This window comes from Panthera pardus, unplaced genomic scaffold, assembly GCF_024362965.1.
Source record: "Panthera pardus isolate Hobbes unplaced genomic scaffold, ASM2436296v1 HiC_scaffold_17, whole genome shotgun sequence".
Lineage (NCBI taxonomy): Eukaryota > Metazoa > Chordata > Mammalia > Carnivora > Felidae > Panthera > Panthera pardus.
Window position 1 is genome coordinate 44128801 of NW_026526732.1, and position 288358 is coordinate 44417158.

Below are 288358 nucleotides of genomic sequence, written 5' to 3' on the forward strand. Positions count from 1 at the left end.
TTCCGAAGCACTTCTGTAACTGGACTATATTAACTTGAATTCAAACCATTTTCATTTTACAACAGTCAAGGATTAGTCATTGGCAAAAAATTTTTAAACATCTAACCCCATGCCTCTTTCTAGTGTTGACAAGAATTGCACTACATTGGTGAACAGAAAGCCCTACACAAACAATCCCCTAATTATAATTCAATGTCTGGTGATAGAATAGAATTTGTAATTTAACATGGGCAATCTGTTGATTAACTTTACCTAATAAATACTAATGCATAGTTTAAGCAAAATGGTTAATTTCAACTAAAATTCCTCTTTTTAAAAATGTTTATTTATTTAGAGAGAGAGAGAGGGTGTGGGAGCAGGCGAGAGAGAGAGTGAGAGAGAGAGAGAGAGAGAGAGAGAATCCTAACCAGGCTGTGCACTCATCACAGAGCTCACGAGATCATGACCTGAGCCAAAACCAAGAGTCAGATGCTCAATGCTCAACTGACTAGCCACCCGGGCTCCCCTCCCTTTTAATTCCCTAGCTTTTATTATTTATAAATGTCAAGATACTTTTTTAAATGTCAGAACAATTACTTGAAAATTTTGAAAGCAGAAATGAAAGGAGAATGGTGAGTTTTGTTGTGTGTTTTCTCTTCTCAACCTTTAAACTTAAGAAAATTAAATAGTTGTGCTTTTGGCACAAATGACCTATCCTTTAGGTTTATAAAGTTGTCATAAAGGTACACCATTTAAATATTCAGCCTGGTAGAAATGCCTTGAAACATTGGGCAAACATCCAGAAAATAGGTGTCCAAGCTAACCCATGTAGTATTAAAACATATAACAAAACAGATGAACATAAGGGAAGGGAAACAAAAATAATATAAAAACAGGGAGGGGGACAAAACATAAGAGACTCTTAAATATGGAGAACAAACTGAGGGTTACTAGAGGGGTTGTGGGAGGGGTATGGGCTAAATGGATAAGGGGCATTAAGGAATCTACTCCTGAAATCATTGCTGCACTATATGCTAACTAATTTGGGTATAAATTTAAAAAAAAATTTTTTTAATAATAAATAAAATTTTAAAAAATTTAAAAAAACATATAACAGAGGGAAAGCTAACTGACTCAGAGAAAGACAATAACTGCTAAGTTTGGGATTAAAATTAAGTTTAAGGCCAGGGTTAACTTTATTGCCTGCTCTAACTAATTGAGCTAATCAGCCATTCTGTAGTTTTTACTTTAAGATTTTAAAATTTAATTGTGATTAAAAAAACATTAAAATTTTACCATTTTGAACATTTTTAAGTGTACAGTTCAGCAGTGTTAAGTGTATTCACATTATTGTGCAACAGATCTCTAGAACTTTTTCTTTTTGCAAACTGAAACTCTACCCATTGAATACCTCTTTCATGCACCTCTCCCTCATCCCAGCTACTGGCAACCACGACTCCACTCCATTTCTGTGAGTTTGACTAGATATCTCATGTAGATGGGAATCATACATTATCTGTGTTTTTGTCACTGGCTTATTTCACTTAGCATACTGTCCTTCATGTTCAACGATTATATAACATGAGACCTGACTTCTGTCTTTTTTAAGACTGACTCATACTAGATTTAATGCATGTACCATGTTCTCTTTATCTTTCATCCCTTGGTGGACATTTGGGTTGCTTCTACCTCTTGGCTATTGTAAATAATACTACAATGATCCTGAGTACACAAATCTCTCTCCCAGATCATGCTAGTGTTTACCTTTTTTTTTTTAACCAAATAATTGTAGACTACATAAAATCTGTAGTCTATAATAGAACTTTGTATTTATTCTTTAATAATCAGACAGATCTTTTATAGAGAAAGGGCCCAAACAGAATTGTGAATAACCACATACATAAATCATCTTCACCGTTTAACTGGGCAATAACATTAAAAACAAAAAGTACATCTCAGAGATTTGTGAAGTTTTGTTTGTTTATATCTTTTAGGCTCTTGTCCAGTTGCTTGACTCACTTTAGCAATCAAGATAATTAGTACAGTTCAGTTTGTTTCTCTGGCCTGTGTCCTGATGGAGCAGATGCCTGAATGCCATTCTGGGAGAGGTTTGGACGAGGCTTGCATTAAGGATAAGGGTGGTTATGAGCAGCAGGATGGAGAGGCTGCCCACCACCCTGCTTTGGAGGCAAATGAATCAGGAGGGAAACAGAAACGTGAGGTTCCCAAAAACTCATTCATAACATTTATCTTTGGGGTCCGATTTACAGGGCTATGACTTATTTTCTCACTACTCATTTAAAAACTTACTTATCAATGGGGTGCCTGGGTGGCTCAGTTGCTTAAGTGACCAACTCAGTCTCAGCTCAGGTCATGATCTCATGGTTCGTGAGTATAAGGCCCACATCAGGCTTTGTGCTTATGGTGCGAAGTCTGCTTGGGATTCTCTCTCTCCCTCTCTGTCTGCCCCTTCCATACTCTCTCTCTCAAAATAAATAAATAAACTTAAAAAAATGTTTTTAACTTATCAAAAGACAGTAGGAAGTTCAGGGTTAAAAGAATTTATTCTTAAAAAGAATGAACTCCATCCTAAAAGATTTTAATTTTAGGGGCGCCTGAGTGGCTCAGTTGGTTGAGCGTCCAACTTCGGCTCAGGTCATGATCTCACAGCCAGTGAATTCGAGCCCCAGGCTCAGAGCCTGGAGCCTGTTTCAAATTCTGTGTCTCCCTCTCTCTCTGACCCTCCCCTGTTCATACTCTGTCTCTCTCTCTGTCTCAAAAATAAATAAACGTTAAAAAAAAATTTTTTTTAAGATTTTAATTTTAAATAACCTCATACAATGAGAGAAAATCAGTAATGGTAAAATGTCTAAATTAATCGTCTTGGTAATTAACTTCCAAAAATTCTTATTCATATGTTTGAATCAAAGATGAAAGCTATATATTACAATAGTTCTAAATATTAAGTAAAATGGATTCACCAAAATTAAATTTCAAAAGGCATCAGAAAATTTGTCCAAAAATACATAGGTTTTTTTTTCCTCTAAATTTTCTGCCATGAAATCCTCTTATTTTCCTGTGAAGGAAAAAATGTAATAAATATTACTTTTAAAATACACAGGGAATCAGGCCAAACAGTCCATCGATCAGCAAGTGTCTAAGAATATGGATCAGAAAAATGCTTCATATTCACAGTTTGAGCTTGATATGGTCAGAAAGAGTGGAATTTCAAGGCTTGACCTCAAAAAGCACTGCAGTCAGGTGAGTCAGGGGCTTTCAGGTGTCGGGTAGACTTTTCATCACTGGAGTGCTGGCTGAAATTGTGTTCTGTGCAGTCATGAAAAGCTGTTTCTTTCTAATGGCTCTATGGTGAATTAGCCTCGATTAAATATTTAATGCTACAATATTAGCACAACTAACACTAATTATCTTCATGTTCCCAGTCCCAACAAGATCCTCAAGAAGACAACAGTCCTGTCACCCTCGATCCAGGGCCTTTCCTTCCACAACTAGATTACCATGTGTTGGTAAAACTGTCTGGGAAGTTGAAGCAGTTTCCTGTCTTGAGGTTTGGAATATAAACTAAATATATATGCCTACAGGACTGTCAGCTAGCACTTCTCAAAAACCTATAAGTCATGGATGAGGATTCCATCTTTTCTGATTTGCCAGGATGTTGACAGGATTGGAGGAAATTGTTTGAAATTATGAGGGCAATATTACTCCTCTTAGTGGGTCTAATTAGTTAACAGATAGGGGGTGCATTGCCTCGACTTAATGAGAGATGAATAAAAATAAACATAAATAAATAATGCTAGAATGAACAAAGAAAGTGAGAATTCTTAAATCCACAATTTAGGCATATTTCCAAATAATTAACTTGGAAATAAGACAAAACTGCCTAATATATTTTACATAAAACATTTTTAATCATGAATGCATTTTCCCCACCCCACCCCCATTGAAATAAAAGCCAAGAATTCTGTTTTAAATCTTTCAACAAGCAAAGCTGCCCAAGAACCTGATGTCTTGACTCTCTCTCCCAGTGGTTCCTTGGCTTTGCAAACTTTGTGAAAGAATTAATTGGATGTTTTTTAAAATGCTGATTCAGAGGTCTTAGCCCTACTGGGTCTCATACAGTAGGAATCTGATTTATAATACATATACCAGGTGATTCTGAGGCAAATGGTCTAGGGAGGAGGTCCAGCTACAGAATTTGTGGAGCCCAGGGCAAAATGAAAATGTAAGCTCCTTATTCACAAATAATTAGAAATTTCAAGATGGCAACAGCAGAGTGTTAGACCAAGAGCAAGGCCTTTCTAAGTATGGGCCCTGTGTAACTACGTGGGCTGCATGCCCATGAAGCCGGCCCTGCTCGGGAGTTTATAAACACTACTCCAGATAACATTTAAACCAGACCTCGATGTCTCCAGAGCACTTTGAGACTGAAACAGAAACTACCCCCACTACACCTAAACCAGGCCTTCACCAGAAGAGACAGCCCAAAATGGTTTCTCTTTCTCAGAAATCTTTGAGGGATGATAACTTAGGACCATCTAGAATGAAAGGATACCTTTTAAAACCCAGTTTTGGGGGAAATTTAGGTAAGACTCAACTGTTATATCCCAATTTGGGGGCAAATCTGTTTATTTTCATTATTTTCCTTAATGACTCTTCTATAATCCTATCTCATCAACGAGACCATTTTGCAGTATAAACAGAGATGGAGGACTGAAAAATACAACATGGCATGAAGCTTTTCTCCAGCTGTTCACAGCACTGGCCATGAGCCTCAGCATGGTTTTAATGGGCCACATGTGGAAACATGGAGAAAGAAAATGACTATGGACAAGGATGCCCGTGTTTCCTTAAATACTGTCTGTCCAGAGGCATTTCCTCCCCACCCAAAACTCAGGCACAGGATAACAGCCCCTCCCTTTATGGTAAAGGGGAGTCCATGTGAATCACTGGACACAGTTCACAGTAGAACGCCACAGAATAGTCTGAGCTAAAATGGTAGTGCCTGACAACTAAATCAAGGAGGCCTCAGACCTTCTTTCTGAGCTCAGGAAGCGAAAGAGAATGTGTACACTTAGGTTACATAGCTCAGCACAAAACAAGCATGAGGGAAACCCAAGCCCAGCAAAGGGCTTGCAACACAGAGCCCAAGAGCTCAGAGCAGAAAGCAACAGCAAGTTGTTTAAACAGCAGACAGTTTATTTGAGGCAAGGTAGCAAGTCATCATACTAAACCAATCAGGAAGGAAAATGGCCCACAGGAAAACTGAAATTCTCTGTCAACGGTGAAAAGCATGTGAGGACCAAAGGAAAACAAAGAGCCCTGTCTAGTATTCAGAACTGGCCTTTAGTCCTAGGATGAGGAAGGGGAAGGGAAGAATGGAGATAGATATTAGATAGATAGATAGATAGATAGATAGATAGATAGATAGATAGATGATAGATAGAAAATCCACATTATCTTGAGAAGGGAATAGTAATTAAATAAGGCCTTCTTTTTTATACCTACTACAATGAGTTCTCAAATAATTTCTTTTGTTTTCTAATACCCTGAGTTTAAAAGACAGAGAACCTTAAGCATTGTATATGAACATATCAAACCAAAATGAACCCCAAAGACTATATCATGCTCTCAGCTCCTAATTGGGGAATTAAATTTTCCAGGTCACAAATTAATCCCTGCTACACTCTTAATTAACTCAAACCAGGTGTGGTCCTGACTGAACATTTCCAGATTATTTTGTTCTCTAAATTGTGTCAAAATAAAACATCCCAATTTGGTTTTATCAAAGCAAGCCTTTTAGATATTGACATCAAGTAGTGCCTGGATGAAGTAGCCTATATGTGGTACAAGTTAATAAGACAAAAAGAGAGGGAGTGGCAGACAGAAGAAAGGAGAGAATAAAGCATTGGAGTTACATTGGAATGTGGACAGAAAAAAGAATTGCAATAGAAAAAAATCTCATGTTTTTCTACTTGCTCATAGGCTTCAAAAACTCTACCTTACTACTTCATTAGAAGGAAGCATTTCGTTAGAACGAGGCATTTGGGGGTTTTCACAAGATCACAATCAAGTCATGTAATTTTTCTGAATTGCCGTCTCACCAATAAAATGGGAATAACCTTTTGGAATTGTTAAGATTAAATTAAGTAATATGTGCAATAGTTATTTCAAGTAGCGAGGGAAAAGCGTGCATATTCTGGTAGCTTCACTCTCATCAGCTATAGTGCTAGGCCTCCTGGAGAGGGAGGCAGCTGACTCTCAAAAGTGAGTTCCCCTGCTCCTTCCTCCAGCATCTCTAGTCACTCTACTATCATCTCTCTCTGTCTCTGCCTCCACAGCATTTTTCCCTCTGATCTGTGACTTTCTGTCTTTTCCTAATAGCCTCTACTATCTCACGACTTCTGCTTTTTTTTTTCTGAGTACACATGTGTTCTAAACTACTTCTACCTATCCTGGTAACCTACATTCAAACTCTCTCCAGAGAGAGAGATTGTATGGGTTACTCAGACACGACCCAGGAAGAACATTCTTGCTGAACAGAGTTCTCTTGCCAGGCTCACTCAAGGTCACTGACATGCTATGGATGGTGCCTTCAGATCAGTCCTTTGTCCAATCAGCTGTTGAGCAAATCATGAGAAATCACCTGTAATAACATTCCTCAGAAGGAACAATCATTGGGCAGGCACTCAGAGCCTTCAGTCCTGTCCCTTTGAATGGGTAAGCTCTTAGCTCAGTAAGGAGCAAAGAGTGTCGATTCTTAGCTGTGCCAAAAGTATAAAGTGAAGGGTCAGTGATGGAATCAGCCACTCTGTTGTCACCATTTTCAAATAGCACATACCAGATCTTGATAAATATCAATCTTGATAAATAGCAGGAGGCAAAAACAATGGTGTTGGTGGGCTTCAGGAGACAGGAGAATGTGAACAAGAGAAAGTGATGAAGAAGGAGAAAAGAGAAAGTATGTGTGTGCAAGGATACAGAAGTCAAATAATAAAAACACCAGCAGAAAATGTGAGCAAAGAAATGAAGAGATAGACCCAGGGAAAAGTGGGGAGGAGGAGAGCAATCCTAGGGAAGGGGATGTGAAAGAGGAATGCTTGATTCCAACATCCCAGAACACAGCTCGCTGTGTAAGGTCAGCCTCCTAGACATTATGATCTCTCCATTTTCATCTTTACTCCCAGACAACCTCGGAGTCAAATGAAGGTAAAGACAGAAGGCAAGAGTCTGAGTCGGCTTCTCACTTCCTGCCGCTTAAAATGCTATTGCTCTTCATAGCTGAATCTATTTCTCTGATGTTAGAAACATCTCATCGGTTATGCGTTAATTAGAAGAAAACATAATAATTACTTCCCTTTTTGCTGTGCTCAGGAATCGAGGACATAATAAAGACATAGCTGACAGTGCAAAGGGAGATCGAAGACAAAAGGCTCCTTCTCTCTTCTACCTTTCTGTCCTTCTTACACTCATACTCTCACCTCAGTGCCCTTAAATTTAGGGATTATCAGAGGTGCATCTTCAGCCCACCCCCTTTAAGGATAGTTTCTATACCGTGTCCCATTCAGAAGATTCACCTATCTGCCCTCCAAACATAGATGAAAAGTAATTAAAACCTTTACTGCAGTCTTTCAAAGATGGCGAAGAGTCATGACATTTATAATAGAAGGCAAAACTTAAATTACCCCTCACTTCATCCTTCTCCAATGCTTCAGATAGCATGAAGAGCCTTTTTCTTCCTACTCTCCTACTTCCCCTGCTCCCAAACTCCCCAAAATATTTCCCCTCAAAACCAGTCCTTGTTGATTTCTTCTTTCTCCTTCCTTTCCCAGATCTAGTCTTTTTTTTTTTTTTTTTTTTTTTTTATCCTGAAGAAATTTTTGGCTCTATCCATTTTAAATCAAGCAAATCTAGGTCACTTCTTTCTGCGACCTAAGACAATTACCTGTTGTCCCAATTCTACAAGAAGGCCCTGGGATGACCTAGCCAAGGCCACGTGGCAGAAAGGAAGGGGGAGAATTTGAGGATATTCAGACATCTGTTATATTCTCCATCGTAGTTACCATATTTTTTCATTTCTAATCCCTGACCTTACAACTATAGATGGCTTAGAGCATGAAAACGGTTTTTGTTCTCTCCCTTTAAGTGATACAGGCTCAGAGAACAAAGGTCACCACTAGCAAGTCAGCTCAAAAGAAGAAACGTCTTTAAAACCTGGCTTGGGAAACAGGAGGTTTTTTTTCCACCCCAGCTTCAAATTTATGCACCCCAACAAAAATTATGGCTCAGGTTTTGTGTTTTGTTTATGTGTTTGAGAAATCTTCTTGTGCAAGTAGTTTATTTGAGAAACTGTCTTCTTTCTAGTGCATTTGTCCTGTCTCCGAGGAAAAAGTAGCAGGCCTGGTCTCTTTGGTTGTCTTATGTAAGAACAAATAAGTCAGGAAAATGTAACTGCTCAAGTCTTTAACAAGCTTACCAAACAACCAGCTGGCCCAACTAAAAATTTTACCCAGCTTTCAGGGAAGACACACTAGATAAAGCAAAGCAAATAGGTGTATCAAATGTGTTGTAAAAGATAAAAAAAAATTTTCATGTTATTGTTTTTAATTTTTTATGTTTATTTATTTATTTATTTTGAGAGAGAGAAAGAGAGAGAAAGTGAGCAGGGCAGGGGCAGTGAGAGAGGGAGAGACAGAATCTGAAGCAGGCTCCAGGCTCTGAGCTGTCAGTGCAGAGCCCAAGGTGGGGCTCGAACCAATGAACCGTGAGATCAGGACCTGAAGTCAGACACTGAACTGACTGAGCCACCCAGACACCCCTTCATGTTATTTTTTATTTGAAAATTTGAATCACTTAAGTTCACTAAAACCATCAACTCATCATCTTTATTTTTTTCCCTATAAAATAGGAAATTCGCAAATTGTTCCTCTATCCTGTGGACCAAGTTTACTATAGATGAAAAACAAATCCATTATTAGAAGAGTAATAACAATGTAGAGTAAAATTAACATATTTCAGCTATCTAGTGAAAAATCTACGTAGTTTTCCACATCCATTCTTCTTTTTAGACAGGACAAGAAGTAAGCTCTTTACAGGCACGTGTGTAGGGACATCTCTCCTTCCAGTTCATTATATTATATTTTGTTTTCAGAAACTCACAAGATTTGCAGATTCCCACGACACAGGACAGCAGGCACCATTCCATTCTCATCACGTCCTGTGTACTACTTCTGAGTATCGAAGAGACTGCATTTCTTCTCGGCTTCCTGGGCTCCCAGATCGTATTTCCCTGTCACAGAGGCACCATTGGCAGAAAACAAGATTGGTAGGGATTCCCAGAAACGTAGGCATTAAAATCACATGTAAGCCAAGGTCTTCCTGCTGGTGCAGGTGCCAACAGCTGTCCCGGTGCTCAGCTGCCTTGTCTGTATGCTAAGCTGGCCTCTGACCTGGGCACACACCCAGTCAGATCTGCCTGCTAGGCTGTGGGATTTAAAGGATGATGTTGCTGTCATGCTTGCAACAGAGAGAGTGATTTTTTTCTAGCTTATAATAACAAATCAGGATGTCCTGAAAGTCTTTTCAATAGCTTGTTTTGCCTTTTAAAAAAAAGGGGGAAATTATAGTTTATTTTTAGTTTATCTTATAAATACAACATACTCTAAGTTCAAATATACCAAATAAATAAATAAATAAAGTCAGAGAAAGACATCCTTAGTCTTTCTAGATTATCAAAAATTATAAAGCATGAGGAAATGTTTGTGATCAAAATTAGGTTAATTGACTAAAACAAGAAATAAAGTCACTGATTCTGTCCTTGCTGGTTTCCTGCACTTCACATTCAAATCAACAGAAATCAGACTGAAGTCACCCTCCAAATACAATTGGTAACATTTTGGTATAAGTCTTTCTAGCCTTCTCTGTTTTTAAAATCAAAGTGGCAAAGGGGCGCCTGGGTGGCTCAGTCAGTTGAGGGACCCACTCTTGGTTTCTTGGTTTCGGCTAGGGTCATGACCTCGCAGCTTCGTGGGTTCCAGCTCTGCATCCCCTGCTTGGAATTCTCTCTCACGCCCTCTCTCTCTGCCCCTCCCCCACTGGTGCTGTCTCTGTCTCTCCCAAGATAAATAAATAAACTTAAAAAAATTTTTTTAAATAAAGTAAAATAAAATCAAAGTGACAACATGCCATGCTAACAATCTTGCACTCTTACCATTTGTTAGAAGTCCCTTCACCTTTCTCCTCAACTATGATATTCCTCATTCCTTGCTGTTCTTTATAGTTTTGCCCCATGGTAATGTATCACTAAACATAATATTGCTCAATTTTGCCTCAGTTTTGAACTCTATTTAATGAGATCATATTTCCTGTATTCTTTTGTGGCTTCTGTTTTCCCACAACCTTTGTTTTTTAGATTCATCCATGTTGGTATATGTTATACTAATTCATTGTCACTGTTGTGACAATCTATGACAATCCATTCTACTTTTGATGGGATTGAAGTGGTCTTCTGTTTTTGGCTACTATGAATAATGCTGCTATAAATATTCTTGTACATGTCCTCTTCTCTCACATATTCTTTTTTCCCCCTTTTTCCTCCCCCCCCCCCTTTTTTACAGCCTTTAAAAATGTAAAAAACATCAGACAGACTGTGCAAAACTTACCTCAGGCTAGGTTTAGCCCAGGTACCATAGTTTACCAGCCTCAGCTCTACTGGACATGGATATCCAGGTTTTCTATATCCCCTTGAGTCAACTTGATAGGTGTCATTTTTCTGGAAATGTGTTCATTTAAAAAGATTTTTCAACATATTTAAATAAAATTGTTCATAACATCCTCTTATTTTAATTCCTGCACACTGAAGTTATGTCCCCCTTTCCATCTCTAATATCGTTCATTTGCCTTTTGCCCATTTTTTTTCTGATCTTGGTGTCATAAGTTTATCAACTGTATTGATCTAACAAAGATCCAATTTTTGTCTTTGTTGGTCCTTTCTAAGTAATGTTTGTTTGGTACTTCACTAATTTCTACTATTACTTTCATTATGCATTTCCTTCTTTCTTGGGTTTACTCAGCTCTCTCTTTTTTTTTTAATGTTTATTTATTTGGAGAGAGAGAGAGTGCACACAAGTGGGGGAGGGGCAGAGAGAGAGGGAGAGAGAGAATCCCAAGCAAGTTCCAAGTTGTCAGCACAGAACCAGACATGGGGCTTGGTCTCATGAACGGTGAGATAATGACCTGAGCCAATATCAGGAGTTGGACACTTAACTGACTAAGCCACCCAGGTGCCCCAGCTCTCTCTTTTCTAACTTCATCTTGATATAAATGCATAACTCAGTAACTTCCAGTCTTTCTAATAAAAGTCCTTTAGGCTATATATTTTCCTTTAATAATGCTTTAGCCATTTCCCGTAAGTTTTTATAGACAGTGATTTTGTTACCATTTAGTTTTACTATCATTCAGTTTTACAAATTTTCTAATTTTCTTTATGATTTCTTCTTTGGCATATGATTTATTTAAAAATGAGTTTCTTGGGGTGCCTGGGTAGCTCAGTCTCTCATGACTTGTGAGTTGGAGCCCCACGTCAGGCTCTAAGCTGACAGCTCAGAGCCTTGAGCCTGCCTCGGATTCTGTGTCTCCTTCTCTCTCTGCCCCTCCCTCCCCCAAAGTAAATATATATTAATAAATAAATAAATAAATAAATAAATAAATAAATAAATAAATAAATAAATAAAATAGAAATAGGTTTCTTCATTTCCTATCTACAGGATTTTTTTTTATTTTTCAAATAATCTTTTAATTAGAATTTCCTAGATTAATTTTATTGTGGTCCCAGAATATGGTCTGCAAAATGCCAATCTTTAGCAAGTTTCTCAAACTTACTTTAAGGCCCAGTATGTAGTAAGTTTTTTAAATGTTTCACGTGTGTTTAAAAAAAAAGTTGGTGATTGGAGAGCCTGGGTGGCTCAGTCATTTAAGTATCCGACTTCGGCTCAGGTCATGATCTCACAGTTCATGAGTTCAAGCCCCACACCAGGCTGTGTGCTAACAGCCTCTCTGTCCTCTCTCTCTATCCTTCTCCCTCTCACACTGTTCCTGTCTCTCAAAAAAGGAACAAATGTTAAAAAAATTTTTTTTTAAAGTTGATGATTCAGTTGTGAGACACTTTGATCATTTTATTGTAAATCTGTTAGTCAACTCTTCTATATATTACTTTTTTTGCCATATTTGTCAGTTACTGAGACAGGTATATTAAAATCTCTGAAAATAGTTGACCCTTTTTATTTATTTTTATGCTTTTTGACTTAAAATCTGTTTTGTATGATAAAAATAATAAAGCTACATCAGGTTTCTTTTCATTAGGTTTTGCCTGAAATAGGTTTCACTTTTGAGCTTTTTTTTTTTTTTTTTTTTTTAGCTTTCAGTGTGTATCTTGTAAGCAAGCAGCCTATATCTCAATTTTACTTGGTGTTGTTTATAGTCTAGCCTAATTATCTTTGATTTTTTAACAGGTTCATGTACTTGAATTTCTTTCTACCCCCAAATTTTAAAATGTATCCTGTCTGTTCTGTTTTCTTTTCTCTTTTTTCATCTTATTTTAGATTGCAGAATGTTTTATCATACTACTAACTTGAAAATTACATATACATTCTAGAAATTTTAGCAATGTTTAAAGTTAATCAATCTTTGCTTTCCATCTGAAAAATAAAAGGGTCTTAGAATACTTAATTCCATTTAATCCCCTCCTAATTTATATGCTATTATCAAGCATTTTATTTCTTTCTTTTTTTGTGTGTCCTCTCAACAGGGTAGGTTTTTTATTGGTACAAATATGGCTTTAGAGGCTTAGATTTACTCATATTTACCATTTTGTCTGCCTTTATTTTTTTTCTTGCATCTCAAATCTTCCTTGTTTGTTTTATGCCTGGAGTAAAACTTTTCAGATTTCCTTTAGTTAGGCTCTGGTGGATGTAAACTTTTTCAGTTTTTGTTGTTTAAAATGTCCTTCTTGCACCCCCACACAGAAGGTGCAACCTACATTGTTCCTGCGTAATGAGAGATGCTTTCTATTTAACCCCACATCGTAGATAGGTCCTAGGCCCTGTTTCCTGGTCCCAGAGCCACAGTCCAAGATTACTACTCCAAATGCAGATTAAAGTCCAAGTTCACCAAATTAAAAATACCCCAGCTTCAATTCTTTGCTTACTTTCTGGGTTCCTGATCTTATTTTACTTACTTTCTAGCTTATGGATATTTTTCAAAGATTTAAAAATATATAGATAATCCAGTATTTTTTGGAATGTCAGTGAAGTTATTGAGTGTTAAGTTTTCATTTACTCATATACTTACTATGACTTGAAGAGCCTTTTCCCATGTTATGTCCCAGCCTTTGTAAATATTGTTTATAAAGAATTTAGCTTACACAGAACAAATGTATTATAGTTTACATATCATTATTCTACTGTTGGGCATTGGTTTCCATTATTTACCATCATAAATAATGCAAAAAAGGAATCTGTCATAAAACATAAGCAACAAACAGCATAAAAAGATATGAACATTTTAAAGACTTTTGATACATATCTCATGATACATTGGCTTTTCTTCAATTATTCAAAAAGGTGAACATCTTTCCATATGTCTCATTTCTTCTTTTTTCTTTATGGATTTGTCTATTAATGTCTTTTTTTAAGTTATCAGTGAGATCTGCTTTTTAATGTTATTTTTTCTTGTAAACATATTGAGTAAGAGCAAGCTGAATTAAAATGATTTGTGCAAAACTGTCTATCAAAGTTCAATTTCTATATCCATCCTACCTCTTCACTCCTAAGCACAATGTACTATGGGTGACAGCATTGTCCTGAACTACTTTTGTCACAACTCTGTGAATGGATGGGTGACATTATCACCTTGTTTCTCATGGTTGGCTAAAACTAAAGGCTGTGCATACAACAATTACAGAAAACAAAGGAATTGAATGTGCAAACATCTTTTTTTTTTAGACATCTTATTCTTATTCTGTGTCAATTCTTCTGTATGTAACTATATTATCAAGAAAATTATCATATGGGAAGAATCCTGGATTATATTGTATAAATTGGTATATATATATACATATATATATGTATATATATATACACACACACAAAACAATTAGAATTAATCAGTAACTGCCCTCCTAAGCCTGTGCATTTCTAACTTTACAACCAGCCTCTCAAAGTCACATATGATTAACATCGGAAAGTGCCTGGCTCACTTTGGGAGCCAAGCTAAAGATCATTTCGCTCCAACAGAGCTTGGCCTCTTCTCAAAATCTTGGGCCAGAAGAGACCATTGCAAGCAAAGAGGACACATCTGGGAGGCAAAATGCCTTACTTTGCCACCAATTCCACTGGAAAGAACTTTAAAGAAGAGCTAATGAGGGCACCTGGGTGGCTCAGTCCGTTAAGCATCAGACTTTATTTAGCTCAGGTCATGAACTTGCTTTCGTGAGTTTGAGCCCCGCGTCAGGCTCTGTGCTGACAGCTCAGAGCCTGGAGCCTGTTTTGGGTTCTTTCTCTTCTCTCTCTCTCTCTCTTTCTCTCTCTCTCTCTCTCTCCCCCACTCTGTCTCTATCTCTCTCAAAAATAAAGATTTTAAAAAATTTTTAAAAGATAAACAGGAGGCAATATCTGAATACAAAGGAAGAAAATGAGGTGAAATGACCAAATCTAGTCCAACTGGAAAAGAAGCCAGTTTTTCTGAGTGCTAGTCCAGGGCCCTGTTCCACACACTCTGCTACCTTCTTAAGCCTTAGATAATAACTATATTCCCTTTGAGCTACAAGATCTATGATACGCACACATTTATAAAATGAAATCTGTCTTCTTAAAGTAAGAATTATAAATTCACAAATCAACTACATTAAAGAGAAGTTGAAGGATGACTTCAACCCACTCAGTCTCAAATTACTTTTATTAAAAACCTCCTAGTAGCTGGTGACTTTCAGAAAGTGTATTTGAAGGTAACATAATTCCTAGTGGATCCACAAGTTGTACTAAAAAGATAAAAGTTGTACATATTTGTAAACTGAGAAATGAGCATATGTAAAAGGAAAAAGGTCTGTTCTCTTACAGACATTATGCTAATTTAAAATAACACCAGCCTAGGCCAAGTTGAATAGTTAGTTCAAAACTGGTCCATGAGACAGCACCTTTAAAGATTGCAATAATTTAACTTTTAAATAAATATTTCACAGGCTTCACTGTCATGATTTTAAGCATTTTAAACCGTACACTGTATTAAAAATGCAAAGGTATATTTAGTAATATGTGATAAGAAAATTTTACTACGATCGATGTTAAATGGTTTAAAACAATTTATCATTATCTCTCATAGGTCCAGGGGTTACCTGGGCTCAGGCGAGTGATTCTCACTTGAAGTGTTTTATGTAATTGCACTCAGTTGGTAACTGGGTCTAGAGGAGGCTGAAGGTTCAACCCAGTTAGCCATGATGGGTGGATGCCAACTGGGAACTCAGGGGGAGCTGTCAATGGGATTGTCTTCATGTGGTCTTCTCCATGACTTCAGCTTCTCACAGAATGGCAGCTAATTTCCAAGAAGGTGTCCCAAAAACAAGCATTCCAAAGACAAAAAATGTAAGCTGCAGATTAATTAACGTTCTGCCCAGAACTGGTGCATCATCTTACTTCCACTTTAACCTGCAATTACAAGGCCAATTCAGATTCAAGGGGACAGAGAAATAGACTCTACTTCTGGATGTAGCAATAGAGAAAAGCATATGCATTAGGAAATATTATTTAAGCCATCTTTGGAAAACATAATCTGTAACAACTTGATACTAAGTCTTGTAAAACAAAAAATAGTTGTATCATTTAGTAATAATAACTGGCACTTACTATATATTGACTAAGTATCAGTCCGTGTTCTAAGTATGGATTTAGTATGGATTATATTTCATTTAATTTTCAAAAATAAGTTTAGGAGGAAATTCAACATGTCTAAAATCATGTCTGTAGCTTATGTGTATGGGTAGGACAAGAGGAATATATTACTAAGATAAATATTAAAAAATTTATGTTATTAGGTGGGGCGCCTGGGTGGCTCAGTCGGTTAAGCATCTGACTTTGGCTCAGGTCATGATCTTGCAGCTCGTGGGTTCAAGCCCCGTGTCAGGCTCTGGCCTGACAGCTCAGAGCCTGGAGTCTGCTTTGAATTCTGTGTCTTCCTCTCTCTCTCTGCCCTTCCCCTGCTCTCTCTCGCTCTCTCTCTCTCTCTCTCTCTCTCTCAAAAATAATAAATAAACATTAAAATATTTTTAATTTATGTTATTAGGTACTGAATTAAATTATGGTATTCATAATTAAAATGTTTTTAAGTAATAATTCAAGCCGATTTACCTAAAAATCAATAGATTCCATGACAGAAAAATTATCAAATTGTTTTTTTGATTTTGTAACTTATTATTATAGAAGCAATATTCATTGTAAGCAGTGAAATGATGAAAAAATTATACTTTTTCATTCCCATCAACAGCAATGTATGCTGACAGTTGATATGAATCTTTCCACACCCTTCTCTATGATCACATATACACTAATTTATTATGCATAAGGGTTTGTTGTTTGTTGCTATAGAAAATAGGATTCTATTATATCACCCTCAAATTTTCTTTTTTTGCAAGATTATAGTATAGATATTCTTCCAGGTCTATAATTATAGCCCTAATTAATTCTTTTTAAGAATTATGTGATATTACAAAAAAAAAGAATTGTGTGCTATAACATAGAGTAAATGTATCATATTTATTCAGCTGATCTATTAGATTATTTAAAACCAAAATTGAAAGTGAAATCATCTCTTCAAATAGGAGAAGCACATACAACAAAATGGTCATGACAGATGTAAAATGAAGTAATAGATCATGTTTAACGTTTCAGTGAAAAAAATGTTAAAAATATAACTCTGCCTACTATTTAACATTCAGGTAGAACAACTTACTTTACCCAGAAGGAACAAAAGTACATGTATCAGAGCTTTATTAAAATATATTTTAGGGGTGCCTGGGTGGCTCAGTCAGTTGAGCGTCAGACTCAATTTCGGCTCAGGTCAGGACCTCACAGTCTGTGGGTTCGAGCCCTGTATCAGGTTCAGGCTCTGCGATGACAGTGCAGAGCCTGCCTAGGATTCTCTGTCTCCCTCTTTCTCTGCCTCTCTCTCTCTCTTTCTCTCTCAAAAATAAATAAATAAACATTAAAAACTTTAATAATAAGATAAAGTATATTTTAATCCCTATATTGAAGCACAATTGGCATACAATAAACTGTATTAGTTAAAATGAACAATGTGATAAGTTTTAACACATGTATGCACTCAAAATATCATCACAATAAAGGTAATGAACATAACCATTTCTCCCAAAAGTTTCTTTATCTTTGTCCCTTTTGTAATTCCTTCATCTTGCCAGATTTATCCCTAAGTAATTCATATTTTTGATGCTATTATCAATGGTATTATCTAATGTCAATTTCTGATTATTATCTCCTAATGTATAGAAATACATTGATTTTTATATCAATCTCATATTCCGTAATTTTGCTAAGCTCGCTTATTACTCTCAGTATCTTTTTTTGTAGATTTCATAAGATTTTTTTACACGATGATCATGTTATCTGTGAATAAAGAGAGTTATTCTTCCTTTCCAATCTGGATAACTTTTGTTTTTCTTGCCTTATTGTCTGGTTAGAACCTCTAGTAGAATGTTGAATAGAAATGAGTGGTAAGGGGCGCCTGGGTGGCTCAGTCGGTTGAGCGTCCGACTTCAGCTCAGGTCACGATCTCACGGTCTGTGAGTTCCAGCCCCGCGTCGGGCTCTGGGCTGACAGCTCAGAGCCTGGAGCCTGCTTCTGATTCTGTGTCTCCCTCTCTCTCTGCCCCTCCCCCGTTCATGCTCTGTCTCTCTCTGTCTCAAAAATAAATAAATGTTAAAAAAAAATTAAAAAAAAAAAAAAGAAATGAGAGGTAAAAGCAAAAATCCTTGAGTTTTGTGGGGAATGCAAGCAACCTTTCATCATTTTGCTGAGATTTTTTTTTTCTTTTTTTAAGCAGGAATGGATGTTGAATTTTGTGAAATGCTTTTCTGCATCAGTTGGGATGATCATATACTTTTATTTCTTTTTCATCTGTGTTATGAACTGGATGTTTGTGTCCCCTCAAAATTTATATGTTGAAGCCCTTCCCCCATCACAACATGACTGTAGTTGGAGTTAGAGCCTGTAAAGAGATCATGAAGGTTAAATGAGGTCATAAGAGTGGGGCCCTAATTTGGTAGGACTGGTGCCCTTATAAGAGGAAGAGATAACAGATAACAGACCTCTCTCTTTTTGCCACATAAGGACACAGAGAGAAGGCACTATCCCCAACCCAGGAAGAAGGTCCTTACCGGAAACTGAATTGACTGGCACCTTGATCTTGAACTTCCTATCCTCTTGAACTATGAGAAATAAATTTCTGTTGTGTAAGCCACGCAGTCTATGGTATTTTGTTATAGCAGTATAAGCCAAGTAAAACAGTCTATTAATATGTTGAAATGCATTCATTAGTTTTCAAATGTTAAGGAATGAACACCACTTGGCCATAATGTATTTTCATTTTTATATATTTGTATGATCAAATTGGCTAAAATTTTCCTAAGAATAATTTTCATCTTTGTTCATGATGGATATTAATCTATAGTTTTCTTATCTTGTAATATCTTTGCTCTTGGTTCCAGAATAATATTAGCCTCATTGAATAATTTAGGAACTATTCCTTCCCCTCCAATTTTCTAAAACAATTTATGTGGAATTTACATTATTCCTTCCTCAAGTATATAATTCATCAGTAAAGACATCTGGGCCAGTAATTTTCCTTAAGGGAAATTTTAAACTACAAATTCATTTTGAAAGCAAATTTAGGAATATTGAGGTTGTCTCTTTTTTCTTCAGTGAACTTTGGTAGTTTGTGTCTTTCAGGGAATTTAAACATTTCATCTAAATGGTCAACTGTATTTTTATAAAGTTCTATATATAGAATCTATGGTGGTATCAGTTCTCATACTACTGGAGTTTAGATCTGCTGTTATTACCTTAATCAGTCTAGTGGGAGGTTTGTCAATTTTTTTATCTCAAAAAGTAACTTTGATACCATTGATCTTCTCTGTTGATTCTCTATTTTCTAATTCATCAATTTCCACTCTAGTCTTTATTATTTTCTTTCTTCAACTTAGTGTTTCATTTACTGTTAGCTGACGTCATTGATTCAAGACCTTTCTTTTGTCTAATATAAATGTTTTATGCTAGAAATCTTCCCCTAATTACTAGATTAGATACATTCCACAATTTTTACTTGATATTTTAATTTTCATTCAATTCAAAATACTTTCTATTTTGTTTTTTGATTTCTTCTTTGATCCGTAGTTTATGTAGAAGAGTATTACTTTCTTTCCGAATATTTAGGGATTTTCACAGTATCTTTCTGTTTTTGCTTCTTACTTAGCTCTACTGTGGTCAGAAAACATACTCTGTATAATTCGAATTCTTTTAAATTTGTTGAATTCAGTTGTTTCATCACACAGAATATGACCAATCTTAGTAAATATTCTCTGTACACTTGAAAAGAATGTATGTGCTGTTGTCTACTGGAATGTTATACACATGCACATGTCAGTTAGGCAAGTTGATAGTGCTGTTCTGGTCTTCTACATATTTCCTAATTCTCTATTTCTTTCTATTAGCTAATGAAAGAGGAGTTAAAATATCTCTGAATATAATTGTGGATTTGTCTATTTTGCATTGCAGTACTATCAGTTTTTGTTTTATGTATTTTGAAGTTTTGTAACTAGATACATAAACATTGAAGATTGTTATGTCCTCTTGATGAATTAACACTTCTTTGTTCTTCATAATATTTCTGGCTCTGAAATCTATCTGAAATAATATAGTCAGTCTAACTTTCTTTTGATTAGCCTTAGCATGATTTATCTTTTTCCATCCTTTTATGTTCAACCTCTTTGTGTCTTTATATTTAAAGTGGGTTTTTTGTAAGCCATGTGTAACTGGGTCTTGCCTTTTTACCCAGTAACCTCTGCCTTTAAATTGGAATAATTAGACCATTTACATTTAATGATTATTGATGTGTTGGGTTTAATCTACCATATTGCTATTTGTTTTCTGTCTTTCACATTTACAAGATTGTTCCCTTTCTCTTCTGAATTAATTAGGTTTTTTGTGGTTCCATTTTATCTCATTTGTTACTTATTAGCTATAACTTTTTGTTTTGTTATTTTAGTGGTTGTTTATGGCTAATAGTATACATTTTTAAATAATCAGTTTACATTCAATTACCATTTTACCACTTCACATATAATATAATAATCTTATAGTAGCACATTTTCATTTTTCCTATCCCTGTTTTTGTGCTATTATTTATGCATATTTTTCTTATATGTTTATTATAAACTCCAAAGTTATTTTTGCTTTAAGCAATTTTTTCAAATTCTTAAATGTAAAGAAAATGAAGTTTTTTTATATGTAGCCACCTAGTTATCATTTCCAGTGCTCTTTGTTTCTTTACATAGATCTAAGTTTCTACCTGGTGTAATTTTTCTTCTGCCAGAAGGACTTCTTTTACTAGTGTAAATCTGATCACATCACTCTTTTCACAAAAACTCTTCAAAGGATTCCAATCACACTTAATGTAAAGCCCAAATTTCTAACCCATAACCTGCTGGATTCTACATCATCTGGTCCCAGGCCACCCTTCAGATTTAATTTTTTTCTCTCACTCATACCTTAAGTCTTCTTCAATCACACTGGTCCCCTGTCAAGTACATGTTTCTCAAAGCCTTGAAAGTTGCTCTACACTTTACCTGGGCAGCTCTTTCTGCAATTTATCACTTCTCATGCTCTCTCATTTCATGGAAATCTCTCCTCCAATATCACCTCATCAGAAAGGACACACACACACACACATTTCATTTCTTATGTTTTATATTACTTTATTTCTTTTCAGAGCACATAGTGCTACTTGAAATCATAATATGTTTTTGTTGATTATCTCTTAATCTCCATCATTAGAATTAGGCTCCATGAGGATAAGAACTTTGTTCACCCACACATCTTCAGTGCCTTGAACAGTGGTGGCTGACACATAGAACTGGCTTAAGAAAAAATTGCCCTTCAACAACTGCCTGGATTAATTCTGATAACCGTTACTACCTCATATCAAAAAAATTCTGAAAAAGAAGATTTAGAGTAGGCTGAATTCTGGAAAGAATTCAAGAATAACACACAAGTTTGGCAATCTTGAAAGTACAGTTCCTTTTCTATTAATCTAAACAAGCTAGCTTTTAATTTCAAAGCTATAATTAAGGTTCTACCTCAGGGCAATAGAGGGTAAAGAACAAAGGATAAGAGAGCCTTTTTCTTCTTAATTGCCCCTCATCCTCCCCAAACCCTGCCCATTTATTGAGTACACAAAGGCATTAGGAAGGAGGGAAGGGAGAGGAGGATGAAGCGCCAAACTTCCTTGGAAGGAGGAAGGAGTTGCCAACCCACCCCTACTCCTACCATCATAATCCAACAGCTTCCAACAGATTTGAGTCCAAGAATTTTGGAAGTGGTTAAAGTCTGTGAAGCTGCTCCATATTTGAGAGGCTTGTTCAATTATTTTATCCACTCAACTGACTATGAATTAAGTGATGACCCAGCCAAAGGACCCAGCACCAACATCCTCTGTATGAGGCATCTACACCCATCTGTTCTGTGCTCTGGGTCTGCTGCTAAGACAAAGTGATCTTAATGTAGAGTTATCTGATAAGTCCCTAATTCATGCTTAATATTTTTGGCTTACACTATTCTCTGTCATCATTTTCTATGATTTATAGAGATGAGTTTATGCTGTATAAATTGTGTCTAATGCAAATAACTTCCTATTTTATGTTTTTTTTTTTTTTACCCACAAAAATATCTGTACTTATAACTAGAGGAAAAACCATTATATACTACAATGGTAGTAAATTTGGGGTAGGCCTCCATAAGCAAGAATTATCTCCCAAATTCCTTTTACTATACCATGTTTTCATAATTTATATATTTCAGAAGTATTATGCAAAAATTACTGCAAGACATAAAGATAGCAGTTTTACATTGGAATCTATTTTTTTTCCTATGCTACAGGAATATTCATGATTACAATAGAAGTTACATATTTTGACTACCCTATCCTTTGTTTATACAGAAATTGTCTAAAACTATTCCTATACAATCACAGTTTACTCATGAGATTATTTTGAAGACTAAAAAATAATGTATATAATGAATTTAAATATAATAAGCATTAATAAATATTAGGTATTATTGATTAATAAGTGATGGTATTCCATGTACATAGATTTATCTTATGCAGAATATTGTAAAATGATTCTCAAGACACTTCTTCCAGTTTCACAAACCTAAATTATAAGGAATGGCTGCTCAAAACAATATACAATATGCAAAGGAGGACAATAGGATAAAGTAACTCTTTTAGGTACAATAATAATTATTATATTATATTATAACAGTATTATTCTATAGTGAGAGGATAATAGAAACATCTTTCATTCACCCAACAAGAACATACTGAGCATCTAATATAGACCAGGTGCTAGAACATAGACAAAGCTTGGTTAAGAAGCATTTTGTTCACATTGATCAGTGGAGAGGAGCAGTTCTGCTGATCATTTATGAAGCAAAGAGTGGGAATTTGGAGGGACATTGTCTGGACTCACTTTAGGTAACTGGGAGGCCATCTGTAATTCTTATTTAAGTCTCATGGGGAAGACTCCTTCTTTACCCTTCCATTTCCTCTTCTTCCCCAAGGTTCCTGAACTCACTCTCATCCTGAGCCAGCACACAACCCACCTCAAACAGGCTGGTCTCAGGGTAAAACTTTCTCTGAACCACCATCAGGTCATGCCCCTCATCCACTTCTCCCTTACCTAATTCTTTCCAGCCTTGCTTATTCCTCTCTATAAAATAAACCGATCCTTTCTGCCTCCCTCTTGAGATGCTTGCCTTCTCCATTTCACAATAATCCTTTCAAATTAAGTCCTTACTAATCCAGATTTGTTTTTTATTTGACACTACTCACTGGACACCAATACAGTATCTCTCAATAAGTATAATACAATCAGGTTTTACTCCAGCATTTGAAGAGTTTAATATTTTCTCAGTTGTTCAACAGCTAAAATATTTTGTCAGTAATGGGACATAAAAGATACATGCCTCTGGACACTACAATCACAAAGCAAGATACTGGCATAATAAGAGCTCTGAGAGTATCTGAGTTTGAAGTAACAACATAAGCCTGTCTTCCCTCCCCTGCTGCTGCCAAAATATGTGCTCACTGAATGAATGACTGGTAGAAAACCCACCAAGATTTTTTTCTTCTTTTTCTTTTCTTTCCTTTCTCTTTTTCTCTTCCTTTGGCCTGGATACATACAGTTGAATTCAGATAAGTGAAATGCAAGTGGATATGTCTTTTCCATACTCTAAAACACTACAATAGAGAGATAAAGGAAAGAAAATGCAATGAAATCTATCAACACCCCTTAGAGGATGTGTCTCCCTGAAATGTTGAAGATTTACTCACTTAACTCTCTTTCTAGAAATCTTTCTGAATAACATTGCATATCTTATAGCTTTCTGCAACAAAGTACTCTAAATATAACTTTACTTTTTCTTAAATGATGTTCAATCATCATTATTTTAAAATGAAATTCCACTCCAGCATAAAGCAATGGTAACTGTGTGATCTGCTGTGGGGCAGAGGACTGTGTGTTGCTGAGACTCTGGAGTTCTTTCTCCTTCTTCCCCTTCTCCTCCTCCTCCCTGACCCCTACCCCCTACTTCCCTTCCCCTCTTCCTCCTTCCTCCTCCTCCTCCCCACCCCCCACTTCTTCTTCTTTCTTCTTTTATGGCTATGATCTCCTTTCTATTAAGAAAGGCCCAAGAATTTTTTCACCTCTGTCATTTTATTTGCCTGTGACAGGAACTCTTCCTCTTTCAAATGCTCCTTTTTATATGCTTTAGATTTGGGGAGAGATGAAGGAATGAAAGAAACTTCCATACTTCTAGGACCTGTTCCAGAGTGTTCCAACTCTCAGGGAGAGCTCTAGGAGCTTTTCTAGGTAAGAGACTATTGATCTATGAGTAAGTTGTATAAACGTTGGCATTTTGATCTTGTTCCCACCTTGGTTATGCAGATATTTCTTTATTTTGACTTCTAGCCATGTTTCAAATGTCAAAAAAAAGTAAAGCATACAGAAAAGAACATCTTAGAAGAGCATGTTGATGATAGGGTGAAAGCTGTTTTTTGGAGAATTTGAAGGGGCAAGCTGACAAATTACGTGAAATGATTTGATTGAAATGATTCCCTCTTAGGTAATATTTCCAAATCCATATTTTTTAATAGTTAGAAAGGCCTGAAAATGTGACTTAATGGAAAATAACACTGTACTTGGGGCAAAGTACTAGTACGTACACTAGCTGTGTAACCTTAAATAAGTGATTTACCTACACTAATTTTTAGTTTCTCAGCCATAAAATGGAAATAGGAAAATAGTTTTCTGTGACTCCAGCCCAGTATATACTCCAGACAGTTTCCCTAAATTCCCTTGTGATACAAGCACCTAAAACAGTGCTTCTCAAATATTGATACAAATCATGTTAACATGCATTGTGAAATGCAGATTCAGATTTGGAGGGCTAGGGATCAAATGGAGATTTTCTTTTTTTTTAAATTTTTTCAATTTTTTTTTAATTTGATAATTTATTTTTATATATATTTTTTTTAATTTACATCCAAATTAGTTAGCGTATAGTGCAACAATGATTTCAGGAGTAGATTCCTTAGTGCCCATTGCCCATTTAGCCCATCCCCCCTCCCACAACCCCTCCCGTAACCCTCAGTTTGTTCTCCATATTTATGAATCTCTTATGTTTTGTCCCCCTCCCTGTTTTTATATTATTTTTGTTTCCCTTCCCTTATGTTCATCTGTTTTGTCTCTTAAAGTCCTCATATGAGTGAATTCATATGATTTTTGTCTTTCTCCGACTAATTTCACTTAGCATAATACCCTCCAGTTCCATCCATGTAGTTGCAAATGGCAAGATTTCGTTCTTTTTGATTGCTGAGTTATACTCCATTGTATATATATACCACATCTTCTTTATCCATTCATCCATCAATGGACATTTGGGCTCTTTCCATACTTTGGCTATTGTTGTTAGTGCTGCTATAAACATGGGGGTGCATGTGTCCCTTCGAAACAGCACACCTGTATCCCGTGGACAAATGCCTAGTAGTGCAATTGCTGGGTCATAAGGTAGTTCTATTTTTAGTTTTTTGAGGAACCTCCATACTGTTTTCCAGAGTGGCTGTACCAGCTGGCATTCCCAAAATGGGGATTTTCTTAACAAGCTTCCAGATGATACAAATTGAACTCACCTGGAAGCAGTTTGCTACTTACCTGGTAGTTTGTTAGAACTGCAAACTCCCCAGCCTTGCCCAGACCTATAGAATCAGACTCTACATTTAGCAAGATGACCTGGGATTTGCATGCACCTTAAAGTTTGAGATGCACTTTCATAGCTCATAGTAGTGATTTTCAAAGTTAGAAATGCAAATTCTCAAACCTCCTCCACCCAGACTGCTGAGGTCTGAGAGGGAAATGAGGAAAATAGGTTTCTGGAAACCGAAAGAAAGGTGGTCCTTATATAGTGGCAAAGAACTTAGCTGAATTATGTTCTAGTGTTTTGTGAGCAGTAAAATTGGACATCAGTGGAGGCTATTTCTGAGCAAATGATGATTGAACATCATTTAAGAAAAAATAAAGTTAAAAGTAAAAAGGTGCAGCTTGGGTCCTCCTTACTGCTTTAGTAAAATTCAAGAGGAGAGAGATGAATTGAAGAAGGCATTGTTAGGTATAACGGAACCAGAACTTGGAGATTTGGCACATTGTAAGCCTACTCATATTGCAAAAAAGTGAAAAAGTTTGTTCTGAAGAGAACGCTAAAGGTATGACTGAGCAACCACTTGATAAAGAGATCATAGATGTGGCTTGTGGATTTCATCAGTCATCTCAGCAGAAACCAGGAATGGAGATGGGATTGTACGAGCAGAGATGCTGTCAGTTTGGACCAAAGGGGGCAGAGAAAGTGGAACAGAATGACGGAAGGCTGTCAGACTTCTTGGATTCTATAGGATGGCACCATAGAGGCATTTGACTGCAATCATGCTTTATCCTTCAAAGAAAGGGGAAAATTGTCCTAAAGGTGATTCAGGGATCATCAGGGTCGCTAACACAGTTTCAACAAGTCAGATCGCCTCTGCCTGACATGAGGATGTGACCCCCTGATTAGGGTCCAGAAGGCAGGCAATCAAACCAGAGAGGATTACCCTCGAGCTTTAAGATCTAATGGAATTTGCCCTATGAGGTTTTGGAAATGCTTGGGATTCATCATCCCTCCCTTCTTTTTCTCCTTTTGGAATGAGAATGTCTATCCTTTGCCTGTCCTGACGGTACTTTGGAAGGACATAACTTCTCTGGTTTCACAGGTTCACAGCGGGAGAGGAATTCTGCCTCAGGATGAGTCATACCTCGTGTCTCACCCATATCTGATTTAGATGATATTTACGTGAGACTTCAGACTTTAGACTTTGGAAATGATGCTGGAATGAGTTAAGACTTTGGGGGCTGTTGGTATGGAATAAATGTGTTTTGCAAGCAATAAGGACATGAATTTTGGGGTGCAGGGAAAGAATGCTACAGACTGAATTGTGTCCCCCAAATTCATTTGTTGAAGTCAGCCAATGTGACTATATTTGGAGATAGGGTCTTTCAGAGGTACTTAAGATTAAATGAGGTCTTAATAATGGGGCCCTAATTTGATAGGACTTGTGATCAGATGAAGAGAACCCGATGTATGTACATCAAAGGAAAACCACTTAAGGACACGATGAAAATTCAGCTGTCTGAAAACTAGGAAGGAGGCCCTCACCAGGAACTGAATCAGCCAACACCTTGATCTTGGACTTCTCAGTTTCCAGAATTGTGAGAGATAAATACCTGTCTATGCTTAAGCTACCCAGGCTATGGAATTATGTCATAGCGGCCTAAGATAGCAATCACCAAGAAAGGAGATGTGACAAGATGTGAAAGATGAGTAGGAGTTAACTATGGAAAGTCAATAGGAGAAGAAGAGAGTTCCAGGGAAAGGGAACAGCATGTGCAGAGACCTAGTGGTAAGAAGCAGCAAGACACATTCCCAGGGGACTAAAAGAAAGAGGAATTAGCTGGGTAGTGGAGTATTATATAACATGATCAGATTTTACATTTAGGAAAGAATGGGTTAGAAGAAAGGAAAAGTAAAGGTAGACCAAAAACGTTGTTGTTGTCCTGGTGAGATATAATGGTGGCTTAGGCTAGGGTGTTGATGTTGATGGTGATAAAGCTGGAGAGAAGTAGATAGACTCAAGGGATACTTAGGAAAGAAAATCAATACAATTTAGTGGTAGATTAAATGTTGGATAGAGAGGGAGGAATTGTCAAGGATATACCCTGGACTTTTGACTTGTTTAACTGGATAAATGATGTTGTTGTTCACTGAGCATTTAAGTTCTGTGTCTATTAAGATACAACTAACATATGCAAGTTATATAAGTGAATTCTGGCTATCTGAGTGCAAGGAAATGGAGAGGAAATGCATCATGAATCCACCAAATCGAAGGATGCTAGAGCACAGGACCTGGAAACGAGGCAGGAATCCAAGCAAGTCCAGAAGTCCAAGAATCAGCAGTAATAAGAAGTGTCTTTTGACAAGAATAATCTGGCCAGAATACCCCTGACACTGCAAGAATCATGCCACTATAACCAAACATGGATCTTCATCCTATCTTCATTTATGTGGTCCATTTTCAAATTTACAATCCAAGGGAGCAGTATCAATTCACTAGGTCATATGCCTAAGCTTTGTCTTCCAAGAGCAGGTAAGAGAGGAGTTGACATCTTCAATGTCATTAGTGGGAGGTGGGGCACTTATCCTTTCCAAGACTATATTCATTGGGGACTGCCCCAAATAGCAATGTGGTAAAATGCTAGAGAGTCAGAAATAAAATGAAAATACATACACAGTGGTGCACACCTTTGGCAGACCAATATTCACTCATATCCTTCTTCCTAAATTGTACTTCCCAAAAGACTGTTCCTCCTAACATAATGTATATTTTACTCATACCACAAAAACACACTTCTTTTCCAAATGAAATTAATCCCAACTCTTTCATCACTCTATCAAGTTACAAGCCTGAACTCTAGGAAATGTTCCTCACTCTTCTAGTTTCATTGTGATATATATTATTTACCCTGAAGGCTAAATTTTAGAATTAACCAACACTGATAAGCCATATATATTATACTCTAGTATAGAGTATAGAGAAAAGAACTCTTCACCAGGCCAGTAGTTTTTGGTTGCAGAAAAAAAAAATGTGGTCTTAAGGGACTAATCTTATATTTGAACCCCAAAGATTCTGTGATCAATTAGTCACTGGCAAAGATCCCTATAGTCACCCCCATTTCATATGCTGCTGCCATTATACTAACAGGCCCACCATTCCTCCAGGGATGAGTGACCTATCTGGCTTCTACCACCTCACAGACTCACTGTTCCTACTGAAATCAGAAAACCCATTTCCGTTTCAGCTTCTCCCACAGCCTCTAAAGAACAACCACTACTCCTCTTTTGTAATATGCCAGAGCTTCAATCACAATGTATGTCTCAGAGCCCTAGAAAATGGAATGTCTTCTAAGACTGCTTGAGAAATGTATTCATTGGATGGGTGAACAGGACCAGGACACCTATGATAAATCAAATCCAGTATTCCAATCTCCCTATCATTTGAGTTATTTTCTCTACGTTATTCTAAGACATTTCTGACGTGTCAAGTTCATCTGTAAGTCTAGCTTAGTGTTACTCAGCCCATCTTCTTTCCATCACATGGTATCCGGAATTAGGAATCTCCAATAGGTGAACTCATATCAATAATTATATTCAGCCTAATCTAAAACTGTTCCTCCATCTTTGGCCATATACACTAAAATTATGTGTTCTCCAAATTACTGCTGATGTGAATTGGTAAAGTCCTACAACCCTTTGATGTCTAAGCCTTCTCTTTCTGGATTTCACTTTTTAAGATTTTTTAATGTTTATTTTTGAGAGAGAGAGAGAGAGAGAGAAACAGTGTGTGTGTGTGTGTGTGTGTGTGTGTGTGTGTGTGTGAATGTGTGTGTGAGTGTGAGAGTGGGGGGAAGGGGCAGAGATAAAGGGAGAGAGAATCCCAAGGAGGCTCCACACAGTCAGCACAGAGCCCTTTGTGGGGCTCAAACTCACGAACCGTGATGAGATCATGGCCTGAGCTGAAACCAGGAGTCAGATGCTTAACTGTCTGAGCCACCCAGACACTCCCTGATTTCATTTTTATAATTGGTGTCCTGGAGCTCTTGGTATTCTAACTGTGAATACAAGTCTGCAAATAATTCCAGTTCCCTCTAGCAGCATAACCACTTTATATAAGGGAATAATAGTCACATGTTGTTTCCACAAACCCTATTTATCTTTCTAATAAATCCCGTTCTTCCTTTTATTGTTGGCTGAAGGAGACCAGTAATGCTTTCTGTTGTTTGTAATCAAAAGCATCTTCTAAAATCAAAGAATTTAGAACCAGGAAGTAGGGAGTTACAGAAAATCATGAAAGCCTCCTTGGTGTTATAGGAAGATAATCTAGAAGTTCATGGTATACAATAACTGAAAGGTAATTAAATTATCATCTTTGGTCACCTGCACTCCAGTACCCAACTGCTATAACAATCTAGGGAGATATTGTTGCCACCACCAGTAAATGATTTGACCAATTCAGTGACTATGTTAGTGTTAGTGTTTTTAATAGCATTAGAAATATTTAAAAAAAGAGATCAGGGGCGCCTAGGTTACCCAGTCAGTTAAGCATCCTACTCTTGATATCAGCTCACATCTTGATTTCAGGGTCATGAGTTCAACCCCATGTTGGTTCCACACTGGGTGTGGAGACTACCTTTAAAGAGAGAGAGAGGGGGGCGCCTGGGTGGCTCAGTCGGTTAAGCGGCCGACTTCAGCTCAGGTCACGATCTCGCCGTCCATGAGTTCGAGCCCCGCGTCGGGCTCTGGGCTGATGGCTCAGAGCCTGGAGCCTGCTTCCAATTCTGTGTCTCCCTCTCTCTCTGCCCCTCCCCCGTTCATGCTCTGTCTCTCTCTGTCTCAAAAATAAATAAACGTTAAAGAAAAAAATTAAAGAGAGAGAGAATTAAATTCAAATACCTAAATGTTTGGCTCACAGTATGAACTAAAACCTGGGAACATCGAGTGACTCTTCTGGAAGTGACTATTCCAGTTCTGACTAAAAGAAACTTTCATCTCTAGCAAAACCTAATCCCAAATCAGATTTTCATCACCCCTGGCATGGATTTTTTGGGGGTTTGTCATGGTTTAATGTCCAGTTAGCTAGTTCTCACATGGAAATAAGATTGCAAACAAGTGGTACCAAAAGAATTTGGATGAGAGCAGAGGGAAGGACCCCTTCCAAATAAGTACCCTTGTCCTCAAAAACAGGCTTGGGAAATCAACAGGAACTGAGATCCTTCTGGAGGTCCTAGAACCACAAAGGACCGTAAACATCTTTTAGGAGGAATAATCTGGCCCAAAGACTAAAACCACTGCAGTAGAATACCATTATTGCCATCTAAGCTTGGAATAAATGCTAAAGACACTTTTGTGTTTTAATCAGTTACTTGAGAGGCAAGGAAGGAATCAGAAAAGACTTGATCATGTGCTATGAACTGGCTGCCTTGACATTGGAGAGAATGAAAAACAGGCTCTTCTAGATTCAGTAGTAGAGAGTTGAGAATTTCCCCCTCTTGGGACTGAGGAGTCTCCCCTAGATTGGAAAGGCAATGTTGGAAGGAGCAGGGTCTAAGAAAAGAGGCAGATGAAATTAGAGATGTGTTGAGATTGACACGTTTTGAGACATACGATAAAAGAAGATCTGGATACACAGATCTAAAACTCTGAGAGGCCTGGGCCAGAAGTATTAATTTGAACATTTTTTGCATATGTATGTTAAATGAAGCAGTGATCCTGAATGACATTAGTCAGGAAGAGAGTGAAATTAAGAAGATAGGAAGTTCCAGAACTGAGCCTTAAGGAAATGCCTACATTTAAAGGTCAAGACAAGGCTGAATAAGCAAGAAACAAAATAGAAGAATTGGTCAGAGGTGTTGAAAACCAAGAGATTATTGTGTCACAGAAATCAAGGGAAGAATGTTTCCAAAAGCAGGGAGTGATAAACATTGTTGAATGCGACTGAGAGGTGAAGTCAAATGAAAATTTGAAATTATCTCAGGAATTTATGATATGGAGGACATTGGTCACCTTAATTAGAGCTTGTTTTCATGGAGTGACAAGGCTAGAAGCCAGACTGGAGTAGGTTGAGCAATGAGTGGGAGGTGAGGAATTGTGGACAGCTGGTGTCATTAACAACTATTTGAGGAAATGTGGCTGCAAAGAGAGAGAAGGACAGGGTAGTACCTGGAGCCTGGAGGGAGAGAGGGTTTTAGGTTTTGGGTTTGGGTTTTTTGTTTGTTTCTTTGGTTGGTTGGTTTTGTTTTGGTTTTTGTTTTTTTGTTTTGTCTTATTTTTTGTTTTGTGGGTTTTTGTTTTGTTTTTTCTTTCATTTTTTTTTGTGTGTTTTTTGTTAGTTTGGTCTCTTTAGTTGAAGAAACTTTATCGCGTTTAAAATCAAAAGGAAGAATATAGAAGGCAAGATCAAAATACACAAGAGAAAACAAATAATAAGTAGTATAATGTTATGGAGAAAGTGAGAGGCTTTAAAGTCCAAAACACAGGTGGTGGGTTAGTCTCCGGCAGGAGGAGAGAGTCCCTCTGTTGTAATGACATGAGACCCTGTGCAGAAGTGTATATTTTGTGTTTGAAATAGACAAGCTGAGGGAGATCTTAACAGTTGGCTGCTGTTTTCTCTGTAAATGAAGAATAGCATCTGCTGAACACGAAGGTGCTAGAGTCGAGTTTTTCAACCTCAGTATTATTGACATTTGGGACCAGACAATTCCGTATTACGTGGGCTTTTCCTGTGCATTATAGGATATTGAGCGGCACTACCCCAGCCCCGCCCTTCCAGCTGTGACAATCAAAACTGTCTTCAGACACTGTCAAATGTCCCCTAGGGACTGGGGTGGGGGGCAAAAGGATTGGGAGTTACCGAGCTAACGAAAGTAGAAGAAGATGGAGAAGGTCTGAAAGTGTTGTGTAGGGTGGGAAAGTAAATTGACCAAATAGACGAGAGAGGCTCGAAGGGCAGTTGTGAGGCCCACTTGAAGTTGGATATGGATCCTGGTGCAACCAGTCTGTCGTACTGGAGTTTTTCTACCAAGGACTGTCAGCTGGGGCACAGGCACTGAAAAAGTAGATGTTTGTGTTCCCCGGGGATTGAGGTTTTTGCCAGAGAAATGTTACAAAAAGACAGAAGGACAAAAGGTTTAGAATATTGGTAGGATATTTATTGAAATTATGAACCGCAGAATCTAAGCAGGTCGTGGGGAAAAGGGCAGATGAAAAATATTCTCTTCTTAAAGAAGAATGTTGTAATAAGTTTAGGAGCTAGAAATGAAGTTTTGACCTAAACATCTTTAAGATGCACAGACACACACACACACACACACACACACATTTTTTTCAAAAACAGTTTTACATCATCGCTTCTTCATGTACTAAATGAAGGAAATGAGAATAAATAGAAAATAATATGAGTTCTGGGGGTGCCTGGTTGGCTCAGTCAGTTAAACCTCTGACTCTTGGTTTTGGCTCTGGTCACAATCTCACGGTTTAGGTTCGAACCCTGAGTGGGGATCTGTGTTGACCATGTGGAGTCGGCTTGGGATTCTTCTCTGTCTCACTCTCTCTCTGCCTCTCTCCTCCTCAAAACAAATAAATAAACCTAAATCATCACCATCACCATCATCATCCTCATCATCATGAGTTCCATTTACTTTGTATCCCAATTTCAACATATTGTTTCTCTTTTCAGTTTCTTCTGAACTAGATCTGAAAACTGTTGCAAGTTTACATTTGCATTTCAAGTTTCCAAGTCCCTTGTTTTGTTACAGGTAATGTTCAAACAGTGAGGCACTTATGAAATGACTAAGGACTCTTTTTACTTAAAGATTGGTCACGAAAATGTCTTGAAAAGCTGTTGTAGAGCACTGCCCAGAATTAAATCTTTATTTTCTAGAAAGCTCGGTAACGCTGAAGGGAGAAATGAACAAAGTCTATTTTGAGAGGTGGGAAGAACCAATGAGCCAGTTTCTTTTAACTGGATATAGCCTGTGAGGGGTAAAGCAAAGCAAAACAAAACAACAACAGCCAAATAACAACAACCTATTTTGAATTGAACTAAAAACTTTCAAACAAAGAGGAAAGCAAATCATAACCAAAACTGAAAAGTAGCTACATCTTTTAGTCAACCAAACAGGGTTTGGATCATTTGAATCTACTAAAAAAAAAAAAAAAAAAAAAAAAAAGCAGAAGCAGCACGGCAGAACAGACCTCAGCTAAGAAAAGTCCTCTTCGATTAGTGTAGATAATTCTCTCTACATGCCAGATTTCTGTAGCTTGAAAAAGAAATTGCACCTGTTTTACATTTACGTGTTTACATTTTTTATGTTTATTTATTTTTGAGAGAGAGAGAGACAGAGACAGAGACAGAACGCAAGTGGGGGAGGGGCAGAGAGAGAGGGAGACAGAATCCAAAGCAGGCACCAGGCTCTGAGCTGTCAGCACAGAGCCCAAAGAGGGGCTGGAACTCAGCACTGCAAGATTATGACCTGAGCCGCTTAACTGACCAAGCCACCCAGGCGCCCCTACATCTAAGTGTTTAAAAATTTGTGCCTTTATGTGTGTTTTTTTAATGACAAGGAAAGATACAGAATATATTAAATTTGACTGTCTATGAGGAAGGAAGAATGATTTCTTATTTTCCTTAATATTTTTTCTTTTCTTTTCAAATTTTTACAAAAACATGTCTCTGTACTAAAATAAAATTATTACATTTTAATGATTTGGTATCAAAAGAAAGTAGAGAAACAGGTGGTCCACATAAACAGAAAATGATAGTGATTAGAAAGAGAAAATCAATCACAAAACCTCTTCCATTTTTCATTTGTTTCCATGTTTTTAAATGAGAAAATTTAGAGGTTTAACAAAAGCATTACACATCTGCCTCCAAGGTCAAGTAGGAAAGAGAGATATTACTCACTACACTACAAATAAAGTTTTTAAAGGCAAGACAGAGAAGGGAGGAAAACCAGAAAAAAATGTTTATTTGAACATATGAAAGAGAGCACAACTATGCTGCTGTATGAGATAGGTACAAACACACTGTTATTGGAAGAATTTTCAGTTTTCTTTCTTTTTTGTTGGTCCATATCTTCTATATTTTCTGTAGCATGTATTATATTTGTGCTAAGAATGTAAAATTATAAAAATACAAAAAGCAAAAATCAATTTAGGAGGGAAAAATGTAAGTTTAATGGGAGTATGAATACTGTAAGAAAGCGGAAAAATAGAAAATTTCTTACTGTGTCCTGCTTTTTATTATTTCTTGAAGGCGTGGAGCATAATGGTTTTTATTTTGGTAGGATTAAGTGAACATAGAAGAGTCATACATGGATTCTGCTATAAACTTGATAATATGTCCTATTAAATACCCATAATTTCTTTACAAAATAGAATAGTCAATTCTTCAAAATATTTCAACTTTTTAAGTTAAAGATATTGGAGATGATAGGTAGGTGGATAGATAGAATAGACAGATACAAATTCTATCTCTTTGGTCTTCCCGGTGATTACTGTATTGGAATTCTGATACCAGGTTCCCCAAGTGCTTAATAATAATAAACTAATATTAATAAATAATATTAGTTTATTAACTGTACTTAATCTTGTATTGAATTTAATTAATGTAATATAATGTAATATTGGATTAATCATAACTAACATTTAAATAATATGACATAATTAATATTATTGATTATTAATAGTTGTTATACCTTACAGTGGTAGAGTATTCTTTTATATGCATATGATATATAATTTGATCCTCACAACAACTCTTTCAATTAGGAGTCGCCATGATTTTACAGAAGAAATTGAGGCTAAGTGTTTAAATAATCCACAGAAATCAGAGCTAGTTTTAAAAATAGGTCTTCTGATTCTTAATCCAAATCCTCTGCCCCTGCATCATTTTGCCTAGTTTAAGCTGTCTGTCTACTTGGAGCAAGTTAACTTCTCCCAGCAACGTTTTGGTCACTACAGTGCTGTGAGGTACATTTAACTTAATAGTAATTTTCCATATGTCAAAATATGAATGATGTTACTTGTCTATGTTTTACTTAATAGGAAAGAGCGTATACAAGTGATTCATAACTCAAAAACATTCCCTTGGTTTGACTACTCAATAAAAATATGTATTTCTCAAGCTGAGAAATTGTAGTATTTTCCTCTGTGGACTTGAAAATGTTTCTTGACATTATATTCTCTACTTACTACTTTTCAAACTTAAATATTTAATAATACTATTTAGTACCATGTCACTTCATCTTGCTATTTTTATTTTTATTTTTTGCTTAAGGTATTTCATGGTTCTTGAGAAATATTTTTTTATAAGCTAGTTCTGAAAGGAATACATTCTTTTTGTAATAGCTTTATTCACATATAATTCATATATCACAAAAATCACCCATTTAGAGTGTACAATCCAAAATTTTTTGAGACAGAGAGAGAGAGGGAGTATGAGCTGGGGAGGGGCAGAGGGAGAGGGTGAGAGAATCCTAAACAGCCTCCATGGCCAGCATAGAGCTCTCCTTGGGGCTTGATCTCACTACTGTAAGATCATCACCTGAGCCGAAATCAAGACTTGGACGCTTAACCAACTGAACCACCCAGGCACCCCAATTCAATATTTTTTAACATATTCAGAGCCAAGCAACTGTCATGACAATTGACTTTAGAACCTTTTTATTACCCCCCAAAAGAAACCTAATACCCTTTAGTGGTGACCTTCCATTCCTCCAGGACCCCAGCTCAAGACAATCACCAATTTACTTTCTGTCCCTATAGATTTACATGTTCTAGACATTTCTGTAAACGCAACCATACCATATGTGGTCTTTTGTGAATGCAATCTTTAACTTAGCATAAAGTTTTCCAGTTTCATCCATGTTGTAGTATATGTCAGTACTTCATTCCTTTTTATTGCTAAATCATATTTCATTGTATAGATAGATACACTGTATTCTATCAATTTATGGACATTTATATTGTTTATACCTTTGGCTATTATAAATAATGTAATGCTGCTGTGTATTATGAATAGTGCTGTTATGAACAGTTATGGACAGATTTTTATGTACACAGATACTTTCATTTCTCTTGGGTATAGGCTTTAGTGCTAGAATTGCTGGTTCATTTGGTAACTCTATACTTACCCTTTTTAAAAACTGCCAGACTACTTTCCAAAGCAACTGCACCATTTTACTTTCCCACTAGCCAGGTATGTGAATTCAAAATACTTTTGCAAGGAGAGGGAAATGATGATGCTACATACACTTAATAAAATGTACTTAATGGAACATTATATATAGCCTATTAGTTAATTGAAGTTTCACAAATTTACCTTTCCTAACTTTCTTCTTTCAGTAATTTATTCTACCCTATAAACACCTATGGAATAAAAGAAATTTACTTGAGAAAACTGAATTCCTTATAATGGCTACTTTTTTTTTTTTTTTTTTAAGGAGGAGAGGTAGAGAGAATATGAGCAGGGGAGGGGGACTGGAAGAGTGGGGGGTGAAAGAGAAAGACAGAGAGAGAGAATCTTAAGAAGGCACCACAACCAACGTGGAGCCCGACTCAGGGCTCAATCTCACTACTGTGAGATCAGGACCTGAGCTGAAATCAAGAGTCAGATGCTTAACTGACTGAGTCACCCAGGTGCCCCTAATGGCTACCTACTTTTAAGAATATTGAAATTAATTTTTTTAATTTATTTATTTTTGAGAGAGAGACAGAGCACAAGCATGAGCAGGGAAGGGGCAGAGAGAGAGGGAGAGAGAGAATCCTAAGCAGGCTCTGCAATGTCAGCACAGAGCCTGATGAGGGGCTCAAACTCATGAACGATGAGATCATGACTTGAGCTGAAATCGAGAGTTGGGCATTTAACCAACTAAGCCACCCAGACGCCCCGCAATTAATTTTTTGATAGAGATATATGTGGTTTTCGATATTAAGAATATAAAACGGGCCCTCTGCCCTGTCTACTGCAAGAATGAAGAACATTCTCAGCAATCAGACTGTTGATATTCCAGAAAATGTTGACATCGTTCTGAAGGGACACACTGTTATTGTGAAGGCCCCAGAGGAAACCTGCAAAGGGATGTCAACTACATCAATGTAGAACTCAGTCTCCTTAGAAAAAGAAGAGGCTCCTAGTTGACAAATGGTGGGGAAATAGGAAAGAACTGGCTACTGTTTGCACTATCCGTAGTCATGCACAAAACATGATCAAGGGTGTTAAACTGGGATTCACTACAAGATGAAGTCTGTGTATGCTCACTTCCCCATCAACGTTGTAATTCAGGAGAATGGTTCTCGTTGAAATTCGAAATTTCCTGGGATGAAAAATATATCAGCAGGGTTCAGATGAGGCCAGGTGTTGCTTATTCAGTATCTCAGGCCCAGAAAGATGAGTTAATTCTTAAAGGAAATGACATCAAACTTGTATCAAACTCAGCTGCTTTGACACAAAAAGCCACAACAGTTACAAGCAAGGATATCAGAAAATTTGGGGATGGTGTCTCTGTTTCTAAAAAAAGGAACAGTCCAAAATGCTGATGAATAAGATCTGAGTTGTCCAGATGATTTTTCAGACTTATTTGTGATATGTTAAAGATGCAATAAAAACTGTATTAATTTGAGGCTTTTCTTAAACCCAATATTCTTTACAACTATTTGGCAAGCAAACCATTCAGAAGTAAATTGTAGTGTGCTAAGAACAGTAACAGAAGGAACTGTACAGGAATTTTTTTCCAGTAAAACTTCATGGGATAAGTGGTTTGAATGTGATTTTTGAAGGAATATTAGGGGTATTTCAAGCAAGAGGAATATGGTACCCATGACACTCAACACCACATGGCTGTTCATCGCTGGATATAGAACTTTTGGGGGAGATTCTGAAGGCATCTAATTTTGCAGAGGCATGAATTTGAGTATTTGTGAGGTAAGTGTGCTTGAGTCACTTGTCTGCATACCAGTAATTTTTTGTGAAAAAGCAGTTGAGGAGTGGAACAAAGTGATAGGCCTTAGTAAGGTTAATTTGTGTTCATGATGAGTGTGGTTGTTGTGTCCAAAATCCTCTTACTCTCTACTTTACCTCAGCTATTTATTCCCATATGCTAGTCCTTGATATTTTTAGAAATTGATAACCCTTCATAATTTCTTAATTCCATGTGCCACACTTTATTTTTTCATGTAAGAAAACATTTTTTTATGTTTATTTGTTTTTGAGAGAGAGAGACAGAGTACAAGTGGGGGAGGGGGAGAGAGAGAGGAAGACACAGAATCCTAGGCAGGCTCCAGGCTCTGAGCTATCAGCACTGAGCTTGATGTGGGGCTGGGACCCACCAACCATGAGATCATGACCTGAGCCAAAGTCAGATGCTTAACCGACTGAGCCACCCAGGCGCCCCACCGTGTGCCACACTTTAAATATGTTACCATGCTAGACTATTTTTAATTTAGCAGGGTTGCCCCCCCCCACCCTGCCCGCACCCAATTCCTGCAGTCTTCCGCATCTCACTCGATGGAAACCCTAACTGTGATTTCTCAGGCAAAATACAACACTACACATTCAATCCATCAGAAAAGTGCACACTCTGCCTTCAAAATAAGGTATGTTTAAAGACGTAAAGAAATTTAAAAAGAAAAAGGGGGTGCGTCGGTGGTTTGGTCGGTTACGCTTCCCACTTCGGCTCAGGTCGTGATCTCATGTTTCCTGAGTTTGAGCCTGGCATAATAAGGCTCTGTGCTGTTGGAGCCTGAGCCTTCTTCAGATTCTGTGTCTCCTCTCTGCCACTCTAATGGTCATGCTCTGTCTCTGTCTCTTTCTCTCTCAAAATAAATCCACATTAAAAATTTTTAAATAAATAAACACTTAAAAAATTAAGAAAAAGAGCAACCACTTGTAATATATAGATCTTACTGAGGATCTCGATTTAAAATGAACCAACTAGATTGTTTATTTTAACGAATTGATCTTTGATTTGATGATAATGGTTAAGTTTTTAAGAAATATGAGTGAAATGGTCAACTATAGTTTGCTTTGAAATATTTGAAGTGGAGTTGGGGAGGGCATTGGATGGAGTTCTAAATGAAACAGATTACCTATAAATTGATATTTGTTGAAACTGAAAAAAAAAAAAGAATGGATGGCAAGTTTAGGCACTTGATATTTTAATTTCTTGTTCATTACTGTTCAAGCGACAATAGCATCATAATAGTGGAATTCATTACACACATTTAATATTTGAGAGAAACTGGAAAACCTAACAATCTCAGTGGATGTTCAATAACTATAACCTAAGAGCCAGATTAAGTATCTCAAACTCAACACATTTTAAGTTTAGTAATTTGTAGAAACCCTATCTGCTAGTTCCAGACCATTAAGTCTAACAGATATATGGGTCACTGATTTGGAATTCTTCCCTTCATTTTTCCTATGTTAATTTCAATATGTCCCTCTCATTCCCACAGGCAGGACCAGCATTAATTGTGCTAAACAAATAGACTACCTGTTGTGCTTTCAGTAGAAGCAATTTGTTCAGATACAATCTGCAACAAAGATCTGCTTTTACCTTAGCCCTTCATGAATCTATTAATTGCAGAAGAATGCTCCAAGTGAACTTGAAAAATAAGTTCAGTGGACAAAGAACTGTAAGTGAATTCCTATCTATTTACAGAAACCCAGGGCTAAGACAAAATTCTGCCTTGAAAGACAAAATGAAAAACTGAACACATAGTGCAAACAGCACAATTATTTTGCAATGAAATTGGGAAGCAAAGTGCTGTTGTGTCATAGTTGTAGATCATTTCTCCAAAACAGGAACAAGCACATGTGGTTTCATTTCATTTAATTTCATGAAAAAAATTTTCAATTGGGCAGAATAATGTATTATAACTTTTCTAAGTTTATTTGGCTTTTCTGGAAAAGTGTATGATCTTTTATGGGACAGAGAATGAAGAGGAAAAAATTTTTGAAGAAAAAGTGACTCCTTTTAAAAATGTACCTAATGAATTCAAAACTAAGGAAACATTTTGTATTTTCTCTAACCATAGAAAGAAACTTTTTCCTTTCATTTCACTCAGTTGAAATAGTATATGCTCTTCAAGTCATAAAATTCAAACATTTTATATACAAGGACTTCTAAGGGTCATTGTTGGCCTTCTCTGCGTAGCCTTTTTGCCCTGAATCTTTGGTTTCCTGATTCTTTGACCACTAAGCAGTAATATTCTCCTCACTTGGAGACTTTGCCATCATTCACATTTTCTAAAGGCTTTAAAGAACTATAAAGTTGGTTAGTTGGCAAACTTTTTGGTCCTATTTATATATAGAGTGGAGACACACTGTAGGACCTGCTGCCTACCAAACCTGAGACTGTTCCCCCAATTCCTCTAATGGGTATTATTTAAATAGAAGACGGAAGTTAAAAAGTGACAACCATGTGAAGAACCACATAATCCTAAATTTCTTGCTTGCCATGCTTTTCTGGTTTCTTCCTTTTAAGAATCCTCTAGACACTGCTCTTTGACTATCTTGAACATTAATTCCCTTTTTAGGGAAGTAGAAAAATTGAATTAAATTTCTCAAATACCTATTGTGCCAGACACATTAGTTATACCATTTAATCTAAGAGCCACAGCAATGTTACAGATGAAGAATGAGAGATGTAGGAGATAGGTAACTTATCACCCATGGTCATACAACCAAGGACATGCATGTCCTGTATAATAAATTATTCTCTCATTCAAACTTTTGCCAACTTAGAAAAATTTCTCCCTGTACTTATCTCTTTCAGTCCTTTTGTTAATCAGAACAAAACAAAACAAAAACAAAAACATCATAAAGGTAATTCTAGTGATACACTTGAAACCAAAAGAAAGCTATATGTATGTAATGAAGGAAAACTATACTTAAGACCTTCCATCAACCTTTCTGACCTTGAAAGTAGGCTTAGAATCTTTCTGAAATAATCATTCTATCTCCTCCTCTTCCAAATAAATGTTTGTCCTCAGGCTCCAACATTCAAGATAAATAAAACACTTTCTAATTTAATGCTGCTTTGATTACTAGCATTGCCACAGGACTTTTCCAACATTTTATTCTTCCCTAGGGTCTTAGATCTTTGTAGAGTAGACTAGCAACCCAAAGCACCATTTACAACTTTGTTTCTATGGAGAGAAGCGCTTTGAAAGTTCCAAAGAGCTAATGCACAAATACTTGGTGGAACACAATGTTTTTAAGTTGGGGACTGCTAATATTTATGAAATGAGTGTTCAAAACAAAAACAGATGTTTCAACAGGAACATGCAGGGACAGAGGGGTCTCATTGATTCAGCCTCTTACTGCCCCCTCCCACACATACACAAAGGTGATTGGAGTCCTATAAAAATAATCTATTATACAGATATAATATATAATCTACTATGTAATAATAATCTATTATACTCCAAAGTAAATTGAGGAGTGGGAGAAAAAGAACCAGGGTATAACTGTAGCCCCTCACATGACCACAAATGTTACTGACACTTTACTTTAAAACTTTGGTTAGTTCTTATCTTAATAAACTTCATGTAAAATTCAGAGCTGCCCGATGAAGTATTGAAAATTAAAGATTAATATTAACAATGAACTATTTTTTTACATGTTACATTTTGGTTTTTTAGAAATAAAGGCCAAAACCTATTGTGACATGAAATTTGAAGATAATTAGAAAATCAGCAACAATAAGATTGTATCAGAAATCTAACATGTTGGACAACTTCAGTAGTTAAATGCTACCCGTATATATGAAGTGCATCTCTTTTGTCATATTACTTTTTATTTTTAAATCAAAGAAAAAATTTCAAAAGGATTCTTCCATAAACTTCTACATAGTACCTTCTGGAAACTCCCTACTAAGAAATACTTTTGCACTTTAATTTTCTGGGATTTGAAACTTTAAAAAAATATTCATTCACCACAGTTTTAATAAAAATATTATCACTTTTCCCCCATATAGCCCTGTTTATAATTATTACTACATATAATTTTAGGCACGTTAATATAAGAGTTAAATGTACCCCTTGTTAAATATTATTTTAAAAACAGACAAATCCAAGCAGCCAAATAAATTGGGGATTTCTTTGCGCCTTGGGGGGATATCTCTAACCAAAACCAGGTTTTAAAAAATTAATTGATTGTAAAGATTTTATCTTGACACACAAAAATTTACAATTTACAAAAAAAGATACAGAGCTATAAGCATTGAAAAAGGAAAAAGTAAGAATTAGGTTTGCAGGCAAACCTGAAAAAAGTACAAGGGACACATACTTCAGTACTAGCTCATCAAATTGGAAAACACAGCAAGAATTTAAACAGAAAAACCACACAGAATCACTAAGGTTGCTAAGTTCACATTAGACTACTCATAACAACAACAACAACAAAAACAGCAACTTTATCACAATCATTGTATTCACAAAGATCATGACATATCTTCAGGTAGATGAGGTGGGCGAGTATGGATTTACTGGACACAGTCAAGGTTATATTATCTGGGGACCAGAACCATAACCTATATTTTTACTTTTTGCCTTATCCCAACATATAAAACATTGTTTTCCACCTGTACAATGAGAAGTGTTTATGGTAGTGAAATCAGAGCAAAGTGTCAGATTTTGCTTCAACAAAATGCAATTTCTAATTTATTGACCATCCTGCATTCCTCCTTTACCATGAATACACAGGACTTTGTGTGGTTATTTTAAAGGGTTTTACTAGGTTAGTTTCTCTTTAAATTGGTATGTCTCTTTAAATACTGTCTGATTTTTTTTTTTTTAACCTGCTGTAGCCCAAATATGAGCACTCCCACATATTTCTCATCCTACCTAACACAGACTGGCCCCATTTAAAACATATCCTATAATCAACCACTTAAGCCAGGCTTCACTCATAATAAATCTCTGTTTTATAAGAAATACAGGTATTAATAAAGTAATCTTAAAGTAACCTTCATAAAGGGAAACAGAAATAAACAGAGCAGTCACTTCAAACACAATATAGATAAATCAAATTTAAAATTTTTAGGAAACAAATAATCTTGAAGACCATATGCTAAATTTTGAATAGTTCCACAATTTCAATGGGTTAGTTGCCCAAATTGTTTGGTGTTGAAATTGAAGAACGCCAAAAGTAGAATTAAGTCTGTAACCCCCTTCCAGTACCATTTATTTTAAACATGCACTGAAAAGTAGTTTTTATTACCTTTCTGGAATATTTAATAATACTAATTTTAAATTAAAGTTTCTAAATATTTTTGTGGCTATAAGAAATAATTCCATTCCTAAAACATAATAATTAAAATAATAAGTCATTCCAGAAAAGATGATCACAAAGGGATTGGCGTTTAGGGTACTAACCCTAATTATTATCTATCTATCCATGAGGTACTGAACTTTAAAGCTGTTGAAAATAAGCAATATTATTTCACATCAATTCCAACTCTTCAGTCCATCCACAACTAGCAAATGTAGTTTGAAACAAAAATTACTATTCCATCATTTAATTTTTAAAACATCGTTGTTTTCTTTTTCAGTCCTTCTAAACTTTGTTACCCTGCTTGGATATGCTGCACTCTTCTGGGCGTAGAATTTCACAGCAGTTATCAGAATAACTAAAGCCATAGGTCGGTTTTATCAAACAACAACTTCCCATCAACAGAAACACTGGGCATGTCACTCATTTTACTCAAAATAAAGACACAACAAATAGTGATGGTTAAAATGAACAGTTAGATGAAAACTGTAATGAGACTTTTTTATATTTTCTTATGCAGTCTAACACCTGAAACAACGGTACTGTGGGCACCTTCCTGTAAATTGCCAGCTGTTTCCTTTGTTTTTAGGCAAGCAGAAACAGAGCTAGTCACGCTTCCAGAAAAGGGGGAGGCATAGGATAAGGCTGCTTCAAACTAGCCTTCAGAAATGAGAAGTCAGTAGTCAACTTTTTCCTCTCTGATAACCCTTCGTTTGCAGAGTAACGGGGAAATTACAAACACATTTTGGAAAATAACGCTGTCTTGAAAACCATCTCTATTGGACCAAGTCCTTACTTCCCTGGAAGTAGTCACAGCCAAGACTTAATTTCAACACAGTGTTGAAATTTATTACTTGAAGCTATGGCATGAAACTGTCTTCTTTAAATGGAAAATTTGACTAACTTCTATGAGGTAAATGAATTTTGAAAGTGGGAGTGGGTGGAGGAGGTACACAACTTTTTTTCTTTAAGTGGGAGGGGGAAGGATGCAGACGAAGCATCCTGAGCAACCACAAAACGATGAGTCTCTTAGGACGCTAAAGGATGTTGGACCACAGAGCTCGAATGCTCTCGGATCACAGCTCCTCGGCGAGGGACTTTTGGTTTGACTGCCACCGGGCACCGGGGGAATCCCCGCCTTGGGTAAAAAGAGGGAACTGGAGAAAAGACACGTTCTGAACAACCCGGCGTCGGACGATTCTCCGCGAGACGTGGCCTTCCCGGGACCCCTCGGAGCGGGCCTGGCGTGGCCCGGGGGGGCGGGTCCGAGGGCCGGCAGGGAGGTCCTGCGTCAGTCCGGGCGCCTCCCCGGCCACTCGAGGCCAAGGAGCCCCTGCGACCCGGGCCCGAGGACCGCGCGGGATACACTCCCCGACCCCGAAACCCCTCTCTCCCCACCCGCTTCCCTGCGCCCCGGGCCTCCGGCGCGGGTCTGGACGGCCAGCCAGCCGCAACTCCCGCCAGCCTCGCGCCTCCCAGACCCGCGACCTCCCCGCCCCCGGCCGGGCCCCCGCGAGGCTGTGCTTCCCGTAAACTCCCCGCCCCGCGCGGCCCCCTCCCCGCCTCGGCCCCGCCCCCGCGGGACCCTGAGCGGTGCGTGATTGGCCCGGCCGCGCCATCACTCTCCGGACGCGTCACCGCCCTCGTTTCCGAAAGCCCGGAGACCGGCAGTGGTATTAGTGCTCGCGGGGCCGCGGTGGAAGGCGTAGTGCAGCCCTGCTCGCTCCTACTCGCCCGCGGGTCGGCGCGCTAGCCCTGCCGAGCCGCGACCGGGGCTGCGGGGTGGCGGGGCTGCGCGCTCAGCCGCCGCCGGGGAAGCAGAGGCAGCTCGTCCCAGCTCCGAGATGGGGAGCTGGCGAAGTTGACGAGCTCCCCGACCCGCGCTGCGTCCCTCCTGACCAGAGGCGCGCTGCCCTCTCCAGGAGGTGTCCGCACGCGGCCCTGCTCCAGGTGTGCGCAGGACACCCCGCCCCCCGGGACCCGAAAACTTCCCCCCAAGTCCAAAGAGGGCGGTGCCCGGAGCCGGACTCCCCACTCCGCGCTGGGGGAGCTGTCCCGGCGGCTCGCACGGCCGTCGGAGGGCGGAGACCCTCTGGAAACTTTATCACCATCATCGTAATTACCACATTTTACTGTTTCTCTCCCCGCAGGGGCTGCAGCCAGCGGTCTGTCGCGCGTGCTTGTTTGCCAAAGGAGCTGCCCCTGGGAGAAGACCCACGGAAGAGTTGTTTCCCCGGCGCATACCTGCAGCCCAGCCCAGGGGCTCGGGCGGCCTGGATGCGCAGGACCCAGCCCCGCAGCCGCTGACGCCGGGCGGCGGCGAAGTTTGGCTGCTGAGCGGCGCGGCGCAGGGCCACTGGACAGCGGGCACCCCGGCGGCCGCGGCGGCTGGAGGGATGCCGGTGGGGGGCCTGTTGCCGCTCTTCAGCAGCCCGGCGGGCGGCGGCCTGGGCGGCGGCCTGGGCGGGGGGCTCGGCGGCGGCGGCAGCGGCGGCAGGAAGGCATCCGGCCCCGCCGCCTTCCGCCTGACGGAGAAGTTCGTCCTGCTGCTGGTGTTCAGCGCCTTCATCACGCTCTGCTTCGGGGCGATCTTCTTCCTGCCCGACTCCTCCAAGCTGCTCAGCGGGGTCCTGTTCCACTCCAGCCCCGCCCTGCAGCCGGCCGCCGACCACAAGTCCGGGCCTGGGGCGCGCGCCGAGGACGCGGCAGATGGGCGAGCCAGGCGCGGCGAGGAGGGCGCGCCCGGGGACCCGGCGGCCGCCCTGGAGGACAACTTGGCCAGGATCCGCGAAAACCACGAGCGGGCTCTCAGGGAAGCCAAGGAGACCCTGCAGAAGCTGCCCGAGGAGATCCAAAGAGACATCCTGCTGGAGAAGGAGAAGGTGGCCCAGGACCAGCTGCGTGACAAGGCGGTGTTCAGGAGGCTGCCCCCGGTGGACTTCGTGCCCCCGATCGGGGCGGTTGGCCGGGAGCCGGCCGACGCAGCCATCCGCGAGAAGAGGGCAAAGATCAAAGAGGTGAGTGCATCGTACTGGGAACCCCTCCTGCCTGGCAGCGTTTTTCTGGGAGAAAAGACAAACCTTTGAAACTCTTAAGACTGTAACATTAACGTGTAAGGGGACATAGAGGTTTTTCGCTTCCACCAGGTGTAATGTCAAAGGCTCTTTCGTTTTCCTTTTTTCGCTATCGTAGTACATGTAGCCAGTTAGGATATGAGGTTGAATCCCGTTGCTTTTAACTTGCATGCTCTGGTAAGCATAAGCCACGAGAGGTACGTATTACCTACATGGGCAGGTGGTGTGCAAACGTCGTCTTTCACTGGCCACTACACGGTTAATCGTCCCTGCGAACACTGACAGCGAAGGTCCCAAACAGCCCCAAAATAAGGCTGGGACATGGCTTGAAATAAATGCAAAGCATCAATCGCGCAGGATAACAGAGTTCTAACAGCAAGCCAGCACACCCTGGTGTGGCCTTATTCTGCCAGGTGGCATCCTGTGTATACTTACAGACTATAAAGGTGAAACTTGAGAACTCCCTATAACAGGGGACATGCTGTTGTTTACACTTTAAAAAATGAAACATTTAAAGAGCCAGCCTATTGTCTCTTCTTGCATTTTTAATGTAGCCAGAAAAAGAGTATTTTATGTGATGCAACAGGTTTGCCTCCACAGTAGCACAGAGATGACAAAGTTAATCTAGGACAAACATGGACTTTGATAAGTCTTTCATAATTTCTTTCTCGTACTTGTAACGTATGGTTACTTCACTGGCTTAAAGCTGAAGGGGACCTTAAAAGTCATTTAGGGCTGTCAATTTAAAGATGAAAGTTGAGAAGCCCAAAAGCCCCAGAACCAGTTAGTGACCAAGTCAGGACTTGAAGCCCCGTCACTGTCACCAGTCAGCAGGCTCTTTGTGGACATGCTTCCTTCCACGGCTACTCCCCTGTGTAAAACTATGCCCGCCTGGATTTTTACACAATCCAAGAGCTGTAGGAACCATATTAAAAGCATTTCATCCCAAATCATTCTAAAATGCATTATGAGGAGAAGTAATATTTTTATCATTTAAAAAATTTCACAGTCTCTGAAAATAAATTTTGTGTGTTGATATTGGGTGGGTAATCAGGAAAGGAAGCATCCTCATTCCCCCATTTTCAGAGAATAAACAGAATTTTCAAGTTGGTGAAGAGGTATTTAGCGTGAGTGACTACAGAACAGAGGCAGCTGGATTGTCACAGGATTTATGACCTTAACTATAAGACCAGGTGAATTTGGTTAAGCTGTAATTGAGCAAGTTAAAGTGGATTTGAATCCCTTTCAGTTTACCCTAGGCACAAGGAGGGTGCCTTCTTCCTTTTGTGCAGGTAGCTTCCTTCAACAGCCCATCAGCCTTTCTACTTTGGGACTCTTCCTTAGGCATAGAACCCCAGACTTGAGGGAAAGGATTTTATGCACCTGGACAACTTCTGTCGTGCAGATTCCCTTCTCTGGGAAGCCCTTCAATCCTGCCAGGGCTACCACACCAGGAAAATGGGGGGAAAAAGCTCTACTTCTCACCAGTCTCCCTCTCCTCTTCATCTCCCATCCTCCTTAAAAATCTCCAAATGAAACCTGTATGTAAATTAACCCCAAATCTGTATGTTTACGTTTCCCTTAGGTTTAAAACAGTGTAATTCACATGTTTCACGCCTTTAAATTCCTATGAGCTGCCACTTAGTGCAGATCACAGTTGTCCAAAGAAATTATTTCAAATACTAAAGATGCATGGAAGTTAAAAAGCGATTGGTACTGACCAATAGTGATTAAAAGTGCATTTAGAGCAGAAGCAGTGGGAATTCAGGACAGCATATTAACAGTATGTGTATCTTCCCGTATTAGATCCATGTTATCTCTCTAAATCAAAAAGTCTTAATTAGCCTTATAAGGAAAATTTATGTAGCCTTCTGTGTCTGTGTGGTGCTAACATCTTAGCAGTTAGATGTTTTGAAACTGCCCAGTCTTGCATAAAGTGGTGGAACTAAATGTGTTCTTTAAAATTCCATGTTGCTGTGAAAACCCAAAAAAGCTGACATAATTAGCTTCAGTGTTTAGTCAAAAGCTAATGGGAAGAAATGGATTATGGTTTTTCATCAGATTAGTTCAGGCAGATGTGCTCCTTTGTAAACCACTCCCCCCCCCCCCCAAAAAAGTAACTCATGCCATTCTGAAACTGTTCAGGTTTAGAGGGGAAAGAGTGGCTATCCATTGTGAATAGAGTGAGTACCCTGCACTTTAACTTCACACTTTTAGAGTCTGTTTCTGGCACCACCGTGGACATTTGTCATGGACCAGTGGATCTTTGCCTTGGTTTTGATCTTTGTTGTTCCTGTATTTTCTAGTTTTCTTTATATACTTAGGTTCTCTATCACACCTGAATGTACTAACAGTTTTATAGCTAAAATTTAGAAGGTATAGGCAAGTCTAATATGTTGAGAGCATAGACTATAATTTCTGAGCCAAACATTTATTTTGTAAATTTGGTTTAAAGGCAGCAAATACTGTTTTTATACTTTCAACACAATTGTTACTGGCACTTTGGTAAATTTTTAACAAATTTGTGCCACGAGCAGACAGCCATAATTTCAAATAGGATATTGCCTAGCACCCTTTACAAAAAGGAATTATATGCTGTTCAATACTAATTTGATGGATGGTAAATCTTTGATGTAAAACTTAAAATTGAAACCAAGATACCCCCCCCAAAACAACTTTGTAAACCAACTCTGGAATTTCCCTGAATTTTATAATACATAATACATATTTTCATGAGTTTGATCTTTTTAAAATTGTACTCAGATTGTGCTTAATGTAAAAAGCAGTGTTAAAATAATGAAGTACAGAAGTTAAAATAGCACCATGGAATTTTTAGAAGAATAGTTTCTCTTCTACCTTGACCTTTTTTTTTTTTTTTTTTTTTTTTTAAATCGGGAAGCTCTTTTCCTGTTTTGTTTTGTTTTGTTGAGTCTATACAAAGAAGTTGCACTGTCCTTTAGGATTAGAGCCATATTCCTAATTTAGAGGATGAATAATTTCATTTTTCATCTATTGGAATTATGGAGAGTCCTTGAGTAATAGGGGCTGAAGACAGTTAAGTTGTCAGAGGGATTCCTCCTTTCTCAGACTGGAATCTCCAGCTGGAATCTCCACCAACCTAAATGGGATAGAGGTGAAGGGGCTGACAGTCAACTTTGGGTCTATCAGGTAAGGCTTTAGGACTGGTTAGCCATGGGTCACAGTTGTCTCTAGGCTTCTCAAAGCAGTCTTTAGTTTTTTATTCCAGACCTGTTTATATGATCATAAGTTTAAAGAAAATGTTCATATTGATAGCTAATGGTTAAATACATATTTTTATGCCTTAGTCTAGTCTTACGTTGTTCTTGAGTCTATAAGTCAGCTATTGACGATTAACCCCTTTTTATTAAAGATCAGATGTAGGAATAATCTACCTTGACAGACTAATACTTTTATTTTGAAACTCAGCTTTACAGTTTATTTGTATGGGTAGTTCTGATGTGGAAAATAATATTTGCATAATACTAAAAGTCACAATTTGAAGACCTGACTCCAGAGGAACTGAAATACTCTCAGTTTACCTCACCTATCCTGCTCATCCTGGTCTGAAACGCACTTGATATTAACAATGGGCAAATGCCAGATTCCCCCAGCCTTCGGTCTTTCCCCAGAGCAGGTAGGTCATAGAATGTTAATAAAATCTTTTTTTTCTCTTTAAATAATGAATAGATGAATAAATTCAAATTTCAATGGTCTAAGTACTAGAGTAGATGCTGACTGTTGAATATTAATACATGAAAGCAAGAAAAGACTGTGAATGGATAATCAATTACGTTCAGCTTAATTTTCTGGAAGCTGTTGATAATTTGAGAGGAGTATTCTGTCTTCCTCTTTAAACTAGGCCTGAGAACCTAGTTAAGGGTATGAAAAGTGGTTAAAAAGTGCATTTTCAAGTCAATGCTTCTGTATGTCTTCGGTGAGCTGGTAAAATAAACCATCCTAAGAAATATATCTTAGTATTTCACATATGCCTTTGTATGACATCTGAATTTTTGGATTTCAGTGGAGAGCTTACATATTTGTATTGAATTATTCCATAAACTGTGGTAGTACAAATTCTTTATTAAGGAGGGTTTAAAGCATGTGTCTCAATGTCAGAGAAGAGGAATACCCACAGACCAGTATGAGTGATGAGGGACAAATATACATGGGTAGATCAACACTACATTGGAACCTGATTATACCCTCTGGCCCAATAGAGAACCTGTGGCCTTTTAAGTTCTTTATGGTTCTACAAAACCATAAAAATGTATGTGTTTGTCAAAGATGAGTTTTGAATGGTCAAATAGGAGCATCTACCTGGTGGACTCCAGAGATAGTATGAAATGCTTGACCCTAAGCAGATCTACATGGTAAAGGAGAAACCAGCATTTGGTAGTTTAAGGAAGAGATTCTTTCTTTGGGGAAACTAAGTCATGACTTTTCCCTCAGTTCTTAGCCTACTTTCTTGTTTAGTGTTAAGTAATTGAACTACCTCTAACTAACCACGCCCCAACCCCTTTACCCCCACTCCCAAACCTGTTTAAAGATCGTTTACGCAAACTATGCAAATTTTTTTTTCTGTTACTAACAATATGCCGTAAAAATGATAACTCTCTGATTTTTAAAAGTAAATATATTCTCTGAGCCATAAAGTGTTCATTCATCTGTATGAATCCTTAAAGATAGCTCAGCTTATTCATTGTACAGTAGATGAAACTGAGACGCAAAGATTCTTCTGGAAATCACATTAGAGTTGAGGGTGGAAGAAGCCCTATCTCAACATGCTCACTGTCTTACCATGGTTTGCCTCCTAAATCAAATGCCACTGAAGTGTATAAATGGACTGGCCATATTCATTATTTGAAGGCCTTAATGTAGGATGAGTACAAAACACAATTCTGCAGTATTATAAATCTGAGTTTATATTAGTTAAGTTACATGAACTGTAGTCATTGTTTTTTAAATCTTATTAGCGGCATGATTTAGAAGACCTCTTCTTTTTAAAGCCACTCAGAAAAAGTTTGATGTGAGATTTTTTTCTCTTTATAAAGATCTGTGGGAAGCCGAGGCATTTGTAAACATTCAGTTGGACATTCTTTACAAAGAGAGGTGGGGAAGCAAAAGAGAAGAGAGACAGCTTAGAGAAAAGAAGTGTGACTGTGTGGGGGAGTGCTTTCAAACTATAAATGTGCATATTCTTTTGACATTGCATCATGTGTAACAGAAGAATTGATAGCTGGCCTGCAGGACTGTATTTTTCAAAAAGTAGACATACATTTAAACATTACACCACTATGGGTTCTATATTGTGGGAGCACAGTTCTCTTTACCCAAATAGGTCCTGAAGAGTCTCCAGATGCCCTTGCCTGTTCCTGCTCCAACCACTTGCAGTGCTGTGGTGGTGAGAAGGGCTGGTCTGGAGGCAGATGACCTGAACCTGAATCTCTTCCATTTCCAGCTCTTTGACCTTAAAGGAGTTACAGTTTAATCTTTCTGAGCTTCACTTTTCTCATTTGTAAAATGAAGATCATAATGGCACCCATTTTGTTGGATCAGAGGTCTCAAATGAGATCATCCACACTGAACACTTCGAAAGATATTCAGCGTGCCTGGTGTGTGTATGATAAATGCCACTTGCTATTATTATGGTTATTAGTCGCTACCTAAAGCTGTCAATCTAAGATTACATTGTTTCATACTGTTTAGTAAATCAGGAAGTGGATAATGAAGTTTCAAAAAGTTACCAAAAACAGTTCAAATTAAGTTTAGTGCTTAAAAGGATACATTTCCAGTTCATCAAGATGATCTTTCCAGACAGCTATGATTTTACTGTGTTACTGTCAACTCTGATTTTCTCAGATTCCTTCCGAATTCCAAAAAACTTCAGGTATCTTTAAAATGATAGACTTCTTCAGCTTCTGTACTTCAAGTATTTGTTAAAGAATTAGTTTCTTTCTCATAGTCAAATGTGCTTATTGCTGAACTGCCATCTTCTCAGAGCCATCACAGTCCTTGAGTTACCTCTTAGGCATTGAAACTGTTCCCTGAAATAGATTGAGTTAAGTGTGTTTTAACCAGTTTTACCTTTGGAGGAATGTTTTTAAGAAATGAGAAGAAAATTATTTTAGACTTGACAGAAATTTACTTCATCATGATCAATGCTATAATCAGAGCTCAGTCTATCCCCTAACAATCAAAATTCACATAAAGCATTTATACTTTATAACTCAAAGGTTTTGCCCTTCTTTGAGAGCCGTGAATTGAGATTTATTAGGGTTTCTGGCCCAGAAAGACCTCTGAGATCCTGAAACCCAGTACTCATTTTCCATGAGACACAGGGCCCAGCGAGCTGTGACTTCCTGAAATTCCCCCCAGTGCACTAAAGTCAGAGCTGGGAACTGCGTCTTAGCCTGAAGGCCCCACTCCGCAGGTGATTTTTTGACTCTAATGAGATCATATGTTTTGGAGGCTGGCTGGGCTGGCCCTCCCTCCTCCTCAGCCCTGAATGGCAGACCAGCAGTGAGAAGCCCCACTGAGACCATCCGAGAAGGACAGGAACATCTTTGCTTGGTAAGGTATTGCCTGAGAAAGCAATGCTGACTAATTCCTTTGCTCCAAAGAAGGGAGCAGCACTGCCCTACTCCCACTGGGTCCTGACACAGACTTCTGTGATCATTAGGTACTTGAAAGAAAACCAGATGAGATTAGGCTTAAGAGCATTTAAAAGGCACAGCCCTCCTTTCCATCTTGAATACTCTGGCAGTTGCTTTAGGTACACTAATGCCCAGGAGTCAAGCAGATAATCCAGAACAGAGATAATAAAATTATAAGTCCCCCTATCCTTTGTAGTCACTTGTCTTTTGTAACTAGAATGGTTGCCTCCATCAAGTCCTTTTTTTCAGTCCATTTGTGTCCCGGTTCTTAAGCTTATCAAAGGCCCAGTTCCTGATTTGCCTCACTGCTTTCCCATCACTCTTGCTCTGCATCTGTTCATTTAGTGACAGGCCATATTATAGTAACTTTCCTTTGCACTTCTTCACACTTTGGTATGTGGGTCCCCCACTGGGTTGTCCTGTCCCCAGTCCTTAGTTCGGTGAGGGCACTTGGTGTGAGAGGAGGCATGGAAGAGAGGGATGAGGACATGAGGAAGCACACCAGCTTCCTCCGGGGGGTCTAATAACAGCATGCCATATGCTGACACCCTCTTTGCTACAGACTAGCAGGGATACCTGTTTGCCGAGGGTGTGCGTTTATGAGGAAGGGTGTGGCCAAGAGGCATGTAAACAGTCTGTGAACTGATGCAGAGGGAACTTAAGCTGTGCAAAGACCATGAACTATTGCTGGAATCTATCTACCAAGTCCTTTCTCACTGAATGGTCTTTTCAAAGTCCTGTGAGGAGCACTTGATTTTTCTAAGGGTCCAGAAGGTCCAGAGACAGGGGGTCAGGGCTCATGATCCCTGCTGGGGGTAGCCATGTCCAAATTCCATGAGCTGATGTTTGGGCATGATTGTCTGACCCTAGTTCCCCTTTCACAACAGTATGTGCTGGAACTGTGTAAAGTGTGTGTTTCCTCACTGACTCTCTGTCAGGGCATAAGGCTAAAGGACAGCCCTGTGGAATGATTAAGGAAGCGCAGGGGTGTGTTCCCAGTCTCAAAATCTCATTCCCAGCTGCCTGAAATTTTGCCATCAGTGCCTCCCTTTCATAGATGTATTGCTTCTTAAAGGCCGCTGTTAAAAGTATATCACTCAAGTTGCCCAGCAGAAATTATTATATTTTGAGATTTGTCTTAGCAAGGACGAGAATAGGTTTGTAGAAGAAGGAAATATCTTTCATTGTCTTATTTCACTGCAAACTAATGCTGGCCAGGGGTGGGTGGTGGTGGGGAGAACATTTAGAAGTACACAGGAACAGAAAAAGGAAAAAAAATATCCTTCACAGTCCTATCATTTAGTCACAGGTAATATCAACACTACTTCACCCCAACATATAGGGTTTTTTTCCCCCACAGTTATAACTGTGTCATTTTATGATAATATAATATATGTAATTGAAGTATCATAGTTTGTTTAACCATTCCCTTGGATCTGAACATTTAGATTATTTCCAGTTTTTATTTTCATATAAAAAATGCCGAGATAAACACCTTTGTCCATTAAGTTTCCATATCATTTTTTATTGCTCTAACCCCCCATAAGTAGGATTTCCCCTTGAATTCCTAGAAGAGGAAATGAATGGATCAAGGGATCATAGTACATTTTGAGGGCTATTTTCCGAAAAGAATTTATGCTTCCACTTGTAATATAGTGACTGTAGTCTATTGAATCTTTATAAATTTCATAGGTGATGAAACAGTATCTTGTATATTTAATTTGCGTTCCTTTGAGCAACAATTTCTTCTGTGTTGGTTGACTAGTTGCATTTCCTCATTGTGAGTTGGATAGAACAAGGAAGTTATTAAAGGGCAGGATTTAGGGAAAAGGCAAAGCCTGGAAGCCCAAGGAGTGGGGTGTCCATCAAAGAAGGTGGATCTAACAAGCTGGCTGGTTAGACATGGGCTCCCAAAGGAGGCAAGGTCCTATAAGGTGATAGACAGCATTTTATTTAAAAAAACAAAAAACAAAACATACAAAAAAACTTACAATAATATTTGCTTCCTCCCTGAGTTGGACCCTTAGAATAAAAAAGTATTCTTTATCGATAGGGGTACTTACCAAGAACCTTGGAACAGTCTGCTTTTCCGCAGCTAAGACCCAGCCAGCTTCCATCAGTTGACCTTCATTGTTAAGTTCTAGTTGGGCTTTTGCATCAGATATTTGAGGAAAGTATTGGCCTCTTTAAAGATCTGGGGAAGGAAGGAGACATCCTTCTCCTTCTAGAATCATCAGGATGGTTTCTTAATATTTTAAGATTATAGTTGAAGATCAAAAATAGTCTAAACAGAATTTCAGAAGTGATTTTAGTGATGCCAGAAAATGGCAAGTCTTAACAAAGCTGATTTCTTACAGAAGAAAAATTATGTTATTTATTTTACAGGTATTTAATGTTTTAAATATGATAAATATGCATTTTGCGTAAGGTATTTTGAGAGTGCAAGAAAAGCATGATTTGCTTATGAAATTTGGGCTTTTTGTTTTTTGCTACTCCTTCAAATAACGTGCTTTTAGTCATGCGTTTTTAAGATAGTGAGGAGCTGCACATTTCAAGATGTATTTTTACTCTGACCTTGGTTAATTCATAAAAGTCTGCCAAACACCAGAACTGTTTCAATTTGGCTCTGAGACTGCGTTAACATGGTGAATAACGATTGACATAAATGTACTATATTATTTTTATAAATTGTGGTTTAAGATGATAGTAATTTTAGAATGTTTAGGATGCTGTTCTCCGAGACATGTTATTTTTGTAGTCAACTAGCAGTGTTGAATGTTATGATGTATCTAGTCAACTACAGGTTTCATCTCATAATTAGAAATGTTTCAACAGTCCATACTGTGTCCTCAGGAGTTATTAGCCCGAGTCAGCAATTTTATAAGGCATTCTTATTAAGTGTAAAAGGACCTCTACTTAGTAATTGGCGTGTATTTAATACATTGTGTATATTTACTCATATTAAACATTTTGGTTAGTCTTCATTATTTAATCCTCCTAGGGATTACTTAACTTTGGATATGTGATGAAGAACTTATTAGCTTAAAAAAAACAACAAAAAGGAAGCTGGGTGGGGTGGGCAATTTAAGGAGCATAAAAAATGAAGATGATTTATTAACTACTGCTTTAAGCTGTTTTAGCAGTTAGGGTGAATAAAAATTATGATTTAGTAAGTGGTCTATCAATAATAAGATAAAGCCATAGCATAGGTTAGAAGTACTTTCTCTTACTCCAAGAGAACTGTGATGTTGGCTCTTCATTGTTGTGAATTGGTTCCAGGACTAACATGTTGAGAGCGGGACAGAGCTTCCCCCTTATGTACCTAATGGGTCAGCTAACTCTGGGCCTTGCCCATAATAGGACTCCGTAAATATTTGTTGAATGAATGTGCTTATTTAAGCAAACATACCAAGAGGAGTTACTCAAGTGTGACACACCTACCCCCACTTTAATTTTTTTTTTTTACATTTATTTATTTTTGAGAGACAGAGCACAAGCGGGGGAGGGGCAGAGGGAGAAGGAGACACAGGATCCGAAGCAGGCTCCAGGCTCTGGGCTTGAACTCACAAACCGTGAGATCATGACCTGAGCCGAAGTCGGATGCTTTACTGACTGAGCCACCCAGGCGCCTCTACCCCCACTTTATGTAATCACATAATCCAAAAATGGTGTCCACTCATCTTTGAAGCCCCTTCTATGAATCATCATAGGCTACAAGCCATTGTCTTTTGAGGGAAAGCTTGATACTTTTTAACAGTCAAAAGTCATTCATAATCAGATCTAGTGAATAGAAATTAATCAATGTAGGAAATACCTTTAACCATTTTAAAGTTTTTTTCACAATCATTTATAAAACGAAAACCTGTATTCATTTTCTTATATGATTCATAAACTGGCTGTGAAGATTTTTCATAAAAAACCTTTTGACCAGATGTAACAGTGCTGAAATCAATGTAGATACTTGTGAGATATTTTTGGAAGTCAACACTTAATTGAATATAAAAGTTTGTGTTTGTTTAAAAGTTAGTCTGCTTTATGTTTACATTCACTATTTTATTTTTCAGGTGTGTGACTTTTAAATTAGGTAGGGTCCTCATTCATTTCTATTCATTATTATCTAGAGTTGTGGACTACATTTATGAAGAGTTGTCATTTTTCTTAGATTTCAATTTTATACATGAGACACCTAATTAAAGTTGGTTTGGGTGTCCCCCTTCCTGCCGCTCCTGCCAGCAAATATTTTTGAGACAATGATGTTTTTATAAGTAATGTTTACAGTACCACCCTGAAATGAAAAGTAATAGGTTAGGGGTTATTTTCCACTAGAGAAATTAGAATTTAATAAAAATTTCTCTGTAAGAAGGTGTGATATTTTGCAAAAGAACCTTGGTCTCCTGTTTTCCAATTTAATATTTTGTAGCTCCTGAAAAGGGCCATCTCATATAAATAATTGCACGGTAGAAGCTCTGTGAACTTTATGAATTTGCAAATGGTCCCTTTTCTAATTCATTCTGCAGCTCACTATTAGATGAATTTTCCTAAAACATCACTTCTCTTAAGTCACCTATCTCAGAGGTTTTAGTGGGTCTCTATTTCCTGTGGAGTAACAATTCAAACTTTAGCCAGCCTCAGAATCCTTTGGAGGACAAATTAACACAGATTGCTGGGCTCTGCCCCCAGAATTTCTGATTCAGTAGATCTGAGTAGGCCCTAGAATTTGCATTTTTAGCATGCTCCTGGTTGATGCTGATACCACTGGCCAAGTGACTAGAGTGTGAAAAATATTGCTCTAGGAGGAAGTCTCCATTCCTTGGGCTGGCATTCATAGTCTTCTATAAATCGGGCTCTGCTTCTTGAATCATACATAGCTCTTAAATTGGGAGAGACTTTAGCTTTAGTTAAACTAAACTAAACTGCCTTAGCTAAACTTGCATAGTTACTGTCTCCAAAACACTTGTTTTGCCTTGTTTAGTTTATTCCTCTCAGTTAGCATGTCCTCTTACTTTCCCCATGTTCCCCATGAAGCCCTTTCTCACATTCCCAGCCTTTGCTGCCCTTCCCTTCTCCAAATTCCCATGGCATTTGTTATCTCTGTCTTTGCCCTGTGGGTTGCTAATTCATGAGCATATATGTTATCTTCCAACTAGATGTTAGACCCCCTGAGTTTGAAGAGACCTTTTTCTATTCCATCGGTTCGTGGTCCAGAATTAACAATGGAAAGAAATTTGTCTTAAATGTAACCAAATTGAGAAACAATTCAAGTCTATCACCAAAATTCTAGTCAGACAGTGAAGCACTGTGGCAGAGCAGAATCCCTTCTGAGCCTCCCTTTCTACACCCGTGAAATGGGGCTAACATTTCTCTTGTGCAGAGTCCTTGTGAGAATTAAAGTAGAAAATGTATGTGAATCTCTCCGTGTAATACCTGACACATAGCATTCATTATTAGTATTTATAGTATTTATTTGTCAGTAACTAGGGATTGGTTGGAGTAGTAAGCTTGGACTTTTGTTAAGAAAGGGATTGTCGGTAAGTAAGTGGATTCGAGAAGTCATTTCCAGGAAAGAAGGGGAAGCTTTGGCCGCAGTATTGTTGAACTAACCAATGCTAGTTCACTTGTATTTTCTGCCGTTACCTCTGTACTTTGTTGTTGTTGCCAAAATTCCTGCTTCCTGTGACAGGAAAGTAAGCATTGTTTTGCCTTGTTTCAATTGTTATCTCACAGAAGTGATGTTCATCCTTGGGAAGACCATAGAGGGGGTGACTATTTATCAGTGTCCACTTACCTCTAGCTTCCTGGCCTGGTATGTCACACAATGCTCAAACTGAGGGAGGAGAAAAAAAGCAGGGGAGAATGAAATCTGGAGAAATACCTTAAAGGCATGAAAAGAAATATTTTGTGAGCTGCAAGGCTGAAAATGTTTCATTCAGAGATAGCTACATGTATAAATTTAGCTCAATAATTAGGCATATGGCGCTTTCATTTAGGAAGTATCTACACCCTTTGTGATAAGATCCGCTGATTATTAGAGCCGCTGCAGCTTTAACCACGTCTGCGGCTGAGATTCCTAGTGCATTTAAAACAAGAATTGAAGAGTGAAATGGAAAACGGAACTAATAATTTGTTCTTGGTTGGTTTTAATCTGCTCTTTATTAACTTTGTAGCTTATGCCTGGAGGATTAGATTTGGAAACAGAACATCACTAATGTTCTAAAAGTTTACTTCCTTTTATTGGAACATTATAATCTTCAAGGCTTTCTGAAGAACATTTTAACTGAATTTAATCTTAACCTAAGAAACAAGACATAAGTTCTTATGATTCAACCTAAAATAATAGAGGGTTTTTGACTTATGGTATTATTTTAATTTTTAAGTCATGTCACATTAGATTTCAAAGTAGGATTTATTTGATTAAAACTGATTAGTGTAGAGAGCTAAAGGTATTCTTTGCTGACCGTATGTTTTAGTCTCCTTTTTTCTAGCTGTTTTTTTTTGTTTGTTTGTTTTTTTAACGCCCCGCTCCCAATCTATTTGTTTCGGTCTTAGAATTTTAAATCTACTTGACTGACATTGGTGGTAAGGAAATAGGAAAAGCTAAATTCAAAAGAATCTTGCATTTTCTATGCCTTGACAGTGTTTCTAAAGTTGATTGAAATTGAATAGACAATAATTTTATAAATAGGAGAGAGTCCTATTCCAAGATATAGCATAGTGTGATGAACTAAAATACAAAAAGTTGCCCTTGGGGGAGATGCTGTGCATCTATTTCTTTCTTGATGCTTCTTTAATGTAGTTCCATTAGAATATGCCTGTAAATCTGGGATTCAGTGTAGTTGCTTCTGTGGTTGTAGTTCTCCACCCACCTGTGATCTGTAGAATTACACTCTAGGTTTTCATAAAGTAAAGGCACTAGAATTTAGGCATTTTGAAGGGACTTCTTTGGGGACTAGAAGTTTTAACAAACTATATTACCAGGTTTGAGTTAACTGACTATGGATTTCTCATTAGGAAAACGTATGTATTCTTGATAAGTAAAAGCTCTGACCTAATTCCTCTAACTTGTCTTTGATGTTGTAATAGAGGTTTAGAATTTTAGAGCTGAATATGCCGTAGATAATTAACTATTAATTTTAGCTGAATTAGTTTAGCTTAATTTAGCTATATTTTTTTCTTTCATACTTTTTTAGTGTTCATTTAGTTTTGAGAGAGAGAGAAAGAGAGATAGCACGAGTGAGGGAGGGGCAGAGAGAGAGGGAGACACAGAATCCTAAACAGGCTCCAAGCTTGGAGCTGTCAGCACAGAGCCCCACGTAGGGCTCGAACCCATGAACCATGAGATCATGACCTGAGGCGAAGTCGTACGCTTAGCCAACTGAGCCACCCAGGCACCCCTTTTTTTTCATATTTTTTAACCCATGCTATTAGTCATCTTTCATCCTTTTGTGTTTTCTCTCAAAGAGAGGTGGTGCTAATGACACAAAGGTAGATAACAGTAGCAGAAGTGGGATGTTAACTAGTCACCTTAATCATCAAGAAGGGACTATGTTATCAGCGGGGACTCCTGCTTTCCTGGAAGTTTAAGAGGTGAATTCCAGACATTAGCACTGGTAGATCACCTTTTCCCTGACCTGTGGGGCACTTGCTGCAAGGTTTTAGAATTCCTTATGGAGAAAGCTGTCTAGTTACATGACTGGTTGGTGTATCTGTGGGCCTTTGGGTCTCAGTGGAATTGCTGGAAGGCTGTCTCAGGAAGGAATGCCTTTGACTGAGTCAAAATCTTAGGCATCATCACCATAGGGTTGTTAGGGCTTTCCAAAGCACTGGGGGATTTTTGCAGTCAGCACTTTCAAGAGCTGATCTGAAGGTGGTAAACTAAACTGGTAAGGAGGGAAATCCCTCTTCCATCTCTAGGTGAGACCACTGCTCTTGTACTTCACTCTGGAGTACCCGGTCTTCACAAACCCCAGAGGCACAGAACACATTAGTGATCATAAAAGAGAATGTCTGTATATAATGCATTCTAGAGTTTTCCATCATTATATAAGAAGCCCCCCATTAGCTGTTTCTTTCTTAAACAGAATTTTGCCTGAATATTTGAGATAACGCATTTATTCCTTAAATGACTCTTAAACTTCAGCCATTAATTTGCAGATATATTTAATTTATGAACAACAACAACAATAGCCATTAATTTTCTCTTTTTCTCTAGGTTTAAAACAGAGGTAGCAGTTAGGACCACACATTTAATAAAAAAATATACTTTCTCAGTTACATTCTATAACATGCTTCCTTCTTTCTCCCAATAGAATGCATGTTATTCTTCTTGTTCTGAGAATAGCCCCTTTAAGTGATTTTCTCTGTAGCTTGATTTATAGATAATTAAAACAACGAATAACTAGATTTTTACAGTCTCATCTTTGTATGGATTTTGTCTCTTTTATCTGTAATTTTAATTCTAGAGGGATGAGAAATTTGAAAGTAATTATAGCATACCATTGTTGAGTGTTTACTTCTTATTAGGTACTGTGCTAACCACTTTACATACATAAACTTGCTTAATTCTCAGAACAGCCCTGTGACTTCAGTCTTATTTTCCCCGTTTTACACATAAGAAATTGGGGTCAAGAAGGGTGGTGAAAATTGCCTGGGGTTACAGAGCTTCTGGGTGGCTCACCTGGGATTTGACATTGGCTCTATCTGGCCCTGGCACAAATCTTCCCAAGACTGCATTCACTCCTGGTGAATGCACCCCCCTCCCCTTGCCTTGGCGTCCTTGAGGATCTTACCTGTTTTGACTAAGGAACTGGGAGTCACTGGAGTCACTCCTTTGCCTGAGAAGTAAGGGGGAAACAGGAGCATGAGGGTTGATATTCCATCTCAGCTTGTGGCAAACAACCTGCTGGGTTTTTGTTTTTGTTTGTTTTCATTTTAGTTTTCAGTTTGTTTGTGCTGTTGTGTCTTGTTTTTAGACTTAATTCTGAAAGTAAAACCCATGATCAGTTTGTTTGCAAAGGCTTCTCTTAATGATATTGTGGTCCACATTCAGCACATGTTTATTAGTGTATATTAATGTAAGCATATACACCTTAATGATATGTTTATACATAATGTATACATGATTATGTGTATGTATATAATTATCTCAAATTATACGTTAAGCATTAATGAAAATAATTGGAAGTCCTGGAAAGTTGTTTAAGTCAAAATGGAGAGAAAGAGGACAGTCTCTGAAAAAAGTCTAAATTTGCTTCCTTTCTGGGGCATGTGGGTTCATTGGACTGTAGATTTCAGCTCAGGTCATGATGTTACAGTTCATGAATTTGAGCCCCACACTGTCAGTGTGCAGACTGCTTGGGATTGTCTCTCTCCCTATCTCTCTGCCCCTCCCCTGCACACACACACACACACACACACACACTCTCTCTCTCTCTCTCTCTCTCTCTCTCTCTCTCTCTCTCTTTCTCAAAGTAAATTTTAAAAAAAGTTGCTTCCTTTTCTCCCCTTAGTCTTGGGGCAACTATGACTCCTAAATTTTAGAATGAATAATCTTGCAATTATTTAATTTTTAAGGGAGACATTTCATAAAGTATGACCATAGTAACACAAGTGAAATATTAATTTTAAAATTCATGATGAGGTATATTACCAAAAAAGATTTGAGTCAAAGTAAGCATCGTTACTGACTTGACGCTCAGATTTTACATAGAAGTAACAACAAAGCATGTTTAATTGGTCCTCGATGATGATACATTGGACAGTATAACTCCTTCTAAAGTATATTCAGGTGGAGCAGTACAGTAATCATTCATATCCAAATGTTTTTAAAAAACAACTTTAATATTAATTTTCTAAAATAAGCCAAATGAAGAAACATTTCCAACAGTGCTCTTTCCAGAAATATTTGGGAGTACTTCCTTGTACAGAGCACTGGAGAGACAACAGTAAGCAAGGTATATGAGACCAGTGCCAATCTGGAATCCACAAGGATAGGGAGGAGAAGTGTGATAAGTGTTCCAGTAGGGGAAGTTTGGGGTGCAGTGGGGGAGTGTGATAGGGACCATTAGCTCAGGTTTAGGAGTTTCAGGAATACTTTCTAAAAGTAGTAGAGCATTAGAGGTGAGTAGAGATTAGCCACTTGAAGAGCAGGAGGAAGGGGGCACAGAATAGGGAGAGGCCTGTGTGAAGGCCCCGAGGGTAAGCCAAAAACTGAACCAGCTAAATGAGCAATGAACCAGCAATTGAGAAGCCAGTGCTAATAAATAAGCCAGAGAAGTAAAGCAGAGAAGGGATCTCACAAGGTGTGTGGACTTTATCTTGAGATCTCTGGGAGCAATGAAAGGGTTTTAAATTGAGGAAATAATCTCAAATTTGTATTTTGGGATAAGGTTGGAGTCAGGGACGTGTTGGGCTTTGCAGTAATCCAGGTGAGAGGTGATGATGGCTTGTTTAACATGGGGGCAGTGGGGATAGCCAAAGTGGACAGATTGTTGAGATATTTAAAAGATAACATTTACAGAACTTTGTGAACACTTACACGGAGACAGATGAAGGAAGTAGAATCAAAGACAGTGCTTGGGTTCCTGGTTTTTGTGCATGGGGTAATGGTGGGGACCTAGGCAAAGTAGAGGAATGGAGAGGCATGATGGATTTGGTTTGGCGTGCTTTGCATTAAATGAGAAAGATGTCCAAGTGTAGAAGGTCTCTCACAGGCAATTGGAAATAAAGAGCAAGCACTGCAAAGACAGGACTGAACTAGAGATACCAATCTTAAGACCATCAAGCTGCAGAAGTAGATAAGCTCTCTCAGGGATACGGTATCCTACTACGAGAGTTCAAGACCTAAGGCCTGAGGAACATCAACATTTAAGGGATGCACAGGGTAAGAGACACCAGAGAAGGAGCCATCAGAAGCACAGAAAGAAAACTAGCAAAATATGGCACCCTGGGCATTTTTGGATATTTAACATTTTAAGTAGTGAGTGTCAGCAGTGTCAAATGATGCTGAGAAACAAGATAAGGACTAAGAATTGGCCTGCAGATTTGGTAACAAGCAGGCAGAAATAGATCCCTACTAGAACATATTCAGTGGTGTATTTGGAGTGGAATCCGTAGTGCAGGGGAGGGAAGGAAGTACAGAGACCTTTCTTCCAAGAAGGCCAAAGTGGTTGGAACTGGAGGGGTGGGATGGTAGCTGCAAGATGACTAGGGGCAGTGCAAACATTAAGTACAGAAACAGTCAGCTTGCTGGGCACTGCCAAGCACACATTTGGGGCTGGCGGCCGTGGATTTGTGATGGCTCCATCTGCTCACTTGTTTGGTTCTTCTTTAGCAGGATTCAGCCACTCTGACATAGTTGAAGAAGGCAGACAAGTAGATTGACGTAGTCTTGGGGTTTTCCCAAGTTTTGTTTGTTTTGTTTTGTTTTGTTTTGTTTTGTTTTGTTTTGTTTTGAGAATTTGATGCAAGGATCATTTTTTTTTTTTAAGAATATAAATCCACTCAGGTTAAAGAAAGTGGGTAGGGATATTTATTGCAAGATAAGAGAGATTATGTCATGGATTCAAGTCAAGAAGTGCAGCAAGATGCTACAGGGCCTAGAACTATCAAGGGATCTGGAACCAAGACTGCTATGCCTCTAGTTTCTTATCCTGGGTTACTTGATCTTTTGTCTGTAGACATATCTGTTTTATTCTTTGCTCTGCAAACAAACGCTTTCTTTAGTTTCCACGGCCAATGAGTTAAAGTACTAATATTCCAAAAAAGTGTCTCAGAGACTAAATTCTAAATTACCAGAATGGAGAATCTGACCCAGCTGTAGTTAGGTGTCTAATCCACTATGGCCAAGTGGTAGAGTATTGATTTTTAATACCAATATAGCCATGACACGGAGCCCCTTGAGTGTTGGAGAAGACAGGGTTGCCTGGATACACAGAGGTCTCCCTCCATCTCTGCTGCATCCAGCTGCTTTTCTTTTATTGGAGGTTCCTTTGTCATGGGACTACTTGTTAGAGGCGGATTGTCTGGGGTTCTGCTGTATATATTCACTACAGAAAATTCTGCCTCCTTGAAATGACAGTTTACCAGCATTTTCATGTTGTTCCACTAACTATGATACAAACATGCCTGCAAAACACTAGTTCATGAATCAAACATACCTGCCCAGAGATGTTCTCTATTTAACAGCCTCTCATAGTGCTGCTTCATAATGGGATAAAGTTCAAATATTTTAACCTTAATGGTGGCCAATTCACACACACACACACACACACACACACACACACACACACACACACGAATTTGATTCCACGTTTCTAAAAAAAAGATCAGGTCTTAGCATTCTTTGGAAATTCTACCTGTCCATCCAGACCCAACTTAAATCTTATTAGTTCCACAAATTCTTACCTGTTTCCCTTCAGCAGAAAATCATTTGTCTTTCAGTGCTTTTATGGCTTGCTTTGTTTAATCCTTTATATTTACTACACATTCACTGTTAAAGGCAGCACATGCAAAGGCAAAGAGATAAAAGATCTCATGGCTTTGTCACTTATTAACAGTCTAACCCTGTGTAAGTACACAATGTCTTTGAGCCTTTCTCATCTGTAAAATGCTTTCATGGCTGTTGTGAGGAGCCTGCGAGTAAATGGATGCAAAACCATTTGCTTCCAGGATGGTGCAGATATTTATTATTTAAAGAAATAGTTTGGGGATTGAAAGACTGGGTTTCTGAATCTTTGTCTGCCACTTGGTAATTTATGCTGTGGCAGTGGGTAAGTTACTGTTCTTCCTTGTTCAGGCATGTTGCATGCTCTGTTAGTTTTCTGTAGTTGCTGTAACAAATTACACAAACGTAGAAGCTGAAAACTATATAAAATTAATGTCTCACAGTTCCTTAGGTCAGCGTGAGTGGGCTTCTTTGATGTCTCTGCACTGGGTGGCCTGGTCTCTTACCTGGAGGCTCTGGTTGAGAATCCACTTAGAGGTTCATTCAGCTTGTTGACAAAATTCAGTTCCTTGCAACAGCAGGGCTGAGGTCCCAGTGCCCTTACTGGCTGTTAGCTGGGAGCCTCTCAGCTCTTCAAGGCTGCCTGTATTCATGTTCACAGTGCCTCTCCCATTTTCAAACTGACAACACCTCACTGAGTGCTGCTCAGCTAAATCTCTCACTCTCCCTTCTGCCTCTCTTCTGCCTCAGCTAAAGAACATTGTCTGTTTTCAAGGCCTCAGGTAAGTAGATTGGCTCCACCTTGATAATCCAGGCTTCTCTCTGTGTCTTAAGGTTACCTTACCTGTCCTTGGATAATTAGGTGTAACTTTCGTTACATCTGTAAACTGTCCTTTTGCCTTGTAAAATTACATTTCACAGGTACCTAGATTAGGGAGCGGACATCTTTGGGGGGATTTCTACCTACTACTTGTGGATACTATGTGTGTGCGGTCTGGGAAGACTGGTGCAGCCCATATACAAGAGCTACTCAACAGCCACTGGCGAATCGTGTGGCCTGTTGCTATGGTTTATGATCGACCAATCAGGCTGTTACCCAGGAGGTACTTCGTGCTTCAGGTTACTGGTAGGGATAACCCAAAGCAGAAGCAGCGTTTTATAGTAGTTTCTCTGTGTAACCGATTCTAATTGCTATATGCATATAAACAGGGAAGAGACACCAAAGATACATCCACATGTAAAGAGTGTGAATAAATAAGAATATTCTATTCATTATTCTTAGAACTTTTGTTTTGAGGCTTTCCTAACTGCTTTTGATAAATTATCTTATTTTATCTCATTATTGTTCCTGTTTTACCAATCACTGTTCTGAACTCACTAGGGGTATGTAAGGTGTCCGATATTATAAGACTACTAAAAATCTTGAATGAGAAATAATTGTAAGTTGTGTTTGTTCTCCCTATGTCATCGCAGCTATCATGTGGAAATTAGGAGCCAGACTGCTTAGGTTTGACTTCCCTCTCTGCCACTTATGTGTCCAGTGACCTTGGGCAGTAACTTCACCTTTCTGTACTTCAGTTTCCTCATCTGCAAAATAGGGGTTAAAATAGGCTCTACCTCAGAAGAATTGTTATTGAGGATTAAGTTGAATTGTGCCTAGTTCATAGTGCTAAAAAAGTATTAGGATGATTATTTTAATTTAACCATTTGTTTCAACCATTGTTTCTCAACTGGGGCTATTTTGCCCTCCCGCAGCCTTTGCCAGGAGACAGTTGGCAATGTCTGGAGATATTGGCTATCGCATCTGGGGATATGTGCTACAGAGCATCTGATGGGTAGAGACTAGGGATACTGATAAACTTCCAGCAGAGCACAGGACAACTCCTACAGCAAAGAATTATCTACCCAAAATGTCAACAGTGCTGAGGTTAAGAAACCATGTTTTAAATCAGTGCCCTTTTATGGTTTTAGTAGCAACTTCATTTGCAAATAAGATAATCACGTTTAATTAGTGACTTTTAACACTGAAGATACTCATGCCTGACAGACATGGGGCTCTGGATTTACAGTAAAATAGAGAAAACATTTTCTGGTGTTAAAAAGACAAACCTTTGTGTATCTATTTTTATATGTAACAGATTCTACAAGGGTGTGCTTAACCCCTACAATACACAATTAGGGGTTAGAAATACTCGGTTCCTATGAAAAATTGAGTGAAATTTTTAATTTTCTTCATTTCCTAATTTTCCAGTGAGCTTTCTTCTGGAGATCTTAGGAAGGAAATTATTTGAGTTTGGGGATTTGCTGTTGCAATTTACATTGAAACTCAGTAATAGGCAAGATAAGTACCCATTGTAGTTACCTATTTTGAATTTACCTTTATTGTAGTGTATTGTTTGGAAACCCTAAATGATTTTACCAGTGTCATTTTTATTTCTATTATATAAGGCTTGTGTATTTGCTGTTTTCATTCCCTCCCATTCCCTTCTTATACATAAGTAATGACTTAGAATATTCTCCAATTACTTTTTTCTCGCTATCATCCCTCTCCCCTGTCACCTCGGTCTCAAGTTTAACTAATTGAGTTGTCTTTCTCACTATCCATTTGTCTCAGAATTTGTTCTTCTGATGCTTGGGTCAGTTAGTCATCAATACCTGAATTACCACTGGGTACAGAGAGCTGATTAGCCTGACATCCTGGGAGGGAAAGAAAAGAATCTGGGTACATTCCCATATCTTCCACTGTGTTTTGAACCTGGAGAAACATAACCACAAGACACAAACACAGCAGTAGCTTGCAGATCTGAATTGTTGTGGCTAAAGCAGAAGGAAACTGACATGCTGAGCACCAATTAGGTACTCAAAAATACTTAATAATGGATTTCATGTTACGTGAGACAGTTGCTAAGTATTGGTAAAATACATGATTGTGATCATGTTATAATGGAAATATATTTTTCTTCTAGCTAACAAATTCTTGGTTTTTACAAATGTCAGCAAAAAGGAAGTATTTGCTGAAGTGAGGATGACATCTACTCCATCCTTTTTGGGTCATTATATTACAACTTTGAATCTACAGGTACAAAGAGAAACACCCAGGCACTTCATTTAAAAGGAGCAAACAAAACATTTTCCGTACAAACCATATCGGCCATACTTTGTCATCAGGGCTAGAAACTGGGAAAAACAGATAACAACAGAATTACATTTTTTAATGTGGTCTTTTGTTAAACTTCACAGGTTCATTTTTGTGGCACTTTCTAGAAGTGGTGGAACAGTGATAACTACTTCTTCACAGACTTCATGATTAAGAGGAATTCGGTTTAAGTATAATTGGCATCTTTCAAGGGTTTGGACAAAGTCCAGCTTGTTTCCTATGATCTCAGGCTATTAGAATAGAGACCCTTATCTGTCCGCAGCTACCTCACTGTAGACTTGGTTACACCCTTGAGCACCGTGTTAAAAATCAAGCTACATAATAGTTGAAAACTAGTTAAAGCCCCCCTTCAATTTTGAAATGACTATTACCCAAATCTTATTTTGCCACTTCATTATTTAAAGTCTTGTGCTGAAGACATTTTGGAAAAACTCTTAGCTTTACTTTGCTACTTCATTATAGCAAAACTATTAGCTTTACTAGTGAAATGTGGAAGAATGCCTAAGTTTCTGTATCAGGAATGACTTGAATTAGGGGAGGATACCTTGAATTATAATGAATCAGCATTTAAATATGTTACTCTATAGAAAAAACTTGTAAATTGGATTATCTCAGTGGCAACCATCACAGCATTGTGCTTCTAGTCTTGTGGAACTGTACATGTATCGTGGCATTTTATTTGGTGGACCAGGCCAATGGCTAATGGGGCCCACAGACTAGAGACCATGCATGCTAGGAAGGCAGTTCCTTTACAAGGGATGGTTACTAATAATCCTGAGAATAGAGTTGAGGCATGAGTCTGGGTTGCAAAGAATATCAGCGAAGTATATCGTGTTAGTCATGGATCTGAGTGGAACAGAGCCCAGTACCCAAAGATCCAAGTCAGAGAAAGGAGAAAAAGGAGAAGTGGAATCAGAATTGAAGCTCTTAGTAACACCGATAAGAGTCATGGACATACAGCTGTGTAAAGTTTAGCCACTGGTGGATAGGAATGGAATGTAGTGTTGACCACGTAGCTGTAGATGCTCAGATGTTTGTGGAAGGAATGAACAGTTTAGCTGGGCACAGAGCAACAGGTGGGAATGGAGTTGGAATTGGAGTCTGTAAAGTCCAGTACTGGAACAGGCAGGCAGTCACACCCGAGGCCACTCTGACACCCGCACCTTTGCCCAGCTTCTTTCCTGGGCAAACAAAGATAAACATTTACAGGCCATGCATTTGATCCATTAGATGAGGACCTTGGATCTTTGTCGGTGAATTCAAAGGTGAGTAATTAGTTGCTGGAAGGGCATCCATCTTCTAAGACAGGGCTAAGGAAGCAGGTAGGATGGACAGATTCCTCTTAAATACTGACAGAGCATCCTGGGAGAAGGCAAAATATTCTGCTAGTTCTGAGGAACATTTTAAACAAGGATATTTTAAATCAAGTTAAAGAGTCCTAAGCCAAGGACAGTATTTTATATTCAGTGCTTGGAAGGTATTTTCTGTCAACTGTAGAAGGTCATACTTCTCTATTTGGAACAACAGTCTCGTTTCCAGAAACGAAGGATATGGAATTCTAATATTGTACAAACAATGAGAAGAAAATACATGGTAGAAGAGAGTCAGTTTATATGGAAATTGATAGTTGAAGATCACAAGTATACTGACCTTTTTAAACCAGATTTGGTGTCGTTATAATAAAACATAGGAAAAGTTGTATTCTTGTACATATAAATATATAGACATATTTGAGGAAGAGAAGTTTTACACTGAGAAAAAGAAATTGTAACTCAGCTGTGTAACTCTATAAAAGTAGACAACAAATATTTCAACTAGTGTGACTAGTTTTACTAACAGGAAGCATAGTATTAAGTAAAAATACCTTTTACATGTTTTTTTTTTTTTTTTAACCAGAGGCCTTTTCAGATAGCTTAAGCTATGTAATATAGTTAACAATAATGGGATGCAAATATTAGAGTAATTCAGTTTTTACCAGCACTGTGGATAAATTCTATTATAGAAGATACCTTAACTAATATTTGAGATTTTCATTCAAAAATATAACATAGTCATCTTTAATGGCACTACTTACTTGAATAATTTATTCCACTTAGAAGAAATATTTTCCTTTTTTCGAGCAAGGTGGAGGAAAAAAACTCACATTCTTCAATAAAGTTACTGTTTTCTAGGTGAATCCAGAAACCCTGATTACATACCTATTATTTTTTTAACGACTTATGGCTCTCCCCATAACCCCTGCAACACATTACCCATTTAAAGCTTGGACAGAGGACTCCGGTACCATAATTTCTTTGATAAATTGTATTATTTATTATTTTGCAACTATTCGGATCAAACCTTTGGAGTAGTTTCAGCTAGCAAACAATATTGTGAAAGTAAATAATGCAAAGAAAAACTTCCTGTTTCCCCTAATTGGAGGTATGGCTTAAGTCCAGTTCTGATCTGATCACTCAAAAAACAACCAAAGGAGAGCTACTGAAATGTCAAATTCATTAGTGGTGTTTGGTCTATGAGTTAAGTAGCAATAACCTTAGTTTCAACTTATAGCTGAGGGGCAGGCCATGGTTGTCCATTCCATCAGAATGATGCCTCTGTGGTGCTTCTGAGTTCACACTCATTTATGGTAGCAGAATGGCCACTCTGACAGCTCATCTACCCACATCTTGCCTTCATTTAGGGCAGAAAGAAGAGGTAAAGCAGAACTACCAACAGACGTCGGCGAATATCTCACTTGCAGAACTTTGTCACATAGCCACCTCTAGCTGTGGAGAGGCTAGGAAAGCACACATTTGGCTTTCGTATCTTATGTTCTAGAGACAAGCAAGAGAGAAGGAGACTTGGGTGTGGTTAAACCAACCTATATTATCTGAAATATGTAGAATATATATTCATTTTTCCCCATTTTTATTATTGTTTTTCATCTTTGTGTCATCTTTTTAAACAGTAAAATAATTTGACTTCTGCTAATAAACTTGGCATCTTTTTTTCCCTTCTTCTTAGATTTATAAAGGTCTTTGCCTGCTTTTTAAGCTGTAAAACAGCTGAAGAAAATTGGAAGTCATTTGTACCCAAAGCTAATACTAAGCAATGCAGTCTACTTTAACAGGTCACTGAATTTGGCATATATTTAATTCTGGGCACTTGCCATCCTGCAACAGAAAGAATGATTATTATCTTTTTCTACCATTCGGGGGAAAAAAAAAAAAAACCAAACTCAGGCTTTGTCAGATTTTAAAGCTTTCATAGAATGGTTAGAGTATGCATTTTCAAGCCCAGGAAATACTTGCCATCACTTACAAAACATTTCAGATGATCTTCTGCCCATAGAGAATCAGTTTATAGACTGGTGATAATACAAGCATATGAGATGTTAATGCTTACTTTAAAAATCATATCACTTACAGTCCAAGATAATTGTTTTCCATCTTCAGTAATAGTAAAAGTCTAAAAGAAGCTAGTAGAAAGAGCATTGAAAAATAATCAGTATCTCTTTACTTTTTTTTTTTTTTAATGAAGGTGTTTAGTGAGAACTCTGATGCGGCCAATTTAGGAGCAATTTATAGAGTGCTACTGACATTTAAATACATTTTGAGCAAGATGTCTTTTTTCAGTAGCCACAAAACAAAATTATTAGGGTGTTCCGTTGGTGATAAAATGTCATCTGCTGTGAAACCAAGAACAAAATGAGCTAACACTATAGGGTGTCCAAATAAACACAAACTAACATTTTTCAAAGGAAGGAAATTTTAGATGTTAAAATTAATGTAAAGCAAAATTCTTTTTCATTGTATGTAAGACATCTTTATCCTACAGGGCACTAGAAGCAAGAGGTAGTCTCATTTTCATTTCAATTCCTTAATCTACCAATATATTTAATGTTTCTCCTCTATACCAGCAAAGTTTTCAAAAATAGAAAAATTAAAAGGTGGTTTTGCATGTCATGTTTCTGAAAGTCTTTATTAAAAAGTTTAATTTCTCTAGAATAATTAAATAGGTAATAGAAAACATACAAAGATGTCTATCAGTGACGCATGAGTTAATAGTTTTTTGGAAGTTTATTTGGAAGGCAAAGTCCCCAGATTGCATGGGTCATATGTTTACCTCAGGACAGTGTACAAGTCAGTATGTACAAGTCAGTGTACAAGTCAGTATGTACAAGTCAGGCTTCAGAGTCAGCCCAAATTGAGAGCCAACCTCTCCCACTCATCAGAGGCCTGACCCTGCAAAAATTACATAACCTATTGATTTCTTCATCTGTGCAATGAGAATCTCAGTCAGGAGACTGACTATCTTCTTGCAGGGTTGTTATGAGGCACTGAGAGAGTATGTAGGTGCTTCACATATTTCCTGACATAGAAGTGTTCAGTAAATGCTGGTTCTATTATTAAGGATGATAACAAAGTGCCATATGTGACACACCAATTATGGATAATGTCTTATAGAATCACTAGTTGCTACCCCAAGAGTATATTAGGAACCAGCACTTCTGATATTTAGTATATATAAATATTACTTTTCACAAGTAACTTATAATACCTTTTAATACAACATTTTTTATTATTGCTGTGCCCAGATAGTAGTGTCTAAAACTGTTACCTCCAGAATATAGAAGGATTACTTTCAGAATCAAATGAAATCATGGATTCTGGGATGGTAATGGGCATCCCAACTATTAATAATGGTCAAATTTTAAGGATAATCATTTCAGAAGGTTTAAAAATTATTTTCCTATACCATGTGACACTTATAACTAATACATTTTTTTTTTAATTTTTTTTTTTCAACGTTTTTTATTTATTTTTGGACAGAGAGAGACAGAGCATGAACGGGGGAGGGGCAGAGTGAGAGGGAGACACAGAATCGGAAACAGGCTCCAGGCTCCGAGCCATCAGCCCAGAGCCTGACGCGGGGCTCGAACTCACGGACCGCGAGATCGTGACCTGGCTGAAGTCGGACGCTTAACCGACTGCGCCACCCAGGCGCCCCATAACTAATACATTTTTTATGAATTCTACCTTCAAATAATAGTAACTTACAAAATTGCAGTTTATAATGCTTTAGCTGGTTTTAATTTGAAAACAACTGTGCCCTGCCACTTTCTTTTTGATGGCAACTTTATTTGTAATTGCCAAAACTTGGAAGCAATCAAGATATCCTTCAGAAGGTGAATGGATAAATAAACTATGGTACATCTAGACAATGGAATATTATTCAGTCTAAAATGAAATAAGCTATGAAGCCATGAAAAATCAGATATGGAGGAACCTAAATATATATTTACCAAGTGAAAGAGACCAATCTGAAAAGGCTTATACTGTATAATTCCAACTCTGTGAAATTTTGGACAAGGAAAAACTGGGGAGACAATAAAACGATAAGTGGTTTTCAGGAGTTGGGTGGAGGGTAGGGATGAATGGCGGGAGCACAGAGGATTTAACGGCAGTGAAACTCTTCTGTATGACACTAGAGCAGGGGATACAAGTCATTATGCATTTGTCAAAGCCCACGGAATGTACAACAACAATGAACCCTAATGTAAACTGTGGACTTTGGGTAATTATGATATGTCATGTAGGTTCATTGATACAGCCGATGTCCCATGCTGGCACATGATGTTGATAGTGGGCATGGTTGTATGGTGTTCAGGCAAGGGAGGTATATGGACAATCTCTGTACTTTCTGCTCCATCTCACCGTGAACCTAAAACTGCTCTAAAAAATAAACAATCAAGGCTCCTGGGTGGCTCAGTTGGCTAGGTGTCCAACTTCATCTCGGGTCAGGATATCGCAGTCTGTGGGTTCGAGCCCTGCGTCTGGCTCTGTGCTGACCACTTGCTCAGAGCCTGGAGCCTGCTCCAGATTCTGTGTCTCCCTCTCTCTCTCTGCCCTTCCCCTGCTCATGCTCTGTGTCTGTCTGTCTGTCTCTCTCTCTCTCTCTATCTTTCTGTGTCACTCAAAAATAAATAAACATTAAAAAAATTTTTAGAGATAAAGTCTCTTTAAAAAATATACACACAGAAGAAAAAAAAGGAAACACCTGTGCCCCGTAACCCTCTTGCTAGCTGAAGCAGAACAGGGTTTGACATCTAGGGCTAGTTTGTTTACTTAAAAAATAATAAGAAAATAATATACTAAAAAAAATAAATATCTGATTTTTGCCCATTTTTATATAATATTAAAGCTAATTTTTTTCATTTATCATTAATTATGTTCTAACTCATGGTATTTGTAAAGTTTAAAAAAGGAATATTAAATAACAAATAAAAGGTTATCTGTCTTTATGAACTTGACAAACCCATAAACAAATCCCTTGAAGAGAGTGTATGTCAGTTTGAAAAAATCATTGTGTCACTAATGCAAAAAGGTAAATGCAGTGAAAATTTGAAACTGTAGAATGACATGCATGAGTTAAAAAGATGTTTGGACTTGCTTTTTTATTACAAATATTGAAACTTTAAAAAATCTTTTGAGATGAGACACTCCATGAGAATAGTATTTGTTTTCTATGGAATAATATTTCAGATCTCCATCTTAGAATAAAGAGAGCTTCATGATATCCCAGCAGGGGATACCAGTTTAGTCTTGATGGCTAGCAAAGTTCTGTAGCTGCTGATGCTTCCCAGTTTGGAAAACCCTTACCAACTCTGCCTGGGGACCAAGCAGGGAAGATCGGCTGGTGTCCCATTGACCACAGAGGTCTTAGCAGGGGTAATCTAATGAATGCAATTTTAGGTCAATTAAAAACCAATCAGACAGACCCAAAACCCTGAGGTTGAACCTTTGAACTTGAGTGACAACTTCTGTGTTAAGAGACCATAGACATTAAACACAAGACAGATCCTTTTGATGAGGAAATAACTGCAAGTGATAGGCCCTGGGCTGATGCAGAGCTCATTGATGTAGAAAACCTTCTCAGTAATCTCAGTAATAGTGCTTCTTTCCGGAAAAGGAAGGTACTAGATATTCACATATCAACAAACCTTTTCTTAGCCTCCAACTTTTTTTTATAAGTTTTTTTTTTAACGTTTATTTATTTTTGAGAGACAGAGAGAGATGGAGCAAGACCAGGGGAAGGGCAGAGAGAGGGAGACACAGAATCCAAAGCAGGCTCCAGGCTCTGAGCTGTCTGCACAGAGCCTGAGGTGTGGCTTGAACCCAAGAACCTGACCTGAGCCAAAGTCAGATGCTTAACCAAATGACCCACCCAGGCACCCCCTAACCTCTAACTTTTGAGATGCTAACGTACTATCCCTTAGAATATTTTAGAGACATGTATTGAATGTTTTAGTCAAGTTTGGGGGTTCTTTTTTTTGGTTTGAGGGTTTTTGTTTCTTGTTTGCCCTGTACCCTCTTCCACTTGATAACTGCACAGAAGTTTTATAAAATAATGTAGAATTTTGGTCACAAAGAAAGAGAACCATTAAAAATCATATGATCGAGTTCCCTGAGCTGGATCTAGAAAAACTGGCTCTTTCTTAGGGAATGAGATACTTCTTAGAAAAAGGACAGTCTGTCCTCACAAGTAGCGATTAACTAGAATTCTCATTTTTTAAAACTGGCTTTATCAGGCATTCTGACTCTTTCTAAAGAGATTGCTACTGCTAACCACTCTTTCAGTTCACTGGGGAATTAATGCTCAGTGGCCCACTGGGGTTCATACAATAGCATTAAATAATTACTCCTCCTTTATGTATCTCCTGCTGTCTTAAAAAAATAAGTATACTAAAATTGGCTGTGGGAGAACTCAGGACATCTAACTGTGAAGAAAATATGCACACATATATATCCACTCGGTGGTTAAGAGGCAGCTTCAAGTACTCCGTAACAAGCAAATTGTTCACACAGAGACAAGAAAGAAAAGGAGCAAAGAAAAACTGGCCACAGTAGCCCAAGTGGTGGTGATAAAGCTCAGGAACTAGTGGAGCTGAAGGGAGCAGGTGTAGGTACAGTCTGCAGCTTGGTGTGAAGGAGAGGGATCCACAGTTCTCCCTAAATCCAGTGACAAGCATGGTGGCCATCTTCTCTGCGCAGTTAGCCCCCAGCACTAGGAGGACAAGAGCAGGGATAAGGTGGAGGGAGCCCTGATATGGAGGGGAAGGAAGGTCATGAAGGATGCAAGGCAGGCGGGGAGAGGCGGTGCTTCAAGCTTCTTTCCTTGAGCTGACTCACAAACCCGGTTTGATTTGGTGAATGCATTTGGTGCCAGGCCTGGCCGTGTCTCCTTAGACCCCAGATAGGGCCGCCCTGTGTGCCTGGAGCAGTGGGAGAGTTGTCTTAAGGTTGACAAGCAGAAAAAAAAAAAAAAAAAGTTGAGGCTCTCTTAAATGTTGTAGTGGCAAGAATGAGAACTGGCGAGTTTATAGCCTTACTGCTCCTCTGCGCTGTGCTTGGCCTCAGCTTTCTCATCTGTAAAATGGGGTACTCATACCCCAGAGGGACATTGTGAGGTAAATTGTTATCAAGTTCCCCCTCAAGGTGCCTTGTGGTAGATGATTGACAAAGTTAAGCCACTTTCTCCTTTTCAGCTCCTGCAGTTTCATTTGTGAAACAGCATTTAGAATTCTAAATGCTTTCTAAAATGTGAAATCCGGCAGAAGAGAATTGCTGAGAAGTGTATGCGTTATGGTTTACACATCTGAGGTCTCAAGACCTTGCTAATTCCACTAATTCTTGGCAAAGAGACGCCAGCAAAGGTGAGGTCAGGACAGTCCAAGAGCAGGCAGTGAGGGCAGCCTGTGCCATGGAGCTGCCCATTGAGGGCATGTGGGCAAACAACATGCCCACAGACCTAAACACAGAGCGGTGTTTAGACATGTGCCTACAAACCAGGGACTGCGTTGCAAACTGCTGTCTGTGGGCTATCTGTGCCTCACAGATTTTTTTTTCTCCTTAGCTAGCATACTATTTTTTTTTTTTTCTAGAGCTCTGGAAAACCTGGCTCAAAACCTTAAAAGCAAGCTTAGTTTTTTTTTGAGTAATTTTTATAAATGGCTTTAGTCAGGGCCTTCACTCTTGTTTTACCACATTCCCTGTCATTTCCAGTTGCTCTAGACCTGGCCATTCTGTTTCTATCTGGCCCATGAGTTTTTAGTCCCTCTTTCAGGGCCAAGGCAAGGCAGGACACAAGCCAGGGACCTGGCCCTGGACACAGAAGCAGCCATTGAATGGTTCTCTCCTCTATCTCAGGGTTTCTGGATGAAATACAGGACTCTGTTAAATTTGCATGTCAGGTAAACCTAAGTATATATATTTTATGTAAGTATGTCGCATGGAATCTTCTTATTTCCTAAATCTGGCGTCCTACTCTACCCTCACTTATAATTCACATCATGGCACCAAAAGTACTCCATAAGTAGTAATTGTCATTGTAACATTTGGAAAAGGAATCTTGGAAACAGAACACCTTAGCAGCCTTGGAGAAAGGGAGAGAGAACTAATATATTTCAGCATTTGAAAGAGATAAATTGAGCAAGACTCATGAGTGAATGTTTTAATTTGATATGGGGTAAAATTGGAAACTGTCATAGCTTGGAGGGTTTTTCTTCATGCTGGGCAATGACAGATCGAAGGTTACTGGACTCGGGCCTTGCTCAGTGAAGAACTGTGTCAGGAGGAGCATCATTCCTAGGACTGTCTTCAGTGCATCTTGATGCCTGTTAGTGAGAGGATGCTAAACACTGTAATTGTGTTAGACTCCAGGCCTGCGGTCTCTGTGAATCCTGTCATACATACCAAGCTCTGCATTCTGTCACCTCTAGGTGACATTGGCCTCTTTCCTTTTCTATCCTGTTAATTCACTTCTCCCTCAATTGCCTTGCCTACTCCGAGTGTAGCTGAGTTTCCTCTTTTTTCAGGCTGTTCTCCCTTATCTCTAATTCTTGTGGCCTGGGAGGGAAATGAGGAGGTGGTGTGGCTAGAGGCCAGCAATATTCATTGGACGTCTTCTATCAGCCAGGTGCATTATCCAATTTGATCTCTTGACCATACTGTAAGGAAGGTAACGTTATTCTTTTCTTAAATATGTGCTTTATTTTTTAGAGCAGTTATTTTTTTCAGGGCAAAATAGAGTGGAAAATATAGAGAGTTCCCATTTATCCGTGCCCCAACATACCCTACTATTAACGTCCTGTACCACAGTGGTACCTTTGTTACAACTGACTATTGTTATTTAAAGATGAGAAAACAGGGTTTGTGAGGTCAGAGTCAGGTAGCAGGGCTCTGTCTTTGCCGGTGGAAGCCTGCCTGCTTTGTTTCCACAGCTGCCTCAGCACCAAGTCTCTCCCTGGTCTGGTGCTCCTTGTGGTCCTTTCAGCCTTCATTCTCACAGGGGAATGTAGGCAGGTGTAGCTTTAGATAAGAGGAAGGTGTGGGTAGATTGTTGTCTCGTGTTCCCACATCTAGAGATTCTTCTCCAGTGGATAAGAATGGGTTTTCGAGAAGCTGTGACTTAATTCCCTGAAGTTACTTTTTATCTTTTCCTCCTTCCACTTTCCAGTCCACAAAGATTAAAAGAAGGAAGGTGGATAAAGTGATCCTAAAAATTTTCTGTGTTGAGATTTTATCTGAAAGTTCCAGAAGTTACTTTCATGGGACAATCAAGTCATTTCAGGCAAAGTTTGATGGAATCTACTGTCCAGCTTTAAAATTCATGTTTTTCAAAACATCAACTGTAAGTATAATCTTAAGAGCTAACAATCAGTGAGGTTGATTGACCTCACACCCTAGACCTCACCTCAACCAAACATAGCCCTTCGTGTCCTCTAGAACAGGGGGAATGTGAGTGTCACTGGATTACAGTTTCTTCCCTTAAGTACCACATGGCAAGCTGTCACATAAATGAGCCAGAGATGGCCTCTGAGTTGCTCATGTGTCCACTGTAGTCTGAAATATTGTTAGCTCAATAGCCCACTGACACTAAATTCAGGTTTTTACACATGCAATTATTTAAAACAAACAAGCAGAGTTTTAGCCATTTAGAGCCTGCCTGCTTTATATACTCTATGAAACCTTACCCAGCATCTGTTGACCATTGATAAGAGAGGGCCTTGTGGTTTTAATATCCCAGGCTGCTACTGCCTTCTGGAGTTCTTTCACCCATAGACTTCCTCCCATGCTTCTGAGTGAAGTCACTTAGCACATAAGCTCCCTTTCTCCTGGGAGTTCCCTTGCCGTCCTTCCTTTCAGGAGGCTGGCCTCTTTTCCTTAAGCCTCTGGACAGTCTCTTGCTGTGAGGGACTTCCATCTTCCATGAGCCCAGTCCAGGCAGCACGCAGTAAAGCTTATTGTGCATTACTGTTTATTGTGGGCATATCGATGCCCTAGATTAGCCCCCACATCCCTCAAGAAAACCCCCTACACAAGCAGACCGGGCACAACTAACATTTCAAGAAACCAGGCACAAGAACCTTCAGAACTAAAATTGACCCATACTGCCTACATCTGGAAAAGACCCTTTGTAGAAAAGGTTCTCATTGTCTCTTCTTCTACCTTTTGGATATCAAATAGTTGTATATATTTTTAAGTGTGTATATTTATAGTTTGTGTACTAAATAAGTTTGCCTGGTTTTATGTATATTTGCCCCCTCCTATTTGTATATGTTACTAGGAAAAAGTATGATGCTTTTTCAGATTACAATGATCAGAGACATACTTAGGTTTTTAATAAAAATAAGTATAGTGCCTACAATTTATCATGTACTTACTGTGTGTCAGGCAATATATTAAGCTCTTTCCATGCATTATGTTACTTAATCATGAGAGTAACCAGTGAGGCTAGTACTTATATTTCTTTACATTTTATGGGTGTGGAAAGTGGGTTCAGAGAGATTAGTTGCCTCATTTAGAGTCACATTAATGATGCTGCCATTGGATATGAACCCAGTTTGTCAGATGCCTACACCTGTGGCCCGCTCTCTTACATATGTCTTCAATAAGTGAGAGGGTTTTCTATAAGGACACATGAGAAAGTAAGTAAACAGCCTCAGTGGGCAGACCCACACCTCATGGAGTGGAGGAAAACAATTCATCAACATTCAGGATTCAACAGCACTGTTTGTAGTTCTGCAGTGGCTCCAGGACCTAACCTAATTCCCCTGGGGCATCCTGTCTGCCTCCCAGCCTCTTGCTTTTCTCTCCTCACCTTCCATCTCCCTCATGGTTTCATCTGCCTCAGAACTCCTTTTTTCATGGCTTTTCTTCTTTGTATTTTTGTACTTCTCTGTTTCTTCGTCACTCTGGCGTCTGGATTCTCTGTGAATATTTCTGTTACACTTTCATAGGTAGAGTAGATGATTGGGTTGGTCCAGCCTTTAACAGAGAGCTTCATATCTGGACACCTCACCTCCAGGGCTCATGGCCAGTCCTTAGTTGTCTGCCTTTGGGTCAGGCACCAGGCCCTGGATCAGTCAGCTGAGACCAGGGACTTACTTCAATCACACTGTACAAATGATGGAAATTTTGTGTAAGACCACACAGGACAGAGCTACAAGTGGGACTTGAGCTTGCACACTTTTGTAAGGAGGCAGCAAAAGCCCAAGTCTTCGTAAGATCTGTCTGGCAAAAACAGTGAGATATTCAAAAAGATTTTTAATGTATCTATTTTGAACAACCTAAGACTATATGGTTGCTGAAAGCATCAGCAAATAAAAACATTTTCAAGGGTAGTTCCTAGCAACAAAAATGTAAGCTGTGAAATCCATATTTACCTGGGGAAATTCAAGCATATTTTTGTTTATTTGTGGCTTCTCATGTCACTGATTAGGTCAGGACATAAAATGGAAAACAGATCATTGGTTGTGATAGCAGAGTTACATACAATGTTAGTTCTCTTCTTCTGTTACATTTATAAACATTTATGAGTATGTACGAATGGATAATGTTAAGGTTCCATACATTATCTATTAGATTATAAGCATGATAGAGTCATGTACACTTCCCCTTCGTTGCTTTAGCATCTTATTATTCATTTATTGAGCACTCAATAAATGACATTGCCTAATTACTTAACTCTGTTGCCAATTGAAAAGAAAGTGCTAGTGGAAGAATCTTCCATGAGAGTAGAGTCGAGGAGAAATAAAGCTACTTTTATGGATATTTTATGTCTTAATTCCAGTTTCTCTGGGTCAAGATAATAAATTGCTGTAATAGAATTTTGTATCGTTCTCTTCTGTTTGTTCCCATTCACACCATGTGTTAGCTGTGCCTCTCACTAATGCAAATATAAACATTCAGGAAAATATAAATCTTTGGTATGCTTTCATTTTTTTTTCATGAGGGCTTCAGTACTGTGTTTGAAGTCCTAATCAACTTCTAGTTTAGGCCTATTTTAATCCTTCTACTTGGGATGTCAAGCTGTAGAACTCTAATTAAATTGATGAAAGACTACAAAACAAAATTAAGGAACATGTGAAGATGGAGATTAATCCTGTCCATGGACTTCTTTGTTAATAGTTGAATTTTGGAAGTGACCTTCTGTCCTGTCAGCTCACAAGCTCACTGAGTCTAGAGAGATTAAATGCCTTCATCCCCAAGATCCCTCAGCTGACTAATGGCTTAATACTATAAAATTAGAAGCTATAGCATTTTGATGTTTCCAGATATTTGTATAAGTCATAGCCTTAGTTACAAAGTTGACTTTATATATGACTTGTGAGTTCAGTCTCACTATTATACACACACACACACACACACACACACACACACACATTGTCTTCTGTTTGGCTTTAACTTGGTAAATCATTTCCAGAGGTGATCAAACACTGGAATCATTTAACAATATGGTGTTTCCTCCTCATTTCATAAGTTCCTGGAGAAGCCACTCTTTATGCTCCATTCAAGGCATTTTGACCACAGAGTTTTCTTTTTTTTCTCTCTCTTTAACTCCTCAAAATCCCATGGGATGAGGAACCCATTCTGAGAAATAAGTCACAGCAACTTTTGAAATATAGAAAGCCAAGCAATTAGTGTCAGATTTTCCCTTGGGGAAAAAAGATTATACACACACACACACACACACACACACACACACATATACATACACACACATATATATACACACACACACACATATATATATGTGTATATATATATATATATATATATACATACACACACTACAGAGGTGACTCAAGGAAGTTCTGTACTAGTGGTACATTGTATAAATGATAACTTTTGATAAAGCAACAATCTATCTTCTCTGGGAGAGATTTATGCCATCTTTGAGTCATTAATAGTATATGACACTGGTTTCCACTCAGAGCTGAAACAAATCATCGTAGAGTTTTTTGTTGTTCTTGTATCAGGTATATTTCAAAAGCTTTTGAATTTATAAAATGTCTGGAAATTTACAGGAATGAAGTTGACCAAATGTACACTTAATGGGAAAACCAAATCAAACTCAGATGTAATCTCAAGGTGTTTTTGTGGACTTCATATTCCTGGTCTTTTCAGAGGGGCATTGGTTTCTTTTTCTGTGATGTGAATTTAGTTGGTTCCAGTATAAGTTTAAATTCAGTAAACAGGTGATTACCCACCATGTGCAAAGCCATACACTAGGTGCAATCATGGACTGTGCTCATGTAATCCTTACATATACCCGGTGAGGAATATGATCCTATTACTTCAAAGAAAGTCTTGTAAAAACTATGACTCATCCATGATTACGTGACTAATCAGTGGTATTATAGGAATCATAAATCATGTTATTTTATCCTTAAATCGATTATACCTTCCAATAAAATTATAAGGAGAAAAGTCTTGAAAATACTTCCTTGTCCACATTCTATTGATTGTTGCAGGATCAACAATCTGATTCATCAAAGGAAGATTCTGTTGCTGACTCATTAAAGGAAGATGATGTTGGTTAATGCCATGACTTTGGAGTCAGGCCAACATGGGGATGAACCCTGGCTCTTCAGCTGTGGAGAAATGTCATGACTTTGAATAAAGATGTTTGGGTTTTAACTTGCAAACCTCAATTTCTTTACCAAACAATAGTAATACAACATTTCATAGGGTTGTAATGAGAATTGAGTACAATACTGAACATAGAGTATTTAGCAGAGCACCCAGCAAATTGTACAGATTCTTAGCAGTTATTATTCATAGAGATAGTGGTGGGATAAGAAGATAGTACAAATTGGCTAACAAAAGATGTTTATTGTGAAGAATTTTGAAGAATTATGAAGAATTTTCTTATTAATAAAATTGTATTGATCTCACTGAAGATGTTGGTTATAAACAGCCCGCGTAAAGTATTTGTCAACTTTAGGTGATGCTTTTTTAAGATATTTTAAAATATGGAACCAGAATAGAACATTTTTAGGTTATGTCCATATTTTAATTATTTTGCTAATGGATTGGGAATAATGGCATGAATAAATTCTGACAGGTGAAGAGTTCCCAGCCCTCTTTAAGAAATGCATACAAAACTAATTATATATATTCTTTGAATCATTAAAAAAAATTCTACAGCTATTATACAGTGGTTATACGACTATTTTGACAGGCTCTTAGAACAATTTCTCTCCTTAAAAATCATTCACTTTCTACTAGAGTTAGTGTCTAGCACAATAGGTCAGAACTTTATCTGTAAGCCAGGAGAAATTAATTTGGTTTTCATTATATGTAGATAAATTAATTTTGTTAAAATTAATAAAAAATAATTTATATAATGTATGACAGAGAAGTTTGGCTTTAAAAATAATCCTGGTACAAGGAATCTAGATTGGGAATATACAGGATCAGTCTTTATTATACAGGTACACAGATATCTATACAATTCAAGATTGATTATATTAAAACAAGCTGAAGTTTCCCCAGATTTAAATATAACCATAGAGTTTCATTTATTTCCCGTAGACTTCTCCACATTAACTTGGTCAACATACATCAAAGTGTTTAAAGTGATAACCTTGGATATTTGTCTATATACTATGAGGTTGACAAAGTACAAAGAACCTTGTGCAAAAATCAGAATCTTAAATATAGTCTTTGCAGATTTAATCTTTCATGAGAATAAAATAGATAAATGTAAGAATGGTTCATCCTTTAAGGGTAAGTTAAATTTTGTTACTGGGAAATGACTTTTGAAAGTGATATCTCTAGATTCAAAAAAGAAATCTCCGTTTGTAAATATAAAGGGACAGTGTGTGTGTGTGTGTGTGTGTGTGTGTGTGTGTGTGTGTGTTCTAGTTTATTCATACCATTGTCACCCTTTTAATTAATCATCATCTTTTTAACTAAGCCATAAGTTTTAAGGCTTTAACCTTTAGGTCCTCAGTGAATGATCTATTTCATAGCAAAAACATCTTAAATTCAAATTATAATCCTATTTTCATTTCTTTTTCTCAGATGATGAAACATGCTTGGAATAATTATAAACGTTATGCCTGGGGATTAAATGAACTGAAACCTATATCAAAAGAAGGCCATTCGAGCAGTTTGTTTGGTGAGTAGAATGTGCTTTGGTTTCTTAGTGACAGTAACTTTTCTCCGATTGATGGAACTTGTGGGTGGTAAAGTTTGTGTGCCCCTCCAGGCCATGTTGCTAGGAAACTTGCATACCTGCTGCAATTATCTGCAAGGACTGGGCCTAGTGTGTCCTTCAGACAGAGCACTCTACATTGGAATCACTTGAGTACCTTTAAAAAAAAATACTGATGCCTGGGGAACAGTCCCAAAGATTATCATTTAATGGCTGTGGGTGCAGCATCAAGATTTTTAGCTCTTTGGGTGATACCCAGCAGAGGAGCGTTTGGTCAGCTGCATTAACTGTTTCTTGTCAGGTAAAGTTGTGTCTTTATCGATAAGCTTTATTGATCACCAGCCTGCCATGGTGATCTTCACTGTATCTTGGTGACTCTCAACTTTAGCTCTGGGTTTCTCCTGTTTGTGCCGTGGAAGAGAAAGTGAGAATGGATGGTCAGTTATTTGAATGTCCATTTATCTGCATTGGCATGCTTCATTGCATTTTGTCCTCACAGCATCCCTTTATGTTTGGTACGGTGGGTATTAATAGCAATCCCATTGTGACGTGAGGAAGCTAGGGAACAGAAGTGTTAGGTGGATTCCTTGGGTCACAGAGCTACCATTGTCATTCTCCTCACACTTGATTCTTTTTTATCCTGCACAATTTTGCCTGTAAGTAATAGGATGAAGGGGATACAGTCTTATTCCAACACTTCTTAATTCCGCATAGAAAATGTGACTTTTTATACTTTAACTGACGGTGTTAAATAGTATCAAATCATATAACAAACAACAGAATCAACTGACATTTATTATGCACTAAGCGCCATTTGTGTGTCATCTCCCTTAACCTCATTATTATACACATTTTATAGATGAGAAAGATGCAGCTCAGAGCATAACTTGCCCATGTGAGCCACGTACTAACAGGCTGAGCTGGGGCAGAACCCAGGTGTGTCTAAGGTCAGAGTCTGTGGTCCTCTTTTCCATTTATTCAGGATCTTCCATGTGTTTGGGTCTCCTTCCAGTACTGGTGTTAACACAATACAAGTCTTTGCAGAGTTCATGGCCTTGGGCAGAAGAGCTGTGTGTAAACAGTGAGTTGTCAGAGCATTAGAAGGGTCAGATATTCATATGAAGTTGATTCCAGGTGGGAAGAAGAGAATTGTAAGAACAGTTAGGGAGAGCTGGCAGAGTAGAAGAAAGACTGGTTGGTCCATCACAGTGATGCAGACCTGGAAGAGAGCCCAAACCTGGAGTAGTGACAGAAGTGCTTTCAGATGTTTTTATAAAGTAGTGTTTTCAGGACACAGTGACCAGTTAACATGGGTGTTGAGAGTTAGGAATTGAAGACAAATTTAGAAGCTTCATGCAGACTCAGAGGCCTTTGTTTTTTCATTGTTTCCTATAACTTTTTAAAATCTAATTCTGTTTTTACTTTTATCCCTATAAAAGTTGCTTGTATAATTAATAACTCAGTTTTGTGTAAATTTGTCAAAATCTTTGTCTAAGAGATTATTTTGTTGTTAACATGTTGATGATTTTTTAAATTATTCTTAAGCATCGAAACATACTAAGTCTCTTAGTATGGAATGTGCATATGAAGAAGACAGGTCTTTTCCATTCTGAGGAAGTTTACAGGCTAAAAGAGATGCATACAAGTAATTATAATGGAAGGCAGAAAGTGATGAATGCAAGACCAATGTAAAGTCTTCATGTCAAGGGAGTTCGAAGGAAATGAATCATAAAGTCAAGATGGGGTGGGTGGGTGGAAGGGGAGGTTAGGATCAGTCAGGCCTTCAAAGAGAGTGAATTCCATTTTAGAATAATGGCTTCTTAGAGCTATCATAATTTTAGATCTAACTATATTTAAAAATTTTGCACAGGTGCACTTTGATGTGATTACATTCAAATTAATATGTGTGTTGCTCCTTTGTTTCAGATCTATTTTTTGTTGCTGGAGAATTCAGTCACAAATGAAATGTCTAAGAGATTATTTTCTACAAGTTCAGAAGAAACTTTAAAGATTAGTGTATCAATTCATAGCCTGTGATTATTGTTAGTTTGGTTTTGATGCAGCTTTTACACTCTCTTTACTGAAAGAAGTTTAGACTGTGTCCATTATTACTATTATTAATAAATTCTGTATTCCCCTTTTCCAAGGATGGTCAATTTGCTTGTATGTGTGTCAAATATTTTAATCAATAAATGTTTTTCTGATATTTCCAGGTAGTATTAAAGGAGCAACAATAGTAGATGCCCTGGATACACTTTTTATAATGGAAATGAAAGATGAATTTGAAGAGGCAAAATCATGGGTTGAAGAAAATCTAGATTTTAATGTGGTGAGTTAAACAAAAATTGCCAATTCAGTTTTTAAATCTCAGTTTAACATGGACAAATTCTGTTGTGGGGCCAATTATTGTGCTATATACCATAGCAGAAACAAAGAATGCATTTTTAAATAGTACCATACTATATTCTTGCCCCCGTTACTGTGGAAGTACATGTTTTTGTTTTTTAGCAAATTAGGAGTAAGGAAAAAGAAATTAAAATCTGTCAAGGCCAACATGTGCCAAGTGTTGATGTTCAAGTACCATAACCACCCTATGAGATGGCGATTATTTTCACACTTGTACAGGCTATAAATTGGAGCCTCAGAGGCTTATCCAAATCACACAATTAGTTGTGTGTCAGAGCTGTGAGTCTAGCAGAAATCTGTGTGGCTCCATGCTCATGCTTTTGCACCGTGGGCCATGGCACATTGTTTTCATTTTATTAAATTAACTTTTGTTAATTGGAGTACAGGGTACCAGGTGGTGAGCTGCAGTCCAACAAAAGACCACAAGAGAAACTGCAGTAGAGAAGCTTATTACTCACGGGTCCTGAGGAGGTACGCAGCAGGTCTCCAGGGGCCACACAGGGAGGTCAGACAGAGTATAGACAGAACCTGGGGCACATGCCTTTAGTAGGGTGGGTATAGTGCTTTGGAGTCAAATTGGTCAATTCATACCGGAAAGAGCTACATTTTGGTAAGGTCCACCGGAGTCTTTTCTAAGGTGTGCACAAGGGGAAGGCCCTGAGGGGCTAGGGAGACCATTGATCACAAGGGCGATTGGGGGAGTCATGCCAGGAACTTGGATTTGCTTGTGACTGCGTGGGCTTAAGGCCCCCCACAGGCTATGTGGCTGCCAAGGCTGCAATACCAAGGAGACCTCCACTAAACTCTCAATATGCATCCACTGTCACATAAATAAGGCTTCAAAATTTGTTAGTTCTATACCCTTGTCTGCATAAAATGTTGTCAATATGTATTTGAAGCCTTTAAAAATCTTTGTGCGTGTACTATCATTCTTAACAAATACATCAAAATCTATTGTATACCAAGGAAAAGGTTCAGAATTAAGGAGAGCGGACACTTCAGAACTTCTTGATAATTTTGATTTGGGAGGGCAGCCCATCTAATTCCATAATCAGTGTTTTGCCTCATGATGAGATTGGCAAAAAACTTGTTTTAAAAAAGCGGAAGAGGGGAGCCTGGGTGGCTCAGTCGGTTAAGCGTCCAACTTCAGCTCAGGTCATGATCTCGCGTTCTGTGAGTTCGAGCCCCGTGTCAGGCTCTGTGCTGACCGCTCAGAGCCTGGAGCCTGTTTCGGATTCTGTGTCTCCCTCTCTCTCTGACCCTCTCCCATTCATGCTCTGTCTCTCTCTGTCTCAAAAATAAGTAAACGTTAAAAAAAAAATTTTTTTTAATTAAAAAAATAAAAATAAAAAAGCAGAAGACTGTTGGCCCAGCTATGTTCTAGTCATTCACTTATGTTTGCATTATTAGTATTTTTAATCAGAGATTGTTTCACAGAAAGCCTTATAAGCTTCTTGTCTATCTGGTAAGCATTCGATAGTATCTGTAAATCTCCATAACCAGGCACAAGCAACATGCTGTATGTTGAAACTGGACATAGAAAGAGTGTTTCCCTCTCAACACCTCCACTTTGTGGAGCTCTTGTTCTCTCACAGACCCAGTGAGGACAACAGTGTCAGTCAGAATATTAAAGATCGATAAAACTAAATCTTTTTCCTAACTCTTTGCATTAAAAACCTATATAAATTAAAAGTTTGAATATTTTGTTTCAAGGCTGCATGCTGAGCTTAAGATTCTCTCCCTCCATCTGTACTCTCTCCCTCTCTCTAAAATAAATATATATATATATTTTTAAAGAATGAATATTTTGTTCCAGCCTTCTTATTAATTGCCTTGTATGCCCCATTTTGGAGATCACTGCCGTAAAGGACATTTAGATAAGTCTGTGTTTAATCTGCCTTATAATTGAATTTTGAATATAAAGGAGACATATTCCAACATAAAAGGACCTTGGAGATCAATGTGTTCGGCTCTTTCATTTTAAAAATGAGAAAACAGGGGGCGCCTGGGTGGCTCAGTCAGTTAAGCGTCCGACTTTGACTCAGGTCATGATGTCACGGTTTGTGAGTTCCAGCCCTGCGTGGGGCTCTGTGCTGACAGCTCAGAGCCTGGAGCCTGCTTCAGATTCTGTGTCTCCTCCTCTCTCTGCCCCTCCCCAACTTGTGCTCTGTCTCTCTATGTCTCTCAAAAAATAAATAAATGTAAAAAAAAAAATTTTTTTTTTAATGAGAAAACAGACCCAGGGAGCTGGTGATTTGCTCAAGGTTCTACAGCCATTTGATTGGAATGACTTGTGATAGATAGCTCTAATATTATCAATAGAACTGAGAATGAAAAATCAAAGCAGTGAAAAAAAATTGTTTCTTCTTGAGGGTTTGTCGTCTCTTACTAATATCTCTGTCCCATCTTGTTATTTATAAGTTAAATTAAAATACCTACCTTTAAATAGGGCTTGTCATCAGCTATCTATGGGAGAGAAAATGGTTAATGTATTCCCTCCCCCAACCCCTCTCAAGAAAGGTTGGGAGAATAGGAACTGGATTCCGTCAAAATCAAATGATTTTTTTCTCCTCCTGTTATCCAGTGTTTTTTCTTTCTTTACTTGTTTCTTTAATTCAAGTATAATTAACATAATGTTATATTCGTTTTGGATATATAATATAGTGATTCAGGAATTCTATATATTTCTCAGTGCTCATCAAGATAAATATATTCCTAACTCCCTTTATCTATTTCACCTCCCCTTCCCCTTTGTTAAGAGGATATTTATATTTTTCCGTTTTAGAGGAACCTTTGTACTGTTTTCCACAGTGGCTGCACCAATTTGCATTCCCACTGACAGTGCTCAAAGGTTTTTTTTCTCCATATCCTCACCAACACCTGTTATTTCTTGTGTATTGTGCCATTCTGACAGGTGTAAAGTGATATCTTGTGTGATTTTAATTTGCATTTCCTTGATGATTAGTGATGTTAAGCATCTTTTCATATATTTGTTGGCCAGTTGTATGTCTTTGGAAAAATGTCTATTCAGGTCTTCTGCCCATATTTTAATTAGATTGGGGTTTTTTGGTCTAAAATTGTATAAGTTCTTTACATATTTTGGATATTAACCCCTTATCAGATATATCATTTGCAAACATCTTCTCCCATTCAGTAGGTTGTCTTTTTGTTTTGTTGGTTTGCTTTGCTGTGTAAAAGCTTTTTATTTTGGTGTGGCCCTAATAGTTTAACTTTGCTTTTGTTTCCCTGTCTGAGGGGATATATCGAGAAAAATGTTTCTACAGCCAATGTCAAAGACACTAGTGCCTATCCTTTCTTCTAGGAATTTTATGATTTCAGATCTCACATTTAGGTGTTTAATCCATTTTGAATTTATTTTTGTGTATGGTATAAGTGGTCCAGTTTCATTCTTTTGCATGTAGCTGTCCAGTTTGCCCGGCACCATTTGATGAAGAGACTATCTTTTCCCCATTGTATGTTCTTGACTAGTCATACATTAATTGACCAAATAAGTGTGTATTTCTGGACTCTATTATGTTTTCTTGATCTCTGTGTCTGTTTTTGTGCCAGTAACATACTGTTTTGATTACTACAGCTTTGTAGTGTATCTTGAAATCTGGGGTTGTTGATACCACCAACTTTGTTCTTTTTCAAGATTGCTTTGGCTGTTTGGGGGCTTTTGTAGTTCCATACATATTTTAGGATTATTGTGCTAGTTCTGTGAAAAATGTTGTTAATATTCTTACAGGGATTGCATTCAATCTGTAGATTACTTTGATGGTATGGACATTTTAGCAATATTAGCTCTTCTAATCCATGAGCATGGAATATCCTTCCATTTATTTGTGACTTCTTCAATTTCTTTCATCAGGGTTTTAGTTCTTAGAGTACTCTTCCTTGGTGATGTTTATTCCCAGATATTTTATTATTTTTGGTATAGTTGTAAATGGGATTGTTTTCTTAATTTCTCTTTTTGCTGCTTCATTGTTAGTGTATAGAGATATGGGGCACTTGGGTGGCTCAGTCGGTTGGATGTCCAGCTTCAGCTCAGGTCATGATCTCACGGTTTTTGAGTTTGAGCCTCAAGTCAGGCTCTGTGCTGACAGCTCAGAGCCTGGAGCCTGCTTTTCATTCTGTGTCTCATTCTCTCTCTGCCCCTCCCCACTTGTGCCCTGTCTCTGTCTCTCAAAAATAAATAAATGTAAAGAAAAGAAAATAAATGCAACATATTTCTGTAATTAATTTTGCAGTTTTACCATATTCATTTATCCAAGATCGAATGATTGAAGACAGGAAAGTAGATGTCAGTGATGCTAGACCTGAATAGTATCCAGGTCCCTTGTCTTTTAATTACAGAATTGCTCCCCAAAACTCCCCAAATCCTGCAACAATTCTTTGCTTTCATGACCAGCAGTAGTCTGAGAAACTGTGGAATCATTTATTTAAAAGAACAAAGCGTAAAGGCCTCTCAAGCTAACAGGCAAGGTAACAGAAGGTGGTTGGCTGACCTCAGACCACTACCAGGTGACATGAATGTGTTCCGTGGGCGGTGGGGACCTGTGAGGAAGCAGAGGGAATCTAATAGGGGAAATTAGGCTGTGGAGAAGAGCCAATTTTTGTGCTTCCTTACTTGCAAGATAAAGCAGTTGGACTGTTCTTGAGTGGTTGCTTAAATACTGACCTTTAATGTTGTTTATTTAAAGCTATATTTTTGTTTTTTAACAAGATTTTATCCAAATAATTGACAGACTTGTGTAAAATACCATTTTAGAACTGTTATTGATAATCTTGGCCTATGTCTTTCAAAATATACTTTAAAAGTCACAGCCACAGGTCTCAAATTTCTGTTTCTTATAATACTATTCCTAATGTGAGAGGTCTTGAAACATATTTGTTATAGTTCTTTCTGGGTGTTGCCATATTTTCCCTTAAAAAAGCACTTACCAGTAACATCCAAGTGATAGTACTTCTCATCGTAAAATTAGTAAATAAAATTCAGGGAAGCTGTATTGTTTTACTCTCCTAATCATTGTTTTATAAAATTCTTCAGCTTCCAGTTTTCTGGTTGGTTTTAATATGTCTTATATGAGAATTCGTTTTATATTTGCTCAATTTACCCAGAGGCTCAGGTGATTATATCAATAATTACACAGCTTTCTTTTTGAAAATGCAAACTTTTTCCGTTTATCTGAAGGACGGAGACATTGGAGAAGCTTATTAAACAAAGAGAGAAAATTTGTTTTGTTTTTATGGATAACATGTAATATGATTCCAGCTTGGATAAATTATTGCTTGTTTTTAAATTAACTTTTTTTCCTGATAAAGTATTAATTATAGTTGACGGCATCAGGGTATTGCAGAAAAGTTAACGCATCCAAATTTATTGCAAGGGAAAAATCAGAATGAAACTGAAACAAACACTACTGTTGAGGGTTGGTTTATCCTGTGGTGCTCTTGAGCATCAAGAATAAATGTGTTTTTATGTGAAATATTCAATTTGCATCACTTACAGGTGTAAACTAAATGTTTTTTTATTGGTTTATACTATCATTAACTAAAACTCATTTTCTTTTAATTAAGGCATAGCAAGTTGATTCCATTTGCATATTTGGTAGCACAGAGTTCAAGTGGCTCTAATAACGGGCTTAAAATAAATCACTGAGATAATATATAGGAGCAAGGGCTTCCCAGGTGGAGCTTTGTATTCCATTCAAGCATCTGTAGAGGAACACAGATCTGGGCAGACCTCTAAAGGTAGATTCCAATGGATGAGTTTTCTGGTTTTAATTCAAAGTAATCCTAAAACCAAGAATCTGAAACACACCCTTGGTTACTCATTATTTATTTCATTCACATGTTATTTACTAAACACATTTTAAGGTCAGTTATCCTCCTGGAGCTTATAGTCTAGCAGGAAAAATAGAGTACTTAGCTGGGGCCAAGTTCTCTTGAGGGAGGAAGAAAGGAAAGAGGAAACCACTATTTAAAGAGTACAGAGACATGCCAAGTATTATGCTAGGTGATTTTTTTCCATAGGTTATCTCATTTAGTGTTTGTGACAACCTTACAGGGTAAGTGGTATTGTCCCTGTTTTTATAGATTAAGAGGTGATTAACTAATTTCCAAATCACACAGCAAGTAAAAGCTGTGGGTGAACAAGATCTGCCTAACTCAGCGACCCTGTTTTTATTAGAGAGGAGGAAGTGCAGAGAGTTGTGAAATACATATAGGCAGCCAGAGAATTTGAATCCTCCCAGGTTAGGCATGTAATCTTCATATCACAGCACACATTAAAGTGTATTGTTCCACAGGTATTCAGTAAATTCTAATTAAATGAACGAGAAGTTATCTTGTCCTACTTCTCAACAGACTATACTAGACTCAGAGAACAAGATGACAGGGCACAAGGATAACTGTACTGTGTCATATTTTGAAATAGTTAGAAATGATCTGGACTTCAAGTGCAGTTGATCTACTTGTTTTTTATCTAGCCTACTTCCAGAAGAGATTTGCAGTGGCTCCTGCTACTGGAAAGTCTTTAACATAAGAACAAATGATCAAGAGTTTCATATTTAGGCATTTCTAAGTTCAGTTCTGAGTGCTGCCTATTCTTTAGTGTCACCTCAAAGAAGTATTGATTACCTAGATCCTTGCAGGAGAAATATTGAAAACTGTGTTCAGTATTAATATTATAGAATATGTAGAACTTTTCTCCAGATAATAATTTTGATATAAAACCTCAGTAAATGCCAAAGTTATATTAACTATTAAAAAGCATTTTTCTTCATTGAGGTAAAGTGGTGTCTCTATGACAGGGGGAGCTTTGAAAATGACAAAGGATAGATGATTAGCCTATTCCAGACACTTACCTAGCAACACACTAAGATGGTGGTCTTTGGCAAGCACATGGATTGTACTTTTTTTCTTTAATTTTTTTTTATTGCAGTAAAATACACTGGTACCATAAACTGGTACCATCATAACCATTTTTAAGGGTACAATTCAGTAGTATTAAGTACTATAATATTAATAGTGTATTGCTGTGCAACCATCACCACTATCCATATCCAATTCTTTTAATCTTGCAAAACTGAAACTCAGTTCCCATTAAACACTAACTTCCCAGCCTTTATCCGTCCAGCCCCTGACAACCACCGTTCTACTTTCTGTCTGTATGATTATGACTACTCTAGCACCTCCTGTAAAGGGGATTCATATGGTATTTGTCATTTTGTGACTGCCTTATTTCACTTAGCATAATGTCTTCAAGGTTCATTCATATTACAGCATATGTCAGAATTTCCTGCCTTTTTAAGGTTGAGTAATATTTTCATCAGATGTATATTCCACGTTTTGCTTATTTATTCAGCTGTCAGTGACAGTTGGATTATTTCCATGTCTTAGCTATTGTGAATGTTTCTAGGAACACAGGTATCCAAATGTCTCTTTGAGATCCTACTTACAATTGTTTTTTGTATACACCCAGATGTGGGATTGCTGGATTGTATGGCAATTCTATTTACAATTTTTGGAGGAGCCACCTTGCTGCTTTCCACAGTTGCTGCATTGTTTTACCTTCCCACCAATAGTGTGCAAGTGTTCCAGTTTCTCCACATTCTCACCAACACTGTTATTTTCTGATTTTGTTTTTTACAGTAGCCATCAGTAGCAGATGTGAAGTGATATCTCATTGTAGTCTTGATTTGCATGAATTGTAGTTTTTGTCATAATGAGTACTGTATGTTTAAGATAACAGGTGAACTTAATCTCTTCCCTTTTTTTTTAAGTTAAAGTACAATGTTGACATGCAATGTTATTTAAGTTTCAAGTGTACAATATACTGATTTCACAATTCTCTACATTATGCAATGCTTACGACATTAAGTGTGGTTGCCCTCTGTCACCATACAGTGTTACTACAATATTATTGACTGTATTCCCTATGCTGTACTTTAATTCCTGTGATTTATTTATTTCATAACTGGAAGTTTGCACTTCTTAATCCCCTCTGCCTGTTTCCCCCACCCCTTCGGCTCTGGCAACCAAAAGTTTGTTCTCTGTATTTATGAAGCTATTTCTGTTTTGTTTGTTCCTTTGTTTTGTCTTTTAGATTCCACATATAAATGACATCATATATGATATTTGTAAAGTTTTATGGTATTCATCTGACTTATTTCACTTAGGCTAATACCCTTTTGGTCCATCCATATTATCTCAAATGACTTATCCTTTTTCATGGCTGAGTAATATTTATGTGTGTGCGCACGGGCATGCATATATCTTTTTGAATTAGTGTTTTCATTTTCTTTCATTAAATACTCGAAAGTGGAATTACTGGATCATATGGTATTTTTTTTTAACTTTTTTAACGTTTATTCATTCTTGAGAGACAGAAAGAGACACAATGTTAGTGGGTAAGGGGCAGAGAGAAGGAGGCAGAATCTGAAGCGGGCTCCGGGCCCTGAGTTGTCAGTACAGAGCCTGACGTGAGGCCCAAACCCACAAACCCCGAGATCGTGACCTGAGCCGAAGTCAGATGTTCAACCAACTGAGCCACTCAGGCACTTCAATATGGTATTTTATTTTTAATTTTTTGGAGGAACCTCCATACTGTTTTCCACAGTGGCTGCACCAATTTTATTCCCACCAACAGTTTAATAATCCAGACTGTTCTTTTACCCTACTTTTCAAGAAAATAAGCTATAAGGCTCCCTGTTGGAAAGACGTAAATAAGTTAACCTCACAAAGCAATTTTTGGATCATCTCAAATACCTGAATGCGTACTTGACATAGGTCCAGAGTTCTATGCCATAGACCATGAAAGAAGTGACTTCTGCTTTAGTATTTGCCTTAGTCTATTTTAGAATAGCATTATGTCTCTATGGAGGCAAATAAGTTAATTATCCTGTTGAATGGAGTTATTCAGTATTTTTATCTGAATGCAAATCAGTGCCCGCCAAGCGTGATGATTTAAGTTTTGGCTTTAAAAGGATACTGAGATGTTCTGTCAATAATTAGTGATAGATTGGACTATTAGTTGAGGGTCCTTCTGGGTCTGCATAGTAAAATCTATTCACATAGAGAAGATGGTCTACCTTTGTGGCCTAACGCTTTGTTCCTCTTAAGAGGCTTATCATGTTACTTAAACATGAAACTAAAAGCTGCCAGGACATATGTTACACTAAGTTACATTGTTTAATATTTCAATTTAATCTGTTAAAAGGAGTTTTATACTTTTAATCCTGGAAATAATAATACAAAACACACTTTGAAATACTATTTATAATCCAAGGTGTCTGCTAAGCTTAAACATAGGCAAGGTGTATGGGCAGTTACCACTCTTTAATCAATGTCTTTGAAAAGTCTCATCTTGTTTCCAACGTACTTTTCAGTAAGACAAAGCATAGTTATCATATATGTTAGGAGTGGAGCAGTTATTATTAAACATAGTTACTGCACTGGATTGTGGTAGGGCAGTTATTAATGCTTGCTTTTCACTTACAGTTCATTGAGTAGAAAGCTGGTGGGGAGTTTGGAGGAATAGCTAGCAAAGAAGTAGTCTCTGATTTGAGGGCTCATAGAATTACCCTTAAAAAAAGAAGCCTAAACATTTATCCACGGGATACAGGTGTGCTGTTTCGAAGAGACACATGCACCCCCATGTTTATAGGAGCACTATCAACAATAGCCAAAGTATGGAAAGAGCCCAAATGTCCATCGATGGATGAATGGATAAAGAAGATGTGATATATATATACAATGGAGTATTACTCAGCAATCAAAAAGAATGAAATCTTCCCATTTGCAACTACGTGGATGGAACTGGAGGGTATTATGCTAAGTGAAATTAGAGAAGACAAAAATCATATGACTTCACTCATATGAAGACTTTAAGAGACAAAACAGATGAACATAAGGGAAAGGAAACAAGTTATACAAAAACAGAGAGGGGGACAAAACATAAGAGACTCATAAATATGGACAACAAACTGAGGGTTGCTGGAGGGGTTGTGGGAGGGGGGATGGGCTAAATGGGCAAGGGGCATTATGGAATCTACTCTTGAAATCATGGTTTCACTATATGCTAACTAATTTGGAAGTAAATTTTAAAAAATAAAAAATTAAATTAAAAAAAAAAAGAAGCCTAAGAATTTGGACCAAATAGAGTATTATTAAAATATTTTTGAAAATAAAAGTCCTCTTCCCAAGAGGGCTTTTTCAATTAAATACAATTAATCAGATCTGTCTGTGCCATGTAGAATCATAAGAATTAAGAATGCCTTTAGTATAAGTTTGAGTCTAAATAATTATGATAAGTCTTATGCAAAGAAATAATATGTCCTTTAGGGAAAGGCTGTGCCTCTGTAGTTCCTCAATCAAAAGAAAACTGGGTAAATCTGTGCTATAAACTAAATTTGTTATTCTAATGGTGAAGCCCATTTCATTCACTGAGATCAATTAAAATCTATCATTTTACAGAAAATTTTGGTGAAAAAATTGCTTATAAAAATATCAAATAAATCCCTAATAAAGTTTCTTACTTGTTTAAAATTCTATCTTGCCTAGTGGGAGAAAGTTAATCTTTCAGACATTCATTCTGAAACAAGGATTTTGAAGTGTTCACTTTTCCTCTTGCCCAGATAGAGTTAGGTTCTTTGTGCTCATAAATCAAATCTGTTGACTTGAAGGAAGTCAGTAGAAATATGGAGCATAGTATTAAGGATTAGGAGAGGGAGACATGCAAAATGGTATGTTGAATTAAACTCTTTTATCCATTTTAGCATTCTTTATCAGTTTATTTCATAATTCACATAAATGTATAGTGAACTAGATGACAGAAATGTTAAGGGATAAACTTACAGAAATTATAAGTCTAAGACAACCAGTATAAAAGATTAGTACTGTGGCCTAATTTTTCCATAATTTGTCATACTCACCTCTTGATTCTAGGTGTGACCTTAGTTATACAATATATTTTACTTAATCTATATATGAATGTGGTTAAGTGTGCCCTTCAATTCAAAGACTGTTGGTAGAGGAAAGTCAAAATGAAGGAGGCTTTCTCCAAGCCTCCAAGCCTTTTTTCATGGTTAGGCTTTCAGCCAAAAATGTCCACTTCCACTTGTTTATTAATTGTGATATTAACTAATAGGTGCATGCAATTTAGCCAGAAGTCTGGATCAACTTCTCAACCTGGCAACCACATATGACAGTGCACTAGAAGCCGTAGAATATTGGAGCATATCCCTGCGATGTAACCTTACTTAAAGATTTAAGGAAGGTAACTTTATTTTAAAACAAACACAGATCAAGGAGATTGGAAAATTCATACTGTTAGAAATAAATCACACAAGATTTTAGTATTACGGGCTCTTTGCGGCTCCCCTCCTTCACATACTATCTTCTCCCTGTCCTAATCCCTCTCTGTCATTAGAGTAAGTCACTGGAAAAGTTTTAAAACATCTTAAAAGATACTGCATGAATATTGGTGGGATGAATATATTCGCTTTAATTTAATAATATTTTTAATGGAAATCATAATCAGAAATTAATAAAGATAGCCTACAACCCTGATTGTAGAAATTCCCTTTTGAAACTCCCGATACCTTGGGGCGCCTGGGTGGCGCAGTCGGTTAAGCGTCCGACTTCAGCCAGGTCACGATCTCGCGGTCCGTGAGTTCGAGCCCCGCGTCAGGCTCTGGGCTGACGGCTCGGAGCCTGAGCCTGGAGCCTGTTTCCGATTCTGTGTCTCCCTCTCTCTCTGCCCCTCCCCCGTTCATGCTCTGTCTCTCTCTCTCTGTCCCAAAAATAAATAAAAAACGTTGGAAAAAAAAATTAAAAAAAAAAAAAAAAGAAAATCCCGATACCTTATATGAAGTATATCAAACCCAAAAGGAAGTTTGGTCAAAATACTGTATTTCAAAAGAGGATTTTTTAGACATTGAGAAAGAGGACTCCCATGAGGGTCAGAGAAGATGTGTCAGTTTGCATTCTAGAATTTAGAATATTAGGATTCTGGAGTTTCTGATATTCCAGTAACCCCTGAGGAAATAAACTAAGATAGGCCTTGGTTTATGTCGCCTGAGTTACTGTGCTGTGAGTAATGGCAGCCGTTCTCTGCTGAGTGCATTATGCCAGGCACCATACACAGTGCTTTACATTCACAGACTCCTAGTGCCTTGTAAGGAATGCATTGTCCCTTTTTACAAACAAGAAAACAGAGACTTAAAGAGAGTAAGTGACTTGCCTGGGATCTCACCCTCAGCCTTCAAGCCCAGGTCTTTCTGACTCTAAGGTAGTCTTTTTATGGTCTGTTGTTTCCAATATAGAAAACCAGTTTGCTATGGTGGGAGAATTTTTATTTTCTTCGTCCTTTTCATCTAAGGATCTGTAAAGTGAACAAAAGTATCTAAATCTCAGTCTTTTGACCTAATCACATAATACAGCCCAGAATGTTGAAAGATCTCTCAAATTAAGGTTTATAAATAATTTAGATTTAACTTTGATAAAAAGAAGTAGAAAAAATAATGTTGGGAGTTCTAATGTCATTCCAGTTTTCAAAAGGGGGAAAATATGATGATTCTTGAGTAGTCCTAATGGTGATGTGACATTCCTGAACAAGGCTTTTAAAGACAAGGACACAGCAGTCACTGGAAAGCTGCATGGGTTCACTAACAAGCCAGATTTGCTTCTTGGACAGGCTCACTAGACTGTTAGATCCATGAAATTCAAAAGGCAAAGCAACTGACTTTGAGCATGGTGTTTTGCAAGGTCATTTCTCAATATTTTATAGAGCAAGATCAACAGAATTTAGGTTCTAGAATACATTGCTGGATCAATATCTGGTTGAACAGCTGTACCCAATAGGTGATTGATGTCTAGCTGAAAATATATTCTGATGATATTTGACATGGCTCAGTCTTCTACCTTGCAGTAATTTTTATCAGATGTCTATATCAAAGTCCTCATAACCAAAATTTTCATAGGAGGAAGAGAATGCATATCTAATAAACCCATAGCCAGAATAAGAATATAAAAATCACTTTCACAGATTTTAGTAGGTAGAAATGCAGAGGACTGCTCTCAGACTTAAAAACTGAAAAACACAAGTAAAATATAAGAGTTTAAATTTCTTCGATTTTACTATAAGACATTGTTACCTTTAGACATAAGAAATATAGCGTGTGAACCAAAGTAAATTAGTGAACTCCCTTCCTTTTTCCTTATCAGTGATTTTGTGGAATAAAGAAGCTTTTACCAATATGCCTACAATGCTCATTCTGAATGATGCACCTCAATGATAAATTGCACCTCTATAGAGTCAAATCATATCAGGTGCATGTTGCAGATTATGAAATACTGTTAAACGAGCCCACTAAAGAGTCTTATGATGCTTTTGCCTACCTCTGGCCCACTAATTCTCATAAGTTGTTTTCATCCTTTACAAGAAATTTTTTGAAAAATTTTTAACCATAAGTAGTTGGCTAGCTTTCATTGTTAGATCCTTATAACTTTTTAGCAAGAGCAGGGGCAATTAAATGAAAATCTATGTGTATTTGTCTTTTCTGGAATTGTTTCCTCCCACTAAAGTGTAGATTCCATGAGTTTGAGGACCTTGTCAGTCTTCATTACCTTGCCCCTAGGGCTTATGACAGTGCCTGGCACATAGTAGTTGATAAATATTTGTTAAAAGAAACAATGTCTTGGATGATTTTAACTAAGCTCATCTGCAAGACATTGACTCCATATAATATAGTTTGCTGTTAGCCCCTATGATTATCAGTGAATGGTTGGACCTTATGTAAAAGGGAACAACTACTGAGTAGGCCAATGAACATGAAGGGAAGCTAACCAAACATTAAAGAGGATCTTACCCCTATTGTTGGTTAGCTGTGTGCAATTTTCTAGTAACAGCATGTAGGACACGTCTATTTAGTAGTCAAGTCTTGTAAAATAATACAAGTATTGGTGATAATTACTAATTATATGCCACAACGGTATGACCATTAATAAAGGGACTTGGTGCATTATCATGGAGGTGATAATAGGAGTCAGGACAGTGCAGAGCCATGGGCCAGGAATCGGAGTACTCCAGTCAAATTCTGATTCAACCACTTATTTGTTGTCCGACCTTAAAAATGTCACAATAACCACTCTACATCTCAGTGTCTCCATTTGTAAAATAGACATAAGACTAGTAATTATTTCACAGGGCTGGTGTGAGTATTAAAGGATGTAGTTCAGGTAAAGAGACTAGCACAGGATCTGGCACACTGTGGATAATAAAAGCAGGCTCCTTTATGCAGATAAAATTTCTTCCCAGGAAGATGTCCATCCTAGGCCCCAGGCAGGAATTTGGGAACAAGCACTTGGAACCCAGGTCCCCCCAACTTCAAATTCTATTTGCATTCTAGCTGTGCTACTTTAACATGGTGGGAGAAGAACGCTAGAATAATGTTCAACCACCAGCCAGAGTACAGAGTCTGAATGGCCTTTCAGGAAGAAAAAGCAGGCAGATGAATAAGATAAAGGAGAACACAACAGAACAGAAAAATAAAATGTCCTGGCCCTGCGGCATCTGCACAAATAGAGAATACCAGCTAAGTACCGTATGTGTTGTTGAGCAGAGGGTGCGTAACTTAATTTTAGAAATATTTTATAATTGTTAAGAGTCAAAATTATTTTTGTTTACATATATTTTGACATTGTTAAAAGAGAGGAACTTTTTCTCTTGTATATAAATTGCTCTGGGCAAACATAAGATGGAGTAAAATTTAAATATTTGGCACATTTTATCATGATGGCATTTTTCTCAATTGTGTGCTATCATTTATGTATGAACCTTCTTTATTCTATTTCCACAGAATGCTGAAGTTTCTGTTTTTGAAGTAAATATACGCTTCGTTGGTGGACTACTCTCAGCCTACTATCTGTCTGGAGAAGAGGTAAGATGAAACAATGAAATTACATTTTTGGGAGTAAAATGTGCTTTCTATGGTACCTATTTTCATATTTTGATGGGCCTCAAGCATACAATGAATTGTCATATAATATATACTAATGAGACCGGCACACTGGGAAATTTGGGCACAAGTTGTAAGGAGATGTTAAGCAATGCCTTTAAAAAAGCCTGCCTCCATTCCATTAGGTGTGGTGTGGTTTACAACCATAAATCACATATGCCTGTTGACCAATTAAAGAGGCTTAGTGCAATGGCAGGCCTGTGAATGATTGTTTTTTCCTTAAAAATTATTTTAATGTTAGCATAATGTTAGCTTAATAAAAACCTTTTTTAAGGTAGAGACATTTTGACAGGTAAGATATAAAAATTACAGTGTTTAAGAAATTGAGAGGGTGAGTGAGATACTCAGCCTTGCAGTGAGAAGCCCTGTAGGCCAGTGTGTCCCTGTGTAAAGTGCTTTGGAGCTCTTCCTAGAGCAAAACTCAATTAATTATCTGCTCCGAGGAAAGCAGGAATTTTTCGTTTAGCTGCCTTTTATTGACAGATTAAGAAAGGATTTTTGTATCATGCTTGTATAGAGTATGAATGCTATTTTCTTGAAAGGTTTTGGACAACTTTATGAATATCTTAAGTTTCCACTAAGTTGTTGGAACGGACTTCGTCTTTAATGTTGACAGTATTAAAAGCTGACGTCAAGGCAAAACAGTCAGATATTTCAATTTCATGTCAGTCAGATTTGCGTGAGCCTCAGCATTCTGGCTAGAGTGGATCTTACCTAGTGTAGTATTTCATGTATTTCTATGCTCCTTCAAACAGATTTAAGCAGAGCAATAAATGTTTAATGAGAAAAGCTGCTTTACTTTGTTCCCGTCTCTCGGGTACTTTCCTAGCCATAACAAAGCAGCCTGCGCAATCTTAACATTCTCTCCGTCTTTAGATTTTATTCTACCGTAGATATTTTTAAAGTATATAAATGGCTTCTATATTCCCCTATATCTGTCCTGTTGAAGTGTTAAATTCTTTTCTTCGTTATAGATTCTGTCGCCTTCTCAGCCAGGGTAAAGAGACTTTCTGGCACATCATGCCTCTTCTTCCTTTTTTCCAGTCCCACATAACTTCATGTGTTCAATTTAGTTTAAGATGTTCTAAGCATTAAGCCAGAGAATCCATATTTTTAAAAGGACATACTGAAAATTAATGTTATTTTAGTTAGCAAGTATCTGCTTTTAGAATATTTGTCTTTGAGTGTCCAGTGCCTGGTATTCTCATTGTTTTTGACATGACATACTTACATTGAACTTGGTTTTAACTTTGTTCATCATTTATGTGGAGGTGAGACAATTTGGAGGAAGTAAGAACGGCATGCTAGCATATATCTGGGCTCAAATAGGATAATTGAGCATATAAAGAGAAACAAGTAACATTTCTTTTAAATTTGCATCATATTGGGGCGCCTGGGTGGCTCAGTCGGTTGAGTGCCGACTTCGGCTCAGGTCACGATCTCGCGGTCCATGAGTTCGAGCCCTGCATCGGGCCCCTGTGCTGACAGCTCAGAGCCCGGAGGCTGTTTCAGATTCTGTGTCTCCCTCTCTCTGACCCTCCCCATTCATGCTCTGTCTCTCTCTGTCTCAAAAATAAACATTAAAAAAAAAATTGCATATTTAATTGGGATTTTTTTTCACCTGTAACAGTGACTTAAGTTTATGTACGTATATATTTCATATGCGTGTGTGCTTATTATAGACGTATATTTATGTACTTTATATAATACCCACAGATATTTTTCCTATAGATAAAATCATTTGCCTCAGATCTTGTAAAGGTACTTTTTTATTCCATACTTAGATAACTTTAGTAAACTAAAGACTACAAAGAACACCTCCATTGAAAATAATTCTTCTAGTGTATTTGTTTTATGCTTATCCCCATGCAAAACATTGTTTTCATTACATCTAGATTGTCTACATTTTAATTTTATAAAAATTACTTAAGGTATTTTCTTTCCTACATACATTTCTGTTTCTATAGAATATACTTTTAGTACATAAGGATTCATCTTCTCAGCATAGTTTTTGCATAACCAGTCTCTAAATGTTGGATAGTTGGGTTTTTTCTAGTATTCCTGTATTTTGGATAATGTAGCTAATAAATATTTATTCTCTAAAGTGGGATTTCTTGGTGAGAAGTGATAAATACTAGACTTTTGTAACACCATCTCCTCTTTTTTCCTCTCAGTTACCTCATCACCGACAATTTCATTTGACCAATGCACTCAGGGGAGTTGTCCATCAGGAATGTGGTCAAGAAAAATTATTTTACCCCAAACACTCAGGGAATAGGCTATCAGGAATGTGGTCAAGAAAAATTACTTTACTTCAAATCTGTGCTTAAGCTATTTGTCTCCATATCAAAACAAAAAAAAATAATAATTGAGCATTCATTAATAGAAAGAACATCAATATGGCCAAATTATGAATTAGTTAGTTTCAGATTGTTGATAATGTTCTATACTGTATTTTTTATGTAAACTAAGGTATTTACTTATCTTGTCTAGGAAAATTCATCTTCCTAAATCATCTCATAGAGGGGCTCTAAGTCACAATAATTTAACATTCCCATTTCATTGCTGAGGCTCAGCAGTATTTTGAGAACATCTTATAAATCACCATCAGAAGTATATAGCTCCACATTGATATAAACACAAGATTCTTAAACTTATATTGCAAAAACAGAAGAGGAAGTACCATTGTTTATGTTACATGCTTCAGGAAAATTACAATTAGAAACACTAAATAGTAATCAAGAATGCCAATGGAATTCTAAACCCTACCAAAATTACAACGGGAATATGACATACCTGTTGATAAATAGTTTGATTATAGGGACATATTCAAAACTTTTAAAACACCCCAGCTCATTTAAAATATTTTGTAGTGCCATTAAAAACAGTCAAGCCATGGGGTGCCTGGGTGGCTCAGTCGGTTAAGTGGCTGACTTCAGCTCAGCTTGTGATCTCATGGTTCGTGGGTTCCAGGCCATGTTGGGCTCTGTGCTGACAGCTCAGAGCCTGGAGCCTGCTTCAGATTCTGTGTCTCCCTCTCTCTCTGCCCCTCACCCACTTGCTCCTTCTCTCTCTGTCTCTGTCTCTCTCTTTCTCAAAAATAAATAAATATTGAAAAACTTAAAAAAAAAAAAAAACAGTCAAGCCACAAGATTTTCAGTCTATATATGAAATGCAAATAATCACAAGAATTACAAACAGGCTAAAGATAAGATGAATAGTAAATAGGAATGAGTAGTATTAAATATAAATAACATAGATAGTATTGCTCCATTATAAGCTCAAGGGAAACTAAAATCCTCATTGGAGATAGTAAATAGCAGTATCTAGAATATCATTACCCAAAATGTGTTCTACAGAGCACGAGTTTCTTTTTTAGACATGTCAGGATAAGTTTGTATCTGTATACATACTAAAAATAAGTTCAGAAAAAGCTACATCTTATATTCTGTCTTAGAAATTCACAATGTACAGAAAAAGAAACTAATTGAATTTTATTTATCCCTGTGTTTTCCATACTTAACTATAACCTCTCTCCTTTTTTCCTAGTGTAACATTTGCTGAGTTACAAATAATGTTTCCCAGAACAAATTTTAGGAAACCTCACTGTAGAGTAAGAGTAACCTAAGCAAAAATGATATTGAAAGTTGGAAAATGCAAAAAAAAGATATTACAAGAGAAGATGATACATGTGGGAAGTAGCATGCATAAATATATCACATATTATTTGTTTTACAGGAGCAACCAATGGCTTTCTTGAGCAGAAAGAGAATTTAACAGGATATAGTAATGCCACAGACTCATAGTGAGGGCTGAAAACAAGTTGGAAGTAAGTCTCAAGTTGCCACAGAGAATCTCTGTGGCTGGATAATCACTCTGGGACATCTTAGAATTAATAAACATGCCCTATTTTTTCTACCTTTGTTAAGACACAAAGGCCCAGGAGAATGACATCAGTTGGCATGTGGCCCCTTAGGGATCTTGGGGAATGAAAGAGAGGATATGACAGAAAAAAATCTTCCATAGGGTTTGAATTCAGTATCCCTTGAAGACTGAGTAAAGATCATTCCTGAAGAGGAAACAGCCCCTATTCAAAGAGTGGAAAGAGTAGATATTTTGAAGCACCCCCACTGCAAAAAAAAAAAAAAGACACAACGTCACTATGATGAGTAAAGGTGTCACAGGAAATAGACAAACCACATAGAAACTGATAAATTTAATGATACGCTTGAAAAAACTTTTCCTGATTTGCAAAACTACTTTATTCTGTAAATTAAGAGAGAACATTTAGAACTACCAAGATCAGAGGAAACATTTGACTAGTATGTTTTATGTATGTGAACTAGAAAAACAAAAAAACAACTCCTGGGTGCTAAAACCATTGAAGAACTAGCTGTCAATGAATAAAGGTCACAAAGACATCTGATCTAACACAGGGGAAACACACATAATGGATCCTTATATTAAATCAGTTTACTCCGCCAAGATACCCTTCATTTTACAGGTGGCAAAAATATTGTTACCCAAATTCACCAAAAGAAATCAACTGCTCCATACACCACTGCAGAAGATTGCTGAAGGACTTCCTGAAAAGAGAAGTAGCTAATGCCACTAAGTTTAGGAATGTCAAGGGGAAAAACATATAGGAAACTGATAGGATTATGGAGTGGAGAAGAGAGAAATAAGATTGAGAATATGAGTTTAGTGGTAGAAAGATTCACTCTTTTCTCATAATAGGATTCAGACATTTGGGGTACTAGGGTTCTAGCCATTAATTTTGTAGAGTTTGATTAGTGACTAATAATTATAAAAATGTTTAGAAATCCCTTGGAAACTCAGGATGCATTGATGGGGTTCCCTTTCAAACTCAATATCTGCCACCATCTACGAGAATAAAGTCGTCTTCCAGACCATCCACCTGTCTCCTGCCTTATTCTGCAAAGAAATTAAAGTGACTTACAGTAAATGTGCATAATCCACACAGAGCTGTTGAAAACAGAGAATGAAGTCAGAATATTTTTTTAATTAATGTTTTTATTTCCATTCCAGTTAGTTAACATACAATGTTATATTAGTTTCAGGTGTACAATGTAGTAATTCAACACTTCCATACATCACCCAGTGCTCATCATGATAAGTGCTGTTCTTAATTCCTATCATCTATTTCACCCATCCCCCACCTCTGCTAACTATCACATTGTTCTCTATAATTAAGAGTTCTTTTTTGTATCTCTCTCTCTTACCGCTTTTTTATAAACACTAAAAATTGGATAATGTAAAATAACCCACATGTCACCTTATACATACTAAATTTTCCGTAAAATGTAGAACTATCTGGTATAAACAGGAAAAAAAATCCAGCAGAAATGCATTAATATCCATCTCCCCAAGTCCTGCCTAAATTGTAAAAATTGGGTTTAGATTTATATCCTCCTCTCTGGATAGTAATTTAATTATGGTCTCTAATAAAGTTGATTTGAATCCAGAAAGCAGAAATATCAATAGAGGGCATAATTGCAAAAACACACACACAAAAAGGATTGAAAAAAAGTCATAAAACTATAAGATCAAAATATATTAAGCCTATGCAATTAATAAATAACAGATGTGAGCAGTACAGTTTAAAAGGAGGCTTGAAATAATGGCATAATGAAATAGAAAAATTAAGTAATCGAATTCTTGAAGAATATTTATTATATGTTACAGACCATAAAATTTTTTTAGTAAGATATATGTGTAATGCCACAGTCAAACTGTAACACTGGGGGGCACCTGGGTGACTCAGTCGGTTAAGTGTCCAACTTCAGCTCAGGTCATGCTCTCATGATTTGAGAGTTCAGTCCCACGTGGGTCTCCCTGCTGACAGCACAGAGCCTGCTTTGGATCCTCTGCCTTCCTCTCTATCCTTCCCCTGCTGGTTCTCTTTCTCTCTCAAAATCAATAAAACTTTTAAAAAATATATAAGATTGAGCATAAATGATACACATATTTAAAATGGTGAAACCGCTTGAAAATGTTTAAATCTCTTAAATAACTGGATCAGGGAATGAATCTATAATATTAAAATAGACTACTCAACAAACAACTAAAGTATAAGCATCCCTTTAAATTCGGTGGAAAGTAACCAAGGTTGTTCTTAGAAAAACACCTCATTTTAAATGTCTATAGTATGAAAAAAATACTACATGGTTAACTAAGTCTATATTAATTAGCAGAAAAGAAAGGGAAATAGCAAAAGTAAGAATACTAAATACATTGTAAGATGAGAAAAGGGTTGGATTTCCAAAACTCCTTTTCATCAATATTCTGAGAAAAAGTTTTGGGGGAAGAACTTGGTAACAGAAAGACCCATGTTGGAGGAGGAGGAGTTAGGGAGGCTAACAGGGAAGTGTTGGATTGTTAGATGAGTTAGGGTGCCAGCAGGAGAGCTCTCGTGGGTGTGTGTTTGGGCAGAGCTGCACCCTGAAGTGGTGTGGGATTGGACGGCGATGCAAATAAAGCGGGGAGTCACAACATGAGAGAAGTCGTGTTATCTCTTCAGTGATGCTGGTCGCATTCCTGCCAGGCACTGCACACTGTTCCTTGCCTTGAGACATACCTGAGAATAAAAGCACCTCAAATCCCTGCCCTGTGGATTTTATCTTCTGGCGAGGAAATGTAGCTCTTCTAAACCAAAACAGTGACACTTGAACAGACCTGTAAGAAGAAAGGTTTGTGTTTTTGGTTTGTTAGTTTTGTTTTTGCAATGATAGGATAACGAGGCAGAAAACGGACTTAAGGATATCCACATGACCCGACGTAGTTCCAGCTTCTTAGCCTTTCCCTCAGGCTTGCACTTTCACACCATATAAGGATGTAACCATGCCACACAGCCCTTCCGGCAAACCTCCACTGGTCCATGTGACTTTGTAAGTTGAGTCTTTTTGATTCCACCTGCAGAGCCTTTAATAATCTGGCCTCAGCTTATCTTTTCTAGTTCTGTTCATTGTGCCCCTCACACACCTTCCTCTATAACTACAATGTGCTTTTTTTTCCTTCCTAAAATACTCCAAGCACATCTGTGCACTTTTTATATCCACACTTGCTATCCCCAGAATGGCTCTCCCACCTCCCCCAACCTAGATATGGCCCTTCAGTGAGGCCCTCCCTGACCCGACTGCTGGTACCACTTCTACTCCTGTAGGAGTCCAAGACTCCCTTCCTGCATCCTCTGCACATGCTGTTACCACTTGTTGTTCCTGGTCCTCTTACTCCTCCATCGTCCCTTTCCCCAGTAGAATCTGTGTAACTCAAAAATAAGGATTAAGTTTCTGCTGTTTTTATATCCCTTTGCTGAACACTGTGTGTCTAGCACTAGAAAATATTTAGTAAATGTTTCTGACTAAACCTTTATCAGGCCTTCTGTGACTTTTATTTTTTTAAAACCCCAACAGAAAATTCTTCTAATTTTAAAGCAAAATCTGTGCATTGATAATGTAAATAAGCAAATGGCCTGTAAGATTGAGATGGTGTGTTGAGACAGAAAGAATATATAACAAGGTAGCTGAAAATATGCACAATCTCTGATCCCCTGTGTAAGCCCCCACAGCTGTACCCCACTCCCCACCTCAACCTCTCCCACTGATCCTGGCAGAACAGCTTGCTTTTTTTTTTTTCAAGTCTGTTCTGTAATTGCTGGTTCTGTGAAGGAGAAAGTTTTGAAAACCAGTGAGCTAGAGACTACATCGAAATTTAATTAATTACTAAGTATCATTGGTCATTTATGGTGGACCTTTAAAACAGAATAGACATTAGAACATTTTGTGAAATTGTAAACATAAAGAAGAAATTATGAAAAGGAAAGGAATTGTGCAATGTATATTTGCTTTAGTTTGAGGAAACGATCCAGCTAAAACTTTCTTAGCCATTTAATGGTACACTTAAGCTACTTTTCTGAAAAAGAACAATTTTAATCATGTTTACTAAAGGCTATTGATTGTTTCCTTATGTTATTTTGTACTGATGTATTTAACTTTATGCTTCTTAGTTTAGGTTGATATTTGCATATACTTTAGGCATTAAATTTACTGTTTAGCATTTATTATTGAATTTTTTACAAAAGAAAGGAATATGATATAGTGAACAGCAGTTTTCACTGTTGTCAACAGTTAAAAAGGTTCAATGTGACATTAGAGTATAGTAATTTTGCTTATTTGTTAATTAGATTTCCATGGTTAATGAGTTATAATCATCTCTCATTGAATATTTTATTATGATTGGAACTTTAATATGTACTTTAAAAGAGCTAGGAGTGGGGCGCCTGGATGGCTCAGTTAAGCGTCCGACTTCGGCTCAGGTCATGATCTCACAGTCTGTGAGTTAGAGCCCCGCGTCAGGCTCTATGCTGTCAGTTCAGAGCCTGGAGCCTGCTTGGGATTCGTATCTCCCTCTCTCTCTGCCCCTCCCCCATTCACGCTCTGTCTCTCTCTGTCTTGCAAAAAATGAATAAACGTTAAAAAAATTATGAAACAGCTAGGAGTATATGAAATTGATTATAAATAATATACATTTTAGTTAAATGAAGTGACTACATTTTTTTGTCCTAGAGTGAATTGCTGAAATCATATCTACTCCTTAACTCAGGTTTGCTATATGTGTTTATCTCTGTATAAAAATCTATCCTATGTTTATAGTGGTTTGCAAAAGCACAGAAATTTTATCAGTAAGGACTTTCTCTCTACAATTCCTGAAAGTAGTTCTACAGTTTGCTAATAATTCCAGCTCTAAAACTTATTCATACTAATGTATAAGTGGCAGAAGCTGGTCTGATTTCTCTGATTGTAAACCAAACAAGAAAGGTTGGCACCCAAAGAAAACGGAAAGTCAGAAAATTAACTTGTTTCTTTTTTGTGTTTTAAGTAAACTCTACCCCCAAGGAGGGGCTCAAACTCACGACCTCAAGATCGAGGTGCACTCCCTACCATCTGAGCCAGTCAGGCACCCCTAACTTATTTCTTAATGAAATATCTGTATCCCTTTTAGTTTAGGTCAGTACTTTGCACACAGTAAGAAAACTACAAATTCACATCAGTGAGTGTAGACCCAGGCTCTGATGTAGTGACAGCCTCAAAATCTCTGATTTAAGACAGTATGCTCTGTATGTTCCACATGTTCTTCCCATGCTATATGCTGTGCCCATGACTCTGTGTCTCATCATCCACCCACCCAGGGCCCAGACTGATGGAGCAGCTGCCATCTAATCATTTCCATTTGCCAAGATGGGAGTCAGGAAGTTGTGTCTCATCATCCACCCTCCAGAGCCCAGACTGATGGAGCAACTGCCATCTAATCATTTCCATTTGCCAAGATAGGAGTCAGGAAGTTGGAGGGTGAAGTTGGCAAAAGAGAATCTAGAAAACGCACACTGGCTTATAATGCATCTATTGGAAAGACACCTGTTATTTCAGCCCACATCTCATTGGCCAGAGCAAGTCACATGGCCACTGTAACTTAAAAGGTTGGGGGAGGGGATGCATAGTATCACTGTATCCCCAGGAGGAAAATTTAGTGAACAGTGTTAATGACTGCCACAGTGGCCACTGACTTGAGTTAAAATGTATAGCCTTCCTGACCACCAGGAGTAGCAGAAGACAGGGATTTGTGAGAAGAGAGGAACTTTTCCAAGGATCCCCAAACCATAATCCATCTGTACTGCTAGGAAGAAACTTCCTCCCTTTGGCATCAAGGTAATAAGTGGAGGGTTGTGCCTTGGGATAGGAATTCTCATCTTCAGGAACTTTTCAAGTAAAAGGCTACCTGTTAGCATTAGTCTACAAAGATCTGCTTCTCCAAGAAGTATCTTCTATTGTAGACCTCTCGCCTAACTTTCCAGATTTTAAAAATAAAGTTGACAAACAGACATAAAGTACTCTATCAAAAAGGAATGTCTGTCACCACTATTGTCGTTGTCTGATGTGAGAGTGAATCATTGCTTTTTGGCAGCACCCTATTGTGTTGACCAGACGTTGAGGACCTGGTGCTCTTCCTTCAACCACTTTCTCTTTGACTTAAGTGTTTCCAGGCCAGTCGTTTCTGGTTTTACAAAAGTCTAATAAAAGAGATGAGGTAATATATTGATATTTATGTTGAATCATTTCATAATTCACAATGTCTGTTAAAACCAGTATTCCAAGTCATTTTTACTGTATGAATCACATCAACTTGGATTTCTAGTACCAGGGTGTGTGTGTGGGTGTGTGTGTGGGTGTGTGTGTGTGTGTGTGTGTGTGCGCACGCGCGTATGTGTGTGTTTAAACAAAAGTTGTATTTTTCCAGGATATCCTTTGTATTCTTTCTCTTTGAAATTGTGGTGTCCTTTAGAAGGGTACCAAGAGGTAGCTGTAGCAAGGAATTTAAAATTTAATAGGGCTAGTAGAAAATTCCTCAGAATTGTAGTAATTTGCCATCTGGTAAGTTCACTTATTTACTGAATCAGCAGATGCATATGGAATACCTGCTTTGAGGCACTGCACTTGGTGCTGCAGAAACAACAAACAAGGGAAAGACAGTCTCTGTTGACAAATATTAATCATTTAGATTTCACAACAACCCTATAAAATAAGAATAGGTATTGTTTTTATCCTCATTTTATGAAGGAAGAAACAGAGCATAGGTTGTTAAGTAACTTGCTCAAAAGCATGCAAAGTGGCAGAGCTGGGCTTCAAACTCAGACATTCTGGCTACAAGATACCAAGTAACAGCAAGACATTAGGGATCTCAAACATACAAGATAGATGTAGTAGGCTATAGCCTGAACAGATGAGTCATCAACAGCTAAATGACCATAGAAGGAATAGAAGGGGAAGGGGTTGCCCATAGCATATAATAGGTTGAGAAAAGGAGGCCTTAACATTTAAGCATTAGTGAGAAGAAGGACTAGAGAAGGAGACTGAGATGTGGTGGGCCCAGAAGTAGGAGGAAAACCAGTAGAATGTGATTAGCCAAGATAAAATAGTATTTTGAAAAAATAAGTATTCAGCTGTGTTAAAGGCTGCTGCTAGGGCAAATTGTTACAAGGACTGAAAAGTATCTTTGTTACATAGCAATACAGAGGTCATAGGTGACTTTACTGAGAGTATTTTGATAGAGTAATAGCGTAGAATCGAAATTATCTTTCATTTAAGAGGAGACAGTCTTTAAGAAGGTGGAGGAAGATAGGATTCAGAGGACAGATGACCTTAGGAAGGGGTCCTTCCTCCATTGCAGACTGAGAGTAGAGGAGAAAACATATCAGTGACTCTGTAGATTTGATGGGCCATCTGATGGCCCCTGTTAACTATACGAAGAAGTAGAAGACAAGGACATCTGCCTAGACTTGAAGAGAGAACATATGTTGAGTGTATATAATATAGAGTTGTCATTCTAGAGACAGTTGACTAGAATCATGGTAGAGTGTCTAGGTTGCTGACCATGAATTCACGATGGCATCAGTCTTCCTAGGTTCCCAGGTATATATTGCTCAGTAGCTCATATACAAGGAGGAGAAGGTAGGTGGTTGGTTTTAGTTGGGTTTTACCAGGCAGAAGTGACAGAGAAAAAGAAATGCATGGGTTCTGTGCTATTGGCAAAAATATTATTGAAATTACAGACTACACTGTCCAAAACGAGTATAATAAGACAGTATGAAAAAAAGCAGGTGAGTGATAGTTAGAAAATGGACTGGTTGAATTGCCCAAAGTTTAGTTAAAGTAGAACAGGAGTAGCAGTAATTTACAGGTGACTGAAAGGTCTGAAAGTAAAGGCTATATAGTGGGATGGGTGAATAAGGGATTTTAAAAATGAAGGGGTTTTGAGTGATGTCATGATCTAGGATAATATCACAAGACTAAGTGGTTAAGGTGGGATTTGCCAGAGTCTATCTGCATGCCTGACTATGCAATACATTTTGACTGAAAAAGTATAATGTAAAAATCGGTCTTTAAAAAAAAACTGCCAAGCATCAGTGAATTTATTTTTAAATTTGATAAAGTGTAAACACTGTTTATAAGATATTCATAAATGTGTGTGAAAATATGCACTGAACAAAGATCACTGTTTAAACAACGAGGGAAGTATTCACACAGTCTGAAATTTAAATATAAGATTGTTGGACAAATATTCATGACTCTAGAGCCTTAAGAAGTTAGTACAGATGATTAGAGTTGACAGTAGATATGTAAACAACACATATTAGCTAATTACTTGGGTTTAATGCATCTGTATACCTATGCAGAGCTGTTTCTTTTAAGCTACAACTAGATGAAATTTTACCTGCGATAAATACAGTAAATTTGATTGTGTGATGTGAATTTGTTTTGGGTTTTCTTTAAAAATTACATCTTACCTAGTATATGAAACTATTTTATTTACAAAAATTTGCTTTGGCAAAAATTTTATGGTTTGGGATTTAGGTATTATCCTAGTCCGTTTGGGCTGCTGCAACAGAATACCATAGACACATAGCTTACAAACAACAAACATTTATTTCTCCAAGTTCTGGAGACTCAGAAGTCCAAGGTCAAGGTCCTGGAAGATTTACTGTCTGGTGAGAACCAATTTTCAGGTTCACGGGTAGCTATCTTTTCCATGTGTCCTCACATGGCAAAAGGGATGAAGGAGCTTTTGGGGGTCTCTTAGAAGGTCACTAATTCCATTCATGGGGACTCTATCCTCAAGACCTAATCACCTTCCAAGTCCCTACTTCTAAACACCATCACATTGGGTATTAGGACTTCACAAATGAATTTGGGGAGGACACAAACTTTCAGTTTGTAGCAGGTGCCTTTTCAATAACTCCTCTGAAGATTTCATTTATAAAGCTTTCTTGTGTTACCTTTTTATGATATAGGTTTATAGATTATGTATTTTTTTAAGTTTTTTCTTTAAGACATTTTTGAAGATAGTTCATTGGCAAGTCTTAGGGTTAGCCATTGTAGTAACTGAATCCATTTCTACTACATTACAAATTGTTTCTAAGAGAGATCTGCTATATCTGAATATGCTACCATTAATTGTATGCTCAGAAGCAAACAGTTCATCTTATAACTTAACTGAAAATTCTTTTACAATGATGATAAAATAAATGTAAGTCTTGAGGGTAATGTTTGTTTTTAACTTAATAATTGATCTTTATTTTAATTTGAGTTTTCCAATTCCTCTAAAGTAGTACAAATAGCGATTGATTCCAGGGTCCTGCAAAATGAGGAAGTCAAAGAGTTTTAATGGTATAGGCATAGAATACAAGAATTTTTTTCATAGCACATTATTCTAAGCACTTTTGTTCTATTTTATTCTTGCCATTAGGTAGAAGTTTAGAGTTAGACCAGATAAGCAGAATAGATTGTCACATTTAAGTTCCATGTGGTTGATGCATTTACTTGTTTAATCTTGTTTTAATAGATTATTTTAAGTTCTTGATATAATAATAGACACTGTTTTTCTAATTTATAAATCACTGTTAACTTTTGTGTTTCAATTCATATGGCTAACATAGTATATAATTATTAAATAGGGGCTTCTTACTTTAGTCTTCTCTCACAGACTTCCTCTGGTCAGGTAGAAAGTACACTTACTACTGAATTTAGACTTAACCACTAATTTTGGAAAACGACTATAGCATTTATGTTGAGCTTCCGCTGTCCAATCTTTATGACTATCTAATGCTTTATGACTGGGGTTAGAATAATACTAACTCATTTAACTCTGAAGATTTAGTTGTAGAGGACCTTAAAGCTCTATCATCTTGTCAGGCATGCAACTGTCAACACGTTTAACCACTTATGATTCACACCTTTATTCAGCAAATATTATGGGCCATCTGTGATTACTTTGAGCATCTATTATGTGCCAGTCTATGTTCTTATCTTTGGAAGATTCAGCAAGGAGCAAATTTGACAAACTCCCAGTTTCAGGAAATGTACATGCAATGAAATAGTATGATAAATAAGTTCACAGGATAATTTCAGACAGCAATAAGTGCTGTGAAGAAAATACAAGACAATCGTGTGATAAAATGTGATAAGAGGAGTAGGAAGATGAGGTCTACTTTAGGTCGAATTGGAGCCAGGACCAAAATGACACCACTGAGGATTTGGAGAAAAGAATATTCTAGAGGAACTTGGGAGTTGAGTTTATGACAGATTTTTCTCTTAACTTTAGAACGAAGATGAAGAGGAGGAGGATGGTGGTGGTGATAATAATGGTGGTATTAAGATGATTTTTTGAGGGTTTCTTGGGTGTCATAGTCAACACTGGAGAAATTCCGTAATCTCCATGTTGCAGATACACTGAAGCCTGTGTACCTGATTCCTGATTCACACAGGAGGTGTTAGGGCTGCCTACACAGTATTCCCAAAGCCAGAGCTACGAGGGTTAGTACCACAATCTTTTTTCTTATTTGCTTGCTCATCTTTCCAACTTCTCAACTTCATATAATGAGCTAGCAGCAATCTTCCATAACCTGTGAAATCTTACACTTCCTGAGCAGCAAAAAATAATTGAGGTATGAAAACTAAATTGTGTGATACATGCATAACACTTGTGACATTATAACAGATTTGTACTCAAGTTGTATTTGAAATTATTTATTCACTGCATTCATGTCATTTTCCAAAACAGAGACAAAGTTCTTGAATTTCTTTTCAGATAATTTTTCAGTTGCATTCTTATTTTCCTTCTCCATTTTTTTATTCTTCATTCCCTCACCTTCTTCATCAGTAGAATAAAATGCTTCTCATTGTCCAGTGAATACATGTAGCAAAAACCTTGCAATGTGTCTAAAACATCTATGTGATTTTAGCATCAATCTTTCTTTTTTATCTGTATCAGATACAGTTCAAAATGTTAATAAAATCTCTGTACATTTAAGTGTGACACTGTAATGATTAAGGTATATATTCAACTTTTTTATAAGTAAGGCACATATTGAAGATGGCAGCAATTGAGAGCACGGAATGATGTAAGTGTACATAATTTAGAAAAGAATAGTATTTTCAATTTTGAATCATATTTTCTGGTAAAGAAATGTGAAGGAAAAAAGTAGTACCTTATTTCAAATGACACTAAAATATTTTGGCTTTATTAACAGACATAAATTGTGAAGGTTTACCAATACAATTGGAATGCTTTTATATAATTAGAGAATTCCAAAAAGGATTTAGAAATAGCTCATAAATCTACCATATGTCAACAGCACTTTAATAAATTCCTCCTGACTATGAATAAAAATTTGAAATCCTATTGCCTATTTGCTTTTTCTATTATATTCACTCAACAAAGAGAGGTTGGAAAACTCAGATTTATCATCATACGTCATAAAAGTCACTGCAAAAAATGATTAAAAATATACTTATTAAAGATTTGCAGTGAGGCAGCATTTAATAGAATGTTTTCCTTTAATTATGCTAACTGTTGTCAAAAGACAAGACTCAAAACTGGGACGCCTAATGTTTAACTAAGATTACATCCAGTGACCTGGAATTCTGCCAGGAGTTTTTTCCTAGGGGTCCATACATTGTGGAACTCCAAGGTACCACCCCAAATAATCGAGTTTGATTAGTCTGTAGATAAATGAGCAGTTCTCACGCTTCCAAGTAGTGCCAGTCTCATCTCACCAGTGCCTGTTGTTGCACTTTCCATGAGTTTTATTCAGTGCTTTTCCTCCGTGTTCAGACAGATGCAGAATAATAATTTACACATACTCAAAGTAAAATACCAACACTTCAACTCCTCTGCCCCCTCCCCTTTTTGCCATCAAACTAGCAAAGACTAAAAACTATGTTAATACCCAGTTGGGTGAGAGTAGGGCAAAAGTTCACTCAGGCATTGCTGAAGGGAATGTAATTTGATACGATTGCTCTGAAAAGCTAAGTATATGCATATAAGAAGATCCTTAATAAAGATATTTACTTAGCTTCTGTTATTCTACGTTGGGGAATCTATCCAAAGAAAATAATCCAAAATGTAATCATATTATGCCTAAAGCAGCTAATGGATATATTTTATGTACTCATTATTAGGAGGAGACATCTCAAATATCCAACAATAAGAGAATGATGAAACAGATCATGAAATTCCCATACAGTGGTTTACTGTGCGACCATTAAAATTTATTCTTGTTCATTTATTTAATGGCATGGATAATTATTGATATAATAAAACAAGATACAAAATTTCCTGTATAATGATTTCAGCTATGGAAAATAGAATAATTACATAAGAAACTTCTTAAATATAAATAATATTTGACTCTACCTTTTTGGGTTTTTTTTTTTTTGGTACTTATCAAAGTTTCAGTGGTGAGCTAGTTAGTAATAATCTTATGATCAGAAAAATATTAAAGGAAAATTACAATATACTTGGGGAAAAATGATTACCAAGCTTTTGTCCCTAGACTTACTCAGGATTCAGTTCTAGCCTCTCTTCAGATTTAAAATTTTTTTGACTTTTCTTACAAGAATCCAGCCTGTAGAGTCTTGAAAGTCACCTTTTTCCCTTTCTGACATCTGTTTCATAAAGAGAATGACTTTACTCAGTGATAATTGAATTTCCCTCTTTATAGTCAATTTATAGATTTCCATTTCAGATCGTGGTTTATTTAAAACACCATCTTTTCGATGTTAATATTATCCTCAGTTCACATGGAAATAGAGGTGACACAAAGCTTAAGTAAACAGATTGGTCATAAACTCTTGCATCGTCTCAGATCAACTCCTTAGTCTTTGTATTACCAAAAGCAGTTTAAAAAGACAAGGGCTAATTATAGTAATGAGATTTTTTTTTGTTACGCACATATACAAAACAACTTAATGTAGGATACAAAATTATTGAGTATTTCATATCTAAAAACATGTGAGTGGGAAATCTCTCTGCATTTTCCATCGTCAACCACTTGAAAGGCAAAAGAGTAGAATTATTTTTGTTAAATGTATAGATTCATTAATAAAGTTTATGTTCATTGCTAACATAGAAAGAAATCTGGGAACACTGAGGCACTGGGTACAATCTGTGTCTTTGTTTTTCTCTACAAGATCTAATTGAAAGAAGGTATTAGGGAGGACATAGCAGAGAGCCTTTCTCCGGTTGTTACAGCAGTAAATATCCCTTAAGAAACTTCAAAAGCAATGCATGCTTGTTTGAGGAAGAAGAAAGCAAAAGGCTGTTCAGTAATGAGCCAGGGAAAAAAGAAAACCTTGTCTGAGAGAAAAAGGACGTGACTATAAAGAGGGAAGCATATAATCTACCAGACACTCTGAGGCTTCTCAAATCAAAATCTAGATTTACTTTATGATGCAAACCCAAGGTAACTAGAAACTGTATTTTTAAAACTTGTACTATTTTGCTTTATCTTTTTTTTAATCCAAAACAATTATGACTATATGACTGTGATACAAATTGATAGAGCTTAGTTATGAGTGTTCAGGTACTGGAAATTTCTATATTTATGAAATATAATTTTTAAAAATGTTTGAGGGCATATCTACAGATGCAATAAAAAGCCAACAATGTCTTTTTTCACTTCATTTTCTCCTCGCCTGAAAACTCTGCCTTGCCTTCCAGCTATGAGATATTTACTTGTCTGAGATCCTGTAATGGAAATAGATTTTTGTGTAGTGATCCTGAGCCTCTCATGACTTAAAATTGTATTTCTGAGGGAAATCGCCAGATTTTGAGCCTATAGATAAACAATTTGTAAATGGGCTACTTGACATATTTATTGTATTGGAGTTGTCCACCTAATAAACTTAAGAAGTAGCTCTTAGGGAGTGGAAAGAAGATTGTTTTTAGAATCTGGGATCCTGTTTCGATGTTGACTTTACCTTGAGCAAGCCCTTTCATCACTTTCAGATTTTTTCATTGATTTAAAATAAATGTGGAATAAATGTCTTCAAAGTATCGTCTAAATCCAGTGTTCTAGAACAACGATACACTGATTTTCAAGTTTACAGAATGTTGTAAACTGGAGGAGGGGTGTGGTGGGAGAAATTTTCTTCCTATAACTCAGATCTCCCTAACTCATTTTCGGGTGTAAACACAATGACTGCTTCTGGTGTAATGTGGATTTATGCTTCTTGTGTACAATGCTTAGGCAGTGCAGATATGTAAATCCCTGGCATTGAAAAAGAAGTAGGCAAGTTGGTCATCTTTACGCCCTGGAAAAATCTTGTGTTCCATGGAAAAGAAATGTTAAGAAGCAGAGAGAAGAACTGCAAAGAAAACTAACTGCTATGGACACAGAGAGGATTAGGACCATGCGCTGATTCTTTTCTTATGGAATAAGTTACAGCCTTAACTCCTTCCTTATCCAAAACTTGAATGCAAATTTTCCATTATAAATAGATCTCCCATTTTAATGATAAACTCAGGGGAAATTCTGGCAGCTGCAGAGGATGCCGGCAAATTATTATCACCATGTAGGAAATTAGAGAATATTTTTTCCAGGAGCCCTTCCTGGTGAATCTAGCATAGAACAAGCTTGAATCAACCAAAATCATGCATAGTATGATTCCGTTTTTATGAAATGTCCTAAATAAGCAAATCTGTAGAGACAGAAAGAAAGTAGATTAGAGGTTGGGGGGAAATGGGGAGTGACTGCTAATGGATTTGGTGTTTCTTTATTAGGTGTGATAAAAATGTTCTAAAATTTATTGTGGTGAATCAATTTAGTGTGGCTATACTAAAACCACTGAAACGTACACTTACGTGGGTGAATTATATGATAAAAGTGTTAAAAGGAAAAACATTGTAGTCCTGAATTTTAATTGGAAATATTAGTATTAATTTATGAGATATTTTATCTTAAAATATTAATATTCATTAATGTGAGTATATGTGTATTTGGATAACACATACACACACACACACACACACACACACACACACACACATTTTTAGGTCTGAAGAAGTCTAAAAACAATGATGACTTCAGTGGTCACGAGCATCCCCAGCACCCAGATTCAGTTTTGAATTCCTGTTTCTTACTAATCAGGGCTTCCTGCAGAAATGGCTGAAATACAAAATGTACAAGACTAGTCTGAAACATCTCATTAAACTGGATAACAAAGACTACTAATGTAATGTAATGTCAGAAGAACTTAAGAGCCAACTTAAAAGAGGCTTCCCCTGACTGACAAATATGAGAATTTTGTTTTAGTAAAACTAAGAAATGTAACATTAAAATCCATTAGGTATGTTTAAATAGATGAGTTCATAATGATATTAAAAAACAAAAAGAATTGATCACCTGCAAAGCAGTGATGAAGCAATTTAGACCTTGAAAATCGATAGAGAAAAAGAAAGCATTTATCTTGCCCTCTCTATATGAACTGTATCACTGGTAACCAAGTAGTAGATAAGCCAAGTGTCTCTTAATAGAATTATTTCTGTTAATAAATGAATGTAAAATGATCAAAGTAGAAAATCACCCATTTTTACAAACCCTGAGGAATTAATGAATCTAGGCCATGATCATCAACAGCTGCTAATTTCTCAAAAGGAGAGCAAACTACGTATGTGCCTCCTGATAAAAGAACATATCACCTTGATTCTTGCCAAAGGGATCAAGTCTCTGAATCCAGCTTCCAATCTGTCAAAAATACAGAGGAAAAAATGTGTTGAACTACACTACACATGCATGTGCATAATGTGGCTGCTGTTGTTCAAATAATTCAAATTTGCCCTGGTAAATTATAAGGAAAAGAAAGGGGAAAAGGGAGAATTGTGGTTTAAAACAGGCATAAAAGTGGTAGTATTTTGTTTTTTGTTTTTTAATGTTTATTTTATTTTTGAGAGAGAGAGCATAAGTGGGGAAGGAGCATAGAAAGAGAGAGAGGGAGACACAGGATCTGAAGCAGGCTCCAGGCTCTGAGCTGTCAGCACAGAGCCAGACATGGGGCTTGAACCAATGAACCATGAGATCATGACCTGAGCCAGAGCCAGAGGTTTAACCGACTGAACCACCCAGGCACCCCAAAAGTTGTAGTTTGTTTTTTAAGTCTAAGGGTGAACAGTTGTTGATTAATAGAAGGGAATAAGTGCCAGGATATGGTTAGTTGGAGAGAAGGAAGGAGCTGTCTCAGCTGGGACACACAGGGGCCTCTGATGGGGCTGGCAAAAACTGGTTTCTTGACCTGGATGGTAATTACTAGGATATGTGCCTTATGATACTACACTAGGCAGTACATGTTGTATATGTGTGTGTTGGGGGAGGGGGTGTCTGTATCTCTGTGCATCTTTAGAATTTAAGTTTTAAAATAAATTAACAGCAAAAAAATTTCCCAGAAGGGGATTCAAGCTTGGGTGGAATCAATTTTGGATCTTGGGATCTATTTTGGATCTTGGGATCTTCTCTCTAAAGGAATGTTTAATGTATTTGAGTTAACTTGATACATACAAATTATAGATTATATATCAGATATAAAGCAAGCATAATTCAAATATACAGTATATATATATAAATATCCTACATGTCTTAAAGTGCTGGCTGAAGAGGTATTTTGGTAAATGGCATTCATCTTTTTACTTTATAAAATAGATCATCCAAATAACTTGAAACAGTTTATTTACCACCTAGATGTGGTAGTAAATTCTCAAGTTATAAACAGCTGTATACTTAATAGCATATATGGTGATTAACATTTATTATATGGAGAACAATAAGCAATCCTTTCATTAATTCAGTCTTGTCTTACAACACATGTTGAATTTTGTTCAGAGTTAACTCTGAAACTTGGTTTCAGTAGCATGGAGTAATGGTCAATCCTAGACTCGAGCATCAGATTTGGGCATTCAAATCACAGATCTACCTTTTCATAGCTTTGTGTGAACATAATGAGGGATGTTAACCTTTCCCACCCTCTGAAGCTTCTTTAAAGGCTTAAGCGACTTAGATGTAGACACGCAGAAAAGTCACGGGAATATACCGAATGCTATATAAGCATCAGCTATTATTATTATTACTTGGCCAAAATCATTTATGCAGTCCAGTCTTTGGGAAGTTATATGGCTGAAAACCTACTTAAACATCCTCATTCCTGGCATCCCTGAACTTGGGCATTCCCACTAAATGATTGTATTTTCACAGAGGTTGTCATCCTAGTGTGGACAGTAATAAAAGAAGGAAGGCAAGAAATGAAAGAAGGAAAGAAATGAAAGAAGGAAACTCATGGGGAGGAAAGGATTTGCCTCAAAATATTTGATTTGTGGTCCACTTTACTGAAATGCATGTGGTCTGTCATTATAATTAGTTGTGTGATTACTTTATTTAAATACATTTGTATTCCTTACTGTAAAGTCTTTATTATGAATTTTTTAAATGTAGAAATTTATTCAACCAGCACAAAACCAATATGTTGACCCCTGCCCCCCCTCCCCCACAGTTTTGGATTCTAATCAGTCCTTGATAAATGAAGTTTAGCCGATAAGAGTTTGGAAAGGCCTCAGGAAACTTTTTTAAATGTTTATGTATTTAGATTTTCCAAATTTCCTGAGGGATCTAGACCTCAAGAAATATTTACATATATTCGCTAGTTTCCATTTCTTTCCTGCTGATTTCCTTGTTAAGAACTTTAATGAAAAGAAGCCCAAAATATCTCTTAAGAAAGTTGTACGTAAATCTTCTTCCTACTATTAATATGAGACATGCCTAATTTTACAAATGTTTCTCAATTACATTATTCCTGGTCTATAATATTGGCATAGCTCTCACTGTTGAAAATAATTGTTGTTGTTATTGTTTTTAACTTTGTATTATCAGTCCTATGCTGAAACAGGGTTATTTTACCTGTCAACTACCACAATTAGATACAAGAGCTACTTTACATACAAATGTCCCTTCAAAACTGAATGCTATTGTGTGCTGATTTGCTACAGAGTCTGTGTGAAGGGAGAAAAAAGTAATAAATGCTGTGTTGCCAACCAGTAATTAGATTCTCAATGTGGTATAAAGTACTCACAGGAGGTTTGTTCTCAGCCTCATAAATTTGACCGTATCTTTCCATTCTAATGCTATTAAGTGACTTAGAGACATGACTAACAGTAAAATAAGCCCCTAAACCACAGTGGCAAGCACATAAGACTGAAATTATGCAGTGATGACTGCCATTCATTTAGGAATTGGCTGTCCCATTTGCTCTTATATATCAGGCGAACAGCAAATGGAGAGTTGGCTATTAAACGGTGAATTCAGGGTCATGTGGCTTAATACCTCTTGTGCAATTTGCTAAACTTAAAGATTATTGAAGATTTTTGCTTGGTTCACCGCAGAAACCATGTAATACTCATGGTGTTATATAAATATTTGGATGAAAGTATTGTTTCCAATCAATTTATTTCTCATTCTTATCGAATTATCTGAGTCCACTCACATTCAGTGCTTCTCAAACTAGTGTATATCCAAAGCCCAGCAAAGGCTTATTAAACACCAATTTATGGGCCCCCCTCAGAGTTTCTGATTCTGTAGATGTGGATGGGAGTCTGATAATTCTCACTTCTTACAAGTCCCCATGTGACGCTGATGCCACTAGCCTGAAATCCATCCACACTTTGAGAACCACTGACTTAATGCCATGAACTCTCCTCTTGCAACCAATAGGATTCCTTTAAAAAAAAAAAAAATGAACTAAAAAAATAGACATCTAGACTTGGCTGTCACCATTGTTTAGGAAACCCTGTCCTAATTTACTACATCAGAAAAATTGAGGGAAACATTTCCTCTATTGGGAATCATGATGATTCCTTTCCTAAAACCTAATAAACATTGTATCAAATGGAGCATACATTATTTGGGGTTTCATTTATATGAAGGGAAGCTCTAGTAAATAAAGTAAATAGAAGAGCCATCTCATTATCCCAGAAGAATATGTGGCACAAATTTTTGTCATTGTTCTAATATTTAATGGAGATATTTTAAGTGTTTTGAAATCTTATTTCCTTCAAAGTCCAAGATCCATGCTGGAATTTACCAGAATTTTTGTGTTTATTTTTCTATCACAACCCCTAAAAAAAAAAGATAGTTGCTATTTCCCATGGTTCTCAGTCAGTTATCTTCAACAATACTGCCCTGTAGTGACTAAAATTAGGGCCAAAGTTACAGTACTCCACTCTTACTCTATTTTTTAAAAGGTGAGATTTTCAGCATTCATATCAAGTTTTTATCCTGTGCATTGCTCCTTGTTTTATGTTAGAAGAACTTGACTCTGTTTCTATGTCGTCTTGACCTATGGGTCTGCTGCCTGGGCTTAGACTGGCCTTAGGACTACTAGGCGTCTTCTATCACCTCTCTCTTACTCCTCTTTTATCCTTGAATGCCATGTTTTCTCCACCATGCATTATCTCAGAACTTTGAGTCATACTTCCCCCCTTCCCAGCTTCATTGAGACATAACTGACTTACAGCATTGTGTAGGTAAAATTTACAACATGATGAGTTGATGCCCTTATATATTATGATATGATTACCACAGTAGCATTAGTTAATACCTCCATCACCTCACATAATTGTGGAGAGAATTTGAGGTCTATTCTCTTAGCAGCTTTTAAGTATATAATACACCATTGTCAACTGCAGTCACCATGTAGTATATTAGATAGCCAGAACTTCTTCATCTTATAACTGGAAGTATGTATGTCCCCTTTGACCAACATCTCCCCATTTTCCCAACCCCTTTTCCCCCTTAGCCCCTGGGCAACCACCATTCTGCTCTCTGCTTCTATGAGTTCGGCCTTTATAGATTCTACATATAATGATAGCATATAGTATTTGTCTTTCTTTGTGACTTTTACTTTTTTAAACACACAGTGCTACTATCCCAGTCTTTCTATTAGAGTTAGCCCTTCTGAACAGATCTAATCAGTTTTTTAGCTACTTAGGGTGATTCCCATCGGAATAACCTTCAAGACGTTGACCAGTCACTGAATAAAAGATGCATGTGTAGTGTACATAGATCATGCTGGGGGAAGTCTGCTTTGTGTAAAACTGAGTTTAAGATCTTTAAAAACATCTAAATGATAACTTTCTCTATAGTTTTATACAGTTGTCTTTCTATATATCTCTGATACTTTTGCTGATTTTAGATGGTCTGTCTGATGGCAAGGATTTGTCTAATACTTTGTGCAGTACTCACAAAAATATAATTTTCTTCTTCACTTTCTTTTTGGAGAAGAAATGGAAGTTATTACTTGATCCTTTCCTGTGCATCATCAAATACTACTTACTCTGTGGACATTTTTCTAGAGTTACACTTCAAAAACAAGTGTTATTATGAGTCATTGACCACAGCTGTCTTATTTACTTATGTATTCCAAGTGCCTTTTGCAACTTGGCATGTAGTACATAGGCACTCAATAAATATTTGTTGAATAAATGAATTGACATTTTTAAAGGTCAGAATTATAGAAGAGGTCTCTTTCTGAAAGTTTGTAATTTAGAAAGTTTCAGCTATGTTGAAGTGTGTGTGTGCATGTGTGTGTGTATGTGTATGTAATAGCTTTACAAAGCATTCAGATAGTGCAAGAGTAGCCACAATGTACAAGGCAAATCATATTTTCTGTTAGTTATTATATATTTATATTTTAAAGAGGAAATGCCTCCCAGATCCATTCTTTTTTTTCCAAGTGATAACTCTAAATTTATTTTTTTAACTTTATTTATTTTGAGAAAAAGAGCATCATCAGGGGAGGGGCAGAGGGAAAGGGAGAGAGAGAATCTCAAGCAGGCTCCACACTGTCAGAATAGAGCCCAACAGAAGACTCGAACTCACGAATCATGAGATCATGACCTGAGCTGAAACCAAACTTAGAAACCTTACCAACTGAGCCACCCAGGTACCCCCAGAATATTTCAGTTTGGTATTTTTGAAGCTCTACTAATAGAAAAGTATTGAGTTATATAACATTTTGATATTCTGATGACAATTATTAATATAAGGCATTGAATTATTTAGTGCAAGAATAGAACACTGGTCTATTAAAAACATGTAGTGTTGTCATGAATAGGATATATGAAAAAATTTTTAAACCTCTTACTGTAAATAAAAATAATTAAGGTGCTCTCAGGAAAGTTAACATAATACAGGGGTGGCAGGCTACAGACACACCCATTCATTTACATTTTGTCTATGACTGCTCTGATTCTACATCTCCAGTTAGTGAGTGAATGGATGAAGAAATGTCCTATGACCAAAAATTCTGCTTCCAATCATTTACCCTGAGGAACTAGTCATATATATAAATAAGCGTGTACAGCAATGTTCATCCCACTGCTCTTTGTAATATCAAGACAGTGGAAACCTCAGTGTCAAGTAATAGGAATCTGGCTAAGTTCTGGCACATCTGGCATACATTGGTATATTATATAACTTTTTTAAGAGAGATACTACAGAAATGTATGCATTAATGTAAAACAGGTCAGCAAACTACAGCACTCTGGCCAGATTCATCCTGAGACCTGTTTTTTACTACCAGAGCTAAGAATGGCTTTTACATTTTAAAGGATTATAAAAGAAAAAAAAAAAAAAAAAAAAAACCTATGAGAGATAGAGAGTATGTAACTGGCACTTACCATCTGACCCTTTACAGAAAATGTTTGCTGACCTCTGGTATGCAGTGTTGTTTTTGATGTAGATTGAGTTGCTGGGGATGGATTTAAAACATTACATATGGAAGACTGCCATTTTTCAAAAAAAAAAAAAAATGCAATCAATACCATTTAGAAGAATAGACACTTCAGATGTTAACAATAGTTTGTATCTAGATGGATAGGATTAATGGGACCCTATTTTTTTGTCTGTATAATTTTGTGATTTTTCAATAATGAGAATATATTCATTGTAAGATAGGAAAAATTAAAAATTTACTTTTGGTGTTAGGTAAAAAGAATGGGGGATGAGAAGGAACTTGTGAGTTCTCAGGTGCAAAGGTATAGTTGTCCATTTTGTAGATGAGGCAGCTGAGGCTAAGGGAGGTTAATCAACTTGCTGAGGGAGGCATAAACATAAAAGAAAAATAGCACTGCGCCAAGTTTTTTTGTCCAGCAACATCACCATTTGATAACTTAAAATGTTCATCCATCAGTTGACTTGGTTAATTATGAACTCTGTGCCCAGGGGCAATTTAGAGGTGTCCTTTGTCTGATAAAAGAGGGTTATGCAGAAATCAAAACCACCAAATTAATGGGATTAGATGTAGAATCAGATGGGTTTACATTTGCTTAGACTGAAAAAGGATTCGCTTACATTTTGCATTTTTTTAGAAAAAGCAAACAGAACCTGTGTAGATGTAGGTATTTAGTTGACTTTGCAAATTTGCAAGCTACTATTGCTAAATACCATACTAATTCACTGCTGTTTCATCCATGTAGAGTTAATAGTTCATATTCAGTCACCTGACACAAAATTAGGGCACATTTCCTGAAGCTCATGCCCTTCAACAGAAGACAAACATGCAAGAGACATTTGACATCCTCAGGCTCTGGTACAGACGACTGTTTACAAAATTAGTCAGCAATTTAGAAGGAGAGCAAATATACTACAACAGTGAGAAATCTTCACTATAATGAACTGATAGCTAATAACCAAAAGAAACATTACAACTACAGAAAACAGACATAAAAGCTCAGTAGTTTTTGGACCATTTGGTGTATGGACAAAAAGCCTAATATCCTCCAATTATTCCTGAGGGAACCGTGATCTTATAGCAAAGAACAATGAGGATGGTAACTATTATGGCTCTTTACAAAGCACATGGACATTTAATAACATTTAATCATCTTGTGGGGAAAATGATTCCCTGTTCACATATTTAAAAACTGAGGCACAGAGGGGGTTAAGTGAGTGCTCAAGATCTTATAGCTCCATTAGCAGATGGCAAGGAGCTAGATCTCTTAGTCCCAAGCCAGTGTCTGTGATACAGATGCTGAGTCAGCAAGACAGGATAGCTGTATATTTCACTAGATCAAAAGAACAGATAAACATGTTTCTAAAACCAAATAACAAGGTTAAACTAAAGATATTTTGATGTACTTTAGAGATGAGGTTCAGCATCTGGAAAAATCCCTAGCATAGAATGTCTTAAAACTCAAAACTGCCAAGGAATCATAATATACTTGGATAGATGAGGCTGTCATTTTATTCTTATCTTTCTATTGGACAAAGGTTTCCAAGCCTCGATTCTGTGTATTTCAAATGATTTGTGATATTTGCCTGTAAATGTAATAATAAACAGAACAGTCCCTGTTTTAACACTGTGATAGCACATATTAATAAGCTTTATGTGGTGGATTCCACAAATTCTATTAGAAATCATAGATAGGGTACAGATTTTCATAATTTCCTGTCTCTTTAGCAGGGACTATGTTTTCTTTAAAAAGATGTTTTCTTTTTGATGTGAAATGTGTGTTCAGGCACTATCTGGCATACTTAAGTAGTATTAAGTATCGTTAGCAATATACTGCATATTTTTCAAACCTCATGTTGGTGAATTGCCCATTTTTTAAGACCAAAATTGAGACAGAATGAGCAGCTCAACAGCCCATCTCTGAGCACTGTATAATGGCTTGGACTATCATGCTGTTATTTATTGTTCTTTTGGCCAGTGTTTTTTAGAACATCTAAGGTAACACAATGTATGGTACACCTAAGGATAATTCTCAGTGCAAGAGCTACATAACCATTGGTTCTGTTCACTTTTTTGTGCATTTTGGATATATGTTAAAACTTCCATATTAAATGTATGTTAGAAGAGGGACACATAGCTTTCTGTCATCATACTATTTACCTTCTCTAAACCCCGCACTGCCCCATTTATCTCTACAATAAACATATACTTTCCCCTTGAGAAAGTTTTTTAAAGGACCCTAATTATTTCTCAGGATCTTTTCTCTATCACAAAACCATTGTAATATTTCTTGGCATTGTCATTTATGTACCTTTGCCCCTTATAACTAAGAAAAGTTGCATAACCAATGAGAACTCCTGCCTTTCTCCTGCCCCATTCCTCAGGGTCCTGATTCAGAAATTCCTACATTTGTTGTGAATGGGAGGCACTACAGTGATAAGTGTTGGGACTTGCTTGACCCATGATATGCTCTTTTAACCAACCCTTTAACTTCTTTCCCTGATATTTAAGGTTAATGAACTTGTCTTATTTCATTTGGGCCCTATAAATCTACCTCTCTACTCTGCTCTCTGTCCGGCTCCTTCCTCTCCCCTTCTGTTTGATCTCCTGTCCTCCACCACATTAATGCACAGTGTGCACAAACAGGTACATACCTACCCCCAAATAAACACCCACCTACACCCACGTAAGTGCCACCTCTCCAATCTGACCTCACCCCCCCAGGACCTAACTCAATCTCTTTCTTTGTTTTATTCCCATAGTTACAGCCTATATCGCACAATTTAGTCTCTATTTATGTGCTACTATTGTTTTATGGTGTATATTTTATGTTTATATAGTTTTATATGCCTGACTTGCCTTCCTGGTTGTAAGCTCCTTGAGATCACGGATCTTTGTTTTCTCACGGATCTCTCTTATAGTCCTTATCACATTGAGAAACATGCAGTAAGTGCTTCCTAAGTCTTAAAACCAGATCGTATAGAGAAGAAAAGTACTCAGAAAGTGTCTTGTCTAGTGCCCTTCATGAAGGCCCTAGATGAAAATGAAGGCCATCTTCATTGTGACAGAACTGAAAAGTAGCAGACCCTGAACTGGAACCCAGGTCTCCTGACCGCCTGTTCAGTGTACCTATTACTAGGCCACCTTGACTCTGGCTTATTTTATGCTCAGGGAAATCATAGGACCAGTTCCAGGAGGAGATGGCCATGGTTTCTGCCACATGGATACTGGTGATGTTGACCTTAAACAGCCTGAAATTCTCTCTAGTATTTCTCCCCATTTTTCATCCTGCTCACTTAACTTTATAAGATCTTCCCTGTTCAGGAGCTAGGGAATGAAATTAGAGTCCCCAGGAAAAAACTAAGAAGCTAAGGAATAGAATTGGAACCCTCAAGGAAGAATCAGTACCAAGATGCAATTTTATTAATTCATTTATCAACATTTATTCGTTTTGACTAGGACATACTATAAAAGCAAACTTTAAAAAAAAAACTTTTCACTGTTAATTTTTTCATGAGAAATATTTTTAAAAAGCTAGCTAAGTCAAAAATGCCTATTCTCTAGGGTATTCTATATCCAGATTTTAAAATTATACCTATCAGAAGTTTTTTCCTTTCACTTAAACTTTGTGGTTTTCATACATTGGAAAAAAAGTCTAAGGCACAGTTACATTGACTCTTCTTGGTTATGACTCATGGTTACTGGCAGATTAACATGCATATTCTTTTTATTCCGAATAATCAAGTTCAGGGGGATCTTAGTGCTTTACTTTTGCAGGGAAAGGAAGAACACTTGCTTCATCTAATTGCCTAAAGACTAAAAATCGAATTATACTGAATCATAGAGAAGAAAAACAAAACAATTGACAAAAGAATTCATCTAATCAAATTTATAAATTCATAAAAAATGAAGTTCATAATGCAACTTGACAAATACAACAAATAGTTCTTATTTAGAAAAATGTCAGTTTTGGGGTTTAATGAATTACAGAGAGAAAGCAAAATTTGAAAAAGTCAGTGTAAGATGTGTGCACACATACATACATAGAACTCACAGGGGAGTTTCTGTGAGTCAGAAGAATTACTTGTTTCTGGGGTGGAATGAAGCTGGCATTCACTTGACCACAGCTACTATTGAACTGTCCCACATCAGAGCATTTAATTGGGGGAATAGGGCCTCTCTGAGCATCAGTTTCATCTGTACACTAGGATTATAGAACTAGATGACCTCTGACATCCCTTCCAGCTCTAAATTTCTTCTGGATTAACTATTTTTATATATCTTTATTTAAATACTTAAACTTTTAGCAATTCTACTCTAAATTATAAAGCCACAGTAGCTCAATAACTACTTATTGGTTGAATGATTAAATTTGGCCCGTGTCATGTGTGTTAATCAACTCAGCTAACGATATATAGGTTATTTTAGTTGTTTTCAGCCAAAGATATTTATCATATCTATGGCATCTTGTGCTGAAAGCTTTATGTAGCAAAAATGAGTAATAGGTAAACACTGCTTATACTAATGGGGAATTAGTGTTTGATCTTTTAACAGTGAAGTTTTCAGCTCAGCGTAAGCATTTGAAGAAAGGCTTTGATATTGATTGCACACTTCAAACTGAAGCATGTCTGAACTGAAACTGGTTCTTTCCAGTGCCAGAGCCTTCTGTTCTTATTCATTTCCTCTTTCCTTACTCTTTGCTCTAGCGTGTAAATATTCCTGTACAGTTCTTCGGGGATCTGCAAACTAGAAAGGCAAAAAAAAGCCATACATCTTGTTTACAGCCTTGTCTAATCCTATCTGTAAGGGAAAAGTAAAAAGAAAAATGTTTTTATTTGATACATTCTACAATCTGAAGTTTTTAAAACACTGATCAAAAACAGCAGTAAGACTATGATGATGTTCCTTAAAAGTAATGAAAAGATACAGGTTTGGTGCAGTTATTTTGAAATTCTTAACTTGAGACCATAAAAGTTTTTATTTAAACCTATTTGTTAGATACATGCTTGAAAGATTATTTTAGAAGCTATTTCATCATATTTTACTACCCTTCTTTCAGCAGATTACATTAGTTTTAATTTTTCGCTATGGATATCATCAGAATCTCTATGATGCAGGATCTTTTTGAAGTTTCCTTGTGGGTCGTAAGTGTCTGCCCATCTCAAGTTGATTGGTACATGTTGTACAAAAACTATTTGATTTTAATGGTCATTTAAAAAAAAAAGAAAATATCTTCTATTATCAGCATGGATTGCATTTTATTAACTGTCATTTTTCTTTTTGCTATCTTTATAAAATCCTTCCTACCAAACATAAGTACCAGTAAATCCTGGAAACCAAGGTTGACTAAGAATTTGATGGCAAATTAACACTTCCTATCTTTATAAAAATGATAATAGGTTTGCTTTTTTGTGAGTCCCATTTTAGTACTAGCTTTATGACTTTAGAGTACTTGCTTTTCTATAAGCCCATTTAACTGGGGAAACCAAGAACCAGAAAAGTTAAGTGATGCACCCAGGCACCTCTTGAAGTCATGGTAGAGCCAGTCCTAGGATGCAAGTGCTGGCTGGTCCAGTGCGGCCTTCATCCTGCTTGCCCCATTTGAAAGAGCACAGAAGCACCATTTAAATGTGCTTTTTGTGATCATTTGCCTTTCAGCACATTGTCCAGCATGTGCTAGTTAAAACTTAACTGTTCTTTAGAATGATTTGTGACATTTTTCCTTCATTCTTATAACAGCATTAACTTAACAAACTAGTTTCAAATTTTATTACATAGTCACTATTTTAAGGAGAAAGACATTATCTTTGAGGATCTGGATTCCTCCTCCAAGTAACTTGTCTTAATATCTCAGGAGGAGATAACAAATCAAACATTAAGAATTAGAATTGACTCAGGCTCATATATGATTTCATTTAAAGCATGAATATGTTAATTAATGTTTTTACCCAAAACTATTTTGTAATTGTGCCCAAGGGTTGAGACTCCACAATATTTGACATAATTCATTATTTTCCAACAACAGAAACTAGTAGAATAGGATAGAGCACTTCACAAACACTAGAATATCAATGGTTTCTGATTACAGAGCCCAAGGTATATTTATTAATATTGGATTAATTCGTTTATTAAATGAACATTTACTGAATACCAGCTACATTATAGGATACTAGGTGTATGTATACCTCAACAAAGAGAACAGTCCATGCCCTTGTGAAGCTTATGCCTGCTGGGATTGTCAAACAATAAACAATACATTAATTAGGGACGTGATAAATGGTGGGACAGAAATAAACAAGATGATATGATGAACAGTAAATGGAATGGCTAACTTTACATGGTGTTGTTAAGAAAGACCTCCAAAGGGGTCATGAAAGTGGATTCCTAAAGCTAAGCATGAACTAGGCATGCAGAGAGCTAGGGAGCCAGCAAAGGTGGACTAGGGAATCTCAAGACACAGGGTTGAGATTTTCTCTCTGTTAACTGAGAATACAAATATTCTCCCACCCACTACTCATAGGAATACTGTGGTGATATCAATAAATTTAAACACAAAATGACCTGGGGCACCTGGGTGGCTCAGTTGATTAAGCATCGGACTTCGGCTCAGGTCATGATCTCAGGGTTCGTGGGTTTGAGCTCCATGTTGGGCTCTGTGCTGGCAGCTCAGAGCCTGGAGCCTGCTTTGGATTCATCTCCCTCTCTGTTTCTCTGCCCCTCTCCTACTCATGCTCTCTCTCTCTCTCTCTCTCTCAAAAATAAACATTTAAAAATCTTAAATAAACACAAAATGACTTAATCTGAGTTGGATATGTATAATAGGCAGTGAGGAGAAATGGAGGTGTTTTTCTCTACTTGTAGAAAGAAAAGAAAGTTACTTGGGGGTACAAGAGAGTCACACAAGAAAGCTTTAGAGATCTATATCTTGATTTCTGTAATCAAATGCTACGTTATGTGATGCCAGTTGTCAGTGTAGGAGTTAACATGAGGCAAAGATCTTGGCCTGGAGTTGAGATTTAGACTAGGCCTTGAGGATGGGTGAATTTGGATTGGTCACCAGGAGGCAGAAAAGGGTGTTTCAAGGTGAGAGAACTCTACAAATAAGTATACAAAGGTTGCACCCCCCCCCCAAAAAAATAAAGGAATTATGCAAAAATATAGAGATGTTAATTAAGCTTATTGTAGTAATCATTTCACAGTGTATGCATGAATCAGATCATCACGGTATATACAATTTTACATGCCAATTGTATCTCAGTAAAGTTGGGAGGAAAATCACTTAAGAAAAAAAAAAAGATACTAAAGTGGATGGACCTTGAATGAGTGACCTAGACCATGAAGACTCAAGCTGGATCCAGAGTGGTCTTAGAGAGAATGGAAGACAATAAATTGGTCTCATTCATAGAGGTCATTGAAAAGTCAGCAGATCAGTTTTAACCTGATGTTTTAGACAAGAGGGAATCATTATTGTTTCTTGAAGAAGAAAGTCGTATAGTAAAAAGATTCGGTAATACAGATACAGACTAATGGAAACAAGAAGGGAAATCCTGGAGAATGGGAGACTTCCTTTTTTTTTTTTTTAATGTTTATTTTTGAGAGAGAGAGAAAGAGAGAGCGCGTTCACTGAGGGGCAGAGAGAGAGGGAGACACAGAATCTGAAGCAGGCTCTAGGCTCTGAACTGTTAGCACAGAGCCTGATGCAGGACTCAAACTTACAAACCAAAGATCATGACCTGAGCCAAATTTAGACGCTTAACTGACTGAGTCACCCAGGCACCCCAAGAGGGCCTTCTTTTTTTATCATGCCATTTCATTGTACCTGGTGATGAAAATGAGGACTATGCTCATATCACAGAAAGGGAATGAATTGGATATGAGACATTTCGGGGAAATGAACATTGACATTTGATGACTAAAGAGTGATAAATCAATAGTCAAAATGCTTCCTCTCTTGGGACCCACGGACTGGTTGAACAGTGTCAGTGATGGAACTGGGGAAGTTTGCCTGGAATATTAAGTAATTATTTCATCTTGGACATGTTGTTTCAGAAGACAACAAGATACCCAAATTGTGATGTGAGTACACAAGTAGAAGTATAGCACTAGAGCTGACATGGAAGGTTGAAATAGAAAATGCAAACAGGTGATGAGAACTGAGGGCTTAGCTCTTGAGAATGAATGCTGATGATAAGAGTATGTGTAATGGGGTCATAGCACACACACACACAACCTGAGGAGAAGGTACCAAAACAGCAGTGGGATAAAAGCCAAGACAAGAAAGAATTTCAAGCATTTCCTTCTAGGGAAAGTTCTTAGGGAAATACCATTATCACTATCACCATAACGATACAGCTAACCTTTTAATGTGATTGCTGCGTGTCCTAAGATCCTTCAATATAGAAACAGTCATTTCTTTCCACAGTCTTTAAAATAGTAAATGCAACTGTGGGCTTTTTTTTTTTTTTTTTTTTTGAGAGGGGGGGTGAGGCAGAAGAAGAGGGAGACAAAGAATCCTAGGGAGGCTCCATGCTCAGCGTGTAGCCCAAAGCAGGGCTTGATGCAGGGCTTGATCTCAAGACTGTGAGATCATGACCAGAGATGAAATCAAGAGTTGGATGCTTAACTAACTGAATCACCCAGGCACCCCAGTAAATACTATTGTTATCCCCACTTTATAGATGTGGAAGCTTAGCATAGAGGGATTAAGCAATTTGTCCAAGAATACCCAATTTGAAGAAGTTGAAACTAATATTCAAGTATAGGCATTGTGTTTTCAAAGCCTGCATCCTTAACCTCCCACGCCATATGGTTATAATATCCACGATGGTGTTTTAATTGCATCGTTTGACTTCCATCTTGTGTAAGTTTCTTGAAAAAGGAGTTAATTAACTAACAGTTTAAAAAGTGAAACTAGGAAGTCAGCAGATGGCTGGGCGGTGATTGGATAATCCCTTTCAGCAGAAAAGAATGTAGAATTCTATAGAGTAAGGCAGAGAAAGAGAAGAATATATCTTTGGGTCTGTTGTTTTGTTTTTTTTTTCTCCTCTCCTTCGATATACTGTTAGTGATTGAAATGGGAAATTGTCCACTTTAAAGAGAGTTATAGTAATTTGTGGGGGAAAAAAAACCCTCTGTTTTCTAGTGCTTTCTATGTATTACAAATGTCTGTGTCTTCATTTCTATACCAGGAATGTTAGTTTATCTAAACTGATTGTCAACCAAAACTTTACAGTAAAACTCATTACTTCCTTAATTTTCATTACTAAATAAGAGTCTGCAAAAGAGTAGGGTTTTCAAAATAGCATCAACAGTGGTATTACTGGAGTGTATTCATTCTGGGAGCCCAAGTGTATGCCAGGATTTCTCTGTGGGGAGGCTCAGGACTTACAGCAGGAATTATGGACTGGAACCCTTCCCTCTGGAGATGCTACACAAGACCTCTTTGACAGGGGGTTTAAAGAATGCTTTTCCACTGTCTGGGAGAGGACTTTGTTTCCATTTTTTTCCATGCTTTTCAGGGTTTCCCCAGCCTTTCTCACATCTCCGTTGTTTGAGCAAGAGGCAAAGGGAAATAGTTAAGTTCCCATCCCACCATGCTCAGTCCTATACAGTATAGGAAGGAGAAGGGGCGGGGCACCTGCTTGCTGCTTCAACTGTCACAGGGAAAGCTGTAGCATGCCTTCCTTCAGTGAGACTGTGAATGGATGTCATCTCATTACCCTTCCTAAGGCACAGTGTGCTCAAGTGAACTGGCTGCTTAAAAACTTTTGATATTTTCCCATTTTAACAGAATAGAATTCTTAGACTTATGTTTATGACACTCCACAGTTTGGGCCCATGTTGTATACGTCTGACCTTGTTTACCAGTATTGCCTCTTTTTTGGTTAGGCAAGCTGACCTATTCCATTTCTGCTACAGGTCCCCACTTGCCTGTGTCTGTGTTTATTACACTGACGGCCCCCGGGGATACCGCTTCCACTTCCTGCCTTAATTTCTAGTATTCCTAGTCCCATTACATGCTGAGTACAGCCCTCATCTAAATGCTGTCTTCACCATAGAGCATTACAGAGTGCATCTGAACTCCCAGATGATTTTATCTCCAGTTGTCGTTCTATCTATGTTCTAGATATTTATGTGCATATATCACCTTCCTTATAAATTCTGGGCATAACTTGTACCTAATTTAACTTTGTGTCTTCCATTTCACCTACACTTAACATCAGAGGAAGTTAAAACTGCAAAGAAGTGAGAGGACGTATAGGTTAATTGTAATAATATGTTTTTAAAACTTCTCCTTTCTCTGTGCTCTACTGAATCAGTAAAAATGGGACAGGACCAGATCTCCCGATTTTCAGTCCAGGACTTACCCTCCAGCAGCCCTGGTTCTGCCTCTGGTTTGCATGTTGGAATCATCTGATGTCACCTGTGGTGCTTAAAAAAAATTGTGTTCCGGGAGCCTCAAACCATAGAATTTAGAATCTTGAGAGTGTGATCCAGACGTCCGTATTATTCAGATCTCCCAACATGATGCTAATGTGCAACCAAGATTAGTAATAGATTCCCCACAGCACGGTGGCCCCTGGACCATTCTTGCTTTACTAGGTAATTCTATTAATTTGAGAAACTTATTTTTTCATATAAAGAAAATTTTAAAGTAGAGAAGTACTAAATGTGATACGATAATATAACACTTTTTTGTTTTGCTTACAATAGTAGCTTACGTAACTGTTTAACTTTTCAGATATTTCGAAAGAAAGCAGTGGAACTTGGGGTAAAATTGCTACCTGCGTTTCATACTCCCTCTGGAATACCTTGGGCATTGCTGAATATAAAAAGGTAAAATTCTTCATTTTCACAACATATTTTAAGTTGGAATATTCAATTGTGGTTTAACTGGATGGATAATTTCTTGTATGATGTCAGTGACTGATACCACTGGGAGTCTTGGCATCTGTCCTAGTGTTGGAAGCTAGCAGTTTTCCAAGCCTTAGATGGGTCCCTATCATGGGATGGTGTGACCCTAACAGAATCATCCAAGCCAAACGTGATTTGAGGTTTTCACTATTCATGGTGATGTTGAATATTGTCTCCCTGTAGATACCAAGAACATCCCATTATCTTTAAAATCATTGTCAAAGCATTTCACTTCCAAAGAATCCAAGTCCTAAGAGCACTTACTTCAATTAGGCTGCTGGCAGAGATACTGCAGAGCCAGAACCTTGGACCAATCAGATCTCCCATGTAAGGAACTGGTGTGACAGGTGGGGAGCACTTGGGACTGGCCTGCCCACAGTTGTAAGGAGGGAATGGAACTGCTCCACTGACCCAGATCAGCCCAACCTTCTCATCCCATTTGGGTGGAGAATCTTGTTATGCCAAGTCCATGGGAATTTGGCTCCAAGAAAACCTGGGCTAAACAGACTTTCTGGTATTTTCCCAGGGAGTAGTTTGAATTTTTATGATAGTTGAATAGTTTGCCAATAAACAGTCTTATCTTAAGCTGCCTTCTTAACCCCTCCTCCCCCATAAGTAATTAGTTACATACGTACCTCCTTGTGGTGGTGGTGGTGATGGTGATGATGATGATAGCTATTTTATTATCATAAAATGTCAAGCTTTGTTCTAGGGTCTTTGCGTGTATCACCATATTCAATCCCACAGTGACCCAAAAAGGTCAATACCATTGTTATCTCCATTTTACTAGTGGGACTTACACCGCAGAGAAACTAAGTAATTTGCCTAACATCATGTTGTATATAAATGGTTAGAGATAGAATATGTACTTAGACATTTATACACACATCAATACATTAAAAAGTTTTCTTGTTTTTAGAAATGCCAAGAGGATGTGCAGGGTGATTTGGCAGGATTAATGCACATTTATTCTAAATTACTTATTTTAGTGACTTTCTTTCCTGAAATTAATCTTAGTCAGTGAAATTAATTATTTGGTTAATAAATCAGTTAAATGTGACGCTTTGTTTTCATTTGTATGTTATATATCGATACCTGACATCACACTGTACCTGTTTATAATTGTGTGTGTGTGTGTGTGTGTGTGTGTGTGTGTGTGTGTGTGTTGAGGCGGGGATGTTAAGTCAGTAAGGCTGGGAGAGGGAGAGTCCACCAAAGTAGGCCATGTTAACTTGAGTTCTCTATTGTATGATGTGATATCTCAGGATCCGCTTTTCCCTTTAGAGGTCCGACAGCTCTCTCTGCCATCTTGAAGGTCATAGCATACACTGCAGGGACTCAAAGCAAGAGTGGGTGTGTGCTTGGCCTGGAGTCAGTATGGTGTTTGTTTGGAGGTCCGTGAGTTTTTTATTTGGCTCATGTAGATCACCTATAATAGGCTTCCGTATCTTTGGACTTTGTATTTATAGAAAATACTCTGACCTAGAAACGACTCTGCCACCTGAAATAAGACCTGGTTATGAAAACACTTTGCACATTTAACACTTTTTTTTTCGTACTTACCCTCTGAGAAAAAAATGATATAAGCATAATAATACACTGAGTTAAGTGGTTATCAGGAGACCTGGTTCCAGGTATTTTACAGCCACTCTGAGCGTCTTTCGAGCAATCATTTCAGCTCCCCAGGATTATTTGTAAACTGGAAGTTAGGCCACTTCAGTAGTTGCTTCGTGCACCTTTTCAGGTTTATAGGCCATTTGGAAATTCTGATGGAACATGGCCCTCTTCTCATAAAATGCACATTCCTGACTACACATATTTTTGCACAATTTCCAAAAGCTAACAGCACCATCGGAGCCCACCTAGAACCTAAGAACCTTAAGTTTAAAATACTGACGTGAATGATCTCTCCAACTTCTACTCTAAGATTCTGCGGAACTAATTTGCATTGTTTCCTGGAAGGTAATTAAATAAGGCCCTGCTAAAACTAGCAGAGAGAGGTGTGCACCTCCATCATTGCCGAAGTTCAGTCAATTACTGTAAGGTGCTCATATCATTCAGTTAGTTCTAGCCTCTCTCAAAATAAGCATAAGAAATTAGATTCTTTTCAAGCATATTTAATTTTACTTAGTGTTTGCTTCCAACAGCCAAGAGGCTTTTTCCTTAGTTAGAACTATCCTTCGTGTATAGTGGAGGTAGTTTTCAGTACACAAAGGAATACTTCTAAAAACTTAAATACTGAGGAATCCTCCATTATCCTCTATTGTCTATACCTCTTGAAAATTCATCAACTGGGGCATGGAGTTTTTTATAAAAGCTTATTTTGAATGTATAGTATTTTACATTAGAATTTTTTAATTTCAAAGATTACAGGAAAATGATATATGTTAAAAACTAATGTATCATTTTATTGTATTCTCTAATGTTTTCCCGTAAAACTAGAGGAAATTAGGTGACCACCCAAGAGCTGATGGGAACACTTTTAATTTCTTCCTGGGCAATTTGTATGAAATTTTTTATTATACATTTTTTCCATTCTCAATCCCATTTACTAAATAGCACTGACTTGCCCAAGTTCACAAAATAAGCCATGGCAGAATTAATAATGATATCAATCCACTGAAATTCCTCATATCCCTTTGCGTAATCAAGTATACTCATCGAATTCATTCTCCGTCCAGTTGTGAGGCTTGTTTATTACCTTAAAGAATATCCTCTAGGAAAAGAAGCCAGAGTTTCATATTTATCTGTAATAAGTGCCTTTCAGGATGTGCTGTTCATGCCAACCTGTGTATATGTGCTATTTCCTCTGAGTATGTGTATTTTTACAGTATGTGCCAGAGGATAAGGGACAGCTGGCATGGAGCTTCTTTTCTAGTTTTTTGACGACTGTCACCAGTAAAATTTTCAAAGGAGAGGGGAAAAATATGTCTGGCAAAAACATATTTTCTTAATTATCTTCTCAGAATAAGGGAGTGTCTGTGGAATGATTCCCACAAGAAAAAAAGTGCTTGAGGGTGCTTTTTAGAATACAGTAGCTACATACTCACTGTTGACTGGCTTTGAAAATTTTGGCAATAATTACGATGGGAGAGGTATAGAATATTCTGTCTGTAATATCATAGTTCTCTTGCTTCTCAATTTTAAAAATAGGGATGCTGCTCTTTGCCAACACCTATATGCTAACAAAAAATGTGAACTTATTGGTGTTATATATTCACATCCCTCTAGTATTCAGATTATTGCCTGAAGATAATTGGTTTCTTTACCTTTCTGTTGTAAGAAATAAGCATTTATTTTAGTCCCTGCTGTGATAAAGTTTCTGTACTGGGTCCTGGGAAGATTTTCTGTTTCTCTTCACTTTATTTAAAAAGACAACCGACATGATCTTTCCCTCAGGGCATTCACAGCCTGGTTGGTAAAGCAGAATATATTTTTTATATATTACTATATTATACACTCACTCATGTAACTGATGAATGTAAACTGGTCTGTGCCAAGGAGAGATAATAAGTACTCACCGAGTTGAATTTAAAGCAAGCAGTAGTTTGAATTGAGGAGGTTTATGCATTTGGAGCCAAAACACCAATAAGCCAAAATGGCTTTCAGCATTTGTGCAAACTGAGAATAGCAGAGAATCTAAATAATTTACTCATATTCCACATTAGGAATTCTGTCCCAAAAATCTGTTCAGAAAAAATAGATATATAATTATCTCTTTTGCTACATCTGTAATAATTCTTAATTCAAGAGCTGCTATATTATCTTGTAAGTTAATCGGAATTGTGATTTAATAGCAAGCGGTAATTTGAACAGATACCTAGGTGTCATACACAGGACCTGATTCGACTAACATACCAGCTTCACCAATACAATAGCAGAATGAAGATGTGCGTATTATATAACACCTCTGCTAAAAGGAAAGCATGGCCTTTTTAGTAGATTAGATTTTTGGTAGAACTCAATTTCTCTAATGTGAAAATGTCAAAATTTGATGTCTGATCTTATTACTGTGAACAGGAGGCCCTATGCATTCTTTTTCTCCACCCTACAGAAGAAAAATCACCTCTGTGGTTTGTAAAATCAAGCATTTCACTATTTCCATATTTCTAGGTATAATTCAAGCCTAGATAGAGTAAACTTACTAGATTTGGAGTTTTCTCCAGTGTGTTCTTAATTTAAAATAATATAGTTAATGTTCCCATTACTCATTTCTATCACACGGCCTATAATCTGGGCATTCCTAATAATTATTCTGTCTTTCTTGATAAATGAGTTAGTTTTAGCTATATACTATTTTATCACTTGTTTCTCTTTGTGGATTTTTCCAAACTGGCACTTGCCTGGTGGTTATATTAGGTTAGTGGGACTGTCTATAGCGTGTGCTTTTGTGGCGCACGTCAAGGGATGTGCTGGGAAGTGACTGATCTCCGTTCCAGCTCTCGTTAGTCAGCAAGGTGATGAATGAGCACAACTCCTTCACCTATTCTTATTTCCTGCTTTGTAAAACCTTATTTACTGACTGCTCTAATTATGCAACACAACAGCATATTGTATCATTAGTTACGTTGCAATTTGTATTATTATTATAATTAAATTGCAAATTGCTTTACTTTAACTGAAATGGGGCCTTAATTAAGAATACTACATAGCTTAAGGTTTTCTAATAGTGAAAGATTATCCTGTGTGAAGCATGTACTATAGTAACAAAAGGCAGTAGCCCCCTTATTGGGTTTTACTTCGGGGTGTAAATCCTTAAGTATTATTGTAGCTGGTTTCAGTAGACACAAACTATGAAAGACCATCTAATTAAGCTAAATATTTTTTAAAATATTTTCCATATATCTCCCTGTGTTTTATTTGAGAGTTGAAATATAAATGTTCACATTATTAAACTTATTAAATTTTAAGATGAAGCAAATACAATCTTAGACTTTAAGTCACAAGAATAATATTTTAAAAATCAAGAAACAAATTTTTTGAACATGAACAGATCAGACTTATTTAATGATTCGCTAATATTCTGATGCAAAATGCTGAAAAAGGTTCTGTAGCAGTGATATAACCTGAGTGTAAAATCAGTGTTGTGTCTTATCTTTATCTTTTATTTATATATTTTGTGGATCTGCTAAAAATTCAAAGTTCAAGCAACCCTAGAAAAGAAGGAAGTTCCACTTTTTCCAAGCATCTTAAGCTAACCTACTCTGTTTTTATTTTTCCTGATTGAATGTTTTAATAATAACCATATTTTAAGGTTTTCATACTGACATGCACAAAGTTATCAATGTCAGACATTAGAATATCAGTACCATAGTTAAAGCTGCTGTTTATGAACATTGTCAATATAGCTCTTGGCCTTGGATAAGTCACTAAACTGAGTTACCTTCTCATAAAGTAAAATAATAATAGTAATTTTACTTATCCTGATGACCTCATAAAGTTTTTTGTGGAAATCTAATGGTTTAATTATAAAATATCATTTCGAAGTGGTGTGAAATAAATGTAAATTGAAATTATTATTAATTTTTGTTCTTCTCAATTTTCATTATAAAATTATGTGGTGTGTATAGTATTTTGTATTATAGAAAATAGCACATAACTAAAACTAATTTGGTTTTGATACTTCTTTTATAGCAGTTTTTAAGTTTTTAAGCTACTCAGTGCTTATAACCCATTCTCAAGTTTCATTTTTGAGGTCAGGAAGAGAGATGGTATTTGTAGAACCAGCTGGAAATACACAGAGAATGTCTCCATGTAGTACATGTAGGATTGTGCTGGTTCCATACTCGAATATTTGTTATTTTTTAGAATATTTTGGAATCAGCCTATAGGTTCCAATCTCAGTTTCCTCTCTAAAATTATATTTATTGGTGAATTATCTCCTCTAGAAATAAGAACTGCTCCATCCATAAGATTTAAGAAGTGTGTGAGGCAATAAAAGGCAATGGTCTTTTCCCATGCCCCACATATTAGATAGTGTTTAATTAATATGGCATAAACCTGGTCCATAAGAAGGTATGTGCACTCTTGCTGTAAATATCTGTAGAGCCCTCCTTCCTAATTCTTAGGCTGTCTCACTTCTACTGAGGGTCTGACTGCTATGGTTACTTTCTGTCAGTGATTCTCAACCTTTCCAGTGCTTTAGAATAACTAGGGCATTTAAAAATACATATTTTTTGCTGCCTCCCTGTCCCCAGGTCTGTTTCATTTGGCTTGGAGTATGGTCTTGGCATTTTTCAAATCTCCTCAGCTATTCCAATGTTCACCTGGGGTTGAAAATCACTGCATTAAGTCTAGTGTTTATATGCTGAGAATAGCTTCATTTCTCTTCTCAATTACCTTTGAAAACATGTCCCTGCCCAATTGATGGTCAGTTTAACTTTTGAAATATAGAAATATTAGAAAATTGGTATGAAAATACCCAGCTTTAATAGAATAGCAGTTCTCAAATTTTAGAGTGTATAAGAATTGCCAGGAGAGTTTGTTAAAAACAAATATTGTTGGCTGCCCCCTAAGAGTTTCTGACTGGACAGGTTTTTGGTAAGTCTCAATAATTTGCATTTCTACCCAGATCCAGCTGATGCAGAGGCTGATGCTACCAATGCTGCTGATGCTCAAGGACCATACTTTGAGAACCATCGTAATATAAGAAATGAGCCATAAGAGCTAGTTAGTTTCTTAAATCTCAGAGCTGCTCACTGAAGCCCCCAACTCCAAACATCCTTGAGGGGTGAGGAGTGGTGGAGGAGAGGGGAGGGAGGATTCTGTTTCTATGACTAGTTTATTTTGTTAATAATTACCCAACTCTTTCAATTAATTCTAAGCAGTTTATTGCCTCTTCTGGAAAGCACTGATTCCAGACATTAATTACCCCCAACAAAAGTTTACATGCTTTTTCCCTTGCACTATTATTATTTTTTTTAATTCAGTAAGACTAGAAAACAAATGTTGGTCCATTTTAGCATAGAGGGGGAAAAAAAAAACATTTTTAATGAAGGACTTCGGAGTAACATAGAAAGGAGAGCCATTTGTGTAAAAGCCATTCCTATGGCTCAGGCAAAGCAACTTTATTTTAAGCAGCTGGTGACCTGGTCCTATACCTGAGGGCATTCCAGAGCCCAAGAAGCTATGATCATCCTCCCATCAGAAGAGGAGGAGGGAACCCAGGCTTCTTCTGGATCATTTAATTCTCTCGCCAAGCGTCAGATCACTATATCTGTGCCAAGCACTCCATAGCTTGACCAAACTAAAGGCATTGATTTATTGCAAGTGGAAAATAAGGATAGCAACACTTAATTTAAAGGCACTTTGTGTATATCCTCCTTTATTGGGACATAAGGGACAAGAAATTCTGAATAAAGGATGCTTTGCTATTCCTTAGTCATGCGTTGTGAGGCAGTAAGAATTTCAAGAACCTAATGGTGTCTGAACTGTTCCATTTCTTCCCACTCCTCTGGCCATAATTGAAGTTAATACCCAGGTAAATGAGGTTTTCAGTGTCTTTTATTCCCTGGAGGAAGGAGCAGACCATATCTGTCTTTGCACACGGCCTCTAACAGTCCTCATTACTTCTCTACACCACCCCACCCTCTTGCTTCATGAATTCCCGTCTGCCACAGACCACTTCTGCTGCGCTTCGGTGGGGCAGTGGCAGAAAGTTGACATGTGAATGGAGTAAACTGGCTGATGTTTTATTCAACCATGGATTAGATGCTGAAAAAATGTGTGGTTTTTTTTTTCTGTATTTCCTGAAGTGCCCACACTTAAAGCTAAATTACAGCATATGAGTAATTAAAGTGCAAAAATTTATCAAAGGTGATGTGTAGGCAATTGAGAGACAATCTACCCCAAGAGGGCTGCTTAAATCCCTTAAAAAATGGCTTGTGGTATGTGGGAAGGCTGGTAAGAGGCCTTCCTCACTATTCAGTTCTTGGCAGATAGATCCTTGGTACAAAATGCATGGAACTGGATTGTTAAATATGACCACTACTTCCCCCCACAGCATCCCACTGTTGAAGCAGTTAACTCCCCAGGACAATTTTAAGGACAATTATAGTTATTTGAATGCAACAAACTCAAAGTGGCTTTCATCTCAAGTTTTTCAAATGCTCAGAACTAGTATTTTAGGGATTCAGCTTTGTTCACTGTATTCACACAATTGGTGGCAAATCAGACTTGGCAATTGGAAATGTATTCTGTGTACAGGACTTAAATTAGGAACAAGTCAGAACACATAATTCATACAGTGCCTTTACAGGTCAGCAGTGGAATAATCTTTTCAAGGAGCCTGCTATCCCAGATTTTTAATGAAGCAGCAATCAATTTTCCTGTGATTAATCTCAAGACCAGGCTCATGTTTTTAGTGTGGGGCAAACCTTTCAAATATCTAATTAATAAAGTTTAATTTAAAAGTTTGTGAAATCGTTTGATTAGATGTTTGGAAATCAGCCTAGGTATCAAAGCAATTTCTCAGCCCTTATTATTGTTAATCATTGTAAATATTCAACTAACTATATTGAATCTTTGGGAATTGGAAGGTCAATATAAAATATTTATACTACAGCCAATAATTTTTAAAAGCCTTACACTCTCAGTGGGTATATTAACCACTCCATGTTTTCTGCTCATGCAGTAGTGGTTGTAGTTGATCTGTTCTAAAAAGTGGGATGAACAGTAATTGATTGCTGTCTCTTTTATTAACTAGAAAAAGAAAAGTGATGGAGCAATAATAAGAATTAATTGTAATTTACTAATCTGGAAATTAATGTGCAGCTGGGCATGAGTACAAGCAATGCAATTTGGTGATTTAGCAATCATGACAAATTATCTTCATCTGTAAGGTAGAGAGTTGCTAGCATTTCTTTATTTGATTTTTAGTAACAGACCTAGTTTTAGGAAGACCTTATATGAAGGCTCATATTGCCCTTTTATCCTGGAAATGTCAGTTGGAGTTTAGCATTATTAATTAGGTCTCACTTTCCCTCTTTGTCATGTCATGCTATAGTTTTTATGGAACATTTGTACAAAACAGTGATTACTGGTAATTGACCTGCATATGTTGAATAATCTTAAGATGCTACTGAGGGTTTAATGTACCTTGTAAATTGAGAGGCTTCCAATTAAGTTGAGTTCTTAAGATAATCACTTTCAAAACTAATCAAGTAATAGGACATTAGTAAAGCTCTTATTGACTTAATTGTGACAAATTAATAAACAGACCCAGTGCAATTACTATAATGGTTCTGTCAGTGATCAGTTTTCCAAAACTTAAGCGTAAATCTATTCTACCCCCTGGAAGTACAATAAAAGTTACATAAAGCATTTTAAGGTGGATATCATTTCTAATAGCTGTGTGTGAGTACAGTGTAGTGTTGTGTCACTTCCTTTTTAAATATGACTGCATTTATTTCAGAGGCCAGTGAATCTGCTTGCTAAACCCTTAAAGCATATGATTTTATAAGAGATCTTCTGTATGCCTTGAACAAAATGATTACACGTTCTTGGGTTCTCCCATCTTTATTTTTCTATGCCTGTGCCCTTGGCGTTGGTGCCCTCTCTCCTTGGAGAGCCATAGAATGTCCTGTCCTAATCTCAGTCCCCAAGAGCTGTCAGCATAGTGCCTTTTTATACCTAGTTGGCACTCTGCAAATGGACTTTGGGAAATAAATGAATTATGAATTACAGATTTGCCATAATTTTTTAATATCTGACAGTGCCAATTTCTATGACTTTGCTGATTGCATTTAAGAAAATGGCATCAGAAAGAACGGGAATAGAAGTCCTGCTTCCACTAATTTAAGAATAGTATGACAAATATAAATATCTCTCCAAGAGCACCAAACTATGTGTTTAAAATGCTGCATTTTACTGAATATGACTCTATTAAAAAATAACATGACCACATATCTTCTTTCTCCAAGCTTTGATTTTCTCATTTGTTAAAGTAGAATTAATAAATTGTATCAGTTTTCCTGAGATGATGTTTATGACAGAATGCAGAAATTCAAGAAGTCAGGCGTCTTTTAGATCCATAAGTGTGGATCACTATGGAATTTCAGGATCCTGAAATCATCATGGTAGACATCCATACCACCCATCCATACTACCTGTGTTTAAGTTAGACCTTAGCACAGAAGAATGGACTTTCATGTAAAGAAGTGTGTGCATACGTGCGTGTGTGTATAATAGGTATACACACATTTGTAATTCTAACATGACTCTCGTGTTCAGTTTGCAACTTATGGTCTTCCTCAAACAAGGGAAGCATTGTAGAGACCTCATAGTAATTGTCATTATCTGGAACAACAAAGGGAAGTCAAGTACCCAATTTAACTACACGGCTGAAGAAGGATTGTTTTTAAATTATTGTAATAACCTAAAATAAGGATTGCAGTAAGGACTAAAATTGCGGTGGTTTCATTAATTGTGAGGCATTAAAATAGTGGTTCCGGAACTTAATAGGAAAAAATTCATGTTAACATCGTATAAATGCAGCACTTTTAACCATTTGTTTACATGCAATTACTGTAGCTAATCACATGATGGAATTTGCAGCCCACTATTATATCAGCACCATAAGCCCATGGTTTTTAAGCTTTTTTGCCCTCTTATCAATGAGATATTTTTGAGCACTCACCCAGAACATGTACTCTTATTTGTAAATTATGTATATATGGACCGCTGTATTAATATGTCCTATACATCTGCAAACACTCAAAAAGTAGAATTGTAAAGGATAAGAAATAGATGAGGAAATAAAGTATTTTAGTAAGAAATGAGTGTTGGGGCACCTGGGTGGCTCAGTCAGTTAAGCATTCGACTCTTGATTTTGGCTCAGGTCGTGATCTCACGGATTCATGAGTTCAAGCCTCACCACACTACCTCCATTAGGCTAAACACTGACAGCTTGAAGCCTGCTGGGGATTCCCTGTCTCCCTCTGTCTATTCCTCGCCTGCTCACACTCATTGGCGCACTCACATGTGCGTACCCTGCCTCAAATATAAATAAACATTTTTTTTTAAAAGGAGTACATGAGGGGCGCCTGGGTGGCGCAGTCGGTTAAGCGTCCAACTTCAGCCAGGTCACGATCTCGCGGTCCGTGAGTTCGAGCCCCGCGTCAGGCTCTGGGCTGATGGCTCAGAGCCTGGAGCCTGTTTCCGATTCTGTGTCTCCCTCTCTCTCTGCCCCTCCCCCGTTCATGCTCTGTCTCTCTCTGTCCCAAAAATAAGTAAACGTTGAAAAAAAATAAAATAAAAAATAAAAGGAGTACATGAATGATCATTTTAGACAGTGTAGTGTGATTTTATTTTTCATTTCAGTTTAAGGCTTATGATACAGTGAGTGTTTCAAAGGTCCCATTCTGTTTTCCTTATTTCAAAATTTGGTTTTAACTCTGTCCAGAAGGAAAAGGTAGCAAAGTTGTATTGGTGAGAGAAGTGTGGCACTGGCTGACTTTCCTAAAACATGATGTTTGCATTAAATCCCATCCTTTGGTTATGCAAAGAATATTCTTGTAATTGTGCCAGGAAATGTCAGTCTTTCCTGATATCATCCTTTGTTCTTGCAAAGTAAAAGAAACAAAAACCTCTGGAACTCTTCCTTTAGAAGATTTTTTTTTTTAATTTTTTTTTCAACGTTTTTTATTTATTTTTGGGACAGAGAGAGACAGAGCATGAACGGGGGAGGGGCAGAGAGAAGTAAAAGAAACAAAAACCTCTGGAACTCTTCCTTTAGAAGATTTTTTTTTTTAATTTTTTTTTCAACGTTTTTTATTTATTTTTGGGACAGAGAGAGACAGAGCATGAACGGGGGAGGGGCAGAGAGAGAGGGAGACACAGAATCGGAAACAGGCTCCAGGCTCCGAGCCATCAGCCCAGAGCCTGACGCGGGGCTCGAACTCACAGACCGCGAGATCATGACCTGGCTGAAGTCGGATGCTTAACCGACTGCGCCACCCAGGCGCCCCATTCCTTTAGAAGATTTTAAAGCAGAATAGAAACTTCCATTCTTAAGTTTGATACAAATATGAGTTGTGAGGTGAGCCACTTTCAGAAATATTTTCAGGAATGTCCAATTTCAAAATAATCTTTCCTTAGAGTTCTTTTCAAATTCAGAGTTGATCCATGTTAACTTGTTACTTTTATTTTCAAGTTGTAGAATAAGTGTGTTGTTTTCTTCCTGTTTCTTCTTCTTTTTCTTGTAGTCCTTCTTCTCTTTCTCCTGCTCCTCCTCCTTCTCCTCCTCGGCTTCTTTAAATCATCTCATAGGTAGCATACTACTGACAGGTAGTATGTCCCAGTAAACATCAGCAAATAAAGACCATTTTCTTTTTCTGAAAGGTCAACTCTTGATTAAATTCTTTGCTTCAAGATAATCATAAAATCTCTGTTTGTTGCAAAATATTTTCGTGGTCACTCCCCATCTCTTTACGAAGTATTGTAATAGAATTACTCTGCTGTGTAAGGTCTTGGATGTTAAAATTAACTGCATCAGTGACATTCTATAGCTCATAAACCATAATACATCAGAAGTCACTGACTGCTGTAAAACAAGTGAGGTACCCTGCTGACCTCTTCTCACTGTGTAGTCTCTGCAGAATCATCACGGGGCTATCTTGTATGGAGCTTTTTACAAGAAGCACCAAGGGAGGGGAGCAGTGAATATCTGAATATTTAATTTGATAAAGCATTTTTTTTTTTCCTTTCAGATAAAAAATTTAGAAATAGCAGCTTTGATAGTTTCTTCCTGCACTCTAATTAAGAGTCTTGCATTCTGCTTCAAAGGCTGCTGCCATAAACAATAAATATCTGAATGTCGTTTACCTTTGTCAAGCCCAGACCAGTGTCTTATCGTTTGGCAGTTTATAATGGGCATATTGTCTCATTATATTAAGTGGACTTTGATCCTGTGTAGGTTACTCTTGAGAATATTTTTTAAATTGGTTTCAAGGGAAGTTCTAAATTACTTTTAACCAGCTCTAAATATTATAAGGGTAAATAATCCTGTGGCACATTCTCCTTTATTTGTATTAATTTTCTCCACTTTAAAGTGGGTCAGCTGTGGAAGTGTGCCTGAAAAGATTGTTAATTATATCAAGAACTTTTCTAAGGTGAGTTATTGGTTTTAATATGAAATAGGTCAGAAAGTGCTTGAAGACATTAATATTTAATATTGATTGAGTAAGCAGTAAAATGGCTGAGGGTACCAGTCTGCACTGGAAGAGTTATATTTTTAAATGGACGGCATATTTGGTGCTAATATCCAAAACTTTTGTTAGATTCAAAAGGTTTCAGATTACAGAATTTGCTAATTTGAGTTTCTGAGGCCCATGACCAAGAGAGTAATGATTTCATATTTATATTTGAAAAAGAAGTTTCAAACCTGGGATTTGTAGGGTAAGTATAAGCTCTATATAGAATAATCTATAAAAATAATAAATAAATTTGTGTTTTGAGTTTTTCTGAAGACAGTAAAACCTAGGTCTCTTCAAACAAAAGGTGCTACAAAATATATTTATTATTGTGTTCATCCTGAGGAAAAGGGGAGGAAATGGGAAGCAAGAGGAATTATGCGTGTACAAGCTGTAGGTAAACAGACAAGCAAATATCAATGCCTCATGCTTCTGCCATTCTCTGTAACCTACAGAGGAATTCCAAATATAGGTATGTTTTAAAGTTTTGTTAATTTGATTTAATCTAGTCTGGCACAGATATAAATATCCAATTCTGTAATTTGAATTTCCTTTTGAAATCATTTGGAGCTATTTGAACTAAAGAAAACTTTTATGCTCTGACATAAAAGTATTCTGTTATTAAGTCCTAAATTTGTACCTGAATCATTGGAATCCCATTCTTTCCCCTTTCCTTAAAAAGTCTTCAGGGGCGCCTGGGTGGCTCGGTTGGCTAAATATCCAACTTCGGCTGAGGTCATGATCTCATGACTTCTGAGTTCCAGCCCCACATCGGGCTCTGTGCTGACAGCTCAGAGCCTGGAGCCTGCTTTGCATTCTGTGTTTCCCTCTCTCTCTGCCTCTCCCTCATTCATGCTCCGTCTCTGTCTCTCAAAAATAAATGAACATTAAAAAAAATTTTTTTAAAAGAGTCTTCAGTGGTAGCACTTGTATTCTTGAATGTACCCCCTTGTCCTTCTCCCAGGACCTTCTTTCCTGGGCCCCTTCCCCTCTCTGGCGCTTCCATCCTTTTACTTTTTTGCTGATACTTCATCCATAATGTTTCCCTTCTTTATTTATTTCTGATCCTTCTCTTCCTTCTTCCACTCGGGCCCTCACCATCACTTATTTCAACCATTGCAATAACTTTTAACATTGTCTTGCCACCAGTTTCCCAAGACATCTTCCAAAGTTCCACACTGTTGGAATGTTTTTAAAATGGAAATTTTAGGGACGCCTGGGTGACTCAGTCGATTAAGCAGCCGACTTCAGCTCAGGTCATGATTTCGCGGTCCATGAGTTCGAGCCCCGCGTCGGGCTCTGTGCTGACCGCTCAGAGCCTGGAGCCTGTTTCAGATTCTGTGTCTCCCTCTTTCTGACCCTCCCCCGTTCATGCTCTGTCTCTCTCTGTCTCAAAAATAAATAAACAATAAATAAATAAATAATAAATAAATAAATAAATAAATAAATAAAATGGAAATGTTATCGTGTCACTTCCTTGTGTCTTCTTCTTTAGTGGTTATTCACTACCTTAAGTATAAAATCAAAATTAGCCAAAAAGATGCTCTATGATCTATATTTCTGTTGTACAAGCTGTAGAATTTCTCAACTGTGACATGGCTATTCTTTCCTCTGTGTATTTACATTATCTCTGTCTGGAACAAGTTTCCCTTTGTCCCTTTCCCTTTAAGACATGGCAGGGACAGCACCACTTGCAGGAAGCTTTCCTTATTTCTCCCTGCATCTGTGGGACTGTCCTAGTGTTGCCCAGCACCCCACGCTGCCCTGATGGAACAGCCTTACTTGTCTCTGTCATCCCAGGCTGGGAATGCTCTTGTGGTGACAGGTGAGTGGCAAGTGTCCAGGTCCTTCTTCCGGGCACAGATGAAGAGTTCCAAAAGATGCTGGGAAACACAATTACCTTCAGGCAAGCAGTAAAGAGTGCAGCTATAAGCAAGACAAGGGTGCTAGAGACACACAGTTTGGTGTGAGCCTGACTACATGACACAGACAGTTCACATGGGGAGTAGCTGTTTTCGTCTCTGCCTTCTAGTCTTCACTGTCTGCACGGAGGTAGGTGTAGGTATATATGAGTGGGTCAACAATTGAGGCTAACTCTGTTGCCTTTTTCAAACCCTTTGCATGCAGATACGTACAGAGTCCCCCTAGATTTTAAAAGGCAGTAGCCACCCCTTAATCCAGATCTGTAGCCCAGCCTTCACTACAGAATTTAATTCCTATATCCTACTGAGTGCCAGATAGTTCCTCAGCTAATCTGTCAAAAGTTGTCTGCAGTATTTTAATCCCCAAAGGAGTTCCCCTTCCAGACCTCTTGTTCTACCAATAACCTCATTCCAAACATCCTGAAGTCTTTAAATACTTATCCCTGATGGCTAGTCTGTCATCAGATCATGTTTACTTCATTTCCATGGTATTATTGACACCTCTTACAACCAAGTTTCTTTCCCATTCTCTTCATCACCCAGTTCTAGGCCCCCAATGGTTCCATTCTGAGATAGAACAGTAGCTTTGGAAAAAGCCTCCCTGCAGACAATTTCTCTTCCAACTTGACTGTATTCATATATGTATGAATATGTGATATATATGTGAGATATATGATATATGTGATATATATGTCATATATATATATATGATATATATCACAAATAGGTGATACAGATATATATATTACAACTAGAGTCATCTCCTCAAAATATATTATCCTTCTGCTCTTCACACATTCTCCCTTAATCTAGAATCTTTAATAGCTTCCCCAAAGCTGTAGTGCTTTTCTTCAGAGGCACTGTGCTCTCAAACCCCCACATTCATGCATATATAGCCCCTTGTCCTAAGCAGACCCTTTAACCACCAAAAAATTCTGCTATCTTCAAAGGTCCAATTGTGTCACCTGTTCTCAAAGATTTCTTCAATTTCTTTCTCTCTGCCTTGTCCCTTCCCCACCCTGGGCACGTTTAATGACCTTCCTTTTCTTGTTCTCTTAACACTTTGTTTCCTATTGCAGATAAAAGCTATTTCATTGAGTTGTGGGACTTCAAAAAGTTCTGCATAACTGTGTTGAATGCATGGAGATGAAAGCTTCTGGGTGAATTTAAAAAAAATAGTATCAATTATTTTTCCACTACAACAAAAAACAATGCATTCAGGTACAAGTGGAAATAGTATCTTTTTGGTAAATCTCCATTCTGTAAATAAGGCATTAATTATTTAGTGAAAATAATGAGGCATCCTTTTACAAATTGGTATTTCACCATTTGCTGTTTTTCTGTTTTACATAGCTAGATAAGAGATTAAGGCTTTCCCATTATCTCAACCTTAAAAACTGGTGTACCAAGTCCCATTATTTATCTAAATACTGTGTAGATTCTCTTCTTCTGGCATGATAAAAAAAACCCAAGACTTCCAAATATATGAATCATAAGAAAGATTTAAATTAGAGGCACCTAAGTGGCTCAGTGGTTGAGCATCAGTCTTTGGCTCAAGTCATCATGTCTCACAGTTTGTGAGTTCGAGCCCCACATCGGGCTCCACGCTGATGGTGCAAAGTCTGCTTGGGATTCTCTCTCCCTCCTTCTCTCACTGCCACCTCCATGCTTGCTCTCTCTTAAAATAAAGAAATTTTTAAAAAAGATTTAAATTATATCTGGATACTTTAAGGAGTGGAAGAAGAATGGAATGAAAGAGGATGTTTTGTTCAGGTAGGCTTATTTTCAAAGTGGAGATACCACTTTGGAACAACATCCCTCACAATCTTCTAGTATGAAAGCATTGTAATTAGAGGATGAAGTAGAAAATAAGTCCTATTAAGAATGTATGCATGAGATCTTTAGTCCAGTGAGTCTGGAATGATAAAAGTGGAGTATCACAGTGCACTGCGGCAAATATCCCCCATTAATCACTGACCTGCTGCCCAGACACTGATCCAGAAATTCAGTTCTCTTGTCTTTGCCTTTTAAACTCTAGGTAGATCCCTTCATGTGAAAATCTTTCTAGACTCAGGAAGATAGTTCTAACACTCAGGGAACTTTACCCAGTCATAGTCTACTTCTCCAACATTTTGATAAGCGGTTTCAAGGGTTAATGACAGGGTAAAATAAGTTTCAGTAATGCTTTGGCAAGACAAGAAAGCAGCATGCTCACGTATAGAACAACATAGAATGGTATAATCAGCAGAAAGACCCTGTGGTCCAAGATACATTCTTGCCATTATTACCTGAGATCCAGTTTTATATTTTATATATAACTGTAGTTACAGTTATATAAAACTGGGGTGAGCACTGGACAGAGAAACTGCTAGGGGAAAGTAGTTGGTTGAATTAGACCAGTGTTCTGATTGCAACGGCTAAAGGAAACCTGCCCATTTATTAAAGGAACCTGTTCATTTATTCAGCAGACAGCAGACAAACATATACAGATTCTCTTCCTCATGATTTTCTTAGAAACATTTTCTCTAGCTTGGTTTATTGTGGGAGTACAGTATGTAGTACATATAACATGCAAAATATGTGTTAACCAATTGCTTATGTTATCGGTGAAGCTTCTAGTCAACAGCAGGTTAAGTTTTTGAGGAGTCAAAAGTTATATGAGGATTTTCAACTGTGTTGTGGAGGTCAGTGCTCCTAACCCCCATGTTGTTCAAGGGTCAGCTGTATATTAAAGAAAACCCTAAGTCAATATCACAATATCATGATATTATTAGTGTGACTTTTTTTTTTTACCAAAGCTTTGGATTCATTGTAAACACATGAAACACCTGTAGGGTTAGAATGAAGTTAATCAGATTCTTTGTTCTTGCACTAAAGGTAAAACTGTCTTCGATTAAGTTATCAAGGAATAAGTATGCTGGAGAAGAATCAATAAATAATTACCACAAAGCTGCATGACAGGAGTCTCTCCAAACTAGGTCACTTTCACAAGTCTGATAAGTTTAACATTCCAACGTTGTTCAACTTTCCACTGAATATGTTAAACTAAAAGCTAGAAAATCGAGCATGTTTTTCTAGTCTCCTTTTTCACTCCAATAGTTATTTTCACATATCTAGAAAAACTTTGGTTTGCTAAGGATTTAAAAGTGTAGAGCAATGAATCCTATGGGTGTATATCTCAATAATGACAAGTTTTCTTATAATTCCAATAAATAAATTAATCTTTCCTAAATACTTTCAACAAATGTTAGTTTTTTCTGATTGTAGAATTTTAATCCAGTATAAACAATTCTCATTTTTAAAGAGACAACAATGAAATAAATTTTTGTGCTATTTTTTTCTTTCATCAAATTTATTGAGGCATAATTTACATGCAAAAATGCATAAATTTTGAAGGTAAATTTCAATGAATTTTGACAAACATACACCCATGTATCCAGCACTACAATCAAGATGTATAACACATCATCACCCACAAGACTTTCCATGTGACCCTTGCAGTCATTCACTCACCCCTTACCTGACCCCCAGGCAATCAATCACTGATATGTTGCTGTCACTATAAATAGGTTTGGCCCTTGCTAGAATTTTATACAAAGGGAATCATATCGTATTTGCTTTTTTCTGCCTGGTTTCTTTCATACCACTGAGTAGTATTTCATTGTATGGATATACCATAGTTTTTCCATTCTCCTGTTTATGGACATTTGTGTTATTTCCAATTTTTGGTGATCATGAACAAAGCTGCTTTTGAAAGTTCATGAGCAAGTCTTTATGTGAACATTTTATGTATTAATTTGAAAGTTCATGAGCAAGTCTTTATGTGAGCATTTTATGTATCAATTTCTCTGAGGTAAGTACTTACAAGTAGAATTGTTGAGTCTCATCAACTTTTTTCCAGTCTTTCCAAGCGTGTTTTATACAGCCTCAGAAGATAAAGTGTCTAACATGTTTTCTTCTAGGGAAGTGGACAGTTTGGGTTTGTATTATTTTATTTTGTTGCCATCCAAGTTAATAAAGATAATATCCCCTTCTGGATCAAAAGTTGGGCAAGTTTGTCAGCAGTTCCTTTAAAAGATTAAGGTTTCCTAGACTGTAATGCAAACCAACTGCATGTGCAGTGTCTACCCAGGCCACCATTCCTCGTCCCTGTGTGAAAGGAGACACGAGGAACTGATGCAAATATGGAGCTCATGCTGCCTGCTCTTCCTTTTTTTCTCCTTGTCTGTATTATCATATACATTTTTAAATTTTCTTTTTATTTTGGTCTAGGTAACGTACAGTATTATATTAGTTTCAGATGTACAATGTAGTGTTACATATATGTGCATATATATGGGTATATATGCACATATATGTAATAGATTTAGGTATGTATATAGATATATAGATTTTCTCTAAGGATTGTAATCTACTTAGAATTTATATTGCATTTCAGGTAAAATACAGAAATTTTTCAACAGTATCATTCTTTTTGAAAAAAATGCAGATAGATATAGACAGACATAGATAGATAGATAGATAGATAGATAGATAGATAGATAGATAGATAGATAGACAGACAGACTGACCTTACATTTACCTCCATAATTTGCCATTTCCAATGCCCTTATCTTCCTTCTTCTAGATCTCAGTTTCCATTCACAATCATTCCCTTCAGGCTGAGTAGATTCTTCTAGTATTTCTTTTACTGCAGTTCAGCTGGCAACAAATGAACTCAGTCTTTTGCTTATCTGAAAATACCTATTTCCCTTTCCTCTTTGGAGTAAGGTTTCATCAGAAATGGAATTTTTAGTTTTCAGATTTTTTTATTAACGTTTTGAATATGTAATTCTTGTATGTTATGGCCTAGATTGTTTCTGTAAGAAGGCAGTCATTGTGTTATTGCTGTTTCTGTGTAAATGATTTGTTCATTTTCTGCCTGCTTTCAAAATGTTTTCATTATCTTTGGCCAGCAGAAATTTGACTCTGATGTACCTAACAAGGAATAGTTTTCTTCGTATTTATCCTGGAGTTTACTGAGTTTTTAAGATTAATACCTCCATGCTTTTCACAAAATTTGGGAAGTTTTCAGCTGTTGTTTCTTCAGATATTTTTTTCTTTTCTTCTTTCTCTCTTTCTAGGACTACAGTTACATTCTGTTGGACTTCTAAATGTTAGTCTACAGGACTCCAAAGCTCTGTTCATTTATATTTATCCTATTTTTGCTCTGTTCTTCAGATATGATAATTTTATTGATATCTTCAAGTTTGCTGTTCCTTCTGCCCATCCTGTTGGCAAGTTTCCCTTTAATTTTTTTTTTCAAGTTAAGTTTCGATTCTGTTTTGTTTTTTTGTGTGTGTTTTTTTTTTTAATCCAGGTTAGTTAATATATAGTATAAAAATGATTTCAGGAATAGAATTAAGTGATTAATCACTTATATATAACACCCTGTGCTCATCCCAACAAGTGCCCTCCTTAATGTCCATCACCCATTTAGCCCATCCCCCGACTCACCTCCCCTCTATCAACCCCGAGTTTGTTCTCTGTATTTAAGAGTCTCTTGTGGTTTGCTTCCCTCTCTGTTTTGATCTTATTTTTGCTTCCTTTCCCCTATGTTCATCTGTTTTGTTTCTTAAATTCCACATGAGTGAAATCATATGATATTTGTCTTTCTGTGACTGACATTTCACTTAGCATAATACACTCTAGTTCCATCTATGTTGTTGCAAATGGCAAGACTTCATCCTTTTTTTTTTTAACGTGTTTTTTTTGTTTGTTTGTTTTTTTGTTTTTGTGGTTTTTTTTTTTTTTTTTTGAGAGAGACAGAGACAGAGACAGAGAGAGCGTGAGCAGAGAGGGGCAGAGAAAGAGGGAGGCACATATTCTGAAGCAGGTTCCAGGCTCTGAGCTGTCAGCACAGAGCCCAACGCAGGGCTCGAACCCACCAGCTGCTAGATCATGATCCAAGCCAAAGTCGGTCAGACACTTAACTGATTGAGCCACCCAGGCGCCCCGAGATTTCATTCTTTTTCATCACTGAGTAATATTTCATTGTCTGTATGTACATCTTCTTTATCCATTCATCAATCAATGGACATTTGGGCCCTTTCCATAACTTTGGCTATTGTTGATAGTGCTGCTATAAACATTGGGGTGCCTGTGCCCCCTTCGAATCAGCCTTTTTGTATCCTTTGGATAAATACCTAGTAGTGCAATTTCTGGGTTGTAGGGTAGTTCTATTTTTAATTTTTTGAGGAATCTCCAAGCTCTGGTTTTCCAGAGTGGCTGCACTAGTTTGCATTCTCACCAGCAGTACAAAAAGTGTTCCCCTTTCTCTGCATCCTCCCCAACATCTGTTGTTGCCTGAGTTGTTAATGTTAGCCATTATGACTGGTGTGAGGTGGTATCTCATTGTGTGGTTTTGATTTGTGTTTCCCTGATTATGAGTGATGTTGAGCATCTTTTCATGTGTCTGTTAGCCATCTGGATGTCTTCTTTGGAAAAGTATTTATTCATGTCTTTTTCCCGTTTCTTCACTGGATTATTTGTTTTTGGATGTGGGGTTTGATAAGTTCTTTATAGATTTTGGATACGAAACCTTTATCTGATAATGTCATTTGCAAATATCTTCTCCCATTCCATTGTTGCCTTTTAGTTTTTCTTCACTATGCAGAAGTTTTTTATCTTGATAAGGTCCCAGTGGTTCATTTTTGCTTTTGTTTCCCTTGCCTCTGGAGACATGTCAAGTAAGCAGTTGCTATGGCCAAGGTCACAAAGGTGGTTGCCTGTTCTCTCCTCTAGGATCTTGATGGTTTTATGTCTTATGTTTAGGTCTTTCATCCATTTTGAGTTTATTTTTGCATGTGGTATAAGAAAATGGTCCAGGTTCATTCTTCCAGATTTCCCAGCACCATTTGCTGAAGATAGTCTTTTTTCCATTGGATGTTCTTTCCTGCTTTGTCAAAGATTAGTTGGCCCATGTTTGTGGGTCCATTTCTGGGTTCTTTCCATTGATTATGTGGCTGTTTTTGTGCCAACACCATACTGTCTTGATGATTACAGCTTTGGAATATAGCTTGAAGTCCAGAATTGTGATGCCTCCAGCTTTGGTTTTCTTTTTCAACATTACTTTGGCTATTTGGGGTCTCTTCTGGTTCCATACAAACTTTAGGATTGTTTGTTCTAGTTCTGTGAAGAATGCTAGTGTTGTTTTGATAAGGATTGCCTTTTAATTCTTTGAATGTATTTAAATAGTTGTCTTGAAGTCATGATAAATCCAGCATCTGGACCCACTCACTCAGAGTCTGTTTCTGTTAACTGTCCGTCTTCTGGAGTATAGGTCACATTTTCCTGTTTCTTTACATGTCCAGTAATTTTTGGCTAAATACTAGATATTGTGGATATGTTTACCAAAACCGGATGTGTTACATTCTTCTGAAAATTATTTTGTTGTTGTTGCTTAGCAAGCTGCTAACTCTGTTAGAGTCAAACCATAACTCTGTCTCCCCTGCAGTGTGCAACAGCTGAAATTTCTGTTCAGTTTTTCAGTTTCAAGCTGTTTTTTTTGTTTTTTTTTTTTAATTTGGTCTCCTGGGGATCTTCTCTGTATCTGTGCAATTCAGCATTTGATCAAGGATTTGGGCAAAGTTTGTGGTAAGCTGTCACCAAGCTCTGTCCTCTGATACATGAAATCATTCAGCCTTTTGCTTTCTGCCTCCTAGTTAGACATGGATACAGGAGTACCTGAGTCAGAAAACACAGTAGAACTCACAAGGTTCTTCTGGTTTCTGCCAGCTGTTTTCCTGTTGATCTACTGATATCTTATTTAGTGGTCCTCCAGGGATTTGGGCAGAGATTATACTCAGATTTTTGGTCCTACCCCTTCCATGGCTCACAGATTTCTAGGACTACCCCCACTCTGCCTTCCTCCCCTCAGTAAATTGTCAGCTGCTCTGCCAACCTTTAACTCTGCCTAAAGTAAGACTGCAATTTTGTGAGATCAGGAAAAAAAACACTAACTCAAGTTCTAACTCATTGCAGTTGCTGTCTTTCAGTGGTTAATACTCCTTTAGTTTATGCTTGATTTTATATATATATATATATATATATATATATATATATATATATATATATGGCATATAAATAATATATTAAATACACACACACACACAAAGAGAAGGGAGCAGCCAGATTATATATTGTAACTTACTGGAGTATTTGCCAGCCAATACCTTTCATCATTACTGGAAGCCACAAGTCCCTCCACTTTTACAATAATGTTATAAAGAATTCTCCATGTTTTTAAGCACTGTCTTACAACATGATCTTTAATGGCTACATACTATTGGATCTTTTCAATGGTCTGTAAGTTTTCAACCTTTCTCTTGTTAGATAGCCAAGTTCTTTTCAGTCTTACACTAGTATAAATAGTATTTGAATGAACAGGCCATGGATTTACTTGAGGATATAAATATTTATACTTGGGGATAAAATTATTAATATGTCTTTAGGGTAAATTTCTGGAGCTGAAATTTTTAAATTAGTGTGTGTGAATATTATTAATACTTCTGATGCATTTTGCCAAACTTCCCTACAGAATGCTTGTACCAGTTGTCAGTACCACCTAGGGAACAAGATTATTTATTTCCTTTCAAGTCACATAACTTTAAATATATTATGAGATTTTCTTTTTGCTAAGAGAGTTAGTTCTGATTTATGCTTTTTTTTAAAATAACTGTCTCCATATGCTATGCTTATGTTAACAAAAGTCAGAGTTGTAATACGGTCACATAATCAAAATAGTAGAATAGTAGGAGCTTTATTTAGTTTAATTATTAGGCTTTTATTTTAGTAATAAGAATACTTGGAAACATTTTAAATTCTACTTTGGGGAACTAACTTTATTCAGATACTACTTAAGAATGAGTTTTTATTTATTACCTCCCCCCTTTTTTTAAAGCTGCTTTATTGAGATATAATTTACATCCCATACAGTTCACCCACTTAAAGTGTACAACTCAGTGGTTTTAGTATATTCACAGAGATGCACAACCATGATTTCCTTTCCTTTTGAATAATAAGATGAGGATAGAATCCTGGCAATTTTATACATGTAAAAGTGTGGAAGACTAGTCATGATGAAGAAAGTTTCCTAGGCAAATGTCAAAATGGAGTCCAGATGGTTGGTGTTTGTTGTCATTGTTTTTATTTTTGGATAAAGGTGAAAGGCACTAATAAAAATAAAAGGACAACAACAACCAAAATTTAAAAATAAACATTGTAAACTTTTCATATTAAAGGCTATAATATTTCTCTTATGCTAGCAATACTACAGCCAAAGGAGCTCTGTAAAAAGTAATAATTCTTCATATTCTGAGGTTAGTTGATGAAACTTGAGTAAAGACTAGGCATTAGACCATTTGAAGAAATTAATGTTCTTCAGTACCATATAATATCATGGTCGTATACGAAAAATTTTCTGCTTTTTGGAGATGAATGCTGAAATATTTAATAGCTTGATGTCTATTATTTCTTTAAAATAATTCCCCCCCCAAAATACTAATATGCTCACAAGTAGGGAGATAGGTGAAGCAAATATGGCAATGTAAATATTAATAGTGGTTAAATCTAGGTGGTGAGTAAATCTAAATGCTTATTGAACTTTTGCTTACTTTACATGTTTGAATTTTTTTATTAAAAATAAAGTTTTAAAAGATGAGTCTGTGAGCATTCTACATGTGAAACAAGAATTGGTTTTAACAGTGTTTAGTCTGCTATTGTTTATGTTAAAAGACCATATATGATATTTACTTATATTGGTTAGTATACACAAAAAATTTTCTTTGGAATGAAAATCAAGAAACAAATAATAGTGGCCATCTGTGAAAAAGAAAAAAAATATGTAAACAGTGGATGGGATAGGAATTAGAAGTAAAATTTTACCTTTTTGTGCTTTTAATTTGAAATATTTATATCTAATAGAAATATATATTAAGAGAGAGCATGATTTTTAAGAATTTGACCCTTAAAAAATAGAAAAATAACTTTTTCTTGCTCCAAAGGCTTTCAGCTTTTGATAAAGTATTGGGCTTGTGGATGTAGTAACTGTTGTTGACCTAGACATTTAGAGTTCATCACTGGCATTAAAAACCAAAACTGTTTTACTTAGTCGCAACTTATCAGAATTATTTTTCTTTTTACCTCTTTATAGCACATTTGCACCAGGGAGTTTTATTATAAAGAAAAAAGTATATTAGGAGTCTATTCTGTGTATATTATTCTTCTTTAAACTATCATATTGCTTCAAATAAACACTGAATCGTAAGCTCAGTTTTACTGCTAATAAATTCCCTTTGCTCTACTAGTCTCCTAGACTCTGCAAATTAGCTAATTAACCCCTAACATATATAGGAACATGAAAAATAACATGATGTAGTATGTGAAAAGTGTAGCCCACACATAGAAAAAATAATCAACCTAATATGGAATCAATCCCATCCTGTCCCTGTCAGTTAACTAAAAACTAGATGAGTCACTTAACCTTGCTAAGTCTCAGTTTCTTTTTGGTAAACAGTAAGATAATAATACTACCTAAATGGTTATTGAAAAAAGATTAATTGAATTATATAAACAATCTCCTACCTGTCATGCCCTCATTTAAAAGAGTACCCAATGGCTATCTATGTTTAAAGTATGGTTTACTAGTTAAGTCTATCAAGAACTGTTATTTTTGACATTGGTTTCATTGCTTCATTTATGTACGGGTAATTCTAACAAGAATGAAATGTAAACAATTTTACCTGCAAACAAGACATTATATGAAAATAATTTTAATTAAATTTAAAGTTTAGATCAGTTTTTAAGAAAATTATTTTGCACGTCTCTTCAAACTTGCCAAGTAAAATAAATTTTTGAGTTATCAAATCTTTACCGTTTCTTTAAACTTCCTATTGGGTTTAACCCACTGCTGCACAGTTGATTGGATCAGCAGCTATGGAAATCACAGTGTCCTTTGTGAGCATTACATATTATCTATAGTAAAGTAGTTGATATAATGAGCAAGTCTGGACCAAGAAGGATTTCTGTGGTAGGCTTTTAAAAATCATTCTAAAATGAATATTGTGGCAAAAGTCCCCTTTTGGCAGGAGATAATTTGAGAGAATAATCTTTGCTAATTTCCTATGCATATGAATATTCATACATAGATGGATTTTTTTTAATGATGATTCATTAGGGACTCATAATTAATTGTTTAGCTACCTTACAGAAGGGATATGCTGCACCTGTCCAAAACAGATTAAGATTTTGTGCCTTTGGACAGGAAAAAAATCACTGGACAGGAATTTTGTGCTCTTCCTAATTAATGCATATAAAATGACATTGGTCTGTGCAGCTGTCTCTTACTACTAGAAATATTTTTCAAATTACCTTTTTTCTAGAAGACTTGTAAGACATGTAAGAGGTTTCTTGAAGTGCTACATATTTGGTAGTTGAACAGCAATTAAATTGCTGTAAGAAAGTTGGCTGGTAACAGTAGCAATTTGTTACATTTTTAACTCCTGGGAATGCCTTACGTTGTTTCATTATTACTTGTGTTATAATTTCTATCTCCAAGTGAACATTTGGTGAATTTATTTTTATTGAATAGACATCTCTAAAATTGAAGAGAAAAACCCAAAACCAGATTTCTTTTGGTTAGCTAAATGTCAGTTGCTTAATGCAAGAGATAAAAATACTTTTCTGGGCTAAACTCTATAGTTTCAAAGCACATTCATGTGTATTATTCCATTTGATCCTGTGCAAATCCTACAAGGTGGGTTGCACAGGTATTACTTTGTTTTAAATATCAAGAAATTGCTGCCTTACAGAGTTTAAGGGACTTGCCCAAGGTCACACCTGAAAATTCTCTAAGTGCATAAATAATGTTTAAAGATGATCTGGCCCATTCTCTCATTTACCTACAGCCTCTCTGTTGTCTAAGTTCTTCTGGATAAAATGTTCTCCATTTTTAATTAAATACAACTTTTTTTTCCCCATCTCTTAATTAGGAAATACTGATGAAACTACTAAATCTCTATAGGAAAGAAATAAATCAGTAAACTTTTGCTGTAAGATCAAAAAAAGAGAGAAAAATACTAAGAGAACTTAACTTTAGGCTACCTAAATATTCATTAGCTATAATGAGCTAAGCTACTGAATAGAAGAGCCTAATACAACTTTTTAAAAAGTGATAAATGATGTGAGAAACAAAAATATTTATAGTTAAAAAATATACTTAAATATAATAATACTATGATTTTCACTGTTAAATCAATTTAAGGAAGATATTGCTAAGATTTTCATGATTTTTAAAACATAATCTTGGATAAGGGGAGGAGACTTTTTAAACAGAGCACAGAAACCAGAACATATATGGGGGTGGGGGGGAATGCAAAATGTTTACCAAATAAATATTAGCAGAGGGAGAAAAAAAAAATGACTGAAGTCAAAAGACAAATAGCACCTTGGGAAAAAATTGCAAAACACATGATGAATAAAAGGCAAGTTTTCTTAATGTATAAAAACCTCATTCTAAGAGCTTTACTATAACTAAGGATGGCTAATGTGGCATGATTATAGTATTTAAACATTAGAGAGGTCTACCTGTTTGTCAATAGAGGATTGGTTTAATTAAATGTGATTATCTTTTTATGAAATATTATTATGCAGCTGTTAAAAATTGTTATCCTAGAAAGGTGTCTGTGATGAGCTACTAATTGAGGCAAGTACCTTGCAAAGTAAAGTGTATAACGTTATCCCGTTTTATTGAGAAGAACAAATCCTCGATACCTGCACATACCCATATGCTTATATGCATGTAGATGAGAACATTGGCTAACTAGGCAGGCGGGAGACATTCTAGGAGGGTAGGAATACAGTATGAGCTTCTTCTCCATTCATCATTGCATTGTTTCACTCATAATAGTACACATTTCTTAAAATTTCATTTTGAAATTTGTATAATTTTTAACTGTGTATTTTTTTCATTTATAAAAAATAATAGAAGTGGGAGAGACAGTGACACCAATACATAAATGAGACAAGTTTGTAAACATATACTTCTTAGAAAAGATTGCGCATTGGCCATTGACCATCAGAAGCTCAAAAAGGGAAATGCAAATTAAAATAGCATTAAGATGTTATTTTTTTACCTAGAAGATTGATCAAGTTCTTAATTTTTTTCTTTATATGTTTCATATTTTTATTGAAGTCTAATTAACATACAATTTTATATTCGTTTCAAGTGTCTAATATAATGTTTCACCATTTCTGTGCCCATCCTCATCTGTCACCAAACATGTTTACAGTCTTATTAACTATTTTCCCTATGCTGTACTTTTCACCTCCATGACTTACTTACATTGTAAGGGGAAGTGTGTATCTCTTTAATCCCCTTTATCTATTTCACTCATCCTCCTACACCTAAGATTTAAAAAAATTGATAAGTGCCCAGAGTTAGCAGCTAGGATATTCTCATGCGTACTCAGAGGGACTATGTATAGGGACAAACCTTTTAGAATATAATTAGGAGGTGTTTATTAAATTTAAATATATACTTTATCACCTGGAAATTCCACTTGTAGGATTTTATTCTGGAGACCTACTCATGAATGTGCACCATTGTTTAGAAATAGCAAAACTTGAGACCAAAAAAAAATGATTAAATAGGTTACTCTACACCCACACACTGGAGTACTGTGCAACTGGAATGAGGCAGAACAACTAAATACTTCACTTTTTCATGAAACACAGGACATAGTAACATGTATAGTATACTTCCATTTATATTTTTAACAAGTTTGTCTAGTGACCATGTACTGGGAAGTTTTGGGAGAGATTCCAGTAAATTGGTGATTGATGTTTATTCAGAGATAATAGTAGGATCTGAAGGAAGAGACAAATTCATTTCCACTGCATAATCTTTTGTTGTTGTTTTTACTTTTTTGCTATATGCATGTTATTTTCATGATTTTTAAATAATTTCAGGATTACCATTGCAAAAGAAAAGTTTCTCACATTGAATAAATTGATCTTTATAAAAAACTAAAAAAATAAAAGGAAAATTAAAATGATCAGACCTGGCTTTTTCCTTGTAATTGTGAACAGTGTGGTTATTATAGCCAAATCAGAAAAACAGAGCTCATGTTTTTCTTTGTCTTGCCCTCTTCTGCCTCAGTCTTTGCCATCTTCTTAAAAATAGCATCAGTACCCACCCAGCTGCTAAAGCCAAATAACAACAACAACAACTAGAAATCATCCTTGATTCCTGTCTTCCCTCATCGCCAAATCCAATACTTCTGACAACTCTTACCTCCAGACAGAGCCCAAATCCCTCCACATCTGTCCATCTATTGGCACCTAGTCCAGACCACCATCTGTTTTTTGCCTGAATACCTGTTTGCTTGCTTACTTCCGGTCTTGCTCTCGTATAGTCTATTCTTCCCACAGTATCAAGAATGAACTCTAAAAATGCAAATGAGAGATCATCACCTCCTTTGTAAAACCCTAGTGACTTTCCATTGCACTTAGAATAAATCCAGATGCTTGCTCTGGCCTTACAGTTGCCTTTATCAGCTTGCTAGTGTCCCTGTCACTAGAGTCCCCTAACTGATTATCCTTCAGCTACACACCCAGCCTCTTTCTCACACACTTTACAGCATCCTGCCTACCTTAGGGTACTTTCAGGAGACACTTCCCAGTCTTTCCTGATACGTTCATTTTTATCTCCCTGGTCTCAGCTTGAAAATCTTCCCTCCAACATAGTCTTTCCAATAAACCCATCAAAAGAAGCTTCCATGTCAGACTCTGTCACATCGTACTGTTTTATTTTCTTCTTAGTGCTTAACATTACAGGAGAATCATGCCATTTTTAACACTGACATTTCACACTGACTGCTATTAACTGAAGTAGGTAATCTTAAATTCCAAGAATGTGCATTTTCCCCATGGGATACAAGAGAACATTTTCATTTTGAATGGAGGGATGAGGATAGCCCATAAACATTGTTATTGTTCTTAAATTGGCATTCAAGAAACAAGAAGGCACTCATCAAAGCTGTAAGATTTATTTTGTAGCAAGAGTAGCCTCAATCCATAAATCCTTGGAATGCTTCTTCTAGTTCATTGCTTTATCTCACAGCAGTTCATTTCAGACCAGATCTATCTGGAAAGTCTGGTCTTAGTCTGACTTAGTCTTTGATGAATTTGTCCTAATTGACACCTTTTCCCTTCCATTCTGGATTCCTCTATTTCTCAGAGATTCTTTTAATGACATCACCAAACCCCATCCTCAGTGACTTAAGAACACTAGTGTTTGGGGCCTAATTACTACACAGAACTTTCTGGGCCAGCACTGTACCCTTACTGCAATGTAAAGCTCAGAGTCCATTAGCCATAAGGTAAAAAAGGAAGGTATTTTTTCCTCTCTTTTTCGTTCTTCCTTTCTTTTTTATTTTTATTTAATTTTTTAATTAAAAAAATTTAATATTTATATTTATTTTTGAGACAGAGGGAGACAGAGCATGAGTGGGGGAGGGGTAGAGAGAGAGGGAGACACAGAACCTGAAGCAGGCTCCAGGCTCTGAGCTGTCAGCACAGAGCCAACGTGGGGCTTGAATTCACAAACCATGAAATTATGACCTGAGCCTAAGTCGGACACTCAACCAACTGAGCAATCCAGGCGCCCCTCTAACTTTTTCTTATAGGTGAAATGGATGATTATCATTTTCAATTTCAAAGCACTATTTTGATGTTTTCATTTTAGCGTTTTATAATGTTCTCTAAGAATTTACCAAAAGCTACAGTTTTTTGTGTCAGCACTCCTTTATTTCCTTAAAGGTAAAATAAGAATGATTGTATGGCCTCAAGATACTAGACTGATGTTTTCGTTTTTGCATTTTACATAGGTAATGCACATTAAACAAAGATTTTTAAAAGCTACAGATATATCTGCCAACACTCATATATCTTCAATATTTCTTCTAGATAATAGGTAGTTTTACTACCAAAGCTCCTCCAACTATTTACTCAATATTTTGAAACATTTTTAAATTTCAATATTAGCATCAGGAGGCTACCAAAAGTTCACACTATGTAAACTACCCACTTTGATTATTCTCACTTTGTAAAAGTTAGTGTTGTTATATGTTTCAGTATCTTTTTCCTATAACATAAAGAATCCTAATTGCTTGAATATAAATGAACACGTGAGTTAAAGTGACGCATGAGAGTATCAATATATATAAAATATTTTAATTACGAATAATAAACCTTGCTTAAAGTAATTCCTGAATTTTGTAGGGAACATATTGATTACCGTAATGTTAGAAATGGACTTGCTGCTGAAATATATAAATAAAACAATCATCAAATTATTGTACCTGTGTGAATATCTGTAGGGGTGGTGGGAGGAAGGCAGTAAAGAAACAATTGTATTTATTGTCTTTAGGTCTTATTCTCCGGTTAGGAAGATAAACTAAAGCATGTAAAAAGTTAAATAACAGAGAAGATGTCACAAGGCAGCTGATAGCTAATTATACACAGATGATCCTTTAGCACTGACTGCATTTATATAAGGATGTCATTGAGGGCCACACAGAACAGACGCGGATTTCAACCACAGTGGCTCCTGTTCTGTTGAGAAGGATGCCTGCCTTTATTGCTGAGTCTTCCTCAACCTTGTACTCTTCCTCCTTATTCTTACTCACCTCGTAGTTCTCTTGTCATAAGACAAGAGAATTTTTCCTAATCTTTATGTTCTTAAAACCTGAGTTGCCAAACTGTTTCATAACACAGTAGTCTACAGCCTCTAAACCATAAGTTGTAGGCAGAAGGCAGGGAAATGAGAATGAAGTAGTTTGATAGTTTTATTCTCCAGCATCTGTTCAGAGTAATCTCTGAATCTGTTTGTTCTTACCACAAGTTATGCATACTTGTTTGTGATAATTCTTTATGTAAAAGTTCAAAACCCAGAAAAACTACTATTTTAAATTATAAAGTGGTTTAATTGCCTACCTAGTTTCTTTTGGTTGGTTAGAGTTCTATTCGATGTTAAAAGAAGTAATTTGAATTTACCTAATGCCTCTTAAAAGAACACATTAATTATTGGCCCTGATCACCTAGACTCACCTATTTTCTTGAACTTTCTCACTGTTAACTCATCATTTGGGTATTTGAATAGTACTTGTAGCATTTAGCTACATTTTGCCAATACAGGCTCCTTAACTTAACATTTATTTTATTTATTTTCCTTTAAAAAGAATCTATTGCCCACTCTGAAGTATGGTGATAACTAATTTATTAAGCATCAGAGAATGAATCTTTCCCAATTACTCTCAAGTAGTTTAATATCTGGAAAAAATATACAGCGAGGATCTGTTGAACTTGGTAATGAAATATCAATGTGCTTTATATACCATACTAGTCAGAGGAAGCTCACTTTCTTTCATAAAAATTTAATTAGACCCACTTGATTTCTTTGCTGAAGACCTCTGAAGAATGCCCAAAGGAAAAACAGAATGGTTCTCCAAAAACTGTTTTGCTTCTACTCAGGTGACTGGACAAAAATTTAATTGAGTTGCAGCTGATAACCCAGCCCTCCAAAATTTCAGAACAAACCATTTTGACCAGTAAGATGCTGGAAGGATAAGTAAATCTAATCAGTCTCCAGGTAAAGCCAGACCCTCCCATACATGCTCACTGAGAAACCCCATTAATTTTGTTCAACTCCAGGGGAGCCTGGGTGGCTCAGTCAGTTGAGCGTCTGACTCTTGATTTCAACTCAGGTCATGATCCCAGGGTTGTGGGCCCGAGCCCTGAGTCAGACTCCATGCGCTTGATGCTTGAGATTCTGTCTCCCTCTGTCTCTCTCCCCCTGTCACAGTCTCTTGCTCCATCTAAAAATAAAAAAAGAAAGAAAAAGAAAAAAAGTATTTCAACTCCAAAGTCAGGTTGTTCTTTAGTAAATTGAGGATTTTTATTTCAATGATCCTTTTCTAAGCCTGTATTCCAGATGAAATCATTATCATTCCCAAAACTCTTGCTTATAAATACTGTGCTTACAGAGAAAAGTTATCTGAAATTTGAAAATAAGGCAAAAAGGTTGGTATGCTATCATGTCATGTTAGGGTAAAAGATTATCTAGAGGATGGTATTGAATTCAAAGCACTACATACTATTGATTAAAGGTCCTAGAGTTAGTGAGGTTACATGTTCAATTGTAGAATTTTGATGAAATATAGATTTTGTAGAGATGCAAATATTTTGTCTGGTTGAAAAGATAATCCAAGAGTTACCGTTTATGATGCTGTTGTACATGACCTAGCATTGTGGGTAGACTAGAGGGGCTCTCCTAGCATTGCCTAAAAACAACCAGTTTCTCAAATGCTCCTTGATTGTTTTGTTATCTTACTGGTTCCTTTATTGAGTTCAATAAAATATTTGTCATCTGAAAAAAACAGAAAATCTTAGTGTGTTTCCTATAGTGTTTCATGTTTACGTTGTACATGTGCCACGCTGTCAATAAATTATGGTCGACTTACTGGCTCATTCTTACTTGACTTTGGCAAGATGTACCCCCAGAGTACTTATGTTTTAACCTGTTGAGCAAAATCATTTAATATTATCCTCTTATACTTCAGAATTTCTGCCAAAAACTAATGTTAGTTTTGGCATAACTGATAGTGAACTGTTCTTTCCCAATAGTAATTGTTCCATAGCTTCTGCTGTACCTTAAGATCAATGGTGGCAGACTTGTAGCTTTCATGGGCCACATAAAATTTCCCTAATAATTGAGAGGCTGGCTTTAGGTTGCCAGTGTTTTTATTGTTTATAAAAAAATACCAAAACAGAACCCTGCCTATTATCATCATTATTTTATTGAAAAAGGAAAAGCTTAACATCACAAAAGTGAGAAGGACATTAAAGTGGAATAAAAGACAATCATTTAAATTGAATAAAATTTAGCTTTCATAATAATTTACTGCCCTGTCCTTATTTTTCTCATTTCACCATACCTCAGCTCTTAGAAATCACAACTTCAGATTACTTCAAGTTTGTGGTAGAAAACTTGTATCCAGACTAGAAAGGATATTTTTTTCTTAAATTGTCTGTAAAAGGGCTTGTATGTGGTAACTCTAAATATAGGATTTTATTATTTAGCTACAAGTTAGGGGTAGGAGCCAAAGACATAGACCCTTCATATTTTTTAAATTTCATTAAATGAAGCATATATTAAATACTTTGTTTCTTGGCACTGACCTAGACTTTGGAATTAGACTTTGGGTGCTTTATGAATAAAGCATCTTAGAATCTAGAAGGGAGCAATCCTGGCCTTCCTGGTTACAGAAAGAGACTGAAGAACAGAATTTGAAGAATTAAAAGCCTGGAATCTGCACTGATTTCATTTATCTTGATCCATAGATGATCCATAGACCCATAGAATGAAAGGCAAATAAATAAACATAGCCAAATTTCACTGTATTATGAAACTGTATCCACTGTATTATGGATTAGATCTTAATGGATCTTAAATGATGTCTTAGAATGATGATATCTGTTAAACCCTTACAGTAATGAAACTGTTGTTTCTAAATCTCTGGCAAACTAATATTAGTTGCCACTTCTGAAGATGGAATATAGTATCCCCTATTCCATCCTGAGGTTTATTAGAAAAGTGTCTGGCTATAAATGTTTATTTGTGGTTCCTCCATCCCCAGCTTTAAAGGACTTGATATAATGATTTACAGCAGATGAATTTAAGATACCCCAAGAGCTCTAGAGACTACCAAATGTGGCAAGATATAATAGGTCCACACTTTTAAGAAATAACTCTGTAAACAGTAGACATTTATGCTTCCAATACGTATTCCCAAATCCATCTTCATTATCGGTTTCGACAATTAAATTAACATCTTCCAGCTGGAATCTGTGTAGACATTTTTGCGTGAAAATTAGTTAGCTTTAAAAAGAACTAGACCTACCACCAAATTATTTATAGTGACAAAAGTAAAATGAAAATAAAGTGGTTTCAATGTCTATCAATAAATGTACGTTTAAATAGATTAGAGTATAACTGACCCTCAAACAACATGGGTTTGACCTGCGTGGGTCTATGTATATATGGATCTTTTTCCAATAAATACAGTATTGTAAATGTATTTTCTCCTTATGATTTTCTTAACATTTCCTTGTCTCTAGCTAACTTTATCACAAGTAAACAGTGTATAATACACATAACATACAAAATATATTAATTAACTGCTTATATTATCAATAAGACTTCCAGTCAATAGTAGGCTATTAGTAGTTACATTTTAGAGGAGTCAAAAGTTATACATGGATTTTCAACTGCACAAGAGGTCAACCTAACCCCTGTGTTGTTAGAGGTTCACCTATATATCCATTCAGTCAGGTACTATTCACTCAAAAACAATGTACATTGATGGGTATGGGAAAAGTCCATGAAGAATGTGATGTATGTTTAAAAGAACATGTAGAATATGATTTTTTTAAGTACAGTAAAGTAAATGTATGTGCATACTCACACATCCTAAATGCACTACAATGCTTTCTAATCAGTATTACTAGCCTTTTAGGAGTGTTCCCCAAACCTAATGATAGGTTGCCCCAGTTTACCCAATAAGTGGGTAGAAACTGCATTCAACTTATTTGCAATCTCTTGATAATGTTTAGCAAGGAGATCTTACTGAAAGGACAGCTGGAAAACAGAATTTTAGCATCTTTGGACATGTGGAGCAGATTATTTATGGAACTAGAGAGGCCTTCTCATCATTTACATTTTTTTAATTTTTTTAAATGTTTTATTTATTTTTGAGAGAGAGAGAGAGAGAGAGATAACTAGCAAGGGAGGCACAGAGAGGGAGGGAGACACAGAATCCGAAGCAGGCTCCAGACTCTGAGCCGTCAGCACAGAGCCCACCGCAGGGCTCGAACCCATGAACCATGAGATCATGACCTGAGCCAAGTCAGATGCCCTACCGACTGAGCCACCCAGGTGCCCCTCACCATTTATATTTTTTGCAAACCCCAACCTCTGCTCCAATCCTACATAGTCAAATACAAGGACAGCAATATTGACAGTCAGAATAAACTAAAATAATAAGTATTTAGTTTCAATTCTGTCAAAAGTAACTACCCATAAGAGGGAACAAGGTGGCTAATTTTAAAACATTGTTTTGGTCTTTGGTTAAGAAATTTAATGTGCATATTCTTTGGAGATTTAACCCACATGCTGCTGTTCAGAGGCAGTAAAGCATGAATAGTGAGTTAATTCAATCAAATGGCTGCCCTTTATTAGCCATCATTTCCCTGTGGGTAGCCTTGAGGGAAGTAGTCCTCCCCAGCTGAATTTTGTATGGATGAACTATAGTAGAACCTTGCCTAGTCCTAGAATGCCAGTCCCCTGGGATTATTAGTCCAACTCTCAGTGAGGTCTTAGATGACAAACTTGAAAGATCAGCATTGTGTGAATCTGTTCAGGAAGGAGGCATTTGTAATAAGTGAAGCTGAAATTGCTTAATCTCAAAATCAATTAGCTTTGGGAATACAGTTAAATGAAACAATCGTTCATGAACTTTTCTAATTATTCTTTCCTAATTTGTGCTAAAATCCAAAAGGAATAATATTGGATTATCTGCTCTTTTGAATTAAATATCCCTGTGTGCCTCTCTATTTGCATGCATAAGTAACGCTTTACCATAATATACAGAATGTGGGGAATTTTTTTTCTTCCAAAACTTGCTAACTCCATAGCCCAGAGGAATAACCCATATTCTGGACTTTGAACTTGAAGGGCATTTGTTTACTGATCAGCTAATCAGAAATTATTCAGGCAAGAATCCTCAAGACAATAGTTTATTGGCCCATTTCCCATTGTGTATAGAACAGCAAGCAGTAAGGAAGAGTAGATTGAAAGTCATAGCTAATCAAGACTGTATAACTATGTAATGCTTTGTTTATATATTCATCTGGCAATTTTTTAGAATCAGCTCAGTTCTGTAAATGCTTTATTTGTTTCATTTGATTATAGTAAATAGCCAAATGTATTTTTTTAATGATCTAAACTATATCCGGGCAAACATATCACTTTGGGTACCTCAATTTAAGATTATTTTGAAGAGATATACCATCAATCCAGAACAACCCTCCAGCTACTTGATTCATTACAAGCTCTAGGAGGAGTCAGCAGCACTCCCTGGGATTCAAGTGTGAATAGATTAGCAATATTAGAATGGTAGTTCCTTTCTCTGGATATTAGCCATTCCCAGGAGAGAGGGGAAAAAAGCATAAGGTCCACTGCTTATGAGAGCTATGAGGTCAGTAAATAATTATACCTTCTTGTTTTTTACTGCAATAGGATGTGGGAGTATATTAACACTGCTTAATAAACTACACTCAAGTTGTACTCTCTAAAACAACAGAATAGTATTTCACATTTTCAAAAGAATCATAGTGACTCAGCTTTTAAAGACATGTTTCTAGTTGTGATTGCCAAAATCAGTTATTTTTTGTTGTGATGTTTTATCTTTAAGGAATTATTACCTTTGTAGAATACTGAAAATTTTAATAAAAAAGAATTTTTTTCAATACATTGAAAGATATGTATTAAATAATACTCCAATTTAAAATAGAAGAACTGGGGCTTGGAAGAAACAGAAGTAAGTGAAATTAGAGTAGTACAAAAGTTTGAAGTTCTGTTCCAGGATTCTTTGAACCACATACTTGGCAGCTTCCCAAATCACGTTAATTGCCTCTTTGTGTATACATTTCCATATGCTGACTCATCTTTTGGCTTATAATGGTTATAATGCAATCATTATAACAAGATTGGGAATATTTAAATATTCTTCCCTTTTATGCCTACCTGATGGAACTAATAGTTTCTGAACACAAACTGTTATTTTGTTTTTAAATATTTTTCTAAAGTATTATTAGTGTTTAGAAAATAGATAAAGATAAAATAAAGAACACCATGACTGCCTTTAAAATACTGTGATAACAGAACTGAAATTAAAGACATTTTAAATCCCCTACTCTCTCAGATGAGACTGATCTTCACCCAGAGGTCTAGAAAGCTTTAGTGTTTGGAATCATGGGATGCCCAGAGTATCCTGACCCCAGATCAAAGGAGCAGAACTCTCTCTGCACGCATTTTCCTTTGTCATAAACCCACCATTTTGATGCCAAATGCTCAACGTTTGTATATATCAGTTTAGAAATTAGAGCCATATAAATATATTGATTCCTCAATAGACTTAAAATTTAGAGACCTTAGAAATCATTCTATGAGTGTCCAAAACTGGTTCTGATTCAGTACACACTTGCAGTACAAACAGGCAGCCATTTCCCCCAGTACACACATTTTTTAGCCGTTATGGCTTATGTTGTGTGCCCCACACTCTTCCCCAGACCAATCTCTAGTCATTGCAGGTTTGCCTAAGAAAAGGTAAGTGACCTTATTAAATATCTAGATAAAACGATACTCTCTCTGACTTCTTGAAATCCTTCTCTCACTTATATTAAACAGCTAGCACAACTATTGATCTTACAGTTTTACTAAAATACATTAATTCTGTAGGTTGAAAGAATAGTAATCAAAGCCATTCTTTCATATAAACATACCACGTATTCTAAACCCAGCTTTCTTCCTGTTAGCGTGACATATCCTTTGCTAATGCTTTTACTGTTCTTGCTTCCTATATAATTAAACAGTGATAGAGAAGTGTGCTGATTTCCTTCTGATATGAATGTGCAAAGGAGAAAGAAAGTCTTTAAATCTTAACTTTTTTTAACATATTGAAATTTTTTCAGTGTGTCTCTGATTTTCTCTTAACCACATTAATAGCAGGGAACAAACACATGGAAACAAAAGTAATTTGAATTTTAGATTAGTACATATATACTACTTGAGTTTCCCAGGTGAGAGTGCTGCCACACCCTCATACCCTGAACTGAAAAGAACCAGTCTTTGAAGATCTGGAAACTGGGCTGCATTCCTAGCACATTGTGTTTCTCCCCCTCTAGGACAAAGTCCTCATTCCCTCTTACCTTGATATTGTGGCTTTGATTTTAGTAGTTTCTATAGAACATAGAAACTTTTGCTTTTGCTTCATTAGGCTTATTGACTCTGGTCATTGATGGAATGGTTGGAATTTAAAAACATATGACAACAAACTAATGACCAATTACTATGTGCACTTGCCATATGTTAATAAAATTTGAAAGTAGTTGTTCATCCTATTTGGATGATTGGCTATTGCTTTCATCTAAGCCAGCTATGAAAATAGAAACCGATTTACATTCCTAGAACTTAATAAATGTAAAGCATTTTTAAAAATAAATAAATGTGTGATTTTCAGAACTCTTTTATTTCTGTTTACTTTTTTATTATGTTTACTATAAACCTGTGTTAGAAGATAAAATCTAGGTTTTGCTCTAAAAAGAAACAGAGCAGGGAGGAAATCTAGGGGACACCAAGAGCAGTATTCAGATGGAGTCAACTTGGGGAGGGAGGAAAGTGAGAAATCCATAAGCCTCCAAGACCTGGCCCAGATTGAACTTCGTAGCCTTCTCTTCCCTTCCCTCTACTCACCAGTATCAGGAGCTTCTTCCAGTTCCTGGCTAGCCCTTCTGTGTGCTCTCAATATGTGGATGCTCCCTCTCACCATTCTTCCTCACTAAATCTTATTCATTCTTCAAGAATCACTGGGGAGTCTCCTGCTTAAGAAGTCTTCTGTGCCCCTCTGCCATGCAGGATTATATGTCCTGGCTCTCAGGTCTCAGAGACCTTTTCACACATCTATCCTGGCACTTACCATATTTAATTGGAATTATCTATGCCTAGGTCATTCTCTCATATTATACTATAAGGTCTTTAAGGAAAGAGTGATCATAATCATCCTTTAACCCAATGCCATACATAGTCCCTGGCAAATGGTAGGCATGTAATAAATCCACATTTGAACAACAACCAAAACGTGGGTTTTCAGCTTTCTCCAAGGGGATTTATTGGTAAAATCCTTGACTTGACTCTTTATTTCAAATATCATGTAAGTCTTGACGTTTTAAAGGGTGCCGCAAAAATACACTGTGCCCAAGAGTCTGACCGTGTCTCCAAAGTTATTTTATGTGTATTTGTGTGTATGTATATTTAGGATTAACTCTTTTTAGAAACCATTTCTCCCAGATGAGCCATGAGGCAATAATTTTGGGAGCTCATGCCTTTTGACCTCTTTCAGATTTGAATTTCATAATTGTGTTGAAACTAGATTAAATGGGTCAGAGAATAAGTGAGTGCTCTGGAAAATATACTTAGAAAATAAGTAAAATAGTGTAAGGGAAAACAAAAGAAAGAAAGTAGTAAGTGGAGGGAGGGTTTGGGGAAAGATTCAGTGAGTTTATAACGAATTAATCAATGAAATGTATATCAAAGAAAAACTTTAAATATAATGTGAATGTCTATAATAGTCCATGGAATCTCAGGCTGAAATTAATTAAAATGTTGGAAGGCTTTATGTGGGATTTGGGATATGTTTATATTCCACTTGGAATGGGTATGTATCTCTATATGGCACCTGTTCCTTCCAAAATATTTGTTTGTTCATCAACAGCAAGGACATAGCAACTTTTTTCTGACTGAAGTCTACATTGATTTTCAGTTTGTAGATAAGAGTCAAAGCCTGAAACCAATAGCCAAAGCCAACAATGCTGGATATTTTTAAATATCCAGAGTGGACTATCAGCTGAGATGCCATTATTCAAAAGCTGTCTCTTTCACTTCTGTTATTTAGAGCTGCAAAAATTGGCATTAGTCTGACCCATAACTCTTCAATCTCCTCTCTTCTTTAGTGGGATTGGAAGGAACTGGCCCTGGGCCTCAGGAGGCAGCAGTATTTTGGCAGAATTCGGAACTCTGCATTTGGAGTTTCTACACTTGAGCCACTTATCAGGAAACCCCATCTTTGCTGAAAAGGTGAGATCCTCCAATATACCTTGCATTGCAAAGCTGCACTTGTGAGAAACAATATCCTCTCCTGGACGATTTAGTAATTTTGGATGTGGAAAAGAACAACCAAGTTTAATATAGTTCTTTATGATGTTTTGTTACACGCGGCATTTCATTTTACCAAACAGTAATCCTGCAGCCTTTTTATGGGATCTTCTAACTCTGTGTGAGGCAGCCTGTGATACATGTCTGCTTCTCTACACCTCAAGCAAGTCTCTTCACCTCTCTGAATTTTTTCCTTATCTAAAAATATATAGGTGTTGTGTGGGACTGTATGAACCACGTATGTGACTTTTTAAACTCAAAATAGAAATTAAATTTGAGGTAGCAATTGAATCTATTTCTAATTTGCAAGAAACAAACCCATAGATATTTGGGTAAATTTATATTCAGCCCAACACTTCTGCCCTAAGCTTTCACCCCATCTCTCAGCTCCCCTTTACAGCAAGATTCCTTGGGAGGGTTGTCTCTGTTATCCCCTCTTCTTGTGTCCCACTATCTTAAACACTTTCCAGTCAGCTTTTCTCCCTGCCACACCCATCTCAGTGACCAGTGAGCTCCACATTACCAGGTCTGGTGATTATTCTCACCTCCCAATTTCATCACCCTCTCGGCATCTGATGCACTTGGTCACTTCTCCATGAGACACTGATGGGGCTGCAGGCTTATGGTGCTATCCTGGTTTGCCTCCTTCCTCAGTGGAGTGCTCCTTCTCAGCCTCCTTTGTTGGATCTTCCTCAGCATCCCAATCTCTAAATATCCGAAAGCCCCAGGACTCAAGCCTAGGCCTTTTTATGTTCACTCTCTACATTATTTCATCCAGTCTCATGGGTCTACATGCTATCTATGTGCTGTTGACTCCAAATTTGTAATTCCAGTCCCAACATGTCCCAGACTCTCTCTCCAGCATTTCCACTGAAAGATCTAAAAGAGAGCTACTACTTAAAAAATGCCTCAGACTCAACCCCCAGACCTGTTTCTACCTCAGTCTCCACTATCTGAATAAATGAACCCCTCCATTTACCCAGTGGCTCAGACCACTAATCGGAGGTCATCCAGGCTCAGGCTCCTCTCTTTTTGATAGACCTTAGGTCGAATCCATCAGGAAATGATTTGGCCCTGTTCTGTGACTCTGCTGCTACCCTGTTCCAGGGATCTGTCTTCTCTCACCTGAACTCCGCCGTACCCTCAGTCACGCCCATCCTGCAAGAGCACCAGACTTAAATGGCTTCCCATCACGCTCGAAATAAAATAAGCCCTCATTTTGGCCCACAAGGCTTGCATGTGGCCCTGGTTACCTTTCTCCTCTGCTTTCTGACATTCTCCCCTTTGCTTCCTCACCTCCAGCCTTGGTGGTCTTGCCAAACCCACTTTCTCCTCAGGGCATTTGTACTTGCACCTCCCTCTGCCTAGGTTGCTCTTCCTCCAACTTTCCGCATGGTTGTTCATTTGATTCTTTAAGTTCCTGCTCAAATCCCCTCATGTCAGCCTCCCCGGCCACCCCTGACTCAGCGTGCAGCCTCACCACCTCACATCAGTCTGTCTCACTGCTCTCTATAATTTTTTCACAGCCTTTATCGCCACCTTGACATATTTATGTGTTTATTATCTGTCTCCTCCCACAAGAATGCAAACTCCAAGAGGGTAATGACTTTGTTTATCCACTGATATATCCCTAGTTCCTTCTATGGTGTCTGGCAGATCAGTGTGACTGTATTCACTTACTGAGATTATTTTTGTAAGCCAGTGGCGACTGTCTTTGTTCTAATTCTAAATTCTTTCCTAACATGGAAAAATGTAATGAAGAAAGAGAAGAATGGCACCAAAATTGTTTTTTTAGATTTTCATAGTAACATTTCATTTTCTGTTGTAGGTAATGAATATTCGAACAGTGCTGAACAACCTGGAAAAACCACAAGGCCTTTATCCTAACTATCTGAATCCCAGTAGTGGACAGTGGGGTCAATGTAAGTCAAAAGATTAGACTTGTTTTAGCTCTTTATGGTATCCAGCACTGTTCTAGTAACAGAGAGAAGGAGCACAAAAAAGCACAAATCTTTTTGAGGAATGTTTCGAAAAGGGGAAAGTGGGCATGGTTCCTTTCATGAGTCTCTTGTAAGACAGGCTGTGTTACCAGGGAACTAGGTGGCTTATTTTTCCTGGATAACTGTGAGCATGATGACATTGTAAGCACATTTAAATTATTAATCAGGAAGGGAAGATCTGATCAGGTTGTGTGGGGATGTTAGCCTATAACAAGCTGGTCATGTGGATAGAAGAAAAAATTGTTCCTTTGTGCTATTAACTATTAGCGTTTTGTACAAGAGTAGTCGGATCATTCTACTTTGTAGCTTTTTCTTTTTTTCTTTTTTGGCTACAAGATGAGAGAGGAACCTGAATCTTTAAGGGTTAGGAAATTGAAAGAGCAAACAGGGTGTTTTCTCTACTTAATTTTAAGCCAGCAGATAAAGGTTTCTTCCCAGTAGAATTATCTTCAGATTAGGAGAAAGTATTATGCAAGAAGCCTTCACTTCAGATCCCTTAAGGACTTTGATCAGTGTTACGAAGATTCAGAGTAGTTGAAAGAAATGTTCTTAAGTTGATTTGGAGAAAAAAACCTGGTAGATTAACGCAGCAACTAAGAGCAAGTGCAGAATACTAAGTGAGGTGCCTAACTGTGCTGGGGATATTAGCAATGCCTTACAATTTAATTCTAATTTGAGTATTTTCTTTATATTGAAAATTATATTCTTAGATGATTGTGCCTCACCCTTACTTTAGAAGTACTTTTCTCAAAGAATAATTTAGTAGGGGAAAAAATGCGCTAAAGTCTGTGTTTGTAATGCCTATGGAAGACAGGCATCTCAATGCTGTTGAGACCACAAGACCATAATCATGGTTGCCACTTAACCTAAGTGTGGTCTACATATACTGGACCTTTCAGGAGGTCCACAAGGTCAGAGCTATTTTTATATTAATACTAAGGCTTTCTGCCACCTTCACTGTGCTGATATTTGCACTTCTGTTGCAAGAGCAACAGTGGGTAAAACTACTGAAGCCACAGAGAGAACCATGGTAGAGGAGCCAGAGAGTACTAATCATTGTATTCCTCATCGACAATAAGAAATAAAAATATGCCAGAGGCACTTATGAATAGTTTTAAGGAAAAAAATTACCTGTTAAGTTTATTTATTTATTTTGAAAGAGACGGAGACAGTGCAAGTGGGGGAGGGGCAGAGAGAGTGGGAGACAGAGAATCCCAAGCAGGCCCGTCACTGTCAGCACAGAACCCATGGGGGACTTGAACTCATGAACCGTGAGATCATGACCTGAGCCGAAATCACAAGTCAAAAAAAAAAAATTATTGAGTCTGGTAAATCTCAGCCATTGAGTACACTTCTTTGCTGCATAATAGAAAATAGCGTTTGCCGCATAGAAAAGCACTCGTGTGATTGTTCTAGTTGCAGACTGCACCAGCCATCGATTGCTCCGTGCAGTACCATTTTTACTTGAAAGAACAACTGAAGACACGCTTTGGTTGTTCAGAATTGGGTAACTCGTAGACATGTTCTCAAAAACGAGCCTGTCACTTCAAAGAAAAGTGATGGTGTCGGTGCCATGACAGAATTTGAGTTTCTAAATGAAAATTAGAATTTCAGGAAATGTGTATATGCTGCCATGACCTTGATGCCTTTAACCAATCCTTAGAGACATTTATGATGAGATTGGTGTTCATATTAATAAATACAGTTTTTGGATACCGTATAGTGAACTGTGCAGCATTCAGAAGATCCACATAATTCAGTGAACCAGTATTTTCCAAATGACTAATACATGCAATTAAACAATCATGTCAGAAAGAAGATCCATTCAAAGTGCAAGATAGACCAATGGATTTTAATGTAACAGTACAAAAATTCATTGATGTGATTTCTAATTCCACCTTACAACCAACCTTTAAAACCTTTTTAACCTTTGGGGCACCTGGGTGGCTCAGTTAAGCGTCCAACTTCGGCTCAGGTCGTGATCTCACGGTTTGTGAGTTCAAGCCCCACATCAGGATCTGTGCTGACAGCTGGGGGCCTGGAGCCTGCTCCGGATTCTGTATCTCCCTCTCTCTCTGCTCCTCCCTGCTTACACACTCTCTCTCTCAAAAATAAATAAAGATTAAAAAAAAATTTTTTTTTACATTTTTAACCTTTAAAAAACAATTTGTCAAGTTTTATTTTAGTATCAAAGAAAAATGTCCATACTTATCTAGAAAGATTCTTTAAATACCTTTCCCTTTTCCAACTATGTAACTGTGTGAGGCTGAACTTTCTTTGTGTATTTCCACCAGAATGACATACAGTAGTGGACTGAATATACAGCAGATATGAAAATCCAGCTGTCTTCTGGTATAGCAAAAATTTAAAAGATTTTCAAAAATGTAAATCAGTGTCAGTATTTTCACTGATTTTTTTCTTTTGTAAAATATAACATGTTTATGAAAAAAAAACTTTGTTAATATAATGGTTGTATTATTATTTTAAATGAATAAAATATTTTTAATTTAAATATTTTAAATCTAGTTTCCAATATGGTAGATATTTATAGATATTACATAAACAAGTTATTTGGAGTATTTCTTAATTTTTAAGAGTGTATGGGGCGCCTGGGTGGCTCAGTCGGTTAAGCGTCCGACTTCAGCTCAGGTCACGATCTCGCGGTCCGTGAGTTCGAGCCCCGCGTCGGGCTCTGGGCTGATGGCTCAGAGCCTGGAGCCTGCTTCCGATTCTGTGTCTCCCTCTCTTTCTGCCCCTCCCCTGTTCATGCTCTGTCTCTCTCTGTCTCGAAAATAAATTAAAAAAAAAAAGTTAAAAAAAAATTTAAAGAGTGTAAAAGGGTACTGAGACTAAAAGTTTGAGGACCAGTAGAGTATTTGAAATAAAATAGAATTTGAGTTGCTTTCTGAGTACAAGGACCAGAGAAGATTCTCTAAAAGGACAGGTAGTTTTAGCATTTTCCTTCTCATGAATGATTTTAAAAATTGGAAAAAAAAATTATCTTTGACTCTTTTCTTCCTGTGATTTAGAAGCCACTGTGAAGAGGGACAAAAAGTATCAGTTGTACTGGAATATTCCAGCTTCACCTTCTGCGTTACCAGTATATTGTGTATTTGGCCATGTTTCCCGGTACAAAGGGCCCTTTATATTTGGATTGCTTATGGGCCAATTTCCTGATGGCAAACAAATAGGGTTGATGAGTCTCATGTCCGTTTCGCCTCCTGCACCTCCATCCTGTGTTCCAGCCACAAGGGAAACCAATTTGTTTTTTTCATTCTTTAATCAAGGCCTGCTTGGGCATATCCAGGTCCTGGTTTGTGCTGTTTCCCCGGCCCTTTACCTCTCTTCTGACTTTGCCAACATCCAGCTCAATTGCCCTTTCTTCTGGGGGACCTTCTTCTTCAAGACCCTGGTTGTAATTTGTTAGCACCCACTTGCCTTCTACTCACCCTCTTCTTCCCCTGCCCCAACACTTTGAGTGCTTTCCTATCATTGTCTTTTTCAAAATGATTTGTATACATCCCTGTTCCTAGGGACCCAGAACTTTTGAGGCCAGTGACTTTGCCTTAGTGATGTTTGTTAGCCCAGCACACTATATCTTGCACCTAGTAGGTGTTTGCTTACTTGAATTTTGTGAATCCTCATGCACTGTGTATCCAGTCTGTCCTTCTGTCTCTGCTTTTAATAATGGTTCTATTTATTCTCCTTTAACAGTTGTCCCTGCTCCTCAGTTGTGGCTGAGAGACAGCATCAGGTCCTGGTCACTGATAATATAAAGAGATCTTGCAACTGTTGAGGCCAGTTGGGACTCTGTGTCTATAGACAGAAAATTATCATTCTCTCTTGATTAATATACATATAGTGTCACTTGCATCATTGGGGGAATGCTTTGAGAAGTTCAGATTCAGATGAAGTGTACAAATTATTAAACATTAAAGATACTGAGTATTTAATCCTTTTTGTCTTGATTCTTTTGCTACTCGTTTTATCTCTTTAAGTATTATGAATCCTTTTATGGGACCTATTCCTCTCTCAGGAAGGAAAGAGTAAATTGCCTTCCATAGAGAAGAGCATAATATTTGAGTGACCGTAGTACACATTACGTTTAGAACATTTGGGAATAAAAATACCATATATGTTCTTTCTAGAAGTGGGCGGTCCCTTCCTGCTGATAAAATCGAGCATGTTCTGTCCCACACCCACTAAATATTTACACAGAATTCTGTTGCCAACACAAACAGTCCTCCAGACTGGGGGAAACTTAGTGAGTGATATTCTAAGTTATCAAAAAAGCTTGCTCTTGTTTCTCCTCTATGTTCCTTTATTTTGATTCTTTCCAAATATGAAAAATCTATAGGCAGGAAATAAAAATATAGAAAATTATCTGGTGTTTACCAAAATTAATTAAAGCAAATATATTGTTATGTAACCCTTTTTCCTTTTTTAAAAATCATCAAATGCCCAAACTTGCTTCTTCCGTCCATTATAGAATCATAACCCGAGGGGGAAGAAAATGAAGCTGCTTCTGGCTGTTAGCTTTCAACTCTCAGTGCTTGAACTCTGAAGGGCATGTCTGGATCATGGCCATCATTTCCTATTACTTCATCTAGACCTTGTTATTTTGACAGTAACCAGACAGTGATTTGCTTTACCATGCATCACTTGCATTTGTCTCCTGCAATCATGTTTATAACAACAGGGCTTGTTATTGATGAGATAGTACTTAGTGTATTTAGTTTGTAAATGTCAGAGGTTTCTGTGGTAATTTATTTAGGAAATTGCAAAGGTCACTTCAAACACTGCTGTTTCAAGAATCAGCCTTACTATTGTAAAAACACTAATGTTTACATCAAAATTAAAACTGTAAATCTGGACATTCTTACAATAATAAAAATCACATATTTCACTACTTACAAATATAGCCCTGATTGGGTATAGTCCTTACAAGAATTTTGCTTTGTTCATCAATTGTTTACTGAGTACCTGCTATATGCAAGCTACTTTCAGGGGCTGATAATGGACCAGGCAACATGGTGGATCTAGTCCCTGTCCTCCTGGATCATGATCTTGTAGAGAAGACAGAGAAGAAATTCCACCATCTTTTGAAATTGCCAAGTGTAGTAAACACATGTTATCAAAAAGTGTATAGTGAGGGAACCCAGTGGGTGAGGGTCAGGGAAAGAAAGCATCTTTGAGGAAGCAACATTTGATCCTAGACATGAAATATGAGTAAGAGTTACTACTGAAAGGGAAAGGAGTCAGGGAACGCACATCAGGCCCAGAGAACAACGCCTTTAGAATTCCTGCAGTAGAGCCTGCTGGTTTCAAGGGAACAAAAGAAGAGCCATATGGCAAGAGGATAGAAAGCAATCAGAGCAGAATTGATGGTAATATGGGGAAGATGGAGACCACGCAGGGCCTCTCAGTCTCCGAAGACCCAGGATTTGAGTCTTTGCCATTGAAGGCTTCCAATTAGGGATGATCCAGTTCACATGTCAAAAGGGTTATTCTGGTATTAATGGGGGAATAGTTTGGAGTGGCACTACCATTAGAACTCGGTGTGATGATGGAAATGTTCTGTATCTTTCCTGTGCAGTACAGTAACCTAGGACCACATGTAGCTGTTGGGCACGAGTATGGCTGAGGAACTGAATTATTTTCTTTTCTTTTAATTAATTTAAATGTAAACAGCTGCATGCTATCGGAGTAAAACGGGCCAAATAATTGGGCACTGAAGCCTTGGAAGCAGGGGCTATTGGTAGCTTCATCCAGGATCATATTGGTGAGGACAGAGGAGTGGATGGATTCAGGAAATATATAAGAGGTGAAATTAGTAGAGTTCAGTAGCTCACTGGATATGGGGAAGAGAGAGAGAAGTGAAGAATGACTCTCTGATGTCTAACTTGCACAGTTGGGAGGATGATGGTGCCATGTTAGTGAGACGGGCACCAACGGCAGAAGGTAAGGTTGAGAAGGACAAGAGAATAAATTCAGTTTTAACCTGTTTAATCCTGTCCCCGCATAAGCCTCCAAGTGGAGTTGTTAGGTAGGTGTTAGGAGAAAATTGTCTTGTTAGCTGTGTAAAAACGGGTTCACTTTTATATGACAAAGTCAACACAAAGGTCTTATTTTAAAAAATAGTTACGTTGGGGTGCCTGAGTGGCCCAGCCGATTAAGCATCCAACTTTGGCTCGGGTCATGATCTTATGGTTTGTGAGTTTAAGCCCTGCGCTGAGCTCTGTACTGACAGCTCGGAGCCTGGAGCCTGCTTCGGATTCTGCGTCTCCCTCTCTCTCTGCCCCTCCCCCACTCTCGTCTGTCTCTGTCTCCCTCTCTCTCTCTCACTCAGAAATAAACATTCAAAAATTTTTTAAAATAGTTATGTAAACTAGGTTTGAGTTATGAAACTTAAAATGCATATTTCCAAAATAAGCCTGTTTTATTAGTGCTCAAATTCTCTATGAATTCTAGAAATGATATTTCAAATAGATTATGTCTCTGTTTTTGTAGGTAGATATGCTTGAAAAATTAAAGTATTAATTCAAGCAGTAGGCAAAAGAATACATTCAGTGTCACAAGGTAGAGAGCAAGAAGTTCCAGGTGCGAGACCGTGCGTGGGCTGTGGAGTCAGATGGCACTTACCAGTGATGCAATCTCATTTAGCCTCACTAAGCCTTAATTTTTTTCACTTTTAATGAGGATACTTACCCTATAAGTTACAAAATTGTGGTACTATATGTAGTAGATGTGGCATAATAACTGGCAGTAGGGGAGGATTGTAGGAATGGAGTGTTAGGAAGAACGTCTCCTGCCCTGTCTTCTTTGTTACTGGCCTCCCTCAAAGGATTTTGACCTTATAGGTTGAAAACACTAGAAACTTTATCTAATCATCATCATCATCATCATCACCATCATCATCATGAAAGAGTCTGAGGAGCTTCATTTTATCATATGCCAGTCCTTTTTAAGATTAGTTAATACTCATAGTATTTGACATACTTTAGTTATGTTAGTGAAAGCTAAAGCAATTAAAAATTTATTTGAATATATAACGTGAAATATTTTAATTTGGTAGTTTTAACTAGAAAAACAGATTTTAGGAATTGAGGTTGATTACGTATTTTTTATCTTCATGTTTACAAAACTACCCCGGTAATTATTTAGAGTATATCACATTAGTTAACAGCACATCTGCTCGGTTCAGAATATCTTTCTGAAAACAAGAGATTTGTTGGAATTTAAATGCAACATCGAGTTGCAGTTGACATAGGCTTTTGCATCCTAGTTACTAATGTGATTTTGCTGCATTATCTGAGTTAAAGCCTGAATCACTCTAAAATTCATTTTCCTCTCTTTGCAGATCATGTATCAGTTGGAGGACTCGGAGACAGCTTTTATGAATATTTGCTAAAGGCGTGGTTAATGTCTGACAAGACAGATCTAGAAGCTAAGAAGATGTATTTTGATGCTGTTCAGGTAAGCCCAATATTTAAATCATCTCTGCCACTAAAATAACTTACAACTTGCATATTAATCAGCATTTAATGGGAAATGGAATACCACATGAGTGAATTACAAGGTATTTCCAGTTAGGCTGAGTTCAGTGTCTGCTAATATAACAATAGTAATCACACTTGGGTTTCATTCTAACGGGGCAGTTGAAAGTGTTTTATTTTGCATGAGTCACAAAATCATGAGGAGGAATAAATCCTAAATTGTATTCTGAAAATTGACAAAGTTAAAACTGCCCAAGGAGTGTCTGGGTGGCTAAGTCGGTTAAGTGTCCAATTCTTGATTTGGGCTCGGGTACAGATCTCGTGAGATCAAGTCCTGCATCAGGCTCCACGCTGGCAGTGCAGTCTGTTTGGGATTCTCTCTCTCTCTGTCTCTGTCTCTGTCTCTCTCTTTATCAAAATAAATAAATACACATTAAAAAAGAAAGAAAAAATAAAATTTCCCATGATTACAACATCCCTAATGGCTACTTCCATTTCAAATAAACTTATCTCCAGAGATAAATAGACAGCACTCTCAAATAAAAATCCGAACTAATTAATAGTTTCCTATGATCCTTGTAATGGAGGACCAATGAGAGGGAACAAATATTTGTTGAAATGCCTACTGTGTGCTAAGTAGTATGTTAGGCAGATACTTTAAATGAAGGATTTGTTTGTTTCCTCACAGTAGTTTAGATATTATTTACCTGGTTTTACAGATAAGAGAACTGAACCTTGGAAAAGGTTGATTGTGGAACCAAAAGTCAAACTAAAATTTGTGTCAACACATGTCTCTTTTTACCTCATCACTATGGATTTATTTGTAAAAAAGAATTTCCATAGTACATTTAAGTATGAGCAGTAAGTTAGTAAAGTAAGTTCGAAACTGCTCTGCAAAGTCTATAGGAGGTAGCCAGTGTAAGAGTGAACGAAGCCTCAAGCAAATGTAAGCTTCAGTCAAAACCAAAAATAAAATTTGAAAGTATAAAAAGCTTTAAAAGAAGAATATTGTTTTATATAAAATGCTTGAACTCATACCCAACTTTTCAGGAACAAAGTTTTTTAGCAGAACTCAGTACATTTGTGATTGATAAGTATTTTATGTAGTAACCCATTTTCTTAATTATTATCAAGTCATCTCAAATAATGTTATAAACTTATGGCTAAATCCTCAGAAAAATGACTTTTTTATTGACTCCTCAGAAACTTTTTTATAATCAAGAATATTAATTCATAGGGGAGAAAAGTGGAAGTTTATAATTCCAATAATGTAGCCACTGTTCTAAAATTAGTCTTCCTGAGAAGGAGGTCTGGGTAATTTAGACATAGTCCAATTTATTCGTTGAAATATAAATGCAACTTACTTTGCTCTGGTTGTCCAGATTCAATATTACTGTGGTTCCCTCCCAAGATCAATAAGAAGCATCACTAAGTACAGCAGATATGACTCTTTACTGCCTGACATACAGGAACCAGAATGCCTTAGTACATTGGCTTTTGTTTAGCACACCTTTAATTAAGGCGCATGATGAACATAAAAAGCAAAGTAGGATATGGTTCACATGGCCTCTTCCAGGTTTGTTTCTCATCATTCCTATGAGGTTTCAGGTTTTAAGGTAGGGAATTCTTCTCCATACCGTATGGTTTCCAGTGTGTCATTTTTTTTTCTTGTTATCCTGGCAGATATTTTAATTATTCTAATCTTAAAAAGGTCCCCTAAGATCTTGCAAGGTAACTTTAAAATGTTCTTTGAAATATTTTCCCCGAGTTTTTAGACTATACCCACACAGTATATGTTCATTTATTCCTATTCCTTTATTCATATTCATTTATTCCTCAGACAGGATTCCAGCTGCTCCCATGCAGTGTCCCCGGCACAGCTATAGGGATTTATGAACAGCACAGTAGTATGTTCATTTATTTCTTACCATCTTGTCTATATTGCATTTAGACAAACCATGGACAGGAAAATCCATTAAGAACAAATGAAGTAAAGTGTTTCCTGTTTCTCTTAATAGTAAAAACATTTCCAATTCATTGTATGTTTAACATAGAAAGCAAAGCTAGAACAATTACATTTCTGATTTTGAGAAGTAACCATGTCTCATATAGCAAAGTTTCTTTCTGCTAAACTGTAGTTTAAAAAAGCGTTATTATTAAGGAGAGAGTCCTTTACGTTATTGTTCTGGACAGTTGAGTTACTGCGGATATAGTTCTTCGATTTTAGCCTCAAGTGGATTTTGGAAAGCACTCAATCCCAGCATAGTCTGTTTTCTTTGGTTGTTTTAATAACAAAATACTTTGTGCTTTCAGCTGGCTGTTAAGTTCTTCTCTAGAGACCACACTAAGAATGCACAGTGGTGGATGTTCATTCTTCCAGAGGTCCATTGGAATGAATGGTAGCTGGGCTGATGATGTGTTAGACATTTAAGTTTCTAAAGGTTTCATCACACCAATTCTTTTCAAATATGGAAGGCTGAAATCACAACATATGTAATATTCTTTTTTCCTAAGCAATTCTCTGTAGATTTGACACTTTTTTTTTTAGAGCCACTAAAGACTATTTTTTCCTCTTTTATATTTATTTACATTTTCCCACTGTCACACAAACATTGCTTCAAAAGTCTTGGAACTTCATTGTAGTTTATTTAAGAGGTAGCAGCTTGGTCAGAACCATGCCAAAAGAAAGAATATAGTACTTTTTTCGGGATCTGTAACAGGGTAATAATGTTTCACTAATCCATGATCCAAAGCTATAACTTTTGCCATGTAGAAAGAATAATTTCTTGGGTGATGAACAAATATCTGCTTTAAGACCTTTACTGTAATTTGTGCTATAAGAAGTGTAAATAGTTAAGATGTTCAGTTGCATGAATAAGAATGAATGTTAATATAACTAGACCATCAATAAAACTAGCTAACCACAGTTAATGAGCACAGTAGTATGTTCATTTATTTCTTACCATCTTGGTTTCATGTATTTATTTCCAATAAAAATAGGAAAGGTTTTATCTGTCTGTATATTCACTTTCATTCATTCTTCTCAATCTCAAGTTTCATCTGTGTGTACTGTTCCCAAATGTGCTTCCTAAAAAACTCTTTTTTTTTTTTTATAATAGTGTAACAGGTATAGACGTAGTCTTAGCCCTTTTTCTTCTATGAAGTAATTGAAAGGGGAAAAAAAAAACACAACATTTCCTGTTACAGTAGTTGGAAGTTAGTGATTTCAAACAGTTATATTTCATTTTTGCTTTTTAGAATATAAGGCTTATTTGAAAGGCTTATCTATTTGAAAAGAATATCAACAATCCTGCAGCAGAAATAAGAGATATTTTACAGATCATATTTGTAAACATCATTTCCCCCCAATTTACAGATCTTTATTCCTTTTTTTTAAGTTTTTATTTTAATTCCAGTTAACACACAGTGTTATATTTGTTTCAGGTGTACATTATAATAATTCAACACTTCCATATATCACCTTGTGCTCTTCACAATAAGTGCCCTCCATCCCCATCACCTATTTCACCCATCTCCCCCCTCTGGTAACCATCCCTCCCCTCTGGTAACCATCAGTTTGTTCTCTATAATTAAGACTTTGTTTCGTGATTTGTCTATTTTTCCCTGTATTTATTTTTTTTCTTAAATTCCATATATGAGCGATATCATCTGGTATTTGTCTTTCCCTGACTGACTTATTTCGCTTAGCATTATACTATCTAGCTCCATCTATGTCATTGCAAATGGCAAGATTTCATTTGTTTTTGTGGCTAAATAATATTTTATTATTGCCACATCTTCTTTATCCATTCACCAATCGATGGACACTTGGGCTGCTTCCATATCTTGGCTATTGTAAATAATGCTTCTATAAACATAGGGGTGCGTGTATCCCTTTGAATCAGTGTTCTTGTATTCTCTGGATAAATACCTAGTAGTGTGATTGCTGGATCGTATGGTAGTTCCATTATTACCTGAGAATCCTCATACTATTTTCCATCGCGGCTGCCCCAGTTTGCATTCCCACCAACAGTGTGTGAGTGTTCCTTTTTCTTCACATCCTCACCAACACCTGTTGTTTCTTGTGTTGTTGATCTTAGCCATTCTGACAGGTGTGAGGTGGTATCTCATCATGGTTTTCATTGGCATTTACTTGATGGTAAGTGATGATGAGCATTTTTTCATGTGTCTTTTTTTTTTTCCATTGTACACGAATGTGCTTTTTAATAGAATTATTAGGGGGGAATTTAATTCAAATGTTACCACAATGGAGATGTGAATGAGGATGATAAATGAACTTTATCAAGTGCTAGGGACAGTACTGACTGCTTCATAAACTAAATGTTGCTGAATTTTCTCAGTAAATACTACTTATTCTCCTTTTATGGATAAGGATACTGAGATTTGGGGATACAGTAAGCAAATTACCCACCAAATTCACAGATAGTAAATGTCAGAGCTGGAATTTTGAGGCCAAGCAAACTGATTCAAGAACAGCACATCTTTCCCACTCAGTTTTGCCACTCTCTGAGCCTAAGAGAGCAAAAAGAAGGGTAATACCACCAGCCTGATTTTATATACAGATACGCTCTGTTCTTCATCCACAGTAGGGCCTGTGCTTTGTGCTATTTCTTCATTGTGAAAATGGAAATGCATTAAGCATTACGTCTACACCAGTGGCCTATCATTGAGAAGCAGACCATTTTTGTTGTATGAGGACTAAAAGTGTTTGATCATGGACTCAGGCAAAACCAACTGGACTGGCCCAACAGTGATAATTCTAATGAACCAAACTAATAAAGCATATACTAGAGGAAGATACAGAAAGCAATAGCATAAAATTTCAGGTTGAATCAGATTTATAACAAACTCAAACCGTGAGTGAGGTTATATTCTTTTTCTCTCTTAGTCTTGAGAGTGTTTTTAGTATAAATTTGAGAGGAGATTTAAAAATGTTGAAAATAATTATTATTTTCAGGCAATTGAGACTCACTTGATCCGCAAGTCTAGTAGGGGACTGACTTACATCGCGGAGTGGAAAGGGGGCCTCCTGGAACACAAGATGGGCCACCTGACCTGCTTTGCTGGAGGCATGTTTGCACTCGGGGCGGACGATGCTCCCGCAGGCCTGACCCAACACTACCTTCAACTCGGGGCTGAAATTGCCCGGACCTGTTATGAATCTTACAATCGCACATGTGAGTACATGTTACTCTTCATTTTCTATTCCCACATGCTTTTATTTCATTCCTAAGGAACATTGACATTGCTGCCATCAAAAGAATATCCACTGTGCCTCATGAAATAGGAAGCTCATGATTAATATTTTAAAGGAATTTATATTTTTTACTTTAGGAAGTACTGCTTTCTACATAAAAATATCTACTCTTAGTTTACTAAGGAACAAAATTTGAGGCCGTAAAGGGTTAAGCCAGTCTATTTATTGACCCTGCTTTAGGCAAATTACATTGGGTAAGACTCTCTATCCCAAGTGCAAAAGAAATTTAGTATTTTATAAACCATTATTAATCTTCTCAGTGTCTCTATGAAATAGAGTCTGGGTCCCTTCTTATGAAATAGGAGTTTGAAGCACAAAGATTAACATAATTTATGACATAATGACTTAGAATTAGTTTTCCAGCTAGCTAATAAGGGGTGTTGTAGTGCCTTGTATTTACCTGGGGTGCACTCAGTAAATGATGGTTAAATGAAAGAAAATAAAAGATCATTGCCATTTTCTAAAAAGGACTCAGATGACTATATTCTCAAAGTTGAGACATTATTATTTTGAACATTATTATGTGATGTTTATAACCATTTCTATTTTTCTTTTTTTTAAATATAATTTATTGTCAGATTGGTTTCCATACAACACCTAGTGCTCATCCCAATAAGTGCCCTCCCTCCTGCCCATCACCCACTTTCCCCTCTCCCCCACCCCCACCTACCCTTAATTTGTTCTCAGTCCTTAAGAGTCTCTTATGGTATAACCATTTCTTAAAATGATTGTTTTGGCATATCTCTTGAATGTTGTAAAGTACTTTCTAGTTTCATTTAAGTTATAGAACTAAGCAGTGTCCAAGGCAATAACCCTTGTCACTGTGCATACTCTTTAGTTATGAAGCTGGGACCAGAAGCTTTCAGATTCGATGGTGGTGTTGAAGCCATTGCTACAAGGCAAAATGAAAAATACTACATCCTGCGGCCAGAGGTTGTTGAGACTTACATGTACATGTGGCGACTGACTCATGATCCAAAGTACAGGAAATGGGCCTGGGAAGCAGTAGAGGTGATATTTTAATCTGCTGACATTTCTTGTTCATAAATGTCTCAGGAAAAATGTTCAATGATTTCTGTCAATCTAGTATATCAACTTTCCTATGGTTTTGAAAGCTTTAATCAGACTTTTTCCCAACTTAGGAATGAGTGTTGTCAGTTGTCATCCTATATCCCTGGCTTTGCTTCATGTGACAATGATATTAATATATGAATTGTGAGATTGAAGGAAGTATGTAGAAAGGCATATTATGAAATTAAGTTCCCACAGCCATAGAAATGATGATCATTTAATTCCACAAGGACTTGTTGACAACTTGGGGAAAATCACCCCTGCCTGTTGTCTGTTTAAAGAAGCCGCTCTGTGGTTTGTTGTTGTTGTTGTTGTTGTTGTTAGTCTTTAGGCATTGAAATGAAAATATATGCTTGTACTTAGAGTTCCAACCCAAATAAAGAGGTAAATTGAGGCAAACTCAAAATTATATTAAAAAAAAAAAAAAGTTGATTCCAGAAGAGCAGAGGAATTGCAATTCAGGACACACAGAATGTAGCAAGCTACAGGTGAGTCAGTTGAGGGTTTGAAGTAGGATTTATGGACAGGGAATGTAAAGAAGAAAGAATTCAGTTAGAGTCTATTCAAGTAAAAAACAAATGGAGACCAGCTTTGAAAATTCCCTGAGCAGACAAAACCAGTCCAGTCCTACAAATATAGCTCAATGGAGCTCTTCTGTGAGACCAGCCAGGCCTGTGTCATTTCATGTTCATTCCTCTGAAAACCATAAGTAAAACTTCCCAAAGTTGATATAAGGCACCCCCTGACCAACTCCCTGCCATTCCAATATTATCAGTTTTCTATAAATCCAGCATATGTAGGAAATCAGTCTCTCCGTCCTCAAGTTTTGTTTTCCCGAGGGCACATGCATAAGATTTTCCATTTTCTACCTTCCAGTTCCATTTTAGATTGAAATTCTTTCACAGAATAAATTAACTACTTAGATCTAACTTTTAGAAAGAACCCATAGAACTACTTTGTGCAATAGTATTCATTCACTGATCTCAGGCTTATATAAACTTTCCATTTGTCCAATACACTGTTTTAATTGTCTTTGTCACCCCTTGGGTCTCTCCTGCCGAATATGGCATATCATCTTCCTAAACTAATCTGGTGAACACTGTGTGCTGGTGCCCACGGACGTTGCCTCCAGAATATGTATCAAATGGTGTCTAATTTTAAGAGCTGTTATTCTGGAAGGAGTTGTGATGGGGCACCCAGGCAATAAGAGCAAGCCAAAGCTTGAATTACACTCACTTACTCTTTAACACTCTGTTACAAAGTTAGCTGTCTTTAAAAACTGACCATTAGAAACAACTTCTGTAAGGGCACCTGGGTGGCTCAGTCGGGTAAGTGCCTAACTCTTGATTTTGACTCAGGTCATGACCTCACAGTTTATGAGATCAAGCCCCCTGTTGGGCTCTGTGCTGACAGCAGGGTTCCTGCTTGGGATTCTCTCTCTCTTTCTGCCTCTCTCCCATTCTCTTTCTCCATATATAACAAACAAACAAACAAACAGACTTTAAAAAAATAAAAGAACTTCTCTCAGGAAATCTAAAATGAATATATTGCCTTTGTGTAAATCGCTAACTAATATCTTAGGAAGCCATTGATGAATATTGCTTTTTACCCACTCCGTGTAGAATATGTCTTATCACTGATCATTAATCATTTTAAGGAATAACGATTCTTTAGGTCCCTTTTTTCTTTTTTTTTTTTCTTGCAAAGTTTTCTCGTTATGTTTAGCCAGTAGTAGTTCCAGTTTCTTTAAATGTGTGTTGTTTTCCCTCTGAAAAACTGTATAAAAATGGAAGTTCATGTAAACTTTGGTGATAGGAAATGATTTTGGTTTTCAACACTCCAGCAAAATAATTAAGGCTAAGAGTCACCTTATGAATATCAGTTTAAATGGATATATCTCATTAAATGTAAAACACCCTAATTGATAAGGGTATTTGATAACAGTGTGATTTTATGTACCACTAAGAGAATACAACACTACCAATTAAATTATGACATGCCAATTTTAGAGATGGCAAAGTGTGAAAAGCATATGGCCAGGGACTGATATAAAAACAGAAATAAGTAAACCAATATTGTCATGTGGTCGAAGAGCTTTGGTTTGCTTGGTTCTTCAGGGGCGTGTGTGTGTTTGTGGGGTAATAAATTGGTTTCAGATGTTAGGATTTTTGTCTGTTGTCAAATTTTAGCATAGCGTATGATGTAAGATTGTTTCCCTGTGCCAGGACTCCTGGGTGGTTCAGTTGGTTAAGTGTCCAGCTTTGGCTCAGGTCATGATCTCACGGTTTGTGGGTTTAAGCCCCGCGTTGGGCTCTGTGCTGACAGCTCAGAGCCTGGAGCCTGCTTGGGATTCTGTGTCTCCTCTCTCTGCCCCTCCCCAACTTGCACGCGCACGTGTGCTCTCTCTCTCTCTCTCTCTCTCTCTCTCTCTCTCTCAAAAGTAAACATTAAAAAAATGTTTTTAGTAAAAAAAATAAAGATCATTTCCCTGTGCCACAAAACAGGTGTACCCCCAACCCCACCCTTGTCTTTTGCCACTAGTGCTTCTGCTGGAACTTGAGGTGTAGTGGGGACAGAGGAGTGCTGGGACACTTGCCTTTTGTAAAGTACAAATCGTAGACTTAGATGGTGTGGTGGTACTTTTTTCCCTTGTGTCACACCCCCCAGCCCTCCTTTGTTTCAGCTGCAGCTGCGGTGGGCAGTATCGCTGTGGGCTCCCTGGTGTTTCTCAGCTGCTCTGACTCTGGGCTTCCTCCCAGGCTGTGGTCTGGGAAGCGGGACAGTTAAAGTCTCCAGGGACAACTCTGAAGCAGTGAGGCTTCAGAGTTGATGGACAACTATGTCAGTCTTCCCTCTTTGAAGAATAACTCTGAGATTCCTTCTGCGTGGTTCCTCAGATGGTTTCCAGTGGGACGGAGCCCTTGCGGCCCACAGCTGTAACCCAGTCAACATATTTCACTGGCTATTCTCCCTTGCTTCGTTCACTTTTCCCATTCATCACCTAAAAACTTCTTGCATCCAACCCTGTCTCATGCTCTGTTTTTAGGGGAAGCCAAACTAAAACATAGGAGTATACCTTCAAACTAACCTAGTCTATCTAGCTTTCCACTCAAAGAAAGGACTTGTCTTCGTCTTTGCCAAATGGATATTCCTCATCAATCCAAGGACTTTGTAGCAAAAGGAATATGGTACTAATAAAGTAATTCATTCCAATTTTTTAATGTCTGAAAGTGTTAGAAAGTTACTTTTTGAAAGCAGAATTTACAGTGTTTTGTGTTCTGGGGGTCCTGAGGAAAACTCCCTTCTCTCTTCTACATTTTAGCTCCTCATTTATCTGAAGACAGCATGTTCTGCCACCTGTTCCTTCCCCACCCAACACTTCTCTCCATTTGCGTCCTCATGACATGTGCGGTCTCTCAGGTCTGAGCTGTGCAAATCAATAACCTCTCTTCTGAGTATCATTTCCCACAGCCTATGGTCCAACTTGTTCTTTTAGTAGATTGTAAAATTCCTGGCTTACACTGAAATTGTGGTCAAATGGTGTTAGCTACTACATAGCCACTGTTGTGACGGCTCTTTTGTTCCATATCTGTTTTCACCCATACTTGCTATTTGTAAAGTATTTGTCAGCCCTGCTGTCTTCTAATGAAATTCTCCCTTTCCAGCCTTCTTTCATTGATACACTCAGTAAACCTGCTTTCCATGTCTTAACCAAATTCCTGAATGGTAATGCCAAACACAGTAATAATGTCGAACAAGATATGAGATTATATAATCCAGCATACAGCACTAGAAACTTCTCCGTAAATTACCAACAATCCATTAATCACAGATATTCATGCATTTGTGAATCTATGTAGCAGAAATAACATTTACCTGATAGTTCTTTTGCTTTTTCTCAATAATGTCATGAAAACTTTATTAAATTCCTCCCAATTAAGTAGGTATAATATTCTGATAAAGGTCTACTACAAATTATACATATACATTCACATATGTGTTGGTAAATATAGATTTGACAACATCTATAATTATAGGTATGTATAAATTATATGAGGTCTCCTCTGGTCCACCGTAGCAGATAAGCCCTTATATAGGGATTTTGTGTTTCTTCTTTTTACGCACATTTTTTTCTGGTCTCCTAAATCTGACCTTTTCCATATTGTCTTCTCAGTCCCTTCTTGTCCCTTCTCAGGCTGGAACCCTGTTTCCAGAATCTTTGATATGTCTGTTTTGCTAGGTTCCAAACTCAACCATTCAGGTTTATTATTAGCATTGTTGCCTGGGATCCACTCTAGGAAATCTCCACGGATCAGCTGTTTATCTAAGCTGTTTAACCTAAAGATAAGAGAATGCTTTTCTTTATCTTTCTGACTTAGGATTTTAACTCATGCTGCTCCCTATTCTCTTACCTTTCTTCCCCCTAAAAAGGTATAGTCACTGGTGTCTGGGTTGTCCTTCATCCTTTGTGTAGACTTCCAGTAACTGTAAACATTTTCCTATTTTCTATTCTCTGCTATTAGCACATCCCAGCCACATATGGTCACTAATAATGTAAGCATTTACATAAAATCGAGGTGACCCCTATGCCTAGAGTCTGAGAGTCCCAAGAACAGATTGTAGTAAAATGATGTTCTAATCAGACTGTGCAGCATAAATACGTGACTGCTTCCACTGTTGAGTTACTGTGAAACCAGGACCTGTTATGGGTGCCCAGGAGGCTCCATATTCCTAAAGTTTCAAAGTTTAGACTTGAAGGTTTTTCATTTTTTGAAAGTTAAAAAAAAAAAAAAAAAGCCTGTGGCAGTTCCCTTTTTTTTTCCCTCTTTAATTTGCCAAAAGCCTCTGAAAGGTCCCTGTCACTATGGTAAGCGTGTCTTCATCTTGTTTTATTCTCATGACAGCCCCATGTTGAGCAAAGGGACATTGCCTAGGTCCAGAAACATCTGAGGTCACAGGGAGTCTAGGGCTGGGATTTGGCCCCCTCTTCTAAGATTTTAGAATGTGTTCTGGACCACTATGGCTCACCACATTAGGACAGAGAGAGAAGAAGAATGGGGGTGAACTGAAAAGAAGAAAAAAGATTGGGCATTGTCTACCCCACAGAACAACTGTTTTCCTATAATGAAAGAGGGAACTTAACAGAAATTTCCATGGGAGAGAGGAGTGGCAGTTGATCATGCCTGGTCCTCTCATTAGCTTATCACCAAAGAACTTCAAGGGGGGAAAAAAGTTTCATTGTTAAAATCTTTTTTAGGAAATGTCTGGAAGTAGGGTTTAATTATGTTCCATAACAAGCTTGTCCATTTCTTCCAAATCCTGTTTTTTTTTTTTTTCTTTTTTACAAATAATCTCTGGTCTACTCCAGTGTATCTGGTATTTGACTTTTTAATCAAAAAGAACTTCTGTCAAAAAAGGAAGGAAGGAAAAAAATATTAGGACCTGAAAGTTCCTTTCCACAGGCTTTCCCTGCTTGGTTTGTTTGTCTGCAACAGAGAATATAATCAAAGCATTTTTTTAAGTTGATCTTATTTTCCCAGTGGCTTTTAAAAAGTACCAAATCATGAGGTATTTTCTTTATTCATGTAGCCTGCAAATTGTGTTAGGTTGTTACCTAAATTTTCATTTCCACACTGCCCAACCCATCTCCTTTCCAAATACTCGTTATAGTCAGAGAACTTCAGAAATGTAGCATCATTTCTCTCTAGACAGTTAAGAAATGGACTCATCCTATTTTCTTCCATCCCAGAGCAAAACAAAAACAACAACAACAACAACAAAAAAAAAAACCACTTTTTTTAGAAGTAGATATCAGCCACATTTTTTCACTGCTTTGCATTTTCTTCTTTTATATCTGTTACCAATGTCACTAATTAGTACTCCGCAATCAGTTTTTATAAAATAAGATATTCTGAGTGTACTAGCAGCTGTTTTTGGTCCAGTATATGTTCTAAGTTTTTGGGTTTATAATCCCAATTGACATTAACAGTCTCTCTAGATCAGGGGTCAGCAAACTTTTTCTATAAGAGCCAGAGAAAATTAGGCATAGGGACCAAGTACAACTAAAAGCGTACCTCATTTTATTGTGCATTGCTTTATTGTGCTGTGTGGATATTGTGTTTTTGTTTTTGTTTTTGTTTTTTTACAAATTGAAGGTTTGTGGCTACCTGTGTCAACCAAGTCTAATTGGTGCCATTTTTCCAACAATATTTGCTGCTTGCTTTATGTCTCTGTGTCACATTTTGTAATTCTCACAATATTTACAACTTTTTCACTGTTATATTTATTATGGTGAATGTGTAATCAGTGATCTTTGATGTTATTGTTGTAACTGGTTTGGCTGCTACAAACTGCGCCCTTATAAGACAGAACTTTATCGATAAATGTTATGTGTTCTGATTGCTCCACCAACTAGCCATCCCCCAACTCTCTCCCCCTCCTTGGACCTCCCTCTTTCCTGAGATATGACAATACTGGAATTAGGCCAATTAATAGCCCTATAAAGGCCTCTAAGTGTTCAGATGAAAGGAAGAGTCACATATCTTACAATTTAAATCAAAAGCTAGAAATGATTAGGTTTAATGAGGAAGGCTTCTCGTGCCAAACAGCCACATTGTGAGTGCAAAGGAAAAGTTCTTGAAGGAAATTAAAAGTGCTACTTCAGTGAACACATGGATGATAAGACAGTGCAGTGCTAATAGGGAGAAAGTTTAGTGGTCTGGATAGAAGATCAAACCAGCCACAACATTCCCTTAAGCCAAAGCCTAATCCAGAGCAAGGTCCTAACTCTCCTCAATTATGTGAAGGCTGAGAGAGGTGAGGAAGCTGCAGAAGAAGAGATGGGAGCTGGCAGAGGTTGGTTCATGAGATTTAAGGAAAGAAGTTATCTCCATAACATCAAAGGACAAGGTGAGGCAGCGGGTCCTGATGTAGAAACTGCAGCAAGTTCTCCAGCAGATCCAGCCCAGATCATTAATGAAGGTGACTACACTACACAACAGATTTTTAATGTAGATGAAACAGCCTTCTATTGAAAGAAGATGCCCACTAAGACTTTCATAGCTGGAGAGGAGAAGAAGCCTGGCTTCAAAACTTCAAAGGACAGGCTGACTCTTTTGTAGGGGCTAATGCAACTGGTAACTTGAAATTGAAGCCAGTGCTCACTTATCATTTCAAAAATCCTAGGGCCCTTAAGAATTAGGCTAAATCTACTCTGCCACTCTAAAATGGAACAACAAAGCCTGGATAATAGCTCATCTGTTTACAGAATGGTTTACTGAATATTTTAAGCCCATTGTTGAGACCTACTGCTCAGAAAAAAAAAAGATTCCTATCAAAATATTACTGCTTATTGACCGTGTACCTGGTAGCCCAAGAGCTATAAGGAAGACAATGAGATTAATGTTTTCATGCCTGCTAACACAGTATCCATTCTGCGGGTCGTGGATCAAGGAACATTTTGACTTTAAGCATTTAAGAAATACATTTCATAACTCTATAGTTGCCATTGACAGTGATTCCTCTGGATCTGGGCAAACTAAATTGAAAACCTTCTGGAAAAGATTCACCATTCTAGATGCCATTAAGAACATTCGTCATTTATGGAAGAGGTCAAAATATCAACATTAATAGGAATTTGAAAGAAGTTGGTTCCGGCCCTCATGGATGACTTTGAAGAGTTCAAGACTTCAATGGAAGAACTAACTGCACTTGTGATAGAAATATCAAGAGAACTGGAATTGAAAGTGGAGCCTGATGATGTGACCAAATTGCCAAATTTCATGATAAAACTTGAACAGATGAGGAGTTGCTCTTTATGGATGTGCAAAGAAAGTAGTTTCTTGAGATAGAATCTACTCCTGGTGAAGATTGTTGAAATGACCACAAAGGATTTAGAATATGACATAAATGTGTTTGATAGAGCAGTGGCAGGAGACTGACTCCAATTTTGAAAGGAGTTCCGCTATGGGTAAAATGCTGTCAAACAGCATTGCGTGCTGCAGAGAAATCATTTGCGAAAGAAACTGTCAAGTGATGCGGGAGTCTTCATTGTTGTCTTACTTTAAGCATTTGCCACTGCCACCCCAGCCTTCACCAACCACCAGCCTGATCAGTCAGCAGCCATCCACATGAAGGCAAGACCCTCCACCAGCAAAAACAGTACAACCCACTGAACACGCAGATGATGTTTAGCATTTTTTAGCAACAGAGTATTTTTTTAATTAAGGTGCGTACGCTGTTTTTAGACATAATGCTACTGCACACTTAATAGATTTTGTGTAAACATAACTTTTATATGCACTGGGAAATCAAGAAATTCACTTGATTCACTTAATCGCAATATTCACTTATTGTAGTGGTCGGGAACCAAACTCACAAAAATCACTAAAAATTGTCCCAAAATTAAATGTAGAAGTGTTCCAAATTAGGTGAGATGTATTGTCCATGTGCCCTTTAACTTTTCATACTTTATATGCATTTACATTTTGTGGCCTTTTAAATTGTCACCTGAAACTCTTCCAATGCATCATCCAACTTGAATCCTTATTTTATTGAATTTGGCAATTTCACAATAAAAATTGGTGGCAATTTATTGAAATGTGACCATCTTTTTCCCTCTTCCTTGTAATGTAGGCCCTGGAAAATCACTGCAGAGTGAATGGAGGCTATTCAGGCCTAAGAGATGTTTACCTCAGACATGAGAGTTATGACGATGTGCAACAGAGTTTCTTCCTAGCAGAGACACTAAAGTAAGTAAAATGTGTTCTAAACGTATGTGGCAGAGGTACCTGGTCAGATCTTCTTTGGCGATGTCTTCATCATGGACACATTCAAATAATATCAAGTACGACCGCTTCCGAATGCCATCCTTACATGCCTGGCAATAATTGCAGGCGTGTCTCCAGTCGTCACCTAAGTTTGATGACTTGGAATTGCTTTGTGGGTTTTCACATACTACTACCCAAACACAAAGCAGCTTCTCTGTTCCACATTAGTGACGGCATTGCCTCAGGGTTTTGCAGTGCTTGACTGTTGTCCGTGATTCTCCGTGAGATGAATGGAGACATTGATGTGGTTTTTGCTGTGTGTTTCTGCTTTCCCTGCCTGACACAGTCTCTCGGGTCTCATATGCTCACGTTTCTCCCTCCAGGTATTTGTACTTAATATTTTCTGATGACGATCTACTTCCACTGGAACACTGGATCTTCAATACCGAGGCACATCTTCTCCCTGTACTCTCTACGAATAAAAAGGAAGTTGAAGTCAATGAAAAATAAAAAGACATTTCATATTTTACTCTGCTCCATTCCCTCCACTGCATACCTTAATGATTCCTTTTCTGGTATTCAGGCACATGATGAATTTTTATCAGTAGGTCTGTGATTATTCTAAGTTCTGAAATTGTTTTGCAGTCTTTTAGGTTTATTATCAGAAGCATAGATGGACCTAAATTCCTTATCCTATCCTTTATTATTCAGTCAGTGGATCATAGGTTTTTTACAGTTTTTTAAGTAATCTGGAGTTCATGAAGGTGTATCATTTTTATTACACTGAATAGAATGGTATACCAGTGACCTCTTAATTATAATTTTGATTTGACTGCAAAACTTTTTCCTCCTCTATGAGGAGATGATGTCTGCTTTAAGCTGTAATGTTTTGCCATGTTGCAAAAAGCCATAATAATAAATTAAATATTAAAAAAGCTTTTTCCTTTTCAATTTTATGTTAATCTGGTTTGTCTATCCACCAGAGACAGATCTTATAACTGTGACAGACAGCTTCTTTATGCGGGTCTATCATTATTTGATAGAATGTCTTCTAAAATACTTCACTCACATTGTAATTCAAATTAGAATGTCATCCCAAAAGGATCATCTCATGTTGACCTCGTTTCATTGGAACCATGGTATATTTTTGTTAGTTAATTATATTAGTGTTTCCTAATTTGTGAATTAGTTCTCAAATTTTACTTTAAATGTCCTGTGTCATTTCTGGATCATGCCCTGGTTAATTTCTCCCATTCCCTACCACACAATGGGTTGATCGTTCAGGTTTTGCAGAGCTCTGTTATTATGGAATTATATTTTTTTAAAGGAAACAATATAACTTTTAGTGCATTAGTTTTTGCTTTTAACTGAGTATATGAAGAAATTGAGTCTCTCTAAAAAAGGGTATTTCACATGGTTTTTAGTTTGTATTTCATCGTTAAGGGTTTTTTTTCTTGTTATCAAAAAAAAAAAGCATTACATTTGGCTCAGATTTTTCAGATTTGAAAAAGACCCTTTCTCAAATGTAGTAAGTTATTTCATTTCAGTTTACGAAAGCAGAATTTAACTCTGAAAGAAGCTCTGCTAGTGTATCTATCTATTCTTTTGAATAGATATTCAATTGAAGAAAATCTAATAAACTTTTAGGCCAAATAAGAATATAGTACATTTTGTGTGGTCAAATTCAACATAGAGATCCCAGCTTGAAAGCAATATATAGGAATGGACATTCCTAATTCCCCACAGTCCTAGAGCAGATCAAAATAATGATATGATTCTTCTTTAAGAACAAGCATTATTTTGAGATATGAGTGGCTTTCCCAAGAATAAATTTGGTGGCACCCCATGTCATATTTCCCATGAAAGGGCTAATAATGATGATGCATTTACTGAGGAACAGAGACTCTGAGCACCTGCATTTTCAACCTGGAGGGGTCAGATAGGTCAGTGCAACCTCATGAATTAGGCTGAACCATATGAAATTGCTGCACTTGTAGTTTAAAAACTATCCTATATCAGCAATTTCATATGGTTCAACATACTGTTTTTTAATTATTTTATTGGCTCTCAGTAGACTCCATTGTTTTAGCTGTTTCAGCTTTTGAAAGTGTTTCAAGATTTCCTTTGTCTGAAAGGACCACCTGTGTGACCTGCTCTTTTTTCAGTACTGTACATTGGTTTATGTCAAAGAATAAATTAATAAAGTTAGTAAATGAAAAAGATCCTTTAGTACATCATTATTGCCATGTTAATGAGTTCCTGTGACCCAGAATAATTCCTTCCACTCATATCTTCAGCTCACCTTATGAAATGAATAGATAGTTGAGAGTCCTTTCTTCCCAGGACTTCAAAGCAAAGTGTGAAAGATTATTGCAAAAATTGGGCCATATGTATTTAGATGATAATTCTCACGTGAATGTCCTAGGACTAGCAACTTAAATTAATTTATTTTCTTTGATTTTCAGTTTGATTTGTAAGAGCACAAAGGTGATCTGCATTTCTGCAGCAGAGAGGATATTAAAATCAGGTCATGTGTACACACTGCACTATAATGTACCTTTTGTATCCTGATATAAATAGGCAAGATGATTGTACTACCTTTTGCTCTGCCAATGGCAAGAACAAAGTTTTTCAATTCCAAAAGTTGGATTTTTTAACGTAAGTCCCCAAAACACCAAAAATGTAAACAAGATGAGAGATGATTATTATGGTGATGTAATTTAAAGTTGTACTTTGTGTTAGTTATTTTAAACAACTTAAGTCCTTAGGTAGACACTCTCATTTTCAGCAAAACTGTGCAGTTAAGTTTACATATGTATTCACATCCTGAAAGGTGAATAATTAAAATAGCACTTAATTTTGTGTTTCTGCATATGTTTTTGGTATCCTGTGCACAATTAATATTACACATATAAGTTGTATGGAAATTTACAGAACTCGAAGATGTTTGTCATGACTCCTTCATATGTAGTAGTACCCATTCTGTTCACTGATTGTTTTTAATTTGTACATAAGTCTATTCTGCCATATCCAACTTTATATAAATCTCTAATGTTATGGGAAACATAATAGATTGACACATAATTTTTAAAAACTATATTTGTAAAATTTCTCTATTGTGAATAAAGCCTTTTAATATATCTCCTCATTTGTTGTTTTTCTCCTTTTAAGTAAGCTTTTGTATATGTCGGGGTGAGTGCGTACAATTGCAAGTTGAAATAATAGTCATTATTATTAATCCTGATAGTGATTCCATACCACACCCAGAGAATCTAGACAAGGAAACATTTCTCATTACAAACTTAAAATTGCAAAAAATTTTGCATATACATTTTTGATTAATCAAATATCATATTAAGACTCCAAAATATGTTCAACACCGGGCATATAGAGTAGAGATGGGGAGTTAGCGGAAGAAATAGCATGAAGTACGATCCTTGTTCTTAAGTTTGCAATCCAGTTGAGGAAATGAGATTCACCCCACCACCAAAACAAAACAAAACAGCATTTAGGCGCCAGTTAAATTCTGTAGAAGTTGGGGGAGGAGGGGAGAAGGAGGTCACTAGGGTTTGAGCAGTCAAAGAAGCTTAGTAGAAAAGGGAGAACTTCAGTTACAGGAGAGCCTCCAATATTTATGAAAAAGCCTAGGTTTTTCAAGTTCATGTTGGATTTTTTAGAATGTCTCATCAGACATTCTGGTTGTTGTTATCTCTGCCTAGAAATCTTTCCCCAATGTTTTTTTTGTTTGTTTGTTTTTAATTTTTGTTAACTGAAGTATAGTTAACACAGTCTTACATTAGTTTCAGGTGTGTGACATAGTGAGTGGACAAGTCTACACATTGTGCTATGCTCTCCACAACTGTAGCTACCATCTGCCACCGTACAACGCTATTACAATACCACTGACTGTATTCCCTGTGCTGTACCTGTCATTCCCGTGACTTATTCCAAAACTGGAAGCCTATAGCTCCCACTCCACTTCACCCATTTCAGTCATCCCTCTTACCCCCCTCCCCTCTGGCAAACAGAAGTTAGTTCTCTGTGTTCATAGGTCTGTTCCTGCTTTGTTTGTTCATTTGTTTTATTTTTTAGATTCTGCACATAAGTGAAATCTTACGGTGTTTGCCTTTCTCTGACTGATGTATTTCACTTAGTAAATACCCCTAGGTCCATCTCTTTCCCCAGTGTTTTTCTGGCACATTCCTCACTTCACTCAGGTCTCTGCTCAGTTGTCACCTTATCAGAATAGCTTCCTTGACAAATTCGTAGAAAATTCCCCATCACTCTTTGTTCCTTGCTCTATTTTATTTTCTCCTTAGCATTCAAGGGCTCACACTTGAAAACTAGTCTAAGGCTCTTTCTCAAGGTGTGGGTTACATATTTCTTTACTTATTTGCTTATTGTCTCTCTAATCCCTTAAAATTTAACCCCCATGAGAACCAAAAGTTTGTTTGGCTTTCCTCCACCCCAGGCGGCCCATCTTAAGTAGCATATAGCACTTGGTGGCACATGGTGAATGTCGTGACTGAATGAATGCATGAGCCTTATATTCCTAACTTTTGCTATGGCTATTTTCAAATGGCTTTTAACAAGCAGCAATTTTTGAGAGGGGAGAGGGGTGGGGTGGGGAGAGAGAATCTCAAGCAGGCTCCGGGCTCAGCACAGCTCAATCCCATGACCCCACGATCATGGCCTGAACCAAAATCAAGAGTCAGACGCTCAACCACCTGGGCCACCCAGGTGCCCAATAAGCAGTAATTTCTTTTTTAATATTAGGTATCAGTATTATATAACATGCTGTTGTTTTAAACAAATCATCATAAGGATGGCCATTTTTTATTGCTACCTGTAGTTGTTTTAAGGAAATATGGAGTAAATATGTGTTTGTGGCTAGAATCAACTCTCCACCAACCAAATTTTTAAAAACTTATGTGTGGCCCTCTGGAAAATACACAGCAGAAAAATGTAAGTCATGATTTTCTAATACAGAGTTTTTTCAGTATTATTATTTGAAGAGCCTACTATTTCTATGATTTAATCTCATAATTCCTGTCTCATAAGAAAACTTTCTGCAGCATCAAGCAAAGGAATTGGTTTTTCACTTAACATATAGCTACTCAAATGGGAACCTTCTGAGTTATTTGTAACACACATAATGCCTGCTCTGTCTACTCATTGCTGACAGAATTATTAAAGGATATTGTAAACATGATTCTTATTATACTAACCATCAACCATCCACAGAGATGGCAGCTTGGCACTCAATACATCTAATTTCTGATAATTATATATAGACAGTTGCTAAACATTTTAAGAAAACTAGATAAATCTTTTCTCATTTGAGCATAGAGTTTGTATATCTAATTGCCATTCCAGCTCCCTCTGTTGGACTAAAATGGGGGGGTGGGGGTGGGGTTCTTATTTAATCTTTTTAATTGATTTAATGTCCCAAAGACTGATTTCTGTTTTTTCCTGGCTCATTCTATCCACACTGGCCAACACATGAGTCATAATCTTCAAGAAATATTTGCCAGGCATCAGGTATGCATATAAAGGATCAGAACTACATAAGAGTCTAGACAGCATTTAGTCTAACTCTTATTTTAAATATGAGAAAACTGGGGGATTTTCCCAAGGACAGGAACTGTTTTTTGTCCTGTGCTTCCAGACACAGGGATTCGGTAAGATTTATGGTAATAAAAAACAAACAATATATTGTATTCATCCAGCCACTCCAAAATAAAGGTGTAAATTCAGAGCTCACCCTTGAAAACTGGTCTAAGGCTCTTTTTCAAGATATAACTATTCACCTATATCAGAGTTTCTTGGAAGTCCTATTGAAATGCAGATTTTACAGACTTTCCCTAAACTTAGCAGATCAAAATTGTGGTGAAGTCCACCACTAGCTCTTTTTGTTCTTACTGAGCATGCTAAAGTTGGAAACCACAATTGTAAGCTATGCAACTGTATAAATTGGGAATTATAAGTCCCAACCCTCCCAGAAGAAATAATGAATAAATTAGCAAGTCATGACAAGCATATTTTGTTTCTACTCCAAGATTTAAGCACAACTTGAAACGCATTTTGCATCGTTTTGGAAACAGAGATTTGTCCTTTTACAGAAAGCATTTCTGAGCAAAAAGCCATACCCCTAAATGTTTTGGAAACAGATTCACATTGGATTTTCAAATGTAATTCTTCTTATTGAGGGACTCTCAAAAGTATTAACTTCAATCACTGCTTTTTTTTTTTTTTATTCAGTGAGTTTCCTTTGCTTTCTTTCCCAATAGCTGCTTCTAAAGTCAGTTCTCAAATCTTATCTTTGGATCTTGCTGAGTTTTAACACGACTATCACTTGCACAAACTACACAGAATTCCTAGTTTTGCCCTGTGCCATGTAAATATATATGATGTTCTTGGAAACAACCTCTGAAGACCACCTTCATTTCTCATTTCTATCCCCTGTGCCTTGTGTTTTTGCATTCATTGCAATGCTAATCGTCAGATTTGTTGGCTCACCATTATGATGATCACTTTGAACCCCCTAAAACATGCCATTACTTACTGAATAAATTAATGTAAATTTGTGTCACAGATCCATTTAATTCTCCAGTGAATGCAAATTACCACGAAACCTTGGAAAACAGTAATAAATGTATATAGCTTTTTTCAAAAAAAAAAAAAAAAACTTCTCCACATACTGGGGTATTTTGGCCATAGGCTATGAACACACATTAATTCATAATTCTGCAAATAGGGCTATAAATGTACTGCCTTCAGACAGCATTTTCCAAAACTACTGGCACCTGAGAGTTTTGTTTTCTTTTGCTTTTTAACTCTCCCAGGAGAAACAAGTGAAAGATCCTCCTTCACAGAATCATTGGGAACTTTGTTCCTGACTTTGCAACTCCTTTGGAGTTTTTTGTACAAAGTAGAGGCACGTGGCTTAAAAGCGGGATGGGAGACCACCATATCAACTTAAGGTAGGCACAGTGTTATTGGTCCCATCTCATGCATATGACTTTGGCTCATTGTAACCCCAAGCCTCTAGTGACAGAAAAACAAACACTCTCCCTTCTGGGTGCAAAATCTCATCACAATACACACTTTAACCTTACTGAGTATATAACCCTGAGTACATTTTACTGCCACTCATATTCCTCTTCTGTCTTGCTATTGCCAAACTGATAACTTTGTGTCTTACGTAATCTTAACCAGAACCCCCAAATTATATACACTTTAAGTTCTGCCATATAACAAATTAAGTCCCTCTAGTGTCTCTTCTTTATATGATACAGTATAGAAGGAATAGTAGAAAGTAAATGCAGTTAGGCCAATGGGAAGTTGACTTCCCTAGGAATCAGGACAACTGAATTCTAAACTTAGCTCTGTTACCAACTTCCTGTTTGATTTGGAACAAGCACCAAAGTCTTCACATCTCAGTTCCCTCATCTGTAAAGTGAGAGGAGCAATTAGCCTATGTGTAGCAATTAAGTTATGCCTTGAATGATGTCTGTCATGAATGCTGGACCAGGAAACAGCAGGACCTTTCTGTGTATGGACTAGAGTCCTCTCCACCCAGATAACAAGCATCAAAACCTTAGTTTCCTCATCTATAAAATGGGAGTAACAGTACCTACTTCCTGAGAATTAAAATAACTAATATATGTACAAGTTCTTGGCTCTATACCTGGTTGGATGATACCTTTAATCCATAAGTTCCAGCCCCTATTTTCAGCTTTTACAGCCAATGAAAGAATCATCTCTACCTCGAGAAGCCTCCTGCTTGTTTTGTTACAACAACACATTTGCTATTACTTTGCCTGCTGTTTCCAGCTACCCTAGGCTTTTTTTGGATGCCATCCTTCAATCAGGCTGTGTCAAATACATGTTATTGCTTATCTTCCAAGGTCAGAATTTAGCATTTATTTTCTGACATGAGAAGACAAAGAAATAGAGATCACCCTGCATGATTGCTGCACTGGTAAGAACACCATATCGGTTGTGTCATTGATGTATTCAACTAATCCCTTGAAAATAAAACAGTGGCTACAACTTAAGTACTCCTTTTAAACTGAACTCTTAGTTTTGTCTTCATCCCAGAGAAGCTTTGAAAACCAACGAACTCAATTTTATGAATTAGGCAGGATTACTGAGATAACTCTTCTGAAAGAACAGTATTGCTCCTCAAATCAGCTTATATATTTGAAAATCACTTATAGTAACTTAAAACTAATCACATCCAAAGAAAAGTGCATAGTTATTTTGATTGAGAATTGATTTGTCTGCTCAGCCCACCTAAAAGAAGGAGGGGGAGAAGGAGGAGGTGGCAAAAGAAGAGGAGGAGAAGAGGGAGGGGAAGGAGAAAGGAAGGGAAGGAAGGAAGGAGACAAAGTAGAGAGAGGGAAGAAGGAAGAAGGAAAGAAAGAAAGGTAAGAAAGACCTAATTTACACAGCATGCAGAATACGAATTATGTGAGAGTGCCCCTCCCTCTTCTTCGGGACTTCCCACCACAAGAACATAAGAGTGTTAGCCTCTAGCAAGGGGCTCGTGGTTCTGCTTCCAGATTCTGCTTAAGAAAATGCTCAAAGTTCCCCTTGCCTCTCCTGGCCTGTCACACTCTCACCACGCTTCTATTCACATGCATCATACTATGGTGTCATTATTTTCTTTCTTTCTTTGTTTCTCTCTTTCTTTCTTTCTTCTTTCTTTCTTCCCACAAATAATAAGCACCAAGAATGTTCCAGACACTGTCCTAGGTCCTAGGAAATCACCAGGGAGCAGCGAGTTAGACTTGCTTCCTGTTTTCATAGAGCTAAAGACTAGGAAAAAGGCAAATATGCACAAAAAAATAATAAAATTTAAAAAGGAAGATGCCAGGGCTTGTTCATTAATATAAATGCAGGACTTAATATGGCACCTGGCACATACCTGTCTCTAACCCAACTGCGCCCTTCCATCCTGCACATAGGAGACACTAAGAGAGCATTTGGTAAAGAGTGAAAAAAAAATGTTAAGAAATGGATAAAAAGTCTCAAACTTCTGTTCAAAATATATAAACATAATTTTCATCTTAAGTTTGCCTCCAACAGAACACAGCTCCTGCTGGGCCTACTAACTCAAAGTTGAATGTAGATTCTATTTTTAGTGGATAATCTAGTGTTTATCTTAACTGTGAGATACCTAATTATAAGCTGTCATTAGAAAATTTGCATCACTGTACTTGCAAAAGCAAACTCACCGAAAATAGGACAGGTTTCTCATCTTTCAGTATGCTCAAATTATATCAATTGTCTCAGGGAAAACCCATAGGAGCGCAAGCTGTGTTCCTCCATTTTAATTGCTCTGGAATACTCGCTGTCATTAAGATGAACAGACCCAACACATAGTTTCAACGCCATTAGGGTTTGGCTTGTTTAGTTTATTTTGTTTTGGGGGTATGGGGTTGTCATTTCAGTCATCATAGATAAAGCCTTCTCAACAGCATGCCCACACATCTGGGACTGGCTTCCTCAGGTCGGTGAAACACTCAAGGGACACTATCTGTGATATAAATGATAAAGAGCTCCTTCTCTAGTGTCTGCAGCCTTTTTGTAGTCCTCTCCAATAATAGGACAAAGAATTCTAGCTAGGTCTGAAGTAAATCTGTTAAAAATTATATGATTATATTTTTCTAATAAGTTCAGCTTCTTTTCCCCAAGCTTGTCTTTCTTTAACCATTCTAACAGGTGACTGATTCGAATTTTCACTTCATTAACCTTATCTTGTCTCTCACTTCTAGGGGTCTCACTTCTAGTGTTCGTATAAATGAACAAATAACAGAGAAGGAGAAAAACAAAGAATCTTACAGAGATTAATCGATCCCTGAAAATCTGAAAGTGACTTTTGTCACTATTATAAATCAATATACAGGATTTTCTTAATCACTGGATAAAAACCATACATCAAAACCATGATTAAAAGGTAAACAAATATAATGAATTTTAATAAGAACTTGGACTTATTTTGCCACTTTAAAAAAAGTATAGGATAGATTGTTTTTTTTTTTCCTTTAGTCTCCTTCATACAATGATGATTGCATTAAGGAGAAGTTTCAAATTTTCCACATTGTATATCTGGGCTTTTAACCTCTCACAAAGATCAGATAAAGACTGCCAAACCAAAAAGCATTCTTGGCTCCTGTGCACAGCTCAATCTTTAAATAGGAGTTTCAGCACGTACAGGCAGGAGCAAAGACTTCTCCAGAGTCTTTATCTATTGATTAACTGTAGAGGATATTCTGTTTAAAATGAATCTTGATACTCTCTAAAATAAATGTTTTATTCTATTTTGGAGTAAAAGGTGTAAAGGAAAAATGAGACATATGTACCCTCCCCCACCCTGCAAATATGCTACATTACATTTTTTCCCATGATATTTCTATAAAAAGCTGGAAGCAGAAGGAAAAATCCATTTGACAATAAGAAAAATCCAAGATCAAGTGCCAGTTACTGCTCTAATGGGCAGAAGTCACTTGGTGAGTGACTCCCTACTACGCATTAGGAACTGCCCCAACACCTTTGGTTAAACTACTGATGTACCCCACACCTCTAAAGGAGTCAGGGAGACCCTCCTTTTCCTGTGATTTTGATGGTTAAAATACCAAAATTCCTAGACAGAGGCCTCAGGAGTAGACGTGACATTGTCAAGAGATCAGTTTAAAGTGAGATTTCCAGTGTTCTTACATGGTCATTATCTTTGTAATTATTACAAGTAGTGTATCAGCCAGGAAACAGAAACCACTCTGTCTCAAAAAGAAGTTTAACACAAGGAATTTGTTGCATACGTGATAGGAGCGCTAAGAAGCCAAATGGGATGGTGAATTCTGATGTCAATTCAGGAATTAGCAATGGCAGGATGCCACTGTCTTTGGCAGGAAATGGAAAGAAACAAGGTGGAATTAACGTCATCAAAGACGAGAAATGGTCAAAGCTGAGCTAGATCTACAACAGAGGACTTTCTGGCAGAAACCAAAACTACAGAGGGAAGCAACCGTCCCAACAGGAGCTAGAATCATGAAGGTGATTTAGCACTGCCAGAGACACCCTTAAAAACACAATGAATGGAAGAAACACCTTTGCTTCTCTCTGTCTCCTACCTTCCAGTCTTCACCAATGCTTTCCACTGGTCAATACTATCAGGAAAACAGGGCAAAGGAATCTGGGAAATGTAGTTCACTAAAATGCAGAGCCAAGCTGAGGATGTTCAGGAAATAGATATGAGAGAAAACAGGTAAATATCTGGCAAAAGTGACTGTAAGTAGACTCACCGTTTGGGATCTCTGCTTATCTTGAGGGTTCTTTATAGAAAAAAACAAAAAAACAAACAAGCCCTAAGACTGCCAGCTGCTAGAAACTGATAGCTTGAGAGCTTTGACTGCAATGATCAATGCACCCTCCCTGAGCTACACAGCAAAAATATTGCACATACTTTTGATCCTTCATATCTCAGTAGTCAACTTGCTACTGAGAAGACACATCTGCCCATCCATGAAAGTTCAAAAAAATATTAACAAGTGCTTTCAATCAAAGAATAGACTCAGGGGAAGAAATCTGTGAGTCCATGAAGCACTTGTTCTCAGAGAATAGAAGGGCAGATTGGCTTAGAATAAAACCTGCAGAAAGCATGGCCATCAAAATGATTGTCTAAGAAGTCAGTGATTAAACTTTGGCCACCCTGCTTTAGATCGCAATTGATCTTAAGTCCAAATTTTCATATGACTGATAGCACTTTTTTAAGCCTTTATCTGCCAACCCAAATACATCAGGCTAGTTTTATATCCTACTTAGTGGAGCATAAAAATGATGAAAGCTAAATGATCATGCAAGAGAGAGAACTTAGATTTTTTTTTTAAGACACTGACTCTATTAGTTTAATAGTCCTCACCAGCATAGAATCCTGTGATTTAAAAAAAAAAAATTACCTAGAGAAAAGACATTTTGGAGCATTTTGCTCTTCATTCCTCACTTGGTTCAGATGGCAATGCTTTCTCTTCCAAGCCCAGTTCAAACAGTTACCTCTGAACCGTTGTCTGTCTTGCTCCATTTTGTTCTGGTAGCACCTTGTATAAACCTAAATGGGTGTAGTTATTATATTATATTGGAAGTATTTGTTGCCAGTCTAACTCTCTCTAGTAGTGATTTAGATCAAAACAACCTTTCAAAACCAATTTAACTTTACAAATTGGACAAATATAAGTCGAGTTTGCACTACAATTTGGTCAAAAATTAATCCCCCAGTCCCCGTTGCCAAGTTTGACCATTTGGTTGCAGAATGGGGTTGTTTGGTAATGCTTTGTGAGTCCTGAATTTAAGAATTTTTTGTCATTTTCCTTTTTTTTTTTCAGAATTGGGACTGGAGCTTTTCTTATTTTTGCTGATGTATTTTCAGCTAGTTGTTGCTACTCTGTGTTATTTGTAAAAGTTGAAACAACCAAACTATCCAATTTAGGAGATTGGTTGAAACAAATTTGTAGTATTCGGAGGCAAATTGGAACAACTTCAAAGTCCAAAATTGATTGGCTGGAAGACAATATGTAAGTAATGTTTTCCTTTTTATAGAAGAATATTATAATGGTGCCTATTCATCCTTGATGCTAGCTCACAATATATAATAAGTATCTAATAAATGAGTGTGTGCTGTAGCCTAAATGCATTCCTCTGAGAGTCACATTTTGAAACCTAATTCTTGGTGTGATGGTATTTGGAGGTGTAGCATTGGGGAGGTGATAGGTCATGAGAGTGGATCCCTCGTGAATGGGACTGGTGCCCTTATTGAAGAGAACCCAGAGGGCCCCCTCACCCCTCCTACTACATGAGGACACGGCAAAAATACTCTGAACTAGGAATTAGGCCCTCGCACGACACCAAATGTTCTGGCACCCTGGTCTCAGACTTCCCAGTCTCCAGAACTGTGAGAAATAAATGTTTATAAGCCACCCAGTTTATCATACTTTGTTATAGCAGCCTGAATGTACTGAAACAGTATGAATATAATTTTTGTTCTTTTTTATTCTGAGTTCAATCCATATGGATGAGTGGCATTCATTCTTTCAGTATACTGAAAGGTGTGTATGCTCAAAGGTCTTTCTTTATCGAAGATTTTGCATGAATGCATTAGTTCAAATGTGATTCTACTGAGTTAAGAAATAGGGAATAAACAATGCTTCTTTCCCTCTTCTTCCCTCAAACAGTCTGTTTCTCCAATTCCCAGCTTCTCCATTCCCTACTCCTCCTCCCCAAATGTTAAGCAAAAGTCTCACTATCCATAAACCATATGCTGGAACAAAGTTATTCCTTTCATAAGTTATTTTCTGCCCAACTCTAAGAATTTCATTTAGACAACACTCTTGAGGGCTTTCCATACCAGAGTTGTATATTACCGCCAAAGGCACAGGGGGGAAAAAAAGAATTAGCAATCTCATAAATTGTTCCTGAGTGGTTATCTGCTTCCAAAGGCTGAATGAGAGGGTGATTGCAACAGACATCCTTTATAATCAATCCTAGCAAAGTGTTGACTGGTTTTATTTCCAGTTTATGGTACAGGAGATGTAAAATCTAATGTGGCATATTAATAAACAGTAACGGTCTATAATCATTTCATAACAAGAAATCAGCTAAACAAACAAGTAATTAGGTTGCTTAAAATGTAATTAATAAAATTATTAATTCATGTCAGGACTTAATTGCTTTTGGCAAGACCTTTGTTGGACTTACAGTAAGTTACCAGCCCATCAGAGTACTGCAGAGGAGTGGTCATTTTATAGAACACAAATGGCCTCCCATATGGTATATACCCAAATGTACCCATCCCATAAATGGTGGAGGGTAGGCATGCTGTGGGTTTTTTTTTTTAATGAATCACTAAAAGGAAATAAGAATACAGAGACATTTGGATTATGAGAATGAAAAGGTCGTATTTTAGAGCAGTTCAAACAAAATAAATTATTTGTTGTAATGTCAACCAACAGTTTTAGTGCTGAATTTTTAAATGCCCAGTGCAAATAATATTATCAACATTCTTATATTTGGCTTTTTATGGCATATCATCACATACATTATTTCATTTCACCATTCTAATGGAGAAAATGTCATTCATGTATGTCTGTAGTATGTATACATGTTTCACTGTAAACAATGCATTTTGGCACATTTTGAAAGTGCACAACAAGTAACATAAACACAAGAAATTCCTGGTATGGTGTCAGGTGAGCAGTTGTTGATGTAGGGATCCATGGATGGGGCCTGTGAGTGTGTGTGCATTTTTCAGGAATGAGGATCTAAAATTTTAATCAGACTCTCAAAGGGGAAAGAAGATGAAAAATATTGGAAAGCACTCTTATAAACAGATGCTACAGTCACCAAGTAAATATAGGTGGTCGAGTTAACCCAGGAGCTCCCCAAATGTAAGTTCCTTGCACTATTTGTATCCAGAGAATTTTGCTAAAATTGCTCATTTTTATTCCATGATCCCAGTTAATGTATGATGAAGAATGTGAGCCTCTTTTTTATCCATTTGGGAGCTTTTATGATAATACCAAGGAAGAGATGCACAGGTGAAAAAGGAAGTTGCTACTGTGTGTGACACCCTATGTATTTTCTGCTAGACCAGGTAAGCTCGGCCAGGGGCGAATGCATCCTGATAAACTATACACTTTGGAAAGGCAAGTATAGTCTCTCAAGTCACCAAGGTGCTGTTTAAAAGATGTGTTTTATTCATTTGTTAGGTGATCAAAAAGAGACCATCTGAATCCTGAGACATACTTTGAAAAGAGTCTGTTACAAAATTTTTCATAAGGAGAAAATGTATATCCAGTGGGAGCAAAACTGAATCAGCCAGGATCATCTGGAATTAATTACAACAATGCCATGGCCATTCCAAATACTGGGATATCTACAGATGTCAACTTCTTGCAATGGGAAATTATATAGAAGTGATTTATTTTCATTAAGTCCATTTTCTAAGTGCTGTTCCCGAGAACATGCATTGGTTTCCTGTACGTCATAAGCCAAGGCCTGATTTGTGATTGTGTTCCAATTTTCCTCATCATATTATTTCCCCAAATACTCCATTTTATGGTTATATGTGCAATCGATCTCTATATAGAGATTTATGTTTAAATGGATGCTACAAGCTAGGAAATGCTAAATTAATCCCATTACTCTCTTTTGTGGGAAAGAAATGCTTGTTGCTGACCAAATACCAGCCTAACTGGCTGCTCTCTGACTGGATTAATATGTTCCAGAATGGTATTCCTGAGCAGTAGGGGTATTCATTAAAACATTAATTCCCGAGCTATCCTAGAAACACTAACACTGAGCCGCTAAATATGAGAATAAATATAAACGTTTCCTTTCACTCAGAATCTATACAATGCCTAAATTTCTATTACCAAGCTATTGAGATTATGATGAAAATTGTCCTTAATGCCAACATAATAATAACAGGAACAAAAACAAGAAAAACAAAACGGAAACCAAAACCACCAGCATAACAATAGCAAAGGATCAGGTGAATGGGAGTTCAGGGAAGATCTGTTCTGAGGAAACCGATGAAGCATTGGCCCAGTTCTCCCTTCACATTACAGTTTCTTCGCAGTAAAACACCTCCATTCTAGATGCCAATTAAAAGCAAAAAAGAGAAAACCATCACAGCAACCCAACCCTCAGGGGCTCAGCTGCATTTCTGCCCAGAGAACAGCCACCCAGACAGTGCCTGGTACCCCTACTCCCCTGGCTCTTTCTCATGCCCTCTCAGGCTCTGTCCTGCCCTGACACCTCCAGCTCATGCCTTATAAGCCCCAGCTGTTTCCCTCCATCATTTCCTAGAGAGCAAATCCTTCAAGCAAGGCCAGGAGCCAATTCTGGATTTGACAGGTGTCTGACTTGGAGGGATCTCAGGCATGTTTCTTGAGCACTCAGCATGGGCCCAACATCTTGTGTTGTCTCCAGAAAGCCCATTCAGGACACTGCCAAGGAGGAGAGAGCTTGGTGCGCTGTGACCAGAACCATGCCATCTCATCAGGACATGCAGGATGCCAGTAAACCTGTTCCTCAGGAAAAACAAAGCAAAGCACTGTGCTCATGGATATGTTTGGTATCCCTGCATGAGGGAGCAGTCTGATGGAAAAATCTAATTAACAGGCATCTCTTGAATGGCCAATAACTCGCTTTCCACCAGAACAGGCCATGGTTTCTGAGGTTAGCTTGGGAGTTCGAATCCAGCTCTCCTCTTGCTAGATTGATTGAGTGAGCTCAGCTGTTGATTGAGAGCCTACCATATGCCAGTCATTATTCCAGGCGCTTTGGAGACATCGAACAAACAGACAAAGCTTCCTGTTCCTGAGCAGCTTACATTTCAGCAGAAGACAATAAACTTCATAAATAAGGAAACCCTAAAAACAATAGGAGATGAGAACTATAGGAAAATTTAAAAGTAGAACAGGGTAAGACAATCAGGAGTGTGGGGATAGTACCTGCTGCACATGTTGCAGAATGAAGATGAAGTGGTCAGGGTGGACTTCATTGAGAACAAGAGACTGGAACAAAGGCATGAAGGGTATGAAGAATTAGCCAAGGAGCTATTTGGGTTATCCAGGGGAAGAGTGCTCCAGACAGAGGGGCTGGCTAGAACAAAGGACTTAGATACAATGGGACAAGAGGATGGGGCATGGAAGGTCAAGGAATGACAAGGAGAAGGAACAGGAGTGAAGTGCTTGAGGGCATGAGTGAGAAAAAAAAGGTGGGGGTGGGCACTGATACCACTGTCAGGGGCAAGCCCCTCTTCTCAGCCCTCCTTTCCTGGTGGGCACAATGTATATCACAAGGCTTTTTGTGAGGTCTGGTGAGGATGTGATAATAAGCACATAGTACACAAGTACTAAAGTTCCACATAGTACAAAGTGAGCCTCCACAAACATCAGAAGTTCTCCTTTCCACCTCTTCCACCTCCGATGGCACAGCTTTTACAAATGAGCCCAAACTTAGGTCTGGAAAACAGGAGCTATGCCCCACATCAAAGTAGCAGAGGGCAATTATTTTAAAATATTCGAAGGGGGGTTTTTCTAACAAATTTGAACCTTCTCACTACCTTCAACCAGCAGTCCAAGCTTGCAGCCACCACAGTCCCCTGGCAGCAGGTGGACAGTGGACCACCCTAGAGACCCAAGGTCAAGGGTGAAATCTTGCTCCCAAGGGGTTTCCCTTTCCCTCCCTGTCTCCCCTCCCTGTTCTCACACCCATGCTTGACCAAGCTCTAAACTGGGTGGTGGGGTTTTATCCAGATGTACAGTATCATGTGAGCCCCCTGGTTGTATGCCACTGGGTATAACTAAGAGCTCCGCACTTACTTCTGTGAGGAGTGAAGTGCGTGTGGACCAGCAGGTTCTTGGACAGGAAGGGGGCACACTGGAGAAGGGACAGAGAGCAGGAGGGGGCCTTCCCTGGAGAGGAATGCTTAGCACCAAGGAATCTGGATTGCTGCCCCTTTCTGGGATTCCTTGGTGGTAGGAGAAGCTAGTTGCAACTGCCCTGGCTGGGGCTTCTCTCACCTCTTTTATGGCCAGTGAGACGAAGTCAAATGCTGACATCAAAAGGGAGAAGTCTCCCCTTCCTACTTCAGAGATGCAGAGGCTTAGATGGACATCTGCTGCAGCCAGATTTCCAAAAGCAGGATCTCATTCCTTCACAGAGACCTCCCCAAGCAGGGAGGAGCCCAGCACACTGAGGTGGTGTGGATTCCTTCCCCACAGACCATACATAGTGGTTTCTCTCCAGCCCTCTCCTACAGCCTAGAGGGAAAAGAGAAGATGAGTAATGACAAGAAGGGGCAGGAGCCCAAGTGGCCAACCCAGGACCTATTCCACTTGCATGTAAAAGAGTTCCAGGAATTATTCATCCAGGTTGTCACCCAGCAGCTCCCCATTCCTCCTGCACTTCCAGGACCTAGCTGCCTGGTCCCTCCCTGTTCCACAGCACATCACAGCTAAAAGTGTTGGGTCCCAGGGAGGAGACCCAATTCCTGAACCCCAGGGAAGTGCCACCCTTGCCTGTATTTACCAAGAGAGGGCTTCTGGGAAGAATTAGGCAGTGACTCTGACCTCAGTGCATTTTTAGATGAGTTGGGGGAGACAAAATTGGCATGAGAGACCAGGGGAAGCTTTGAGAGAGAGAGAGAGAGAGAATTAATGTGTGATAAGCACCACCAGTGATTAGAGAAGAGAGCCAGGAGAACTGGAAGATGAGAAATTTAAGAATAAGGCCAGCGAGGCAACCAGACTCAAGAGGGGATGTTGAAAAGCAAGTGAAAAACAAGTTGCATAAGCAGGGTGGGGCCAGACTAAGGAGGGTGTTGAAAGCAAGGGGAAAACTTTCAAATTCTCCAGGAAGAAATACAGGGTCACTGAAGGTTTCCCGTGTTGGGCTGATGTTGATGATGGAAGCACAGCTGCACGGCCCCTCTCAGCTTCACACCAGGCCTGAGCCTCCTCCAGACCCAATTCACACACTCGATTCATCACCAGGAGCAAGTGCTGCTCAGGTCCCAGGGAGTGGGCAGCCACAGAGGATGTTCTTCTTGAATGGATCGGATCTCTGGGGAAGCTTCTCGACCCTGATACTCTATTTCTGGCAGCCAAAGAAGGCTGCCAGGATATGGGAAGCTCTGCATATGAAAATAATGTCAGCCGCCTCTGGAGAGGAGGTTGGAAGCAAAATCACTCTGAAAACTCGCAGATGGCAAGCGCAGACTGCACTGTTTTGGCATCGTCCATTTTTGTTCTTTTATTTTGCATTTCCAGGTTCCAACCACAGTGGCCGGGGAAACATTTCATGACAGAGAGCTGGGGTGGGTGAGGAGAGGGAGACAGTGAGAAGGGGCTTCAGGGTCCATGACGGTGTAACAGAATCTACCCCTCGGCCTGTTGCCGACACCTCACCTAGCCACAGCAGATGGTCACCAGGACGTTCACAGGTGACCCCTGACCTTCCACTTCATGCCCCCTCCCATTTTTATATCCACCTATGAAGGAAGGAGCAGTCACCTCTCCTTTTTCCATCTGGCAAGGCCTTCCCATAGGTCAAGTCCTCTTCCTTCCCTACTCAGTCATCATAACTTAGTCTTAATAGCAGAAAAACAGCAGGGGAGGAAAGGAAAAGGCAAATGTAGCCTCATTACATATTCTGGATCATCCTTCCTTCAGAGGGTGGAGGTTGGGCTGGGGAGCGTGGTGGCTGCCTGGAAAAGGACTAGTTATCTACATTTTCTAGTATAAAAAACAGTTCCTCTTTCCATCTCTCACAGTGTTTCCTGTGGCAGAAATCCTTGGTCTCTTCATTCAGTCAACAGTTATGGCACACTTGCCCACGCTCCGTGGCAAGTGCACATGCTTACATTGATGGTCTGCATAACTGCTGCTCCCCAGTAACTCTCAATGCCTTCGCTCAGCAGCACATACACCTCTCCGGTTGCACTGTGGGAGATGGTGTGCTACATGAGGCAAGAGCCAGCTGTGTGGAGAACCTCAGGAAAAAGCCAGATGTGAGTAACCCGCCTGCCCACATGGCAGCCTCTCAGCTCTAATCTGGTTTGGTTACCAAACCTTAGCCAAACTCCAGGGCCTCTGCCTCTCCTAGTACTGAAGTGCAGCCTGAACCACAGCTGCCTAATCGTGAATTTGGCTAAATGTCAGGGAACTAAGAGGAGCCTCAGTGAGGCAGGAAGGAAGCCACACTGGGAGGGCTGGGAAGCAGTGCTGCTCCGGAAGGGGACAGGGGGCACAGCTATTAATTAAGGCAGGTAGCAGCCTGGCCTGGCACAGATGCAGGAAGCGTCTGGTGGATGCTGGGCCTGTTTTAAGGTTGATGATCTCAAGGAGACCTGCTCTAGGCTCCTGAAAGCTGAGCTCCAGCCAGTGTTGAGATTGGCTCTTGGAAAAGATCACTGGCACTTTACAGGGCAGCATGCACTCAGGCAAAGGTTAGGCTGGGAGAAGTTCCCAGCTCTAGTTAGGAGATATATTCTTGGGGTTTTGAAAGACAAACCCAGGTCTGGGCTTTCCTGCCTCCAAATGCGATGTCCCACTCAGCCGAACTCTATGCCCACAGCCATCAGAGGTACAGAGGAGAAACACTCGGCACTAAGAGGCTGGCTCCCACCGATGTATTCTGGCTCTTGCTGACACGTTCATGAACTATATGGATTGTTCCCCTGGCATCTCCAATCTTTCACAAAAACATGGTGTTGTGCCTGTACCACAATATTCCAGGGTAATTTGGCTCAACATTGCAGAGTGTTGGCAGTATTTAACAGCCTTGTAAAAATATATTGGCAAGGGTTGTTGGCCATGTGATATTCTTTTAAACCGCAGTGTTTGGGCTACAGTTAAGTGTGTGTATCATTTATTTAGAGTTCGTGCTATTAATTAATACATGTCTACTTTAATCCTGCCTGTCATTGACTTCCAGAAAAAGTGGGAGGGGGGTTGTTTGTTTTCAAACAAAAAGTCTCAGAGTAGCAGAATGAACTACTGGTTGGCTATGAACTTGGGCATATTAACGGTGACCTACACCCTCCATCTGCCAACATTCTTACCCTGTCTTTGGCTCTGTGCTCAACTCATACCTGGGATACGCAGCTTCCCAACACATGACTTCAATTACCCTGACTTCCTAAAGATTTTCTTTCTTCTGGACCAGCCGACCTCTCAGAGAACTGTAACCCATAAAATTTCTAAAAACAGAAGTGGGCCCTTGGCATTCTGTCCCTCTCGACCCTCTTCTGAGCCATGTGACCATGCTGAGCGCCATCCTGAGCCATTAGCTCTGGTTTATTATGCAGACCACTCAGCCTGTATCCCAGTGCAGGTGGAGATCATAGGGCAGCAGCACAAGGATTTACACAGGAGCCTTCCTAGTGCAGAGCTCATAACCAGGACCAGGTCTGTGTCTTTAGCCTCACAATTTCTATTCAGCCCATTTTAAAATCTACCATAGCTACTTAGGTCCTGGCCACAAAAAGAACTGCCTCTGGACAGTCAAGATAAGCTATTCCTCCTGCTATAGAAGCTGGCATTCATTAGGTAGTGTACTGGGCTAAAGTACACCCATCTCCTCCTCTAATGAGATATTTTAGGCAGAAAGAGGAAAGGATGACGTACTGCCACATGCTGTGTTTATAGACTCAGCATGTCCTTGAGTTTGTGTGAGTCCAGAGTACTCTTCAGAGGGTTACAAGGGGCATAAACTCAGGGGGTTGGTTAGGTCGATAGGTGTTCAGGATGACTGAAAGCTATCATAAAAATGCACTTACCTTTTATTCTTTCCACCTAAAGAGCATACTCCTAAATGGACCCCATCAATCTCCCTTCTCAAAACCCTTCTTTGGATGTCAAAAAAATGTCCAGAGTACCCAGACCGTCCTGGAGAGGGGGAGGGCATTGCAAGATTGGCTGAAATAACAGTGCAATACCTGAGGTCACAAGGCTAGAATGGTAGAAATTATTGGGTCACTATCTTGAAAAAGGGACAATTGGTAAGCTAATACCTGGTAACCGTGTTTACCTTTACCCAGGGTCACTAATGGAAAGCAGAATGTGCCAGTATACTGCCCTGGACAACTTGGGAGAAAAAGAAGATTTTTAGTAATCTATTCTAAGTACACAGAAACATAGTCAGAAATTTATATTCAGTTTTCACTGCAATATTATTTATAACAGTGAAAACTCAAAATCAGCCTACATTAGAATTAATTAATTAGGCCACATCAATAAGTCAGAATATTGCATTGCCATTAAAAAAGATGTTAACCAAAAAGATTTAATGATGTTGAAAAATATTCATGATCAAGTAAAAAGCACATAAAAAGTTGCATGTGCAGTATGAGTGGGGTAATATTAACAGTTCATAATTTCATTTTTATTTTCTGCTGTTTTCTGGATTTTCTTCAAGGCACATGCATAACTTGTATAATCAGAAAAGCCTAAAGGCAGAACTAGAGATTTTAAGTGATAAGATAATCACTTTACACTGTACATATTAAATGTTTCTCAAGATAGTTAACTCCCCAATTGCATAAAAGATTTAATTTCCACGTACAATTCATTAATTGAACAAATACTTACTCAGTGACTACAATCTGCTGGCTAATTTATTTATTCCTGTAACAAATACTTATTAGAGATTGAGCATGAGATACAGAAAATAACAAAATGGATTTTCTGCCCTTTTGGAACTCAGAATCTGCTAGGAATTGGTGATTCTGAGATAAAAGACAAAAATCCCTTCCCTCAAGCAACTGTAGAACCCAGAAAGAGAGACAGACAAATTAATAAAAGATGATGATGCCTAGCACAAGGGTTAATACTCTGCTGAGGATCTGTGGGGTGCAGTTTGAGGAGGTCTGCAAAGGAAGGAGGGAAGAAACCATAGCAGGCTATTGGTCAACAGTCTATTCCTCAGCCCAAATGCAGGTAAACTCATGGTTTCTTAGCTCCCTAACTTTGCATTATCCTTCCTACTCAAGGAACTTTAGCTGTGTTCAAAATAGGCAACTTAAAAAGGAGTCCAATTTTAACAAAAAAGATCTGAGCTCCCATGTCCATACCCACCCCACTGCGCAGGAGAGGAATATGCCACTGCTATAGACTGAGTGTGCCCTCAGATTCATGTGTTGAAATTTATGTGATGGTATTCAGAGTTGGGGTCTTTGGAAGGTGCTTAGGTCCTGAGGGTAGAGACTTCATGAATGGGATTAGTGCCCTTATAAGAGACTTTAGAAAGTGCTCTCATTCCTTCTGCCATGTGAGGTACACAGCAAGATGGCTATCTATGAACCAGGAAGTGGGTTCTCACCAGATATCAGATCTGCCAGCAGAGAAATAAATAAGAAATAAATGCTTGTCATTTATAAGCCACCCAATCTATGGTATTCTGCTAAGCAGCCTAAGTAGACTAAGACAGCCACCTTTATTTGTTAAGAACACTAAGGAAACCTTGGTTTCACAATGGCAAAAAAAGCCTAGAGCCAAGGCAAAGCTGGGGAAGGGGCCACATTTCCACCTTTTAAATGGTTTCTTATTAGTGACACATGAATGCAATCCTACACTTTCCACAGGAGAGCCTAAAAGGGATCCCAAATCTCATTTCATCTAATTAGCAGAAGATGGGTGACTGTCTGCACAAACAGACATCCACAGGCAATCGTTCTTGTCTGGTGGTTGCCATTGTTACTGTTTGTGAGGCTGACTAAAGGAAATATAAAGATATAGAGCAGTGGAGAAGAGCAGTAAGTGAAAGATAAGGTGCCAAGACTGACAAGTGGGGGCCAGAAGTTAGAGGAAAGTATATTATTAATGGAAAAGTCATTCATTTTGCCCACATCTGGTGGGACTAAGGGCATTCAAGTTCCACACATCATGTCTTACAGGACTTACTCTTTTCTCTGATGGTGAAAACCATGTAACTGACCTTTGGCCTTTGACCTCTCAAGGATCTCAGAATCATATTCAAAGCTTAATTACGGAAACTATTTGTCCACCCCACCCCCAATACCTGCACATGTTTTTCCTGACTTAGTCTTTACTTTCTGTTATTGTGTATAATATTCTTGTTCCTCATTCCCTAATTTTATTTTACCATTATTTGTATCTGCAGTTAGCAGATAAAAATCTTGCCTGGCGGGAAACTGTTAATAAATACATGAAAAATTGATTCCCAGCAATAGCCTTGTGCAATAGCCCTGTGGTATGTCTCAGTTTTCCAGATGAGGAACTGAGATGAAGAGGTACCGGGCTGTGTACTATGTACCTTGAGTGTTTGCATATGGAAAGAGGGTGGTGCTTTCAGAAAGAGGTGGATCACAGGGTAGAATTTCTAACATCAGTGGAGGAGAGTTATTGTTTTCATATACCGATAAGTGTAGTCCTGTCAACTGATGTCATACTCTTCTTACTAAAACATTACCTATTTGCCTAGGTCATAAATATATATATTATAATTATAAATAATGGGAAATATATATATAGTGGGAATATATATACATATATATACACATATATCAATGTAATATGTACACACATATATAAATATAAATACATATAAATACATATATATACATATATATATATATATATACACATATACATATATTGAGAAAAGAATCCTCAGATCATGTAGAAAACAGTGTTTTGTCTCCAAAGGAAGTCCCAGAGACACAGACAGGAGAACCAGCTGCTAGGAAAAAAAAAAAAAAAAAAAAAGAGAAGGGGCTGAGAGAAAGCTGAGCCACTTGAAATGAAAAATTAAATTAATTTTAAAATCTAATTTAAAGCAAAATAGAGCAGCAGATGTGGAGGGAGTTGAAACTCCTCCTTGGATTGTATCCCCTAAACTTTCCTGTTCTTTCATTCAGCCTGAACATCATCCTATTTATACCAAATAGCAAAACTGGATTAATTAAGAAATAAAATACTCCAGACAGTTCATTTCTAGGGATTGTTTGTACACAGCATGTATGAGAGGAAGGGACTGCTTGTAATTTTAATTTCTCCAGAAAGGAAGACCACCAACGCTTCCTACCTCAAGCTTTTATTTTCCTGTGCAACTGTCCTAATGATCTTTAAGGCCCAGAATCAAGTATGAGTAAAATACATATTTCTTTTTGCCGCCCATTTAGTCTTACTGCACATATGTATTATTGAGCACCTTCTGGGAGTCAGAAGCTGTGTGAACTTCTCTGATGTGTAGGTAATTTCAGAGTCAGTCCGGATGCCAAGATTCAAAACCTAGTCACAGGCCAGATCAGTCAAGAGTTCTGCCTCATTGTCACCAGCGAGACAGGTTATATCAAGAAATGAGAAATAAAACTGCTTCCTTTGTGCTGTCACGGGACAAGCATAAAATAAAGCAGCCACCAAGGAGCCCTGCTAGGAATCTTGTGCTTTTCATGAGATGAACGTCCACTCCCTGGAGGTCTGTGAATAGCAAAACAGGATGCCACTTCCCTCCCTCGGCACTGCCAGCTCTCTCCTGCTAGCCACGGGCAGGACACCTGCCAGTACACCCCGCAATTTAATTACACAAGTTGTTTCGTTCCACCCTTACCTTGCATAAAATTGTTCTTTATACACCAGGCTTTCTGTTTAGTGATGCTCTGCTCAAAGTGTTTAGATTTTTTAAAAATCTAAACAACAGCTTGGTTGAAATCTGCTCTTATAGATTCCTTTCTGCATGTATTTAAGCATCACAATAAAATGTAGGTTCTAGTAACCAAGCAGGAGAAAACAGCTGGGAATATTCCTCTGCAAAGGAACTGATTTTAGAAAAGGTGAGATACCTTACTAGCCAACAGCAACAGCAATAATATCTAACATGTATCGAATGCTTACTAGGTGCACTGGGTTAGTGCATCCATGTATTAGTTTCTTGGGGCTGCTGTAACAAAGTGCCACAAACTGGGTGGCTTAACGGAAATGTGTTGTCTCACAGTTCGGGAGGCTACAAGTTTAAGATCAAGGTGTCTGCAGATTTGGTCGCTTGTGAGGCCTGTGAGGGAGAATCTGTTTCGTAGGTCCTGGTGCTTTGGTGGCAATCTTTGGCTTGTAGATGCATCAACCCGATCTCTGCCTTCACCTTCATATGTTGTACTCCTCATGTGTATGTGTCTCTGTGTCTAAATTTCCTCTGTTTAAGGACACTAGTTGCATTGGATTAGGGCCCATCTCAATGACCTCATGTTAACTTGACCATCTGCAAAGACCCTATTACTAAATAAGGTCCCCTTCATTGGTACTGGTATCAGGACTTCAACATCTTTTTGAGGGGGGACAAAATTCTTTCCTTAACACCTGCATTGCTTAATGTTGAGGAAAGGAATATGGTTATCACCATGACAAACTGGGATACCAAAGCTTGGAAAGCTTATCTTCCCTTCTCTGAATTCACCTGCTGCAAAAATGGCAAAACAAGGGTTTGAGTCCAGACGGTTTGACTCAAGAGACCATACTACCAATCGCCACATGGGGTCTCCAAAAGAGCATCAGGAAGTTTCCTGATCTTTCAGTTGTTCAACCATAGGTTATGCTCTGTGATCATTGCATCTACACAGAGCACCAGTGATTTAGCCCCTACTATGCAGACTTGTATTATCTTATTTAACCTCCCAAACAACTTTAGAAGTCAAAAACTCTTTACTTCAGTTCACAGATAAGCATATTAAAAGCCAAAGAAGTTGAGAACATTTGACCAAGGTCACAAATAAAGTAAGAGTTGAGCCAGGATTCAGGCCACCCCCGCCCCTCCACCTTGATCCTGAAGATGTATTTCTCCCCACTTTGCTGTCCTTCACACAGAGCTCAGAGACTATCAGGCTATCATTCATCACATTAAAAAAAAAAAAAAAAGAAGAAGAAGTCCAAGAAAATCTCACCGGCGCTGTTTTTAAAGGCATGCACAAAACAGACTTCATTTCCTAAGAATCTGAATCAGCCAGGGAAGGTATAGGAAAATATCAAATGTTTGTATGATTACCTGGGCAACTTTGCCTGTGCTATGTAAATATGTAGTGACTAATCAGCCAGAGCAGCTGAGGGATTTTTCTAGATGTGGGCAGTTTTCATTCGTGCATGTGATTTGCCCAGCTATGCATATAGAAAGGGAAAAGTCTTCTATTTACTTAGCGTAACGATAGACCAAAACAAAAGGAGAAATCATTTCACTCATGCTTAGCTAAGACATTTTAATCTTTCTTAAATCTCTGTGTGTGTATTTTCGGGTTCATGGCAACTGACAGACTATTTGGGACGGAAAGTGCATGTGTTGGTGCAAAGAGAAGACGGCCTTGGGCGGTGAGGATGTGTGCAGAGGAAGGATAGTTGATTGATGTCTGGCGAGTGTCAAACACCAACGGCCATTGATTAGGAAGAGTTCTTGGCAAAATAATATTAAGATTTTTCTGGAGGTTGTTGACCATTATCATTTTTCAGTTTTCTGACATTCACAAAAACAGAGAAATACAGATCTGGACTCCCTAGAGACTCTAGTTTGCCAACTCTCGGAGAGCATTGGCAGCTGTCTAGTGCCATCATGTGGTCACTTCTCAATCTGTTCAAAAATTTGGCTAGAGCCAAGCCTGGCAGGGAGACTTGGAATGATTCAGATAGGATTGTGCTGGGCAGCTTGCGACAACAGAACTGGCTAGTCTGCATCTGATACAGGCGGCAGTAGTGTGTGTGCTGGCAGAGGGTGAAAGAAAGGGCTTTGAGGATCCCTGAAAGCAGAGCAAGGGTGGGACAAGGGGAAGCCAAGCAGCTGGACTTGGCCCTAAAGACAGACAGCTGGCAGACAGGAAATATAGCCACTGGGGATGAGGGCCACTCTAGTGGGTTTGCGTTCACAAGACAGACTTTACTCCTTGAGAAGTAGGAATTGGCAAGAGTAAGGCTAGACCCCAACCCTCATGGGGTAGGTAGAACCTGGAAATAAAGAAACAGAGCTAAACCCCAGTTACAGTCTTGCCTGGTCACTGGCTCGTAAAAGAAGCAAGGCAACCCACACGTGTTACTCAGGAGTCCAGCCAAGCCCTGCCTGGGTTTTCCCGAGAAAAGTGCTCATCCTGGGTCCCTGGTTGGCTCAGGTGGTTGAGCGTCCGGCTGTTGGTTTCAACTCAGGTCATGATCTCATGGTTTGTGAATTCGAGCCCCACGTCTCTGCACTAGTACAGAGCCTGCTTGGAATTCTCGCTCTCTCCCTCTCTCTCTGCTCCTCCCCCTTCTCTCTCTCTCTCTGTCTCTGTCTCTCTCTGTCTGTCTCTCTCTCTCAAGATAAATACACTTAAAAAAGAAAGGAAGAAAAGTGCTAATGCTGACACACTCTGCTGGCCATACTCTTCTCCCCAGAAGATGATGGGAATCTTGTCCACAGAGGAGACTCTAGGATCTGGAGTCTCATCATCAGGCAGGGTGCTAGAGGCATGGGTTGTGCTCTGTGGAAATAAAACCCAACCAGATGAGAAAAGCAAATGCTATTTATTCTGAGCTGGCTATTAACAAGGGAGTCAGCCACCACCACCCTCCTTTTGGCATAGTCTCCAGACAGAGGGTGGGAGGCTTTAGATTGGAACAAAGTGAAGACCTCAGGCATGCCCTTATTGGAGGCTGTTGGTCTGGGGAAGCTGTAGGCAGGCTAACTAGAAGTGGGGCTTCCTATATGACTGGTGAGGGTACGTATTTGGCTTTCCGTGGTTGGTCCTAAGTTAAAAACAAGGGCAAAAATTAGGGAAGCTGTCAGTTATTAATCAAGTCCTGGTCAGCTGGGGCCAATTGTACAGAAGGTATTGTTCAGCTTCCTGGATTGTCACTGGAGATAGCAATCTGGCTTCCTAGAAGGCTGACGAAGAGCCGGCTGGCTTCCTGCATTCTTTATTGTAGATGAGGCTTTCTGGGCAGGTTGCTACAGATTTTTATATATGGTCTGGTCTGTTGCTACATTCAGTCTCTCAGCTCTGAGGGGCTATGCCCCAAGGATCAGCCTAGGAGTAAACAATCTGTGCTGAAGGCCTCCTCTTGAGTCAGACAATGAGGACTTGGAATTGGAAGAAAAAAACAAAAACCTCACCCCACTCTACCTCCCCACCCCCCCCCCCAATGTCAGAACCAAGTCTTCAGGGGACAGAACTATTTAGAAGCCCAGTGGCCAGTACTGGGGTATATAATGGCTCAGACCAGCAGCACAGATGGGCTCATGCTGAACACCCTCCTTCCTGCCACTATTATGTAGCCACTAATATGTGGCCTGGTTATTTGCTGCCTGAGTCAGGACTAGATGAGGAACTTGGAAGAGACTTCAGCTTCAGGAGGGGAAAGTGGTGTTAGTGGTGGTGACAGTGGTGGTGACGGTGGCAGTGATGGTGGCACATTTTGTGGGCAGTTTCTTACCTCTGGGGTAGGTATGAAACATGAATCAGAGCCTGACATTGTCTTACGGGGTATCTTAATGCCCCTAATGAGGGCTTGGGGACCTTGCCCTATCCTGGTGAGAAACTATTTGATTTCCTAGAAAGGCAGTGGCCATGATTTGGAGAGGGCAGGGGTGCTGCAAATACAAGACTGGGGAGCTCCTACTTTAATTCAAGTAGAGCACAAAGAACCCCAGTCTATGCAACAGGGGATCTACGGACTTTTCCGGTCCTATTAGTGATTATAACCATACTCGCGCTTGTACATCATTCCTCAGCTAGGAAGTTACATATGAACCAACACAACTGCCATATAATACTGACATTATTCCCTTCGCTGTCAACTCCACATGACCCAACTGGTGGCACAGACACATTAGCTGTGGCAAAAGTGTATTCAAACAGTCTCTGGTAATAGGCAAAATATGGGTATGTTAATCAGAAAAGGCATTTGGGAGCAGATGGACAGATATTTAATTTTTTTACTTTCTAGCAGAGTTTTGTTTTGTGTCGACACTTAGAGCTCACTGAGGGCCAGTGTGGAGTGACACGGTGTTCCCCAAGCTTCAGTCATCATTTTGGTCATATCCAGACTCAGCCTACATAATTCTGTAATATTTTTCTTTAAATTTATGTAGTCTTTCCCTTTACATTGGAAAGGGAAACTAATTCAGTATTGAAAATGGGAAACCATTATCACTTGTCATAAATAGGAAGTAATCCTAAACAAAAGCACATAACTAATCATATCAAACTCTTCACTCAACACACTGCCCCCAAATTGTCTCCTACACCAGCAGGGGTATAAGGGCCATGTTTGGGGAAAATCGTGTGGTCAGTAACAATCTGGCTCTTGTATCAGGCTGCCTGTGTTTGAAATCTAACTGTAAAACCTAAAGCAAATGTCTCTATATTTGGTTTTCTCATCTGTAAATGAGGGTGTTTGCTTCACAGAGCTGTTGTGGGGATTCAGTGAGATGCTACATAAAAGATTGAGCACAATTCACAGCATATGATAAATAATAAATGTTAGCTGTCTCTCTTAATGTCACTATTATTGTTCTTAATATTATCCTTTTGGACAAGGTTGCTAGTTTGTAGCTCCCCCCTCATAGCTGGTCCTCAAAACATTCACACTTATCTGTGGACAGGAATCATGGTCAGAATATACAGAGGGTGGAAGTCTTGAAAGATTTTAAGACTACCAAAAATAAAAAGCCACAGAATCAACAGTAGAACTGTTGGGCCTTTTATGTTAAAAATTCCACTCAGTGAATCAGAGAACCTCAGTATATCCATCAACTTTTGATTTGTATTTTTTTTTTTTTTTGTATTACCTATCCTTTCCCAGCTCCTTGGCTCTGTGTGATAATATTTTTTTCTCCTGGTACTCACCATATATCAGTCAGTGTCTCAGCAGGATTCAGATGGTACTCAAAGGAGTAATTGAAGGGTTTAGTAATAGAGCTATTTATAGAGGTGTTGACAAGAATTAAAGAGCCAGCAAAAGACAATGAAACACCCAGGGCCTAGCACCAACAGTAAGCTATTACACCCCAAAGCCTAAAGGGCAAAAGGAGTGTTCAAGTTTTTCTAGACCCAAGATGAAACTGCTTCTTCCCAGGGTGCTATGTCAGCAAACAGAACTTTTGTGTTGCCGTAAATGTTCCACTTAACCAGGAACCCAGTATACCCAGGCAGCCAGTCCCCAAACTCTAAGCCAACTCTGGGCTCTATGCTTATTTCCTTGTTCCTTGATCTTTCTCAATAAGGTCAGATATGCAGCCCCAGCCAATCCTGCCCAGCTTCCATGTTGCCACTTCTAATACTGTATAAAACTCACCCTGGCCCAGACTCCTTTGGAAGAGTGCTCCACTGTTTGTGAGGCACTGTGCTCCCCCAACCCATGGATTGTTTTCCCTTGAATAAAGGACACCAAACTCGTTACTACTAAATCATTTTCATTTTGTCATTTTTCAGGAGGAAGCTACTGCTGGAACCCTGGGAAAGCCAAAGCCATGAGACGTCACCCCACTCTATACCCACAGAAACTGTGGCCTCACCAGAGGAATGCAGTCATAGGCCAGCAGGGAGGGAGCAGAGGGAGTACCTACCGTGAATGCCTGCTCTCCCCTGCCAGGGTCTCCCAGGGGCTGAACCCAACTGGAAGCCAGAGAGAAAGGGGAGCCCTGGAAATGTCATTTTCAGAGGTCAGCAGAGAAGGGCAGAGAGTGGATCTAAAGGGCCAGATGGAGAGTAACCAACACATTCACATAACACTATGATGTTTATATATCTGTGGAGCCCCTTTGCACCCCTTAAACTCTCAGTAGAAGGAATTGTAAACGTCAGGTGAATCAGACTATAAATGTGTGTCAGCAGCACAAAGACAAGCAAAGCAAACAAAATGGAGGCATGTACCACCCACCTAGAGTGCTGACAGAGCACCCCAGCAGGCCAGGGGCCGCTGCCCAGGAGCTCACAGCATCTCAGCACTCAGATCCCACCCATAAAGTAGAGGGCTAAAGCCATGTCTCAGTTGGTGAGCCATAGCTCTGCTACCAACAAGCGTGGGATTGGAGGTGAAGGGAATAGTCCATGGAAGGGACCCTCATGACTCTCCTCTTCACCTCAAGCTAGCAAAATCAGGAAGTGGTGTGATTAAAATCACTCTTCTAGTAACAAATAAACGGGTGTTTTCCTCAAATCTTTTGAGAGAAGGACATAGCTAAGTCTCAAGGGCAGATGCTAAGCCCCTGAGCCAAGCTGCCTCTCACAGCATTTGGAGTAACAGTGGCTGAGCGTATACTGGTGTGAAGGGCAAAGCTGGCAACTCTCAGTGTGTGGGCTTCCAGACCTCCTACAGAAAGGCAGGTGACCTTCCTTCTTTGAAAGCTTCCATCGGATGCAAGTCGCAGGCAGGCAGCACACTGTTTTCTGGTGTGAGGAAACCAGTCTGTGCAGTCTGGCTGCCCTCTCGTAGCTAGGCCAAGCTAACCCTCCTATTATCAGAACAAGCCCCATCCACATCTCTCTCTTTTTACAACTATGGCAAAATACACATGAAATTTACCATTTTTAAGGGTACAGTTTAGTAGTACTAAGTACATTTATATTGTTGAAGAGTTCTGGAAATTGGGTATACTTCATAAAACCGAATTCTATCTCCATTAAACAACCCCCCATTGCCCCCTCTCCCCAGTCCCTGACAACCGCCCCTTCTACTTTCTGTCTCTACAGATTTGACTACTCTAGATACCTCATGCAAGTGGGATCGTACAGTCTTTGTCTTTTTATAACTGGCTTATTCCAGTGACCAAACAGCCCTCTGGGTTTTCATTCCGTGTTGTAGCATGTGTGATATTTCCTTCCTTTTTAAGGCTGCATGTGTGCCATTGCATGTGTGTTCCACATTTTCGTCACGCATTCATTCATCCATCCATGGGCATTGGGTTGCTTCTACCTTTTGGCCGTTGTGAATAATGCTTCTATAAATATGGGGGTATGAATTTTCTAATTTCAATTCTTTTGAGTATATACTCAGAATGAAATTGCTGCACATCTCTTTTTTATTCACCTCCATGTCAACTACTTTCAGAGGTGGTGTGGGGAGAAGGGCCCGGGATTTGAAGACACAGCTCTGGGTTTTCTTAAGTCTCCATGTTAACCTTCTATTGGCTATGCAATCTTGGGTGACTTCCTTAACATCTCTGAAACCTGTGTTCTTCTATAAAATAAAAATATAATACCCACAGTATTAGTTTCTTGGGGATGCTGTAACAAAATACTGCAAACTAGCATGGCTTAAAACAAAAGAAATGTTTCTGTAACGATTCTGAAGACTAAAAGCCCCAAATCAAAATGTCAGCAAGATTGGTTCCCTCTTGGCAGCCCACAGGGAGAATCTGTTCCATGCTTCTCTCCTAGTTTCTGGTGGTTTCTGGCAATCCTCAGCATCTTTGGCTTATAGCAGCATAACTCCAATGTCTTCCTCCATTGTTCCATGGCTGTCTTCCTTGGTGTATCTGTATCTTCACATGGCATTCTTCTCTCTGTGTGCATCTAAATTCTCCTCATTTTATAAGGACACCAGTCATTGGATTAGAGCCCATCCTAATTCAGTATCATCTCATTTTAGCTTGATTACATATGCAAAGATTCTACTTTCAAATAAGATCATGTTTATAGGCAATGGGGTTAGGACTTCAACATTACTTACAGGGAGATATACTTCAACCTGTAACTCCCACCCTGCAGGATCTCTGTGAGCAGCAGATGTATTTTGTAAATCCTGTACATCACGTTGGAAGGGAGTGATGATTATGGCTAGGCTGACAGTTTGTGTGCCTTGTAATCACAGTCAACTCCTTCTCTCCGTGCTGCTTGGTTTAGAGTGTTAAGTCCATTCTTGTTTACTGAGTGGCCCTCTGGTTTCCTGCAGGGACTGCATTCGCTGTGTGTTGTTAAATGTTCAATGTCGTTTTTGTCCCTGAGAGGAGGAAGAACATTAAGTGAGGGCTTCAGTAGATAAAGTCGGCTCCTTACCCTTTGTATTTTTTGTTGCTTTTGGTCTCTGAAGAACATGTCCTCTGCTGCTTTTCATTACCCTCTTTTCCCGGAGGACAGGCAGAAACGATGTGCCTGGGACACTGTCGGGAAGTGAAACCATCAGGCCTACAAGGTCACTGCGTCCTTCCCCGGCCCATTCAATAGTCCCCACATCCACAAATACCGCACCCCAGGGAGGCCCGTGCTGCCTCACTGATATATTGTCTTCAGATGTTCCTCCGTGTCCTCCATAACGTTCCAAGCTGGGACACACAAAACAGATTTAGTGGGAGTAGGAAGAGAAATGATTAACTCTCCACACTTTAACTATATTGCTGCTAAATGGCTCGCTCACCCATGTGCCCTGTTCCTCTGGAGGAATAATCATTTTCCAACATATGAAAATCTGCACTTCTAGAAGAGATAAAATTAGGGGATGATTGTATTTAAAAAGGATTCGTGAACATGGGTCTTTAAAGGAGATGGCCTAATAACAATAATAGAAGATTTTACTTAAAATTGTTCTGAGCTCCTCTATTGGAAAATGTCACCTGATCATCTATCACACAGCCTCCTTCCAGGACCTGTAACTCTGGGGGCCCTGAGATGGACTTTATTTAAAGGAGTCCAGCTGATCCGTATTCAACGGCTCAGCAGCTCAGCAACCAGACTGCTTAGATTTGCACCAGCCCTGCACCCAACTGTCAAAACTGCAGGCAGCCAGAGGGAGAAGTGACAGACTGGTGACACAGACCGCTCAGAGACTTGGACGGGGCCACCTGGTGATTTATTGACAGAGGCAGATTTGCTTTAAGATCAACACCAGGGCAATTTGAGTAGGCAGGCCACTGAACCCTAAGGCAAAGTCATAGTTTAAAAGTGTTGTTATTTTTTGTCCTCTGTATCTAGTCAGTTTTAATGAGCTATGGCTTTCTAGTGAACGCATTAAAGATTGATTCATCATAGGAACAAATCTAAGTAAGGGACTCAAGACGCAAAAGTCCACATTCTCCTCTGGTCCTGCCACCAATTCGCAGCCATGAAACGTAGCCCTGGATTTCACGCATCCAGACAGACAGGACTTCAGGAGAGCTTATCTCCACTTGTAAAAGCCTGTTTAATGCTACTAATAGCATAAGTAATTTTGCTGGAAAGCCTGGGGAGGATTCTTCAATTTATTACCTAGTGAATCAATTCTAGCTTTAATAGAGACATCGGCCCTAGACCGCAATGCACCATGAAGCTCCACGCACAAATCCCAGCAGGGTGTTGATGCCAGGATTCTGAAAGGGAAAGAAAGACCCTCCCCCCCGCCCACCCTTCTCACATGTTCCTTCTTGGAGTGTGGGAAAGGAGACTCAACTTCTGGCAAAAGGAGCCTCTCTGTTCTTCTGCTAGTGCCCTTGAGACTTGAGACTGCAGCACAGAGAACAGAGGGGAGGGAACCAGGTTTCAGGCATTGTGTTGCAAACGGAGGAGAGGTGAGGAGGAGATGGTGCTGATTACAGGCACTGATGGAAAGCAGAGAGCACAGTCCTGAAAATGGCTGAGAAAGGAAGAAAGAGATGCCCTGTGAGTCCGGGAAAGTGGATATTGCGTATTGGGTGCCACGGGCATTTGTCCTTCAAAGATGAGGCCCACCCTGCCTGAAGTTCATTGGCTGCTTCCCCCAAGGGCCTTCTCACCAGGCTGCTAGGGGGTTGGGGGGAGGAATGGAGAATCATTTTCCCTGAAGAAGCAAATCTGACCAGACGACCCATTAGTGTGGCATATGGCAAACAATAAAGACACTTGGCCAGAAAGTTAATTCTCCTGTCCCTTTTGTCAGCATACCTTTTTATTGTCAACTCCTGTCCCTGTCACACAGAAGGCAACTCACGAGGGCAGACTGCACCATTTTCCTTTCGGATATGGCCTTGTGTTCTTAAACATTCCAGTATCCACCCTCCTCCTCCTCAAGCCCATTCTCACCACACAGCTTAGAGCACCCCCACCGCCAGTCCTTAACCTCTGTCACTTGCTGGGGCTTGACACCCAAACCGAACCTGGCAGTCTCAGCAAAGTGAGGCCACCACAGACTCACACATGTCTCACACAACCGTGCATCTGAAGGGAGTAAGTTTTCACTTGCCATGACTAAATGCTCACTTTTTCACCTGGAATCAGGAAACCCTAGTCATTTGCTTGAAGGGAAAAAGAGAACTTGAACACAACCCTTAATTGCCTTTTCAGAACTCCTCCAGAGCCGCCACTGGAGGGACTTCCAAAACTACATCCTGCCAATTAATTTAGTTTTAAGTGGGTCACTAACAATCCCCAGTGGTGTTTTTTCTCATACCTTCATAGCAGCAGTATGGGAAAGTATAATACGTTAAGGAATTGCTCAGTGTCTTTTCCCCCATAAGGAAACAAGGTCCCTATCTTCTCTTATTTACCTGAATCTTTTCCTACCTCTGCTCTAAAAGGTGTCGGGGCATATTCTTTAAAGCGTTCCCCACCCCTCCCACGAGTAACCCTGTAGGGAGGAAATCTTGCTCAACAGAGCACTCATAGTTAAAGATTTCCAGATACTGACTGGAATAGTCTGAGAACAGTGAGTCAGCTGTGAGAGTCAGAAACGACCTGCTGAGCTCTTCTGCATAGCAGCTGAGAGAGGGCTGTGGTTTTGACACCTGACCCTCTCATAAAGAGGAAGCTCTCTGGGATTCTCTTGAAATCTCTCAGATACAAGGAAAACAAACAAACAAAAGACTCATCCAACTTTGGATGTCCCCTGTGTTTCACCTTACTGTTCAGTAACACACTGAGAACAAAACCGAAAAGAGAGAAAACAATTCCATCCATTATTTGGACATGGTAAAGCTACACTAAGGAGTGGTAGGCAAAATAATGCCCCCCACCCTAGGTGTCTATGTCCTAACCCCCAGAACCTGTGGGTGTGTTGCCCTACGTGGCAAAAAGGACTTTGCAGATGTGATTAAGCAAAAGATCTGATGGGGAGAGTTTCCTGGATTACCCACGTGGACCCAATGTAATCACACGAATCCTCGTAAGTGAGAAAGAGATGAAGGAGAGTGTGAGTGTGACAGGAAACAAGGAAGGTTTGACTGGATGTTTCTGACTTTGGAGATGGAAGGGCCATGAGCCAAGAAGATGGCCTCTAGAAGCTGGAGAAGGCAAGGAAACAGATTCTCCCTAAGATCCTCCAGAAGAGACGCAGCCCTGCCTACACTTTGATTTTTGCCCGGTGAGAACTGTTTTGGACTTCTGACCTCCAGAATGGAAGGTAATACATTGTAGTGTTTTAAGTTCGTGGTAATTTGTTACAGCAGCCATATAAAAACTAATACAGGAAGGAGGTGGAAAAATCATATTCTCTAGTAATCAGGGAACTAGAGATCCCAAGTAACCATACACACATAAGTAGTTTATATATCTCATTTGACCCTACACCAAACCCAATAGAATCACCAGTCCAAATGATCTTTTGAAAACACATATTGGAACCTGCCTCTCCCCTACTCCTACCTTAGGTCCTGGGACAGAGAACAAAATCTTTTTTTTTTTTTTTTTTTTTTTAGTTTATTTACTTATTTTGAGAGTGAGAGAGTGTGAGCGAGGGAGGGGCAGAGAGAGAGGGAGAGAGAGAGAATCCCAAGCAGGCCCCATGCTATGAGCACAGACTCCGACTCAAGGCTCAATCTCACGAACCATGAGATCATGACCTCAGCCAAAATACTGAACCACCCAGGCACCGAAGAGAACACGATCTTTGACAGGGCTAATGGCTGTATGCTTTTACGTCTGCCTTCCTGCCCACCTTCTCCTTACATGCATGACTCTTGCCACACCTCTCTTTGATCCAGGCAAAGCTCAATGTGCCAGGTCCCTCCCACTTCAGGGCCTGGATACATGCTCTTCTCTCTGCCTTGTGTGTTCCCCCACCCCTACCCCTCACTGCCCCCTCCCCTGCTCCCAGGCAACTCCTGCTCCTCCTTCATTTTTCTTATCCAAGATCATTTCCTCTGAAAAGACTTCAGTGACCTACGCTATCAGATTAGTTGGTAGCTGCCCACCCTCCCCACATGTTCTATAGCATCCTACACTTTTTCTTCGTAGCACAGATCACTGGCTTCTCAACACCTAGCCCTGAATTTGTAAGAAAGCAACACTTTTGTGGCATCCGTGAGCTTACTGAAGTTAAGTGATTTCCTTAAAGTCACACAGCTTGTAAATGCTAGAGCTGGGAATAGAACACAGGTGCTCTGACTTTCACATCTTCACAATTCCACATGGCCTCTCTTAGTAATTTCTGGTGGGGTGTCAGAAAAACAGAAGAGGAGACACTACCAAGATTGGAGCAGTGCCTGCCATAGAGCTGAACTGCAAAAAAGTAGTAGAGTCAGATGAGCCATCAGAGGCAGAGCCTCTCACATTGGGGGCTCACTCTTGGTCCAGGAGTAGAGGAAGGGCTCTCCACAGAGCCTGGCAAACCCCGACAGATTGCTCAGGAAATGGCGCTCACTCAGCAGACATTGCATCAAATTTGTGCATGAGGACAAGAGGACTATCAAAGTGAGTTATTTGGCAAATTGTGAGCCCCATAGTGGGCACCTGCCAAGAACTGAATTATGTCCCCACAAAATATATATTTTGAGGCCCTAACCCTCAATATGACTATATCTGAAGATGAGAATTTTAAGACATAATTAAGGTTAAATGAAGTCACAAGGGTGGGGTCCTAATCCTATAGGATTTGTGGCCTTATAAGAGGAAGAGAGAGACAGGAGATCCCTTGTGAGGACACAAGGAGAAGGTGACCATCGATAAACAGGAAGAGGGCTCCCACCAGGACCCAACCGTGCTGGTACCATGATCTCAGACTTCCAGGCTCCAAAACTGTGAGAAAATAAATTTCTCCTGTGCAAGCCACCCAATTTTTGGTATTTTGTTATAGCAGTCCAAGCAGACTAAGGCCCAAACGTTTATAGCATTCATTTAAATTGTACAGTGGTTCTAGGTAAGAATACAGCAAAATTAATTTCTGATCAAAGGGTTCTAGTGGATATCTGCTATTTTTCTAGCCCAACATCAATGCCCATATTCTTTAGGAACGACCCTTGATTTTCCTTTGGAAAACACGGGATCTCTTCCCATCCCATCCCAAACCTATCACTGTAGCAAACCTAGGTCAAATTTTCCATCACAGCATAACTTCGTCTTGTCAAGAAGAATCCTATGACCCAAACCAGGCCAGACTATAACAGGAATTTGAAAGTTAAGCACAGTGATACAAGAACTTAGAAATACTGATGTGAATTTATTTTTATGATAGTACCTAGGAAAAAAATACTGTCTAGGCCCCACTATCTAGATTCCTGGATCTACCCTAATTCCTGCCCTTTCCAAAGTCTGATGGGTCAATTATTTCTTCACTTCAATTAGGTACCCCAAGTCCTTCCAGTAAATTCTTTTATAGTTTCAATCAGTCAGATTTGGTTTTGGTAGCTCACATCCATTGTCACTTATCTGCTGGTTCACCTCCTGGGTGTAAAGCAACAGCCAGACCTGCTACTATCCACCTTCCCGTAATCCCTCATCCTCTTAGACTCCTGGGCCAGGTGTGTATGTTTAGCTCCATGATGAAGTTCCCTTGTTTTTCAGGATACTCACGTTAAGAAGTGCCCAAGGCCGATCTTAGATGTTTTATGGCTTTCAAACTACTGCGTGGTCATATGCAGCACTTACTGCCTGAATCAAAGGAAGTAAAAGATAGCTTTCAACACTTGGGTTTTCTATAGTTCTGGTTTCCTCACCACAACTCTGGAAGGAGTAATGTAAGAGACAGGGACTAAACATGAGTTCCTGTATGCCTGTCCATGGGCACTGCCACCACAAATGGATCAGGAAACAGAAGCTTGTGTGATGCCACACCTGTCTGGTGATCTGTAGCTCTACTCTGAATGTCATTGTTAATGGACAAATCAAGTAAAATATGAACTGTCAAATGCAAAAAAAAAAAACCCCAAAAAACCAAGAACCCAAAACCCTGCTGATAGTCCAGTCTATCAAATCTGTGCTGATTTTTTTTAATGCCAATGAATTGTTTTTGATAAAATTATGCAGCTAAAATGAATATACATTACTGAAAACTGTCTGCAACTTGGAATGAATTTAAAAATATTTTTAGTGATTAACATACATGTTTGAAAAATTGTACTGTATTTCTGGAAATATTTTTTCTGTTGATTCTTTTATCAACAGGAGAATCCTAATATTTAGGGCCATCTGGGTAACTCATCTGGAGATGATGAGATTTCTACGCTGAAATATTTGCAGAACATTAAGAAGAATAAAGAGAGTAATACGTATTTTAATATTAAAATGGCATGGATGCCACAGACCTGAAAAGGAGTAGGATTCACACAGTGAATCAATTTCAATGAAATTCTAATCTTTCTTTTGCATGAGGGTTAGGTTTGGGCTTATTATTCTCAGTCTATTTTAGCTATTCTCCTGAAAATACACATCAAAGATCTGGAGCCAGACAATGAATCAAAAGGAGCTCTGAGGGCAAATTACCATGACTTTTGTGGTAACATTTGTGAATTGAGGAAACTCCGCTCCCTTTTTCAGGCTTGATATATTTATACTTTTCTGTTTTGATGAAGGAGAATGGAGGTTGGATAGATACTTGATGTGTAATGATGAATATTTTAGAACAATTTGCTCACTGAAATAATTTAAAATGCCAGGGCTATGTCTCTTTTTAAGAATACTTTAATTTGCAATTTTTTTGTTGTGAAGCATATCATCTTTACAAAAAAAGCTGTACAACATGTATCTGTAGAGTTTAAAGAATCATAGTAAACTTGCATGGCATTGAGAAATAGAACATTATCAGTGCCCCTCCCTTACCCAGGAGTATCCCTCTCCCACAGAAGTAGCTACCATCCGATATTTTGTATTGATCATTCTTGTCTTTACAGTTTTATCTCCTATACATAGATCTCTAAAGAATAAATTGTGCATTTTCCTTTGTGACTTTTGTGTTTTGTTCAGCATTGTCTTTGAGATTATCTAAGATGATGCATATACTTAGTTCATTCATTTTGTATTACAGTATAGTATTCCACTTGAGGAAATATACCATAATTAGTTTATTTGCTAATGGATTATTTATGAATTTTTGCTATTTAGAGCAAGGCTTTTGTGAACATCTTTTCTAGGACACATGTGTACAACTATCTTTAACATATATACCAGGAGTGAAGTTGCTGGATCACAGGTTGTTCAAATGAGTTCAACTCATAATGAGTTCAAATCACCTAGGAAATGCAAATATTCCTTAACATGGTTGTGCCTGTTTATATTTGCACATGCAGATGACAGAGTTTCTATTGCTCTAGCCTCTTGGGTTAAGGAGAGATATGTCTTAATGGTCCTTGTTCCTCTCTCTTGCCAGAAAAATAGTAAGAAAGGGGGCCTATAGAACACAATAACTCTCCTGCCTTGAGTTTTTCCCATGTTGTCCTAGTGAGTATAATTTTGTCCCTTTCATGACAGGGAGTGGTGGATGTCTAAGTTCTTGCATTCTGTTAGATGTGCAATTATGCCTGAGGTAGCTAGCACCCAAGATGTTTCTCAGTGAATCTTGCCTCTTGATATTCCTCTCCTTCCAGACTGTGCTCCCACAATAAATACCGCTGACCTACATAAACAATAAGATGTTGTAGAAATGAAAGGCTCTTATTTCTGAGGTGAGCTCATAAAGGACATCACAGCTTTGCCAGATTTTCTTTTGGATCACTTGCTCTGGGACAAGCCAGCTGCCATGTTAAAAGGACACTAAGCTATTTCTCCACAAGAGCCACTTGCATGGCTAGCAAGTTGATGTTGGTTATTGCTATCTTGGAAGCAGATCTTCCAGTCCCGGTGAAGCTTTTAGAAGACTACAGCCCAGCTAACCTCTTGACTGCAAGCGCAGAAGATACCCCCAGGCAACAACTACCCAGCTAAGCCACTTGCAAATTCTGGACCCACAGAAACTATGTGTGGTGATAAATGCTTATTGTAGTTTTAAGCTGTTGAGTTCTGGAGCAAAAGATAACTGATAACTTATACTGCTCATTTTTAGTTTAGTTTGAAGTTCCCTGATTACTCATGAGGTTGACATCTTTTCCTCTGGTCATAGACTGTGTTCCTTTCTTGTAAATATCTAGCTCATATGTTTTCTTCATTTTAATTTGGTTTCTTTGCCTTTCCTATATTGATCTAAGTTTTTATATTCTAGATATTAATCTTTTGTTAATAATAGGAGTTGTAAATAATTTCTCCCAATTTTTGAGTTTTTTTTTTACTCTCGTTACTGTGTCTTTTATCACCTGAATGCTTAATTTTAAGACAGTTGAGTGTGTTAATGTTTTCCTGTGTAATTCTCATTTCTGTGTCTTCTTTAAGAAACTGTTCCTTATTCAAGAATTTGAAGATATTTCCTATATGCTATTCTAAAAGTGTATGGTTGTGCCTTTCACATTAGGTATCTAACCACCTAGATTGATTTATAAGATAAAAATCTATCTTCAGATTTTTAAAAAATATATGGATAACAAATTGTCCTTAAGCCATTTATGAAATAATCTGCTCTTCCCACAGATCTATACAAATCAAGTTTCTATATATGCACAGATTTCTTTCTGGACTCTATTTCCTGTTCTGTTCCATTTGTCTGTCTCATCCTGTATCAACATTATATTCTTAATTAGGTAGTCTGATAATAAGTCATTATATCCAGTAATGCAAGTTTTCCCATATTTCTTCTTCCTCCCTGGTGTTATATTCTTCCATATAAATTTTCAAATCAGCCTGTTAAATTTCACAAAAACCACAGCGGTATTTTTGCTTTATTGGAATTTCATCAAATCTATAAATCAATTTAGAGAGAACTAATATAGTTATTTAAGAGTCTTCTAGGAGTGCCTAGGTGGCTCGGTTGGTTACACGTCTGACTCTTGATTTTGGCTCAAGTCATAATTTCATAGTTCCTGGGATCCAGTCCCACATCTGGCTCTGTGCTGACAGCTCTGGGCCTGCTTGGGATTCTCTCTCTCCCTCTCTCTCTCTGCCCCTCCGCTGCTTGTACTCTCTCGCACACACTCTCTCTCTCTCAAAATAAATAAAAAATTTTAAAAAGTCTTATATCCATAAATATTATATATCTTTCTATTTATTTACACATTTTCTAACATCTCTTGATAAAGCTTTATCATTTTCTCCATGAAGGTATTACATATTTTTGATAGATTTATTTCCAGTTATTTTTATGCCATTGTAAATTGTATTTTTAAATAAGGTTTTCTAAATTATTTCTTGAATATAGAAATGCAGTTGGCACACATACATACAGATACCTACATATATTTACTTTGCATCCAAAAACTCAAACTGTTTTTTATTATAATTATTTGTAGATTGTGATGAAAGTAACATCACCTGCAATTCACATTCATTTTGTTTATCTTTTAATCCTTAAACCTTTTCTTTTTTCATGCCTCCCCACACAATGCTGAATAGAAATGGTGATAATGAACCTCCTTGTCTTGATTTTCTAATCTTAAAGGGAATCTCTCAACATTTTACCATTAAATTTGACATCTGCTATATGCTTTTTGTATGTACTTGTAAAGGACACTGTGTGTGCTTCTGAGGTCCCCCTTCTGAGCTGAAGTAATTCTTCCCAGCAGGTAGGAGTCCTGCTAGCAGATAATCCTCAGCTGTCTGCCTTCTTCAGCTGAGAAGAGTCCCCTCACCTATGTCACACCTACTTCCTGGAGCAGCCTACCTCAGGTGATTGGCTGACATGAGGTAAGGCCCAACCTACTCATTCCAAATCAGGGCAATTCCAAAGGGCCAGCCTCATTTCAGAGCTGTCTTTAGGGTTGGCTGAGGCTTTCCCTGAGGCTACACTACAACCCAACTTCTCCTCCCTCTGTGTACCTCTACTTTCTTTCTTTTCCCTCAAGAGGTACTGATACCAAGAACAATCCCTAACAAACCTCCTGTATGTTAATCTCCATCTCAGACTCTTCTTACTGAGGAACCCAAGCTGTGATAATAACTGTCAGTTTGCCAAGAATTTTTCTAAATCTGAATAAATGTTGAGGTTTTTCTAGTGTTTTTCTTCTGCACAATGTTGAAATAATCTCATGATTTTTTTCTCAATTTATGAGGTAGTAAACAAATTAAAAGTGAACCAATATTACACTCATGGGATAAATGTAATTAATCATAATATACAATCTTTTTATGCCTTTTTGGATTCAGTTTGCTAATATGAATTTTTTTAAGGATTTGTATCTATGGTCATGAGAGTATTTTGCTTGTTCATTTCGGTTGTAATGTCCTTGTCTAGATCTGGCATCAAGGTAATGTTGACTGCATGAAATAAGTTGGGGAATATTCCCTCAGTTTCTATTCTCTGTAAGTGTGTAAGATTAGAACTATCTGAAGAACAAAATTTCTTTGTGCAAAGATTTTTAGCTAATTTATGTCTTTAATGGTTATAGGAATTTTCAGATTCTATTTTTTCCTGGGATAGATTTAGCAAGTCATATTTTTATATGAATGTATTCATTCGATTGAGGTTTATAATTTATTGATTTTTCTCATAATGACTTTTTGATATCTTTATTTTTGTCCTTCTTTTCATTCATGATATGCTTTGAGAATATTCTCCCTTTTTTCCTTAGTTTTTCCAGAGGTTTGCTGTTTGTAGCCTTTTCAAGGAATCAAATTTGAAATATGTTGATCCTCTCTATTGTGTGTTTTATATTTCATTGTTTCTACTCTGCAATTGCATTTTTTCTCCCTTTTACTTTCTTTGTGTTTATTCCATTGTTCTAATTTCTTCAGTTAGATATGTAACTCATTGATTTTGAGCCTTTCTTCTTTTTTTAATATAATTTTTCTGTATTTGAACCCACTTTATTTGATATTCCCTGGGTTAGAAGTGGCCACAATGGAGAGAGAGTTAGTCTGCCCAATAGTCTTCTTAAAGCAGGCTGTGACCTTAACAGAAGGAGTGGATTTCCAAGTCCCAGGGGTTGAGGGAAGACATTGGATGGAGAAAAATATCATCCCTATCTCAGGAGCAATGGAGGGATATATTCCAGGTGGAGCCTCCATAGATCCACAAACACACACCAGAGAAATACCAGCTTTAAACCTCTTCCAGCTGGAGGAAACAAGTGCCAGGTTCCTTGCCACAAGTGAAGGCAGTAACTGTCCTGCTCCTACCCTTGTCTCTCCCTGGGTCCCCTTCTGTGAGGATCCAGGATTAGCCCCATGAACAGAGGACAGAGAGGCATGGTCAGAAGCTCAGATACAGTAAAAAAAAGAAGCCATCATGCTCTCTTTTCCCATAGCATCAGTTTGGAGCAGCCTTAATTGGGGAAGAGAGGCTTTGAGTGAGATTTGGAGTTCTATGTGTGACTCAACAGTTTACTGGAATGAAGCTATTATTAGGACTCCTGTTGACCACAAAACTTTTCATTATCCACAGGTGAGCTGCCTGAATCCACTTTATTTGAATCCCCAAAGATTTGATGGGTAGTACTTTTATTTGTTCAGATCTCAATGTTTTCCAATTTCCATGATTTTTTAACCTTATATATATGTTTTTTAATATCTAAATATATAGGATTTTCTTAATTATGTTTAATGATTTCTAAGTTAGTTGCATTGTGTTAGAAAAGTGATCTATATGATACCATTCCTTTGACGTGAGGCTTTATATACAGTGAGTGAGGAAGCTCTGATTATGACCTGGCACAATGTGAATTTTCAAAATGTTTCATGTGTACTTTTAAAAATATATATATATACTCCAAATTGAGGGATTGAGTTTCTTGATTTTGCTCTTTAAATCTTCTATATACATACAGATATTTTGTCTACTATCATTTACTCTGAGAGATATTTAATATCTCCTACTATGCTTATAGATTTATTTATCTTTATATAGTTCTGCCCATTTTTGCTTTTTATATTTTGAGACTTCATTAAGTCCATACAAGTTTTAATTGTTTATATCCTCCTAATGAATTTAACTTTGTCCATCATGAAGTGACTTCATATTTAACTCTTAAATTATATTTTGTCTAATAGTAATTTAGGTATACTAGTTTTCATTTAGATGTTTCCCATATGCCTTTTCAGTCCTTTGACTTTCAATTTTTTGTGTGTGTTTTTTTTTTATGCTATGTATATCTCTTACAAAGAGCATATTGCGGAATTTTATTTAGTTTGATAAAATTTGCCTTTAGCTAGAGAATTATTATGATTACCTATTTGGATTTATCTCTAGATCTGTATCATGTGATTTTTATTTATTTTACTATATTTTCTTCTTTTAGCTTTCTTGCCTTCTTTTATTTATTTTTCTATTGAAGTATAGTTGACACACCGTAACATTGGTTACAGGTATACAACACAGTGACTCAACAAGTCTGTACATTGTGCTGTGCTCACCACAAGTGTAGCTACCATCTGTCACCATTCAACGCTATTGCAATACCATTAACTATATCCCCTATGCTGTACTTCCATTCCTGTGATTTATTCATTCCATAACTGGAAGTCTGTATCTCCCACTCTTCTTTATTCATTTTGCCCATCCCCCTACCTCTCTCACCTCTGGCAATTGTCTATTTGTTGTCTATATTTATGGGTCTGTTTCTGCTTTTGTTTACTGACGAGACTGTCTTTTTCCATTGTGTATTCATGCCATCATTGTTGTAGATTAATTGACCACATAAGCATAAGTTTATTTCTAAGCTGTCTCTTCTCTGCATTGATCTATGTGTCCATTTTTGTGCTACTACCACACTATTTTGATTACTACAGCTTTGTAATATATCTTGAAATCTAGGATTGTGATGCCTCCAGCTTTGTTTTTCTTTCTCAAGATTGCTTTGGCGGTTTGGGGTCTTTTATAGTTCTGTACAAATTCTAGTTCTTTGGAAAATGCTCTTGGTATTTTGGCCAGAATTGCATTGAATCTGTAGATTGCTTTGGGTAGTATGGAAATTTTAACAATATTGGTTCTTCATAAACATACAATTTTCTTCCATTTGTTTGTGTCACCTTCAATTTCTTTCACCAGTGTTTTATAGTTTTCAAAGTCTTTGAAAGTCTTTCAAAGTTTTCTTGGTCAAGTTTATTACTAGGTATTTTATTCTTCTGAGAGTAATTGTAAATGGAATTGTTTTCTTAATTTCTGTTTCTGCTACTTCATTATTAGTGTATAGAAAAGCAACCAATTTCTGGGTATTGATTTTGTATCCTACAACTGTAATGAATTCATTTATTCTGAAAGTTTTTTGGTGGAGTCTTCAGGGTTTTCTATATATAGTATTATGTCTTCTGCAAATACTGACAGTTTGACTTCTTCCTCACCAATATGGATGCCTCTTCATGCTGCCTTTTAGATTGACTATGTTTTCCCCATTCCATTTCCCTCCTCTGTTTGCTTGGAAGTTATATCATTTCTAGCCTTTTAATGGTAATCCAACCTCTTTTAACATACATACTTAAAACTACAGTTAATATCTTAACTTCCATAATTCCTGCTTTCAGTTCTGTTTCAGACTTTCCAGTGCATGAAGGAAGAAATGAAGGAAGGCTTTAAAAATTTATTTATCTAAGATTTCTGTACTTCAAGTAGGAATCTCATTTTGGATAGCTAGTCTACCGCACTACCAGAAATAAAAATATAAATTAGATCTCCAGCATTTTGTGATCAAGATATTTCAGAATTCTTTAGTAAAACAATCCAGAATAAATTAAAACCCACATGGAAAAGACTGCATAGAAACTGAGCTGCTGAATGCAGTTGGCAACAACCAATTAGTAGTGTTTTCTTATGTGCCAAACACTTTGCCAAACTTTCTCCTTTGAATACATGCTTCCTCCTGAGAATTTACTGATTCTCAAACCTCTGATGAGATGATCACTCTTTGGTCACACAAAAATATCTACAATTGAGTATAAACAAGCACCATCAAACAAGATTTACTACAACTCAGTTTTTCAACTCAATGACAAGTCTTAGACCAGCAATATTTATGAACAAAGCCTGTCTTTATTGCCTAGTTTGGCTCTTTGTCCCCTAATATTTTCAACTCTAAGGGCTGGTTAAAATGAAGGGAGCATTATGTGAACATCTGGGTCCCAGTTCTACCCATCCTCTAAGCTTTTTACTACCACGTGTAAAATTAATTGAAATCTAATGTTATCTGAAAGGTAGAACTTAAAGCCAGAGTAGTAAATAGATTTCACCTCATGTGACCACTTCCAACAATTGGTAGGAACTGTTTGGATCACTGTGCTGTAAAGTATTAGAGGGCTATATGCCATTCTAAGGAAAAGCAAGCTGTAATCCATCAGATATATCTGTCACCAGCGGGATTAACAGGGTAGAAAAATGGGGAGTGGCGAACATGTGAAAAAATAAGAGACTGAGTAAAAAAGAAATTTGCAAGTTAACAAGAAGTGGCATTTACAGTTGGAGCTACCTTTTTCTTCAAAAATGTAGGTTTGGAGTGCACATGAGTTGTTGAAACTGGGATCCAGGCAGCTGTTGTAGCACCAGCTGACAATTTTAATGGTCTCCTGGGGTTGGAGCTGCATCAGAACCTCAAACAAGAACTCTTGTCCTCTAGCCAAGCCAGCCAAGTAGGAGTTACCAGCGTTTGCAACCAGCTAACTTACTGCAAATTGTATTGCATTCGCAACCATAGGCTGATAGGAGGAAAAATATTTAGCAGATAGGCACAGGCAAAGAAATGAAATTGATCCCGCAGTTATTAGGGACTGGTTAACAGTGTAGATTCATTCTTTATTATGAAAAAAATGTTCTATATCCTGATACTTAATATCATTAAAATCTACAAGGAACTTGGCATTTATTTCAAAACAGAAAAAAGTGGAATGTTTTAATGAGGAGAAATAAACCTCAAAATTTTGTTCTCACAATGGGACATGATTATGTAGGAAAGGATAGATAATCAAGTTAGCTAGAAATGAAATGTATTCATTTTATTCTTTATGCTTTACTTGGGAGAGTTAAGTGTAAATTACCATATTGTTCTCCTTCACATGATTTCCCTTCCAAATGCTAGTTTGAAAATAAATTAATGAAGAATAGATTTACCCATACAATGATCCCCCTACACACACACACACACACACACACACACCCCTCATCTCCCAATACTCTGATGTTTTTCTGTATTGAAATATATCCGTAACATAAAACATCATACAGGACTGTATTTTATGATTGAGTAGTTAGGTTACAGAAGCATGTAAGGGCCCTTCACACATAGTAAACAAACCTTTGAAAAAAGAATAATAAAGAATTCTAAAATTGCTGCCAGTCTGCCCAGATTCCTCAGGCAAACACATAAAGTGAGGAATCTTGTTTCCATACTTATCAGGGTCTGTTGGGCCTTTTGAGCCTGGCAATCCAGAAAAAATATTTAAGGAGAAATATTTCAAGTTTGTGCTCAGAATCTTTATGTCTTTAAAAGGAGCAATAAATCAAGAGGCGTTCCTTTTTACCTTTGGCTTAGGAAATAACATTGGCCATCAGTAACTACAATTCTGATCATGACATTGTGGCAAATTCCCAGTCAGGGTGGACCTGGGCAGAGGGCAGTGTGTAAGAGCATTACTGTGAGTTTTGATCTGATAGTCAAGCTAGGTTTCAGAGACCTTTTATAAAGACTAGTTCTTATCACAGGATTCTGGGTGTGTGAGACCAAAAAACAAATTTGTAAATTTCCACAGGCTCTTAGCACCCATGGGGACAGGCAGTCCAGTGTTTCTTAAACTAGATTGCTAATTTCCTTCATATCATCTGGGTTTTGTAACATATTTTCCTATAAATCAATAAGACTACTTTCATTTTATTTTAAGCTGTTTTCTATGGTGAAAAAAATTAAATCTTCTGTGATGATCCATGTGCCCTCTTTTCTTGCTGTAATTTTTTAAGCAGCTTGTGTCTTTTGGCCAGTTTGCCAGAATGTATTTGATACTATGGGAACATCTGTGTCTGGTGGCAATTGGATCTTGAGCCCTTAGTTCTGTTCCCTGGATAAGATCCACAGGAATCTGGCAGTCTTTCATGAAATGCTTATTTCAGAAATAACGTTTCATGATTTGGGGGTTCCCTAGAATCTTATTTCTGGACCTATAAGCCTTGCTGTAATGGTGGTTTTTGGATTCTTCCTCTGGCTCTAAATAAATCACGTGAATTCTACTTAACAAATGAAATTATTTGGAGAAATATGACTCATATTCTAAATATTGACAATCTCCAAGTGTTTAACCTCTGTCTTTTCTTTTTAATCCTTGTGAGCCTCTCTTCTTACATCTTGCCGTGTGCTACATAATGTTCAGTGTGCTCTTGCCCCATTCTTGGTTTAAGGCAGGGGTTCCAACCACCCTTTCAGTAGAGATTCCCAGACTTCATCCCTAAAGCTTCTGAATTCGTAGATCTAGAGCAGGGCCTGGAAACCTACATATTTTTAAAACTCCTGTTCCACTCAGTTTTGCTGTAAACCTAAAAGTGCTCTTAAAAAATAAAGCCTATTTTTTTAATGCAGATGCATTAAAAAGAAAGAAAGAAAGAAAGAAAGAAAGAAAGAAAGAAAGAAAGAAACCAATCCCCAGTGATTCTGACAGTAAGTCCAATTTAAGAACTCCTGGAAATTTCTCTAATACTGACACTAAGAACCTTAGATAGTCTCATTGGCAATAATGTCTAAATCCCTCTGGTTCCCTCTAGTGGACTAAGATAACACACACTTTCTACAAATCATCCAGGCAGTTATGAGAATGAAATTAGATTAAAATGCACATAAGGAGAAATTTTGAGATATAGCCAGAAAAAGGCAATATGCACCCAATTAAATGGGTCTGGGCCCTAACAGGGTGGAAATGTCCCACAATATCTGCTATATGGCTGGTTTTGCCTTGGGTGGGGGGAGCCCAGGTCGACCCTAGTAAATAAGCCACAGGAAGAACTTTCTCATGGCCATCCCCTGCAAATTGCATTCAGGTGTCCGCCCAGGCACATAGCTCCACTGCTGATTGGAATTTCTGATTACAGAGCAAAGTGAAGTTTTCAAACTCCATGCATTTTATGTTGAATATGTACTCAATGCATCTTCTTTCACTGAGAGGGGAGAAATTAAAGGGAAACTGAATCTGGGTGCATACTCCCTGTGCCGAAGGTAGATACCTACCATGTGTCACATTGGGCAAATTCCAGAGATACCAGGCTATAAAGCCAAAGTTATATGCATGGCTGTCTCTGGCCCTTAACTTTGCAATATTCCTGGGACAAGAGCACTACAAACATTCTTCCTTTGGGGTATCCCTTGATCCAAATGTGAGCTGCATTCAGGGAGTTCTGCTGATTCTTCTGTTACTGCAGCCAGCAACTCAGGAGAGCCTGGGAAGGAACTGGAATCTGCCCAGCGTCTCCAAGTGGATTTTATGGGTTCACAAGGGTTAGCCCTAGAATTAGTCTTTGAGGTTTTCAATTCAACCCATTCGCTGAGCAGATAAGGAAACCAGGCACTGGAACCCAAATCTTCTATATCCTGCTTAAATACTTATTGACAGTAGAATATTCCAAACCAATGGAATAAACAGTCCAAAGGATACAGAAGATCTTCTGTCTTATTGTAACTAAACATCTTGTGAATGGAGAAGCCAACTTGAGTAGTATAAAGGGGCAATTGTGAGTTAAAATACATGCAACCACCTTTAATCCTGTGGCTCCTATATCTGGAGAAACACGGATCACTCCTTAAATGCAACTATATAAACTCGGCATCTCTTTCATATCCGCCTTCTCTCTAAACCCATTGACACCATCCTGGCCCTACCCATTTGCCGTGGTATTCCTGACTCTGCTATAACCACCTTCTTCACTATATTTTTCAAACTATAACCAGGATGATACTTTTAAAGTGCTAATCTCTAAGTCACTCTTGCTTAAAACCTCTTGATGTTTTCCCATTGCACTTAGGATAAGAATCCAAATTCATTAACATGATTTATAAGGCCAGTTATGGCCTATACCAAAACAGGTCACAGTGGGCTGATTATAATGCCTTAAATGTGCCTTAGCCATTTAGGCTTCCACCCCTTCATAAATGCTTTTTCCTTGCCTGAATGTCTCCACCTTCCTCACTCTATTGCATTTCCAATCTCTTCTCTCAGCTAATGCCTATTCCTTAAGCATCCTCAAGAAGGACCCCTGCTTTCAGGCCCATAGGGTCCCCACTCAGTAACATTCACCATCTTGTACTCACTTGCCTCTGTCTCCCTGGCTAGATGGTAGGTGAGCAAAGAGCCTGTATGCTTTTTCCTAACTTCCCCAGGGCCTAGCACAGTGTTTAGCACATAGTAGGTGGTCTTGAATGGATATTTGTGGAATGAACTAGTGAGTGAGTGAATGACCTGAGGAACAATTCCATATTTCATATGCCCGTCCTGCTTCTTTGTCAGCCTTTCTTTCCCACCTCCCGGCACCGTTACAGCTTAGGAAAGAAGGGGAAGGGCTTGGTTTTAAAAAGCACCCCAGGTAACTTCAGGGTAGTTGTCTTACTCCTGCTTCCCCATCTTGTTGGGAATTCCTGATCTATTCAATCCCCTCAGCTCCAGACCCAGAGAAGTTAAAAGATCTGACTAAAATCACATAGCTACTTAGTGGAAAGGGCAGGTCTCCTAACTGCTAGGCTAAGTCCTTTTCTATGAGGTTCAATGACATCACGAGAAACCCAGAATATTTCCTCCCATGGCCTGCATGTGTTATTTTTTTCTGAAGAGTGGAGAACAGTCTTAGCTACCTGTTTCCCTTGTGAGACCCTAGATCTTGTCCTCTCACTGTTACCCCATGGTAGAGGATTCTGAGACTCCCCACTGCCACCAGTGTGCATACATCTTTTCCCAGTTATTCAATGGAACCCTAACCTAGGTGCTGCCATGAATGGATTTTGCAGGTCCCAAATCAGTTGACTTTCAGATAGGGAGATTATCCTTGGTGAGCCTGACCTAATCAGATGAGCCATTAAAGGGATTGGGCTCTCCCTGGAAAGAGATTCAAAGCATGAGGGAGATTTGATGCAATGGTGGTTCTCCATTGCTGATTTTTACAATGGAGTTTTAGGCTTCTAATGACAGCAAATTGTGGAAACATAAATATATGGAAGAGAACTAACGGAGTAAAGTTTGTTTGAAGATTTTTCTGGTGCTTTCTTGGGGCTGATAAGAGTTAGTAAAAGGAGAAAAACTCCTTTATACAGGAGGAGTATATAAATTATTATATATATATTATATATTATATAAATTATATAAAATATAATATATAATTAATTATATATAATTATAAATATATAATTTATATATTATAAATTATATATAAATATATAATTTATATATTATATAAATATATAAAATTTATATATATTTTATGTATATAAAAATATATATAAAAATATATATGTTTTTTATAAAAAAATTTATATTTTGCTTGTAGGCAGAAAAAGGGGGGATTTTTATGCGTTTGCTGCTCCTTAATTGCCTTCAGTTCAAAATAATTTTTAAGTCGAAGTGTATTTGGGAGTGACATATTCTGATTTCTTTCAATGGTTACTTTAAATATTTGTGTCACTTTTTCCTTTTTTCAACAAAAATGTACTTATCACTTACTATGTTATGTGCATTGCACCAAGTGCTAACAGGTATAGAAAAGATAGGAATGGAAAAGCAGAGTCCTTGCCTTGGGCTGGTAGAGGAAGTAATCAGACACACAAATGTGTGCCCCACTCCCCACCCTGTACACATCTATAACAGAAGGGTATGCACAGTGTAGAAAGGTGTTCACAAGAGTGAGATTCCCTTACACCTGTGGAAAGGTGTTGGGAATACTTTGGATCAATAATTAATGGACTCTTTATAAATACACAAAGGGTTTGAAATTAGAGGCTGTGTAAAAGCTCAAAAAGAAGCACTAGTCTCCATGTTATAGTGTCAATTACATGCAGTTTACTAATCTATGACTTCTACAATAAAATGCAGCTATCTAAAGCATCACTAGAGTGAGACTCTTACATTAAACTCCTCTACCTCCCCATGAGGACACTGGTGAAACCCATAGCAGGCAGTATGCAAAATAACTCTCAGGTCCATGACCACTGACCCAGCTCCTCCTTTGGTGTGCAAACTACATGTTCTCCACTGATATACTTTTGTATTCTATACTGATCCATACCTTTTAATACTTGATTGTCACATCCTTGTATCAAATTTGACCTATTAAAAATTTTTTCTCTACCCTAAAGTACACCTATTTTTGTCAACTCTATTTCTAATGCCCTATTTCTGTTGTTATTTGTTATTTCACAAATCTGTGACATTTGGAATCTCCAGGAAGTGGAACATTCTTTCAAAATGAAAATGTTCTATTAATGACTACAACTAAACGTGTCTACAAAACGCCTGTGAACACTAACCTTAAAAATGCCATCCAGGGGCGCCTGGGTGGCTTGGTCGGTTGAGCGTCCGACTTCGGCTCAGGTCATGGTCTCACGGTCCGTGAGTTCGAGCCCTGCGTCAGGCTCTGTGCTGACTGCTCGGAGCCTGGAGCCTGTTTTGGATTCTGTGACTCCCTCTCTCTCTGCCCCTCCCCTGTTCATGCTCTGTCTCTCTCTGTCTCAAAAATAAAATAAATAAACGTTTAAAAAAAATGCCATCCATGCAAAAAAAAATAGGTATTGTATGATTGCACGTATATTAGATATCTAGAGTAACCAAATTCATAGAGACAGAAAGTGGAATAGTGGTTGCCAGAAGCAAGGGGGTGGGGAGAATGAGTTGTTCAACGGATATAGGGTTTTAGTTTTGCAAGATGAAAAGAGTTCTGGAGACTGGTTGTACAACAATGTGAATATACTCAACACTACTGAACTGCACACTTAGAAATGGTTAATATGATACATTTTATAAGATGTATATTACAGGGGTTCAGAATATGTCACCCCAAAATCTACCAATTTGGCATATTGATTATTTTGAATCAAGAGTGCTTGAGAAAGAACAAGTACAAGAAGGATACTCTGAGCCTCCTTTGTCTCCCTGAATGCAGAAGATCAATCTCCCATGTGAAAGCTACCTTCCCTGTAGCAGGAGGGTAGAAGGCATCCTTATCACCAGAGACAGGGGCTTTAGGACTGAGAAAGCTGTATAAACAAACCTGGTTACTTCTTCACCAATTTACTACCCCAAAGCCAAATCCCTTTGTCTTGTCAATTTTTCACAAATAATTCTTTGTCTGAAAGCTTCCTGTTTTGGTTACTTCTTCGAGCCTCATATTTTTATGAGGCTCTTCTATGTATAAAATTATATCTGGTTTTTTTTCTGTTGATATATCTTATGTCAACTTAATTATTAGACCAGCCAAAGAATCTAGAAATGAAGAAGGGAGAATTTTTCTACCCTTACGGTGTTTTACTACAATTTTAAAAATGCCACCATGATTGAAAAAGAAGGTATTTCAAACATCTAACTTCTAGGTTGAGAGTTGTCAGGAAAAACCCTCTCTACCTGTCATCTGTTAGCACTTTCTGCCACAGGAGGCTGACCAGTATACACTCTTATTGGGTTCTTGCCAAAAGAGAGCCCGACAAGAGATCAGAGGTGGGAAGAAAGTGACAGAGGCATTTACCCCCTTGGCTGTCTCCTAGGGAGGTCACCCTGGGCTGACCGTATCCCTGGACAGAAGGTGGCCTGCTCTCTACCACTCTTCTGGTAACCGCTAGCTTCTGGTAACCTCTAGCTTCTGGTAACCTCTCTCTGTCTTGGCCCTTTAGACCTAGGGGTGGTGACAACCTCACCAGATTCCTGTGCTACTGTAATAGTTTCCCTACCTCACCCCCATTTTCGAAATTATCTCTTTACAGATGGACCTCTCTCAAATTATCCTAATTTGAATGTGCTGTCTATTTTCTGTTGGGACCCTGAGTGAGGCATCCACTGTTGAGAAGCTCTCCCTTCAAGGTAACATCCTAGCTTCCACTGTCAAACTCCCCCCTGCTTGGTGCACCTCAGGGAAAACCCCCACTTGCTGGCTTACTAGTTGCTTCTAACAACCTCCCTGAGGTGCACACTATGCGCAAGACATTAAGAAGTTTTCCTCTTGGAATGTTGACCTAGAGACCCACTCTGAAATTAGACCAGCTCTTTTGGGAATTCAAAGTAGTTTGCCAGTTGTGGGTGCAAAGTTGTGAATGCAGAACTTATATGTCAGAAAATACAAAATCTTCAATACTGTTAGCAAATTGGTGCAGCCATCTAGGTTTATAACTAGCTCTTCAATGAATGTAAGGAAATAAACCTGAAATAAAAGATAATATTTCATTATTGGACTTGCTTAAAGATGGCCACATTAGTAATTGTTAACATACATTGATCGATCGATTGATTGATTGATTAATAAAGCCAGCTGAGACCAGACTTGTATATAAATTTTCTGAAATCGTATCCTCAGAAAACCATTAATAAATGCTATGGCCTGGAAATGAATCAAAAATTATTAAGCCACAACAATGCTTATAAAGAATAATTTATAACACCTTTCAAAGCACTTTCAAAGCATTCATAAAATTAGCTTACTTGCAATTAATATTTTCTGAGACTAACTGAACAGAAATTCGAAAACTCTATGGATCCCAGGAATTTTTATGAATAAGTATACACATATGTATTTTCCTAGGCCAAAGGGATCATTGCTTTTGTCAGGCACATAACCCCAAGAAAGCTAAAAATAACTGCTCTGCTGCGAAGGGTGCTGGGGTTGTATCTATTCAGAATATATAGGTTTAACTGTTAACGAAAGTACTTTAAAGATGTAAAATAAAGTACACCACTGGGGCAGGGTTTATTTGATCTTCTAATTAGACTATTAGTTTGTTCATGACTAACATCTTTTCAAGTATTCTTAGAGTTGCCAGATGGAAAAAAAAGACCTCTACTACCAGGGTATAACTTACTTTTTGCAGCCATTATCATTTAGATGAACCCCTCGTAAGCAATGATTTCAGCATGACTCATTTTAATAGCATATAAAACTATCATCTTTTTAATAGAGTATGAGAAGGCTTTTACACCCCCAGGTAAAATTTTTATAAATAGATGTAGATTTTTAAATTGTAATCATAATTGCCGGCATAAAGTTAAACCTAATGGTCTAGTTATAATCATAATTATTGCCTTGATTTAAAAATTGAAGAGTTGGTAGCATAAGTTTCAACATAATTTATTCTAAAAAAAATTACATAAAATATTGCTGGTCAATAAATTGTTAAACTTGTAAGATAAACTTTGATACTATAGAGCTCTTTTCATTGTTAACACATATAAGAAGTTGTCAATGCTGTGGCTAAACCAGAGTAACTCTGACAGAATTCAAGTCATTTATAGACCAAGTAGTTAAACCAAATGAAATGAAAAGATAAAAATCCTTCGGATTGAAAAATTTCTTTGACTACAACCTATAACTCCATAAACACTGATTAGCTAAGACTATGAATAGCCAAGAACACTTTAAATTTTACAAAAGAAATAAAATGAGAATTTTCAAGGCCAATTTTACTTATTATCAGTAATATAGGGTTCCATAAATAGTAATTGATAGTGAATATGATTTTGGGGTGTGCTTTGTAAATGTTTGTGTCTGAGGTTTATTTAAATCTATATATGACAACTGTAATCTAATTCTACAATCAGCAAAGGGGTAATTTAGACAGAATTAAAAATAGAGTAGGGAAGAAACAAATGTCTCCAGCTGTATTTCTCTAGAGTTTAAAAAAATTACTGCCTATATTTATTTCCTAAATACCTATATTTCTCAGCAAAGATTCTGTGACCAAAACATCTACACATTCTATGACTAGTGTAAGCAGCAATGAACTTGTCACCATAAACAGTAGAGGTTTAAGGAGCTTGATCTTGTTAGCCCAGCAATACCTGAATTCCCCTAGAAGCCCTCTCTATGTAAGATAAGCCCTTCAGGGTTCTTTTCCCACTTTGCTCTGGTGACTGAGGCTGAAATGTCAGAGGGCTGACCATCGGGTGCTTCTATAAACATCCACAACCCTAAACAGAAAGAGCACTAGTGTTTCCAGAGGATGGGTCAATTAATTCACCCTCAAAGAAAAAAGTGACAAATAGTCTACTTAAGATAATAAATAGAGCCAAATTCTGTTAGGTACTCCATCACTTTCTTGGCAAAGTAGAGTACCACACTGTTTCATTGACAGTTCAGATCTTCATGCCTTTTTGAGAAATCACTTTGCCTTATTCTCACTCCAATTAGCCTTCTAAACTAGTTAGCATGAAGCCAAGCAAAAATGATATCATCAAATAATCACTCAACTGACAGCAAATATCTTAGAGGTCTGCACTAGAATGTTGGTGCTGCTAAAATATTAAAATGTACGAATGCCACTCCAGATTTTCTAACATCACTGAGTTTTAGAAATTCTGGATCAGGCAATTCCTGGAACTATTTAAAATGAAATGGCACTCAAATTGGAATTCCTGTACTGCTCATCTATCTGAAGTTCTCTTTTTAAAAAGTACTTTTCTATTAAAAATGTCATATATTTCTCCACTCAAATAACAGCAACTCTACAATGAGATACCACTTCACACCTACTGAGACGGCATTGAGCAAAAAGGTAGATCAGAATATGAAGAAATTTGAATTCTCATAGGTAAGATGTAAAATAGTGCGGCCACTTTAGAAAACACTTTGGAAGTTCCTAAAAATGTTAGACATGGAGTTGCCACATGACATGGCAATTCTACTCCTAGGTATATACCCAAGAATTGAAAACACACTTGAACATGAATGTGCATAGCAGCATGATACTCAAAAAATAGAAGCAATCCAAATGTCCATCAAATGATGAATGAATAACCAAAATGTAGTATATTCATATGCTGGAATATTATTTGATCATAAAAAGGAACGAAGTGCTAAAACATGCATGAACCTTGAAAACACTATGTTAAGCGAAAGGAACCAGACACAGAAGGCTACATATTCTGATTCCATTTCTATTACATGTCCAGAATAAGCAAATCCATAGAGACAGAAAGTAGATTAATGGCTGTCCAGTGGCTGGGGGAAGCCAGGGAATGAGGACTATTACAACTAATGGCCACAGTTTCTTTTTGTGAAAATGAAACGTTCTAAAATTAGTGTTGGTGCTTGCATAGCTGTGAATATACCAAACATCACTGAATTGTACACTTTAAAAAGGCAAACTTCAGGATGTGAAAGTTATATCTCAATAAAATTATTTTAAAATGGCAACAGCCTCACCAGGAAGATGTTAGAATAAACAAATTCAGTAAAGTTGCAAGATACAAAATCAGTATACAAAAGCAGTTGTTTATATACACTAACAATGAACTACCAGATGGAGAAATTACAATAGAATTACAAAGAACAAAACACTTAGGAATAAATTTAACAAAGGAGGAAAAAGATCTGTACACTGAAAACTATAAAACAAAGCAAACTTGAAAAAGAACAAAGCTGCAATTATCACACTTACTGATTTCAAACCATACTGTAAACCTATAATCAAAACAATATAGTATTGGCATAAAAACAAACACACAGACCAATGGAATAGAATCAAAACCTGGAGATAAACCCATACATATACAGCCAACTAATTTTCAACAAAGAAGCCAAGAATATACGATGGAAAAAGGATAATCTCTTCAACAAAGAGTGTTGGAGAGGGGCGCCTGGGTGGTTCAGTCAGTTGAGCATCCAACTTCGGCTCAGGTCATGATCTCACAATTCATGAGATTGAGCCCCACTGCTATCAGCACAGAGCCCACTTCAGATCCTCTGTCCCCCCTCTCTCTTTGTACCTCCCCTGCTCCTGCTCTCTCTCTCTCTCTCTCTCTCTCTCAAAAATAAACATCTTTTAAAAATGGTGCTGGGGAGGGGCGCCTGGGTGGCTCAGTCGGTTGAGCATCCGACTTCAGCTCAGGTCATGATCTCACACTCCATGAGTTCGAGCCCCGTGTCGGGCTCTGTGCTGACAGCTCAGAGCCTGGAGCCTGCCTCAGATTCTGTGTCCCCCTCTCTCTCTGCCCCTCCCCTGCTCATGCTCTGTCTCTCTCCGTCAAGAAATAACAAATGCAGGCGAGGATGTGAAGAAGAGGGAACACTTGTATACTGTTAGTGGGAATGTAAACTAGTATGGAAAACTGTATGGAGATTCCTCAAAAAATTAAAAATAGAACTACCCTATGATCCAGCAATCCCATTTCTGGGTATGTCTATAAAGGAAACAAAATCATTACCTTAAAGAGATATCTGCACTCCCATATTGATTGCAGCATTATTCACAATAACCATGGTATGGAAACAACATAGCACCCATCAGTGAATAAACAGGTGAAGATATGGTATGGAATATTATTTGACCTTAGCAAATAAGAGAGTTCTGCCATTTGGAACAACGTGGATGGATCTCCCAGGCATTGTGCTATGTGAAATAAGCCAGACAAAGAAAGACATATAATGACATGATATCACTTATACATGGAATCTAAAAAAAAAAAAAGTGGAACTCCTAGAAACAGAGAGTAGGATGGTGGTTGCCAGAGTTGCATGGTGAGAGAAGTAGAAAGAGATTGGTAAAAGGGTACAAACTTTCAGTTGTAAGATGAATAAAGTCTGCGGATCTGATATATAATGCGGTGACTATTGCTGATGCATGTATACATATATCAGGTCATCGCACATTACAATTTTATTTGCCAAGTATAACTCAATACAGCTGGAAAAGAAAACCACAGATAGACTTCTGAATCAAAATAAAAACAGAAACTTTACACTTGAAAGAAAATGAAAAACTGATGCCATGTTGAGGTTTCTTCTAGTCTCTTATCTTTTAGAGTTGTGATTATACTGTGTTCACTGATAATTTTAAAATTGTGCCTTCTTACGAACTCATCAGAAACAGAGTGTTAAGGGATACACAATCTTCTATGAAGATCATTTACCACAATATAAAGAAAACTATTATTAAACGCTTAATGTGCCCTGAGCATTGTTCTAAGTCATTTATATACTTTATCTAATTTAATACTAACAACAACTTTATGGAATAGATTTAATTTTCACATAGAAATTCATTTTATGTAGGAAGAAATCAAGGTTTAATTAATTTTATGGCTAGTGAGTGGCAGAGCCAGCATTCAAATAGAGGCAACCCGGCTCCAGGGCCCTAAAGTTTGACTCACAAAGTCACCACTGCCCCTTCCTCATTGTTTCCTTTACTATTTTTTATATTGTTTTACATTTAAGTTCTTTTTAGTTTTTCACTATTTTAAGCAATAAGAATTGTTCTTGAATGCTGAAGATCACACTTCCTGGGTCTCTCTGATTAGGTCCTAGAGGTCTCCTAGTAAACTGTCTTCAGCAACTAAACTAATGATATAACTTTATGAATAAATGAATATAAACTAATTATATAACTTTAGTTTTTTAAAAAACTCCCAGCCCTATGAAAACAAGTGAAGCTCAGTCCTTTTGCCAACAGATCATTTCCGCTCTTGGGCAGTAGGAGATGTCAACTACACCCACCTGAGAGAAGCTGTAGGAAAAAACTGCTAGATGATGAGCTCATTGCAGGGAGGAGCCATATATTTTCTTATTTGTGTTCCCAGAATCTGCCAGATCTTCTAGTATGAAGTGTATGTTGAATAAACAATGAAATACTAAACTACTTTGAGGGAAACAGCAATTCATGAGCAGAAGAATTGCAGAGTTCTCAGAAGACTGCACCGATCATAAGAATCAACTCCGGAGAGGTCTCTGGGTCTACCCACTTTGTTTAGAAATGAAGATGGCTCTTTCCTTTTGCAAGAACCTTTTCCCCAGCTCCTTGCCTCAGTATAATTAATATATAATTAATATAGAGAACTCTCTTTCTTTTTTTAATTTTAGAGAAAGTAAGCAGAGGAGAGGGACAGAGGGAGGGGGACCCCAAGCAAGGTCCACACCCAGTGCAGAGCCCGATCCCACGACCCTGGAATCATGACCTGAGCCGAAACCAAGAGTCAGATGCTCAACTGACTGAGCCACCCACGTGCCCCAATATAGAGACCTTTTAAACTCAAGCACATGCGTGATTCTATCCTGACTCTCCAAATCATCTCAGAGGCTATACCTATATAAACACTGACAAATGTAAGTGTAAATTCAGAGACATTCTTAGCAAAACTAATTTCATCATGTTGTAAATGAACAAATTGCCATGAGAATGTGCTATAAAAGGAGCTTCTATTAACCCAAGTCCCAACATAGGATTCTTTAACATATGATTCTTTAAGCTGAACACAACGTACGATGAAAGACGTTGTTCATAATGCTGCTCATGTACATATGGGCTCTTTCCAGGGATTTGAGGGCTTTTCATTTTAAGAATACAATAGTATAAAAGAACAGTTAAAAAAAAACCATTTCTGTATCTACCACTCCAATATAACATTTTTCATTTACATGTTACTTTAAATCCTTATGCATATTAACATTTGTATGTTAGAAATTACAGTATATATTTAATTTTATTCTCTATATAAATACATTATATTAATCATATATTCTATTTTCACATATCAGAACATAAGCATCAGTCCATTTTTATATATAATCCACACATTGGTAATATTAAGGAATCTATAACATTTCATTATGTTCATGTATCCTTATTTTCTAATATTGGACAATTATCGAAAGGGGGATAGAAAATGATTTGTGTGTTTTATTTTATTCTGTTTTTGCTTTTAATTCTATTGCATTCTTTCCATGAGTGAGACATCTGAACCCAGAGCTATATGTCAGCAAAGCGAAAAATTTTGCCTTCTTCCTCTTAGCCTCTAATTTTGTGTATTTGAACCAAGAACCACCCCACTAATACTCTGGGAAGCAATCCAAAACAAGTGTCAGGTCTATAGTTCACTGAGGCCACCACCAAACCCTCCATAAGCCAATAAAAAGAAGGGGAACACAGAAGCAATGATCAAATGTTGCTCTCAAGAGCTGTGGTTCTTCACCTTCTGCTCTGTGACATTCTGGAGAGTTGGGCCACCATTTCCAACAGGCTTTTCTAGCCAACAACAAAAGGAGCCAACAAACCAGTCCAAGGATGCACTGTTTCCTGGTCTGGTTTGCCACTCCTTCCTCCCAAAGGTGGCAGATTTTAATAAACATTCTACAGAACTGATCAGCTGGGGATAAGATGAACAGTTAATTGCTTTATCCCTCTGCAGAAATAACCTTCTTCCTCTGGGTTCTTGTTACCCTGGCTGAGTTCCATTTATTCAATAATTACTTACTAAGCACTTACTATACCAGATATTGTACTAGTCAGTGGGGATGCAATAGGGAACATAACAGACATAGCCAAGTGTCCTCATGGATCTTTAATTTGAATAAACATTTAAGCACAATGCATAAAAGAACAGCTGGTTTAATGAATGTTATGACGGGAATTTAAAAGGCACTATGATCAAGAATAGCAGGAGGTGTCTACACTTGGCCTCATTGAGGAAGTTATATTTTAGGTAAATGCTGAGGAAGGAGAAGAGCCACCCATGCAAACAGCTGACAGGAGAATATTTCAGGTGGAGGAAACCACAAGTACAAAGGCCCTGAGGCTGCAAAGACCTCAGTTCTGGGAAGTTACCAGACAGCCAGGATGGCTACAGCACAGAAGAGGAAGAAGAGGAACAGATACAGAAGAGGAACCTGATACAAGATGAGGTAAATGAGGTGGGCAGGGCCCAACGTTACACCTGCATTAAGACCTACCCTCATGAGTGGGGTGAAGGGAGATCTGTACACAAGACGAAGACCCTGCTTCCCCAGACTGCCCTATTCCTCAGCGTTTACAGCCTCACCACCACTCTCAGCCTTCACTGCATCATTATAGCCTTTACCTCTGTTTATGTCTGTCACTCACAGGAAGCGCACACCCCCCTCATATGCTGAACTGCACTTCCCATAGGCCCCCTGTGTCCCTCGTGTGCCCCCTTTGCCCACATCTCCCCAGTTCCTGAAATCTTCCTACTGTGACTTCTGGGATTCACAGTCCCTCATCATCAGCAAAATCCCCTGCATGCTCACACTATTCTCCGAATATTTCTCTTCCTTTTCTGGCTGTGATGTGAAGACCCTACATTTCTGCAGTGCTTTTCTCCCACACCCCACAGACCACAGGACCTGGAGCTGGGACAGGAGTTCTTAATGTTGCCTTCAGTCTTATTTCCCTTCCCTCTGCCTGATCTTCCCCCTACTTTCAATCTTGTGCCATCAGATCACATCTTCCGCCAGCTGTCATTGTAGCTGTCATCATCCTATTTTCCAGTGATCTTAGCTCCTTGCTCACTGTCATTCACTCTTCTTTCCTGAACCTACTCCACCTGCATCCTTGCCCATCTCAGCTGATGGCAACTCCAACCTTCCAGTTTCTCCAGCTGAAATCCTTGATGTCATCATTAACCCCTCTCTGTCTCTCAAGCCAGTCTGCTAAGAAATGCCTTTACCTCTGCTAGAAGCTGACACATGCCCACTACTAACCTCTCTCGCCTGGATTACTGCAGCAGCCTCCCAAAAGATGTCCTTGCTTTTACACTTCTATGCTTTCAAAATGTAACTTAGATCGTGATACTCATCTGCTCAAATCACTGATGTGGCTTTCCATTTCCTCAGAGAAAAGCCCAAGGCCATGTATTGGCCTACTTAGCTATAGATGACCTGGTACCCAGTTACTTGCCAACCTCACTCACTAGGCTCCACCTGTAGTGACCTCCTTGCTGGGTCTTAAAAACACAGACACATTTCTGCCTTAGAGCATTTGACCTTCCTAGGTGTTCTCCCTCCTCCCCAGATCTCTGTGTGTTGTCTCACCTCCTCTAACTCAGTAATCAAGTATCACTTTCTTCCAAACCTAATGACCAAATTTAGAATCACCATTCACCTCCCCAGCCCTCCCAAACCCCTCTACCCTGGCCTACTTTTTATTGGTAGCATTACACTTATCTGAACTATTAAATGCATTGCTTATTAATGTTCTCCTGTTGTCAGAATATAAATTCCATGAATCAGGGATTATCATTTCCTGTTTTGTTTGCTTTTGTACCTCGAGTGTTTACAGACCATATCTACCACGTAATATAGGCTCAGTAAACAGTTTTAGAATTGTAACCCATGTGAAGTATTTGGGTTATATTCTAAGTGAAACTAAAACCACTGAGAGTTTCAAGTAGGTAATTGATGTGATCTAATTTACATTTTAAAAGGCAACTTCCATTGCTATATGGTGAATGGGTTATAAAATGAAAAAACAAACAAACAAACAAACAAAACTAAACAAAAGACAAACTAAGAGATTATACCCAGAATACGAGTGATGTGCTGTCAATGGAGACAGAAAATTGATTATATCTTTTGAAGGTAGAACTCACAATACTTGCAACGTTATTGAATGAGCCTAATGAAAGAGAGAAAATTGAGGAGGAGTCTAAGGTTTCTGGTTGGAAAAAAATATGTTGGAGGAGGTATGGATCTTCTAAAAAAGGGAAACTGAGAGAATACATTGGGCTGCCATGGACTGAATGTCATTGTCCTCAAAATTCATATGTTGAAGCCAAACCCCAATGTGATGGTATGAGAATGTGGGAGCTTTGGGGTGTAATTAGGTCATGAGGGTGGAGCTCTTATGGATGGGATTAATCCCCTTACAAGAAGACATGTGAGAGAGCTTGCTTCCTCGCTCTCTCTGTTCTCCACCATATGAGGATATGAAAAGACAGCTGTCTACAAACCAGGAAGAGTGCTCTCCCCAGACACCAGATCTGCTGGCCCCTCAATCCTGAAACTCCCAGACTCCAGACTGTGAGAAAAACATGGTTGTCTAAGTCACCCAGTCTGTGGTCTTCTATTATAGCAGCCTAAGCTGACTAAGACATAGACATATCTTATATACTTCCTTAGATCTCCTCAGCCTTACCTATCTCCTAGACCTTCTGGTATTGTGTCCTGCCTCAGCCAGCACTGTGGTCAAACACTGTTCTGACCCTGAGATTGACCAACCAACCCCCACCCAGGGTCTCTGGCTGTTCCTGTCACCTTGAAAATGGGAGACAAAGAAGGAAGAGGAAGTGTGCAGACAGATTACCCTTCTCCTGAAATTGGTCTGTTCTCCATTTGGCCTGCCCAAAGAACCCCACAAGTTCAAGTCCTTACGTTGGCCAGGGCAGTAGCATGTCACCTTACATGGTTTCCAATGCCTCCCTGCCTTGCTTTCCTTTGTGTTCACCTCATAGCATTAGCATTAAACCTTGCCACAGGCTCTGTTTACTTGTGAGCTTCTACTGACATGGAGAGAAACAGATTTGTGGACAAAATTCAAGAATCATTTTGGAGTGAGTGTAGACAACTATTTTGAGAAGTTTAGGTATAAAGCAAGAGGGAAATGGGGCAACTCTGCAGGAGAACTGATGAGAGAGAAGCTAGGAAGTGGTGACCCCAGAGTGTAGGAAAGTCCTGAATGGGCACAAATGGTAGAATTACTGGGCAAGTTGAATATGCATTCTATAATCATATGGTCCTTGCGTTCTATGATCGTGTGGTCCTTGTCAACCTGATTTTCTGATTTTTCTTGAGCAAAACCCAGCTTCTGGGGTGCAAGCACAAAAAGTAGAGTTGGGTGCAACTTGGTTAAGTTAGGCATACGTGAGTGATAAAAGGAGAAAGTCAGGAACTCCAAGCTGGACGAAGGAGAAAGTAAATCAGGAGAGTTGATTGATGTTGAGAAAAAAGTGAGATCAATGAGTTGGAGGCCTCAAAAGTTTAAAAAAAAAAAATGGAATGAGTGAAGGTTCTAGAACAAGGTCAGCAAACTTTTTATGGAGTACTAGATAGTAAATGTTTTTGGCATTGTGATCTGCATACAACCTCTGTTGCATATTATTCAGTTTTTATTTTTACTATTTTAAAATGTAAAAATTGTTCTCAGTTTGCAAGCTGCACAAAAAAACTATCCTTGGGCCACATATGGCCTGTGTGCCATAGTTTGCCAACCCCTGTTCTAGAGAATGTAAGGTAGAAGACTAGAAGGCAGAAATCCCATGTTTTAAACTGAGATTTGGAGGAGGTAATGTTCCTGAGTGTGACTATAGACACGGTGCTAGAGTACAGTAGAAGGAAAGATCATATGAGGTTAGGAGGTGAGTAACCAAGAGGCCAGTGACCCGCACAGACACTGAACCACTGAAATTGAGAAGGAGAGTAAGGGAAGAATGAGGGTTGCCATATAAAAACGTATGTGTTGTTTGAAAGTCAAATTAACTGGGCATCCTGTATTTTTATTGCTTAATCTGACAACGGTAGGCGGAGAGAGATACTGAACTAGAAACTAAAGTCTTCCGTGAATAAGAAATGATAGCAACAAGGTATAACTGTATGGCATGAACTTCAAAGGACCATGATGGGGGTGGAGGAAAGAAAGGAAGAAAAAAAGGGGTGCCTGCTTGGCTCAGTCAGTTAAGTGTCTGACTTTGCCTCACAGTTTGTGGGTTTGAGCCCCACATCAGGCTCTGTGCTGACAGCTCAGAACCTGGAACCTGCTTTGGATTCTGTGTCTCCCCCTCTCTCTGCCCCTCCACTGCTCACGCTCTATCTCTGTCTCTCTCAAAAGTAAATAAACATTAAAAAAAAAGAAAAGAAAGGAAGAAAAATGGCTTCAGAAGTGTGAGTGGGAATGAGGAGGACTCTTCCTCCACGTGCTGGCACCACAGGCATTTGAGAAGGCTGCAGGAGAACCAGTGGCCTCAGGACTCCGCCAGGCCTCTTAATGATAGTGAAGGGGAAAGATGTTGAGAGTCCAGAGAGATTTGGGAGGATGTATGGCAGGCTGAATGTGTGCAAGAGTTTGTTGATCACACAGTTCTAGAATTTCAGGGGATACAGTGAGTGTGTTTAAGAAGGAAGAGCTGAGGGGCACCTGAGTGGCTCAGTAGGTTAAGCATCGGACTCTTCATTTGGGCTCAGGTCATGATCTCACAGTTTGTGGGACTGAGCCCCACATTAGGCTGTGTGCTGTCTCTCTCCTTCTCTCTCTGCCCCTCCCCTGCTCTCATGCATGCATGCACATGTGCGCTCTTTCTCTCTCTAAATAAATAAACTTTAAAAAAAAAAGGGGAAAGTTGAGGAAAGTAAGCTGAAACGGAGTGTTTTGGGACTGGGGCTTTGAGGTGGGCTGAAGAGAGTAAGGAAGCAAGGGCTGATAACTGGGTCTGTTCTCTCAGAGGAAGGGCAGACTCCAGCATGATTGTCCTGAATACTTAGTTCCGTAAATTGCTGTGTTTATTGATATGTAAACTGGGACTTCTGAGAAGTTGTCACCAAGATTCATTAGACAGTCAACAGATTTATCAGGGGAAGTGCCCAAGGCAGCAGTGGAAGGGAGGAGGCTTCCCACTATGGCGAGACAGGTCCCACACCTGTGGAAGCACAAAGGGAAAGAGCTGGAATCCTGTAGGAGTCTCAGATGCAGCACAGTCATAAGAAATTCCCCAAACAGCCCAGCTAAAGTTGCCCCAAACAGCAGTATCCCCTCCCACAGGGAATGCACCTCTGCCCCACAAAGTCAATGGCTGGAGCCAACCTGGGGAGTGTGGGCCCAGGGGAGCAGCAGGGGGCTGTCAGCCAACTGCACGTCCCTCTGTTGCAATAGACAGTCTCCAAACGTCCCCTTGTCCTTTCTCAAACTGCTGCACAGAGCATTTCGAAAAAGGAAATGTGTCTTTCAAATAGCCTATCTGACAGTCATGCTGTTGCTGTTCTTTGCAGAAGTCATTCTTCTTCGACCCCACATGCATAAATCTTCCATGGATGTCCTCAACTCTACATCTGTCCTTTTTCATCTTTTCTGATATTTCAAATATCTTTCTCAATTCAGTTTCCAGCTTTTTTATACATGTTTCCTTAAAAAAAAAAATAGCATGAGCATCTCAAGACATGAAGAAGGACTTCAGTCAATTTCCCTATTTTATTCCTGAAAGAATAAAATTCAGTTTTTCTTTAGAGTGAAGCCTGTCAGGGGGGTCACTCTTCAAGGGTATAAGAGGTAGCAGCTTCTCTGAACTGCTGGTGCTGGAGGGGAAGCCCATGAAACTGAGAGAGGAAAAGGAATAAGAACGCTGCTTTATGTAAAATCCAATAAACTTCCAGCGAAAGATTTTTGTAATGATTTCATGAACATAGGAGGTCCTCACATGCTTTCTTTCCAGCATAAATAACACTCAGGAATTATATAGTTTCTAACTCTTAAAAAAATGTATACATACACATAGTCTTGTAATTTTGCTATGTTATTTTGCCATATTCTAAAATCGCCAAAAGACCATAGAAATAATTTCTCTAGGACTGTTAAGCAGTCCAAACACTATTTCTTGTAATGAAAATATTCAGCTCCACATACCAAGAAATTGCTTTTTTAGAGAAATATAAATTGCCCAAATTACCCTTATTTGCCTTCTTACCTAGAGCTGAGTCTGCTACATGCCTTTTTTGTAGCAATTAGTACATTAAATCGCTGCATCCCTGATACTATACCCAAACAAGTTGCATATTCATCGACCGCAAGGGACCTACTTTTTCAGGAGTAGAGAAACCCAAAAGACTTCATACCAATTTGTTACTACCTGGTAATATAAATTAGAGTATGCCTGGTTTCTGTATTCTACAGAACCAGCTTACTCATTTTCCTGGAAATTCAATATTTTAAAAAGATTATCATGGTAAAGTAGACATAACATAAAATATACCATTTTAACCATTTTTTATACGTACAGTCCTGTACATTAAGTACATTCAATAGTTGTGCAGCCATCACCACCATCCAACTCCAGAACTTTCTGATCTTCCTCCCCACTGAAGTTCTTATACATTAAACATTAATTCCCCAGTCCCTCCTTCCCCCATTGCCTGGCAACAACCCTTCTACTTCCTGTCTCTATGAAGTTGACTGTCCTAGGAGCCTCATGTAAAGTGGACTCATACAGTATTTGTCCTCTTGTCACTGGCGTATTTCACTTGGCATAATGTCTTCAAAGACATTCATCTATGTTGTAGCATGTGTCAAAATTTCCTTTGTAAGCCTGAATAACATTCTACTGTATATATACAACCGCAGTGTGTTAATCCATTCATCTGTCAGTGGATACCTGGGTTGCTTCTAGCTTTGGGCTATTATACATAATGCTGCTTATGAATGTGGGTGTGCAAATAGGGAATTTCATTTTGAATAAGCTGCAGCAGTGGCAAGAATACTATTATTGAGATTTTCTTCCTTTCTACTCCCTGGGTCCTTATGTTCCAGTTACAGGGGACAGCCAGAGTGAATATCAAGTTTAAACTGCAGGTGGCAGCAAATATCCATAAACTAGACATAATGCTGAGCAAAAGCACAGATGTTAAATTTTGTACCTGTGTTAAATTTTGTACAGTGTTAAATTTTGTCCCTTTAAACAAAGTGGAATTAACATTTTTCTCTAGGTCTCCTACATTCATTGTAAGAAACGCTTGAAGGATTTATCTGAACTTAACTAATAAAGAGTACTTTATTGTGAAATATAAAACTCTAATTAATCAGTGGAAGCAATACCTGAGTGCTTGAAATTCTGCTCAGGGCTTTCAACAGTCTTGCCTGAAATGTCTCAGGCAACCACACATACATTAATAATCTTTTTGCCACATCTTGGAACTTTGAAAGTAGGTTTTAATTGTGAGTAATTTGCTTCTGGCTTTTCTGTGATACACACTGCTAGTTGCTTACTCAATATCCTTCTCTCTAATATCTTCTTCTCTAATAATAAAAACTCCAATTTTTATTAGCCCACAGTATACCCTACAACATGAAAAAAAAACATTTCCTTACTTCTGTTGCAGCCAAAGGTGACCATGTGACGCAGCTCTGCCCTTCAAATGCAAGCTCAAGTCCTCTACAGATCTAGAGTTTTACTTTCCTGGTATAGGCTCTTCTTCCTTACTGCTTTTGTTGCTGTTGTTTTCTTTTTGTGTGTTTGATTTTTATGTTTCATATCTAAAACTTGGATGGGAAACAAGATATGGGGCAGCTATACTGAAACCATTAGACCCAGGAAAAGAAAAGCCACATGTTCAACATTGCAAAGTAAAAAGCAGCCTGGGAAAGATGGCCTTAGTGAGGTGCTAACCATCCCTGGGTGACCTACCTCTAGTTGGGCTACTTACTTTCCAGTAGGACTTCCTACTTCCTGTTGTATAAGAAAAATCTCTCTCACTTGGCTAAATCATCAGAGTCAGGTTTACGTCAGGTGAAACAATCCCTGGAGCCCAGGGATTGTCAGGAGCCCCTTCCCTAAGTGAGATGGATGGACACTCTCTGACATGGCGAGATGAGTTAAAAGTGTGTTTAAAGACAAAAATAATAAATATATTTGTTCTTTAATTGAGAAATGTGCCTAAAATATAGTGAAGAATTACATTTTAATCAGATGGGCACCTGAAAATAATGAACTAAGGCTGCTATTGTGTAACATTTAAAATAATGAATTAATAGGCTTTTAGATAAACAAAGGAATGGCGTTAGGAATGGTGGAAATAGTGAGAAGGAATGATCTTTTAAAAATTTATTTATTTATTTTTGAGAGAGAGAGAGAGAGAGCAAATGAGCAGGGGAGGAGAAGAGAGAGAGAGAGAGAGAGAGAGAAAAATAGAATCCCAAGCAGGGTCCACCCTGTCAGTGAAGAGCCCCATGCAGGACTTGAACTCAGGAACCATGAGATCATGACCTGAGCTGAAATCAGGAGTAAGAAGCTTAGCCAACTGAGCTACCCTGGTACCCCAGGAATGACTTTTTAAATAACAAAAATAGAGCTGAGTTTCCTAAAATTTCTCATAAAAATCCTCAGGAATGTGGGCATCCCTATTCATTAAAGAGTTCAATTTGTCAGATTTTACCACAATGTTATAAAAACTCATGTGTAAAATGCCACAAGATCAAGATAATCCTGTTTCCATCCATATCCTATTATATTTTATGAGGATATGTGATGGTCTGTGTACATAGCTAATATATTCATCCTGTGAAATGACCATTTATCAACATTCAATAGAGAGAAAGAGAAGGATTCATAAAAAAAAAATACAATGAGAGGGTTTAAAGAAAATATTCCAGAATCACAGCACACAATGGAATGGAAGTATATAGGAAGAGGGAGTGGGGAAAGGGGGTGGGGCTTAAGTGCTAAAACCAGTTCTAAATCTGTGACCTTAATTTCTTCTGTACACTAGGAGCGGGTTTTTGCATTTGTAAAGTAAGAGATGTGAAATGTCATCGTGATACTTATAATTTAGTTCGAGAATAAAAAACTAAGACACATTAACACTAGAGCAAATAACATGGCACAGTATGTAATTAATGGCTAAATTATGTGGTTCAGAGGATAAGTGCTACAGAAATTGAGAAATAAGACAAAGAAAAGTGGAGAAAGGTTTTGTGGAGGAGATGGGAATAGGGAGAATTTTTGAAGGGAGAAGGTTAAAAAAAGAAAAAGAACATTCCAAGTAGAAAGTAAGGAAAGGCAAGGAGGTAAGAACACAATTGACTTCCTTGTGAGATGGGGAGGAAAGCCTGTTTTGGAAAATAGTGGGGAACAGATTTGGATTTGTAGTATTGGGTCAGCTCATGTGTGCACTCAAATACTAGGAAGAAAAACTTTTAAAGTTTACTAGGAGAGGTCAATCCTATTTTCTGGAGAATAGAGATGATTGGTCCCAGCATTCCCAAATCCACTCAGACCCCTGATGATTAGAAAACCTAGCAGCATCCGAGGGTGCCAAGCTAGTACTAAGTCTCAGCTCATGGACCAGCAGCTCTCTTCGCTCTCCACCAAATGATCCATCAAGACCTGGGTAACTCCTTCCAAAGAAGCCAACCCAATCTCTGGAGGTATTGCCACTTTCAATCCATGGAGAGGGCCTGGGATACCAGCTGATTTCTGAAATTTGAAGTATACAATTTGAAAAGGTAGAGAGACTTGAAAAAAAAAAAAAGAAAGAAAAAAGTCAAGAAATTGTTCTCAAGAGTAGCAGACCCAGAACACTACTATGGAACACTGCCAGAGGCAAAGATAGCCACCAGGGCTTGCTGAATTCTAGAGCCACTGATTAGAGAAAGCAAGCTGAAGTCCAGAGGAGTTCAATACAGCCAGGATGGGATATAGGGCATTTAATGGTGTTTCAAAACAGAAAAGAGACCCGAGGGTGCTGGCGATGGTTCTACTCTGCTCTAGGCAAGCTCTCCAGTTCTTTCCACTTACCCATAGTCATTCAACAAAAAAGTAACTATTTGGTAAGGGTGTCAAGGACAATTCACCCACCCTACATCAAGGCATCAGAGGTCTGGATGAACAACGTATATTAACTGCAAATAAGAAGAAAAGGAATGCCATGGCAATCATGCAAGAACTCTACACCAAAAATCGTCAGCATCATTAGTGCTCTTCACACTTTCGAGTACGTAAGAATTATGAGGAGAGCTCATTAAAACATAGATTCTGGGCCTGACTCCCAGAAATCCTGATTCTGATCTCTGGAGGACCTGGCCTGACCGACCTTTTATTCCAATTCAGATGATATTTGTAAAGAATGCTGCTACCTAATGAATATGTCTTAAATTTCCTCAGACTACTAATAGCAGGAAAAAAAAAATCAATGCCCTTTTTATTTACATCACAAACTCAAAAGAAGAAAGTTTAGAGATTCTCCATTCAATCATCCTTCCTGATATAAAAATTCCATCTATGACATCCTTTTAAAGATATGCCCTTCAAATTGATAATTGTAGCCTGCAGTGATGGAGTGCTTACCATTTCATATTTTAGCCCAACACTTTTGGGCCAGCCATAAAATTGCTATAAAACCCTTTTTGGAGATAGTCTTATCTTCCCCTGGAGAGATTTACTTATATTTCAAAGGGTTAGAGGATCCTTCTCAAGGAACAAATGTTTTTGTCCCCACCTTTCAGGAGGGGAGGGGAGACAGCTGTTTCTTCTTATACAAACACCCAGATTTATATTTTCCAGATTCTTCGCCTACATTACAAACTCTGGTGTGTATAATTTGGATCTACCTTTTATTGTGTTACTGTAGGGACAATTGGAGCAAAGGGAAACTAACACAGTTATTTTTCATAAACAAATAATAATCTGCTCTGCCTCAGAAACCTTGAGTTCACATTCAGGGTAATATTAATAAATGTGAGTTTTTAAAAACTTTACAATCTCATGGCAAGGTAGGAAAACAGTATGGACATAAATATCTGTGAGAGGTTATTGGCTTTGGCAGACTAAGATCATGCAGAAATTATTTTCCATATGCAATTTTTACATTTAGTGTCTACTATATGTTAAGTGGTATTTTCCTAGTAATTAACTTTTATCGCAGCTTCAGGATAATAGATTTACCCCCCAAATTTTGAGATTCATTTGAGAGCTATGAATGAGAAATAGATGGCCTACAGAAATATTCCACGAAGTAAGCAACCTAGATAAATGAGTGTAACAAGTGGATATGTGGTTTTTCCTCATTTCTGGAAAACATTACTCTCAATTACTAATCTCTGTGCTTACAGAATCTTCCCCCATTCATCATAACTACTCAGAGATTTTTTTTTTCGGTGAATGTTTGTGTTTACAAAGAACATTTAGTATTCTGAAATGTACCTTACCTATCAAGTACTTTTCATGCCTTATTACTTTACTTATCATCATTACAACAAATTTGTGTCATATGTGATAATTACTATTTGTTATTTTTAGAGATAAGGAAACTGAGACACAAAAAGGTTAATTTACCAAAGTCTATCCAGTTAATTAGTTTCAAAACTGAGGTGAGAGCCAAGTAATTAAGTAGATATACTGAGTTTGCTCCAAATAATTCATATGACCTCTAATTATAACAGTTAAATTAGCAAAAGAACCTAATGGCATAGTCAGTTCTTGGCTTACTTTTTTTCAAAGTCATAAGACTGCAAAAACAGATGAGAAGACAAAAGGTCCCACTCTGAGTAATAGCTATACAAATTACCCTTTGATATGTTCTCTTTTGAAATAAATCAGTGTGATCTCTAATAGCATTTCTCTTCCTGGTGATATCCAATTCAAAAATGACAGTTTATAAAAAGCATGCCAAAAATCCAAGACAATTCTCTGACCTTGGATAGTGATGCAATTTGTTTAAGTATAGAATTGGTAACTCACTGACACTCGGCTGTTCATGACTGATGTCTTTAAGTTAGTTACCCAGAGTTAATTAATTAAAATTAACGTTTGCCAACTACCTTATTATGTGTCTTAGCAATAAGTGTACTTGATATTTGCTGTCAAAGTATATATTATAATGAATTTCTATGATGTGAATATGCTATTATGTATATTTCTACTATCAAAATGATAAAAACAACTTTGTATTAGATGGAAATTATTAGAAAAACAGGAAACATAACTAGAAAGTTAATAGTTTTGTTTTAACTATTTGTAGCCCATATGTTTTTTAAAATAAATTTTATTTTTTGAAAAATTTTAGATTTACATGAAAATAAAGATAGTGTACAGAGATCCCAATATCCCACATCCAGTTTCCCCTATTATTAACATTTTGTATTAATGTATGATAGATTACTATCAATTAAAGCCCATAATTATTCAGTTTTCCTTAGTTTTTACTTAATGTCCTTATTCTGTTCCAAGATCCTATCCAGAATATGACATTACATTTAATAGCCAAGTTTCCTTAGGTTCCTCTTGACTGTGACAGTTTCCTAGACTTTCCTTGTTTTTGATGACCTTGACAGTTTTGAAGTGTACTGGTCAATATTTTGCAGAGCATCTCAACTGAGATTTGCCTTATGTGTTTCTCATAATTAGACAGGGCTTATGAGTTTGGGGGAAGAAGACCCCAGAGCTAAAGTACAACACATCATATCATATCAAAGGTACATGCTATCAAAATAACTTACCACAACTGATATTGATCACCTGACTAAGGTATTGTTTGTCAGTTTCTTTTTTTTTTTTAATCTATTGGTGTAGTTCACAATTTTTTTTAATGTTTATTTATTTTTAAGAGAGAGAGAAACAGAGCATGAGTAGGGGAGAGAGAGAGAGAGAAAGAGAGAGAGAGAGGAAGACACAGAATCTGAAGCAGGCTCCCCAGCCTCTGAGTTATCAGCACAGAGCCCAATGGGGCACAGGCCCACAAACCAGGAGATCATGACCTGAGTCAAAGTCAGTCACTTAACCAACAGAGCCACCCAGGAGCCCCTGTTTGTCAGTTTCTGCATTCTAAAGTTACTCTTTTCCCTTCTTTTCGTAGTGCTCTTTGGAAGAAGTATGGAGTTGACACTTACGGAATAAATAGCTATGTGCTTTTTACAAGTAAATAAAATAAAATTTATAATTTTGAAAGCATGCACTATTTTTTGAAAAATGAAATAATGAAAGTCTTCATGAGTTTTGGCATCTTGAAACGACACAGTTAAGATATCATTCTTGGAATCTTTGTAGGAATACTCTCTGTAATAGACCATTTGGATCCTCTCTGTGTTACCAAATTTTCCCAGTTTTTCAGATTACTCATTTGGTAAACCTTTATTTATCAGGCACTATGCTGGACTCTGGTAGTGCAAATCTGAGGCATCCTCCTAGCCCTCAAGAAGTTTAAGTTCCCATTCTAAAGATTCCATACCTTGAAAGCAAATACTTTCCTCATTTCTCTGGCTGTAGTATCTGGAATATTTGTAAATTCAAATATTTTTAAAAACTAATTATCCTCAAGCCCCCAACTCATATCATACTCATTGGGAGCGGTTGAAAACTTTTCCTCTAAGATTAGGAACAAGACAAGAGTGCCCACTCTCACCACTCCTATTCAAAATGGTACTGGAAGTCCTACCCAGACTGATCAGGGAAAGAAAGAAGAAAGAAAGAAAGAAAGAAAGAAAGAAAGAAAGAAAGAAAGAAAGAAAAGCATCTGAATCAGAAATGAAGATGTAGAGTTGTTGATGACATAATCTTATATATAGAAAATCTGGGGTGCCTGGGTGGTTCAATTGGTTAAGCATCTGACTTTGGCTCAGGTCATCATCTCATGGTTTGTGAGTTCGAGCCCTGCATCAGGCTCTGCACTGATAGTGCAGGGCCTGCCTGAGATTCTCTCTCTCCCTCACTCTCTGCCCCTCCCCCACTTGTTCATGTATTCTCTCTCTCTCTCTCTCTCTCTCTCTCTCTGTCTCACAAAATAAATAAATAAATAACTTCTAAAAACTTAAAAAAAAAGAAAATACTAAAGTCTCAACCAAAAAACTGTTCGTACTAACAAATTCATTTAAGTTGCAGGATACAAAATCAGCATACAAATATCAGTTGTGTTTCTATACCCTAAACAACAAAGTACCCAAAAGTGAAATAAAGAAAACAATCCCATTTACAATATCACCAAAAACAATAAAACACCTAGAAATAAATTTAACCACAGATGTAAAAGATCTGTACACTGAAAATAATAATACCTTGATGAAAGAAATTAAAGAATACAGAAATAAATGGAAATATATCCCATATTTATGATTTGGAAAAATTAATATTGTTAAAAGGTACATATTATTCAAAGCAATCTATAGATCCCATGCAATCCCTACCAATATTCCAAGAATATTTTTTACAGAAATAGAAAAAAAATCTTAAACTCATATGGAGTCAGAAAAGACTAAACAGCCAGCCAAAGGAATCCTGAGAAAGAACAACATGGGCAGCATCACATTACTGATTTCAAACTCGTACAAAGCCATAGTAATTAAAACAATATGGTATTTGTATAAAAGCAGAAACATAGACCAATGAAACAGAATAGAAGGTCCAGAAATGAACCCATGCATATATTATTAACTAATATTTGACAAGGGAACCAAGAATTCTCAATGGAGAAGATGATGTCTTCAATAAATGGTGCTAGGAAAACTGCATATTCACATGCAAAAGAATTAAACTAAATTCCTACCTTATATCATTCACAAAAATTAACTCAAAATGGGTTAAAGACTTAAATATAAGACTGAAACCATAGACTTCCTAGAAGAAAACACAGGGGAAAAGTTCCTTGACATTGGTGTTCACAGTGCATATGGATATCATACAAGCAGTAAAAGCAAAAATAAGCAAGTGTTATGATATCAAAGTAAAGAAGTTCCTATTAAACTGAAGAAACTATCAACAAAATGAAAAGGTAACCTATGGAGTGAGAAAAAATATTTAAAAACCATATATATCTGATAAGGGTTAATATTCAAAATATACAAGGAACTCATATAACTCAATAGCAAAACAAAGAATCCAATTAAAAATGGGCAAAGACCTGAAGTGGTCAACAGGTACATGGAAAGGTGCTCAACATCACTAGTCATTAAGGAAATACAAATCAAAACCACAGAGATATCACCTCATACATATTAGACTGGCTGTTATAAAAAGACAAGAGATAACAAATGCTGGTGAGGATGTGGAGAAAGGGAACCTTCGTGCACTGTTGGTGGGAATGCAAATTGGTGCATTGGAGAATAGTATGGAGATTTCTCAGAAAAATTAAAAATGTAACTACCATATGATCCAGTAATCCCACTTCTTGGTATATATCCCAAGGAAATGAAATCACTATCTTGAAGAAATAGATGTATCTCCATGTTCCCTGCAGATTTATTTACAATACTTAAAATACAGAAACAACCTAAGTGTCCATCAGTGGATGAATGGATAAAGAAAATATATATACATAATGGAATATTATTCAGCCATAAAAACTAAGGAAATCCTGCCATTTGTGAGAAAATAGTTGAATCTTGAGAGCATATTGCAAAGTGAATTAAGTCAGAGAAAGGCAAATACTAAAGAATCTTACTTATATATGGAATCTAAAAAAAACAAACTCACAAAAACAGAGCAGATTGATGCTTGCCAGGGGAAGGGGGTGAGAGGTTGGGGAAAGAGTGAAGATGATCAAAGGGCACAAACTTCCAATTATAAGATAAATAAGTCCTGGATATATAGTGTACAGCATGATGACTATAGTTAACAATACAGTATTTTATATCGGAAAATTGCTAAAAATAGATTTTTAAGGTTCTGACCATACACAAAAGTATATAACTATGTAGTGGTGGCTGTGTTAACTAATCTTTTTGTGGTAATCATTTAACAATATATACATATGTAAAATCACTATGTTATGCACTTTAAACTTACGCCATGTTATACGTCAATTATATACCAATAAATCTGATGAGAAAAAAAAATTCTCATTTTCAAATATATGGCATAATGCATTATTACTGGGGAAAAGAATTAACCTTTCTCCCTCTTTTTTAATTATTTTTTTCTCCATTTCTTTAAAAAAAATTTTTTTTCCTGCTTCAGGAAATCATAGCTATGATTCCTTGGAAGTAGACTTTCCCTGAATCTTTTCTAACAAATAAAGTGGAAATATATTATTTGCACTGCCTCCTAGTTTTGTCCTGCTCCTCTTATATAATTGAAAGGGCAAAGTCTGCATGCTGGGATGGAAGATATACCACCACTGCTCTCACTTTTACATAAGATAAGGTGTTTTTGGTTGTAAGTTACAAAAATCCCAAATTGACTTAAATAATAGAAACTCATCAATTCGTATATTAGAAAGTCCTGAAACAGTAAACAGGTTTCAGAAGATTGATATAGCTACCCACGAATGTCATGAAGGACCCAGCTTCTTTTCATCTCTCCACTTCCCAATATATGATCAGTGTCTTGGCCTCATTCTCAGACTGGTGACTAGATGGCTGTAGCAGTTTCAGCATCACATACAGACACAGCAAGGTCGAGAGGTGGAAAGGGGGCTGTGTTTTAGCACAGGCAACCTCACCCAGAAGCTCTTGCCCATCCTCTTCATGGGTATCAGGTCCCTGGACCACATACTCATAAACCAGTTCCTGGCAGGAGAATAGGGATATCATAACTGACTCAGACCAATTAGCACTGACGCCTGTGCTGAGGATTACTCCAGAATCACATGTGGAATAGATGAATATCTAAACAAAACTGAGGTCCTGTTGAGAGAGAATAGGGGAATGGATCTTTTATAGCAACCCAAGAACTGCTATGTCCTCTTCCCAATATTTCCTGGCAGATGTGTTGATTTAAGCCTGCTTTTAGAGCTCATATTTGTTTTCTCTGACTTTGTTAAATCATGCTTTTCTCCAGGGTAGTAGCTCTCTGCTTTCCTGTTACATACTGGAGTTCAATTTTGCTATAGTTCCTTTTACTTTGTAAACCTGACTCCAAATAGAGATTATTTTAGGCATAGGCCTTCTTTCTTGTGCCTTCTGGGTCTTTGATAATTTCTTGGGTAATTTTTCCCCTTCACTTTAGCTCAAAAAAAAGTACCTACCCTATGGAGCCAACTCTCTTTAACTTTTCACAGATGAGACCCACCCCCTCTGTGTTCTGTCTTCCACAAAGTCCACTACTATGATCAGAATTGATAGATAAAGACGCATTGGACATTTCCAATCTGGGGTGAGAGAGGTGTTTTGGATGTTCAACAGTGAAACATAAAACCCTTTATTGTTACATGCTTTCAGAAACCACTATATATACCTTCTTAAATTTGTATACTTTCTTGACATTGCCTTAGACATTCAATGTAGGCAAGCCACAGTCATCTTGAGAACAGAAATGGCTCTGTTGCCTATGAAGTCTACTCATCCTCAACAATTATCACCCCAGAAATACTCTTCCCACCTTGTCAATAATACTTGGGGGAATTAAGAGTTCCACTAACTGTTGGTCTACAGCAAATCCTAAGTGACTGGTACCTTATGTGTATAATCAAATTCACTCTTTTCATGAACATGACACTCTTGATCTTCTGAAGTGGGAAGGACAATGATGCGCAGCTTCCTTCCTGTGCCCTGACACCCAATCCATGTTAGACTCTGGTTCAGTTTCTTGCTAGTATTGCTGTATTTATAACGGATTCATACCATTTATTCTTTTTTAATTTGCATTTATTTTTTTAATTTTAATTCCAGTATAATTAACACACAGTGTTATACTAGTCTTAGCTGTACAACATAGCGATTCAACAATTCCATATATTACTCAGTGCTCATCAGCATAAATGTACTCTTAATCCCCTTCACCTATTTTCCCCAGCCCCCCAACCACCTCCTCTCTGGCAACCACCAGTCTGTTCTCTTATAGTTAAGAGTCTTTTTTCATGTTTGTCTCTTTTTCCTTTGTTCATTTGTTTTGTTTATAAATTCCACATATGAGTGAAATCATATGGTATTTGTCTTTCTCTGACTGACTTATATCATTTAGCATTATACCCTCTAGATCCATCCAGGTCATTGATTTCATTCTTTCTTATGGCTGAGTAATATTCTATCGTGTGTGTGTGTGTGTGTGTGTGTGTGTGTACATCACATCTTCTTTATCCATTCATCTGCCTGTGGGCACTTGTGTTGCTTCCATTCACACCCTTTATTCTTTAACTTCATTTGTATCTTTATGGTGGTTCCTTATCTTCTATTATGTATTCTGGGTACACCAGCTAGGGATATGAGTAAGAGAGAGTCACATAAAGAATGGTAAAATGATTTTTACTTAATGTTTAAGCATTATTAGTATAGTACATCTTATGCTTATGTTCAAGAAATTCTGTGCTATTATAGGAAACAAGTGAGTATCATGGGAAAAGCACCAAGGTTAGAATCGAGAGAGCCACGTTTGAGTATCAGCAACTTACTTGATGGCCCTATGGGGTAATACTTAACTTATCTTAGCCACAGTTCTTTTACAATAAAGTGAAGCTAATAATATTCATATCAAGAGCTATTTTGAGGTTAAAAGAAATAATTGGAAGTGTATTGTGAGAAACATGAGACATTATAGAATATTACTATTATGATGGAGCCTACAAAAACATAATATAGAAAAGTACTTTTAATGTTTTAAGAAAACTAAAACAGTCAATACAGAGAGAAAAAAAAGGCTAAATTATCATATGGTTTTTGAGACAAAAATATGCAACTCCGACATTAATGCTCTGCTCACATCTCCTCAGCTCATTCTGGAGGTCAGCTTCATTTGGGTAGAAAATTTGCTTACCTCCAATGACTACCTTAACTTTAAAGATTTCTCTGTTTGAAGGCTTCTGGGGAGTAAATGCCTTGGGAGCTAACTTCAACCCATAGAGTAGTGCCCGCTTACCCAAAGTTTAACTTTCAATGGTTTCAGTTACCTGCAGTCAACCCCAGTAAAACAGATAATCCATTATCACAATAAGAAGGGTCAGTACAGTACAATGAGATATTTTGAGAGAAAGATCATATTCACACAACTTTTATTACAGTATATTGCTATGATTATTCTGTTTTATTATTAGTTATTGTTGTTAATCTCTTACAGTGCTTAACTTATAAATTGAAATTTATCCCAGGTATGTATTTCCTATGTATAGGAAAAAAATATAGTGTATCTAGGGTTTGGTGCTATTCTTGATTTCAGGAATCCACCGGCGGTCTTGGAATGTGTCCCCTACAGCTAAAAAGGGAGCCACTGTAATGGGTGAATATTGATGGGTAAATACTCCTGCTTCTTTGTCTTTTGTTGGGAGCATTTCAGAGGTGTTTTTGTTTTCTTCCAAATTTTTATTTAAATTCTAGTTAGGTAACATATAGTGTAACCTTGGTTTCAGGAGTAGAATTTAGTGATTCATCACTTACGTATAACACCCAGTGCTTATCATAACAACTTTTCTCCTTAATACCCATCATCCATTTAACCCATCCCCCCACCTCCTTCCCTCCATCAACCTTCGTTTGTTCTCTGTATATGAATCTCTTATGGTTTGCCTCCCTCTCTCTTCTTTTTTTCCCCTTCCCATATGTTCATCTGTTTTGTTTCCTAAATTCCACATATAAATGAAATCATATGGCATTTGTCTTTCTCTGACTGACATTTCATTTAGCATAATACACTCTAGTTCCATCTATGCCATTGCAAATGGCAAGATTTCATTCTTTTTTATGGCTGAGTAATATTCCACTGTGTGTGTGTGTGTGTGTGTGTGTGTGTGTGTGTGTGTGTGT

The 288358-nt window shown here is 37.8% G+C and overlaps 1 protein-coding gene and 1 pseudogene across 1 annotated transcript; both read left to right on the top strand.

Annotated features, from left to right (window-relative positions):
• Nucleotides 1–37506: 37506 nt before the first annotated feature.
• On the top strand, nucleotides 37507–38079 carry LOC109248478 (60S ribosomal protein L9-like; annotated as a pseudogene).
• An 8004-nt stretch (nucleotides 38080–46083) lies between these two features.
• On the top strand, nucleotides 46084–208571 carry MAN1A1 (mannosidase alpha class 1A member 1). Its single transcript, XM_019418221.2, has 12 exons — nucleotides 46084–46826; nucleotides 85509–85605; nucleotides 87855–87970; nucleotides 102912–102992; nucleotides 139437–139531; nucleotides 180609–180732; nucleotides 182639–182732; nucleotides 190171–190286; nucleotides 195285–195504; nucleotides 196423–196595; nucleotides 205290–205405; nucleotides 205807–208571. The coding sequence occupies exons 1-12, from the start codon at nucleotides 46206–46208 to the stop codon at nucleotides 205931–205933; spliced, it is 1980 nt and encodes a 659-aa protein (XP_019273766.1). The 5' UTR covers nucleotides 46084–46205; the 3' UTR covers nucleotides 205934–208571.
• Nucleotides 208572–288358: the final 79787 nt, after the last annotated feature.

Bases quoted from the DNA above. Each gene is read 5' to 3' on its own strand.
- MAN1A1 (XM_019418221.2), top strand. From the start codon at position 46,206: ATGCCGGTGGGGGGCCTGTTGCCGCTCTTCAGCAGCCCGGCGGGCGGC. The intron at 139,532-180,608 runs GTAAAATTCTTC...TCTCTTCTTTAG, and splicing joins GCATTGCTGAATATAAAAAG to TGGGATTGGAAGGAACTGGC. The intron at 182,733-190,170 runs GTAAGTCAAAAG...CTCTCTTTGCAG, and splicing joins TAGTGGACAGTGGGGTCAAT to ATCATGTATCAGTTGGAGGA.